Raw genomic sequence first — 262450 nt, forward strand, 5'->3', positions numbered from 1 at the left:
AAGTTTTACATTCTTCTCGTAAAATTAATTTTTCATAGGAAAGTGGATGATACCAGTAGTACGTAAAGTTTGGTCAATGTCTATTCACTAACTTAATCGAAATAAAGTAATATGTTGATTTTACAAGCACAATGAGTCAACGGTTATCTTAGGAGTGTGGATGCACAGAAGCGTCGAAATTATAATAAAAATGCACTTGAACGCGTCTCGTATTCTGAAATTATGTATCGATACAGTCACGTGTATATTGGATTTATGTATCGTAAAGTTATATAGTTGTAACGATGCTATAACAAAGTTCGTGTTACAGCGAACATTATAGCAATTAAGGATAAAGTGTTGATCCATCCGATCAGCTTTCACACGAAGTTGTAATTTGTACATGCGTTACGTTTTCCTCCATCTTTCGAAATCTATTAGTATTATAGCTGATATAATGGCATTCGTACAAACTTAAACGTAAACTTAATGACGCTGCCTGTGTGACGCTTAATAATCCTGCCTGACGGAAAAGATAAGTAAACGATTGATTTCTCAGTGCAACAGCATCTACGAGTTTAGTAAATTACTTGGCTCTAAATATGGCTCGTATTAATGTCAAGAACGTCATAACAAAATCTCAGTAAGTTTTTTCTATACGCATAACTCTCGATCCGGATCAGACAACGAATTTTTTTTATTGTACAAATAACAAAGAAGAAACGAACGACTCATAGGTTGGATTAGATTCGTATTTGACTGCCATTAGATATGAAATAATTTTCCACGAATCGATCGATCTATCGAATATTGCTGTTTTGCCATAGAGGATTAACACAGTTACGACGCACGAAACGTAATAAACAAACTCTGGACAAAAGCAATATCGCTACAATCGTCAATCGGAGTGAAGTTCAAACCTTCCGGTACCTCCCTCCCCCCTCCCCCGACCAGTATAAATAGACGACCATGGTCTCGAGACAGTCGTCGAGATTATCAGTCGAAGAAATAAGTATAGCGAATCAGTCTAGCGAATCAGCGTAACAATTAGTATCAGTATCGAGAATCCTTGTAACGAATAGCATCGAGCGGGCAACGCTTACGATTAACTCTGTATTCTACATTTAAAACTACTTGTAAATACATTCGACGAAATCAATTTGTCTCGTCGTTCCTTTGATCGACCAACGCGTCTCACCGTCCACCGCCGCGTTGCGTTTTATTCTGATTCTCGATTGATAAGAAACGTAACAAAAAAGAACACAGCGCAAAAATGTTTCTAGAGGAAGAGATCTTTAAACGAACGGTTATGGAATACATACGGCGTACATATGATTATGGCATCGAAATCGGTGAGATGTTTCCTACTTTGTATAACCACCGGAGATCAAGCATTTTCAAGGTACACGCATCTCGTCGTTGAATACATCTATTCGTTCACTTCCTACAGCTACTCGTAAATATATTTCCATGTTTACTATGGAAACCTTTTATAAATATATTGTCCGTGTTATACGAAACTCTTCTAAGATATTGCGCTGGTCTTAAACGTATGTATAACGAATACCACGAAATACGAAATGGTCTCGATAAATTTCGGAATAACAAATATATATAAGATTTCTATGAAAATTATGGAATCGGTTTTTTCCATGATTTACCAGTGTTAAGAATCATCTCGTAAGTGTTAAAAGATATACACGTAATTTCGAAAATCGCTTCTTTCAGAACGGACGTACGTTTCGATCGTCAATTGCACAACTTTCTCAACTCAAACAATCAAATTATTATGGACGTTTTACTTATCTTGTAAATGTAGAAAAATCAAAATTCTTTGACCCTGATCTGGCTCTTGATCTTTCCACTCAATTTCACTCTTGTTCGAAAGAAAAGAAAACTTCTAATGTATTAATCATTAATCTTATGGTTCAATTCGCGAAATGGCGCAATCGGTTCCAACGTCGCTCATTTTACATTTACCACAGTCTGGCTCGTAAAATATATCGCGAGCCTCGTTGGAATTCCTTATTTTTGGCTCGCAAAATATATCACGACCTTGACTCGTGTTTACATGTTTGGCCCGTAAAAGCTTTGCAAAACCTGTATTTGAAAGGATATCGCAAGGGAAAGAGTTAAGGAAACTCCCGAAATGAAGATAGAACGACAAGTTATGTCCATCAATAACAATTACGATATATCTGCTTCTTCGATTTAAGGAATTTCTGAAGGAAAGAACACAGACATAGACAGAGATAACTTTAAATAGCCAGAAAATAGCCGAAATACTTCGAAATTTAATCAATTTACAATTTCGCCTTCCTTTTGCCAGAAAGCTTCTTCGCGTTTATTCGTTATCTTCTGGCTGTTTAAACTTTTTTGTGATCTCTGCAAGATATGCATTTAATAGGATTTAATATGACCGCGGTAATCGAGTCTTCGCAACGGTGCTAATGAAATTTCAAAATTCACAATATTTGGCGATAATTGCATGTAATACGTTCATCAAATACACATATCTATAAGTGTTTGAATATCTTAACCCTATCAAAATTGCCAAGAGACACAGAGAATGCCAGAAAATGAGTTTTCAATGGGAAACAAATACATTGCTATGTATACCACTGGAGAGTACCGAAGAAAATAGAGAAACGGAAGGAAGAAGAGTGGTGACAACCCGGAGAAGCTGTATGCACGTCGGAACTGGTTCCGCGGACCGATGGATCGTGGAAGCAACCAGAGAAACATGTTAGAAGGGCGAATAGCGAGCGGGGCGTATTAACGCGATTCCTGCGAGCGTACGCCGGCGATTCGCATTCTCGCTCGCGCGATGTCCTCGAGCTGGTGCCGCGAGTGAACTCCTCGAGCTGGTGCACGAATAAGTTTTCCGACTCGACCATTCGATCGACACGCGATTATCCGGATCGAAAATCGTTTCAAGAAGAATTTACTCTCAAAGATCGTTTCAGAGACGTTTGAGTGAAATTCCTGCGGCGAGCTCGCGATATCTGGCAGATATCCGACGACGATAATATTCGAGTTTGCTTTCGGTGAGTGATCGATCGATCATGATGTTCGACTATGTTTGAAAAAGTTTGGTAAAGTTTTCTGCGACTCGAGCCAGTGACTCGATGTGAAAGAGTTGATTTTGTTAGGCACAGAAGTTAAGATTCGTAAGAGTGGCTAAGGTAGAAAGATCAATGAGTGTAATTAGAAGTGATTATCGACTGGAAACTGTTAAACATATCTGAATGGTATTAATCGGAAAAAATGATCAATACCTTCACCCAGATCTGTATCAATCGAACTAACCGGTTTTCTGATCATAGTTGTAAAACAATGCACCGTAGTATATGTATCATATGTAGATACGACAGTAGATACGAAAGAGATGTCAAACAGGATGTCAGATAAAGCTTATTCATATTTGACGAAGACTCAAGAGTTTGCGATGGTACGAAAATTCGCAGCTAGTTACGCGAAACAACAAATTTCCATTGATTTAGTGGTTAAATTTGAAATGTTTGTGTTAAAACCAAAGTCTAGGATCAGTCGCGTGAAATAGATTTCGCTTCTGTCGTACAATTCGGTAATTCTACGCGATAAAATATTTTATAGTACTGGTACTGTACGAGTATGTAAAGAATAGCGTCGAATAGAGGTCAATTGGAATTAATAGGATCGATCCTGGGCTCAGTGCGAATAATAGCGTTAAAAAGGCTAATTTATTACATTAACTGTATACACTCTGGTAATATAATATAATATATATCAATTACGTGTTTATCGCACGAACTGTTATAAAAGAATTAATCTTGAAAAGTTTCGTGATTTTCAACAAAGTCGATATCCCACGTATGTATGTGTATCTATTGAAGGAATGTATATCGGCGCAAAACTAGAGGTATGCATACTTCTTATGACATCACTACATCAAATATTCGATATTCAGATCCAAATAGATACACGTTTCTGTACAAAATACACGTGATACTCTTTATCATCACCATAGCCAAATTTAATAATACGCGACTATCTTAACCCGATTAAATTAACTTTTAAAACCTGATACGCATATCTCTTCTCCTTTTTTTTTTTTTTTTTAAATATTATACTAAAAACTTAGTTTTGATACAACAAAGAAATCTGGATACAATAATTTATATCTAAAGAGTATCATAAGTAAATTAGAAATATTTTTCCATTTTTAACAAGTATTTATAGATATGCAAAAAGTAGAGAAGTAAAGATACTCTAAAAATATACACGGTAGTATATCGGAAGTAAAATATGTATTTCTATATTTACAAAACGGAACGTTCTTCCGTTCAAGTTTCAATGCATTATTCATGTTTTCTTAAACTACCTATTTACACGACATACCTAGTCTCTACTGATTGTAATTTACAGGTTTACAAATTGTAAACAATTTGTAGAAATTACAATGTAGCAGAAAATGTCCGCATACTTTGCAAGTGATAAACCTGTAAAGGCTGTAATTTAATTTACACATCTTCCCACGTGAAATAATTCTTTTTATACAGAGAACTTAATTAAAAAATACTCCTGTCCGCGTCGTTAAATCCTAAGATAAAGGGAAACGAAAGCGAGGAACATAAAAACGGTGCAAAAAGTATATTAATTTATTATTATTAAAGGAAATTGATATTAAAACGCGTGAAGTAGATACAGCTTATTTGTAACAAAGATTGATCGGTAATTTATCTTCGGTATAAAATTTATATTTCATTAGCAGTAGGCAAATAATAAGATAATTTCTATAGTTACTTGTTAGTTGACCTCCTATAGTCTATAATACAAATGCAAGTCATAATCGATATTAAAAAAATTACGCTTTAATAACTGTAGGATTTGTGGCCGATTTGCATAGCGATTACGATAATAATTTATGCACAGGTATTAGAAAATATTAACGACGACGTAGAAAAGCAGGATGTTGAATTATTGATTGAGATTTAATTCTAATCTGCGAAGTAAGTGACTCTACATATGAACATAAGTCAAAATTGCCACTTCTGAATTTTTTAAACCACTCAAAGCACTGTGATTTACCAAGAGCATGCTCACCGTAAGCTTCGACAAGCATTCGATGCGATTCTGCAGCAGTTTTCTTCAAATGGTAACAGAAAATCAATGCTGTCCGCAAATCGTAGTTTCCAGGCACAAAATTTGACATGTTCAACGCTATTACAAACTATGCTGTTTGTAATAACTAAAATGTTTGCGAGATGTCAACAAAGACTTTTGGCATCAATGACGCATTTTAGTGATAACTACATTATCAGCTAGGGCCATCTATAGGCAAATTCCGGTTTCATACTTCCAGTTTCATACTTACTATCCTAATTCAATTTACTGTGATGTCGAATGTGCTAAAGTCGATATTTGAAATAGCGATATGGTTGTTTCACAACGCAACGAAGCGATAGATCATCACTAATGACAAAGATAAAGGAAACTCGTGCAGAATTTGCCCGTGTATTCCACACGAGCAATAGATGACTCATGATATAATACGTCATCAGAAGTCACGATCACAGTCAAAAATTAAAAAGAATTCGTCATACAGATGTATAAGAATTATCAATCCTATATATATATATAGGATTATATATATATATAGGATTATATATATATATATATATATATATATATATATAGGATATATATATATTAATCAAATATAAAAATTCAATGTTTAATATTTTTCAAGTTCAAAGTTCTTCTTCTTGCGTCCAAATTTAATTTGGAAAAAGATCGCGTGTATTTTAATTTATTCGCGAAAGATATAACGAACAGCTAATGAAAACAGTTTGATGAGGGATTGTGGTCGCTAGCTGTAACCACAAATCGTGAAATTTATTTTAGAAACGCCAGCTTCCATAAAAGTTGCACAACCGAATTGTTGCAATATTTACAATTGAGTTACAATTAGCGTTAACTGTTACAAAGAAACAGGAAGAGCTAAAATTTTATTATTTTACTTCTATCTTAATCACTGAAAGGTTCATCTGCATTTAGAATCTGTTTTATGCGATATAATAGCTTCTGGTCACATTGCCTTGAAGATAGAATAAAAGCGAACAAAGCTTTATGTAATAGAATGATACTAAATTCAATTGTCGTTACGTATAACGAACAACAGACTTGTCAGACTTGCGTATGTTTGTACAAAGAATGCTGATACATCGAAGTAAAACGAGACTTAGGATAGACAACTACCCATCTATGTAGAAGACGGTAATTGTAAAAAAACGTAAAACGAGTTTCTTGTTAGTTTCAAACAAATATACATATGCAGACACTTTACATTTTGACTTACAACAAAGTTGCGAGAAAGTATAATGTTCTATTATATTATATTCAAATATTCTTTTCTATTAATATTCTATTAAAGAGTCAGTAGTATGTTTACTGCGTTTAGACAACAATTAATAAACATGAACTATCGCGTTTAAAATGTTGCTGACCGAAGCCATAACAGTTCATGTTGATTTGCGATGAATTGATCTTTTAACCGCTAAGATACTGCCTTCGATCATGGTTAGCCAGTTCGATAAAAGTCATTTAAATAAAAAAAAAAAAAAAAAAAACTAAGATTTCCGATTTCAACTGAATTTATTTAATTCAAGGCAAACTGTCATTTTACTTGCCTCGGGATTATCATAGCGTAACGATATTTTATGATACTTCTTTGCAAAATGAAAAAGACACGAACAAACCGGCGATGTCTCAACGAGAAACTAAATCTAAAGTCTGAAAAAATCTACAAATTCGATGCGTTTCAAGATAAGCTAAATTAGATGATTTCTTCCTATCCTTTGTCCATCGTGTTTAATCAACTTTTTTCCTAAGTTCATTAACTTTTTTCTTTTACTCCTTGTACCGAATTATCACAGTCGTAAAGTTCATCTTACCTCGATTTATGCGATTTCACAGGCAAATCAAATGGAACGTTGTTTAATTAACTGCCATCGTGAGATTTGCATTTTTTTTTATTTTTTAACGATGATTGATTATTGATTAACACGCATAACGAATAATGAATGTAATTTTTCGAAATGAAAACTCGTCCAAACAAAATTATTTGTCATTAAAGTGTTATGTAACTGATAAGTTACATTGTCAGATCAATCGAATTTATGCGAAAGCTAAAGATACGTCAATACTAATTTTACGCTCGTCACAATTGTGTCATGTTTAGTTACGATAATGTTTATTCTCATTGATTTTCCTCGTATTCTTTTTCCCTATTAGTATTAGATAATAGCGTTGTTCTACATTCATTTGATGAATATCGGATCGTGTAATTTAATAAATTCCGTGGTGCTTCTAATGACTGATTTTATGCATTATACGGTCTTGCGAAATCTTAATGGAACACCTTCTCTGTAAGGTAACAAGGTCTTTATTATCATCGAACGTTTATGCAACTGAGAGGTTGAATGATATTACGTAAAATCCAACAAATCTTTCATGCATGAATGTAGTACGTGAACGCCACAAATGATCTATTTTAAAGACCCACTGTACACGAGTAGCATGCGTCACATCTCCAATTGCGAGTTCTGGACACGTCTGCACGATACATTAGTTACTAATGCTAATGCTAATAATATTAGCGAATTCACGAGTTAAAAATTATAGTCTTCCTTTTTATTCTATCATTCTACGCCAAACAGGATAATCAGACGTAAAATGTAAAATGTAATCTGTAAAATTTCATTACAATAAAGATAAAGTAGGCTTGTTGCGAATCACCTAAGCTTCGACATTTTAGAATTCGATCTTAAACTTTGCACGGAATAATCGAACTTGTTCCACGTCATGTAACACCATTAAACTTGAATATTAGTTAATGAAAAGGTGGGAAATTATCGTGATTTTTATGTCCAAGAAGAAAAGACATCAAGGACGAGAAAATGATTCTAATAATGCCATGGTAAGTTCATTTGAAGCAGCGAGATGGAATTATACAGGAACTAGTGAAGTGCACAATGAAACAACTTCCGGAAATAAAGTAATATAAGAATGCTATTGAATTATAATAATTACTATTAAAGATATTAACATCGAACGAACCTCTTACCTGTTAATCGTTGAAAATTATATTCTGATAGAAAATAATGACTAACGAATTGCCAATACTAGTTCACGATATTGCATTATATAATTACACCGTTTATTACACTAATAACAAGTCGAATGTAGTCTGTTTCCAAACATAGATAGCTTAAAAACGGTTGATAATTAACGGTTTGACTAATTACGAGGCGAATTATTTAGTTTGACTGAAATATTCAAATAGCCATATTTTACATATCCTGTGTTTATTAGTATTATGCAAGAGAATTTACTAATACTAATGGTATGTAGCTTGTAACTTATGAAATTTCACCAATGATATTAATTCGATCGCACATGATTTATATTTTATGGATCTAGCGATATTAAGATTTAGATGTAATTGTAGACGTAAGATGAAATTGTGGTTGAACATTTTATCGAACATTGTTTGGCTTATACAAAGTCGTGTATAGTAGAAAATCCATTTATTCCAGAAAATTCTAATTACCGTCCAATCGAATAAACTCCTGATCACTGCTGCATTTATCTGAATATGACTGTATAACAGAATATACAGAAATATACAGAATACAGAAAGTGGAAAAATCAACGAATTCGTGTTATATGAACTCGCAGATTGAACTAAATGGCATTGTATTGTATATCTATGATTTGTTTTAAGACGTTGACGGTTAATATCTGAAAACGATAAATGATGCGATGTTTCGCGCCTTCGTATAAAGATAGACCAAATTGTCAACATTAGAATAGAAACGATACCTAGTAGTAGTAATAACAAGTAGTAGTAAAGGAGGAAATTGCATTTCACAAGTGTTGACACTATGTTCTTACGATTCTCTGGAGACAATTGACATCCGTTTACGAAACAAATATCGGTAAATATTGAGAAAAGGGGAATCCGGTCCCAATGACCTTGACATAGACTTTGACCTATGTTATCAAGGACACACGCGTGAGCGAGAAAGGGAGCGAGCGAACGAGCGAGCAATTTTTAAGACAATGTATTTGACCGAAAATCGGCCTTCCTTCGCCTTTGTGTGGCATTGGTACGCGTTTAGTGGGACTAGATTTTTACGGGCAAGTGGAACGAGCGAGCAACACGTGTGGTATTTCTTCGAAATAAAAACTGAGAGGCGGACATGGCTATTAAGTCGGTTGCGTCCGTGTCCATAGTCACACGTATGTCTATGTATTTACGTATAGGCAGAATTACGCACGGAATGCATAAAGAGACTTATATTCGCATTGATCGAGGAAGCTATTTTAATGAGCATATTATTTACATAGCAACAGGAAATTGCAGATTAGCTTGTAAAATATATCAGAATATAGCAATAACGAAAGATCATTCCGTGACAACGCGATTTGCAACGGTTATGTTAACAATTATTAACAAACGAAGAATTGCGACGTCTGAATACGAGTCGATCATCGATTGAAGTAAAGAAGAACAGTTTTAATTATCGCTTTTGCTCGTGTTTATCGCTGTGCTTACGTTGTAAAAGAGGTCGTCGAGTGAGAATAGATTAATTCGAGAAGAAGGCTTACAGCCTTACAAAATAATTATGCTACTCGACGAAATTTTTACCGTTGGATGTTTACGTAAGTTGCAACATGTCCCACGCATTTCGGAGCTTGTATTATTTCTGGATGAAAGCAGTTTCTCGAGTCGTAGCATTCTCGATTGACAAAATGCCAGGATTCGGACTTGCAAAAATCCACGCGCGATGGTTGAGAGATTCAACCAAGGACGTAGACCTGTTCCTTATATCGGTCTCCTTGCTAGGAATTATTCAAATTCTAACGTTGTTTCTCAGACGAAGAGGCAATCAGCGATCCGTGGTTCCTTTGAGATTCTTGTTCCTCGTGACGAGCAAAATACGTTGCAATAAAAAGAACATTTCTTTACGAATCTCCGCCGATTCACATATATAGAATCATCATTTTTCGACTTATTTTTTACGAAATAACGAGCAGCGGTTAAAACCTACTACGGAAGGTTACTCGGGTGAGTGTTCTTTGCAACGTGTGTCAACATCTAGGTCGTTGAAGATGGGTTCACTTTTTACCAAATATTTGCGCTTATACTTACCGAAAGTACTTACTTTATAAGTAAGTATTCGAAAGTTATTACGCGACAAAAATGACAAATTTGTCTTACGCGTGCTAGATAGACGCGTTCGTCTTTGTCGCGTCGATGCTGCGAGCTAAAGGTGTGCGAGAATTTGAAAATTTCGGATACCCGACCCGACCAACGTCTCCACTCTACCCTGAGCGTAGCTAGACGCTGTTTAAGCGTGAATAGTCTAAGAGATAGTAAAGTACACGTACGATTGGACTATTATAACCGATAGGTAACCTTTATGAAAAAAATTATTAGACAACACGATTTATATCAAATCGATTTATAATAAAACGGATATTCCGCTTTGAGTACGATATCTGCTTAAACGAATAATAAAATTTACCGTCTAAATGGTTATCGCGTTCGAGTGAAACATACAGTACGTCGAGAGTACCAAATTTTAAAAACGCGCAACTTTCGAACCGATGGTTTGTTAAACTCGAAAACATTATCATCCGTACATTATAAATGATTATTCAGGGGAGACAAGAATGACGAGAAACAAGAAACGCGTCGATGGTATCCCACGAACGAGAGAAAAACGACAAAAGAACTGATAGATGTATCAACATAACAGTATGCAAATATAGAGCAGAAGAGGAAAGCAAATGGCAAAAGAATAACTGGATCTATCAGCATGGCGATACTTCAATATTAACTACTTAATTCGTAAGATAGGGTGATATAAAATTACATAAATACATAATACACGATAAATTGCACAACATATTATACCGTATAGTAGTCTTTTAGTTGTAGACTTTTTCTAATGCATATATTAATGATCATTTGAGCGAACAGAAAATCTAACGTGAAAAAATTCTTTATGCGTTTATTGCAGTGACTTGCGTGAACCTGGTAATTGTAATTCTAATAGACTTAATGTTCGTTACAGATACAAGAAAAAATATGCAAAATATATCGACGTGAAACGAACAGAAGATCAACAAAAAGGGATTGCGAGATAGCGAAGCGAATTATCCACCAGATAGCAGTTGAATGATAAGCTAAACTCTACGAAACTTCCGCTGATAATTGTACTCTTGTCGTGTGTTATAATATATTACCACAGAATCCACTTCGTTCTTCCATTATTACTGGCGGAGTCAATGAACTTAGGGAGATTTAAAATTGTAATCTCACAATTATCCAAGATTATAAAATATTACTTTATAGTGAATTAAAGTCCATGATCTTATCGAAATTTTCATTTCTGAAGTTTCTTTGTATTTGAAAAAACTGAAGAGTACAAATATTTGACGCTCGCACCTAAAAGTTTGCGAAGATCGACGAATATTTTCGAGAAGCGTGACATATGAAATACGAAATACCGTTGAGGTCGAACAGCTGGTTGAACTGAATTACACTTTCGTTAAAATTATCTCTTTCCTACGAACGAATCGAAGAAACTGGAAAGTATAGTTGTGAAAATTCACCGCTGAGAGTGGCAAGAATCGATGCGTTCCTTGGAAACAAACGGATAACCTCGTTTTGCAAGATCGTTATAAAATTATTCGAAGATCGACCGACGAAAAGCGGGTAGATAACGCGTGATATGTGTGACCTCTTCCTTTGACCGAAGAACGGGAGAGAAGAGGCATAGAAGTTCCGCGGCAAAACACGATCGTTTCTCAGTCGATCCGACAAATCATTAGGTCAACATGTGTCAGCGAGTGATATTGTTAAGTTTACCAAAAGCTGATTCGATCGATATCCAGTTTACTAATCTCACCTACGAAGTGAGGGATAGCTATTTCGGTTCGTTGAAGAAGATTCTGAAAGGGGTTAGTGGAACCTTCAAGTCCGGAGAACTGTCGGCCATAATGGGACTGTCTGGTGCTGGAAAATCAACTTTGTTGAACATCCTGACGGGATTTCAGAGAGGCAAGTGGACAGGAGAGATCAACTACATCGGGAATCAGGGAAAACAAAGTTGGAAAGAATACAAGAAGCAGTCGTGTTACATTCAACAGGACGATCATTTGCAGCCATTGTTCACCGTGTGGGAGACCATGTGGATGGCAAGTAATTTAAAAATCGGTAACAGTCTGAGCCTAAAGGCTAAGGAAATGCTGATCGACGAGATGTTGGATAATTTGGATCTGAGCAGAACGAAGGAAACTAGATGCAATCGATTGAGCGGCGGACAAAAGAAGAGGCTCAGCATCGCGTTAGAGTTGCTGGACAATCCACCAGTGATGTTCCTCGACGAACCGACAACCGGCCTTGACTCTTTGTCTTCTCACCAGTGCATCAGATTGCTGCATAACCTGGCCAAGGCCGGTAGAACTATCATCTGCACGATTCATCAACCTAGCGCGGCCACCTACGAGATGTTCGACACCGTCTATCTTCTAGCCGATGGTAAATGTATGTACGAAGGAGCTACGAAGAACACGGTCGCGTATTTTTCCAGTATTGGACTTCACTGTCCCGTGTATCACAACCCAGCTGACTATATGATCGAAATAATAAGCAAGGAATACGGAGATTTCAACGATCAGTTGGCACATCTAGCCAGCAATAGAGAGAAGTCGTGGCGATCGAACACCTCGCAGATCCAAAGTACAGAAGTTAACGATAGTACGAGCGTAACAAAAACCAGCGTACTGATCCAACCACCGTCGGAATTCGACAAGTTCTTCGTGTTGATACGACGGTTTATGATCCAATTGTTCAGAGACTGGACGGTCACCTACCTGAAGATATTCGCTCATTTCGCAGTAGGCGTGTTGCTAGGTCTCTTGTACATGGATGCTGGCCATGACGGAAGCAAGACTCTTAGCAACGTTGGATTTTTCATGGTCAGTTGTATATATCTGAGCTACACGAGCATGATGCCAGCGGTGTTCAAGTTTCCTTCGGAGATGATGACGTTGAAAAAGGAAAGATTCAATAACTGGTACCAGCTAAGAACGTATTTCGTGGCCTCGTTTATATGCAACTTGCCTGTACAGATATTGTACGCCTTCGTCTACAGTGGTACTTCTTATTTCCTGAGTGGACAACCTTCGGACGTCAACAGGTTTCTTATGTATTTAATGGTGACCATTATGATTACGCTAGTGTCGGATAGCGTTGGTGTTTTGATAGGCATTCTAACGAATCCTATAAATGGAACGTTCGTAGGTGCCATTACACTTTGTGCTATGTTAAGCCTGTCGGGCTTCCTGGTTCATTTCAGCCATATGCCACGTATTTTGTTCTATAGTAGCTACCTAAGCTACGTCAAATATGGGGTGCACGCGTTCGTTCACGCGATCTACGGTTTCAATCGTGAGAAGCTATCCTGTCCGAAAATCTACTGCCACTATAGCATGCCTAGCACGTTGATGACAGACCTGTCAATGACGGACGGCAAGTATTGGCTCGATATCTTCCTGTTGTTCTGCGGCTGCTTCCTCTGCAGAATCGTCGTCTATCTTTCTCTCAAGAGGAAACTCGCCAGAGCATGAAAAGATGTCTAATTTCTATCCATGATTAATTGAAACTTCGATTCCACTTGAGAATATACCTGAACGTCGACTACCGTGTGTGTATTAACGATTCGGCATTGGAAATTTTATGAGAATATCGCAAGTGTATTTTGTGACATGTGATTCGAGACAATGGTGTCGAGTGATCGTGTGAATAGGAACGAATGTATTCGAACAATATCTTTTCGAGTTTCTTTTCTCGATTAAAATATTACTTGGACGATGCATGTAATATCTATTTACACAACGACGTTTATTTTATATTAAAAGAGTACGAGTGATTGGTTTTTTCTTGCATATCCCTTTCATTCTAAGATCGTTTAGTTATTTCATGACGTACACACAAAGGTCGAAAGTTAATAGAATTCTGCTCAGTAGAAATCATTAAGTCTCTTTACCAACGAGACAATGACGGATAAACACATAACATTTAAGCGGTAAGTGAATTGTGCACGTTCATCGGAAGTTCAATGATGAGAAAAAAAAAAAAAGAAAAAGAAAAAGAAAGAAAGGTCATTAGAACTCAGACTTTCTGAAAACGTTGAAGATCTGTATTACAAACCTCTGCAGGTTGTCGACATTTGTACAGCTTTATAGCTGGATGGTTAATCGTATGTTTGGACGAGTATAGTATCGTATACTGTACTAATCCGATTAAAAGTATGTCTTAACAGTTAAATGTATCTACATTATACATATATATGTTCTCGTATCTATGCAAAAACAGGCGAGTGATTGATTATTCAAGTAGAAACGAAATATAAAACGAATAAAATGACAAAAAAGAAACTAGCAAGTATATAATGGTTTGTGTGTCGTCTAATACTGGAAGTGTGTATAATGTACAAACGAAAGCTCGAATGAGAAAGAAAAAAAATATGTCAAGCGACGAAAGAAAAAGATAAAGGTCAAAAAAAAAAAAAGAAAAAAAAGAAAAAATGAAAATGAAACAAAAAATAACGAAGAAGCCGCAATCAGGCAACACCTTGATTATGGAAAAAATGGCACATTTATTATATTATTAGTGATAATAATAATTACTAGTGATAATTATACATTTTTTTTCTTTCTCAAACGAAATACTCTCGATACACACTCTTTCTTTTTCTAATTCACACACACGCATACTCTCTTTTTCGCTCTCTTTCTTTCTTTTCTTTCTTCCACATTCTCCCTCTCTCCCTCTCTCTCTCTCTCTCTTTCTTTCAATATATGCATAATATTCAACTCGTGCTTCATCGATGTTAATAGAGACGCGCTTGATTTTTGTTAACAATCGCATGCATGTCGGAAAAGTAGTTTATCCTCCTAAGGCCCGGTGGTGTGTCACGCGAACTAGCCACGCCAGACCTGCGTACGTTTCTCCTTTAATTACATATTATACAATAATGTCCGTAATATCTAATATACACGTGTGATTTCACTTGTCGACAATCGTGTCTGTGGCAAATAAGAGGAGTCATCGACGTTCGATCGCGCAATTATTACTAATTAATAACCCTACCCAGCTCTTCGTACGTCGTACTTCAGGAAAGAAACGCTTTCTTTTCTACTCTTTTCACCTTCCTTTTCTTTTCCCCTGGTTTGCTTAATACAACGATCAATACACGATCGATGGAGAACGATTGCATCGATCCAAGTCGTTTCACCAATTTCAAAGTTCGTACACGAGGAACTTTCAAAGTCGTGATTACACGATACTGAACTTCAAACGATCGATGCAATTGTCTGGATCGATCAGTCGATCGTAACAGAACGAGCTTGTGGACTTCGTTTGATCGAAGAAGGGAAAGAAAGGCCAGAGAAATAAAAACAAATATACACGAAGAAGTGAACTAAAGAGCAATTTCGGGGAGAGTGTGAAACGCAATCGATACCACGACGATCGAAAACCAGACGAATTACGTTTGGCGCAGTTTTCTGCGCGATGAGAGACCTTTCGACGATCCTCGATTTCTATTGGAACCGTATTGCGCACTCTCTTCGCCTTTTACCTTTTCATTTCGACTATCTAAGACTATCATCGACAGGTGTGCCTAGCTTAGACGGGCTTACGAGCTATTTATTGTCGTTATTATTTTACATGATTACCATCGCGAATATAAGTGCGTGATCGCATCTGTTTATGCGTGTTCTCGTGCCTAGTTTATCTCCCATGAATCGCCGTTGATCTCCTATCGTAGTATAATGTACATTTTGATTCTCCTACGCATCTCTGATTTTAACTTTTCCACATTTCTTTTTTGACTCCTGTTTGCTTCCCCTTTCTTTCTTCTGGAGATAATATTCGCGGCGTGGCGCCATTTGAAATTTCAATTAGAAGTTAAAGCGAGGTTGTGCGAGTTATCTCGATCTGGCTGGGCACGATTCTCCGATCAAGAACTTGTGCATCTTCGTGCGACGTTACGAATCGACATTCATCACGCTTTGTTTCGACGGTCCTGATCCTACTTTATTTTTATTTAATCACGGCAGTAGCTCCTCCTTTGTCGCTTTCATTCGCGTGATGGTACTTCGTTAAAAGAAGAATGAAGAAAGTAACAAGAGAGATGAGAAAGTACTATCGTCTGCCAGATTCAAGAGAACAGATACGGGAGATGGATACTAAAGCAAAGAGAACGCGACGCGCGTAACAAATTTTGCTCTAGGACCGTGCGAAACATTAGATATGCCTTTGAAGAAAAATATAGCTGTGTGATACGCGTGATATGTTCTAGGAGAGGTTGATTGATCGTGTACGGCAGGACATGGTAGCCAGAGAGACGGCGGAGACAACTTTTGTCTTTAGGAGAACTGAAAAAAAAAGAAAGAAAAAGAAAAAAGAGCGAAGAACAAAAAGAGACGGAGCAAAGCACAGGCACTCGCGACAATAAGTGTCATTGTTGGTTGCTTTATTTCTTGCTGTTGTTCTTTTCTTCATATTCGTTTCCTTTTTTATTCAATAAAATTTATTTAAGAGTCTAAATAAATTAAAATACATGGCAACTGGGTACACATTGTGAGTTGAGCTATATTTTTGTTCAAAAACAAAAATGTCCCCTTTAACTCTCACGAAGGATTTCCTCGGCGATCATTAATCGATAATTATAATAATAATAATAATAATAATAAATCATCGTGTCAATAATAATAATAATAATAATAATAATAATAATAACCATCGCCATATTGATGGCGATAATAATAATAAAAATAATAATAGTAATAATAATAAAAATAATAATAATAATCATAATAAAGTAATTGATTAGGCGTACGTTACTGCTGTATATATACAATTATGCGAGAGATATGTTTGAACTTTTTTCCACATTCGATGGGTAAATGATCCGTGCATTTCTTTCTTTCTTTCGCTCCCTTCCTTATTTTCCCTATCGTTTACCTATACATACTGCGTTTTTACTGAAACCTTGCACTTGTGCTTTATACGATAGTTTACAATACACAAAAAAGTGGGCAACTTCAACAAGAGCCGGGGTGTACCAGTAGCAGGGATCGATCGATTCAATAAAATCTCGACCACGCTACAAGTTTTTTTCTTACATCTCGAAAGAGAGGAACCATATTCCTTTGTTTTCTCGCTATTTATAAAAATAATTTGAAGCCGCCTTCGGGGAGTGGGAGGGGGTATAGAGAGGTGAAACCGCACACAGGCTCACGAAAGTATTTCAACATTCGTACATACCTTTTATGAATGTACTATGTGTATTATACGGAACATTTTGAGATTTTATTAGCACTGTAACAAGATCCGACTATCATGGTTACATCGATAAAGTTTGAAACGAATCTGAATATATAGATAGATAGAAATAAAGATAGATAGATAGATAAATAGATAGATAGAAATAAAGATAGATAGATAGATAAATAGATAGATAGATAGATAGATAGATAGATAGATAGATAGATAGATAGATAGATAGATAGATAGATAGATAGATAGAGAGAGAGAGAGAGAGAGAGAGAATGAGAGTGAGAGAGAAAGAGAGAGAGAGAAATTACAAGATATTTAGTACAAGTATGTATTTCGCAAAGATCAGAAAAGTAAGTAAACAATGAATTATTCATTATTTTAATAAACCCCAATATCTTCGGTGGGACCATACATTGTCCTTCTCACATACTATCCAAGCAGTACGATAATTTTTTATTAAATACATATCTGCTATGAATATCTTGTAGCTTGTATACACATTTTCAAATTGACGTCGAATTTGATCGACGTGATCATGACAGTCGGGCCTCGTTACAGTGCTAGTGAAATTTCGAAATATTCTATATATCGCACACAATATAAACATAAATATTTTCTATGCTAAGTGTTCAAATTCCGTGAGCCAGTGTATCTACCCCTTAACACAGGATGTGCTACTGTGGCTGCGTCGTATGGTTTTGAAGTGGCGGTGGTGGGCCCTGAAACAGAGTAAATTTTGGAATTAGTATATGTTATTTCTTCGTCTATTATTCTTATCTTATAAGTGGGTACACACTCTGAAGTATTTAAAAATGGGCGAAATTTAGTAATCTTTATTCTAAATAACGACAAGATGGAAAAGTCATTCTACGTATATATATATAGCGCGCAAATATCTAAGTATATAGTTTACGAGAATTTTTTAAATTCGACATTGTGAACCTGTCGGAGTAGTGTACCACCTTAATGCTTAATGAACAAATATTTACAGGCATCGCGGAGAACAGTCGCTGAGAATGCGCGTGGGGAAGAGGATGAGGGTGAGGCCCATCCTCTGCCTTCTCTTCTTCCCTCCTCTTCAAGCACGCTGCCTTTGGATTCAGGTTTCGTTCTGCAGAATCGAAATAAATTCGCTTGAATCTTGTTTTCTCTCTTTTCTTCTAGTAATCTCGAACTACCTGAACCTACCTCTAACTTGCTGTTCCAGCGTCATGATCACTTCAACAGCCATGTTGAGGATACCAAGTTTCGTCTGAGGTTTGTCTGTCTTTAGATGTGTCATGCACATTCTACCAAGTTCCTTCAGAGCCTCGTTTATATCTCTGATACGTATCCTAAAGAAACAAATGTCGATTATAACGCTAAACTTTGACATTAATACTTTTTCTTTCGAGAACGATTTCTGTCGTGTCTGTCTAGTAACATTGGATAAACTACAATTCGTCAACCCTTGGCAAACGCGCTGAAGTATTTTTATTCTTTATGTATTTCCGCTTTACGTTCGACATTGAAATTGATATCATTAATAAATAGCTTGTTCTCAAAAACTATCGTTACAGGGAATGTCATGTCAGAACATCTTTAGTACTATTTGAGAAAACCAATAAAATCAATCGTATTATTATTATCGTGGTTATTATTACACCCAATATTCGATGAAAAGTTAAAACGTTACCATTTACAGCGATTATGCGATACACCGCGATAGTATTTTATCGCGAAATAATTAAAAGAAAATACGCATGGAATGAAATTTCACTCGCGATTGCCTTTAAGGGTTAATCATTCGGTTAAAGTTTCTCTCTCTCTCTCTCTCTCTCTCTCTCTCTACAATAAAATTTATCGTTGTTGTAGCCGAATCTTTAAACTACTGGGAAAAGAAGACGCAAGAGAGTCATTTCTAAAAGGACACAGATTTTTCTACATAATAGCACGAGAGCCTGACTATTCGGAAGATTCACACGGAACTTTGGTTTACGAACCGAACACGGTATTACGATCGCTTTTTTGCTTCACATATACATAGAATACGGGCCAAACTGTCCTCGGATCGCTTGACGCGATATTTCACGAGGAATTCACTGCACAATTTCGTCGATTCTCTTACCTTTCCCTAGCATTATTAGCCTGCCGCCTCTCTTTCTCCCTTTGCGCCTTTACGTCGGGATCATCATCCTCGTCTTCGGCGCTCGAACAACAGTTGCGCAATAACAATACTCAATTAATCACCTGACGTGAGCGAGACATTGTGTCCTAGATCGAGCGCATGATTTCGACAGCAGTGAAATCGGCGATTTTCAATTAGCCAGGAAAAACTGATACTGACAGAGCGATCGAAAAGGGAGAAAAATAATTTCTACGAAGAAATCTCAATTCTTGATTTCTCGGACGAATCTATACGACTGCGATACGAAACGATTTTGTTGGCTGAACACGCGCAGAGCTATCTGATCGACTTGTGGTTATGGACAGAAATCAGGTTTCCATTCTCGAAGGCCCGTATTCTTTGCACAGAGAACAAACCAGTGGTAAAGAATCGCGCGGAGAGAAAGATGCGGATTTAACGCGCAGAGCTGAGTTCGTGCTGTTACCTAGAACATTTAGAATCAGATGATTTCTAAGGAAAGGATGGTACAGTGTGTGATCGCTAGGATAGACATTGAAAGGAAAAAGGATGATCTTCGAACGATGTGGATTCTGAAAGAAACGAATCTGCATTATACACAAGAGGATCCTTGTTCGTTACTTTTGTCCAACTCGTACGAGAAATCGTTTTATAACAATGCAATAGAAGGATTCCCGATGGATGATACGATATAAAGAGCGTAGAACTCGATGCAACAACGTTCAAGTAATATAATGCAGAGCGTAGAAATGTGCTTTGATCTAAAAAAAAAAAAAAAAAAAAAAAAAAAGTGTGATAGATAGATAGCATGCCTGGGGGGACCGAATCGCAGCTGAATTAAAATGAAACTGATTGAGAGGCGAGCACGAGAACTGTGAATCTCTCGCCTGATCTCGTATCATTTCTGTCCTTAACCAGAAACATTTTAATTGTCACGCTAGAATACGGGCCTTGTGTTGGAAAGGGCGTAAGCATGCCATCGAGATCTTGATAATTACAACTGCGCGTTCTTTTACTTCTTTTTCTTTTTTCTTTTATTCGATTTGGGGCATGCATACGAGAGGAGGGTACAGGATGCAAAAAGAGGATTCTGGATGAACGGAAGAACTCGTAGGAAATAACAACGGGAGGGCTTACTGCGCGTGTTCACTAACCTTTCACGCACGTTGTTGGCCTGGCGACGTTCCTTTTCGCGCACCGCTTTGGTGCTGGGATCGTCGCAGTCTTCGTCAGCACTCGAACAACGGTTGTTTGAATATAATCGATTAGTTACAAGTCTACATTGCACGAGAATAACGAGAGATCGGCCTCTCGTAATCGGCGTATCGTCGATTGATATATAATCAGTCCGTCGCAGCGTTACCATCTCGAACTTGCTGTCTATTACGCTTCTATACTTTGTTATAAGATGCGCAATTTATCTTCGTAGAATGCACAGGTCTTTTTCTACTAAAATATATTCGGCATGGTAAAGCTGCGTTTGGATCAACATCTGATTCACGACTGATTGCCTCTACTCGGCTCGATATTTCACTACTGTCGTTCTATGATCGATATCGTTGCGCCTCAATCTCAGATAAGTGTACACATCCAAGATATACTTACTATCTACGCGATCTCTTCGTCCCTTTTCCTTGAGACGTAGAGATCACACCCGCTGCTGCAAGCTCGCTGCTCGAAGGTTTTGTCTCGCCGCCGCTACTATCCGGCGGGTCCTTTCTCTTTTCTAAAGAGACGTATTCTGCTCATTATTAATACCGTCAATTTACATTTCCAAAAACACAGTCATAGTATTATAATAGAGGAGAGGGCTGGTATATGAGATACTAAGGTTTTCGTTTATTTCACGCTAAGACGCTAATTCGAACGTACTAGCATTTTCATCGCTGCATAATTTCGATCACTTTAAAGATGTTTAGAAAGCAATTATTAGAGATTATAGCCGAAGACCACAGGCACGGAACGCGATAAGAAAATAAACGATACCGCGTTAGCAAGTAGGAGCAAGTAGATAGAATTTTATTTCGTTGCAGGGTTAAATACGAAGACCATAGGAACAAGAAGTACGGCAAATTACGTGACGATAATTTTTCAATTCCACACGCTGTTAACCAATCTCATAATTCTAAAACTTTTTCTTTATTTGCTTTCGAGATCAAATATAAATACGTTTTAGCAGATATATCACTTTTTTTTTTTTTTAATGTTTGCGTCTTTGGATCTAACTGGTTGTTTCCTCTTTTTCATCAGAAGTAGGATTTACCGTGTTTATCCCTATGGTCTCCGCGTGTATTTTTACACCCTACTAAACATTTCACAATGATTCTTCGCTCGATTGTTTACGAAATTGCATGGTATTATTAGGAAGCTTATAAAATTTCCGAATCTAAGAAGTTGTTCCTTTCCCAACAATCTTATCGAGCGCTGAGAAAAAAATGAATTCATCGTGTTCTCGCGTGCTGTTCAATTACAATGCCCTCCACGGCAGCTATTGACCTCTTGCTGTTCTTTTATTAAAATTACAGTAATAGTATATGCGATACAATTTTCGTTAAGTTCGCTTTCTTTCTCTTTTCTTCTTTTTTTTTTTTTGTGTTCGAAACTAGATCAAAAGTAAAATATAAATATACCTGATATTCCTACCCTTTCCCCTGCATCAACCAGCATTCGTGAAATAGAGAAAACTCGCATTTACTTGTCCTATCAAATCCTTCTCATTCATCGACTCAACGTTAACGATGAATGAAGCAGTTTCGATTGTCGAGAGATCGATCCACGTATTGTCGAGCCACAAGAACGGTGGAAAAAATGCAGCCAGAACTCACCCGGAAGTACGATGACCTTCGCTGTGTACGGCGATACCAGGTTGCCGATATTATACTCGAGCTTTGGACAGACCGCTTAGTCACGAAACCGTGAAAAGTGTCCAATTACGAGCAGGAAGCGCTTTACGTGCACGCTCGATACACTGATTCAACCATCTCCTTAAACGCTGCACTCGCCTGACAATTCGCTGCGTTTCGCGATTCGTATTTAACTCGTGCGCTGCGTTTCTATGAAAGTCGCCGAGAATCGCGCTAGATAAATCGGTTTCGTGATTGTGTGCAAAGGCCCGCGACTGCGTTATTCCCTGGAAACACGGCCGAGACACTACTATGCTCTCTATCGATGAGAGCCGGTGAAAGCATCACCAACGTTTTTTCCCTCTCATCGTCGAAAGAGTGACAAAAAAAAAAAAAAAAGTGAGAAGGAATGAAAAAAGGAAAGGAAAAAGAAGCAATTGGAAAGACGATTGTACCAAGTTCCATGTAACCAGAAAGAGAATCCTGATCGTGCGCTCCGAATTCCAATCGCCAAAAATGGTCGTCGATGGAGAAAAGAGCGTTTCTTCGTAAAGGACCCTTGGAGAACTTGTGCATTGCATTAGGCGAGCACCGAGAGAAGGATTACGAACGTTCACCGGTAAGAGGAACGCATGACAGAAACAGAAACAAAGAGCAACGAAGACACAATGCCGGAGACAGAGGTCTCCGAGAAGAATAAAGGCACGACCACGATGCATTCGCGCGATTTATCTAATGTTTCCTTATCGGGCTCTAACTCTAACGTAGAACACCTGGGTACTCCTCCTCCTCCCCTCATCTCCTCTCCTCTCCTCTCCTCTCTCTCTCTTTCTCTCTCTCTCTCTCTCTCTTTCGTCATTGCACTGTAACTCGTGGGAAAAAAGCATTTATCCGATGATGCGACGACGAGAATAGAACAACGCAGCCATTCCGATTAGCTATTGTCAAGGCTCGTTGACACTTGTCTTTCGCCATCTTTAAACCAACACTTTTCCTACCTCGTAAAACCGATCTTTCTCGTTTATCTCTATTTCACGAAGCTCTTGGAAAGCGAAAAATTGGAGGGCAGGATAGGTTGAAACTTACTGGCATTCGTCACAGGTAACCTTTCAATTTTGATGGAACCGTCTGTGTCGGGTGTGGGTGTCAGACCAGAGTAGGAGCCCTGAGGTTGCGTTACTGTTACCGCAGGATGAGGACTCGTCTGTGGACAAGAGATCGTTATTGACTTCTTTTCGACGTGTTTTTTTAAATAAATACGAATCGAGGAACTTTTTAAGAGACAACCTCTATATCTACGGAGAAACGGGATGTTGAATCTAAATCCTGCACAATTTGAAAGATAACATCCTTCTTCGTTCTTCTAGAATTGCATCCTATAAATGTATTTTTAACATTCTGTATATATTCTACGAATTTTTATGCAGTGGCGAGAAATCTAAAAGTAGCAAAATGCACAAAATACATATAATAACGCGCAGAAATATATAAAACAGCCGAAATGGTATAGTTGTAATATTTACCAAGCGAGACAAAATTCTGCTTAGGTTCCAGCTTTTGTATAATTGCGTTGAGGATATAAGTTTGCACAAATATCTGTCGATAATCTAGTCAAGTAGATGCCAAGTGTATTTTCTACTTAAATAACTGAATTCTTATAAAGTATCGATTTATTTTTTTCAATTAACACGAACTTTTCGTTCATTTCGCGAATAGAATATATCGGAAAAGGAATAGAAATTCTTTAAGATCCATTTCGATCATCGATTCAAATTTGCTCGACTGGCCACTTGTCCCACGGGTGTAACGGTAGTCCAAAAATTTCCTCAATTGCTTGGAAGAATAGAAATCTTACCAAATGGTCTAGTTGAGGTGGTGATGTGTGGGAATAGATGGAACCGTGTGGAGCAACGGGACCCAAATGAAGACCTAATTGGCTCTCCGCGTGATTCCTCAACACGTTTATGGCATCGTCCAGTCGTTCCTCCATCCGCGTACCCTGTACCAACAGAATATCCGAAATTCGACTCGATTACACACGGCTGTTTGACATTTCTTTCAAATCACCAAAGATGCCAGTGTCAATGATACAACGCTAATCGCTCGATCGTTAAATGCAGCGTATCATCGAGGTATCTGTGACGCTGGTACAGTGGATTAAACATACTTCATACAAGATGATGGAAAGCGTGTGTATGAAATGAGACAGGGTTCTGTTTAAAAGTCGATGTGATGGAAACTGATGAGAGTGACGGAAATTCGACATGCCATTAATTCTCACAGTGCAAATTTCCTCTCTTTTTATCAATAAGAAATTGTTCAAACAATGTGAGAATTAACGTGACTCGTGATTAATATGCAAGTAAGAAAGAAGTACGCGATGTCTCGCCGGGAACGTCACATTCGTTCGATCAAACGTCGATATTCGCGGTGTGTCGTTCGCGCGTCGTAAATTCCGTACCGTGTGTCGAAGTTCATGCACGAAAGTGGTGTGTTACGAATGAATTGGTGAGAGAGGATCAGAAACAAGAACAAACAAGAAGGGGGAGAAAAAAAAAAAACTAAAAATCGGCAGTCCTCACCTCGGCATGGTCGCGAAGAAAGCCGATGGCATCGTCTAGCCTCTGCTGTTCAGGCGCCGGCTTCACACACAACACCAACGCAACAACAAAACCAAAAAAAAAAAGAGAACAACCAAGTCAACACAGCGTTCACAACAAACAAAAGGGATAAACGAAGGTCAAAAAGAAAAAAAGTAATATGTAAAAATGAAATATGCCAGATGATCGACTTGAATATAACTGAACAGGGGGAGGATAATAAAGTGGTCTGCAACGTGGACAAAACACGCGAGATGAATTGTCGGTGCGTCGAGTGCATGCTACTTTGTGCGAATATTCAAAAGTGCGCAACGGAGGGCAGAATCTAACAACGAAAGAAAAAACAAAAAAGAAAAATAAAAGTGACTTTCTTGATTCGCTCGTTGTCTCTGTTCTAAATGCTCTCGATTGAAGCATTCCGATCCTCCCCCGAGCAGAAATAAAGTCAGTGCGTGTAACAACGGGTGTACTCTCAACGAGTCACCATAGTGCAGACGATAAAATATCGTAAGAGAAGTGAACGAGCACGAGAGGTATCTGTTACGAACGTCCTTGACCTGTTTCTAAAGCGCGTCGAAACGGTGATGAAGCGTGTCTGCGTTCAGAGATGCACCCGTCACTTTCCAACGAGATCCACGTTGAAATCTAGTTCACCAATAAACTCGGGACCGAGCGTGTGTTTCTCCAACAAACAATCAAACTCGTCTCGTTGCAAGTGTCGGGTGAAATAATGGTAGATAAGTATATTCGAAAGAAACAAATTGAAAGAAAAAAAAAAAAAAAAGAAAAAAGGAAACTGTTAACAACGAAGCTTTGATGCATACCATGTGAATGGTTCCACGGTTGGGATCCGCCGTGAAATGTGGAGATACTGGTGCAGCACCTGGTACCCAACCTGGCGCCGAACCAGTCAAGGGTGGTGGCGAACTGACTGGTGTGGATGGGTTGCTGCTATAACTCGATACTGATTGGTTCGTGGGGTTAATCTGCTTGAAAACAATAGAAAAGACAGGTTAAACAGATTTTTCTATTACAACAGGTACTGCGCAAAGTTGCAAAGGCGAGAGAGCCCGCTTCCATCTCGCATGCATTTTCGTTTGTAGCCTACTTCTTTTATTCTCTCTCTCTCTCTCTCTCTCTCTTTTTCTCTTTCTATGATTTAGAAACGGCCACATTTACTAATTGCGTCGCCTGAAGAGTGGCGCGAATGAAGTACTGTTAGTTTTCTTTTCAGCTCTGCATAGTACCGAGATAGAAATGCCGAGGTTGTCCCCCGTAGCAGGTTGTCGGTTCGTCGTGGGTGCAGAGTTGGGGGCGGAGGGTGCGGTGGTCGGTGCACCAGGACTATGACTATATTGCAACGATGCCGGGGATGGTGCACCGGTTCCACTATTTGCCGCAACTGCGCCGCTACCCCGGAATGTCGACATTGGTGGCAGCGAGGCCGCACTGGTCACCGCCGAGCCCAGAATTGGCGCTGCCGGTTCTCCGTTCGGTGACATGGCCGAGTATGCCTGAAATTATTATCAAATTCAATTATATAGGTTACGGGAAACATTCGTTGAAACGTGGAAAATTTGCCAGACGGACCGACGGACCATCGTAACAAACCGTTCCAAACAATCGTCGCAGACGACACGGACAAAGACATCTCCGCGAGAACGGTACGAGACGTGGAATGGTTGTTAGCTGACTTACGACTCGTTCGACCTTTTGAATCCAAGTCTGGTACATAATGGACCGGACCAGAACGGCTTTGATATCGGATACGCTTAGTGGCGCGTAGCCCTCGCTCGCACCTACTGAAGCTCGCTCGTAAAACGTCTAATTTTAAGTCATCGTCTCCGGCTCAACAACGAAGCGTATTTATCAACAAATTAGAGGGAGTTTGCACGCGACCCTCCCTCGATTTCACGACCGAGAATCGCCGTTAATTGTTCGCTGTACGAAGGAAAGAACGAGGCGATAACCAACGGCGAGTACCGCTCTCTCGTGTTTCTCGTGTGCTCCTCGACGTCGACCAGCAGGCCATCGAGAACTGGGAAACGCGGTGAACCCGGCTTTCGACCAAAGGATTCCTTCGTTTCTGCGGGGGACAGATTCTTGGAAACAGGGATCGTTAAACCGGGATCGTAAATGTTTAACCTTTCGGCCGGAGATGTCTCGACTCGCGTGGACGCGTCGAGCGCGTCTTTGTAAAACGTAACGAAAATGCATAAACTACGCATTCTCTCTTTTCCACGACCCGGTTCAGGATGCTTCTTTCGTGCCTGTCGACGAATTCTACCGAACTATCTCGCAGTCGTTTTAGCGATCAAAAGTAGCTAAAGATGGCACGCGATAATCTTAGAAGCTCTCATCTCCATTCGAATTCGATTCGAGTCCGGGACCAATTAGAGACTCGTGGAGAGTCGATGCGTTGAACGGGTTCGAAGGAGGCAGAGGAACGTGGGAGGAGAATCCGGGGTGCCGCGAACAGGAGGATTTCGTGGTAACCATGAACGGCGTAAATCAAACGAAGGCTGCACTTGACTAGAAACACCGAGTAGCGGGAGAGTCGTTCTATATATAGAAGCCAGTGAGTCATTTGACGTTGCTCCGAGTACACGGAGCACTGTCAACAGTGTTTCTCAACTACTTTGGATCTGCGCAACGAATCGGCAGAGTATCTCAGGCGACGCGGTGATCGATGACTACTCCGAGATCGAACGAAAAGCAGAAGAGAACGAAACAAAAGTTCGGCGTCCGCGTCGCTCTTCTAAGATCTAGATCACGTTGCATGTAAAGGATTAAGGTCAGCGTCGATAGGCTAGTCTTCACTCCGACGATGTCGAACGAGTCGAACGTCTTCGAAGGAGAGGAATTGGAAAAATGGCTGCGAACCGGCTGAATTTATGGCGCTGCAGCGGAACGCCTAACCGGGAGATTGCAATTTTTCACCGGCAAGTTTTCCCTCGTTCCGCGACCTCCGCGATGAAAATATATCGGCGAACATTCCGGAAAGTTGCAGAGCCGAGAAATTCGTGACGTGGCGGCGTTATTAACAAGCACGAAGCAACCACGAGGATTCTTTCTCTCGAGTAAACGAAGGAACAGCTTAGTTTTTCGGGAGGCATCGATCTTCGAAAGGACGAGGATTAGGCTCGAAGATTTTAATCTTCTAACGACGAATCGGTCGTCGGCTGGTCGACCAACGACAGAATTTTGGGGGAAAGTTGCTCTCCTGTCTATCGTGAAGTTATCGGGATGTCAAGTCCGAAGAAACGAGCGTAGTCACGCGTGATTGATCGACGAACGAGAACGAAAGAAAATCACGGAGAGAAGAAAGGAGTCGCTTACCATGGGGTCGTGGGGTAGGTGCATGGGATAGGCTGGTTGGGCCAGGTGAGGGGGTGCGTAGCCGCTATACGGAGGTTGGACACCGCCGCCACCTCCCGTCCATGGATCTCCGGGACCCGTTCCTGCAGCGTTCCCATCTAGAACACAAAGAAAACACTCGTTTACGATAAACTACGGGCTAGAGTATTTTGTCGATTTATTCGTTTACGGGATTTAAATAATTCTTCGGTATATAAAGAAATAGCACTAGTATGAGAAAAAGCGCATTACACGTTACGAAAGTTTCGTCCGACACGCGTGTCCACCTTTACGATAATATTTCTATCGCGCATAACGAACTATATATAGAGCCGCATTTTTTCCACGGGGTTTCATTCCAGCTCTATACGTGTCTTTTAATCTGATTAGACGAGGAACATTATTCGAGCACATGCGCGACATGCCCTGGACACTGAACGCCACGTGCTACTATTTGTTGCATTACCATGAGCGAGGTCGAAAGCGGGCGGATGCGAGCGATTCGCTTGCTGTTTCGCTCGCCCGGAAACCGAATCGCGAACATTGCTCCTTACTTGCGGAAAGAGTTTAAAACACGACAGCACTGTGACTGTGCAGTCGATGCACGAAGCAACCGTAAACCCATGTACGGTAATTTTTTCTTACTCAAAAGTCAATATCATCGACTAATCGGTTTCCTGGTAATAATTTGCATCGATTACCACACCGGTACGAGGTACGCTTCTACGAGAGCAGCAGGTAAGTACCCCGAGCGTCCCTATGCCGTTCTCAAGAGAAATCTTTATATCCGTTTTTTGGGTAATTACATAGCCCAGAAACCACTGGAAAATTGTCACGATGAAAATCACCTAAACTTGAAATTCTCTTAAATCGAAGGTTCTATGAAATTAGATTTCCCGACTGGAAGAAAATGTTGTTCGATAAAGAGAAAAACTGAACGAGATTTTTTATCAGATGATGGAACTCGTTGGTCGTGTTTGAACACCCGTTAGAAAGGGCAATAGGCGGCACGACGACACGAGCCATTATTTCAGTTGAAAACAACAGCAATAAGCTTCGGGAACGTATTTCTTGATACTTTTGCTTGATATAATTCCGTGGCCAGAGTTTCCACGACGAGGGAACTGAAACTAAGCCAAACTACTCGTCCGTTCCTACCAACTACTGGCATTCGATGTCTGATAAAACTTTTTCGTTCGGCCTTCTCCTCCCCATTTATAAGGTATTCCGTTCGCTTACCGGGTGTCACGAGCCGAGAACGTATTCGAGAAGCCGGCCAACGAGCCTCCTTACCCTCTGATCTTTAATAACAACTTTACTCGGAAACTTTACCGATCTTATTGATTTACCGCCTCGGTAATCCATCCGGGAAACTTTGGATGCGCTCGACGACCTTCTCAGCTTTCTCTCTCGGAGAGAACTGCCTCGAAAAATACCGCGGCTAACGGCGAAACGATTCTTCGAATTTCGCAAGACTTTGTGGAATTTATAGAACCCAGAACAAAGCTCTCGTATCGATCGGTGAATTACGCGCGGATGCTCGCCTTCGTTAATCTCGAGCTGGGCGACGTGTTTGTAAATTTTCTGACTTCGTTTCGAAAATATCAGGATCCGCGGTTAAATAGAGCGCAGTCAAGATCGCGAATGATAACGTTGACAGCGATTGAAAGAGAAAATGGAAGAGAGAGAGAGAGAGAGAGAGAGAGAGAGACGGTGATTCCGCGCATTAACTCTGTTACGGACCTTGAACTTTTTACTTATGCCTTAAGTTTTTAAGTTAGTCGCGAAAAAAGATTTTTTATGTTTTTAGAAAACTGTAGGACAGGGAAGAAGAAGAACGCGATTAGTCACATTTTTTTCCAACCGAGGAAACAACTTTAAAAACGAAAGAAACAAACAGAAAGGAAGAAAGATCATTAGCGTAAGATTGGGCCGAGAAATCGCGCATTTCGTCGACGATTCTTTCTTATCTTCCTCAAAGTTACGAAATTTTCTAGAGGAGAAATACGAGAAGAGAGAAGTACGATTCGGTCGAGAATCGAAAAAACGTGGCAGAATTAATCGCGTTGCGCGACATCTGACCAGCGCGCGGCATCGCATAAAGTTGACTGGCGAAACGCGCCGTCGCGGCTTTTCCACGGGCGACTTTTTCCTCTCGTCTCGCGTAGCCGCGAATTTCAGCGCGGAACGAGTTGGACACGCCGCTGTTCGAACAAATAAAGAGAAATTGTTATTGTTTTTACGCGCGACAGGCAGAGCGGCGAATTTTACGAGCCAGCGCTAAACAGTTGAATATTACTGCGATCGTAAAGTCCCTTTTATCGTTCGTTTGAATCGTTACGCGATTTCCAACTGATATAGATGCGTGCACGCTGGATCAACGTGTACGTGTACACGAACGAGAGAGAACCGATAGGCTGGATCCAGATCGTTAGACAACGATCGATCGATCGATCGATCCAACGGAACGGGCTCGATGTTACTTTTAGTTGTGTCCGGTAACGAGCGGCCTAGATTTTCGACTCACGATCGATACCAGTTTAAGAGTACACGGTAACGAGGATAGAACGACTTTTCCTTTTTGTTCGTAATACTTTTTCCCGCTTGAATTTCAAGTTAACGTCGTGTCTGTATTTTTGCAACTCTTGCGACTCCGCTACCGTTATATCGCGTTACTCTTTGCTCTATCGTGAAAGTTATGATATTTATTAAGATAGGAATGAAAAGACTGGATAACTTACCGATATAATAAGGATCTGCGTAGAGGGTCGCAGCCTTAGGGGAGGTGTATCGTGGAGAGTCCTGACCGAATTCATCCGAGCCATACTGCAACGAAAACAACGAAAGAGGTTATCAATTTTTTTTTTTTTTATAAAAAGCATAGAGTTAAAATATAATTCATCCTCTGACTCGCGTTACTCTTGACTCGCCGATTATAGCATGACATATTCTTACGAATAATTAGTAGAAACTCGTAATAAGTAGGTTATTGTCGAAACTTTAACCATCGCTCTTGGAAAAGAATTCTTCGGCGTTCCCAAGCTAGGGATAATTTTAAACATTAAATAGAGAGGACTATAACGGTACTTATACTTATTATCGACGATAACTTTTCCACTTTTCATCTAATATCGAGTAATTTAATTTACTGGAATTTCCTTTGTTTCATCGATTTTTGGAACGCAAAGAAATACACATCGAATTCAAATGTGGTAGCGTACACGTGACTCCGTTCGATGATATATTTTAAGGATTAATAAAGAAAAGAAAAAGAGTAAGGATGGGTGTACAGGCTGGAAGAAGTATTTGCACATGCCCTTGTTTTTCGATGAAGCGTATTTTTATCAGCCTCGACACTGTACTTTCGTAGTATGAAATTTCTATAGTCATGCGATAGTACGTACTACTAGAGAATACGAAATTTGATATAGTTGATTAAATCATTAATTAGTACGTAAAAGGCTTATAGGTAGTCACTGTACCTGGACCTAATTAATTGGTACGTGAATGCTATAACAGATACAATGGCGTGCAAATATATTTTGCTGCTAGTAAGATACGCCAGGCCCGAAAATCATTCGCGTTCCATCCCTTACCATTCTGTAGCTGCCGTAGTCAGCAGGGTAGACAAACATATCGTCAGGGATGGTGGGAGCCTCTCGAAAGCAAGTCAAATCGCGCGATGGGACAACATAACGGCGGCGTAGCGGGGAACCGGCGATTTGCCAGCGAGGGCTCGCACGGGGATGGAAAGTGGCGCAGAAGGAGAGATTCGCGGCAGCATACCCTCGTCCCAATTTCAGCGTGATATATGTTAAAATATTCCACGCCGCTTCCCTTATTCTCCCGGCGAAAGCTTCTCTCCTCTCCCGCCGTCGTTCCGCCGAAAACTTTTGTCCCTGCTTCTTCTCTCTCCTTCGCGCCCCTCCGCTTCGCCACCACCTACTACTCCACCTGGTGCCACCGAAAGCACGACAAAACGAGAGGGACAGACAAGTTTCGGTCTAACGCGAGGACTATGGCCGTTTAGGCCGAATTTAACGGCGGTTCCTGGGAGCCGCGAAAGAATCCTCGCAACTTCCGCCTTCTTGCAACTTGCGAAATTTCTCGCGAAATTTCCTCAAAGGGACTCGGAGAAACTCAGACGCACGCGCTCCTCGCCAAGGAAAAAACGATTTACAATTGGTACACTCTCGTTTCAATATCTTCGGGTTTAATCACCACTATCGTTTGAACGCCTGGCGTGTGTTTAACACGCTGTTGACGACACGCTGTGAAATAAATCTTATCGCCGTTTCCGCATATTCTCGGAAAGTATATAAATAATTATATTTATAAGAAACGTGGATACGCGTCCTCCGTTTACGACTCGTTAATATAACTCGATGGAAACGTTCGGAAGCGACGAGAAGAGGCGGGAAAGAAAGAAACGAAGAGACAACTCGACACCGACCACGCGAAGGCCTACGCGAGACTGCGAGCGAGCTGACTACGCGTCAGCGCGCCGATTGACCGAGAGGGTAGTGGGGCCGATAGGAACCAATAGCGGAACACGCTTTGCTACCAAGAAGCTAAGATGCGTTTAGATCCGTCCTTTTGATAACACGGGTTATCAAGAGTTCTCACTTCGTTCGAAGGCGAATTTGCATAATTGCACCATATCAACCAATAAACGTCTAGGTTCGTTTGCTTCGGAACGATATTGAAGAGTCAAGGCAGCAAATTGCAGAGATGACGAGGTAACTATTTTTTTCTTTAGGCCCGACGACGTGATAGTCTGAAAAGCGAAAAATGCGACGCGGAATCTATGGAGTTCTAAGAACAAAAGATCTTCGAGAGCGAGCGTTCAGAACGCATCCATATCTCGCGAGGGAGGAACGGGGCATATAATTGTAGGCGATAAAAGCATCGGGTTTATCGTGACAGCAGTCGATAACGAGAGTACAAATACGAACACCCACCCTGGGTGGGGACACGAAAAAAAAGCTGCTACTAATCGCGCGATAAACGCGCGGCCTCTGGACCTATTAATTTAAATGAATTGCTTTGACACCGGTGGCTTTCGTGCATAGGCGTTGCACACTGGTTCTCTGTCTTCTCTGTCTTCTCTCTCTCTCTCTCTCTCTCTCTCGCAATTCCATTTCTTCCTCCATTTTCGATCGTATCGAGACATGTACATGGAAAAGATCTTTTGATGAGTATTTTAAACGTCACATCCCCAGAGTCTAAGTAGGAAAGACTACGAGTCTACGCGAAGCTGTCAATCTACAGGACGTGTTTTATCGTTTATAGCGTCGTTAAAAACCAGTCAAATACTCCATTTTCAAATATAGATCGTACAAAAATGACGCATAACCGAATTTAGCGAATTACCAGGTAAATCACTTAGCTTGGCTCGAATAACGCCAACTTTACTTTGTCGCGTTATGGTTCGATCGAAAAATCGACGAAGCGACGATAGAGGCGAAAAGTCGAAGTCGGATCGACCGCGGCGAGAGAGAAGACACCGCGTGGCCAATAATTCACGTTTTATTTCTCAGGTTCGCGGGGGTGGTTCGGTGGACACGCAATAATAAAAATGTCCGACGGCCGGCAAGCCGGATCAGAAATCTTAATATGTCCCGGTGGGTGTCCATAGTGGCGAGAGTCAGCGATTTCCAGCCAATATAAATGTCCTACATTGATTTAGTTCTCTTGTTCCCCGGCTTGCGGCCAGGATGGAAAAGGAGGGAAAACGAACGGAAACGTCTCTGTCAGGGAAATTAGCTTCCGAAGGTTTGAAATAGGACAGAAGGGTCGCTGGTACGGGGCAAGCTACGCGTGTTACGTGACGTCTTCGGAAAATTGAGCACGTGATGTTCGTCTCACGTTCTCGTAGCGGCTATTTCGTCGTCTTAGAAATTATTCTCTAGCTTCGCACGAGATATCGCGTCTGTTACGTCATCGGCTGACACGTCGTTGAAAATTACGGGGAAATTTTGTCAGAGAAATTTTTGAAAATTCCCCGAACGTAATAGTCCTTTTCGCGAAACGTTTCGCGAAACCTAACTACGGTAGCTTACGGAAATATTCCAACACTTGTAGAAACATTTTATGGATATATCGTGTGTGTTATAAAGAAACATTCTAAAATTTTATTAGCGCTATAACGAGACACGAGATATCTGAAAATGTACATAGGAGCCACAAGCTACACATTTGGGACAAATATAGCTATATTTCGTAAAAAATCACGAAAGTATTTAAACAATCGATTAATCTCGATGCGATAAATATTCGAATACTTTCGTCGTATATACCGTATATACAATCTTAAGGTCAGGCCAAAAGGAATTCCAAGAAATTTCACTCTATACGATAAGAAACACGTTTAAAACGATAATTTATCAACATCGTCTTGAAGCGTTGGGCGTCTTCGATCGACTACACGTGGGCGGAAATGAATTTAAAAGCGGAAGGAGAGGACTGTGCGTAGCGAAGAGTCGCCTCTAGTACAATGGATCGTCGATTACTCCCTTGTTAATTGCCGCGCTGACAATGAGACTATTTCCTATCGAGAGGCAGATATACGAAAGCAGGTGTCGCCCCAACGTCCCGTGAGAATTTTTCTACCAGCAGCGTTCTAACATATTTTTATTAGTTCGGTTCTACCTGCATACGATCGAAACGATAAAACGATTCCTACGATCGATGTATGAGCTGTGTAGACGGCGTTTATCGTTTCTTCTAATTTTTCGTATCTTCGGGGATGTTGTCCCTCTGTAAATTGTCTACCGGCGGCATAGAAGCAACAAGTTTGCGTCTTCTACTTGGTTAATTGCAGTCAATAGATAACGCGCGCGATAACGTATCTGTTTATCGATTTGATTAAATTTTAATGGAGGACTCCTGGACACCTGGTACCGCAGATTCCCTTTTTCTCAGCTTTTTTTTTTTTTGTCCCACACGTAAACCCGCACACGCGAAGAAACAACGACGAGTCTTATCGACGAAAACGTTCATCCGTCTTTCCTCCGCATTAGCTGCTCGCAACCTAAAGAGATTAATGCCAGGCGATTTGTAAAAAAGCTGGATGCAACGGTCTTTAAATCTAATGACCGCCGTGTCACAGATGGATGTTGGATAATTTCTAACGAGCTTGGCCGTGCACGCACCCCTTTATGAAATTGTTTGCTTCTACGCGAATTGCTCGTGTCACGCGCAGAGTATATTACCGCCGACGAAGAAAGGCGGGTCTCTTCCTCTTTAAAACGACGAAATCCTCCGAAAACGAAACGAATAACGGACAACGAAATCCAAAACGAAAATCAATCAAGACGTTTTCCTTTGCTATATTTCCGTCGACCGTGGTAAAGAGGATAGAAAATTTCACATGACGTTGCGACGTTGGCTAAAAGAATGTGGGAACGATAGAACGTCGTGGTAATTCCCGTATTTTCTTTTTCTGAATTTACGTTTCTTCGATTCGTGTAGAACGAGGTCCCGATGGGTTCCCATGGCGGAGGGAACGGCCAGCCATAAAGGAAATACCCGTAGATGGAATAGGCATGTTCTGACACAGGACGACTTCCGGTTGTGCCATTTCGAACATCCGCGACGAATAGAAATTGAGACAGCCTTCTTTTCCTTCCCTTTTTTCCTCTCCTTCGCCCAGTATACCTCTATTTCTTCTTCGTGCTTCGATGTTTCGCATAATTTTAATTGCAGGCACGATGGGAAGACGAGAGAATGGGATTCGAGACGGAGTATCGAACTTTACACTCCTTAACGAAGGCGATTCGGTATCTGGACTGGTTGCGTTCTGCGGCTCCGATTTCGCAGAATCGCTTTTATCGTATCGTAGAAAGAAATTGCGGCAAGAAGAGGCGGAAACGGAGGGAGCCTCGGTTTTGCAAAACACGAGATACAATGCCATCTAATATTTGAGATTTCATTAGTAGACGTTATTCCATCCGACATCTGATCGGTTGTTGTGCTGACGCTGTCATAAACTTAACTTTAACTCTGACGAATATCGACTATCTATCTGTAGAATGTTTAACAATTAATTCTAATATTTTCCTCCTCGCAGTTTTTCATTTTCACTCGCCAACATCCTGGATGTTTATATTTCTCATGCTATTATTCCGTTTAATATCTTAAACAGAAACACATAGAATCATGAATTCGTACATTGCGGTAAAAACGTCGAGACTCTTTTATTTTCACCCTGGAAAGGCAGAATTGCCATTTCTCGTGAAATTACATCGTACCGCGTAAGATTTTTCTGTATCTGTAGGCAATGGATGACTAAACGGTTTCACAGTAAACCTCGAGTTGGTAGCCCAAACAAAGGAGCCACTTGCGTCGACGACGATACGCGTGGTAAACAGGAGTTCAAAGAAAGAGAAAGAGAAAGAGAAAGAGAAAGAGAAAGAGAAAGGGAAAGAGAAGGAGAAAGAGAAGGGGAGGGAAAAGAGGGGAATAAAGAAGGGAGAGTGGTAAAATTCATGGCGACGAGTAAATCTTGACGATAAAGGAGAAGAAGGGTGTTGGAGGATCGCGAGAGCGGTACGATCGAAAGCTTCCCGTTTTAATTGGCACCCACTAATTGGTAATTATCAGGCGTACCCACTCGTGGAAACCTGACGTAAGAGGCTTAAGGCCGTTTACACGGGATGGAGGATCCGGTGGCAACGGTACCAATACAACCGCCACGGGCGTAAGGTATACGTCGGTTTACAACGTTCCGAACACACAGCGCAGGTGTGCATATGTAATTCCGAATGGGTGCCTCGGCTAGCAGCGCAGCACGTGAAAAGAGACTAGAGATCCACGACGTCTACATTATTTATTAGGCGTATCGTTATCGCGTATATAGCGAGAGCCAAGACAAACGGCTGCATAATCAACAATTAGTTGGCTGATATGGCCTACGTGATCGGTTTTTAACGAGTGAAGCGTCCAGGCCTCGATTAACACGCGTCTTCTCGCTTACATTCACGGTATCTCGCTAATACTTTCGAGGAAAAAAAGAATAAGAGAAGAAAGTCGTTAATCACTCTTATACCTCCAACTTCTGCTTTTCGTTTGTTTTCCGTATTAAATATACACGTACGAGTAGCTTTTTCGTCTCTGTCTTTTTCTTCAAAAGTACCGATCATTGCGATAACATTATGCTACCGGTTGGTATACTTAACCATCGCTGTTTTTAACGCTGTTTCAGGCTAGGAAATGCGTAACGAGGTAAAACGTAACGACCTAGGCGGCGAGACGCTGTCAAGTAAAATTTTGAGCGCGTGATGCGTGTACGCGACTTCTTTACGTTGCTGGAAATGCGGATTGCGTGGTTCCAGCGTTACTCTAAATCCAACTTACGATAAATACGCATCTAGCAACGTTATCGGAAACGTCGCGCTACACAGTGTCCTACGTTGTAAAGGTAGAGCTAGATTACCTAGAACCTAGATTATACTAAAGCTATATTACACAGTGGGTAAACGGTCGTAGGTATAAGTTACGGGTTACGTGGACTACGCAGAATCCGATTGTCGCAGTGCTACTACGTTATAAGGCATCCCGCACGCGTGGCCCGCGTCAAAATTATAGGAAATCTAGATTGGCCTATATCTGATCGGTTGACGAGGTTGGTTTATGGAGAAATTGGGCTACGGCGGAATCTAAACTATTAGCTCGAACGCGATACGGAACGCCTAATATCCACGAGGTAGACGTAGACAGGAGCGATCTACACGGTGGATCCTCGTCTACGGCGAATCTAGGTTACGACGAGCTTAACTCATGGTAAGCCTGGCCCGCGGCGAACGAAGTTTCGTTCGGATGCTAAATTAGTGCTCGCTTGGCACGAAAATACGATTCACCACGCAACGCAATTCGTGTTCCGCTCGAATCAATTTCCCAGTAAATATCTCTCCGAACTTAAACGGGCCGCGGTTTTCTTCCCGGCGATAAAAACGACTAGCAACGCAGAGTGGCAAACGTATTCGTCGATACGAGAGAGTTTCTTTCTTGGTTCCAGAGATTGACTCACCGAATCAGAATGCGATTGAAATCCATGTAAAGTCAGCCTCCCGCAAAAGGATCAAATCGATAGGGGATCGAGCGAGTCGCCTGGTCGCGTCGCGTCGTTGTCGACCAGCTGCCTAGGTACACGGTAGCGGCAGAACTCGGAATCGAATCACCCGGTAGAATCGACCAAACGCGAGCGTTTCTCCTCTTCCGAGGAGAAGGGTCGACTCATTCCTCGAGAATGTGATTTAAGTCTGCATAAAAGACGACGGCCGCGCAGAATTACAAGAGGCATGCAGTTCCGCTCGCGTCGATATACGCTCCGCGCCGGGGAACTTTCCTCTCTCGTCACCGCGCGCGCGGAATACCGAACGATCGCTTATCGCGTTCTCGCTCTCGGCAGAAGACCGGACCCCGTCCTTTTTCGCCAGTCTCAAAGGGAGAACTTTTTCCTTGAAAATAAAGCGATTCCCTTCAGGCTCCAGGCTTCCACCCGCCCACTTTTCCACCCCTATTTAACTTTTCTCCGGGCCACCGGTTCCACGAAAATTTATTCTTCGTCCGACTCCACCGACCGCAAAGAATAAAAAATTACGTTTATTTCCTCGATATTGTTATCGTTATTGTTTCAATCCGTCCTCCATAATATTTCACTTATCGTTACGCGCAATTAAAAGTTGCTCTTACCCATAGCGCGGATTGTTCGTTGCACTTGCGACGTGTTCGATCTTCGCCAGCCCTTTTCCAACCTCGGAACAAACACTTGCAAAGCGGACGTCGATCGACAGGTCGCAAAGAGATCATTTTCCGTCGTTTTGTGGAATGGAACGCGAATAGCCTACGTTTTTCTTCGACTACATTTTCGTGGAAAACGTTTCGTAATTGCGACCGCGACAACAAAGTTTCACAAAAAAGAAAAAGGACATTTCGCGCAGATGTATTCCCGATCCGAGAGACGATTCGTTCAATATAGACGCTTAACGAGCAAGTTTTTCTGTCCAGCGACGAGGAAACGTGTTCGGTATGCCGTGAAAAATTCATAGCTCATTTCCAGGCGATAGGAAAAAAAAACGTGCTTGATATTTTAACGACTCGAGTTGAGACAATCGAGAGATGCCGATACCGATTAGAGTACGTGGCTAGAACGTTGCGAGCAGAGGATAGAAAGGCGAGAGACAGGCCGAGACTCTACAGTGTGGGACGTGCACCACGCCCGATCCGGAATATTTCATTCCGCTTTTTTCTTCGTAATCGCGTCATATTACCACGATCGCGCTCCATAATAATTGCCGAGTTGAAAATTATACCGACGTAAGCCGAGATTTTCGTAAGTTGGATCGAGACGCGTATTTCAGATTTTAATCCTGATGCGTTTCTCGATTCTCTTTAGAAGCGATCGAACTCCTCTATCGTTAACAAATTTACAAGTACGAACGAAAGAATCGTCGTTGACGCGATGTGCGATAAACTTTCTCTTCAGACGTTAAAAATCTTGTTGCCAGTTAAAGAGAATAAAATTCTGCTGATAAAGAAACGAGGACTGTAGCAGAGTTAAAAGCATCATCCCATCGATTTAATAATTAATTAAAGTATAATTTTGTTTATTTTTACGTTCTCGAACCTTTCAACGATTCGAAAATTATATCGTCGACGCGTTTCAGAAGCGTCACTTTTCCGGGAACTAATTCGCTGCTGGAGCGATTTTAACGTTCGAGGAATTACCAGGGTAATAAATCCGTCGTATTTTTCGATCCGCGTTACCATCGCCGATTTACCAGAAAAATCAAGATGGAGGGGCGGGGCAAGGAAAGAAGCTATGTTAAGAGATATAAATCTTATTCACAGCCAGAGCTAGACGACCGATGTACACGACAGTGGTACACACGAGGATCAAAGCCACTTTAACGATCTCGCCAACCAATCGATATAATTATCTTCTACCGACGCACGTTCAATCGCCATTCCCCCGGAGTACTACTCGTATTTATTTATCGCTAACGACGAATACACGCGTTAATAACTACGATTATCGATTAACTATCTTTAACCGGATTAACTGTCTTTTAAATAGAAACTGCTATAACCGTGGAATTTATCATCAAAAGTTCGTCAAAAGTTCATAAAGACGAATCAATTTTTGTTAGTTTCGTCGTGGTCGGTTTCTTCGCGATAGTAAAATGTAATCTGATTTTAATAGGCAGAGGAATAGGTACGAGAATAAAAGATTTCGAAGTAAAAAGTCTGTTATGTCGGAGAAACGGTAATCGACGGGTTAGCTAGCCTTCTCTGATCGATACGTGCGTTCCATCCCCGTTTCGCGCAACTTTGCTTATTTTTATTAGCTATAGAACGACGAGTTAAATAAAAAGAATTCGTACTCCTATAGGAGAAGTTTGTGGCTTTTTCGATCGAAGTAGAATGACCGGAACTGTGTCTACGCCGGCCAAGACAAATATTCTTCAACGGGCTACGAACGATGCCTTATAATTTAATTAATCTTACGAGAAACGTATTTCCCGATTGTCTAAATGTTTCTACTCGAGTAAACTTTCTCGACCAAGCTCGGTGAAAGGGGTTCTCTAGAATGCAAAACGCGGGGTATCACAAACGTCTCGAGAAGGTGGGAACGAAGAAAACTGAGAACGAGTGGGACGGTGTGCGAAGATTCTTCAAATTCCAGCGAGCGATTTTTTCGTTGTCGACAGAGTACTGGTGAACGAGGTGGCTTGTGTGTGCGCGTCTTTCGTATGCAAGTGTGACCGCCACCTAATACGTGCCACCACGGCACATACTAATTAGCTGGACGAGCGAAACGCGTCGTGAATACGACTCCACGTGGAGAGACAAACATTAGATACGAGTGGCGGCACATCAGGTTAGGTCGAGGCTAAAGCTTCGACTGCGAGCCGCTTCCTGCCACGAAATCCGCTTTGAAATTCTTTCGAAATGTACCCGTGGCTCGCCAAAGTCTTCCAAGCACTCGCCACAGAAACTTTGGAAATTTCGTTAGCGTTTTCAGACACCACTATCGTGATTTTTGCGCGTTTGTGGGAAATATTGAAAATGCGAAATTGCACGCAATACACCTAATGTGAGAAAGATATATAGAGTATCCAAAGCGTAGCGCTTTTTACCATAATTGGTAGGCGAACACACACATTTTTACTTACATGTTATCCTTTTAATTACGTTCTCAAAATTACCAACTCGCGCGAAAATCCGCGATTTAATAGCGTCAAAAGGTAACGTTAAACGATCCTAGGTTTAAAAATCACCGCGACACGACCATGGTGTAACCTGGATCTAGAATATTCCAGGCTAGAATATCATCAGGTATGACGTCATCGAGACCCTTAAAAACGACATCCTTTCCCTTCCAACGGGCTCGACACTGAATCTCCCCGCGAATAAACGACGGCAAGTGCACGCTGAGAACGTGGTATGTGCAATAAAAGATTCGAGTCGGCTGGAAGTCACGTACGAGTACCAAACCGGTCCTATGCAGTCTGCGACTAATCAGCCGGTCTTGTGCCACCCGAGACTTTCCTTCGATACCGGTTATCGTAAAATTGTCACATCCATCGCACGTAGAGGCGGATAAAAGGCGGACGAAAATAGTACGAATTTGATCGGGTTAACCTTAACTCTAAGGAGTCGACCGTGTCGTCCGATGAGCAGGCTAAGTGGCGCCTTTTACATCTCTTCGGTGAAACTCGTCTTCTTTCTAATCCTGCACAGTTGGGTACACCGCGAGTTTAGAATCTGACTCGAAGCAGAACTCGAATGGAAAATTCGTAGAGGAGTTGAGTTGGCGAGGGACGCGAAGACGATCCGAAGGCACAGTGTTCGTAGATGAGAGATATTTGAAAGCTTGAACGGTCGATTACACGCATGACCGAAGGCGAACAGTTTCCTGACAAATCGCGCAACATCATCGCGCCAGCTATTCTCCGCAAAACGGCTCTACTAAGACGTTTACCCCGCTCTCCTGTCCGCCATACTGGTTCCAATAGCCGGGAGATGGGACCGAGGAGACGGCCGGCTGTAACACATTCCCGGACAAGTTGTTCGGGCTGGCGGCTTGAAATCGATCCCCGGATACGTTCTGCGATCGATTCGGACTCCTTCGTGGCTGACTGTTGCACGTTAACGCGGAGCAGTTCGAAGGTAACTGAGAAAGATTGCAGCCGACTCGAAGAGGACTCGAACCGTTGTTTCCTGAACCGAGTCTTCCAGTTCTCATTTGCATCCGCTGCGATTGGACAGTGGCGATTTGAGCGTACCTCGAGGCGGTGCTGCACTGCTCGATCGCGTAACACGGCTCCATTTTGATCCCAAAATCGCTCAGTTTAAAATTCTGCTGGTTCATCTTGAAGTCTGCGTTGCTTTCGAAGCTACGATCCATGTTGAATTTTTCGCAGAGAATCGGGATACGAACAATACATTTACAGAGGAGTCATCTACGTTCTGTTCCTCGCGGATCGATGCATCCTCTGGTCCTTATCGTTGATCGCGATCCAGCCAACAGGATCGACAGTCGACCGATCGCTCGTCTCTTTCGCACGAATTCGTATTTAACATCGTTGTTTGGCTCGTCAGAGTCGATGGATTCGCTAAACCCTTGCTGCGATCGATGTCGTATCGATCGATTCTTTCGATTCGAACGCTTTGCGAAAGCTTCTCGGGACAAGCTATTCACGCGGCCAATGGTATTAGAGAAAATCGTGCAAAATCGTGAGATAAATTCGTATCCGGCGTGCGCAACGCGAGGACAAACAATCTCGCGTAGGACGAGACATCCTCTCCGCGCTTGTCTTTCTCTCGAGAGGGTCTCGACGTTTAATTCAATTTATCGCTGCACGGAGGAACTGCGATCGCTCGAATCGCAGGCGACGCGTTTCTCCGTTCGCTTCTTCTCGCGTTACTCGGTTAAGCTCGCCGCGCGCCCAACGACGATCATTAATCAGCGAGGAAAGTTTGCGAAACCGCGAGTGCCTCTCCCGAGTTCCCTTTAATTTGGATTCTTCGAATCGCTCGAGACTTTCGTCGAATCGCAGTCTCCGCGGCCCTCCACCACGCCGACTATTTTTGAACAATGCGTTTACACTCGCGTTTCTGCGCACTTCGCCGCACGAGACTTTCACGAGCGCGTTAACACACCGCGTATCGCAACCCTGTTCCTCGAGCTTCCCAATGACGACTAATCTCGCTGTTCCCTCGTCGATCCTATCGCGCTACACAATTTTCTTTCCTGTTACTCGCCTCGTATTTATAGTTCTAGCCTTGAATTTTACAGAAGGTGGATGTACTTCTCACTTTGGTTCGATATATTTGCCTCTATTCTTCGAGAACACAATTTCACAAAATGTAAAAGATCGCCAAGCGTCTCACGAACTATGAAAACCATGTTTCCGATAAAATCGTTCCATTATAGAATCTCTTTCTTCTCGACCTGCTCTCTGCCAAGAGATACATCACTTTCGAGAAAAGTTGAAATTTTTACGAATCTCGACGATATTTCACGAAGAATGATTCGAGTTCCGACGTCGATCGAACGAATCACTTTAAATTAGGGATTCAGCCGCGCAACGGTATCTGAGAGCGATTTCGCGGCCGAGACGACGGATCGTCGCCGAGGATCGAAGCGAAAACAATCGCCAGAGGATTAGAAGGCAAGAAGCGACGGGCAGCTGGTCAGCCAGTACAGAGACGACTGGTTTTGTTACTCGGCTCATAAGCTACGCGCCACACGGAGCCTGGGTCCAGCGTTACCCCTCCACGAGAACGTGCTTGTTCCGTGCATGTAGACGCACTCGTGTGCCCTCTCTCGCTCTCCTCTCGGCCCTAGACTCTACTCTCGTCGTCCCGTTTACACGCGTCCGTTGCACCGCTACGCTCGCCGCGCCACGTACAGTTTCTCCAACTTGGCCGAACGTCGATAAAAATTTTACGGTCATGTTCTTTCTTTCTTACGCCGCTTCATAGAGAGAAATAATAGTCACCGGATGAAACTTGGGATCGGACGGATTCAAATTTTCCAAACATCGAGAGATCCAAGCGATCGTGCGTTCTCGCGAATCGCAAGTTGCAAGCTATCGGTACCTATCTACATGGTAACGAGACAAACGAAGTTCTACAAATGCGTTAAAAAAGTCACAAGTTCGTTGATTGTTCTGCCAAGAAGAAGCGGTAGCGGATAGAACGATTTTCTATGTCATAATCCGAAACTAATGGCGTAGATGAAAAGAAACTAAGCGGAAGGACGATCTCCGTCGTGTCTGGTCGCCGATCACCGAAGAATTTTCTATCGAATCCTCGCGTAATCGTTCCATCTATGAATTGTTTTGTAAATCTTCGTCGTTATCGTTTTGCGATACTCAGGATGCTGTTATTCGTTCCTATAAAGCGTCAGGATTTCCTAGAACGATCACGGAAAGAGAGAGTGGGTGGTCGCGAGCTTAGCCTTGTCGCGCACGAGACGAAAGCGTTCCGCTCATTGCCGGTTCTTTTCTTCGCCGACGCGACGGCGGATCAACAGAGACGTTCCAGTGTTCCGAGGAAGAAAAGGGACTCGCTCCAACAGCGAGATTTATTCCGGACCGCACTGGGCATCGTCAAAAACAGAAGTGTATATTGATTCATCGAGGCGGGCGTTGTTTGCTGCAAGCTATCTGCTCCCTCCCGTTCCGCGCGGGCATTAATCGCGATATCTTAATCGCCTGTTTCTTCCCGTTTTTACCAGAGGTCAAGTACCTCGGGCATTCCCAGTCCGACAAAGTCTAGAAAAACCTAACTGGAATTTTTCTAACGTTGTACGACGGAAGAACGTCCAAATTATCAATACGGAGACTAAAGGACGATCCGATCGAACGAACGAACCTGGTCCGATCTTTGACGAATTGGGATTCGCTGGATCGGCGAGACCGAGGCTCGATAGGGAAACTTGGCTGGAATTAGTTCCTAACGCTAAACGAGAAAAATTGTAAACTACGGATATTAAGAAGAAACGACGAGTCGATCAACGAACCGTATATCGAACCATCGAGGAATTAAAATTCCTCGAACGAGTAAAGTCGAGGCGTTCCCGTTGAAACACGGTCGCGCATACTCGCGTTCGCCAGTTCGAAAGTGCTCGCGTGCATCGTTGCATCTCTCGTTGCCGCGTGGCGCGCACAGAGCTACAGAAATAGTTCGTTGACGGAGCGGAGGGACCGCGAGGGACCCTGGATGGGACGAAGTCCGGGGGCAGAGGGGACCGAGAAAGAGAGGAACGAGAGAAAATACGAGCGGGAGTTACGAGTTACGGCGGAAAACGGTGGATTATGTGTGTTTAACCCCCCACTTCCGAAAGGCCCGGAGTTATGTTTGAGCACGAAAAGTAAACTTCGACTTCGTGGCGACGTGAGGCGCTTTGTGAGGATTAGGAAGGAGGCCGCCACCGGTGAATCGGCTCTTTTGTCCCGACTTCCGTGCGTCGGGGAATCGATTCTTCTCGAGACAGAAACTACCGTCTTATTCACGCATTCTTCTACGAAAATGAAACAAAGCTACAAGATTCTTACTCTACCACTGCACTTGCACGATTTAACTGGACCGTTGCGACCGTTAGGTTTTTCCATATCCAGACCAATCTCTGTAATTAAAATTTAATTTTCGCGAATGCGAATACGACTGAATTTATTGGCAACGAAAATGTTAAAAATTTTAAGATCTCTCGTGGTAAAGAAATTGTTATCCGAGTGACGAGTTAGCTCTTCGTCAGTTTCGAGAACAGGGAATCGCTCGAAGGAAAGAGAATCGGGTTCGCGTAACGATAATTGGTTTGATTATTCGAATATTCGACTTGACTTAGAATTTCGATAGAGACTGGAAATTATATAGAAATTCAGTAGTCTTGGGAAAAAAAATGCGAGCCCGCGTTACCACCCCCGCGGCGTCGAGCGGGTCACGGCATCCGGGGGAGGTAAACCCGAGGAAAAACTGGCCAGGCCGACGTGCAACAGGTAGGAAAGCGAATGCACAGGCCAGTGCAAGTCCAAGCAACCTGTCAAATATCGGTGAAACGAAGGAGGCCGTTGGATAGCCAAAAATATCGACGTCGATCAACCTCGCGTAAAAACGTCGAAATCGTCGCTTTATCTTTTTTTTTTCTAAAACCTCGTGGAATATTTTATCATCGAATCGACGTGTTTTCCTATCTTTAAATAGCCAATCAATGAAAGCAACCTTGATAGAAACAGCTGTGTAAACGAGATTCGCAAATTTTTATTCTTTTCACGAATTTGACTGACTAGATCGGTATGACGTCGTATTTCTTTATATTTGTTGTTACTTAGAGGATTGACTAGTTCCTGGATATTGGTAGAATAACGCTAGCAAATAATTCTATATATACGTATAGGTACTTTCGCTCAAAGGTCTCGTCGTTGGGACATTTCCTATTTCTTTTTTTTTTTTTTCCTCTCTCAAACGTTACTTATATTAATATCTTTGAATCGAATCATTAATACGTCAATGGTATGTACTTGCTTGCTCGTATAAGATACCGCCGCGAGTTACGATCATTTATGACCATAACTTTGACCATAATAAACAAGAGCAAAAAAAAAAAAAAGAAAGAAAAGACGAAGCTTCCAACGCAACTTTCTTATCGTTAACTTCTTATTTCGAATCGTAGAATCTTTTCAACATCGCTCGTACCGCGAATCGCAACCCACGATACCGGTATCTATAAATCGAGAAAAAAGCCAAGCGTTTACGTAACGCTAGCGACAGCTAGAAAATCGTCCGCGGGATTTCGCGTGGAAAACGACAGGACGCGAGCGAGGAGGGGAATCGGCATGCGTAATCGAGCAGCCAACGCGCTCCAGAATCGACTGGCGGTTGCTCAACGAAAACTAGTACCTACCCGTGCCACGGTCCGCGAGATGCCTAATCGTACACCTTCACCTAGATATCCGTCGATGTTTGCTCGCGACAACGTACCCTTTCGAATCGCGACACGCTCGTGTTACACCGTACCGCGAGCCACGCCACTGTACGTAACTCGTTCGAACCCTACCAGCTACGGAATTCTTTTTTCCACGAACATCTAGAAAAGAGTCGTAAGAAGAAACTAAACTCGTTAACCGCAATGCTCGTGTGAGACGCGAGCAAAGCTAATAAAGACAATTACGCTTTCGTATCTATAGAAGCACTTTCTCTCGCTTCTTCTTTCTTAACGCTAGTTTCCCAAAAAAAAAAGTATATTATACAGCCGATAGATGATTTCGCCAGAAACGAAATTGCGCGTTTCTGTCCAATCGGCTGCGAAAAAATAAATCGTACGTGCGCGGATTAACTTCTCCGGTGTCGGCTCGCGATCCGAGAAAGAGACACGGACGATCTTCGGACAGATTCGATTCGCTCGGGTGAAATATCGTCCTCGGGACGAAACGAGGAAACGATAAAACGCTGCAGCGTCCGAGACGCCGAGAGAGGCGAACGAGAGGCGGTCGAGGGGAGGGTAGAGAATAAAGACGAAGGTCTCGAGAAACGACACGAGAAAGCTCGCAGGAAGCAGAGGACGAAGAAGGGAGTGTTCGGGACCGATGCTTTTCTACCGGTACTGTACCGGTTTTAAAGGACTCCGGAGGAGTAGAAGAGAAACGAGGGAGGTACACGAACGACGTGTAGTGCACGCGCGTGCAGGTACGATTCGCGTACCTGAGAGGTGCGCGACAAGGACGGGGCCCCGAGAGGTGATCGTGCTACGCGGCTCGGCAAATAGACGATAGAGAAAGAAAGAGCGGATGCGAGGAGGACGGCTGTACTAAGAAGAGAGGTGGACTAGCCACCGAAGAGTAAACTGGCCAGACTGCCTGCCGCCGTCGACAACGTAACGCCGTTCTTCAGGCAGCGACAGCAGCTCGTGGAAGGGGAAATAACCGAGAGCAATCCGAGAAATACAGAGTATCTGGATAAAATAATATTTTGTCACAGTGGCTTCGCAAACGTATCCTTACTTTCTAGTAAGGCGTTTTCTTTAATCAGCTTCTGCGTTTCATTTTTACGGTATTTCTAATTTTTGTAGTCACGATACTCGTATACTTAGCTCGCGGAACGAAACTTCTTAGTGTTTCCTCTATCCAATATCCGGATTGTTTATCGTAAAATACTTTTGTCAGCTATCGTAGGTTTACGCGGTAAGAGTTGAAAACAGCGACGATAAGACCAACGAGTTTTAGCCGAAAGTCGTCTGAAAGAGTCTTGGCAACTGGAAGTTCTAGTACGAAGAGACAACGGCGGATCGGCTAACGGGACGTTCTCCTTTTGTTCGGCCGGCGAAAGAATTAATCAGGGAAGAGTAAATTGGCCCAGACTGCCTGTCGCCTTTGGGAACGTGGTTGTACGTGCCAATAAAACTGGTCGGAAGAACGCGCTACCAAAACGACCACGCTGACGTGCACACCTTTTCTGACCTTATTCGACGAAATTAGAAATCTATCGGCCACGAATGAAAGACGCGATCCGCCTCTGAATAACTCTGGCCGAATCGTGCAAACCGACCGATATACCTTATACCAAACAATGCGTTCGTTGCGTAAAACTTGCTCGTTAACAAGTTACAACCGCGCGTCACGCTATTCTAGTCGCGTCGCGTCGACCCTCGAAACAAACAGGGGCGATAATTATTTTTAATCGACGAATTAAAACAACGACCGATTAAAGGAGAACGATCCATTAAACTGTCCTTCCCAGATCTCCCGCTTATTGTATCAAACGCCAACGACACCTTCCAATGTACGTACAACGAGTTTCGTTATTCCGTGCAAAGTTCAAGATTGCATTTTAAGATACGGAAGTACCGACACCGTTGTATCGACGAGCAGTGCAACGTTCAAAAGGTGTTTGAACAAGGTGCGCCATAAGAACCGCACCGCGCGTCCAGCTTTAATTGTCAGTTCCGATCCTTTGCAGCTGACTTTTCGGTTCGGACGATCCACGCGACCCACGGCGTCGACGATCGGGCGAAAAAATAGCACGCGGTCGATTCAACGATCCCGCTGAATTTGGTTGGGACCAACTACGGCCCTGAAATTTACCGATATCGCGTGACACACCGGAAAAGGAGATTCCCTCGGCAGATAAGCCGGTTCGTACAATTAGAAGGCGTTCCTCTCTAACAGTGTTTCTGTACCGTTAATCCATTCACGATTCAGCGATTGCGAAAGCTTCCTGAATTCTGAGCGACCGAACGATAGGGACACGTCGATCGACGAATCGCGGCTTCAAAGGTCAAGGTCCTATTCACGTCCGGGAAGCTGCGACACGATGAAAAGAACGCGCGAATGTTCCGAAGCAGTGAACGTACACGCGAATGTAACGAAGCTCGCATGCTTCTGTTTAAAAAACGATCCGATTAGCAGACTCGAATGAATTCGGATGGAAAGAAGGATGAACTCGTTTCCTGTGTCACGGATGAACGATATAAATATCGTATCGACGCGCGACTATAAAAGTCGGACTTACGAGTCTCCCGATGCGTAGACGATTTCGTCGTACGATTTCTAGGACGAGATTTACAGATCGTTTCACGAGGAACGGTCAAAGATTAACGATCCGGCTAGGTAAACACATAAAATGGCTGCATATTACGCGGCAGCTGAATAAAGAAACAGCATAAACGCGAATGACAAACATTTCCGCGGGGAACGTGGAAAATATCGGGGCGACAGGCAGCTAGGTAGGCGCGGTGCTAGAAAGTTGAATGAATTAAGCACGCCTGTTTACGATTGTTAGCGACTGACTGCCCACGTGCTTTCCGCTTGCGTCGGCTCTATAGGTTTCCTTTGATCCTCGTCATATCCACGGAATGTACCTTTCTTTCTTCGTCACCTTCGTATTCCAGTCCTTTCCTTCCCCTTTTACTTATCAACACCCTTCCCCCTTTTACCATCGAATCAATCCAACTGACTTTCCTCTGTTCTCCGGTCGAACAAAGCAACTGAGAGAGCCAAATGCTCCGCGACTGCGACTCCATCACTTACCTGAAACAAAACGAAGGAATTTTAATTAGAAACGACATACAGGGAAACGATTACACGTAGAACGATCTAATTGCACGTGGCGACGTTCAAGGTAACCGGAAGTAACGGGCATTTTCCGGATAACGGAAAAGTCGACATCGGGGTATCGAGGGACAGGGAAATCATCGTCGTCGGCTCGATGCCTCCAAGGACGCGAGATTACTGCCATTCGATGAGCTAAGTCGACTCGCGAGTCATGCATTCGCCTGTGCTCACTTTTTCAAGAGAAAAGAAAGAGGAAAACGATTCTAGATTACGTTTTTATTGGCAGGCATTACGACTTTCTCGTAGTTTCATGAGGCGAGAATGTGGGAAATGTGGGGACAATTTGCTGGAAAATAGGAAGAAATTATACGATAAATTTCGTGTCGTAATGATATGGTAAGAATTTGATTGCAAAGATCCGTTCGACTTAAAATTCGTAGTGAAACTACCCGTTCCTACATAAATACGTAGATATAACTCAAGTTACGTTGGATCGTAGTTCGAATAATAGAAACTCGGATACGATTACATATACGATGTAGTATCTGAAGCTGACAGTGAGCATTAACTTGTTCGCATAAACGAAATAGCGGATAAACAAGGTTCTAGCGTAACATCGATATCCCAAACGTTCGTTTCGACGATCGACGATACGTCTGAGCAGGTACGTTCCCTTTCCACCGCCAATGGATTCCCCCTCTACGCGACGCGTTAATATCTAACGCATCGATCTGACGACTTCCTGCCGAACCAGGACGCGTTAATTGCTACGAAAAGAGAAAAAGCCACCCTCGTCGAGCGGAAGTTACCCCCTCTGACTTTCGATCGGCGCAACGATACACGGTACATATGGTCGATCTCTAAAGCCACGTTCGCGGAACGCTTCCGCGATTCTCGGACACAGCGGCCGGAAGTGCCCACGCATCGGGTGACGCACAAGTTCGATAACGGAGGAAGAAAAAAAAATAGAAAAAAGGGAGGGGGAGTGGAAGAGGGAGGGGCGCGAGAAGGGGAGGAGTCCACTATGGCGATAACGAAGAGAACGTCGATTCAACGACACTCGTAAAGCTGGACATTTAACGATGGCGATTTAACTGTCGCAGCGTGGCGCGCATACAATGTGCCTCTCTCTGGTCCGACCTGTACAATAATAATTATGGCTCTGGCTACGATTGTTTATGGAGGCGGCAGTTAAATTACCGCCGGTTGACGTTACACGGGCATTTCGGTGGCTGCTTTCCCTCGTCGCGTTGTAATTGTTATTTAACAGTGGTTTGTACCATCATCGTCGAGAACAATAAATTTCCAGGGGCCCGGCCAAATGAAGATTAACCATTACGCGATGCGCGTTTTCATCAAAGGCTCGTTAAACTGCAATTAAAACCACGGCCACTTCGCCGCTTTTCCAAACGCCTGACCCCCCCCCTCCCTCCCCCTCCTATCAATCGCGTTCCAGAGTTCTCTCTCGTTCATCGACTGAAGCGGTTCTGGCCCGCCCACTCCGACGAGCTTTTTCTCCGACATCGCTTTTCACCGGTTGGGAGAGAAGCACCGAATAACCGTCGACCTCGTTGCAGAGGCGCGACGAGTTTTCCAGCGGAAATTGGAACAACTTTAATCGCGGAGGAACGCGATTGTCGGGAATCGTGTGGCGCTGGCTTTCCATGAAATTTTGTGTGCAGTTATACGACATACGACACTCTTGCTGACGGCTGACGTCATTCTTCGCCAGCCGTAGCACACCTCCGACACGTGATTTTTCGCGTAGCCAGTCGTACGCCTAAGTACTGAGATTCCTGCGTGGGAAGAACGATAGTAGCGTTGCGCCTATCCGGCGAGAAGACCGTCAAAAATAATGCTTCCACTTGCGTCTCTACGGTAGCGTCACTTATACATCGTATATTTGTACATTCTCCGATTGCAAATATGAGACACGCGTCGTACGTGTAACAACGCGTAAAGTTAGTTTAGTGCGAGAGAAGGCATCTGTTACTAGTAGCTATTCTGTTCGGCTAGTAGAACTAGAATTAGATCAGAGTATTCAGTTTGGATATGGGATGTTCTACTGTATTTCAATCTACTGAAATTCCCGGAACGGTGAAACCATCTCCGCGGAGTCTGCACACCGGCCATCGATCGATTCGTTAAAATAATCGGAATTTTTGCACGAAGGTGTTCAGCCTGACACACGACATGCAAACAATCCTTGACAGCCATGTCACTTGACACCGCGTCAAGTGTTTAATGAGAACGCACGGTCATCAGCCAACTATCTCCCGTCTATCGAGTTACGTGAGTCACGAGTTTGTAATCTGGAATAACGTTGGACGAAAATTCGACGAAAAGACCGACATCTCCGACCGATAGAGAAGAAAACAATTTACCGTAGCTTTTCCACCGATCGTTAACCCTCCGACGTTCCTTCGCGCGTTTTTCGTCCAATCGTATTTCTTTATCGTTAGGAAAATCGAACCTTCTTCTTGCGTGACATCGATAATTAGATACGGGTATACAGCTCTTTTCTCGAAATAGGCAACTCACCGTCCCGTTTCTCTCCTTTGTTCGAACTCGTTGACAGAGAGGCGAGTAAAAGCGAAGGACCATAAATTTTTGCGGTCGAACGAACAGCGACATCGTTTGGCAGAAGACGAATAGAACATATGCCTGATGCTTTCTCGCATTAATATTTGGCGTTCCTGACGCGTTATATGTTGCCCAGTCGATCACTTTTTGATTCGTCGCTATGACGTTCGAGAAGCAAGTCAAACGGAACGGTACTACCCGACTCGCAACTAATACGCAACCGATCGATCCCGAGCGCGTTGCTTATTTTCAGACACAACTGTACTCGTGTAACGTATCCTGCGTAGCTACAGAAGATTCATAGAAAGTTTCAAATGCTCCGATAGAAAGAAATTTCCTTAAGACGTTGTAAGCCCTTTGTCCGATTTGTTTCATTCGATCGAGATGCCCAGAGAAGATGGAGAAATCGTCGTATAAATTCCTTTGATCTCTTCGTAAATCCCACGGACGTGTTTACGCGGCGTCGGTAAGTGGCCAGAAAAAGGCGAGGGTGAATTTCCGTTAGCCGACGAGGGAGTTAACGCGATTGGCCACGAGCTTCCGTGTAATTGGGAACAATTCATAAATTTATTGCGACAGACAACACACAACGGTCTTCGTTGGTCCCCTTTCTCGCTCACCCTCGTGTTCAGTTCCTCGGTGGACGACCCTCCGTTACTCCGATACTCGTACAACGGAGAGGGGTTGAATCGTCGGCTCGAGTGGCTCACAGGGGGAGGAGATAGAGAGAATAGGTGGTAGGGGGCGAGAACGAGAGGACGAGGCTTGTCGAGACTCCCCACTGTACCAACTTAGACGCATTAAAAATTTAATAACTCGTCCCGATCGGTTGGTAAAGTAGGCAGCTCAACCACCATGGGGATCCCTCTAAATCCAGAAGTCTACCAACCTAGTCAGTGGCTTTCAATTTTCACTCTCCGAACGCAATTTTATCCCTCGCATCTCCCTCTGTACGATTTTTTCTAATTCTAAGTAACGAATAACGATGAGAGTAATTGAAACCCCGAACGTTGGTGTTAAATTTAGGGGAGTGAATTAGCGAACGAGGATTTAGGGGCAGCGCGAAGGTTTTATTTCGTTTTATTTGAAAAGTTAGGAGCAAGGTATCGAGAGCTATATGTTCGCCGGTCTTATTAGCGAATATTTAACGAGTAATTTCTTTTTCGACGGATCGTCGAGGTTTCGATGTAAAATATTCGCTTACTATTTTTAGCTGCCTCGTTGATACTTGGTTGGTTGGATAACGTATACGTATATAGTATTTATAGTAATAAGTTTCAGCAAAAAATCAAGCACGAGCCTCAAAAATTCGAACGGTTTCAACTTTCCAGCAATTTTCCTAGTCGCTACAAGAACGAAAGACGAGGGGTTAGCTTTTTCCCTGCGCGGTCTTCGCCATAAATTCGTCTTCTTGTTGATCTTCGCCGGGTTTACGGCCCCGTACGGCCGGTATACCAATAAACTGATCAAACTGTCCAAGACCTTCGAATTCTCGGCCAGCATATCGCGTTTATAGTCAGCCGAGAGAAATCATAGCGGGCAAAACGAGAGGAAAATCGAGTTTTCGACCGACGGTATCTGTCTCTGATTTCCACGCGACTCGCGGAAGCTCCGGACAAATTTCCTTCCGCTTCGTGTCGCTAAATTATTCTGCGATTAAGCGCATCGGCGAATCCATTAACGCGACCGACCTCGACTTAATTAACTCCCCGTCGAGGAATTAAATACTATCGCGGACGTATATGAATTTGTTACGCGGAGAGATAATGGTCAGCCGTTTCATAAATTTGCCGACTATCGTATCGTTCGATCTCGACGGAGTCGCGATTTTCGCGCGCGTGATTATTTTCCCCGCGATCGATAATCTCCTCTCGGCCGAGGCAAAACGTATAGGAAGACTCGCGCAACTCCAAATAAAATAAATAAAACAAGCGTAACGTTGTTATATTAGCCTCTTAGAAGCTCGATAATTCATCTTTCGCTCGAGTTCATAGCGTGTCTCGACCGTCACGACGTGCCTTGGATGAAACTATTGGTTGATAATATCGCGAACGTGGCCGATATAGATCGTTGGATTTTATACGTATCGTATGTTTATATCTGTTGCATCGTTTGGTAACCGACGTAATTTTCTTACAACACGAGCTACAGATCGAAGAAAGTACCACGAATTCTGTTGGCGACAAACGCATTCGAGAAACGTTGAAAGAACGCACCTGCTATTCGAGCAGGACGATTTTTGTAAATCTAACGTAACGAAGGAAATTCGTCGTCGGAAAGGTTCGTTAAAAAACGTACTACTAATAAATAAACGAAGAAGCAAATAAATCGCGGCGATCGCTTTTGCTTTTATTTCGCGTGGCGAGATCGATGACGTCAGAAAATTCGAGAAGCTCGGATGCACGCTCGGTAAGACGAACGGGAAAAAAGTGTGGCGAAGGGAGGAACAGCGTGGCGAGCAGAGAGAAAGGGGGCGAAAGGGGACACGTAGTAACGACGTGTACACCAATCCCGGAGGGCCTTCGTGGGGTGGCAGTTTTCGGGGGTGCGCCACCCCTACTTGCACCAACGGAATATACAGTACACGGAGCGTGTAACGTCCCACTGTCAGGCGACCCTTCCACCGTTACACCGACGTTTCCAAGCGCACACGCACGTTCACACGAACGCACGCAGACGTACCCCGAGTGGCAGGGGTCTGCCCTATGATTTGTAGCGGCACTATAATGCCTCAACTACCCAGCACCTTGACTCACCCTCTCCTGCCCCTCTAACCATCGTACCCCGCCCCTCATCGGCTCCCTCCACAAACACAAGCGAATCAAGCAGCGGCAAACAAGCTGGGGAGTCCGTGTAACACGCACCGATTCCTCCCTTCTTGGCCCTTGGCCGATGTAGCAACACGTAGCAACGTTTTCCGTTGAGAGAAAGAAGGAACACGAAGAGTTACGAGGCCCGGAGAACTCACCGAATTCGGCGCATCCACTGCGCGACTGCCTCGCAGCGTTACCTTTGGCGCGTACTTGTAAATTATACTTTCGAAGGAAAATCCGACACGCGTTTCACGCGTTAACCAACGGTCGTCGATGACACGCCTTGCCAAATGCTTTAGAACGATCGAACGTTGTGGAGCGGTACGCGTGGAAAATGGAAAATCGAGAACGCGCTAGATAGAAATCGAACTCCTTATTTGGACACCGCGGGATGAAACTTCGATGTTAACGTTTAATTCTCAGGCAGAATAACAATGCCATAATTTATCCTGTAATTTCTCGTCTATTTCCCACGATTGCGTTTCTTGGGGGCCCTAACGATGACGATTTCGCTACACGTAAGTAGAATCGTGCGTCGTTCGAGGGTTAAAAATTGCGTTCCGAGTTCCAGGATTATAAGGCTGCGTAATTGTTCTATATAAAAAAATAATTCAGCAACCTTCGCCATGACGCCAGAGTTTCAGAAATTACACCCTTTTAATTGCTTGCTACGTCGATTCCGCGTAACGCTGTTACCGAAGGGGTACGATCACGCGAATAATTCGTATCGGTATGGAGTACGCGGCGGTTAACGTGGAAAATATGTTCCGGGACGAGTTACACGTCCGTGCGGCGAAGGGTGTAAGACCTCGGGGGATGAATTTTCTATGATTCAACCGTAACTCGCGACGCGATGTTATTTGTAAAGAACGGGTGGCTAGAGTTAGCGGCTTGGTTCTCCGGTTCGTTGCGAGGCTTCGTGAAAACCCGGCACGATGATTGATACGTCGCGCCACGGAGCCGCCGCCACTCCAAGATACAAAGGGTGGATAGAAAGAAAAGCGAGAGAGGGTTTAAAGCGTTTCGATTATTTGATCGACCGATAGAATTATACGCGTGGAAGCGGATTTCGATTGGTACGAGGATAGGCGGAGCAGAGGCGGAAAGGGAAAGGAAAAAAATATTGGAGAAGGGGTGCACAAAGCCGATCACGAAGCAACGCACCCCCGTTGCGAAGATTATATACCGTGTTAAAAATAAGCTGGCCGCGTCCTCGTCGTCGGGCGTAATCCTTTCGTCGATCGGTTTTTTTCATCCTCTAGACGATTACCCTAGGAATTCGGTCGGATTCGTGCACGCGGCAGCTTCGATTAATTAAAACGGTCGAGAGAAGGAAAAGTCGATGCGGTTAAAACGTCGTCCTACAAGCTATCGGTTCGCGTGCGATTCTTCTTCTCAACGCTTGTTAGTCGAGTCATAAATTACAAGTTCGCTGGAGGAAGAGAACGGGACGGAGAGAGGAAAAACGAGTAGAACGAAAGCGGGTTTTTCGAGCTAATTGGAAGAGCAGCTCCGGTGCTCGTAATTAATGGCTATTTCGCTATCACCCCTCCCATTGTGACTTTTCTCACCGGTCAAACGCGCGTTCGTCGATAACCTGTACAACTCTAACGCGTGGCGAGAGGCTTGACCAAAAAGAGGAGCGTTTTACGAATCCCCCGGTACAATTACGCAAACAGTCTCGCCTATCCCGAGAGTTTTCGAAACGCGTGCAAAAGAACGAGCTGGAGTGCAACTGCGTGGCACAAAAATGCAATTTTATCCCGTGCTTTTTTTTTTTTTTACGAACCCGGTGGCTCTGTAACGTACGCAGAGAATGTGCAAATCAAACCACCTCGGATAAAGCTACGGGTAGGTAGACTCCCGGTTATCCGGTCTCCGCTTTAACCGATGGCATTTTTGCGATGAAAACAATTGACCAGCGGAAAAATCACTGATACATTCCGTAATCGTTCTTTTTCGTCCGACTGAATCAACTTTTTCCCGTATATATACTACATACGTATGTCTACGTACCTCGATGTAAACCTACGTGTACCTTTTACACGCATATATATGTACGACGACGATAGAAGGGAAGAATACAGCGAAGCACGCTTTTTATATGCTACGAAAAAAGATATGACAAATTAGAGAAGGAGGAAGAGAATAGAAGGAAAGAAGACGAGAAAGATGGACAGGGCGAAACGGTAAATCTGATTTCCAGGAAATTCCATTCCTCTCGGTGACTGGTTTTCATCTTCGGGGAAAGTTGCGCACGTTCGAACGGTGCTGGCTTACAGTTTTATCCCTGCGGGTGGATCGATCGCCGATAGAAAAGCTGCGACGCGTACGAAGCCGGTGCACGAGCCGCGGATCTCCGAGAATCGTTCCAGACGTCGTAAGTATTATTTCGTGCTCGACTCTTTTTGACAGCGTGCGGATAGACCCAGCGAACCTTCTCTCTTTTCTCTTGCCGCTCCCTCCGCGTATCCGGTGCGCGCAAAGTGTATTAAAGGCAAAGTATAAAAGTTCAGCGGCGCGCGAATTTACGAGGCGCGTGCGAGCGCCAGATAAATATCTTACGGGTCGGTACCTTGCTCCGCGTCTTCTGACCCTCTCGCGAGGCCGCGACCGAGCTTCGACCAGAATACCGCGGCTCTGATACCCGTCGTAGATACGCGTCGTAGATACACGTCGGCAATTACCGAGATTTCGCAGCCAAAACTTTGACGGTCGCGCGAAACGCGGCCGCGGTTGGCTAATTTGCCGCGATATTTGTCGCTGCGCAGCTCGTTAAAGCTTCGAATATTCGATTCGCAACGACATACTTGAAGAGAACACGATCGAAGGGTTCGACAACGAGGCTCGGCGATGAGTATACTTCCATGTCCCATAGAAGCATCATATACTCTTGCTGGTCGTTCGTCAAAGATTAAGAACCACGATGTTGCCCGACAGCGTTGCAGCGCGTTACGCAAAAATTTCCGTCGTTTTCCAGCCTATACCCACTCGAGACGAGTGAGAACGACGGCGGGAGCGTTCGTATTTGTATCGCGTATCGTATATAGCGCTCGCGTACGAGACGGAGACGAGGGTTGATAGAAAGCTTGGGCTACGGCCGGGCCGGAAGCGTCTAGACGACCCCGTGGCCCCTTCGGAATTGATCCATCGATTTCAGCCCGACTGGACGATACTCGTATTTCGCATTCGACCGCGGCGATTCTTGCCGATCAACCGCACGCAGTCATTCCGAGAGCGAACGCGCATCGATATGCATATAGTCGAGCGTATGGATATATAGCCGGAGCCGCCGCGTGTGTGCACACGCACGCAAGTGTGCGGGTATCGATACACGTACGCGAGTCCCGTGCCACGCGTATATTCACCCGTGAGCAACAAGAAACGAGAGGAAAGAAAGGCAGAGCGCGCGATTTATTACGTTTTTGCGGCGCGAGCCCGGCCCCGTTCGGCCGCAATATCTTGTGTCGCGGTAATTGAATATCTGAAAATGTCAAGAAACGTACAAGACGGTGGGGAAGGAAAGCTGTTGGCGTTCGGGACGGCCAAGGGAATCGGAATGGAAAAATTGCGCGCACCGTCGAGTCTCGAAACAATGCCTCGAATTAAAAACGCCGCTCGCTCGGGAAAAACTAACAGCATCCCCTTTCTCCTTTCAGGAGGAGAGAACGCTGGAAGACCTCTCTCCGGCGTAGGCGGTGTCTCGGTAATCGTGGTTTTACCGGCAAATATCGGTCGGTTCTATGTGAGAAAATAAGTCGGAGATACGACGTGTAATCTCCTTTTTTCTTCTGGGAAAGAAGAGTGGAATACAGAGACGGACTCGCAACAGCTTTCTCCATTTTTTCTGCTCGCGCGGAGAGAAGAGCGGAAATTGCGAGGGGAGACGCCGGTGATCTATGTCGGCCAATTGATCTACGACGAATTCGCGAGGCGGCTGCACAAATCATGCTTCGATCGCCGGGCCAGAAGATGCGACTCCTCGTGGAAGCAGAAATTGCCGGCGATAAATAATAAAACGAGCCGTGTAATTTGAGGTAACGGCTTTTCTGTCCCCCTTTTTCCTCGCTTCTTCCGCGATCGTTGTATGGCCGCGGCAACCTGCCTTTCCTCCCTCTCTTCCTCCTTTTCTTCTCCTTCGTCTTCCTTATCCTGCCCCTTTCGTCCTTCCAACATATTCCTCGTGTACGGTGTGTTGCCGGTATGTTGCTTCGCGAAGAAACACGTCACGAAGCTTCATTCGCGTTAGTCGGCGCGTGCTCGACGCTCGTATATAACTGAAAATTGCGCGTCTCGCCGATCGCAATCGGCTGCAAAACGTCGGACAACTCTATGATCGTCGCGACGAAGATCGCCAACGGCGTAAAATTCGACTGATTTCGATCTATCGTATCAAGAGTCCGATCTTACGCTCTGACGAGATCGACGCATTGCTCGTTCTAGCGACTCGTAGGTAAATAAACGCTCGTTAGCGCGATTAATTAAACGATAACGAATAATTACGGCGCAGTAAGTCGTTGCCGCTAATCGGCCGATTCGAAAAGCTCGATCGACTCGATCCTACCTGCGATAACGTTTTCCGCGAACAGCCTCTGTATCTTCGTCGTCGACTGCTCGACCGCTGTTAATTGGCTCCGCGTATGATCCGGGGCGTATCGAAGATAACGCGATGAAACAGCGTGAAGAGCGGGATTTTGCGAGTGTGGAGAGTCGCGACGATGGCGGCGTCAACGTTGCAACCGCGAACGCGACGAGCCGCGTAGCGTGCAGTGGCATCGACGTCGAAATATATATCTGACCGCGAGATAGCGTACAGCGGGTCGCCCCTTGGCTGTTCGATATTTGCATAAACACGCCGCACACCTGTAAATAATTTCTTTTTCGCGCAGCTAGCGCGCGGAAGCGCGCGTAGATCATCCCTTGACGCGTTATGGATCCGAGCGAGCGAGCTCTACCCGGGGATTTGCATCGAAGGAGTCCATAGACCCGGGACCCGCGAGCATTTTTGCAGAAATTAATGAAACCGCCGCGAGAAAAGAGAAGTAGGAGAAGCTCGTAAACAGGAGAGCTTCTCTTTTCTTCGATTTTTCCCAGAGCACAATGCCACCGAGACGCGCCGCTATACCCGGTTAATTAGCATATAGAGTGGATAATTAATTACGCGGAAACGACGCTTTCGTTCGCGCCTCCTTTTTTCCCTGTGCAACCAACGTGTAGGTCAATCGAGAACGCAACAGGGAAAATCAGGTTGTAGAACGAAAGAAGAGTAGATGATATCGCGGTTCGATATCGTCGTGTAAAAGAGGAAAGGCGAGAAGAGAGAGAGAGAGAGAGAGAGAGGATCGATTCGAGGAGCTTTACGCGAGAGAAGGTGCAAAGTTGCCGCGAAAAGTGCGAAATGGAAACGCGACAGAGAAGCACACGCGGAGAGAGCACAGTCACGGAAACGTTTCGCAGTATCGAACGGGGGTCGAGAGGGCACTCGAGCTCTCCCTCCCTCTCGCGAATCGAGGGTGCGTTTTTCGACGACCGTCAGCCCAGCCGTCGAGGGCACTTTACTAATTTTTCGATTATCCCCCGGTATCATCGAGTGGAATATCATTTTTGAAACGTCGATGACCCTCGAAACGACAACTGTTTCGCGATTCCCGGAGCACCATCGATTCGATTAATTCGACCCGCGGGAAAAGTGGGTCCGTCCATTAACGCTTTACCGACACCGTCTAGGCGAAAAATAATTTCCGATACGTATTCAGATTGCAACTGGTTGAATAAACGAATTAATTTAAGGCTCGCCTCCGACGTAATTCAACATTTTTGCAACCGGTAGTACCAACGCGCCAAACTTTGTCGCAGTTTAAAAAGTCTACGAGCTGAACGCCGTGATACGGGGTGAAAATGAAATATATCGTTTCGTATCATTTTTGCAACCACCCGTTGTTTCAGATTCTAAACATTACGTGTGCAAACGATTAAAATTCGATATTTACGAGCATAAAAATATCCAAGTTAAAAGAGCTCTTTGAATTCGTCGTATACGCGCGTTGGACAATGGCAAAACGATTTTACATAACAATAAAGGCTGTGTTACGTATAAATAGAGATAATGATCAACCAATTTCCTACTCAATGAGCACGATCGCGGTTCCGCTGCGAGAGCTGCGCGAGAGAGCAGAGAGAAAAGAGAACGACGACGACAGTCGGCTGGAAAGCAGGGGTTGGAATTTTCGAAAGGCATTTCCTTGCTCGGTGAATTTCCGCGGGACACAGAAATGTACTTAAGCCAGTTTCTAAGAGAGCCAATAAAACCGCGATTGGACTCTACCCCTCTGCCTTTACCACGGCGGGATATTTCACGGATAAAGATAAGGGATGCTTCGAAATGTCTTTGCTCGGCGTCTTCGCGCCCTGCCATGTACTCTGCCAAGTGAAATGCTCTGTTACTTAAATATTTAACCAAACCGTGCAAACTCCCTCCTATCTCTTCTCCTCCCTAAGAATATCTCGCGGCAACTAGCTTCTCTCTTCCTTCCTGCTCTTATTAAACGAAACAAACACGCAGACCCAACGATCCTCTTTCAAAACTCCGATATCGGAAAGCAAGCTCCAATGCTTCGCAAATTAACCCCCTAATTTCAGTAATGCACAGCGTTGTGAAACGCTTGTATTAAAAACGCATCCGACTGTCCTCGACTAATATCTAACCTTGTTCGAAAAAATCGTTTCGTTTCGTTTCGTTTCGTTCCTAATCAAATAGATCTCCGCGTTTCGGTTCGAGTTTGCGTATTAATTTCCCTCTGATTATCGGCACCGACCGTTTAACTTTTATTTGCAATTCGAAGGGAAAATCTTGAAATCCCATCGCAGCGATGGGATAATAAATGTCGATTTTACCGTGTTAATGTCTACGTACGTACCCTGAACACGAATATAGTAACCTTCTATGTAGACGTGCGCGACAAAGCGAAATTAATGTCGCGGAATTGAGATTGTGACGACGAGTAAACGATCGAAGAAATTGGATACAAAACGTTGCGGCGAAACTCGAAGGTTTTTCGATCGGTGTCCGAAGTGAGAATAAGAATACTCATTTTTCGCAACAATTCGTATGATTCGGATAGGATCGGTGTCGATAACCGGTAGGAAAATCAAAAGGGAAGAAGGGACCGCTGCGAAGCAACGCATCGATAAACATTTTAACGAGTTTTAAGCCGGTGGAAAAACTGGCGAAATCCGGCGGATCGGCACCCTACGCAGCCAACAGAACAATGATCAATGGCTCGTGCAGGCTCCGCTCCTATGAAAAGTTACATTCGTGCCCCCTGGTCCGCGCTCGTGCGCGTTAAATCACACAAAGGGATTCCATGTGTCTGAATGTGTGCGTGCGTATGTGTACGCGAAGCCGATTCGCATTGTGTGGCAACGATACGCGTGCGTAGCTGCGTGAGGCGCGTGGGTGGTTGATTTTTCAAAGCTCGTAATAACGAAAAGTCAGCTCCACGATGCCTCGGTCTCGGTAATGGAGCCATTCATCGAAAACCGGATGAAACATTATTATCGGTCAAACGCACGCCGAAATATGTAAATCGTTCCGACTGAACGATCCAAGAGGAGGATGGTCGCGTGTACGCGTTGCGATCAGCGCCAGCAAGACCAGAGAAAGAGAACAAGAGACTCGGAGAGAGAGCCGAGAGAGGAAGACAGCTGAAATCGAGCGATGGAGTTTTCCACTTTTGTGCAACCGCGATATACGTACTCTGTTTCGCGATCGTAGATCGGTCTTCCCTGTTTCGCTGATTCGCATTAGGCTTTAATAACTCTTTCGCCTCCGATCAGCTTGAATCGTTGCTTAAAAAGCGTAAAATTGTTGTGCCTTTGTTAAATACAATTAACGTCGAAAGCCGCATTAAATATCGAGGCTTACTCGGTGAAACAACGTTTACTCGGAGACATAGTTTGCTGCCTCGTTTTTAAAGGAGGAGCTGCATCGGTTAAGTTGAAGGATGAGACCGCTTCTTTCGGATCTTGTTTCAAGGTGCAAGGGAAAAAGAAATATTTCAATTCCTGACCGGTGTACGCCTACGTGTCTCGAGGCGACGTGTTCGTCAGGAGTCGATAAGAAAGATGCTTATCTGGCCGGAGAATAATGGACGGGCATGAATCCGATGTAAACGAGAGTGGTAATGCGATGGCAAAGATGATAAGGAGATAATGACGATGATCACGGCAGGGAAACCTGCACTTTGTTCTTCGACGATAATAATAATTACAATTAGATCCGACCCGCGAGGAAAGCGCCTTTAATGGTATGCGCACAACAGAAGAAAAAAATCGAATTGCAACCTATTATCGGCTCGCCAGGGATTTACAGCGAAAATACGCAAGTGATCGACGATCCGTTCCAAGCAAACACCAATAATACACGAACCATACGGAATTTACATTAAACGAAACATCGCGATTATTTCTTCCAGGTCCAGCCTAATCACATACGATTATCCACGGTACGTTGATAATCGATCGCGAACGTGTCATTTTCTTTTTTTAGAATACAACGAGGAACGTTTGCAAGAATTGTAAAATCCATCAGGAGACGACGAATCTCTGTCGAAAGGAAATCTTTCTGTCTCGTACCCCCGCGGCCGTTGCCCATTGCCATAGAACGTTCCCTCTGTCGCAATTACCGCAGCCTTGGGACACGTAATTGTACACGCTGATTGTTATTTGCTTTTCTTGCTGGTATTCTCACGGGAGCGGGTTTTTCGCCGGTGGCTGGAGGGAAAAGGCAGGTTGAGAACCACTCACGTATCAGAGGGTAAAAATGATGTTTGCGCGGATACGAAAATTACGAGCTATAGCAGGCTACGAGTGACCGCCTCGTTATTGGCCACTTCGGTTGGCTCGCGTCTGCTTTATTCTCGCGATATTCCGCTTTAATTTTCCACGCCCGGTGTGAATAACAATTATGTAATAATTTCACCCGGTCCAACGCGACATATATGCATATACACGCACATGAGCGCAGTCTCGAAAATCGCGGGCTACACATCCGCGGCAGGATAAATCGAAAATTTCATTCTGTCGCGACAAATGAATTTTTGAACTCTCTTTCTCCCTCGTCCCTTCTCCCGGCGCTGCGGGTCATATCTCAAAAACCGCGATTCGAAAACGCACGGGGAAAAAAATAGCTTTCGCGTGAACACATAAAAAAAAAAAAAAAAAAAAGAGGGAAAAAGGGGGAAAAGAGAGCCCGGCCGTTTAACGAATTTCATTTTCAACCTAGCACGAGCTGTCGTGCGCGCACGCGGCGTTATCGTCGGCGATTCCGGTCGTCCAGATCAAAAGAGATTTTAATTTATCGCAGTCAATATTTTCGACGATTAAATTTAATCGAAGGATCGGGTTGCTTTGAAAATGCTCGATGGAACAATGGAAGCTGGAAAATGGGTGGGAAAAGGAATAACAGAAAAATCGACGAACCGCGATAGGCATGCGCCTATCTTTAGAAAAATCGCGGATCGCGGTCGTGACCAGTCTGGAACGAGCTTCTTTCGATCGTCATCGTCGGTGAGGTTCGCTGCTCTTCCTAGTCGGCGTAGTTAGACGTCAATCACGACGACCAATGAGATGGCGATAAGAGAGCAGACAACATGGCGCTCTTCGGTGATCCTCGACTATCGGCTTGCTCCTGATTAAAATAAACGGTCGACCATCTTTATCTTCCCGCACCCCGAGGTTATCTAATTTTCCTCCCTCGTCCTCGTGCCTGCGGTCCTTCTCCGGTACCGCATCACCGCCTACCAACGAATATACGAGCGACTGAAACCACGAGGTGGGAGCATCTTCGAGAAAAAACGACGGCTCGTGTTTCTCGGAAGTGACGACGCGCTGATGGCTGCACGCTGTTGTTAATTACCAATTCGTTTCTTTTTCACATTCGCGTGTCACGACGAGGTTACTGTGTACTGTGTATACGTACGAGATAACACATTTTTCCGTGCTCCTGCCGCGCACCAACTAATATAGATTAACAATGTAATCGACTCGCGTGCGTAATAAATTACGTCCTGGTCGGGGCGAACCGCGCGTTGTACAACACGGCTTTTCCGAATCAATTACGCCGTTACGTTCCAGAGAAAAAGCTACGTTCTCCGTACTATGAGGAGAGAAAGAGGAAGGGATAAGGGCATTTTTCACGGTATCGGCTAATGCTCGACTTCGATTCTCTGCCACGGCAACGGGGGCGGCGATTGTCCTTCCACTCGCTACCTAATCCTTCTTAAGACGTTTCCAATCCCCTCGTCCGAGATTAACCGAAAAAGATCCCGGATCTAGCCAGTTCGTCTGATATAAACGGCGTCCGCCTTGCCAACCGGGACGTATAATTGGTTGTCAGTCAAGTAGTCAGTGGCAACCCCCTTGAGGCAGTCTCGCGCCACTTTTATCCGCTCTTTCCCCGATCTCCAGGGACACCCGGTATATACCGTATATATATATATATATGATAACCGACGAATCTCCTAATGGGATTTCACGTACGATCGACCAAAGAATTTCACCGATTTCGTATCGGCCAAGCGACCAACAACGATCAAAATTTCCAAGTTCAGCACAGGCTCGATCATTGTTGTCACGCGTGTCCACAATGCTTTATTTTCTAACGACGACAGAGGTATCGAACGAAAGAGCTTCCTATCCTTGGGTGATTACTAAATCTTCCTTGCGAGTAAAATGATGAATTTCTATGACGAGATAAATAAGAGCGTATATTTGAAAAATTACGAATCGATCCGGGCAATTGTCACGAATTTGGTGGATGGTCGAGGAAACGAGAGGAAGTTTCTTAGAACGTATAGTCGATCGAGAGGATTGGCACACGCACGGGAAAGGCGGTGTCGCGAAATTAGCATGGAAAAGTGAAAGCCGCGGAAGGGGTGGGGAAAAAGTACGAGTATGGAAACGAGCGGGAGGTAGAGAGGAACGAAAAAGAGAGAGATACCGATTACAGGCTTCTCGAGCTAATGGTTTTTGGCACGGAGACTCTCCAGAGTACCCTTGACCCATCTAACGGGAGACAATAAATAATTCATCGGCTGATTTCATCCTGCCCCAGGTCCGGTTATTCTCCCGACGAGTTATCAGAGGCTAATTAAGAGACAATCAAGCGCGGAGTCGCTGAATAATTTGTCACTCGTTTTCATAAAATCCTCGGGAACAAGCGATACCGTCTACGGTATTCCACAGTTTTGCCCCGAATTAAGCAACCCGCTATCTCCTCTTCTTTGTTCGAAATTGCCGACGAAGTGAGAAATACGAGGAAGGATAAGAGATCCGTGAAAGCTATGATAAAAGTCATAAATTTTTGTGGTCGAACGGACAGTGACATCGTTTGGCAGAGGACGAACAAAATATGCGCGACGCTTTCTCGCTCCAGTGTTAGCGATCCTGGCGTGTTATATATGCTGCCGGTCGATCATTTTACGATTCGCAGCTAAGACGTTTTGCCGTTCGAGGAAAAAAGTTAAACCGAATAGGATACCTGGTCTCGTAACGTAGGCAACTGAGTGGCTCGAGCGTGTGCGTTGCTCGTTTCGAGAAAACTGTTTGGGAAACTTTTCAGTGAAACCGAGGAACGTGAACGAATTCTGACGATCGGAAGAACGCAGCTATGAGCTTTTTTTATATACACGTATTACAATTAAAAACGTGATATTTCGAGGTATGTGCTTTCGATTCGATTTCCAAGAACCGTCTCCCATCCATCTTGGGAAAACTGACGCGTACGAGAAATTGACGCAGAAAATGTGAGATAAAACGATCGGATTACTTCATCGGTTAGCGGCACGGCGGAATCATCGCGATACAAATATAATCGCGAGAGGGAATTACGTGGATGATATACGGAAACCACGTGATCGCTGAAGGCAAATCCATTTCCTGGTACATCGAGGCAAACAGTTAACACGATTGAACATCACTTGGAATGTAGGGAGAAGAGAAGCTGCAGTCAGTAAGCGTCGCGTAATGCGTGTAATTAATGATTACTGGCACGCATCAAAGCTTCTCATTAATCTCACTAGCATGCCCGATGATGCGCGAAACGTTTGATCGTTTGATAGTAAACCAGCCGATTTCACAGTGCGTCGATAAACGCGTATTCGACGATTGCATCTACCGCACGATTCTGTTATTAATAGTGCGAGTGCCTAGCCGAACAGACGATCGCTGCTTTCGGGGCTACGCACTCGGTTCTACGTTCTTTTCTTCCATCGAATTCAGCAAATAGACATACGGCAAATTTATTACGAAACAGACGCCTAATTTGTAAAAAAGACTTAAAAAAATACCTAATTCGTTCGGTGGTAGATACGGTAAACGGTTTCGCACAGCAACGTGGAACAATGGTGTAGGAAGAGAGAAGGGGTAAGAGCACGGACAATTCTCTAGTTTCGCAATCACCGGTTCCCACAATTTGCATTTTCTCCACCGGCGAAACCACCAGCGAAGAAAATGTCATTTCCTGACCGCCTTCCACGGACCTCTTTCTCCGGGTTACCCTTCTGTTTTCCACTGTCGCCATCAATCGTCCCGGGCCTAAGCTCGGTACACGTTGCACGTGCACGTGCGCGCACAGCATTACCCCAACGTTTTCTCGGCAAATCAACGGCAATCTTGCGCGGGCGTTTCAAAGGAGCCGACGTTTTCCCTAAACGGCCAACCCGCCATAGTTGCTAGCCATAACGTGCTTTCCTTTGTCATTTTCGTGCTCCCTCTCGTCTTCGCGCGAATGCGCCGTTACAATTTCTCTCCGAAACTCGATATACAATCGAATAATCCATATTTAGCGAATATCTTCTTCGTCACGTCGGTTGAATGGTTGTACCTCCTCTCTGTGTCTGTCTATCCTTTTTAATAATCGAAAAGCACGTAACAAAATTGACCCTTGACCCCTCTTTGTCTTTGTCCAAAGCACAAAGTTACGGGATTTCGAAACGTTATTTTCTTAGAACACTAGTTCATTTCGCTACGTGTAGAAATAGTCGGGACGTGAATCACTTTCCATACTACCAACATTCTACTGTGTCACGGCATCGTACACGAGTAACGCGTTGACATACGTATAAGAAGCAAGATGCTTTCGTTCATTGTGTTGCTGCAACAAGAACTTCTATAGGAATCCTTTGATAGTCTAATTGTTTCGAGCAGCTTTTTCCAATTTTTTCGCAACGAATTAAAACCACTCTCTACGGAGACGCCGATTTCACCCGGGCACGGACGGCCAGACATTTGTACTCTTTTATGTTCTACACGGTACACGAATCGTCGAATAATAGTAGCGGCCGACTCTCGCTCGCGAGACTCGCACAATAAGCGATTACGCCGAATGAGAGTTGTAACAATTTTTCTCGTGTAACTCACACACGAACCTGATATCGTTCTCCCTCTCTCGGGATGCGTCTATCTTTCTTCTCCCCTTTCGAACAATAAGACGGAGCGGCGTCCATTGTCGGTCAACCCGGGACAATTCGCTATGGACAAAGTTAGCTGGATCAGCCAGCTGAAGCCGATCGCCTTTAATGGATCGCTCGTTCGTTCCGATTCTTTGGTCGTTAGGTTACCTCGGTGTATCTCGCTTTGCTTGATTCTTGCCTACGTTTGGCGTTGACTTTATTTCGCAACGTAGACCCACGTGAAAGAAATTCATAGTTTTCGTTCAGCTGCGCGAATACGGCTCTGCTAACCGGCCGAGATAGTACATCGCGAACGCGAGATAAACTAGCGAGGGATATTGCGTGTCGAGTAACGTAGCAATTCGCGGCTATTGCCGTTATTTAGGGGAGAGCGAATTCAAAGAGCATCGCCGCTATTGCGGTAGAGAGCGTGCAATCGTGCCTCCGACTTCGTTATTACCGACCAGAGGGGAAGCTATTCGCACGTTCGTGCTTACGAGAAATCGCCAGCGTTTCTTCTTCTCCTTGATGTCAAATTTAATGCGCCTCGCGATTCTTTCGAAAGAATTTTTCACTACTCGTGATTCTCGACGCGGTATTCTTTCGATTCTAGGAAGCGCCTATCGCTACGCTAGAATTCCATTTATCTCAATTTATCGGGGGGACAAGAGAGTAGCGTACGCATAATTCGAGTACGCACGACACGAATTCGTCAATTTTCATCGCTACCTATTATTTTTCGCTCGTATAGAAAGAGAGTTGAACCGTAGCTGCGATTTTCGACAGAGAACGCTTTCGATTCTCGAGAGGATCTTTCGCCGTACAATTCCACGGTGCGAAAGAAGGAAGCAAAGAAGCGAATGGGTGAATTTTTTTAAGGAGAGAGCAAAGCGTGGAAAACTACGGTTGCCAAGCGAGAAAGGCAAATATTTCGCGAGGGAGGGAATACATAGGAGAAATATAGATCGAGACAACTGGTCGCAGGTTACAAGAACCTACGGGAAAGGGCGCAGGTAATCGAGGGCACCGAAGGTTGAGCACCCCCCCGGTCAAAGGGAGACCCCTGATTGGTCGAGCAATCCACGCACCTGGCGGACAGCTGCTGCGAGACCACGTACGCGCATGCGTCAGCGCCGTTACTGCGAGTACGTGTGAATGCACACGCGCATGCGCACTATTTGCCCTGTATCGTTGTCATACGAAGACCGAGACGCATCCACCGTCTGCACGAATTCTCCTTGCGTCCAAGGAACCATACAGTATGATAGACGCGAAATACACGAAAATTGCCCGTGATCTCCGGAACATATGTGGAGATCTTTGTTAGTCTGACCTTCTTTTTACTTCAAATGCTCTACCTGCTATTTCGAAAACGAAGCTTTGTCATTTGCTTTGTCGTGCCATCTTTCATCTTCGTTGTTACATCTAAAATATTATTTTAATAAATTTTGTTATTAATAAATGTTATTTTAATCGTAGGCTATAGATCTCCTTCGCACCCTGTCGTATTCGTTCGGACATTCCTAATCCTCTTTCTCTTTTCTCTGCTCTCTTTCTTTACCAAAATACGCAACATTGATATATAGCGATTCATCCGGATTAAAGATTCGTAAATAAAGAAATATATATCCAAGTTATATCTAAGAGATTAAGAATCATCAACCGAGTCAAGCCATCTTCACCGATTAATACCGTAAAATTCCCAAGATAGTGGAACATTCGATCGTCCAAGTTCAGTGCCCTTGGCACGAAATACGCAAGAATTCTGAGAACAGATAGGGATGAAGACGTCGTCCGGTACGCGGGAGAAACGTGCAAGGGCTGCGAAGAAACAAAGATGAGAGGATCGGGTGCATGCGGTAGCACGATCTTCTAGCAGATCTTCTCAACCAGGATTATGGGTTTTAAAAGTGTGCGACCGGTTTTCGAGCAGCGCTAATCTCATTGTTTTACACACGGAACAGCAATAACGAAGTTGTGCAAGGAGACAAGGGTCTCGAGGATTAGGGACCTCCAAAAACCTAAATCATCAGCTTCGAGAACTGGCCCAGGACGACCGAGAAAGGATCGACGAACAGATTTTCCACCAGTTCCAACCAAGCAAAGATGAGAACGATAACACGGGGAGAAGAGCGAAAATTATAGCCGGGCCGACAGAAAATTTTAGCGAGCCCCCAGTCAGTAAATCTACTCCGCTGTAATTACTCTCAAGTTCCCCTTCGCTCCAAAAATAGATCCAATCTTTCCTTATTTTTTCTCCGTTCACCGTTCGGATTGCAGTAGAATCGAATCGGTGAGTTGAGAGAACGGTACAAGTTCGAAGGATATATCTCGAGATACAGCGACTCGCCAAACTATTTGAACGCTTATCATAGAAAACTTTTGTGTACATATTGTACGTGTTGTGTAAAATAGTTCGAGACTCGATTGATCAGAAGACACAACTGTCATACGTTGATAAAGTTCCAAGTAATACTTGGATCGATCTGTTTCATTTCAACGTCTCTTTGCGTCTAAGAACGAGTATTTTAATATGAAATAGGCAAAAATAGAGAAGGCACTGTTTCGGTGAAAGATATTACTCGCCAAGTTTCGTACGAGCCAAAGGTACGACTATTAAAGAGAAGCGATATTTGAATACCGTGACAGACAATAACATTATTAAAGTTAGAAGCACTCGTTCAGTCCTAAAAGCAAATAAAAAGACAACAGTTGGTAACTTGACAATACTCGATCGACGATATACCGGGCTTTAAAATTCCATTCTTGTAAAAAATGGGAAATACGATTTATCGGGCTCCTTGCTGTTGTCTTCGCTTGATTTAAAGACAATTTAAAAATGTCTAATTTCGGATCTGTACTGTTCGTCTCATCCATTTAATTGGAGGAACGATCGAGCAATGGCGAATGAAAAACAACAAGAGAGAGAGCCTCTCGAACCAAGACGGCTATCAACACGATTGCACAATTTAATCGTCGATAGTTAAAAAGAAGTCCAGATTAGGCACACCTGTGTAAAGAGATCGACGCATCGAGTCTGGAGTGTTCGCAATGTTTTCCATGTCTTCGACTTATTACGTTAATCTCCGGAGTGAAAAAGGCAAATTCATCGGGATACGCGCGTTACAAAGTATCATAGCAAACAAATTTATATTTCGCCTAACAACGTGAGAAAAGGAAAAAAAAGAAAGGAAAAGAAACGGGTTTCATCGATCCGTTGCCGCTCAGCTTTTTGACGCAATCGTCTTCTCAAGATCTACATATCGACCGGTTTCGACTCTCACTGTCTCGCTTTTTCTTTCATTCGCTCGAAAAAGTATTCGTTTCACCACACGGTGGAAAGGCATTTCGGCCTAGACCGTGTACATCATCGAGATCCCGGAGCGAACAGTTTTTTGTTTGGTCGCGAACGAGGGTCTCATTTTTTTCGGAGCTTCTCTTTTTTACATCGATAATTTTCCTTCCCTGTGAAACGAACGGACCATTTCTCGTTGGGAATGGAAGAAGAAGAAGAAGAAGAAGAAGAAGAGGGACAAGGTAGCTACCGCTAAGTGTGGTTAAGAAAGGAGGAAGTAGAACAGGAGGAGACGAAGAAACAGCACGAAAAGAGGGGAGAAAGAAGACGGAGAAAGAGAGCGATAGAGAGAGGGGAGACGAGCAAGAAGACCGAAACTCAGGAAATGACCCACCCATTGGCGCAGCAAAACCATAATTCTGACCGCCGAAATCATAATTCACCGAGGTCCATCGGGAATGTACTCTCGTGTTTCTGTCGGCCCCGGAACTCGCTGGGACCGTCCTCCTAATTTTGGATCGAATTTCAGGACCGGTCACGAGGCTCGAATTAAAATCCGAATCTTGTCGCTTAAATAACACCGTGTGAGAACAGATTCGACGTCGCTCGCACGAAATCTATCCACGCCACGACTCCATGGCGAACGATCAAGCTACCAGACAAAGTAAAAAAGGAAATTAAAACTTGCTCAGATTCTCTCGCTCGCCAACTCCACTCGTGCGTCATCGAAAAGATATCGAGACGAAGGACTGCTGCGATATCGAGGGAACTCTAATTTAATTTACTATTATATTATACTGCTTTGCGCTATTTACGTTATTCATATTTTTCTATTCTTGCGCTATTATATTATTACGCATTCGCGTTGTTACACTGCATCGAGAGAACTGCTTTCAGGACCTACGTTAATTAGACATTCTCTCCTTCTATCGACGAGTATCTATCCTAAAACCATTCAAGCGTCGGACCTTCTCTCAACACCCTGTATGATGGTGTTGTGTTACATTACAGTACATCGATTGGTTGCTTATCGCTAAAAATGAACTCCAAATCGACTAAAATCAAACCACTTTTTCAAACGCGCCATAAATTCCTAGTCAAGTAATATTCGTAGTAATCAGGTTTGGCACTCTGAGCGCGAGATCTGTACCTGTCGTGTCGTACCTGCACAAGTTAAATAACGAAGCTGCTTCCTTACTGCGAGTCATTCGGATACGGAAAAACACATCGAATAGGGATCTCCATACTGGAAGGTTCGTGCAAATAGCTATAGCAAGCGTTCGCACGAGTATTTATAGCAACAGTCGATAATTTCGTCGTAGAAATCACCGTGTTTCGTCGGATAGAATTCGAGGAGTTTGAGAGAGCGAGAACGCTTCCGAGGAAACGACGCCCAAAAATGTTCTCGCAAATACAAGGAGAATAGCTAAGTGAAATTGCTCTATCGGCGACGATTATCGGCTGCTCGGAAATTCAAGATGTTACTCGGCTCGAGAGCTATCGTCCATAAGTTAATTTGAATCGATCATTTGCCTTTCGCGACCAACGTACACGTGTCTCTTTAACGTAATATTAAACGCAAAGTTGTGTTCCAAAGGGAATTTCTTTTCCACGTTATATCATTATAATTGCCACTATCTACCGCTATTCGCGACAACGTAACAACACGCATTTAGGAGTAATCTGGTCACCTGTCTATTTTTCACGAGATATATTTTATATAATTACTTAAATAACAGTAGATGTACGTATAGCGCGTATTTGCTAGTATACGTAGCAAATAGTAAATTATATTGCTACGATACCTCTTAATAAACAATTCAAATTTATAGCGATGCTGATTATAATTCGACGATAATTTCGAATTCGTCGTTAATTGGTAGACTTTGATAAAACTGCTACTACAAATTGAGCCAAGTATCCAGCTACTTACGAGCAGTAGCGTGCCTGCTTTCGACAAACGTCATTGGTCGCTGCGGTAAACTTATCATTTATCTGGAACTGTTTTTCGTACTAATCCCTGATATCGATTACGTCAAGCGCGCCACAATACGCCGCTCTAAACACTGCTGTTCGACGCGACGAGAACGAAACGCGAAACGAATTCCAATTAAATCGTAACGAAGCCACGGCCAAGTGTACCAGAGAATACGAAGTCAGGAATCGTCCTTCCAAGCGAGGATGCGAAGCCGCGTTCTCCCAAACACTCGGAAACTGGAGGATATTTCGGAATTCGGTCGCGTCCTAACTCACGAAGCTCCGACGATAAAAGTGCGAGCATGCGGAAAGGTGGAAAGCCACGCGAAGATCGAAGATACGCTGTGGCGAATAAAGAGCGAAACTGAGGCAGCACGGTGGCTATCTTCGAAAGCGAAACTTGGTTCGTGACTATCGGCAGAAGGGCGGGCGAGTTTCGCGGGGAGAGAAATCGAGAAAAGTTTCGGGTTTAAATATGCCGACGGGAAGGAAAGGAAAGGGGGTCTAGGCAAGGGAGAAGGCGGCGGTGGCGAGGAATAACAATAGCAAGAACCACGTAGGGACGTAAACTCGTTGGAGGATCAGCAGGATATAATCTGGAGGCTGGCACCGAGGTAGGCACCATCTACCGTGAGATCTCCACGGAAATCGGAACTGGCTCGAGGCAACCCTAATCCGAACCTGATACGACGCGCTATGTACGGCCACTGGGTTCTCAATTATTCAGCCAACGATTTCACGGTGTCGAATTAAAGTTTGATAGAAAACGATAAGCCGCTGGGAAGCGAGGACGACACGGTTCGTCGTCGTAACATCGTTCGAATCGTGAATAGCACACGGTGCGTAGAGTTACGGAAAAATCGTTTCTATCGAGAAGTTCGCCGCAGCACGGTGTGGAAAACGCGCTTCGAATCGCGGTGAAGGCATCGAACTCGATCTAGATAAGGCGCGAGGCATAAAATAATGTAATCTCTGGGAGCGTTGCGTGTAATTGAATTACAAAAGCGCGGGGTACTCGAGCATTTCGCGGAGGAGCAAATTGCACGGTGCAACGTGGAGAAAAGGACGCGTGGAGGAGAGGAAAAGTAAGAGAGAGAGAGAGAGAGGGAAGGAGAGAGCACGAAGCAACGCGCGAGGAATCGAAACAACGCGACGCAGAAATCTCGGAGGCAGGCACCGAGGTAGGCACGATCTAGCGTGAGATCTCGACGGAAATCGGAACTGGCTCGAGCCAACCTAATCTAAGCTCGATTCAACCCCCAAGACGCCTAACCTGTGTTGCACGTTGGCGGCGTTATGGAGCTGCAGGCGCACACTGTCCATATATATACACGCGCACGCACGTGCACATACACAGCGAGATACACACAGAGGCGAATCCGCTTCGCGTACATGTGCACGGGTACTCTACACGCGTCTCTACACGTTTTGCGCGATTATGCGAGCTTCTACTATGCAGATCGATCCCTGGAGTCGAAGGTGAGGACCGTTTCGGTGGCAAGAACGTGTCTGTGTGTTCGCGTGCGTATATTGGTATTCCGTGTCAGTCTCGCATGCATTATACCGTATGGAATTTCGGATACAAACGTCTGAAGGGCTTAATAACCTGTGCTCCAATTTCCGGCCCGACGATTTTCACTCCCTGCCGTTTGTTTTAACTAACATCGAAGGAGGGGAAAGCGTTAAAAAAGAAGATAGAATCGTGAATTCGAGAGAAATCGTCGGCGAGCCGCAGCTAGCTCGGCCGAAGCCCTTCGTTTCGTGACTTCGGGCCGAAACCATTCGTCGTTTAAGGGCCTGACGGTTGTTGATTAAGGCTCCTGTTCGGGGCGAGGGAGGAAACGCGAGGGGAAGAAAGGGAGGGAGGTCAGGTTATGTCCATGAAAGTTTTACGGTGCTTGGGTATCCGTAAACGCCATATGGCCCGAAAGTCGCCATGCTTCCTTCGTCCTCTTTCGTCTCGAAGCGGACCCAACGTCCCTCATTTTTTTCATTCTGCTTCCCTCTCGGTTCCTCCTCGTTAAAGTCCCGAGTCACGGTTGCGTTACGCGTTACTCTCTGTCCGGACGGAAGATCGGGGAGCTTTTAAAAACCAGCAGCATCGAGCTCTTTCGAGGTAACGAATCCTTCTTAAAAATTCGTGTAAACTTACGAATCGAAAGGGAGAAATTGAAGAAGAGGAAACGCGCGATACTACGATCTCTCTAATGCCGCCTAATCGGCAACCAACAGGAACTGTTAACTCACCTGAAACGGAAAGAGAACGAAACCGTTAGTTGGAAACAGATCTGAAAGTACGCAATTATAGAGGAACTCGCGCGTTCTCCTCCCTTGTACGCAACGACGACGTACACCAACGTTTCTAGACACGATCGACCATAGGAATATATCGGACTATTGGACTATTCCATCGCGTATGGGCGACGCCCACTCGTGTCGCATTAGTAAATCGCGAGTAGACGCCTCGACTAACGCGACTAATATCGATACTAATAACCATTGTTTGTTAGCACCTCGATCGAGGAGAAAAGTCGCGCCTAACGACGCGTAATTATCGTACAAGCGCTAAGCAGATTAAATCGGAGGACAAAGAGTCCAAAGTTCCGCTCTTCCGTCAGTCATTATCTATCGCCCGGTATCGGGCGAATATATTAAGTAACCTTCTATCGTGTACGTATTTACGCTTTAACCTAGAATACCGTTAAAAAAAAACTCAGAATTTGCCACGACTACTAGGAAAGTTCGTGGTTTCAGGCATCGATCGTTATGCCTTTTATCGTGTGTCCATGTTAGTAACCTAATACAGTAACGATAGCCTCAATAGGCTGAAACATTTTCAAGGTAGCCCTCGCGTAATCAGATTTACATCGCGATATACAAATTTCCAGACGCGAAGATCGAGTCGACCAATTGTTCGATCGTTATCTTCGGGAACGTGGCAGGGTTAAAACGTCTGGGATCTACAGTCGTATGTTTTATATTTCTGAAAATTCGTAGCTTGCTGCGTCGTTAGGTGTGTCATCATCAATGTCATCATAGTGCATCGTGAATCGTACACAGGAACGAGATAGCGGATAGCAAGGGATCGCAGAAGGGCGGAAGGGGTGCGTTCCGAAACATATCCAGCTGGCGCCTCTCGGCGCTATGGCGGCCGTTATAAGCCCGCTACCAAATCAAGCGTGTGTGACACACTAATAATCGGACGTATATATGGTGTCTATACAGTAGCTGCGGGCACACGTGTATACATAGAGGGGTGCGCGGGTGTAGACGTTTATATACGTAGCACACATTCCTGTCGAGTCTCGTCCTACGAGCGACTATGTAGCTCGCACCAACACGTGCGAATCCATATAGACGGATATACGTGTACATCTTGTCAGGCGATACGTATACGAGATCAAACACAGGTGAGCACGAGTATACAGGGCAATTAGAACAAAACGAGCGACGCGATTTTCCACGGCATTTTCGCCTTGCTTTATTAATTTCCACTTAATTAAATCTCGCCTGCCCGGGGATCTAGTTATTCCAGCTATTATCGACTATTCCTCAAAGATTTCGACATTAAAGCGAACTATATTAAGAATTTCTATGAGCCAAGTACGCGGCGATGGCGCACGGTTCGTTAAACTTGTGCTTTTGTTACACACACACACACACACACATATATGTAGATAAATCAATCAACAAGCAACAAATATAAATACGTACGCGCGTACTTAAAGTTGGAACCGAAGTACAGAACGTAGTATAGAACGTACATTGCCAGACATTCGTAATTCTCATACGACAGTAAGGTGTTTTAGATAAACCGCCAAACGACGAGTAACGTCGACTGTACCCGCGCATATCACTGACTTATGGATTCGTAAATTGCACGTTTCTGCTTACGCGCTTCTATATATCACGCGCGTGAGCGCCAATCCTGTTGCGTCGTCTCGCCCATTTTCGAGCCAATTATATTTCTTAATTGGTTAAAAGTTATCTCAAGTTTGAACAACGTATGCAAAAATTGTGCTCGATGCGAATGATTTGTGGTTCCAATTTTGCGTTAAGCACGCCCCGATGAACGACGACTCTAAGATTAGAACTCTAAGATCGAAATACGAAAGTTCGAGGATCGTAGCAGAGCTAAGCGGTTGGTTAAATCGAGAAACAAACCGCGCTTTTGTTCGACTTTCCGACTCGAAAAACTCGAAAAACTCGAAAAACTCGAAAAACCGGGAAAGAAAGGGAACGACGAACGAGGTGCGTGATCGCGGGCATGACAGAGAGCAGCACGTGCACGCGTGCATGCGGAATACGCGTGTCTCTGCGTTACGTAGCCGTGCAAACAGAGGCAAGGGATAATGGTTACGAGGAATGGATATATCAGTCGCCGCGCGTTGAATCCTAGGATACTGCTATTAGTAGAGCTGCAGGCGCAGGGATACACTGTTGTCACGCGAGTAGCTGGTATGCGAGCGAATTCACATGTGTCAGGCTCGCGTGTATGCGTCTAATTACGCGTATGTGAGCGTGCGAGTATATTCCTTGCCAGAGTATCTATTTACGCGTGTGTACTTGTCGGACGCAAATTGTCGTAGTAGACTGGGACACGCGCGTGTGCGCGTGCGGTCAGTCGCGTGTACGTGTGCTGAGATGTAGCTACAAGCGTGATCATATGGGTTACATATACGTGCCTAAGTACTAATGCTAATCCCAACCATAGATTACGAGACGGGCAGCGACGATCAACCGGAACCATGCGCCGCAGGAAATTCGTCGACCCTTTAGCTTCTGGCTTTTCGTCTGCAGTTTGGGACAATTCGATATCGTTTCACGGGAAATTCCGAAATTGAAATTTACTTCGGTCCACCAAAAATAGCAGCTGGGTCCGCGCAGTAACGTTGATAATCGTAAGACGAGAGTTTATCGATATGTTTATGAGGTGCAATTTTCTGTTCCATTAAAAAGATAGAACGAAAGGAGGAGAGAGTTTGCTGCTAACGTTCGAAGGAGCCGTCGTTCGACAAAAGCTCGAAAACGTACTGGTTGCAGTAATAAAGTGGCACTTGCCGGCCAATTCGACGATAGGGGAAAGAAAAAACAATCAGCTTCGAGACCGGAGCAGCCAGGTCGCCGTCCCATTTATATCAATTCTATTCATTGCCGCTTTTAACCTAGCCCTCGCGACGCCAGTGACTCTCACTCTCAAGATCTACCTCGATATCCATCGACGTTCCATCATGCACGATTCGCGATTCGTATTATGATTACGGTAGATGCGTATTCTGATAAACTGTCGTTTCGCCGAATCTAACAATTGCAGAAACTCGTGTTTACGATTTATACAGGCTCTGTTCCACGGTACGATCGACGTAGCGGACGATTCTATGTAAAAAAAATCGATCGAAAATGTAGAGAACAGAGCCTTTTCGAATGCCTTTTCTCTTTTTATATATACAATTACTAGGACTGGCTGGCGATATAATCGTTATACAAAAATATTACGTACTCCGTACCAATTTATTACTCGTTAAATGCAACGATTAGTCATCGAGTGAAGCCTCCGTGCAGCGATGAAAAAGGCGCCGGTATCGTCGATTCTCGGTCGAAATATTCAACTCCGTCTGTCCCATTATCGGTAAAGATACACCGTAACCATAGCTTTACTCGCTTCTTCGACGATACGAGTACATCGGCGAGCACACGACGCACCTTTTACGAGAATCGAGTCTCGAAATCGACGAGTTGAATTATCGGGAATGAAATTTGTGATTCTAAACATCGAATGGATTATCTGGGAAACGGTCGATGTTCCATCGTTCGCACGGCCCTTAAGCCGAACGTTACCACCATACGTTGCAGGCTCGTGCCCCGATTTACATAAAATTCTGGTCCCGAAGCGACTTCGTCGTTAACCGAGTGGACGGACAGGTGAAACGAGGCAACGTAACGGGTCCTATCGGTTTCATTCAATCCCCGGTTTTCAGCAGCAATTACGGCCGACCTTCTGGAAGTCGAACGATGCCGCTTTTCTGACAACGACCGCGCGTGGATAGCTCGTAAAATCGGCCCGATCCCCAGACAGCTTTCACGATCGAGCAGCGCTCGCGACGCTCACCTCGAATTTCGAGTTTTAATCGAACCGTTGAGTGCACACCGTCGGACCACCGCAATCGACCAACAGCACACTTTCGCTTTCTCGTTTCTCTCGTTCCCTTCTTTCCTCCTCTGTCCACGTCACGGGCAAGCTCCTCGCTATTTCTCGCTCTTTCGTCCCTTGCCGCCCTTTTCGCGCGCACGATGCGTATTTAACGCGGAGGAACGCAACAGACGCGCATACGTGTGTAAACGTCGTGTACGAGGTTCGGTCGAGGATAGAAGCAAGCAGATCGTCGACGTAACCGTAAAACGATTTACGGATATATCGTAGAAAAGATTTGGAAATTTCATTAGCACCGTAATGAGAGCCGATAACGCGTGATATATCGGAGATCTCGAAAAGAGAACGCGATCGAAGCTGACAGAGAATCGACAGCGCAGCGTTACGGGTTACGAAACGATATTCCGTTGGCCACTTACGCGGCCAGCGAGCGGCTAATTTAAACGCTTAATTGCAACTCCGCTTTTAGCGGAAAAATGAACGCGCGCGAGCACGCGGCTAATTAAGTCTGGTCCAAAGAGAGATAACGCTTTCATAACGAACGTACCGTTTTTTGTTGTCGTATTTTTAAGTGGTCGCCTCCTCCGACGATGACTCGGCCAAGATTTTACGCCCGACAAAAGCGCGGAAAAAAGCTCCTCGAGGGCCGGCCGTGAAGAGCTGAACGTTTCAAACGTTGCAAGTGTCGTACCGGATATGAGCTACGAACGAAGGGAGGAGCACGGACCGGAAATGGCTAGCCTTACGTCGACCCGATCAAAAACTGGTTTCACCAGACGCTCGAAATCGAGATCACGGGGAGAAATACCCGAGAAAGGGAGAGAGAGAGAGAAAAAAAGAGGTGAAATAAAGACCAACCTCCGCCCTCTTGTGTATCGACGGCCGATAAGGGCTGTTCTAACAAATTTGCGACGTTTTTATCGCCCTACCTTCGTTAGAGTTACGTAATTGGATCGAGGATTCCCGTTGGACAAATACAGTGGCTCGCAAAAGTCTCTCAACGCTTCTAGAAATCGATTACGAACGTATCGTAAAGAACATTTTAAAATTATAATATCGTAAAAGACATTTTATCGTACGATGAAACGCTGCCCTTAGTTTGATACTGAAATAACATTTTCATCGAGATAATATCCCTTACGACGACGAATTTTAACTGGAATGCTCCGATCTGTTTGTTTCGTTCGTCGAATATCGCGTAGTCGTATTAACCGTTAGTGCTACTTACTATTTCTTTTTGTTTACGACACTCCTATCTCATCAGGGTGTTAATAAGATTTCAAAACGTTTGCATAACGTATCCACAAGAACTGTCCGATGTAATTAACTTTGAAAGCCAGTATACGATAACAAAATCGGCGTTCGTAGTTATATACATATATATATATTATAGAATTGTTCGGTTACTCGGCAAACACCCTATCTTCGGATTCTTGAACCTCTTTAACCGAATCGACCAATCGCGCAAATCGAAAGGTAGAGGATACGGTAAATATAAGAGTAACGGTGTTAGTAAAACGTGAAAACGTTGATAATATATCGACGAAAGATTGCTATTCGTTCCGTGAGCCATTCTAAGAAGGAGATAATTTCTTCTTCAATTTTTAATCGCGTGAGTTTAATGCGGTGACGAATTTCGATACGTTCGAGCAGCAATCAACGTCTCTCTCCTGTAATTGGCAATTTGGAGAAGCTATTGCAAAAGTTGGAGGAATAATGGACCGGCAGATGTCGATCTAACGTCATTCAGGTAGGAGAGACTAACCGAGGCAACCTGTTGTCTCTCGTGGTGACGCGAGTCTTTTGTAATCGCGTCGCTTTTGTACCGCTAATAAGCCGCCGAAAGAGAAACGAAAACGGGTCGTGAAACGAAAATTGCTCGAGAGTTGCGCAACAAATGCTCTACCAGAGGAAAACTTGGATCGATCTTTGCTACATCTAGATCTGGAGAATCTACGAAATGGAAGCGACGAAACGCAGAGAGGAAAAAGAGAGAAGGAAGAACGTGGGCGCAGTTGCGTTTAGCGGCGAGTAAAACACGTTCCACGAGCAACGGCGAGATTTATCGAACGATGCAACTTCCGGAGGCGCGATTAAGAAGAAATTAAAGTTCCAACTGGAAAAGGAGAACCGCTGCGACCACTCCATAAGCCAGAGAGGATCTAGTGGCTGTGTGTGGACTGTACTGAAATAATGTACAGTGCCGTACAAAATGGCAAAGTGGAGGGAAGCGCGGAGGGTACAGCGGAACATCGAGGTTCTCTCCTCTCGTCTCTTTCCCTCGTTCGTTCTCTCGCTTTGCCTCTGCCTCGTTCGCCGTCAGGGTGACAATGGTGTGCAAAGGAGATTAACAAACAGAATAAGCTAACGCATAATCGCATTATTTCTGGCTAAGCCGCATTTAAATTAGATAGAAATTCCATTTAACGAAACAATGCAGGGATGATGATGACTCACTGCCGCCATACGAGTCGAAATAGACGAGTCCCTTGCCGAGTTTCTGATATTCCACGACGCCTTATTACGCGGACTGTCTTTCCGGAGATAATCGTACTAATTCGTGGACCAATTTCCGCGTACGTGCGTTAGAAAATCCCACTTTCTAGCTAGGGAAGTTTAAAAGGGAAGCGTTTCCAACGACAAACAAAGCGCGATGTCTCGAGCTACGTCGACGCAGAGAAAAGAGAAGCAACACGATTATACGCAAACAGATCCGTGCGACTCGCTTCGCTTTTCGGGAATTTTTTAAATTTAAGCGCCGAAACGCTCGATCGACTACGCTTATCTCGTACAATCTCGACCGTCTTCTCCACCTTTCGTTTCACACGGTTCGTGTACAGGTTCCTGTAGATGATTCTTCGTGATCGCGCGAACTTTCGAAATTTGAGTAGAAATAAAATTGAAAAACGTGGAACAGCGAAGCGCGAGAAGAGAAAAGAAGGGTGCCGGCGCAAAAAGAGCGAACGACCGACGTGCCCGCCCACGTGACGACGGCCATGTTCGTGACGTAATCCTGACGTCAGCGGACCGATGGCGTGCTCCACACGCTCCGTCGGATACACAGAGAAAATCGTAAACGTGCCCCTATTTTCAATCGACGCACAATCGGATTTACAGGGAAACTCCGTGCACCGTGAAAAACTTCCAGATTGAAAGGAACTCGTTTCCAACTGGTGCATCCGGTCTACCCGTTTCAACGGGGACGAGCCAGCAACCCCACCGAGTAACAGAAACTCTTTCTCGGCTACAACGAATCAAACTTTCCTCCGGCCCGACTGCAAATCGCGACTGTACCGAATAATCGCGTTACGAGACGAGGAAAGTAAGCGCACGTAGCGAACAAAATCGGCGAAACGATATCGTATCCTGTCTTAGCATATAAATAAACAAGAGAGAATGAGCAAAAAACGTTTATCAATTTCTCCCTTACCTGAGCACTACCTCCGACGATCGACTGATACGCCGACTGAAACACGCTTCCAAGCTGCGTTAAACTATCATCTTCCATCTGGAACATTATATCTGCGCCAGGGGAACCGTTGTTGTTCAAATTGTTGTTGTTTCCCATCAGCTTCTCGGTGCTGGTGACATCGCGCAGTATCGTGTTCGACTGCATTCTGCGACTACGACGGATTTCTGGCAACGTGGACGAGTCACCGTGGTCGATATTATCGAATCTGGCCAACGATCGCGTTCCAATACAGATTGTTTATCGCTCTCATCGTCCGACGAACCGAACTCGTTCGCCGCCAGTATTTATACTCGCTGCTCGGTCACGCTACCGAAGCCGGATATTGTGTACGACTCCACTCGAGAAACGGAGCAACACGTAAATACCGATTCTCTCCAAGCATATATCAGTATATATGACAACGAAGAAGAAAAGCAACAAACGAAGCATTACTATCGAACAAATCTCTATCGAACGTAACACGCATCGTGGATTCTCTCTTTTTCTCTTAATATTCATAGAACCATCGGTATATAGATGGGAAAAAAATGTGACGACTCGATTCACCGACGCCACGTACCACGAGGACGCATCGCGTAGCCGTACTACGATTCACCCGCCCGCCTCCGCACCATCGTTCGCGTGGCGTCGCTTTCCGATCAGCCTTTGAACACCTGTTTCTGTTGCAGTCGCCGAGACTCGAGCGTTCGTCGGTACGATAATTCCACGAATCTACGATACGTACGTAGAAATCCTCGCGAATCCTCCGATCCACGTATCGTACAGTTCGCGTTACTTTCCACTGGTTACTGTCCATGCGAACACTCGATGCGATAGCACCAAAACGGTCACAAACTTTGTACTTCACCGTTCGACTAACACGAAACTTGAAACGAGAGGAGAGAACGATTGCAAGGAGTCGGAGGGGAATGAACGAATAGAGAAGAGGAGCATCGATGAAAGATCCGTTCGGTTCACGGTACGCGACGAGACTGACGCTTCGCGAAGGGAAGCAGCTTCCCCACCACTCCCCTTCCCTACGAGTCTGCGTCCCCACTATCTCCGCCGCCACCATCCCCACCACCCATCCCTCGACGCGCGGATAGCGATGGGTATTTGAATTTCTTTCCAGTCAGTTTACGAACAAATTTTTCAAGCAAACTTTTTACGATATCGCTTTCTTCGTCCCTAAGCCTTTCCTCGATCAACACCGAAAACACCGCTTACCTGTCTTCCCGGTATGAAATACGAATTGTAAATATCATCTGTTTAACCGATACGGCTACGTATTGTAAATCCACTACGTAGAGATCTTTTCGTTCTCCGTTCGAAAATTACAACGTTATCGTCGTTATTATCCATCGATATCGTTTGCATTATTTATCGTTTCTATTCTCCCGTTTTTTCTTTTTTTCAGATATTCGAAGCCGTCAAATATTCCTACAAACGCGATAAAAATCACGTTTTATTAATTCCCGATGTAAAACCGATGTTACGCCGTAGACTGGCCGATCGTGTCGTTAACGTTTTCAAATGCGTCCGGGTCGATTGCACGCATCTTACGGTTATCGAGATTTTGTTACATAATTTCTCGAGCCGATAGCATAGTTATAATAGCACCTGTAATCCTACTCTTGGCGTGAACATTGCGTTCGAAACTAATGGCCAGAGTAGTATCTATCGCAATCGAAGCGTGGTTTTTTATGCAAATATATATATATATATGTATATCGTTATGCGTACGATTAAAGAAATAAAACTTAAACAGAGGTATATCCGAAAGATTTCGAAGCTGTTACTAGAGATACAGGGCCTCTCTCCGGTCCCAGAGGGAGCACACCGTAAGCCTCTCTTCTTCTTTCCACAGTGTGCAGTGGTCGGGCCTGCAGCGTTTTGGTTTATCCTCCCCTCGTCTCGTCGTTGATGCTCGGTTCACAGGAAGCAACCCCTAGCGCGAAGGGCCGGCGTTTTTGCCCGCACAAGCCGGCACTCGTGTAGGAACGACAAGCCGAGCTGAGAGTGTGGGTGGATAGCTCTCTGGCTCTCTGCCGGCTATGTACCACGCCGAAAACATCGGTCCACTTGTTGAGTCGGAAAGAGAGCAAGAGAAAGAGCAAGGGAGAGAGGTGGCTGACGGCGGTGCGCGAGCGCGGATATCTTCTCCCCGTGTACGCGAAAGTGCCGCTGTTTCAGGAGACAAAAGCTCCGTGTTACACGAGATCCGATGGAGAAACAAAGGTGGACGCGGGACGATTCGTTCGGTACGTGGATGCGAAACGAAACGAGGTTGCCGCGTATCGGATCCGAGAACCGATGAATCGACCACGAGAAGTTCGTACCCTCGAAGGACAGGCATTTCCCTTTCGATTCCGTTCGAAGGTCGCCAAAGTCCTTTCAATTTTTTCTCGTTAAATATCTTTGTCGTTCGATATTTGCCACGTATAAGGCGACTCTTTTTTGTACGTACAGGCGTATGGAAAAGTACAAGCTGTTTTCTTATAACTGTTGCGACAACGCACGAACGTATTTCCAACTTTTTCAAAAAGACAATAAACTAACCGGTAGGTAAATAGCCATACGGAAAAGTAAGACGACCATTTTTATCGCGGCGTATCGTCGTTTTTAATGAAATGCGAACGATTTAACGAAGGATGGTGAAAATATACGGATGCGAAGGCGAGATGGCTTCGAAAAGCAATATCATTAGCAGTTAGAGAGACCAGTTAGAGAGATGCGCGCAAAACATTAATTCTGCGAGCGGACGGACGATGTTTCTGCGTGTTGAAGTGTCGCTAAACGATCTGTTAGGCGAAAATATCTTTATTCAGGAGGACGGAAGACTCGCGGCGATGCCGCGGTTTCGGAAAATCTGTCTGGGAAGACAAACGAGATAGCTGGTGGCGCCAAAGGTAGAGCTCGTTAGTTGGAAATTCGTGAGTAATTTTAGTGTCGTACCCACGCGACTGGCCGAAGGTATATAATTACCTAACCTCACCCGACCCAATCTAACCCACTTGGCAAACGAACGAGAGTTCCAGTTTTCCTGACTGAAATCCGGATATGGCCAGCGTAACCTCTACGATGGAAAAAGTTTCCTCGAGATATCGCGGTCATCGAAAGACACTCACTGCCCGCTAATTAGTTGCCAAAACCAAACGACGTTCAGTTTCTTTCGTTTTTTCCAAACGATCGATTCGTCCATACGAAATGTACAGTCCGCGGAAGGTCCACGAAGGAAGTTGAACACTTTTACCAAAGAAAACATTCGCGTAGATATAACGCGTGTCGTACAAAACGTTTCCTAATTTCGTTAACCCTGTGACGAGACACGACTGTCACGAATTACACTGCCTTTCGAGATCAACCCGAAAATGTGTAAAGACGTTAAAAGACATTTACTATAAACACGCTTAGTAAAAAATTAGTACATGTATAGCGTGAGTAAGATTGCCCGGAACGTATAATTAACGTTTAAAGATCTCGTTAAATATCGTTGATTATTACAATCGAGTCTGCCATCAGCGGCAATGAAATTTCAAAATATTTCGCACAGCATACGTATAGAAAGTTTCTACAAACGTTCAAATACTTTCGCGAGCCATTGTATTCTACTTGTCGTCGAGTTTGTTTCAGCGACAACCAAACGAATTGACATCAATCGTTGCAAAGACCTTCTCTATTGATGGCATTTGATCGAAGATTCGATCTTCGAAGCGAATGCTTGGATCGAATCGATCGATTCTCCACGGTCGTAGGAAACAACGAGAGGTAATGCTATCACCTGAAAAACATTCGCAAGGTTCCTTCAGACCTGTTTCTTTAAGCGAGAAAAAAAGCTCGTGCAAAAATTCAAAAGCAAAGTAATAAATGGTAGAAGTATAGGCCGAACAATAAGACAAGGCGAAGTCAAACCAAACGACCGTGCATCGTACAAACGCTTGTCGTCAAGTGTAAATAACCTTCGAAACTACGGCCAATGAAATCGTTAGAACCGACAGGTACCAAACTAAACCCAAACGAAGCAAAACTGTCGACACAATGGAGCACCAGCAACGTACAGCTGAAATGCTTCGGAAAGTGTCTGTCCCGGGTAGGATAGCCTGGTCGTTTTCTACCGATACGAATAAAACGTGGAACGCAAGAGTTTGTGGATCGTCCGAGCACGTACAAATTTCCCTTTTACGCACCTTTGAACCATAAAATTTATTGTTTTCCCTTCCAGTGAAAAATATAGCTCGTTATGTTCTTGGCCTGTCATCCTCGTTTTGTCCTTACTCACGCGCAGGTACATCTTCTATCCAGATTCACGGACGTTTTTCAAACAACGTGTTCGAAAAGTTCGTCGAGTTCAAAGACGAGTAACGAAGACGTGGCGCGCTCGTATACGTAGTTGCGTAATTCGAATTCGTAGATCGAGTCGATGAGCAAGACGGTGCGTGAAGTTGGTTGGAAGAGAGATACTAAAGTCAGGATGGATTTTGTCGGTCCCCCGGGCACGTTAGAATTTTACGTTGCACGGTCCAGGGCCACAGGGATTCCCTGGACTCACGCGGTGCACTTGCTGGCATTAATACGACCGCCGTAAATCTCGAAAAGTACTTGTCGCACCACTAGTCCCAACCTCGAGATCACTGGTATACGGTGTGTTGCTGAATATTATTTTCATCTACGTTGCCGGTTTTAAGAATTAAATCTGCAGATATAAATACGTACGTTGAAAAAAAGCACAGAGTACCTGACAACCGTTTTTCTCTATTCTGCTAATCCCCGCGCGAATTCGTACGCAGTTTCGTACTTTGACGAAGAAATTCGTTAAGAAAATGGATGCTACGTGGTAGTAGGCATAGTAGTAGACACAGTAACGGTGTCGCATATCTTTGCAACGTCACAGAGAAAACGCGATAGCGAGCTTGTTTGTGTTTCTTCTGTTCTGCTGTACGTACGAGTTCTAGCCGTGAGAAATAAGCACTATATTATATTTTCGGAGGGAAAAGGGTAACGAGAAGGCGAAGAAAAGACACGGTGGTAACCTGGAACGGCAGCAAGGAACGTTTCGTCATTGGCAACGGGCAACAAATAATTAGGTAACCTCGCCTGGCCAACTGTGTAAACTGCAACTCCTCGCGATCATCGGCGGCTCTCCGCGCCTCGGCCGATGTGTGAAGACATCCAAGTACAAGGAGGAAGAAACGACGGGGAACACGACAAGAGGAAGAAGACAGAGACGAGAAAGAGAGGTGGAGAGTCGTCGACCCGGACGCCTCTTCTCCTTCGTCGTCGCATGGTCCCCCGTTCAGAGGCAGGAAAAAAAATCATAAGACCGCGGTCGTTGTCGGCTGATGCTCCTTGTCGAGCGTGTTCACGAGGATCCGACAAAAAGCCTCTCCGGCGAGTAGACGGAACTCCGTACTTTGTGCCATTCCGAGCGTCTCGCGACGAGCCTCCCGGACTCTCGCTCATCTAATTAAGGTCGATCCTTAGATAACGCGAAAATTGTCCGAAATCGCGACTGCCAACGAACGAACGAACGAACGAACGAACGATTGACGAACCGACGAAAGGAGAGTACTATAAAAATGGAGCTAGATGGAAATAACCATAACCATGGAAACCATGTGATTACATAGAGGAGGAAAAATGGTAAAAAATGACAGGACTGTAAAATCTGGAACGGTAACAGCTGAAACATACGTCGTTTATTCGAGGGAGAACGCGCACCTATGCTCCCGAAAATTTAGCCCGTTATATCGCGGGGAGAAAGAATCGTCGCGAATACAAAGTTCCATAAAAGTGATTTAATTTCCCGGTACAACTCGTTCGGTGTGCGCGAGGGTGAATGGCTAAAAGGTAATAGTTAATAACAGCGCAGCTGAAAAGGGGATTCGGTAATCCGCTTCTAATTTCTAAAACAAAGAGAGAACGTACAGGGAAGAGGAAGGCGAACGAGCGAAAGACAAAGAGAACGGCCGGAATACGAGCGTAGAAACGAAAGGAGAGAAAGATGCCAAGCATGGAGAGGGATCGGGAGAGAAAGAGAGAGGGGGAGAGAGAGAGAGAGAGGGCGCGAGCGAGAAAGAGAAATATTCTCTCGTTGAGGCAAACCCGAGATCCTGAGTTGGGTGGGTTTCGGAGGTTGGAGAGAGGGAAACGGTAAGGGTAGATGTGGAAAGAGGGCTGAAATTGGGGGCGGTCTGGGAGGAGGGGAGCCAAGGGGGGCTGGGTTCCACCCTGGAACACATTAACTGCAGGGCGACGGGGTATATAGAGACGGGTTGGGGGCGACGCCACTGGCGTAAGCTCAATGGAAAACGGAATTGCTCGACAGCGTAGGAAGGAAAAGGGCTTAATCTGACCTTTCTTGCGACTCACGAAGGTTGTAGCCGAGTATTGGCTTTGTGTATTCTGGACGTCGCTCCTCCATCGATTCTATTGGGAAAATTATCGAATCGATTCTACCTCTGGAAAGATGGAAATACGACGCATCACGTTGGATCACAAACGAAATTCTGAAATCTTCGTATTACGTAACGTGGCCTTTTCTTCTTCTTCTTTTTCTTCTTTTTTTTTTTTTTTTTATTATTTTTTTGTTTCTTTCTTTTAGAGGCAATCGAATATTCGTACATGGGCGAGGAGAGCTCGAATCTCTCTAGAGAAGAAGTAGGGATGATACGGAAGAACAATTGGCAATGGATCGGAGTGGGAGATGGCTACGTTAAAAGGTGCTCCGAATGAGGAAATAAATCTCGATTACGCGCACGTTCCGCGTTCCACCGTTGTTTACTCGGTTAATTAAGCCACTAACGAATGGTCAATTTTCGATAGATTTATGCATCGGAATGGAACACGCGCGACATGCGAAAAGAATCACTGCGTGACTTGCTGCGAGGCTGACTCGTCGTTAGCGAAACTCTATATCTAATCTCTCTAATTAATTCTTTTTAATTTGCTCGCTCTTGGCGGAATGGCCAGGCGAAGACGCAGAAGAACAGGAGGTCTCTCATTGTGAGATCCGCGAGATTAATCCCGATTAGCCTTAATCGAGGTTGTTCTAGCGGTGTATTTTCCCCTCCCGCCGATCGATTCGTCCAAATATAGATCGACCTAACGAATCTCGATCGCGAGGCAGCGCACGACGTATCCAACCACGTCGATCCCTAGATCTGCTGGTTTGCGCCGCAACCGCAACAGAGAGAAACGCATAACATACGAGGAATATGTACGCTTATACGTGGATGAAGCCCGGTGTCCTAAAAAGGAAACGAAAGCCAACGACCATATCGAGAGGGACGTGTCTCTCTCTCTCTCTCTCTCTCTCTCTCTCTCGTTTGCTCACTACGCGCCATTCTATTTTCTTTTAATTCTCTTTACGCGGCACACGGCTCTCGCGAGCGACGCGAGGCTACCGCGGCTCTTCTTATCGATCGTTCCGCTTCACGGAGAATTTTCATCGGAAAAAAATTCACGCTCTCTGCTCGATTAACTTCTCGCCACGTTCTTCCGTCCTTTCGTGGCGAATTGATACGCTAAACGTCCCCTTTGACGATCCTCCGAGTGCGTTCGATTAATATTCGATATGAAATCGAAACGTACGAACGCAACTGGGGTGAAGGTTTCGTGCGAAACAAAAGTACCGAAGGGTTGAAAAGCGAACGCGTTGAACGTCATAGACGAACAACCGATGGTGAAATAGCCGGGTTCGTTCCTTGCGACGAAAGCTACGCCAATGCGAGACACTGAACGAGGGGTGGCAGGAGCACTAGTAGCGTAGTTAGGGGTGGCTCGGTAGGGATGCTTTAGGGTGAGATTTAGTACCAACCTCCGCCGCTTAGTCTACCTACCCATCCTGGCTATAGTGTACGTCCCAAACTATAGTCGATACTCATGAGAAATATCAAACTACTGCAAAATATTGTTCCCCGAAATTGATCGGTCTGCCCGATTTTCCTTCGTCAGCGGTGTCGAGAGCTCGATCGCGGACTAAACTTGGACGCGCACGAAATAACGCGGATCAACGCCGACTCGACCGTCGTTTATCCGAAAGGATTAAATTCAACTCGAGAAATCAATTCTCATGGTATTAAGAGACAGAGTTACGTCCATGTATCCGAATTATCTCGACGTTGATCCGGTAAAAGAAAAAAGTGGGAATATATAAAATCGTGAATGTTGAACGAAACTGCGAACCGACCATCGAGAGGAAAATATCGAATAGAGCTGCAGAGAGAGAGAGAGAGAGAGAGAGAGAGAGAGAGAGAGAGAGAGAGAACGAAAGAGCGTTCAATGTGGAGAGAAGAAACGAGGATACGCAAGGTCGTACGGGGAACGTAGGTCGATCGTAATAAATTACCAGGAAAGTTGGATACACGCGAACCCTGTAGGTGACTGAGCTGTGTGGAGCAAGGATGGCGTTATCCATCCTAGTTCACCCCACTTACTGTTATCTTATATGGCTGTACTTAGGGTACATTATCCGAATACGTCGAGCCAAAATTTCTATTAGTTCTACCGGAGGGAGCCGCTTCGCGAAATGGTCGCTCGAGTTTCCCCTAAGGGAAGATGGAAAACACGAGAGAATCTTGGAAACGTAAGACAAGCAAAATGTAAAAGAACGCCATAATGTATCGGGCGTTCAATCTCTGGCGAATCGAAAGAAACGAGGTGAAATTTCGCAAAGTTCCGAAGCAACTTTCCGCTCGGGCAAATTATCATCGCGACAGCTAGCAAAAGGTTCTCCGTGAAACTTTTCCAGAGTGTCCAAGGGGGTCCTTTCGCGGCGAGTTAGGCTAACTGCAGAATTCACGCGGATGTTTGGCCAACCTCGCCCTCCCGCCCACCCCCTCCCCCAGTGGTAGTCGTTTCGAGAGTTCGGAAGACAAGTCGAGCCACTCGGAACCGGGGGAACGAGGGATCGTAGCTCGTTTCGTGAGTAAGGACTCGCAGGAAGAAGAGGAAGAGGAAGAGGAAGAAACGAGCAAGGGGAAGAGAGAATCCTTCGGAGGGCGGGACAAGAGTCAAGTAAACTCGAGAACCGGCGGCCTCTTTCATCCCCGAAACTTCAAAAGCTGGAAGAGTCGCGCCATATGCCACCCTTCGGAAACCTCTTCCCTGCTTCTTCTCTTTTTTTTTCCCCTCTCCTTCCCTTCCTATCCTCCTTCGCGATAATAAAATTCTAATCAGCTCCGGTGTACGGGGCTCGATAGTTTTCAAAGATACCGGGGGGCGGGACGCACACGGGCTCGCCCATGTGAAATATACAAGACACGACTCGAAGAGGGTCAATCTCGAATACGACGTAAAAAACGAGAACGATTTTCGAGTCTAGCGAACTCCGAGTTTCGACCGCAATTACCATAAATCGACGCTCGCATTAACCATCCATGGGAATGAACGAGAACCATAAAAATAAAAAGATTCCCTTCCTCCTTCCAATGGTGGATGATAGGGTCCGAAAGCGATTACCATTTTCAGAAGCCTGTAAAGAAATGCTCGGGGAATTAATTTAACGACGCTGCTGCGAGCAACGGTGTTTCCATCGAATGAATCCAACGAAACGTGCTTCCGCTCGCTATTGCTCCTCTATCCGCAGTACGAATTAATTTTGATCCTAATTTCTTTCGGATCCGATACGACAGAGCGTGGCATGGTCGATCCTTGCTACATCGCTTATTTCAAACTCGTGAAACAACAGCGATCCAAATAAACGCACCTCGTGCCGCCTCGAACATGGCATTGTAACGTATATCGCAGACTTTGCCAGATCGAGACGAAAAATAAGATTCTTCTTACAATTTTACAGAACAATAACGCGCAAATACAACTTGAAACGTTAAGAAACGCGTCAAATATATGCAGCCCTCGACGTCCACCGATTAATCGGCTACCACGGTTATCGACGCTTGAATTTAGAATCTCGTTGTATCAGTTGCATTACCAACATCTAGAAAACCTTTCACCGACGTTATAACCCCGGTAGTCGACAAATCATCGTGAGCCGAGGGGTAAACGGTGACGCGGCTGCAGGGAGGGGGTGTACAGCAAAGAAGCACCCCCGAATTTCACAGGCCGGTAGGCCACAAATGAAGCACACTTGGGTGGTGCTCGATTTAGCTCGTATCATCCCGCACCCTCTGCCGGGTTGTACGCATTGTGCAAACACTGCCGCTTACGTAGAACAAACACACACACGCGACCATATGTACACATGTAATTTCAAGGAATTATAGATACATACAGCGACCCGGGATAGGACCCCGGGTCTACCAGAATCTGGCACAATTTCCAAAACACCTAAAGAGTATTCTCGCCGGATACTGTTCGTTCGACGAAAGCGTGTATCGCAAATCTTTCATCCGCCTGTCGTAACGAACGTCTTTTGTAGAAACCGGATAGCCTGATTCGTCCTTTAAGGCGTTTTAGAAAAAAACAAAGCTCTTTTAAAACAATTGCCAGATCTTTGCAAGGGAACTATGGTTTTAATCCTATTACGATCTATGAATTCTATATGTCTCTCGGTTAAGTTAACTCGACGATAACTATTTAGAAAGTCGCCGCGTTCTTCGTTACTTCGTTCTTCGTAAAATGTAACGCGTAACCGGCTGACTCTCTTAGTTTTCGTGTTACGGCGGCGATCGGGTAAAGCAACATCTAACTCAAAGCTAATTCTTATCTTTTGTTGTACCTATTGACAACTTTTGGCGAATATCTCGAAAACTAAGATCGTTCGCCGATAACGTGTATAGAAGAGAGATAAAATCATCGAAATCGAGAACGCGTTACCTCCCTAAGTAATTACCGTACGACGAGTTAACTCTTTTCCGTTAACAAGTTTCAAACGAACTTGCTACGACTTGGAAATTATCGCATGCACCGTCGTGAGATTAGATAACGTCAAAGACGAAACACGCCTACGCTTCGTAAGGAGACCGTCCACGTGTTGGAACAGGAAAAAATTTAGAAGCTCACCACCCTCTGGATCCGCTCGAATTCGAAGGGAGAGGATCGCGATGAATCCCCATTGCCTTACGCAATCGTCTATGCAACAAAACCGGCGAGTGCAGCCACCGTACGCTCACGGCACACATGCTGTTTATTTTAGCGTAAAATTTCGAGCGGAAGTGCTGAAAAGCTGGTACCACAGAAACCTAAATCGAAACCAGAAGAATCATTGTATCCGGGTCTGGTACGTGAGTCCTAGGAGCGAGCAAAATAAATCCATTTATCGCGCGATTGATATGTTAATTGGCGCGCGGTTCTCACCGTGGTCGTTAATCCCCCATGAAAACTATCGCGGGGTTAGGTTGGCACGTGAAGCACCACTCGAGTAGAAAAACCCCCGGCAAGCCACGTGACCCTGACCAGGGGATGAACAGACAGCTCGCCACTCGAAATTTCGTGCCGGTCGAAGGTAATAGATTAATCTCGTTCGTCGGCGGTGAGACAGAGAAACGGATCGTTAAATATCCTGCGCACGCTGTGGAAGATTCAACCACCCATGGGCCATTCGACCCACCGTATGGGCCAGTTTTCAACCCTTCGAGGGACACGCAGCGTTATCTCGTCCGTGTAATTACAGCGTCTTTCTTTTGTTCGGATCGACATGATCACGTTACGTTCTTTCGGTCATTTTCGTCGCAATTACATTTATCTAACCTTAAATTCCATATTATTCGACTTTGTGTCAAACATCTTACAACGTTATTCCCTTTTGTCTGTCGAAAACGAGGGCAAGATCGAGAGGTAAAAATTCGAAAAGTTAGAAAGAAGAGTCGACGCGAGCATACCTGATGAAATAACCTAATGAAATAAACGAGCGTATTGTTTCGTCGTTCCTGGAGCGTACGTCGAATCGCCATCCCCAATTGGTTAAAATACAATCGAACCGAAAACAAGCTAAAGTTTTGGGTTTACAATTTCGACGAAAATCCACCGGCCGTTCTGGTACACTGGTAATTATTATTGATACATTCCCGGTAATAATCTCGACGACCCAATTAATACTATCGACATACCGATAGGCGCAGTTGCGATACACCCAATAATTTATCGCGATAATCCCACAATGACCGTAAACTATCGCTCACGCGTGCATTTTCGGCCGATCGCCCGCCAGATATATGTATACGTTCCGTGTCTTCCATACTCAGCCGACTGCGCATCGTTCGCTAATCTGACTCGCCGTGACAAAACCTCGTTTCCTATTGAAATTAACTTGGTCCAACAAAAATTCCCTATCTACGACCTCATACCGCGAGTATCGATAGCGTTGTAAGGATCGATACGCGGCAAGCCAATATAGAATCGTATAACGAAATTACGAAAAGGAGAAAAATCGTAAAGATAAGTGACGCGATCCTGCTAGTAGAGAATTCCTCCGCTTCTTAAAGGGATTAACCGAAAGGGCAGCGAAGCTAGTCGATTCGGTGATTTCGCGGCGACAATGACGGCGCAGTCTCCACTAAAAATCATTCTCCGTTTCAATTACGCGGCTTAACGACGCTCGATGTAACAAATTCAAGTGGCGGGTCGAACAATGGTGGAGCGTGCGTACGCGGTGCGGTTCCCGTATCGTTCGAAGCCAGAAAATATGTGTATAGATCATATCTCTCCTCTTTCCTCGCTTTATCCACGCCGATACAACCCCTCTCCGCGTCTCAGCCCACCACCCGCCAACACGACCGCTTCATCGTCCCGTTCCCCTCGTCGGCGACGGGTGGTTTACCCGTTGTAAGTCGACAACTCACTCCATAAACCCGTGCTGCGCGGTGTTGTGTACTCTGTACACTGCGGCGAGTTTGCACGCCAACCGAAACGGAGGGAGGGGAAGAGAAAGTGAGAGAGAGAAAGAGAGAGAGAGTGTGTGAGGAGGATCGAAAGGAGACGAGCAAAAGGTAAAAAGATCGACGAGGAAGGTGAAGAAAAGGAAGGGGGATAAATACGATAAGAGCCGCACGATAATTCCACGCTTGCTCCTGTCTCTTCGCCGAACAGATTCAACCCTGTCTCTCCCGTTTGTCTTTTCTCTATCCGGTCGCTATATTCTTTGCCGATTGAAGGACTCGTTATGAAAATGATCCTTGTTCCTGTTCGTCTTTTTCCAGAAGAACGTTCTCTCATCTTTGTTCGGTAGCTTTCAACTTTTTAAACAAAATGTACATCGCGTCATAGAATCGTGACAAACGTATCTGTATCTTTGCTAATAAAATATTCATCGCGTTACATAATTTCTAGAAATACGTCTCTTCGGATAAATAGCCACGCTCGATTCTCTATCCGAGGATATAATGGCGATAAATCGCAGCGCTGCTGTGGTTCGCGTAAGAACGCGTCGCTTGAAAAAACCGAGAACCAGTCCAATTTGTAGACAAGAGCGCGAGAAGGCGAAAGAAACGAAAACTTTTAGCTAGATACGTGGATTTACTGCTCGTCTGGGTTAGTAAAGCACGAAAATGGAAGCTGGACACAATGGGGGCTAAAAGGGCGTGGAAAGAGTGAAACGCGCCGCGGTTCCTCCATAGGGTAGCACTTTGCGAGCGAGATAAGACGCGAGAACGAGTAGTGCATTTGCGAGCGTAATCGTAGTAAGTTCGACATCTCGGTTTACGAGTTTCGTGTACCCGCAAAAATCCCGGATTTCTCGAAGTGGCGCGAATGTCGTTGCGTCATTCGGTGCGTGTCCAATAATAGCGTGTTCGAGAAGGCAGCGCTCGTAAATTATAGAAAATTCCCAACATATTTCCGTCAAGCGACGACTACCACGATCGTGTCTAAATAGAACTGGTCTCGAGAGATTAGCCGCGAGTGGTAAGCGTGATTCCTATTCCAATTCGGTTGCTTTCGCGAGATTCATCGCCGACACGAAACAGTCGAGACACCTTCCTCCGATCCCTGCAGATTTCTTACAGAACGACGATTGTAACGTTTTAAAAAGCAACGGTGATTCGCGACTTTGGCCGATTCGCATGAAGTTTAGTAGGAAATTTAGCACGATGAAACTGGATTAAAATAATTTTCAGGCATGGAACGAAATAGCTTCTCGTGGATCGACAGTCGCGAATAGGATCGCGAAACGGTGGAAAGCAAACGAAACGATCCGCGTTCGAACAAAAGGTGCGACGTGGTAAAATAGCATGCGGCAACCAACCAAGGAAGAGACCAAAGTAGCACAAAGGGGAGGCAAGGGAACGAGGAAGAGAAGGAGAGTGCAAGCCAAAGAGGCATTGGCTCGTGTGCTACCAGCAACAGGTGCCCGTCAAACAACGTTCAACGTCTCTAGCAAACCGTCTCTTTCTCCCTCTCGCGCTGACCTTCCTCCCTTTTTCCTTTCTTTCTCTTTCCCTTTCTCTCCCATTCTTCCCTTGCCTCGCACGCGATTCCTCGTAATTGATTCGTTGACGAGACAGCCCCGTGCTCCCTGTCCAACCGGCGAATCGTTCAACGACCGATCTCCGCGGTCAGATTCCACTAACGGTCGAAACGTGTCCGCGTCTAATCGCGTGTTTGACGATTCTCGTGTTCCTCGCGTTACCATTAAGCCGCCTTATCGAATACGACACATACCCGATCAGTTAAAATACCCTCTGTCCCAAAGTTCTTCGTCAGACTCGTTGCGAGAATAATTACTCCGTTAGACTTTGATATAATAAGGGAAGAATGAAAAATATCGTATACTTTCGAATCTACGAAGAGAAAATACGAAAAACCGGCGGAATAAACGTGACAGAGACCAGAGTCCGAAAGGAATCGCGATCATTTCGTAACGATCGGACGACCCTCGAGGATGCGAGCTGTAATTTGGAATCCTGAAGAAGGGTTTGACGATGGTTGTGTTGTTAATGAGTTCCGTCGGGATATGACAAAGGGCGAGAAACGTGGCTAACGTGCGACTACGTGGGCGCCTGCGAATCCATTCGCTGGTTACCGAAACTGTCGGTTTGCAGTAGCGAACCGATCATTAGCGAGCATGAGCCGCGCGATCAAATAAACGATACGGCATTCTTTCTGCGAACTGGTCAACGGCCGTTATCGGAATCGAGAGAAACCGTGTGTCGTTCCCATTTCGGGAGGGACTCGTTTTCGTAGCTCGGAGGATTGCTAGCAAATGCACAAATTCTCTTTCCAGCAGAGACAGGCGGAGACAAACGGGAAAGATCGAGTATTTCTCGTTTGCATTCGCGGCGCAACACTCGGCTGACTCTCGAGATATGCGGCCGATAAACGTCCGGGGGAGACAAATGAATATCGAAAATTGCTCGTAAAGCTGTTACTTTGTTTGACGAGGCCCGGGAAAAATCGCACGCCGGTTCATTTATCCTATACGCGCGATTGACCACGTCATGGAACAAGTATCTAATAATGTAACTGAGTTATCTACAATAGAAGCGAGTACTCGCCAGTGAACAAACTTATAGACGGTTCTACAAACTTGGAATAATATTTTATATAACACCGCGCTCCCAATTATCGTGTTCGGACGCTTGGAGAACCATGTTTCACGTACAGACTTAGGTATAACTGCGTTTCGTAACTACGAAACTGCCCTAAAACCTTCGATCTTTATGCAAGACGCAACACGACTAAATCCGACTAAATTTGCAATGTGCGATACTTAAATCGCATTAACTAGATTGAACGTATTAAAATTAATAGGAAACTATTGCGTTCAAATTTATCAACAACAACTAACTGTTATATTAGAGTCTGGAATAACGTATCGTAAAGTAAACGAAAAGTGGCAGAGCATAGTTACCTGTAGCAGTTGAAGAACTAACAAAATACAGCACGTACACGTAGATAGAAGTCACTCGATTCTTCGAAAAGACGTGTCCGTTACGAATTGGAGTTTTCGATCTTACGAAACGCTCGCGATACAAAAATAGCTGCCTTAATGGTCGCTGCTATAAACCTTCCGCGGCTCAGAAGATATTACGGCGCAATTAAAAGCGAGGCCTAAAAAGTGGCTGCAGTTTAATTTCTTGGAGAAAACACCTGCGTTGCTGACATCGCAAACTCGCCTCGACTGCGTTACCAATTTATCCGTCAATCAAAGTCCACCGGGCCCGAGCAACTATCGAATTGTACGATTAAGATTTCCGCAGAGAACCAATTTCCTTAACTATCCGCTGTCGCTATCCACGAACGAACGATCATACTCTTGTTGTTAGATAATTACGACCATTCGCGACGAACGCTGTCTATTATCCAGAAGTGTCGATCAGCGAATCTGTTAGCATCCCAAGATCGATTCTACGTCTTCTTCGTCTTCCTACGGTGTTTGATAAACCACGCTGAAGAACGCGACAAATCGCGAATGCCACGAGCAAGAGAGCGACCGCTGCCGAACGAGTCGCATCTGTTGTTGCTGCGAGGGAAGCCAGAAGCCAAGAAACGACGATTGGAAGGCGAATATAAGCCGAACGAGCGGGCAGCAAGATCGGATCGAAGCACGATCCATGGAAAGTTTAAGGTGGTCCATGCGACCGATGGTTCGCGCGAGTACGTGCCACTTACACGGGAGCTTGGATCTTTGGTTCCTCGATGCGGTCACGAAATTCCTCGAGGCCACGAATTAGCGAGAAGCCATTCGGGCAGCCATAGCGCGAGTCATGGAGGCGAACTGGAAGGGCTCCACGGTCTGGCGACCGTAGCACGCGACACCATATGGTCTGCCCGATACCCATGACCCCCCTATGCACAAACACGCCTTCCTCAGTCGCTCGGAAAGATACGACTCGAAAGATCTTAACCGAAATGGACGACGGAACGATGCAACCACGCTGAACTTCCAACGAAAACCCGACCAGATAACGAACCGAGAAATACTTTTTTACGAGCGTGTCGCGAGAAACGTGGAACGACCGGTCACACTCTGTTCTGCTTTCCTCCGACTGCTCCGTTTACGATAGGTCAATCGTCGTGGAGAGCAGATGAGGAGAATCGCGGTTTCGTTCGACGAAACGATTTCCTCTCTTACGTTTCACTCGATTCGATCTCGTCGTCTCCGAGCTAAACGTAACTGCTTCGTTTCAGCTTCTAGGGTGGTACATATTCGTATTTCCAAAAAAACGAACAGGATTTGCGCTGTTTTCTTTCGAGACACTGCGCCATGGTACACGATGGTTCGGATACCCCGAAAGAAAAAAGAGGGGCCATGGTGTTGCGAAGAGACGGTGGTAAAACTGGACGATAAGTGAAACTCCCAGTGGAGCCAGCGGGAACACGGGTTACGGCACCCTCGAGGACACTAGAACGCTCATATCCTAATAGAAACGTAATCGCGTAGTCCTGCACGCTGAATAAATTATTAGCAGGCTTACGCTACGGTCGAGGGTTCGCGTAACACACCATATCGCCTGGATTAACGACGATCTGCACCGTGGGACAGTCGAGGATTTATTCGCTCGTGACTCTCCACGCTTATTTATTATTATTTTGACCCCATTATCCATTATCGTTTCGCGATTTTTCGCCAAGCATTGTTTCACGAGTCGATACCTCGTTTCCCATTAGATAATCACCGTATCAACGATCATGTATTCGCTTTTTTCATTTACCGTTGTCCGCTAAAGATCACGGACACGTGAAATCGTTCGCAGACGTTTCGACGCGGCTTAATTAAAAATTCCCTACGCCTCTTAGCCTCGATATTAACGACAGCTCGCGATCGATCGGAACGATGATCGTAATCGTAATGATTAATCTTATTGGTCGCCGCCGAAACGGGCGCGTTATCGCACTAATTTCCAGGAAAACGTAGAATCGCGTGAGCAGATATTTTTAATTCCCGGCAACCCTGAACCTTCGCGAACCTTCAAGAAACTTCAGATATCCAGCCTGTTCGATAAATTATCGATCGAAACGCTATTACCAAGAAAGTTCGTTACGTAAAAGGAGAAAAGACGATTTTTATCGAGTTGCGATCAAACCAGACGTATCGTTCGCGACACAAATTTTTTAGCACACGATGGAAAGTCGATCTTTTGGCGATTGAAAGTAATCGACGTCGAGGGAGAGCGAGAAAATACCATCCACGACCCTTTTCCAACCCCCCGTCGATATATTTACCCCTGTTTGCCGGGTAATCACGGAAGTGGTAGTTTATTGACGCGGCTACGATGTGCCTGGAATCGAATAGACTCCGAACGATTGTTGGACACGAGCCGTGAAAGAGAAAACCTACAGATAAGAGAAATTATAAACCTCGAATATCCTCGGATTTATCTCGGGATAAATCATTTAAGAGGATGAAAAAGAAGAAGGATTTAAAGAGGCGCGACAGCGTATTTGATCATCGAGGAGCAATTTGTCTTAGCCTCTTTTTCTTCGCGCTCCAAAGGAGAGTCACGAACGCGGACGACAAATATTCAACGCCCTCCTATCAATCGATATTATATTCCATTTACCGAAAGCCCGGTTTCTCGCTCGCGTACGCGTGTCGCGTTTTCGAGGTTACCTTCGCAGAACCACTACGCGGTAACCGGCGAAAGTATTCCGACGCTTCTACGATCTTCTTACGAACGTACAATATCACGCGATTTGTACGAAACATTCTGAAATTTTACTAGCGCCAAGTACAATTACATCACTTAGATTAAGCGTTGAAACACATTGCTGAGTCATTATAGCTGTCCCCGCCGCTTTACGATCGATTTATTATCAAATCGAAATTCCGACTTTGACCAGATTGTAATTTGAAATCTGTGACAGTCAGATATCCGGAGCGACCAAATTTTATTATCGCTGTTATTGTTGCTATCTGTTTCATACACGGAAATAAACTCCTACGAAAGAGCAAATATAAAATACAAATATCAAAGGTATTCGCGAAACGAAAACTTTTAATTTTCCCTTGCTCGGTCTTCCAAACGATTCGCGGTTTAGCAGCGAAAGAGCGAGATAACGATCGGTGAGAAATAAAAATCGCGGCGAAGAGGCCATTCGATGGATAAAAAACGAGGGGCGTGTGACCATCGGGGATTAGGTTCGTGAGAAACAGGTCGGAGATCTCCAAGTTTTAACCCGAGCTGGACTCTTGGTAAAATCATTATACCCTATAACTCTGCTCGTAAAGATTACGATCATGAGCATTCCCCGAGATCATCCGAGCGTCTTCCAAGAGTCTCGCTCGACGAACCACGTACTAAAAGAAAGAAAAAAAAAGGGGGGGAGGCAAAGCGTAATTTACGAGCTAACCTAATTCTATCGTTTTTCCGACACAGACTTTTATCAATCGCGCCGCTGAACTCATATGGTTCCGATACGTTCGAAGCCATTATCGAATCCCGATGTCGGGACAGGAAACACATTTACTATGGACTGGCATGCGTTTATCGAATCTTTTTCGAGTCACTCACCCAGTGCTGCGTTGTCACGACTTCGCCATCCGCTCCATCGAGGGCCTGTTAAGTAGACGAACACGAGATCAGTTCCCATTCCGAACATTCGAAAAAAAAATAATTTCACGGTTGCATCGAAATGTGACGAACGAAATTAGTATATAATACATGCAACGCTCTAGCTCGAAATTTCACGGTTCAAAGGAAAGTAGGATTCCTCTACTTTCAACCAGACGAAAGATACTTACGTCTTTCTTCCTTTTTACGGCTGCGGCACCTGAAACAATCGAACGATACGCTTCATTTTTGTACATTCTTTTACATTGCGATCGGATACAGAGAGATCGGAAAAGGATGAAACTGACCGGCTGTCGAATTTGGTAGCCGTGCTCCGTTGCTGCCGGTAGGTGCTGCAGGGTTAGCAGCGGGGGTAGGCGTCCCCACGGAGGGCGGTACGCCTCGGCTCCCAAACGGAAAGTACGGGGAGTCCGGGGGGTAAGTGGCGCCCTCGACACCTCCACCGCCTCCGCTATTTCCACCACCACCCCCGCCACCCCCGCCTCCGCCACCACCTCCACCTCCCCCTGGCCCCCCGCCTGGCCCTCCTGCCGTTGGACCAAACGTTCCTCCACCATACGTCTGGAATATCAACATTTTTTCCTTATTCCCGTACCGTTACCGCTGTTTAACGTTGTTTACTGTGCCGTTCGTGCGATTTTCGACGCTGTGTTGTATACGGCCAGTGGTATAGAAAGGGACGAATATGTAAAAATTCTCGGAACGATTGGATCGATTTTCATCGATCAGGATTAGTGGAAGAGACACGAGGAAGAAGGCAGTCGAAAGAAGCCAATGGAAGGCGACTTCACTAAACCTATCAAAATCAATACTTCTTATCAGGCATGGTTTAACGACTGCCGATTAGATACTATTCCCTGGTGCCGTAAAAAAATCTCTGCTATCTCCGTTTCCTCGGACAAACCTCGTCAACCATTCGCATGCATACGCTGTTTTTTTACGTAATAAGCCGAAGAAGAAATTGTATCGAAAACGAGATTCCGACATTTGCTCAACGACGAGACCTGCGAATTTTCCGACACGGATCGCCGCGAAACATCGATAGTAATTGCCGATAAAGGAATGGTCGTCGAGGTGAGACAATTGAAAATGTCGGAATAATCTGTCGAGGCTGGATAAGACTGGAAAAGACTGCGGGCGCGAGGTCGACCGTTTACTACTTACGCGTTTTGTAACGTCGACTTCTGTTGGAACTGCGGCGAACATCATTTTCCAACATTCCTTTCCCAAATGAAACTCGTGCTTCGCGTAACTCGCGCAAAAAACGCTTCGCTCCGATCGTTCTTCCAGAGGCGTAACTAATTACCGATCGCCGCGAAGGCTACGCGAAGGCAAAAGAAATAGATGGGCAGTAAGCCATGGAAGAAGGAAGTACGAGGAACTTTATCCACACTCTGGGATAACTTTTCATCCGAGCTCGCTTAACCCCCTGCGACCTTCCTCGGTTCCTTTGTTCGGTAGAATGTATATATTAATATATGTGCGTGTTCGTGTGTGCATGTACACGTACATAAGCGTATAAATACATCGTCGAGAACGAGGGAGAGAGGGTAAGTGATATTAAAGCCGGAGGTTGACGGCGCTCAACCCTCGCGAAATTGGGTAATTCTTACTTTCTAGACAAAATGAACTTTCATCGTTCCGTGAATTAATGTTGAAGAGAAAAAGAAAAACTCGTTTCTCCTAATTTGCGAAAAATCTTGCGCGACGTTCTTGAAAAAGTTTATATATTTTTAATAGCTGAAACTACGAACGTGCGAGGAGATGATTCAAGGAGAACTTTTTAAGAACGCTTAACGGATGCTGTTCCCTTTGTTACCAGGATTTAAAGAAATTAAATCCCGGCTTTACGGATAAGCTACTGGCAAGAGAGTGGCGTACAGTGTTTTTAGCGGAAAATTTCAAACACGATGAGAACCGCTTCCCAAAAAATATTACTCGGGATAAAGTTTTGGGATTACGTAGAGGGGTATTCGAGGGCGCGCCGCGAGAGAGAAGAAGAAAAGGAGTAACTTTTTCTCGGATAAATTTGCCTCTACGACTGCAATAATTATTGCGCTCCTGTTTCTTACGTAATCCTGCTTTATCTTAAGATTCGAGATGGTCAACTCTGGAGGGGAAAAAAGACCTTACATTCACCCTCTGAACATCATCCAGTTTCCCCGCTTCGCGTTTCGAGAATAATCGACGAGTAAAAATAAGAAAGGGAACGAGACTTACCATCCCATTGTCCATCGTGGGGCCATACGGCGACTGGAAGCCTAATTTTTCTGCAACAGACAAGAAGCCAGGTTAAAATCCATTCGTCGCGATACAAACAAGTATACGTAATGTACGACGAGTTTCATTATTCTATGCAAAGTTTCGGACTGTATCGTAAGACGTCGAGGCTTGGGTGACGCGAACAACTCCATCTTGCTATAAATTTCGCGTGGCAATTTTTCGAGCCTCGGAGTTTAGGTAACTCGCAATATCGATAATAATATTAGAAACGTACGTTACTTCCAGACGCAGTACCGACAAAAAGGGGAGCGAAATAAGACGAAGACTAAGCTCTGATGCCGTAGTGGAACGCGTGGCAAGCGGAGTCGATGCAAAATTAATGCCGGGCATAAATTCGCGCCCCGTCTTTATAAATCAAAACCGCGATCGCGTTAAGAATCCAAGCGGGATGTACGCGTTTTCCGCGTTGCGGCTGCGACGCATGCAGAATAAACAACGAGATAAACATTACGAGGTTTCCGCAGTCGAGGCTTCATCCGTTATTAATGCCCACCCCATACACACACGCGCCTACGGACAGACGAGAACGTGAATCTACGTGCGCGTATCTTGCACAGAATTTATGAGCATCGGCTGGATTTACCGGTCTCGAAAACCACCGCGCAAGAATTCCGATTAATTTTAATTCAACTATATTTTAACGTTACACCCTATTATTGCGCAATTCGATCGCCATCCCTTCAAGTTCGACCCTCGAGATCGACCATCCTCGAACGTGAGATTTGCCGACGATCCGGGGACGTATTAATTATTCCAAGTAATTTACCTAGCGATTCAGAGAGAGAGAGAGAAAGAGAGAGAGAGAGAGAGAGAGAGAAATTCTCTTACTAAAACGGTAAAAGCGGAAAGTGCAGCTGGTTGATAACTAGCCGAGAAAAGGGAATGGTACAGAAGGAGTATATCATATTACAGAGGACGGATATAGCCGTGCGTAGACGATAGGGCGAGTGTCCGACTATGCCACGATCGGCCGAGGTAACTATGAATCCTAACAGTTTCGGCTTGCTCGTGACATGTTTGCCGAAGCGTGCAGTACCGAGTCTGCAATATCATGCATCAAAGTACAAGCTAAACCATGGTCCATCGTGTCATCCTCAGAGCCGGTGCAAGCCAGCTCGACCGTTATGACGTAGTGTTGAGCACCGGGCCTTCGTGTCACGACTAGTTCGTCTTCCACGCTGGCTCCTGCCGGCGTCACCTCTATCGAATATTGCTCGATGAAGAATTACTACGGATTCCGCTCGACGAGATTCCGGAGTTGCTGCCCTTGTCCGACTTGCCGAGCAAGTGTGTTTCGCTCGCCACGGAAACAACGTCCGTGCCCCTGTTCCTCCACGATTTACAGTATTCTATGCCAGTATCGCTGCTATTAGAATCAAAGATCGCCGGTGGTAAGATAAAGACTACCGGCAGAACAGTAGTAAATAAGATACCATCGTAGCGAACCATCGAACCCAATTCGCTGCTCCGTGCCATGCGTATCCTGACAGGCCACAGCGACGTCGGAAAAATTACGACGATCCTGCAATTTTCCTAAAAATTATCTTGCGACGTATTGAATTAATATTACGATAAAGAGATATTACTGCAAGATAGTGTTATGTGTAATATACAGAGATACGGCCGCGGCTCCTGATAAGTGTTTTGCGCGGTGATCATCTGTTCCACGTGTGTCGTTCGATTGCGTCATCGCAGGACAAATTCGCGTATACTTTCCTCGACAATTCCCCGAATCGGATCGAACTGTTCTCGCTAGTTTGGGGTTAACGCATACGTATATTTTATTAACGTCCATGTGCTGTCGCTACAAATCCACTCGAGTGCCCGCATATTCTAATTTTATACTACCATTTATATAGGATAACGCATGTGTATTATAATAATATAAATTCACTTAAACGTTGTGTCACGTTCCCACGTATCTTATCTACCAAACGATTAACGTTTTCCTACTTTTAACTCTATATACGAGAAAGGGAATACGAGGATCGCAGAAAGAGGGAACGCGAATGTCGGCGGCGAATTACCGGCGCCACAGCCGGCCACTGGTCGCCACGATACCATCTACACGGATTTCGGCCGACATCAATTCGGCATTACAGCTCGCGAAATGCGCGACACAACCTCGAAAACCACGCGCCACGCCGCGTTGCGCGCGGCGACCAACGATTTTCAGCGCGCGAGACACGACCGCGATTTGGTGGTCAGCCTGCTCGGCGTCGTATATCAGCGCGACACCATCGAATTAGAATTACCTAAAATTATTTTCCCTCGATCACAGTGTTGTTACCTCGCGTACATCCCTCTGCAACCGCTCCATTCTATCTTACTTACAGATTGCGACGCAAAAATCAGTGGAGGAATAGAGTCTAGGAACAAATAACGATGCTCGCCTACGAATTTTATTATATTTTTCCCCTCTACCTCGAACGTACCAGTCGGGAAAAAAGATAAATGGACAACTAGTGGGAATAAGTGTGAACGATGTTTCGTGTAATGTGACTTGTTTACGCAAATGTATCATTTTCAATGATTTACCGAATAATCCACGACTGTGTATCGCTTCGACGCTGTTTCGCGAATTCGCCACAGAGTCGCATGAAAGAGAAAGGAAAAAATATCGGCGAATATTACGTGCCGCGAAAATGCCAGCCAGCGTTTCAGAGTTTTGACGATCCCGTAAAAAAAAAAAAAAACGACTAAACGTTGAAAAGCAAGCGCGGACATAAAAAAAATGGTCGTGAAAGACGAGGCACCGCGAAACGGTAGACCGGCGTATCTGCATTTCCCGATTCCGGAGAAAAGCAGCGAGAAAGCTTTTCGTGTTGAACGTCCAAGTTCGAGCGAGCCACGCGATACGACTGACTTATCGTTCGTACTAATCCACCTCGGTAAACGTCTCTAGACGTCAGCATCCGGTTCTCATCTAGCCGATAGAACGAAGTGAAATTAAAGAACAGGTGGTAAAAATGCGGCTTCGGCCTCGCGAGACGGGGTTAACGAAGAAGGGTTTAATTAACGAGGAGCGTTCCTTCCATATAACGCAAAATTTCCATAATCTAGGGACGATCGAGGGATGCGTTAAAAGACACGATTACACGCTCGATCGAACGTGTTCAACGTGGACCAGAATTAAGTGACTGTACTTTGACCCCGGATACCAACGACAGCTTGACCCGACCCTTGATTTTTTCCCTTTTTTCGAAAAACGATCAGTCGCCTGATCGGCGTGGGTACCTTGCTGCGCTCTGACCAAACTCCGACCAAAGGATCCTTTTCGTTCCCACAAGCAACCGATACTCGCTTGAACCGCGTCATCGCTGAGGCAGCAACGCGCAACTTTTTGTTGTTGCTGCACGTTTCAAACGACGCCCAACAAATATCAACTTGTAGGAACATTTTGTTCGCGTTGTTGAAACAACGTAATAAAAGGAACATTTTGCTTTCGTCTCGGTTTCGAAACGGCATGTGTTCCTAGCAACAAGTTGTCTACGCGCAAATGTAAACTAGAAATATCGATCATGCAACAAATAGCAACGTGCGTTGTGAAACAGTCAGCCAACTTTACACACCGAAGAAACAATTATTTCCGTCGCGACGATTCTTAATTCCGATTCTGATCATCGCCGCTAGCCGCAAGCGGCAACTTTTATTAACATGTAGCTAGCAACAGGAACACGAAGAAAAATAAAGTATCATCGGGTAACAACCAGCAACTCTTTCGAGAAACGCGAAACACCGGCAAAACTTCGTCGCTGTCTCGTCGACGAACCACAGCTTCGCGAAGTAGGACCTCGAGCAATTTGCCTCGTACGATCGAGCGGAGAAAGAAAGCTGCCCGAAATCTGGTCGATCGAATTTCTAACGTGTTGTATCGCCACCTGTTGAGAGCACGATTAAACCAAACGTAAATGAACGCGGAGAAAAATGTGACGGCGAAGCTTGTAAAAACGACGAAAGAAATAATGAAACACCTGCGCGCCTTGGAAAGGCTTAATTCGATTATCTCCCTCGAATAGTCGCTGCATTTTTTTACGCCCGCGTGTAAATTTTAATAGTCGTCCACGACGTTTCGTGACGACGTTTCAAGAAATCAGGATACGACTGACATTCCCAAAATACAAGATACAGCGTCTGACAAAAGTATTCCAATACTTACAGAAACCTTTTACGAATACATCACGCGTATTATAGGAAACATTTTGAAATTTCATCTCCACCGTAACGAAACATTTCGCGATTGTATCAGACAAATTCTGAAACAAATCTGAAAATAAAAAGTACATAGAATACCCATAACCTGCAGAGATTACTCTGCACTTATTATATGTTTCAGATATCTATTCATGCTGTATGCTAATTTTTTTACTAGATATATGTACATTTGCGATAAGCGTCTTGCGATAGTCGTAACTTCTGTATAAATTTTCAGATTCGGCTCAAGAATTCTTCTTTTCTTTGTTATATTTGCAGGACACCCGATACGTATACCGCCACTACGCAGACCCACGCACCCCAACGAGCGATTTCTATGGGAGAATTCGCGTGTGTACCATGCCGGTGCACGGTGCCACGCGACCCAAAAGGGTGTTCCAAGTTCCCGCAGGTAAGCGAGAGAAAGCGAGCGAGTGAGCGAGAGAGAGAGAGAGAGAGAGACACGCACGGACAAAGAAAGGGAGGAGAGAGAAAGAAGAAGGGAGGAAGGGAAGAGAAAAAAGAAGAAAAAAGAAGTTCGCGGCCAGCAGAGAATAGAGAAAGAAGAGGAAGGGGGAAAGGTTTGCCACCCTTGGGGCCCTCGACCCCAATGGTAGAGGGGATACGTACACCAGAGGGAGGAAGAATAGAAGACCAGCAGAGAAAGAGGAAAAAAAATATGAAAAAGAACTCAGGTAGACACTGGTGCTCAACCGAACCAGCGCCCTGACTCCGATCGAATCGTTCGATCGATCTACGATCGTTTCTCTCTGTTCTATCGCAACGACGATCTAACGCTACTTAACACGCGGGTCTTACGCTATTGTCTTGAAACGTTCGGCTTGGACTCGGATGAAATTAATATTCGAAGGAATTTTTCATGCAGGTTTTTATATCTCCAAGTTTCCAAGCTGTTTGCAAGGCCAGAATTTCGAAAGCTCGCTCGCAAGGCCACAGTGGAATCAGCGTAGTGAAAATAATCGGAAGAGCGTGTGCGTTATACTTCTACGTATAATATCGCAACTTATTCATCGGCTCTGAAACCGCAGTGTATTATGGGCGTACGGCTAGGTACACGGATAGGTACAAGGACCCCACGAATGTGAACGAAAATTATAGAAATCGAAGTCGCGAAACGCGGTGGCCGATCCAAATTCTTCGAGTACCGATGGACTTCGCGGAAATACTTCACTCAGGATCGATGCAGACGAGCCACTTTTTCTCGGCAGTTGCTTGTTACTATACGGAGAGCAATGCACGCGTAGCAACGAAAGAATACTTATCGTCAGGTGTGTAAAAGTCGTGTATGTACACATATATATAAATGTACGTGCACGTACATATGATTGATACAAGTATAATCGAGCCTGCATCGATTCTTATTCGACGTTCCAATTGCAACGAAACTAATTAAATCATCCCTTGTATACCAATCAGAGCAGGTGAAATCCGAATCGGAGAGACCGATGCAAGCTATCGAAGCGAGTATTTTGAAACCGTTACTTTCCGTAGCGGAAGATAGCAGGAGCAGCAAAAATTTGGGATAAAAAGAGTAGCAAGCGCAACGACCGGTACGTATCAACGCGAAGAGACGAATCGAGCGTACGATTCGCAAGAAGAAGCGAGGCTGGCTCGAGCGTGATGTTCGCAGTCTGAGGAAAGGAAGCGCTGCAAGAAGAAAGAACGAAGGGAAAAAGAAAAAGAGAGGGGGAGAAAGAAAAAGGAAGAAAAAAGGGGACCGTCCGTTGCGGCGTTTGGATGTAAACGGAACGGCGAAGGTGTATTTTGTAGAGGAGAAGGCTGGCTGCCACGCGACCATGGGCATCATGGTGGGGATGCCGTGGTGCCAACGGGCCCCGCGGGACCAAGAGGGCTATGGCTCCGGCAAAAGGGACCGAGTGGAAACGGCAAGACGTGGACAACGCGTAGGAGAGACGGAGAAAGAAAGAAGGAGGGGAATATAGCAGCAGCAGCGGCAGCTGTCGCTGTCAGTGCCCCCCTTCGTGTTACCCTAGAAGGGGCCCACCGGAGGACAGTGGCGCAGGCCACGGGGGCTCCAGTGACTCTCAAACATCTTTTTAATACATTGGCAGTAATAATCACAAATATCTGGTTCCTTCTGACCGGAACTGTTTTAGCCTTGGGCGGATAGCGATAAGATTGTTCGAGTATAGATAAATATATTTCTTTGCCGTTGTTCTTACATGGAGCGCCGTATATGATTCACGCAGCCCACATAACTGAAGTTTCTCACGGCAAGCAATACGTCGTTCATTTTTCTTAAGGTTTCTTTTTCTCGCGCCGAACGAAAATCAGGGAATAATTGGGAGAAATAAATTTACAGAGGAAAACGATATAGTAATCGAGTCGTTCGTTGGACAAAGAGGGGGATCTGTCTTCTCAGAGCGCCATCTTTTACAGGTGTCTTTTACAGGTTTATAAACATCGTAAAGCCAAAAATCACTCTTAAGTTTTCTTGAAATTTCGATCTTCCTCGTGATCAATTACTACTTCAATTTCAATCCTCTCGAAATGTTGAGCTAAGCGCAGACCAAGAAATAATCGAACGAGACTGATAGAGGAAAATGATCTGAAATGTTCCTGAAATGGATTATCCGTCCAGGGTATCGTTTCGCGAATCCCTTTTGTTCGTGTTCCTTGGACAGAATCCAACTCGATGTCTCCGTAAGAAAAGCAACGATAAACACGAACGACGTAGCTTAGAATTTTAGCTGCTACTTTTCAATTTATGGATGTTTACGCAAATTCATATTTTTGCGCATACAGATGAAAGATATTTTATAGATCATTAGTACAGATATTTTATAAATTTCTATATTCATCTACATTCTCGCATCGTTTTGCACATATATCAGCAATCTATTCGTCAGTATGACGAGTATGAGTATGTTCATTTAAGGTATAGTTGTTCAGAAAAGCGCGAACGCTACGAATTTTTATACATTCATGGGGTATTTAAAGATCGAAAACACGTATAGGATGTACATGATAACGAAAATATATAAAATACCCAAAATACAAGACCTGTTGTAATATTTAACGGATAAAACGAACCTCCTCTGTCTAAGTTTCTACTTTCCTCGTTTTCATATAAATACGAATTTTCATAAAAATCCGCAGTCCGATGATAATCGTTCAAATACTTTCATGGGGCACTGTGTACAGAAGGTAAACCCAAAGTGAAAGATAGGATGCGTGCACATTGGCACGATTCGTCCGAAAATCGCGAGTACGCGCGAGAACAGGTTCACGGTTTGCTACTGGACGATCGAAAATGGTGAAAACGGGTGAAGTGCCCGCGTTAAGTAAAATCGCGTGGAAAAAAGGTGGCGAAGGTGCGTGCGTGTGCGCGCGCGCGCGAGCTCGTGCCGCCCATGGCACGTGGCGTACACGTGCTCCGATTTCGTGCTGTCTCTCTCCCTCTCACTCCAGTTCTCACGACTAGGTTAACCCGGGTTTTCATTCACGGGTTCACGTGAACCAGCACGGCGCAAGAGGACCACCAAGAGTATCAACGTTCGAGGCAGGAGCAAATCTTCTGCATCGCCTCGGGGTTGCGTTCAACAGGTGAGAAGCTGCCGCCATTTTCGCCTTCACGTTTTACCAGATCACGCGTTCTCACGCGCGTTCGATGGTCTTTCCTTTACTCAGGGTGGAAAGGCAAGGGTGCCTTATAAACGACGATAGACGGAAGAGCTATTTCTTCTGAGAATTGCTTCCCGCTAAATCGACGGAGCCGAGGAATGGGTGAGGAGCGGGAGGGAGAGAAGGAGAGAGAGAGAGAGAGAGAGAGAGAGACAGAGAGAATCGAGTGGAGGATGATCAGAGGGAAATTACAGGGCAGACAAAGTTCGATGGTCGAGTTTGACCCGTGGTATCTCGCGGTCGATGAGACTCGAAATTCCGAGGAATTTCGTGAGTCGGGGGCAGGCCATTGAACGTCGGAAAGTGACGCTGGTCGAGGACAGTGGCACCTGCCAAAAAATCAGAGCCCCCTTTTCGGCTCTGGCGCCAGGAGCCGAATGCACATTTGTTCGAGCCCCGGTGTCGCGTGTACGCGTCTATATATGCCGTATATATACACGTACGTATAGGTGTGTACACGTGGGCCAAACTTAACGAAATCTGGCCAGATGTCTATTCCGAACCGTGGTGCAGGTCGGCGCCGTACAGACCCACCAGCGGCGCGCACTTGCGTGCATTTGTGCGCGAGCGTGAATGTCTGCACACGCGTTCGACCAGCCAGCTTTTCGCCGATTACGCGCGCTCACGATCTGTTACAGGTGGTATCGCTCTTCCTACCCGGCTTAAATCGGCCTGCGATCAATTTCTTCGTCTCCGCCAGTCTCCTTCCTTTCTTTCTTCTTTTTTTTATGCTTCTTTTAGAAAGCGAGGCTACTTTTGGTACCCTTGCAACGAAAACAAGAATACGCAGATCGAGGATCTATGCAGTTATACAACTGCAGAATTGTTAACCAGAAGAGACTCAACTTCTATGCTGTGATAACAGACTATACTAGAACATGTTTAATTTAATAGATTTGCCGCCACAATTTATCCCTCTTTGTCGTTAAACAGCGTGTAAAGGTTTCTGGTCAGATAGATTTTTCACTTTCGCCCTATTGCAAAAGTGATATTTCGTGGAATTTTATAACGAGCAAATGGAATATTTTAGAGAATTTAAATTACGAGCGAATTCCGCTTATACGGACTTTATTTATCTGGAGCTCGACACCCACCGTATGAACGAAAAATTATCGGTAATAAGGAGAATCGACGAACTTCTATTACAGGAATTTCACTTGTCGTTCTCGACGCACAAACTAGTAAATCTATCCGAAGAAACTTTTATCATTATAACGATAAAGGAGAACGAAGTTGAGAACAGCGAAGCCTACGCCAATGAGACAAGAGGATAGCAGGATATGGTACTCCATAGGGTGGTGCTTTCAGTCAAACTGCTAAGAGACTCTCTAGGACGATAGACCGTCTTTCCAGAGAACGCGATATCAACTCTTGCGGAGACATTCGGCGTAAGAAACGCGTATCCGTGGTAAGAGAAACCAAGGGAAACGTTGCATGATTTTGGAGACTTTGAAGTTCGAATCGGAGATCTCGGATCAGAAACGGCTGATCGGCGAAAGGGAACGACAAGCGCCAAATATAGAGAATCGTCGGGAATCTTTTTTATCTGTCCAAGCTCCTCTCGGTAACCCAGTTCTCGCAGTGGCTAATGGACTTTTGCTCTTCACCGTGGAACATCGCGAATTTACCAAGACCAGCCGACGGCCACCGAGAGAGAAATACAGAAAGAGCGGAGACACGAGATTGTTGGCGCGTTACTCTCGAGGAGAAGATACGGAGAGAAAGAGAAGGAGAATGGGAGGGAAGCGAAGAGTTTCAGGACGATGGCGTTTCACGCTGTGGCAAATTCATATCGACCATAACGGGAGCGCGGCGAATGGCGGCGTACGTTCGGTAACGAGGGACTTGCATTAGTCAGGAATTCGAGTCGCACCGTGCACTCGCCCGTTTCGCCAACTTCTCAAACACCTTCGCGTCTACTCTCCACTATCGAGCCAGCTAATCTAGTTCAGGAGCCCGAAAGTAAATCTCCATGCTTTGACTAACCTTCGACTCTGCCGCGTTCTTTCCTTCGTTTTGCATCTGGTCGCGTTTCCTTATCCTTAATAATCATCTTAAGTTTAAAGAAGGCTGCGTGATACGCGTGTTTTCTTATTAAGCGAAAAATAATCCTTCGAAGCGCGAACACAACAATTTCTGCAACATTTTAAGATTCGCGAACACGATTGCTGATAAATACGCGTCTGTATATTACTGTTATCTCGATGACCTCACGATCGAAAGACGCACATTCACCCTCGAACGAAAAAATACCAGTGCATATTGAAATTACTCATATCGTCACAATATATTAGTATCATCCTATATACAAAGTGTTACGACTCGTTAAGCATTTTATCAAAGCGCATTTTTATCCTGCTCGCAGCGAGAAGATAAAACCCACAACAACCAACAATATCTACACAGATTTCGCGAAGAACGCAAAAAGAGAATCCTCTGTTTCGAGACGCAATAAATGCAAAGAGAGAGAGAGAGAGAGAGAGAGAGAGAAAGGGAGGGAGTGAAAGAGAGGGAGAGGTCGGAAAAATCGAGATGAATCGAAAGGTCGAGCTTAAATGATTACAAATTTTTCGCTAGCGATAAAGCAAATAATAAAGTTGAAGATAACGTACGAAGAGATCTCCGCGTGACCTATCGACACTGGTGTCGCACGCGCGTATATAATACACCGCCGGCCATAAGTATCAGCGCACCTACCCAATTACATTCGATGCAAGACACCAACAAATTTTACTTTGTTCGATATTTTACATTATAGACAGATATAGTCACCTCGGGAACCAAGTTAGCCGTCTTACGTTTAAAGGGCGTTGGCTTACTCTTTCCGAGGCGACTGTATCATGCGTATAGATATAACGAAATAAATTTCGTCCGGTTTTCTCGATTCTCTTGATAAGAATAGAAAATTGCATAAAAATCCGCAGCTTATTTATAACAGTACAGCTAGAAAATAAAAGTAGTCAAAAGCATTCGACTTACGCTAAATGTTTATAAGCGTGTTGATATACTTATGGCCGACGCTGTATACTACGCGTTGGCTGTATATTATACGTTTCTGGCGTGTAAATGGAAGAGAGAGGGAACGAGCGAACAAAGTTCGACGCGGACGAGGAAGAAACGATCGTGATCGGGAGAATACACGCGTGCACGACGGTGGGAGGATGCTCGTTGGCGGAGAAAGGGATTCAGACTAGGGCGTCGAGGGATGAGGGGTCGAGGGCGAAGAGGGGTGGAAGCAGATGCTCATCGGGCCCCTGCTGTAAATGTAGATTATGCTCATCCTTGATTTGTGTGTGCGCGCCCGTACATGAAACGCACTTTGGACTTGGCCTTCCCTAAGAAGAGGATCGAAAAGTTTCGTAGCCGAACCACGGGAAACTTTTCCCTGATTTACTTTCAGACTGGACAGCTTCCGGAATTGCAGCTACCGAAGAATAGCGCTAGAATCCCGCATCCTCTCCGTGAACACGGCTTCACGAACGGTTCGTTAACGAGTAACGAGTCGTTCGAACGTCTCGAAGAATAGAGCAGCGCTTCGCGATGCAAGAAATCGAATTCGCGTGCTTTGGAGACACGCATGTACACACCTTCCGATTGTCCAATTCAATCAATATTATTCCGCATACGCGATATTAATTAATATTTCTTAAGTGCTCAAGAGGCTGATAGAAACGTATATTCGACTTCAAAAATAAACGGAAAGATAGTTTTGAAGCGAAATTGATCGATGACGTATCGAGTTTTAAAATCGCTTCCCTAATTAAGTAAATTTTCGCTAATAACGTTAGTCGAAATATGCGAAAGGGTTCTAATGGTTAACGTTTATCGCTTCAATTTTTTTTCTTTTTTTTTTCATCGATTTATCGGATCCATAGTCTTTTTTATTTCGACTCGATAGATCGATGCACAGCCATCCTCTAATACTGTAATTGTTTTCGGCAACATACGTACTATACAGAATCATAACTGCTAGAGGAAATTGCAGTTTACATTTGGGAGTCGTATACATTTTCATTTCCGCAGTTACGAAATCATCCGTTTATCCACTTGGAGTACCATCGAGAATTTTCATAGGCGATCCATTGCGGTACCAAGTCGTGTGCGAGGCGCGTGTGCGACCAATAAGCAATGCGAGAGTGAAGGAGAAGGCGGCAGGAAGACAGGGATATAGCGGGAGTGAGAAAAAAGAGAGAAAGAGAGAAAGAGAGAGCAAGAGGCAGGTGCATCACGGTGACACTCCCTCGATAATTCTCCTGAGAGAGAAATAAGGTAAAAAGGGAAAAAGAGAGAAATCGAAGGGTCTGTGGGATGGAAAGAGAAAGGAAGAAGGAGAGCTAAGTCACGAGTGTTGTGTCTGGAGCTCGTTTATGGTTGTTCGTTCAAACTCTCGCTCTGGGGAACGAGAGAGTTTCAGAAATGGCGCTCTTGGGTCAGATCAAATCAGCCGCGTTTCCCTGCGAGGAGGTATTCCCTTGTAATACTTGCAAGTCGCACGGATTCGTCGCTACAGTTTACGAGCTGAAACAGAATCGCCCCGTGGAAGATTCGATTTTCCAGCCACCACCGAGATATCGCACCGCGTTTCTTCATACCGAAATATCGATCCCGGACAAAAACATTGCAATCGGAGAAAGTTTAGGGAACGTGAATGAGAGTCGAGGCAAAGCTTCGAGACCACGCACTGCTCCGCCAAAACAACCGAAAGAGTCTTAATAGATGCGCATCGATCCAGATATCTTTTACTTTCGGAGTTCCAAGCCTCTTTCAACTATGAATCAGTAATATCAACGATTGAAACAGGCTGGAATATCGAGAGATAAAATTTTCAAGATCGTAAAAGATCGTTTCCGAAACACCCCGTACACTCATCCGCGTTTCGTTGGTCAACATTGAATAATTAGTGCTTGCAGAAAGTATTTGCTCCTAAGTAAACGTATCGTGGACGGTGAACGCTTTATCGTGCCGCGGTTTCCCGAAACAAACTCCGCTTCAGGTAAATTTACTCGTGAGTCACTGTCTGATAATTTTAGATCGAATCGACCATTAAAATCTACGCTCGTGTTTTCGTGGCATTACGTGCAATTTTGCCGTTTGCCCATCCTGTCGTGCGAGAACCTTTGAGACGTATACATATGTACGTACAGTCCCATTAACGAACAAAGATAGAAACGCTTCGTCCAAATGGAAAGAAATATCTGTGGAATGTACGTTGGAGATTCCCCTTTATTTTTAGATACCCTTGCACTTGAACGATCGAGCCCTGACCCTTCGGATATTAAAACAATGAATGAGAATTTGTGGCCTGCATCAAATACTAGCTGCTCCTTAAGTTACAATTGACCAATACTGTAGAACTACCTTTAATATCTACCTGCATATATCGTATAAGATTAAAGTAACGAGACAAGAATAACAAAATAAGATAAGAAACGTGACCATGTTCCCGTCTTAATAAAAGCAAGCATTATTATTACCGAAAACGCATACACCATTTTAATAGCTGCAAAACTAAAAAATCTGCGCATCATTCTGATCGATTTGGTAGTTTCACTGCCAACGAGTCTGATGAAGTATAAAAACTTGAAAGAATGTCTGGAATAAAGTAAACGGTAATTTCATGCTGGTAAAGAAGTTTCAAGTTGCTGGACTTTAAATCGTACGAATTCAGGTAACTGGACTAATCTGAACGAGGCTTTATATCAAATCGTATACAATGTTTCCAGTCAAAGTGGCAATCGTTGAAATTAACAGGGGCGAAACGAGCGAAGAATTAACCGGATTGTTGGCAATTGGCGGACGCCTCGTCCGAACAATTGACGCTTAACGAACCCGACACCGTGCGCGCTTAAACATCGGGAATATAAATGAGTAAGACGACGATCGATCCTAAACAATCGACGCGATATTTTCGAAATTATTCGGACCGCTCTTCAAACATCGTGTAAAACTCGACACGCCGTTCGACCGGCGAATCGTATATCTAATCTCCGATTAAATACACGAACTCGCCGCGTGCATCGATATATCAATCTAACGCGGCTCGTCTAACAAGAGAAAGAAAAACGTTTAATTTGGATAGTCGATCCTGTGTACGTAGTATACGTAGGTACTATGTGCGACACGAAACATTTCGTTACCGACTAGGAAGAGCATTTGGTCGAGGACAACCATGCACCACCTCCAGCGTTTTCCAAACAGTATCCACAAGCTAAACAAACAACCGAGACTCGGTTTACCAACTATCCCGAGCGACATGCAAACAGTCGACTTTACAATTCCCTTTGAACAACAATTTTCGGAATGATTTCGTGGCCGACACGACCGACACGACCGACCAAACCTGCCACCCTTATTAACCTTATCGCTGATAAATCAAAGCTCGACAATGTCACCATATTAGATATAAATTTCGAAAACAGATAAGAATATTCGACCACGAGCGTGATCAACATCGAGCGTCGATAATATCATCGGCGTTCGATCGGACAGGCACGTGCTGGAATTGACGTGTGTTAAAACTGTCGCGAAAGGATGGGAACCTCTTTTAAATACAGTTCACGCAACGACCATGGCGTAACAATGCTCCGAATTGTAAGAACTATTTATTTCTCGGTCAACTACGTGAAAAGGGAAAGGCGAGAGAAGAAAAAAAGAAATGGAAAAGAAAGAAAGGACCGTAATTCCTACCCTCGAGAAGTCTTTCGAGATTCTGTGCCAGTAGAAAGATTCCGATTTATGGTCTTTCTTATATTATGTTCGAGCGATTAACCTCTAACGATTCCAGCGGCGTCGCCGAGAGGACACGTGGTACATGATCGAGTCTCGGCTGTCTCGCCCAATCGGGGGCCAACTTTTGAAAACGAATATCGCCACATCGACGAACGTCGATGATACGCGAAATAAATAATAATGCATTAATGTCTAACGTTGTTGTTTTCGGTATTAGTCGCACGGACGCTTTACAAATGTATCACAACAGTTTCGATCGACTGTTGCACATGACAGCGAGCGAGAGAGCGACGAGTCTCCGATGTCTAGGTTATGTCGACTATATTTTCGACGTCTAGTACGCCACACGGACAATATGCAAATAGTATTCGAGTTTAAACGAACGAAAGAACAATAATAGCGATACACGAAGCACAAGGAAGAGAACTAATCTCTCTCTCTCGGGGGGTTAGTTCACTACGACGGGGCAGCACTGTCCAAAGCACTGACAAGCAAACCAAAACACAGAACGGAGCGAGTCAGTCGAGAGAATCGTCCGGCACGGATCGTCGACGTGATCAAGAGCTCGATCGACCGAAACACAACACTCGAATTCTTCCTAACCCTTTGTAAAATGATTCGTTGACACAAGGGAACCACCAAAAGCGACGCTTGCTGCATTTAATGCACGGTGCTCTCGCAGAAGACACTAGACACAAGAGACTCCGTCGCTCTATTTTCACACGGTACACGCACAGCACAGAATTCTCCTGATTCTCTGTGTTTAATGAATATTGTTTCAGTGACTGACGACACTCACCAGGATGCTTGTTGGCGATCTTATTGAAGCAGTTTTGAAAGACCTCGTAGAGATGCATCGGCTCGTCGTCGCTGGCCGCCATGTTTTCACGAGACGAGAAAACGAGTGGACGTTCGTGGTTGAGGCGAGTGGGGCACGGTTTCGCGGTGTGGCCGCGCGTGGAGTCACCCTCCTCCCGGAACGGTCACGCACACTACTGAACCACGCCGCCTCACCGATGCGGCTCTTATAGTTCATCAGTGGCGCCACTCTTTTTCCACTGATTCGCGCCACTGTCGCTACGCGGTTGCTTTGAATATCATTCTTTCCTCTTTCGACACCTTCGCAAAAATATATTTATCGTTAATCGAACATAATCGTTATTTCTTTATCTTCCTTATTGTCTAGTCATTCTCCGATGGACGGGCGAAAGAGTGTAAGAGAATATCTTTTTTCGTGGAAAATGATTAATATTTGAAAATATCTTATATTATTTTCAACAAAGTAATTCGAATTAAGCAAACATCGTAAACAAAAGACAGCAATATTGAATAGCGTATTTATCCTGTTTTAATCAAAATTTGATTTATAATCTCCTGCCCGCCCATCAGAGGATTAATCCAATGATTATTCGTTTTCTACTTTTTTCTTTTTTTTTTTTTCATTAATCTACGAACAATGTAGCCTTAAATAATAAGTTTAAGAGATTGAAGATTAAAGATTACAGTCCATGAAAACCTAAGGAGTTCGGGCATACGGTTGCAATGAAAATTTTTATTCACATGTTAAGAGTACAAATAATTGTACAGAATAAAATCTATAGGTTGGGCGTATGAAACGTATAATTAAGTTAAGTTTTATTATAATGATATAATAATATACGATTCTTTTCGTGTCATCGCGTATCGACGGAGCGTTATTTGCATACGGTATATACATAAAATAAAAATTCTAGATTGCACTGAATGTCATCGTTGTTAGAGATTCTAAAATATATAAATAAAGTAGTATTTAATATCAGTAACGTGATTATACGTGCGCGTACTTCTTACGAGTTACGAGAGATACGACAACGATATCGCGTAATTTTCGACGTATCGAACTTTAGTAATGTCATATCGTATTTTTAAACTCCAGCAAAATCGGAATTTTGTGGAATCGGATGAGATATGTCCTCGTAATCCTGTCGACCAAAGCCTAAAATAGAAAAACATTCATAAAAGTTTGTTCCCCATCCCCTTCAAATTGTGAACCACGCATACAAAAAAAGGCAGTACGACACAGTGCATAGTTCAATATGGTTGCAAATAAAACACTGTACATTGTAAACAGTTTGTATCGTATCAAGCATTACATTCACAAATACCGTTATAAACAACGTAGTGTAACTGTGCGATATAATATGCATACTTGAAACAAAAGATGTCATGCACCTACTCAAAGCATAACTTTGTAGAAGCAACGCAGGCCTACAAAACATCTGTATTCCAATGTATTACTGACCCATTGCAGGACCTGTAGTAAACATTGTGGATAAACATCCACCTCTTGCTTGGCCTATTCGTAGAAGATATACGCTTGTGATGATGCGAACAATCATGTTTATGATCATAATTGTTGCACTAAGCGTCTCAGATACATCTACAAGTTCGTGCGATCAGATTGATATATCTTCTGCGTAGGGAGGTTAATCAACGATATAATTTATCAAGCTTTAAGTGTTAGTCTTAAATTTGATAGTAAATGGCACCAACTTACACATTGATGGGAAATAGACTGCTAATGTTACTATGTCAAAAAAAATGGACAGTACATTTATAAAAAGTGCCTAAAATATATAATTCTATTACAAACACTGATCTTACCAGAACCATAAAATATATATGAATGGTTAAATGCTTACAAATTGCAGAGGTTCGTCTGATTCGATATTGTGAATAGCCCACAATAAACAAACGAAGAAAAGAAAATTGTAAAACATTACAGACCTTGGGCACCAATGTCCCTGAATGCTCCTAGAAATCCATCGTTTAACTATGTAGTACAAATATGACATTCCATACATTACAGTACTTTACAATACTTTCTAAATTGCAGATTAGTATACAGTAAACAAAAAGTTTATTCTTACCATGTTACTAGGACTAAATGAATTGCAAATATCACCTGAAAAAATCCGACAAGATCATAAAAAATGATCTTAAAATGCTAAATAAGTGGAGTTTTCTAGGCAACGGATTCTTGATAATGCAATTGCGGTATTGCAGAAACCGCCTTGATAATACGAGAAACTTGTCAAACAAGTTATGGAATTGTTTCATTGCCGTGCCCTTACATAATTCTATTTTACTCTTTAGAAAACATGCATCGTCGAAAGGAACTACGGTAAAGCCTTCGTAAAAGGTAATTACAATTTTAGGAGATTATCTGACATCTGTTCTCATAATCGGAAACACCGAATATCGAAGAGAAATCGTCGTAATCGCTCGAGCGGAAAGCGATAACAAAGCGAAACGAGAAAAAGTAAGGAATATGACGTGCAACGAATAGGAATAAAGCAAATGATTCCAAAGTAGAATTATTCAAGGAAATGACAAATCGAATGTTACTTTAATGATATTTACCTTTAAAGGGTAATGAGATAGACTGGATATGTCCGGCATTCTGTAAGCTTTCAAATTTTTCTCGAGCTTGATCTAATACCTTGTCACGTTCTTTGCTTCTACGTTGACTATCGTTAGCTACTTATCAGTCGAGACACGTTTGTTATTCGTCCACGATTGATAAAGTATTCTCAAACTTCACCCTTTTTCGAAACCTTTCATCAATGCAACGCAAAACGGATACTGCGTAGCGATACACCTCCGTTTCCAACGACATCTAGCACAAACCTGCGATCTGAGCACCATCTATAAAATGCAATGCGTACCAATTATTTGAATTTAATATGTATTAATTAAAAATTTATCTATCTTTTGTCTATGTTATACCATTTTACATCATCGATCGTAAAAGATATAAAATTTAACATCGTTGATTAATAAAAGCAACAAAAACATTTTTATGTTTCGTCCTATTGAAAAATCTACGATATCTTGACGTATTTTGTATTATATCATTGACCCTACGTGATCCTGAATTGTAAAAAGTTATCTCTCTTCACAATGCTTTGATAAGTAGTCTGCTACTATTATGTGTTATTCCCACCGCATATCACGATAAAAACTTCAGCCTCCGAACTGTGAATAACTTCACTGAGATGGCAGCGTAGCTCGGTCTCAAAAATAAGTGAATTACATTGTTGTAGCTGCTGTGTATATAAGCAAGCGTAAAGTGTAGTGATCATAGTACGCGCTATAGTTACGTATAATTCACGAAAGTAAAGTAACAGAAGGATCGATATTAATAAGGATGTTAAGGAAAGGAAATCTTTTTATGAGAAATTTACGCCGTACTACAAGAACGTTTCACGATGAAGCTATCATTATCGGTAGTGAACAAGACACCAAGTCACCGGAGTATCAGGTTAGAACGAGAGTACATGCGCATTTCATTCATAAACGAACCATCCTGAAACTAATCTCTTTAAGGATTCCACTTTTGATCGATATTAACTTATCACTTTGAAAGGGATGTAAAAATTATCGCGATATTAATTGCACGGACGGATTATTTTATCACTTGAGCGAGATAAATTGATATCGTTTATTTAAATGCATTCGGAACGTGATGGACGACTGCACAACAGACTCACGATGATGTATGGCGCGTAATACAAACGTTACGAACATTGCGCGCGCCTTTTTTTCATAATTTATTAAAAACAGTGCATGCAATGTTTCGAATAATGAAAATAATTGGCTCTCAATTGGTTATCGTTGAATCATTAGCGATCACACAGCTTGAATTATTTTGTTAAATCGGGATAATTAATAACAGTATTTGTACAATTATGATTTCTAATATTTAGTATTTGATTAATTTTATTCTACATTTTATGACTGTCATCGTAATGACTATCAGTGATTTTCGTTGCGTAAAGTAAAAAATACAAATTATAATTGAATAAACTCTATAGTAATTATCTATGAGCCAATGATACTGGTTGGGGGTTAAAAACGATTGTCAGAACGAATGTGGAGTTGGTAAAAAAATGTTTCTAGGACAATTATGTACAAATGAAGTGTATGGTAGATAGACTAAAAGAGACAGTCGAAAAGGTAGTAGAGGGCGGGGGACGAAAGGCGAGAGAAAGACACGTAAAAAAGGGAAAACTTTTACCACGAGCACGAATTGACACGCTTCTCGATCCGACATCTCCCTTTCTCGAATTTTCTCAGTTAGCTGGTTACGAACTGTACGATAACGAGGAAGTGCCAGCTGGTGGAATTATTACTGGCATCGGCAGGGTAGAAGGGTAAGTATTTCCAATTTCCGGACTTGAAAAAATTCTTTGATAATTACGTTAAAAATATGTCGTCACCATTTAGCACTGAATGCGTAATAGTTGCAAATGATCCGACTGTGAAGGGGGGCACGTACTATCCAATCACGGTGAAAAAGCACTTGAGAGCTCAAGAAATTGCGGAAGAGAATCATTTGCCATGCATATATTTGGTAGACAGTGGTGGCGCAAATTTATCTAGACAAGCCGAGGTATTTCCGGATAAAATGCATTTCGGAAGAAGCTTCTACAATCAGGCGATCCTAAGTTCGAAGGGGATCGCGCAAATTGCAGTGGTAATGGGAAGTTGCACAGCAGGTCTGACTATGATCCGCGTATTCTACTCGAATCTCTCGGCACTGTTATACGCCAATTATTCGCAATGACATTTAATCAATTTATACAGGAGGCGCATACTTGCCAGCTATGGCCGACGAAAACATAATCGTTGGCAATCAGGGTACTATCTTCTTGGCTGGTCCGCCTTTGGTGAAAGCTTCTACTGGCGAAGATGTTACACCGGAGGAGTTGGGCGGTGCGACGGTTCATTGTCGGTAATTAACAAGTACATCTGGACACATCGTTTGTTTTCGATTATGGTTCTGGAGTTTCAATTTCAGAACCTCTGGAGTTACCGACCATTATGCCACGGATGATACTCACGCCTTGTACTTGGCTCGTCAGATTGTGAAAGACTTAAATAGACAAAGACCGATGCACGTAAACTTGGACAAACAGATGGACGTACCACTGTATTCCGTCGATGAAATTTATGGTATAGTTGGCGTAAACTTGAAGCGACCGTACGATGTCAGAGAAGTGATAGCGAGGATCGTGGATGGATCGAGATTTCGCGAGTTTAAGGCGCAGTACGGGGAAACGTTGGTTACCGGCTTCGCGAAAATTTACGGTTACCCCGTGGGAATAGTTGCGAATAATGGCATACTGTTTTCGCAGGCCGCGTTAAAAGCCACACATTTCGTGCAGCTCTGCGCTCAGAGAAAGATACCGCTTATTTTCTTGCAGAATATTACAGGTACGTATCTCGTTGAATGAAATTGCCGCGTTCCCACGACTAATACATCTGGTCATTGTAAAACTGCAGGGTTTATGGTGGGCAAGGATGCCGAGGCCGAGGGCATTGCTAAAAATGGAGCAAAAATGGTGAACGCAGTGGCTTGCGCTCAAGTGCCCAAAATTACGGTGGTGATCGGTGGTTCGTACGGAGCAGGAAATTACGGTACTTTGCATTTGATAAACGACTGTTCGAGTCATGTTCAGTTTGTTTAATTTTGATACATACGCAGGTATGTGCGGTAGATCTTATTCGCCAAGATTTCTCTATACCTGGCCGAATGCAAAAATATCCGTGATGGGAGGGGTACAGGCTGCGAATGTAATAGCGCAAATTACCAAGCAGCAACGTGTTCGCGATGGGAAAGAGGTACAAAACATTGAAACTCGTTCTGTTATTGTCTTGTCAATTATCGATATAATCTCGTCGATTGTGACAGTGGACCCCGGAAGAGGAGGAGGAGCTGAAAAGACCGATCATAGAGAAATTCGAAAAGGAGAGCAGTCCGTACTATGCCAGTGCCAGGTAGATTTTCACGTACTGTTAGTTCTTTCACTTTATGAGAGCAAATTGAGAGTAAATTGTTTTTCAGACTTTGGGACGACGGTGTGATCAATCCGACCGACACTAGAGTGGTATTAGGCCTTAGTCTATCGGCAGCGCTGAACGCACCCATACCAGAAACTAAATTTGGAATTTTCCGAATGTAAGGTTCGTGTTCAACGATGTAACCAGTGACCTGCAATTATGAAAGTACGAACCGATGTTTGTAACCTCTCTAACAAAATTTTAGGCCAAAGATATATATTTTTTATACAAAGTTATCATGTATACATGATCATTAAACATTCCACATATACATATATATATGTATATATATATATATAAGTATATTTCTATGCGCGTCTTTATTAGCCTTCTATCTTTGTTCCTTAACGCGTCTATAAAGTAGGGAACATCTCTTCATGGATGCGAAACAACGAGCACGCGTCCACGCGCGTATTCTCTCGCTTTATTAAGAGTTATTTTACATTTTGCGCGTTCCGTTATAATTATATTGAGATTATAGCAGCAATTAATTACCTCGTAATTGTCTAAGTTGCTTAAGTCACATCACCTTGTTACATCTCGTCGCGCGACTAGGTCTCCTCGACATTCTCCGCTCGCAAAGGCCAATTTTCTTCTGGCAGTATAGCGGCTGTATTGTTATGCGGTTATTCGCGAGGGTACAGCTGGGAAATGAAGTAACGCGGATTGCGAGAACGGAAGAGGTGAGCGAAAATTTGGCGGTCGCTGAACGGAGAAATTTCTTGAGCAGATGCTAATTAACCCAAACTCGAAGCTTCGTGATTATTCTTCCTATACAGTAATCCTTGTATATCTCTGGAACGATCAATCACAATTCTAAGATTTTCACGGCCGTAATTCTTTCCATTAACATTGTCCCTAATATTGTCCAAAGTGGTAAAAATCTCGAACGATGTTAACTGGGCGGGATCTTGTTCGTCAACTCGATTCGATATCGTACAAAGCGAATATGCATTCGATCGTGCACGAATACGCGTGTCTTTCCTTGCGTAGGAAGGACAAGGATATATCTGTTAACATCCGGCTAAACATTCGATCCATTCTTTTATCCCACGATCCACGATATACTCGAATCCTGTCGGTTCTCAAGCCGCTTTCTATTTACAGTCAACGATCGTTCATCGGTTTGCAGATCGTTCCCTTCGAATTTTACAAAAATTTGCAGAGACAGAACAGAACGAGGACGAAGGTTGCAACTGCAGTTCTACACGACGAGCCGTTTATCTCCGTCTCGGTAACCTTATATTTGAACTGTTCTTTAACCTCTTGCGCTATGAAAGCTCTTTCTTCTGTCCTAATCGTGGTCGGAGCTGGTTGCTCTCTCACTTCTTCCGCGATCACAGCTCTGGCTTTTGTCCTGTTCTTTCCCCTTCTGATGTATAACTCGGATAAGGCTGTTAAATACAGAATTTTAATTAATAAACTATAATAAAATTGGAATAAGACATGGCGATCGATCTACCTTTATCGACCACTGCGTCTTCCTCGAAATCCACTTTAATGAGAGCAGACATAGTCACTTCAAACAGCTTGTTATTGTCAGTATTTGAGACGTCGATGGCTCTTCTCTTCCTGCCGAATCCAATTTGACCATTGCTGCACTCGATCTGAAATATCGGATACATTAGGTGTAGATGAAATTAGATATTGGCATAACGATGCGAACGCGATATTCGAGTAAGCTTCGCTAAATGACGATGAGCGTGTGATGCGGAAGAATTGCGTCTTACCCCTTGGCATTTGTCCAAACAAACGTTAACAGTACCGCGAAATTGGACGTAGGTACTCTCTGGAAACTTGAAAGCTCGGAATTTCGCTGTTAGAAAGTCCCCATCCACCGTGTTGAAATTTTCGAACAGATATGGGTCCACGGAACAGCTGAGGGTAGAAAGAGTTACGTATGATATTTTCTTTTTCGTATATTTCAACCCTTTGACCAGAAGAAGATACGAAACGTCTCGATTATTTTCCGGATCGTTCGTTCTGTTCTTTTCCTGCTCTTTTCCCCTTTATTTCCGTTTTGTTTGCGATCATCGGCCTAGCTAGAGCAGATAGAGTAGTCGCTGATGCTACTCGTCTCTTAATATCGTTTTAATCTCGTTTATCGTTCAAAACAAAATGATTGTGACGCCGTTAGCTTGATAAATAGTTTGATAAATTAAAATACCGGTTTCTTTCGCTACACCATCAAAGGGTTAAAATAGGAAGGAAGTAGAAATTGTTTGCTCACCCATTGATAATAATAGTCTCCTCCTGTGTCTTGGTATCAGTGACCAACATATAAGTAACCAAGAGTCCATAAACGGGAGCGGAGCCATTGTCCAGGAAGATCTCCATCTGCAAAGGCGTACCTGGGCTAACGTTCAGTTCCCCGGTAACGAGATTGCCACCTTGCCTGACGCCGACTCCCAATATCGGTACCGGTGCCGACTCGGAAATCTCTCCCCTGATGTCGATCACGCTGTCACAGGAAGCAAAAGATGCGCATAAAATTCCTACCCACGAAAGAAACTTTGTTTCCCGTTGAAATGGGAATAACACGCGGCCATCTGGCAAATGGAACTATCGAACACGAGGAAGATGCGTTTGAATGTAATTTCCGGGCAAAAACTACGAGCGAACGTCTATATGATTCGGTAGTCGGCCGAAGCAAAATTAAACTGTTTGCGATTGGCAAGAAAACGTGGAAAAGTGCGGCGAACGAACTGTGCTGCGACCTGGGTTACTTTCGACAGTCATCGAATCTTAGCATCGACCTGAATCGCGTTTCCACTTCTGCCGTCTCATCGGTCGTTTCCTTCGAGTCTCTGCGTCGTACGTCTTTCGACGATCGAACGGCACAGGCGAACGGAACGGTACTAAAGACAGAGGACGATGACGAAGCCAGAAAAAAAAAAAAAAAAACAGGGACAAAGACGAAGTTTCCGTTTGGATGACACGATCGTCGATGGTTGTTTTTCTTGTTCGCATCTGTTATCATCCGTGGATCGAATGGATGTATATGGACAACGCGATCGCCGAGTATCCGAGGAATTTTCAGTTGTTCGATCATCCCTCGATAGTCGGCCAATGCGGTCGACGGTGATCCCTAATCGCGATGGACGCATCCAATCGGGCAGGCATGCAATTCCATCGACTTCGTGGAAGCAGAAACAGTTATCAAGATCGAGAAAGAATTTGCCCGTAGTGCGTAGCTCGACCCCGAGCATCGGCCACGCGAGATACCGCGTGATAATTCAACAATAAAGATTTTACGGCTTCCTGGTTGAGCGGCGACATCGACGATTCGCAGAATCCACGGTCACGGCGAGGTACGATCGATTAGTACCAATAAATTAGCGGCGCGAAACAGGAACGAGACAAAAATTCAGCGCGCGTATGGCTGCCACGGAGAGTATACCAGGGAAGAATGTCGCCTCGCGAAGCGACTTTCATCGACGGAAAATAGGAAGAGGCCTCTGACAGCCGTCTACTCTGTTGCCAACTAAAATTACGTTAATGGCCAAGTCAGAAGAGATTCTACGATTCCAAGTAAGAAGATCGAGGGTAACGAAATTGCATCGGAGGCCTCATTTTCGAGAGGATCCAGTTTGAAAACTCGTCGACTATTATTGGAACGAATGGTGGAAAATCCTCTGGATTTATTCAAACAAGGTTTTAACAGGCCGTTTAACGTTTAGAAACGGAACGCGGAGCCTACTTCGAAGCGGTCGTTAGTGTCTCTTAAGCGACATTTACATGTTCCGGGCAAACAAAAAGATCCCCTTGGATGGTCGCGCGCCCAACGTTTTGCCAGTAATACACGGAGAATACGAATGACTGTGGAGAAGTCAGTTTTATCGAACGAGCAGGAAAAGGAAGGGAGACTCTGTGACGCGATGTACGCAAGGCTAAAATTACATTTCAGGTTTTCCAGCACCTGCGCCGGTATAGACTCGAAGAATAAATGGAACGTGGAATCATGAATCAACTTGGCGACCACAACAAACGTCCATCTTCGTTTAGCTCGCGCTCGTTTGAATTAGAAAGCGACGAATACTTAAACTTATTATCCGCGGTACGCTTTGGCCTCCTTGCTTATCCCCACCGCTGTTACATTCCATGTATTGACAAAAAGACATTCGAGTCCCCAGAAGCGTATCTCGTTGCAAATCTATATTACTGAAACGTTCGATCGTTCGGCGCAGGTTGCTAACGGTTGAGCGAATCGTTTCGAAAAATATAATTTTAGACCGAGCAAAAAGGTAAAAGGTTCGGAGCATCTTGCCAACGGTACAGTGAAAATCAAAAGACGAGTATACGTCTCGAAGAAGCGAAATTTGTTGAAAAACGTTACGTTACTTATCGCGATATCGTAATATTACGTTAATATTACGTAGGTAAGTCTGTGTGCAAGACGTAATGTATACTCACTTTTGACTCTCACTGTATATATCAGTATGACGCGAATAATTACCAGTAAGCCAACAAGCAGTACCTAAATCGAGAATTACCGTTCCCCTTTGATCAAACAGTTTTACCAGCTGTCTGTACAATTGCGATTAATCGCTTGCTACGAAGCAAGAGCGAACCTCTGATCTGACTAGGCATCATCTTATTTCACTGCAGGCGCAGCCCGGAAGGTTGCAACCGTTTAAACTATCGAACAGCCAAGGAACTTCGCAAAACAAAGAGTCACAGACGGATGAAAGTTACAAATATAATTTTAGTCGTTGCTTGTTCTCGCGATCGCTCGGAGCGAATAGATTGTCCTTGACGCGAATACGCAATTATCGCGCGCGCACGTTCGCTTAACCTACGAACGGCGAAGGCTGGATCATGCGATTCCAACCGATCGGAAACGGAGTTCTATCGTGAGACGACAAGTGGAAAATCGTGCGAATAAGTTTAGAGAATAAATAGCGCAGAAACAGAATATCAAGGTGAAAGATAAACTCACTCGGGTTCCTGGAAACCTGCTGGAAGAACGCTGCGTCGAACCGCGGTGTGATTGGTTGCGATCGAGATTCCAGGTTTCACAACGACTTCGGTGATAACACACTTTACGGTGAACGTGTGCTTGCTGGAATCCGCCGGCTCCTCCACTATTATCCGATGAAAGTACACCTTCTGACCCTGTGTATCATTATGCGTGTGTAATTTTGCTCGAATCCATGGGATCGCCGATCGAAACAATGAAACGAGTCCTAACGACTTATCGCCAACTCTGAGCACGAATCGATACGTTCGTTCGACCGTACGTCGCGATCCTTTGATTTTATTTAGCTTGGAGCCAACCTGTTTTTATTTTACACGTGCAGTCAATCACGAGGTTCAAAGGAAACAGCTTTCGATCAGATCCGACAAAGTCGATCGAACGATCCATAAATCAGGCGGCGCACCGCCGTGTTCGGTAAATTATTCGATCATTTTAATTATTCGGATGCGATAGTTTTATCAGCGATCGGACTCGTAATTACTCCCTACCGTGACTTTGTTAACGACTCTAGTGATACCGCATCGCAACATGTCCTGCTCTAAGAGCGGTAATCGGAACGTGGCGACGCCGTTGCTAAGCCGAGGTTTGCAAGCTTCGTCTGCAAAAGAAGATACGTTTCAACGTGTAAAATACGCGTCTACCTTTGCATCCCGCTTCTATATCTCACGGCCACGTCGGCGTACAGCCGGCAACAGCCAGAAACACGAAGGGAATCGATCTTTACCTGGAAAGTCCTTCATCTGTTGCAGATATATCCTCGCTTGCGGACTACTCCTTACGATGTCAACCTCCATCCACTGTTCCGAGCATCTCACTTTGCTCTGAACTGGAACAGAAAAACCCAGAAGGGATTTCGGATGAGAAATCGTTCCAATTTCGGAGGAGAATGGTAGGAGGAGATTAGACGCGTTTCGGAAAAAATGGGCGAGAAACTTGCAAAGAGGAATCCCGTCCGACGGCGAACGCGAGAAAAACGAAGACGAAAAGTACGACGTAGCCGCAAACTAACTTGCAGTATACCACCGTAATTGCCCCATAAAGTCGTAAACGTCCCGACCTTGAAAAGCGAGCAGCTCGACATTGCGCGCTCGAGAAATCCGCGCTCTGATGTACGTCCCTTTAGGTTGGACCCTGTTTATTCGCGGAACTCGACGATGGATACTTTCACCGTTGGCGAGTAACGTCCGTGTGATACACCTAAACCACCGGTTTACATTATCGCGATGTAAGAACGTTGTATCCGGCCGCGAAAAAACGACGAGATAGGAGAAGAAATAACCGCGCGACGCGTACTTCATTTCCTTCTCGGATAATTCAATTTTCGGATGATTCGATCGCGATCGACGTGGCCCCCTCGTGATCGTTAAATCGCCATCGATAATTGTATTTGACTAATAGTAGATTCGCTGGCGATCGGTTGGCGCTCGACGAAGAAAAATCCAATGGCCGATAATTGAGATCTCCGCGCGATTACGAAGAGCCACGACCAACGATTTCATCCAGAAATACCGTATACTCGAAACGATATCGTGGCTGTCGTTTGATATATGGTCGCAGCGTTGATCTTTCGAACAAGCGCGATATCTCCGCGGGACGTAGCACACGCACTTCGCGGCCAACTACGCAGGTCGGGCGATAATTCACGGTGAGGTATCATCGTCGCGCGGGCAACACGCCGTTGAAGAACGCGGCGTACCTTTCCTACGACAAGAGAACGAAGTCGGGAAAGTTTCACGCACAGCCTAACTCTGTCGGCGAACGAGAAACCGGGTTGCCGTTTCGAGATGAACCGATAACGTTTGCCTACGAATCGAAGCAATTAAACGATCCTGTCCTCTGATAGATTTGTTCTCCTCCGTGAGTCAGATACTAACACATAGTACATTCTCGGGGAATTTTGTAACCTTTCGTTGATTTCCTTCTGCAAGAGAAAATTCCTCGCGATCGTTAACTCGATGTCCGTCTCGCTTTCGAGCCGTCGCGCGTCGTGACAAGTACGAACGATGAAAAGTCACACGCGTAGCTCGTGTCTGCCGTAACTGGTTGTTCACGGTTTCCGCGAGTCCATCAGGTCGCGATTAACGCGCAAATTACATGACTGCACGTTGTGTCACTTTCAAATAGCCCGAGGATTGGCGGTCTTTTCCATTAGCGAGTTTAAAGTGTTTCCCCAGGCAGTGCAACCACCTGTAGTAGGTACAATCCTCGAGCCATCTCTCGACAGAGGTCCGTGACCTTCTTCTTCTTCTTCCTCTCCTTCTTCTTCTTCTTCATCTTCTTCTTCATCTTCTTCTTCTTCGTCTTCTTCTTCTTCTTCTTCTTCTTTTCTTTCTCTCTAGTCCTTTTTTCATTTTCGACGTCCGCTACGTTTTTGCAGCAGCCTCTTTCGATGCCCGACTCGTTGTTCCTTTCTTTTCTTCGTCTTCTTCTTCTCCTTCTTCTCCTTCTTCTTATTGTTCCTTCCTCGCCTGCGTCTCCTCTTTGTGTTTTGATCAGCGGCGTTCACCTAACGTCGTAGTCACTGCGAGAGATCCTGAACTTCCCATTTCTTCTTCTTCGCCGTTCTCTCTCTCTCTCTCTCTCTCTCGTGTTCTGCCGCGATGTCGTTTATTTACCCTACTGTCAGACGCACGGAGGACTTCCTGTTTCGAGTTTTTCAACCTCGTCGACGGTCCAACAACGAGCAGACACTTTTTTCCAGCGTCCCTGCTCGGTTCGGACACTCGGCCTATTGTCTTGGTAATTTATGCCACCGATAGGGATCCGCTTTCATTACCGGATAATCGTTTCGCCCGAACTCTGCCGGTTCTTCGTTCCGCGAACGATTCTCCACGTTGCGAGAGAGGGGCTACGTGACCCCTGTACCTTTCTTCTTTATTATTCTCGCCGAGTTTCCGATCCCTTCCTGTTCTCTTTGCCGCCATTAAATCCGAGAAGCACGCATCGCCTCGCTCTCTCAGAATTCCGTTCTTCCGTACGTTTCCCCTTCTCCCCCGCTATCGAGCTTCGTTTTACTCGGTTCTCTCTTTCGATTTCTTTCCGATCTCTTCTCCGTCCTTCGAAGATTAAGATCTCTGCGAGACTACGAAGAACTCCAAGTCGACCTATGCTCTCGCGTGGTTTTCCCGACCTGCGACCTTCGTACGCTTCTTCGCCCGCTCTCCGCGTTAATCGCTTTACGCTTTTTACGTCTTTCTTCGTGCCTTGCGTATATTTTTTAGCATTCGCGCTGTGTCGCCAGTGTGTCGACCGGAGTTTGCAGATTTTCCACGAGTCGTATTTCTTACATCCGACAATCGATCTTAGAAATCAGTTCGTCGTCGATCCATTCTCTGTCACAGTCGTGTTTTTATTTGTGCTTTCGTTTCCACGTACGTGGTATTTAAAATTCTCCCGCTTAATCGCAAAATGTCTCTATCGTTCGTAGTAATCTTCGCGTACAACGATCTAATATCGGCCTTTGAAACGCCCTCTTTAATCGCGATTCAACCGTTATTATCAGCATATAGATCATCTAGACTCTGAAGCTATCTTTATTTTGACTCGATATCTACCATGGATAACTGCTTCGATCCCGAGAAAGATTAACTCCTACTGCTTTCTTCTTCGTTTCTCGTGTTTCTTCGCGACAACACGCGAGCTCGACGAAGAGAATCGGTAGATCGGTTTCACTGTCGATGGCGAAACGTTCCATGTATCGTCGATGCTTTTTGCCGGATTCGCCTGCTAGTGACTGGTGTTCTACTCTTCCGCTTTCTGTCTCTTTCTCTTGTACCTTCTCGGGCGCCCTTTCTTCCACTGTTTCGCAAAGTTGCCGGGAAACAAGAAGGAATTGACGTAAATTACGACAACGTACGATCCCCGGGATTACAATAATTTCAGGCCATTACTGACCTTGGTGTTAAGACGAGAACCAAGCTGCATAATTACGCATCATCGCTGTGTAGCACGCCCTGCGTTGCACGAATTACGGTGCCAAGTTGATTTACCGTCGTTTGAATAAATAAGAACGAAGGTACGATCAATGAGAGTCGAAAGCGAACTCTTCTCACGAGAGGCCTTTACCGAAACTCTACGAACCAGCTAATTCGTTTAAATTGACCTACAAGTGGGATGCCGAGTGTGGCCAAAACGTTCTCGCACGGTCGCGCGTCTCTCGACGACAAATGCACGCGGTGCGTTCGACCCCATTTTCCACGTAAGGCAGACAGTAACGCGAAAGAAAGGGTGGAAATCCGGTGCGACGCGATTAGCATTCGTGGCTCGTTGTCCGTGCGTCCACGCGACGTTAACTGTACAACGAATAACCGTGAGTCGAGAAGGGCAGACCACGAAGGCGGGAATATCTGTAGCTAGCAATTAAACTGGTCGATAGGTAGACGGCAGCGAAGAATCGGTCGGTCGAGCAGGAAGCTCGTACGTACTTACGTAGGCGTGCCCTTCCACACATACTTACTACCGGTTGTTACACGGTTTACGTACATCTTGTTCAACAAAAAATATTCGTACATACCATTATCTTCCTGTTAACGATCTTTTACCAGGTCCTACGTTCTATTTCGTAGTATAACATTTTTCTAGTCGTACTACTATATTTATACCTATGGATATGTAATTCGTGTTATTAATAACGATAATAATAATAATAATAACATAATTGATACTACAACTGTGCCGGTCAGTGCATCAATTAATGCCGTTACTCGATGCTTCTTCGATTTAGCTTCATCTCGCTGCACAGCGTGTAGAACGACTCGCACGAGAAATGGATTACACCTTGCAATTATACGCGTTGTAACGAAACGAAATCGCGTTTCATTTCGCCGACACGAAATTGACTACGGAATCAATTCGTAGCTTCACGATCTGCACCGTGCTGCAATAACAACCATCGTTATAACGTTGCCGGTACTTCGAGCGGTACAAAATCGACAGGGATGCAGCACCCGCATGCATATCTACGGTAACCGAGAGATCAGTTTTGGAGACACTGAAAAGGCTATCGCCTCGGTTGCAGCCAACTTTTATATCGCCAAGATTCCTTCGAGAGCTTTCTACGACTTCCGGTTGCAAGCGGAATGGATCGCTCGTAAATCGATACGCTTTCGAAGTTACAGTTAGAACACGCTGCTGGTAGGCGAGTTTCGTACGTTTGATTCTACGCTAGATAGATTTCTCAGAGAGTCCTCTCGCACGATGCTTTACCAACCACCATCGATATCGAAAAGTCAATCGATTTTACGAGTCGAGTCGCGTAACGTTATTTCTGATTTTACATTTTCTAATCGAAATTCTGTCTTCTCGACTTTGTGCTCGGTTCAACTTCGTACGCGTAATAATACGATGCTAATTGTAGCTATCCAAGGCCAGATTACGCGAACGCGAAAGAGTCGAATACGAATAACCCGACCGATCCGAGAGAGATTTTAATCGGGCGTTAAGCTAACATTTTGTTTCGATAAATAGAGTTCGGATAAACGTACTCGTAGGCTACATCGGTTGCCAATTAAGAACGTGCGATATTAATTGCCACAATTTCCAAGGAGCGCGTCCATTCCTCGTTACCAACGACGTTAATTAAACGGACGCCTACGTTTTCTCAGTTATGCAAATAAATTCGCCGCCTCGCTAATTCAAACGTCACCACTGTACGTAATTCAATTACTCCGCGTTGTCGTTTCTCGATCTCCACGCGCCACCGTCAGTTATTTTCCCTTCAACAATGCAACAGTTGCGCGTGTTGCCTCGCGTATTACCTTTTCTCGGAAAAAGACGCGAGCAATTTCAATGTCTGCTTAAGGATTAACCGTTGTAGATGACTGCAGGCAACAGCTGTCTCGACTTTGCAATTTTTCCTGTACGGGGTATCGTAAAAGGAATTTTATCGCTTCGTTTTTCAATAATTTTCAAACGAAAGAAAACGGATAGACGTACGAGTGTCTGAGAAGGCAAACTGATTGATTTCGTTCTTGCCACGCTAATCTACGAGAATGAGAATTTATTCCGATACTTTGGGAGAAAACGCGTGCAAGTGCGTGGTAAAACGATATGTGCAGTATCGCGGAGCTCGCGAAATATTACAATCGAGAGACCGAAGATCACACGAGAAATCTGCCTGTTGCCTCGAGCTGGCTAGACGCGGTGAACAGAACGCACGAAGCGTTCCACGACTGCGTAACAGGATCGAAAGTTCGTAATCGATGCGAAGCAGGTTGGCCGCGAGAGTGATAAAAGAGGAGCGGACTCGGTAACGGTGATTTCATTCCGGTTCCTTTGGCCACGGCGCGATACACGCCGCGCTGCTACGCGCCGCGCAACGCCGCGCCGCCCCGATTACAACAACTGCCAGCTGTAAATCACCGATGATCGACGATCGTTAGCGCCCTGCGATTCCGTCGATACGGTTAGATGGAAATGAAAGAATCACCGCGAAAACTCTAGAGTCTAGAGCCTAGAGCGTCCTCGTGGTGCGTTTACGATCGAAAGAGCGAGCGCCTAGTAAAATTTAGAAATAAAAGTGTAAGCGAGCATCCGTTCGCCGTCTGACGATTACTCTCCGGATCAGAGATCGAACGTCCGAACGCGAATCGATGCTCGTTCGTGCTTACGTTTTATTCGACGTAGCGAAAATGGCGAAGAACGAGCGTTCGCTCGCTCGGTCTGGACGTATCGTCGGATGCCTGAAACAACGAGGGCAACGATCGACTCCTCTCTGTTATCTGCTTGCTATCTCCTATGCTAAATCCTCGTCCTTTCGATGTTGCTGGAATTACGTAACTGAAAATAGCAGACCGGTTTCGATGATGAACAAGCGATTTCGATAGAGCAAAAGCTAAGTGATTTCCCCTTAATCGCCTGCATGATGCAAAGAGGTTCTTCGTTCGCTGAATCGTTAGGCAGATTCCGTCGGGAGATTGGCACAAAGTCTCGGACGCCACGAGCGAATCTTAAGCACGCGTTTCGTTATTTTCTGCCTCGCATCAGCCGCCGGTTGTTAAACGACGCGTTGAGAGGCAGGATCCGGACTTTGACCATCGAGGTGGACGATAATGTGATCGAACGCCGGCAGCAGCTAAAGAATCTTATTCTTTACCGCGATACGAACAAATCCGGAGATCCACGTTGGAACTTGCTTTGGGTCAGCTGCGCTCTGTCCTTTGTATCGCCGCTACTGTTCGATCCTGTCGCGCGCAAACCATAGATCCAGGGCCGGCGTATCGAGGTCGTACCTCGAGATCAGCTGTCTATGAACCGACGAACGCGAGCTATAGGAATCGTAAAAATCCTAGAAATATCGAAACGCGGTGCTGGAAATCCGCGAAACGGGCAGAAACGCTATGTATCTAAATGGGAATGACGTCAGTCCTCTGACTCTTGGCTATGGCGCGAGCAACTACTCGGTAACACGCTGACTAATTCCAAGCTGTTTAGAGCTGGTTGACTCTTTGTGAATCGTGAGTAACGATAAGAGAGAGAGAGAGAGAGAGAGAGAAGTAGCGATCCAACAACGGCAGTGGTTCGCGAAATTATTCGAATATTTACCGCAGAACATTTTTATAAAGTTGCTTTTTTCATCGTATGCACGTACAAATACTCTGCTGTTCTAATTTTATAAATTACAATCATTCGTTAAGCACATTAATTTCCCATGTTCTTTTCTCTCCAAAATTTCATCCAGGACACGGACTGTTGCTTTCCAGGAAGATTCCTACGGAGAAGAGGCTGTCGATTTCCTTCCACGATTCGAAGAAATAATCGCGGAGCGGGCACGATGCAAATGACGCCGGAGGATCGGTCGGCCGTAGGGTCGCGGCTAGTCACGAAATACAAGAGACACAGGGAGCAAGGTGCATCGCGCGCGCCAAATGCAGAATGAATAATTTATCATGGCGGCGATCCGTGCAGAAATTATGCGCGAAGCCGGCGACTACCGTTATGCACATTTTCGGTAATCTCGGCAACGATTAAATCGCCACCGGTCCACCACAGCCAAGCCGATTATTTGAACAATTTTACGCTTCGGATCACCGGTGCATAAAACGTTCACACGCGTCGTTACGTGGCCGTTCGACGCGCATTTTTTTCGGTCTGCATTCTTTCGATCTGTTGTACGCGGAACGTAACGAGCTGCGTCGACTTTTCAGCCGTGGAATTCGCGGTATTTCGCCAACAAAGTCGCCGATTCCTCGATTACCACCGACGCGTAACGGAATTTCATCGCTAACCGTGACGGTCGGTTTTTTCCCACATCTGCTCGCTCGTAGAAAGAGAAAACGGTTGGACATCGATCGAAATCCAGATCGTATCGCGCCATGCCACGGCTACGAGTTTCGCTCGCGTAATCCCAACGCTGCGAGCTTATCCTACGAAGAACAATCCTTTGTCGTTGAAACAGACTTCCTTGTACTGTCATCGTCGAGATATCGAATCTGACTCTATCCGCAGGCGACTTCCGGCACGCTTTATTATCCAGACTTTGTACTGCTCCAGACTCGAGCGCGGAATACATTTTCCAGAGGATACTCGCGCGCTTATCTGATCAGAGAATTTAATTGTTTCCGCGAGTTCGTCCTTTCCACGTTGATTCTCGGACGTCCCCTGCGGGGGAACAGTTCTCGAGTTCGCGAATATCGTTTCAAGTTCTCCATTTCGCTGCATAGTTCGGCTAAAGATATCTTTATTAATACGGACGACGAGGGTAAACGGGGAACGTTTACGTAGAACGCAAGCACACGCGCAACGGACGAGTCGCGTATTTTACAAAATCCTTTGAACCGAATTTCCGAGGTTAGGGATATACGCGAAAGAACTCTGAACAAACGCGTATTACGTATACGATTCGCAGGGTCGGAATTAACCAGCGAGGATATACAGCGATGCGAGAGAAATGTTCGTGCGAACCTGAACGATCTCGCGATGGCGATGGAACTGTATTTTGATAGTCGGAGCGTCTGAAAGCACGCGTAGGCATCGGGGGACGCGTTACGATCGCTTTGATTTTTAACTAGCTTTACGATCTCGTTATATCGCGTCTTTGTCGCGAATTCCTTTCCCGGCTCAACAGGATTCTCGACCGAGTTCCCCAGCAGTCTCCATAGCCAAGAAAAATGGCCGTACGTTTTGCGTGTACTCGCGTTTAATTTATTTTTAATTCGAACCGTGTCGTTAGCGGGGTCCATAACGTGCAATTATCGCCACATATAAGTAAACGTTCTCAGCGGAACGTACGCGAACCAGCGCAGATTTATTACCTTTGATAGCACAGGTAACGATCATTGGCAGAACAGTGGAATCTTACGATACAGTCTCCGTCGAGGAACACGCACGAATGACGCTAGTCCGGGAACTCGTAGGTACGCGCGACTCCCTTCCGATAACGCGCTCGTGTTGCGTATTCGATACGGTTCTCGCGAGCAACACGATTTTTTAATTCTCACGAATACGCTGCTTGTACCATTAAGTTTTCTTCATACGCGAATCCACGTAGCCCGAACGGCCAACGTCACGCTCGCCAATCCGGTCAATCGCCGACGATAAATTACAGCCGAAGAATCTCATCTCGACCAATTGGTTCGCGATCGACTTTTACACGGGCGAACGATCCCACTTGCGAATTCATCGCGCGTACTAATCGTTAGAGCGGGCGTTTATGCTCGTGTCGGTTAAGAACGTCGCGGCTTGTTAACGATCGTCGTGATCGTTTTTGCGATCCTTCGTTAATTCGATGGCGTAGATATTAAAGAATCGATGGATGATAGTTTCGTTAACGGGCCTGTGCCTGCAATTACTTTATGATCTGTGTCGACTCTCTTTACAACCTCGGCCCTCGTATCTGATCGAGAAAATGCTCTTCCGTGTGTTTTGTTTTCTCCTTACGCGCAGGACTTTCGTCGGTATTTCTATCTTTATCTCGTTAAGATTGCCCATTCCGTTCAGCGTTATGGCGCTTCCTTTCGGACGTCGTAGCAATTATTAGCAATTCGTTAGCATTAATTGTTCGTGAAGCTCGCGTTTAAGTCGATCTGCAAGAGGAATTTTATCGATTTATTAACGTTCGTCCCCATGGAACGTCTCAGGAGCTAAAGGTCGCGTCGCGTTTCTCGAAGGATCGATCTCTATCGAAGCGGCAAGATGTTCTCTTTCCGCGCTGTCGAACGATTAAGGCGAAAGCCGAGAAGAATTTTCATTGACTTAGGCACGACTGACGAAGCGATCGATGACTCGAGGCCACGATTATTCGATGAAAACGCCGTCTTTGTTAACGAGTTGCGAGTGACTGGCTACATCGAGGAATTGCGGGATCATCGAGGAAGAGCGCGCGAATGATTAACGATGAAGGGAACGGGCAACAACGAAGCTCGCGCGACGTTATACTCTCGTATTCGACCGATTATCATCGGTGGCGAAAACGAGCGGTTAGCGGCTATGTCGAGCGTTCTCGCGATAGGTCAGGTGGACGGAAAGGCGATTATTCCGGTGATGCGGCCAGCATCGTCGAAGAAAACGTCGTCGAGTCGTCTAAACTCGAGACGCGGCAAGAATGCATACCTACTCCTTTTCTCGAAAATTGCTACTTTATACGCGACGCGAGACCAGCCTGAAATTACGTCCCAGATGCGTAAATCCGGTAGGTGGAAAATCCTTGAAGCTGAACTACCGAACTCGTCTAACGCGTTTCACCTATGCAGTAACACGCGAGCGTAGAAAAACGAAGCGACGAATTTCATTCGAACGTATTTTTTATGGAAACCGTACTCGTACAACAGGGAACAGGACCGGTGGAAAACTCGCTGGTAAACGAAATTCACGAAGATCAATGTGATCGACGACGTGTCTTGAAAATGAAGTGCGAGGAAAGAGGCTAGAAAGAACCGTGCGCGTTCGTTCTACGTCGGCGAAAGAAGAGACGAATGCCGGTGGTCTTTACGTGTCAATCGTCGCGTACGGACGTTGTTCGAACCGGCAAGAAGATATCGTCCGCCTAAAACGGAGGCGAGGTACCGGCGAGCAATTTTTACGGCTCGCCTGTGCTTCGCGAAGCAGCTTATACGGCATCGAGAGACGATAGTCGAACGGCAGGAATTCGCCCGTGGGTGCTCCTGTCCGTCCTTCGTCTCTACACGCACAGGCACGCGTGCCCACGCAGCCACGGTGACACGACACGCGTGCACAGCGAGTGGTTCGACCGGTATCCGCCATATTTGGCTGGAGGAACAGTCGCGTGAACTACGGAGACGCAGAAAATCCGCCAGGGGAAGAGGTCATCTACGCTATCGGCACTCCGGGTTAAAGCTTTCCGTCGTTCGGTCGTCGTTCGACCAGAAGATCTCGTCGATACACCGTGAATTACGACGAAACGAGTATCGTAAATTAACTCCACGCAGGGAGTAAATTTAACTCGTTGCAAAAAGTTATCCCTCCGTCTAAAAGGATCGCTGCAGCCTTTTTACCTCCTATCGATTACGCCTGTAGCATTATCCAGATACAGTTAAGTCCAGGCGTGAAACAACCGAATCGAAATTGCCTTTTCGTTCGACGGATCTCGATAATCTTTTTCAGCCTGGTTTTTGCTCGGGCCGCGCCGAGCTCGCGAAATACACGGAGAGAATGGAGTCCGTCGCACGAATCGCCTGGAACGTGCGGATATGTGGCGTCGAGTTTTAAACGGTAGCCTCCGAGAGCCTTTCAGCATCTAACGGCTGAGTTTTAGTGGAAAAACTTTCCACGGTGAATAACGTTTACGAGGGTACGTCGTAGCCAGCGTGGCACGGAATGTTAAAGAAGCGTCGAAGAATGGAAGATGGCACGTTTCTTCCATCAACGGATCGCCATTCGTGCGACCTAAACCGACCTAAAGAATCCCGTGTCAAAGATCGCGAGTGTTCGGCGCGATAACTGTACAGATTTTTCGTGGTGCACCGCTATTTTCTTCCTTAACCGTAAAAATTGAACGCGTCGCGAGGATCGTTCAACGACCGGCCACCTAAGACCCAGTTCTACCGCGTGGAAAAAGTGGGAAAAGTTTCCCGTCGATCACGCGTCGCGATGCATCGTCCTTGAAAAAAGTAGATCCGCTAGATCAGCCACGCCGGACGACGTAATCTCGATGCATCGGTCCGCCATCCTATCGCTTTATCAAGCTTTATCCCGCGTTCAAACCGCGTTACCGTTCGATAGCAAAAACGAACGCGATTAATCGAATGCCGATTAGATTTTAAGCTTTCGATAGACGCTGCTGCCCTGGCGGAATGGGCGAAGAGACGAATCGATCGGCGTCTAGATCTTCCAACGAGATTAGGGATCGAGTTTCCGACCCGCGATCCTCGATGATCGTTTCGGTTTCAAACTGGATCGACGACGGCCTCGTCGTGGCGTTTTTCTTCGTGCGCGCGTTGCCTTTGCGTTCGCCGGCTTCCCGATGGATTTTCTCTCTCCTAACGAGTAATTGCTTTTACCATTTATTTTACGTTTTCGTTCACGGTGGTCTGCGGCAAGAATCGATGAAAATCGATCGGCGGATCGGTTTGCTGAAAACCGGAGTGCCGGTCTTTTTAGCCTTTTCTCCGCTAGTATGTTCGCCGATGTCCAACGTCCGCGCAGATTGGCAACCGGTTTTCCTATGGCCTCTCCCGCCCGATTCCTCACTCCCACTCTCACTCCCACCTCCGATTCCCATTCCAGCGCAGACCCTCTCGCATTCTCCGCGTCCTCCTCCTCCAGGGCCGCCGCGATACCCTGTCTTCTCCCTTTCGTCCGCTCTTTCGCCGGATCCCTTTTACCTTTCGAAAGAAAGGCAACCTGTCAAAAAGCAAACCTGTCGCGCGGCACGCTACGCGTCTGACACGCGACATCGCCGATTTCTCTCCCGACGAACGAGATGTCCACGAACCAAACTCGTTCGACGAGCGCAGGATTCGTTCGACACCGGCTACGGCACTGGCGACACCACCCACTCGATTCACTTTTCCACGAATAGTTATTTTGCATACAAGGCTCGATCGCGAGACGCTGCCTCGCAATTAAACGCGTTCCAACTACGAGCGACTGCCGCGGACGTATTACCGCGAATCACTTTTTGCCGGAATCTCGCCGACTTTGCCGCTATCGTGAATTTAGCGCGTATCTTGAATTTTCTTCGTAGACTTGGTTCGCCGAAGGGAACCGGTGTCTCTGGTTTCATGGTCGCGCTTCTCCGACCGACCCTCGGTAACCCCGTTCGTTCCTCGTTGCTTGCAACGCGTTTCGGTCGATCGCGAAACATACGAGATACCGTTTCCGGCAAGTTCGACTCGCGGCAGAGTTTCGCTTTCTCGACAGAGGCTGGAGTCGCGTCCGCGACCTCTCGCAGCTTTTCCCCGTGTTCGAGGAAACGAACCGCGCTCCGAGATACGCCTGGAAACCGCCGCGATTATTATTTTACCTTCGCCACGAACCACCGCGGCCTGGCTAGTTTATTTTAATCGGACAACTCGATTTAGTCCGCGATTGAACACGCTTTTTGCGTTACGTTCTATCTCCGCTTTTTCATTTCCTCCTATCGACCACAAGGGAGGATATCGAATCGACGCGACGCGACCAGCCCGTTTCCACGCTTACGTCGATCCCCGTTTTTTCTCGCTTTTTATTTTAAACCACCACGCCGCTCGTACTTTTATTCGCGGCCGCTCGTAGCGTGAAATTTAGCGAGTAAATTCTACAGCTGCCGATCCAGATAGGAAAAAGGCACTGCCGTGTACATGCTTGAACGACGAAACGAAAGACAAAGCCGTTGAAAAACGTTCTTGAAGGTGAAACGCGTAGAGACACGGGGGGGATCCGCATCGAAAACACGCCGGTCCGTTTCATTCCTTCGCGGATCAGGCAAATTCGCGTTTTTATGGACGCGCGTTAAATAAAAATTAAATAAAGATCCCTTAAATCGAAGAATATCTTTCATACACGTTGCATTCGTGACAAATAAATATTAGATAGATATTGGTAAAAATGCTTTCGTGAGTCACCGCGCAGTCAAGTCGAATTTCACCTTCTCTTTTCAACGTTCTCCTGCCCACGTGCCAGGAATGCAACCGAGCCGAGACGAGAGAACGGAATGCGAAATCCAGCTTTCCTCCTGACGTAACGAATCGTTAAACGCTCGAGTCAATTTTTAAAGACAAGGACGGACGATGGGTTTTGAACGATTTCCAAATTCGGCCTAGAAAGATAGGAGAGAAAAGGAAAGAGGGCATGTACAGTTGGAACGTACGTAACACGAAGCGTAGAAAATCACTTTCGTCCTCTTTCCTTCCCTTTCTTTCCCCGATAGAAAGATTCTGCTCGCGTCCAGCATTCCGGACGAGTTCTGCTCGTTGCACGGCGCAGCAAAGGTCGCCTAATCAATTTGGTTGGCTCTCGGACAAGAATTTTAGCCGGCGGAACAGAGAAACGCGAAAGAAAATCGAATCCGATCGATCAAGCCCGAGACGACGTGGCCCATTAAGCTCGCGCCGAGGAATTAACTGGAAGAAACGAATTACCACGAGGAAGCAATCGCGAACGATGCGTCTTCCGTTTGATTACGCAAAAACATGCCGACGCTAAATCAACCGGTACACAGAGTGGTCTCTGCGACCATATTGCGATTTCTATCGTCGCGTCAGCTCGACCAATTTGCGAGGAAATTAATTTTTTGCCAAGCCAGAAGGGACAAAAACCTTTTAACTTTCGCCGTGGACAGCCGTAAACGCGCGGGCAGTTAGAAGCAACGAGTGGCGAATAACGAGACGTATGAAAGGTATCGCGTGATTCATCGGGCAATGTTACTGTTCACGCGTAAATCACGCAAGTTTCCAGCCTTTCGCACGGTATCATCAACGTTCTTACGTAATTTTCCGATGCTTTTCCGCTTGCCAGACAACCATGCAAGCCGTCCTGGGCTAATTTGGAGAATTCTGAGAACACGAGAATTCTGATACGCGAAAAACATTCGTAACTCTACAGCGATGTAAAAATACGCGTCAGGTAAACCCGATCGCACGCGGTTGAAAGCAGTTCTCACTTCGCGCAACGTTTCCCTCGTTTCTTGCGAAACGAGACAGTGCAATTACTCTCTCTGTGCCTCTGATCACCGTGGGCCAGAATCGCTACGATTATTGCGTACGTTTCGCGCGATCTTCTCCTCCGCCTGACGGATGAGACAGAAGAAGGAAAAAAGAAAAGGATAGAAATTCGATGGAAACGAAGATCTACGAGACGCGAGAGAGCGTTGCATCGAGGCCGATGCGACGATCGAGTCGCGCGTTTCGCGAGTGAACGTCCGTCGGCCTTCAGCCAGACGTCCACCGTCCGTCCACGTGACGTTTCCTTCGTATCCGGGCCACGTCCCATTTTTTTCGCGAAAATAATCCTTTCCGTAAACAGCCGCACTTTCAACTTGCTCACCGTTTGCTCCTGCCACACTAAGAATATATATCCAGCAGAGGAGCAGCCTTCGGGGTCCGGTCTCCATGTCAAGCTGGCCGACGTTACCGATATTCTACGAATATTCTTGGAATTGAGGGAAAGGGGCGTAAAAGGGACAAGAGCGGGAAAAGGGAGAGAGAACAGGGAAGAAGGAGAAGGAAGGTGGGAAGAAAGGGACGACGCGACGTTTTCGCTCTAACCACGAGAATCTCTCATTTAGTCGGATCGTTGGATCTGCTCGAGAATCAGCTGTCTCGACGTCCTAATGGGCGTTCACTTTTAAAGCGATATCGATATTCGTGCGATACGACGCGGTATTACGCGGTATTGCGCGATTCCGATGGAATACGGATAAACACGGAGGAAGAAACGGCGAGACGCGACGACGCGATCGAGTCGGAGTTGTTCTCCGTGCGAGAACGCGAGAGACACTGACGGGCCCGGGCAGTGGCGGTGGCGGCACAGAGTTCGAATCGCACACACCGACACACCGGACCCACACGGTACACGGACCGCGCGCAGCCGGACGTCGACGCGGAACGGGGCAACATCTTTTTAACGGCGCGCACGTGAGATCCGTCCGATGGTACGTTGTGCAGCAGGTACCCTTGCCGCTGATACCGGCATTTTTCGCAACCGCTGGCTTAACCTCTGTCTGGCGGTCCACGCCGGTATCCTGCGATATCCGTCCGAAAGAAACACGGATAAAGCCAATAACGCTGCGGCAGTCTCGAGCTCGCTCCTATCGTACCGGTGAAATTGGCCCGCAGTGGAAACGATCCGAACGTGGTTTTCGACGGGTTAAAGATCGTCTCAGGTCCGTATCCCGAGACGGATTATATACAACTCTCGTTTACCAGAGACGAATGCAGCGATAGACACGGTTTTCCACGATGTGGATGCAACTTGCGCCGAAAGAAAGGAAGAATTCGCTTTGGTAGAGCGAATTTTCCACGTAACGCGGCCTCGTCGATAGGTTTGAACGTAACGTTTCGCTGTAACGGAGTCAGGGTTGCAAGAGTGTCAGGCTAATTGCTCGGCGGATCGATCGGCGCGCGCGGCAAGATCGATGAGAGCGATACGCTGCAAGAGATTACTCTTTCCTCCCACGAGTAGCTGGCGCGAAGTTGCTGGAGAATCAACGAGCCGTACATTTTGGGCCCGAGGAATCGTTCGATGTTTCAGCCGCGACTGGTACTCTGTATTTTCGTTGGTACTACGAAATCGAGTCACGTAGCCTTTTCGAGGATCCTCCCGTTGCGTTGGAACGCTGCTTTTTATTTTGCAAGCGCGAACTCGCCGTCTCGCCGTAGGCGTACAGGTCCACGAGCAGAGACGCGACGTTGGGCCTTACATGGATCCGGTGTGAGTCACTGCCCAAAGTGGACTATGTAAATGCGTTCAGCCAGTACGAAGAAACTGGTCGCCTGTTTATCGCGCTAAATCTTCCCTTGGAAATCTTCCAGCGTTTCTTTTTTTTTTTTTTTTTTTCTTTTTTACATCTATTTATAACTGGCTCTCGCTGCCATGGATATGAACCACGAACCGGAATAAGTAATTGGAAATCGATACGTTGAACGAAGCTGGTCCGCCTGCAAAAATATCCATGATTTATAGAAGGGTGGTCGTTGATCGATAATTAATTATCGCATTAGCGGAGGAAGCGGCGACTGTCGGGTCAACGAAACCGAGGCTCGCCGCGTCTCGTTCGACCGCGAGGATGAGACGCGCATAAATTTATTCAGGCAAAACAGCCTTGGGGCCTTATGGCCGAGCCGAGGCCAGACAAACGGATGTCTGCCTCTGATAGACACTGGCGTCGTTCGTGCCCGCTCGTGCACGATCGTGCACTCTCGTGTACGGTACCTGGACGAGCCACGCCATACTCCAGGCCTCCAGGTGAAAGTGTCCAAGGATTTCGTAACGAGCAACCGATTGCGATTACGCTCGCTACGAGAAATCGTTTGGCTCCGTCGTAACGATCGCCACGGCTCGATGCTAATTGGGCTCCATCCTCGGACACTGCCTCGAAAAACATTCGATAATTAAAGCGATCGCACGAAAGTCTACGACATTTCCGGTAACGTGTTATCAAGGATCCATTCCTACCTTGCGCTAACAGCGCAAATAACAAGATCAGCGACAAGACGGAGAGATAACGAGAGAAAGGAGGGAGAGAAAGATTCGGTTCCGTCTTGTCCTACTCGGATCCCATCTTTCCCCGCGTAATCCAATTTATCCGTTTCTAGTTGTTGCAGATTATTATTCCGCACCGAAGAAATTACCGTGGGCAAACTATCTCGTTTGCGTCCACGTTTCATCTTTTTATTGTTCTGCTCTTTCAAAAAAATCGGGCTAAATCTTAGGATACCATTAAAGTACTCTTTACCATGTTACACGGTCGGTTTTTAAACCGTTTCGTCGCTTTGAGAAAATTCAAGGATACGATGTTCGCTTGGAGTACGGAGCAGGATGAACACGGTTCTTCCTCGAAGCGTTCGCTCGGAATCAAAATTTAACCATTACGTTGTACCTCAAATATTTGAGAGGAAATTCCTTTGGATTTTTTCTTTTTTTTTTTCTTCTTCTTCTTCTTCTTTTTTTGCCAAAAGAATCCAGACTTTTTTCTCGTCTAAGAGCGGATGCTCGAAAAAGTAAATTATCTTTTTTCTTTGCGTAGAGGCGATAACGATCGTGCGCGTTGCGCGTTTACCGATCCAAAGTCCCGTTAATCGTCAACGAAACAGGATGGTCACGTCCCTCCTTGTTACGTATCTGGCGAATTCTGCGACATCGCGAGGAAGACCACCGAACCGAAGGCCGAATAATGGCCGATAGAGCGAACGATAGGAAGGAAGAGCCGAGCGAAACGTGTCGCGTGGATGATCGTGATCGACGCTGACGCCATTAATCTTCCTGGTGGATCGTTTTGCGGAAGCGACAACTTCCACGGGACTTGGGCCTCATTAGAAAGGCCCCGAGCCGTTCCTCTTCCTCCGGGATAACCGTGGATGCTAATTATAACACGCGGAATAATGAAATCATCTTACTACGCGCGGCTCGCGAGCCCGCTGACTTCCTTGAGAACTTTTTCAACCGGGCCTGCGAGAGAAACGCCTTTATTAACGACGGGACAACGCTCCGCGAGGAATTAGGTTCGTGGGATTAGACGACCAAGGTTATTAAGACAAATTGTCCGCTAATCGTCTACAACTCTCAACCACCTAACGATCTCCAATTACCTGCCCTCCACTCTTTTTATCCTTCGTCTCGATCCTATCGTCTCCGATACCGACCGATCGGTTTCGTTCGGTCCCTGCCGACAAATCGCCTGTGTCTCGTGTCATATTTCTTCGTCCAGAGTGAACAACGAGAATCGTAGTACCGATCAGCGATTATATTTTACAAAAATAAATACACGACGGTCAACGTCTTCGCGATGCGTACTGGTAAAACACAACCTATGTACAGCCACGATCCACGCCGGAACATTGATTTACGATCGTATCGTTATTTACACGGTTAGTCGTGGGAGCAGCGAGAGAATCGCGCGAAACATCTAGCACGATGTCGCCGCGCTCTTTTCTTCTGCCATCACGCTAGAGTACCGAAGGACACGGCGATTAGAATCAGGAACGCGTTCACTGCGAACCTCGACGTTGAAGAGTCGAGCCCGTGCTGCGCCAATATCCGACACTGGGAGCTTCGAAAATGCTTCACGTTCCCCTCCGAGTCTCTCGCCAGCACGCACAGCTCGTACTTTGTCCCGGAATCCTGTAACTCTGGAATTTTAAAGGACCTCTCGCTGTAGACGAGATCTTTCTCGATCGCGGACTTGCTGCTTCCAGATTCGCGAACCACCACGTAAAAGTCGCCGATGTCTTCTCGCGACGTCACGTACCACGTCGCCTTCCAGCTCTTGTCCTCCTCGTTGCTGCAAAATAATCGCAGCTGCGTGAAAGAAATGCCAACGCTTCGATCTATGCGAATCCAAGATCGATCGTTCTTTTCTAGAATACGTACTACTCGATATCTCGATACTTTACGTCCGGAGTGATGTCGAACTCGGGATACTCTTTCACTTCCCTCTGACCGCATGCCATCAGATCTTCCGTCACCTCGGTCAGCAGTTTGTTGGCCAGGAAACGCGGACTTTCGCAGCTAACGTTCGACCATTCCTTTGGTATTTCGGTATGAACGTTCAGCCATCGTTTCAACGGCCTCACGTAACAGTCGCAGTGCAATGGATTTCCTGAATAGCAATTGGAAATAATATATACAACGATACCTGATTCTCGATAATGATAATATCTCGAAAAAAGTAATTTCCTAACGACGTTGGCGGTTATTAAAAATAATGATCGATAGAATCGTATTTAACATTTTGCTCTCTCTCTTTCTCTGTGTTAAGAGACATCGATGTTTGGCTACTCGTTCCTTACCATTATATTGAAGCTTCGTGCTATTTTCTATGATCTTCATGAACATATCGTTGAACACTCCGATCGAGTTGGATTTCACGTCGAGAATCTTCAATTTCGCCAACGGAAGGATCTTGTTCAAGGGTACGTGAGTCAGGCGGTTGTGACTCAGGTACAGATTAGTCAAATTCTTCGGAGGATCAAAGATATCCGGTTCTGAGAGGTCGTTGATCTCGTTGTAGGAGAGGTCCAGCGTTCGCATCGCTGTCAAGTTCCCAATCACGTCTAGAATAATCGAGAAGGACGAAAAGATATTGAACGAATACCGAAAAAGTAATATACGGTTCGCCGCTTAACTCGATTTAATGTAGCAAAAAATGAAGAATTTTAATCGTCTCCGAGAACCTTCGAAACTATCATCTTTTCACGAAACACAATAATCATTTCGTATCTCAATTTTTTTCAATTCTTTCTTAATTTTTTTTTCTTTTTTGTTAAACTATTGGATTGTCATGAAAATGAATTCGCGGACTCTTCTGTATACTCACATCTTCGAATCTCGTTGATGTTATTATGACTGATATTCAAGTACTGCAACTTTTTCGTTCCTACAGTGAGTTCGTGCGTCAACACAGGCATGGTGTTGTACGAAAGATCGACTTCTTTCAGCCGATAAGGGATCCAAGGATCGTTGGGAAACGTTTTCTTCGTAATAAAAGATATCCTATTGTGACTGAGATTGAGTCTCTCCAGAGACAAACAATCGTCCAGAAGCCCGTGGGTTTTGTTATCCAGTCGTTCCAACTTGTTGTGAGAAAGGTCCAACGACCTCAAAGAGACGAGACTCTGAAACGCTCCATTGGGGATGTGGGTGAGTTTATTGCTCGTCAAATTCAGCGTCAACAATTGCAACAGTCCCTCGAAAGCTCGAGTGCTCACGTTCGATATCCGATTGTTCGCTAGATTCAGTTCGAACACTATTGGAAGACGTCCAAACGCGGACTTTCCCAATTCGGTTAGCTGGTTGTGCTGAAATTATCGTCGGCGTTAAGTTAAATCACCTTGCTCGTCAAGTTGCAACGTGATATTTAACTTAACTTATGATAGCATATAAAAGATCGTTGAACCTGCATATAAAGATACTGCAAGCTAGTTAGAGTGCTTAGTGCCTCCCACGGTGGCCTCGTCATGTTGTTCGACTGCAGGTTCAAAGTCCTCAAGGTAAGCAGGTTTTCGAAGCTGCCATGTTTCAGGTTATCGCCCAATCGATTCCCCGAAAGGTCCAGCGAGAGAAGAGCGTTCATCGTGGGCCATACGTCCATCGTTGGAATTTCCTCCAGCCAATTTTCGGAAAAGTCTAAGCTACCGAGGGAAATAGGCAACTGGAAGATCTTCGTCAATCGATTATTCCTGACGGACAGGCTCCTGCAAGTTAACGCGACTTTTTATTCGATGCCATGGTTATTTTTAGATAGTTCAAGCGAATTCGAACGAGTTTTGTTTATTCATTTGTTCGTAAAATCATCGATTACCTGCAGCTTGGCAATCTGGTTAAACTGCCACGAGCGATATCGTTCAATTGATTGTAACTCATGTCCAGGTCCAACAGCGTCGGCAGAGGACCGAACGTGGACGGTTTTATCTTCTCCAGGGAATTGTACGATAGATTTAAGAAACGAAGACTGAAGAGAGTCTGAAATACGGCGTTGTGGATCTCGGACAAGTTGTTATGGGACAGATCGATCGTGTGCAGCTCGTATAGCTTGGGAAACGTCTGACGAGGCACCGAATGGATCAAATTGTGCGACACGTTGAGAACTTTCAGCCCGGTCATGTTGTGCAGCGGCACCTGCAATTATTAATGATCGTTTCGCTCCGGATTTCTTAGGGTTTCGATTGTCGAATTATTCGCCTCCGAGAGAGACCTGGTTGACCGCGGTGAATCGATTGTAGCTCAATCGCAGTTCCGTGGCGTAAGTTGCACTGTCGAACGAGTATCTGGAAATATTATCGAGCTTGTTGTGACTTAGATCCAGGATCGTGATGTTGACGCAGTTTTCGAAGGCGCCTGGTTCTATCTTTGAAATCTCGTTGCGTGATAAATTGATCTTCGCCAAGTAAAGATCTTTGAAAGACAGCTTTTCTACCACTGTCACGAAGTTCTCGGACACGTCCAACAGCTGCAACGAAAAACAAATTGAATATTTTGCGTCCGCGTCCGCTTTACGCGGCTTTAAATTGCTCGGATCGTCCTCGAAACCTCGATCGATGCTATTTCTCAGGATATCTACGATACTCGTACCTCTGCGAACTGTAGCTGATTAAACATCTGGAAGTCGATCTTTTTGATAAAATTCCTAGCCAGATCGATGGTACCTATCCTGGTAACAGGGCCAAACGTACCTCTTCCAACGTCGTTTATCTGATTATCGCTCAAGTACAATCTTATCAGAAAGCGCATACCACGGAAGGTATTCGAGTCGAGTTTTCTGATTTTATTGTGGCTCAGATTGAGCACCTTCAGCAGCGAGTTTCTCGCGAACGTTCCCCTATAGACAAAGATATTCGTCGATCGATTAACGCGTTTTCATCGTTCATTCGTATTTGTTTCGCATAGGGAACAAAGCGCCGTTAGCGTACGGGAATCATTGGCAGACAGTTTACCTCTTTAAATCTGAAATGGCATTGTGAGACAAATTGCACCAGCCCATCTTCGTTAAGTCGGCCAAATGAGATCCATCGAGTTTGTTAATCCGATTGTGGGATAGATCTAGATATTCCGTGTCCCTCAAACCCTTGAATTGATTCCTCTTCAGCTCCTTAATCTCGTTGTCGTGAAGATCCAATCTCTTCAGTTTCTTCAGAGGAGCCAACGCTTCCACGGGCAAAGAAGTCAGAGTGCCTACGACAGTAAAATAACTGTGGGAAACCAGAGATACAATTCGTTCGCAAAATAGTACAGTACCGTTGCTGATCTCCAACTTTTCGATTTTAGCAGCCGCAATGCTGTCAGCGAAGCTGTCCATCGGTAGAGTGGAGATTCGATGGCCAACGATACTCAGGATGCTCAAATTGCCTAAAATTTGCAACGCCTGACGCGGGAATTTCTCTAGAGTGCTGTTTATCACGTATAGTTCTTGCAGAGTTCTGTTCACGCCGAGAAAACTGTGTTCTTCTATCAGTCTCAATGGAGTGTCGACGAACCTTAACACTCGAACGTCCAGAGGATAGAGAGCGGGCCCATAAAAACGTCCTTTAATCGTGACATAACGAATGCGATTTGCAAGGTAGCTCGATAGGTGGTACTTGTTCCACGTATTCGCAAAGTGTAAACGCGTTTCTCCGAGAAACAGCGAGCCAGCTTACCTATGTTGCATTTGTACAGAACGAGTTCCTCGATCGGTATGCCCTCGTTGCCTAAATTGGAGAAGGCCAAGCTCAAACTTGCCAAATTGGTGTTCTCACAACGAACATAAAGGCCTCTGTCACTGCCACGAACGCACACGCAAGGATAGACGTACTTGGATTCTTTGGGACATCTAAACCGTGGTCCGGGTGGAACGTAGCCGCCCATGATGGCAGGGGGCACGATCAAAACCCATAGTAACGGGAAAAGTATCATCTGCGGAACGAAACAATGCAGCATTACCGATTAATCTCTCATTCTTGTTGGTTGCCGACAAGAACGCCAATTCCGCCGATAAGAACTGTAACGGGAGCAAGCGCTGCAAATCGTAGAACTTTTGTTAGTCACGGCACTCGTGTTGTAATCGCGCTGTTTGGCGTGAAACGTGAGAAAGTTTTCCCAATGGTCGGTCGATCCTGCGTTAGATTCGCGCCTCGATAACGCGCTTACAGATACCATAAACCACGAGCCAATTAAACTTTTCCCTCGATTCGGAACGCGACCTTCCGATCGACCGTCTCGCCTTTCCATTTTCCCGCTTCTTTCAAAATCCGTGACGCATCCTTTCTAGAAACTTCCTCGTGGACTCTTGTTTTCTTGCGGTTGGAACCGCACCTAATCGAACGAGCAAGTCGCCGTGACAATGGTCTTTGTAGAACCGGTCGATTCCCGTTTGACGAACCGATTACGCGCATCGTCTCTTACGATATCGACTCCACCGAGGTCGCGAGCCTAGCTTCCAACTACTAGAACACATTGTCATCCGAATAACGTAAAAAACACGTTTACGTTACGAGACTGTCGTACGAGCGTTTCGTAGACAAATCGCAGAAAGATGGACGTTTGGGTGTCTAAATAAGCGCAAATCACGGCGAGGCGCGACTAATTTGTTCGCGGATCGACGATCACCCGGAGGAGCCAGTAGAAACAAAGAAGTCGTAAAGAGACGAATGACCTCGTTGCCACTACTTCCTTGGTATACCGTCTTTACGAGGAATCGCGTGCAACCACTGTTACCCACGTATCGGTTTAGACAGAGTTTCTGCCTGACGATTTCGTCCACGAAGTTGCCGCGATCAAAGATAAACGAGATCTGTTCGCAGCAGATAATCGCGTTAATTAAATTTTTACGTGCTGCTGCAGCAGAAAGCTGCAATTTCGTCTTGTCGTACGATCGAACGTCGCTATGCAAATCTGAGAAGAGCGTGATAGATTATTATTGGCAAGGGAAGTGGGTGATCGCCACTGCATTCTCTGGCTGAAAGTGAAATGCCGCTCCCCGATGCGCGGTCGAACGCAAATCGTACTTTCGTTCGAATAGGTAAAGATCGACGTGGAAAAAAGTTGTTCGTCCTTTCCGTCGATGAATTCGATAAATGAAATTTCATAACGGCCACGATAAATAACAACGAATCCGCTATTCGACGAACGAGACGAATAAGATTTTGTTTCGTCGATGAATTTTTCCTCGTTTCCGTCTGGTATCCGGTTAGAGGTAGCGTTCGTTGGAGCGTCTGGTCGCTCAGAGAGACAGAACGACAGAAATTCGGGATAAAAAGGCTAGAACCTACTTGGACAAGTACTTAGGAAAATGTAACCGTTCGATCTAGAAATTAGGCCTTTGATTAACCGTTAGATCGCGCGCAGGAGTTTGCCGTAAAGAGGATTCGCGAGAGGAAAGCGTGGGCTAGTAAAACGAGTATTCTTTATTTCGATCGATGCGTTAACGATGGCCTCGACCACGGACGTTTAAGGGGGTCAACGAGAAACGGGAGAATTCCGCGGTGTAATAAAAGATCCCATCAGCCAACAGCCTAAAATCTTACAACTGACTTTATAGCTAATTTTACAGCCTAACGTTTAAAAGGATGAACGCTCGCGAGGCCCACTGACCTGAGAAACGAGCAAGCGTGTTTTATTACGGTTCCAGTAATCTAGTAATTCAGCGAGCGAGGAGGTAAAGAGAAAAGCGGTGATCTAGTTTCGCCGCACGTTTATGCAACGATCGGAACATAATACGAGCCTTCCACGACCGAGCCGGTCGTAAATACGACGCGTAATATGGAAACGCGCTTTCTGTCAGGCGCCAGGCATCTTTTCCACAAAATTATGCAATTCGACGTCGAGCAAATGTACCGATAAATACGTTGTATAATAGGAAGTACAGAATTTTAGCGAAGCGATACGGGTTAGACGCGCGGCATATCGAAAACACTGTTGGTCCTTTCACTTCTCGCGAAGCGACCTTACCGGTGCAACGACAGCCAATGAACCGAATCATTTTGACTTCGAGCTGGCGCTAAAAAAATTTCCTGCACCGGTTCTAATGACGTAATTTCGCGTTTGACACCTGATATTTCACGTCGCCCTTCTATCGATGTGAAATCGGAGAGATCCAAGAACGATGTCGAAAGTAAAACGTCAAAGAATGGCTCGAACCACGCTTGTACGTATTGTATTAATTCGAGGAGGCGTAAACAAGTAGCCGCGCGAATAATCGAGAAGAGATCTAAGCTCGTGAGAAGAAACGTTTCAGTTCCTCCGTCTCGGAAGGAGTAATTTATGCGCGAAGAAAATACAAAAACCACGCTCTACTTTCTGCGCCCAATTAACGTTGTTACGACAGCGTGGCAGGGGAAAACTCGAAACCTCTAGAATAATTTTTAGAATCGTCGGTGTCTCTTTCCCGCTCGTTCCTCATTTTCGCGTTCCTCGTTTTCGCGACGGGCAAGAGGGCGGTGGAAAACGACGTCACACGGAACTTTTCGTTTTTTCCTTTCCGCATCGACTACTTTCAAGGGTATTTTCGTTGAACCAGCTGTCCTTGCAAAGCGAGACTCACCGACGACTAGCGTTAGAAAGAATTCCATCTCTTTCGAAGATAGCCAGCGATAGACAGATTAGGTTTGCGATAGAAGCTGTCAGTGCCACGAACGGTAGCCGATATCGGGAGTGCCACTCGTTGACACGGATGGGCGAGAAGAAATCGGAATTTTATCGTCGAAAGGAAACGTACAATTACGGAAAAAGTGCGATCACTGGCGCGATAACCGGTAACCCGTATCTCTATTCACGCGTTGAACTCGCCGCAATTGGCGGATGACGTACAAGCGCACGTGGAATCGCGCGATCAAATAGCACCGCGTTTTTCTCTGATTTCGTAAGGAGAGTTTCGATCAAAATGTTAATTACGTATATAATCTTGGGGAATCGTGTTCGCATCGAAGATAAAGTACCTTGTGTTGCGGTTCGCGTACGGACAGCACGTTCTGAAAGCACGATGACAGTCGTCGTCCTCGAGTCACATATTCGTCGCTCGACCAGCAGTTTACCATTCGATCCGTTTCACGCGCGCGAAATCGGTACGCAAAGGAGAAGAAGAAAATCACGTAAACGTTTCACCGCGTTTCTGTCTTCCAGACATTCTGCGAGTAGTTGCCGGATGAGGCTGCCGTGAAAACTGAGCCGTGGCTCGAAGCTAAAGAGAAAGGCGGCTCGAGAAGCGAGGCCTCCCTCGTAGGCAGTTGATACGCGCTGTCCTTTCGTGGACACGCGGCTCTCTGACTCTAAGCCCAGAACGTTTTCACGAGACAAGGACGCTAAGGTTGCGCTTCATTGGTTCGTCGCCTCTCAGGGACGTATCGAGGCCCGTTTCTCGATACGTGTGTTCGATATTCTCTCTTCTTATCGCGATTGTAATCGAACGCTTTAGAAAAATCGTTAACCAACTTTTAGTTTAGAAAATAATACTCTGAATCGTTTTCCCGTGACCTTCCGTTTACGTATATACGTATACGTTAGAGAAGGAGCTGTCGGAGGAAAGCGGCGTTTAAGATGGAAGAAAGTGGAGAACGATGGCCGGGATTGGTCGACGCCGGTGAAAGTCGCTTGGAACAACGACTTCTTTACGAGCCAGTGACATCTATCGGTACGTAAAATTAATCGTACAGAGATTTTCGATCGATGTTATAGACAATTTCAACGACGAGGGTAAGAGCGATGAAAAACTTTCGAACCGCGTAACGTCAAGGTACGTTAAATCAAGCGCATTACCGTAAATCGTTTTCGCAGATGGAGTAATCTAGTTGAATCTATTGTCACCGGTGGATGTCTCGTACGTCTTTGACTTTTTGAACGTGCATAGATTCGATTAGTTGGCGGTTTGTAAAAGTTCGTCAAATAATAACCGGATATCCCGGTTAGCGAGCGTTTAAAGTATAACGAGAAGCAGCGTTACGCTCTTCGAGAAATTACTCGCTCATTAAGGTCGATAAGTTGTCTGAATAGCACGGTTCAAGAACCAGGAGCGCCAGTAAAGACAGCTACCGCATCAGCCGAGTATCGTCGAATCGCACGCTCAGAGATCGCGATTCGCAACGAATACCGCAAAAACCAATTACGCAAACGCCTCAGATTCTTTCGGAAATTTGTAAAAACATGCGTTCTTCCACCATATTTATCTCGAAGCTTCTGCTATGGACTCGTAAGTAAAATACATTTTCAATCTCTTTGAAAAACGAATTTTTCTTTGCGAAAGGAATCTCTGTTTTGCAGGGCTGTTGGTCGTCGTCGTCGCTTTACCAACTCTGGGTTACATCGTACGTTGTAAATTCCTCTTTCGCGTGGCGAATTAAAATTTGAAAAAAAAAAAAAAAATAAAGAGATATTTCTTCTCCCTAGGATCGACATCGCTTAGAGACTTACGAGGACCTGTCCGAAGAAACGAGCGATTTCGACGTTTTCGATAATCTGACTTTCCGATTTTCCTGCGAGGGTAAACCGGTCGGTTTGTACGCAGACCTGGACTACGATTGTCGAGTTTTCCATGCCTGTGACGACTTAGGCAAAGGTTTCCCCGTAATTTGTCCAAACAATACGTTGTTCGATCAGAGAGAACGCGTGTGCAGCGACGAAGAACACGTTGACTGCGATCGTGCGAACGAATGGTAAATACTCGCAGTTTGAATGTCTCGATGTATAAGCGATCGACGTTTGTAAATTTGTCGTAGGTTCTATTTAAACGAGCTACCTTTCTCCGTGGAAGCGACGGAAGAAAATCACACCCTGTCGGAGGAGAAAGAAGAGATACCTTCTGTGCTGCCCCTTCTGCTAGCGTGACGCCTAAGAGATTAAGACGTCGCATAAGTATTACTTTGCGTTTACGTTTATCGAGAACGTGACGAGTTTATGCCTGCGAAATTTCTATATGGTAATAAACGCGCGTCTCTTAGGAAATCAACGTTCAACCTAGCTATTACATATACAGTGACAAGTATGCAATTACGTACACATATTTCCGACGATATATTTTACTTATATTTTTGCCTAAAACGATATGTATTCCCGTGATACAAGTTTAGAAATAAATAGTATAACGATGGATCGCCGGAACACCGGCTTAATAGGCTGATCGTATCTTTTTCTGTGCTTTAACGGCGGTAGTAATCGTTTAATAATATGAGATACGTGGCAGCCCAACATTCACCCAATTACCTATCTGAAGCACCGATCTTTGTGAAAGAACCGTCGTATATGCAACGTAAAAACATTCTTCTCGCGTATGTCGAGACTTTGCAAGGATTCGATGCACGATCCTTCCCCCCGTTCCGTCTATAGTACGACTAATTTAAGATACAACGTCCGGTAGGATTTTTAATCTTTAAAGCGTAGAAAAAGAAGGAGAGGAAAATAAAGTAGCCGATGTACGGGAAATAAAGAAACGAGGTAAAATCGTATTCGTGCGAACGTCGACTGTTCGGATCGTGGCCCTCCGAGTGCTTGAAATTGCGGCCAACGTCCTTCCTCGCGGTTCCGATAAGCCGTACAATCAAATATCCATCTTCTTGATCTCGATATACGTCTGTTGGTGTAGCTCGTTTTAGTTTTTCTTTAGAGGGACGGAGCGAGGCAGGAGCAATTACGTTACTCGCGCGCATCCCGCGATCCTTATCTTGAAAAATTAGCACCGGCAACAGAAGGATCGATAAAAAGCGGTAACCAAGTCAGAGGTGGTTGTAGGAAGGAAAACAGGATGGGTGGATTCTCAAGCGTTTTTTTATTCTTCGTAAAGGTAGATATTGCGAGAAACTAGCGAGAATCGCTGGCAGTCGCTTAGCAGCCAAGGCCTTTACAATATACGTATACCACCTACGCGTTGTCCTTAGTTATTGAGCGCAATTCGATTATACGCGAATCGATAAGAGAACAGCGCGATCAAGATATTGTGTTACCCTTCACCATTAAACCCTTCACGAACGAACAAGAGCTGATACGAATTTTATTTAAAATAAACTCGTCGAAACGCGTCGATTCTGAGCTACATTTGTTCCTAACTAAGATCGAGTCTCTGCAGTCCGTGCTGTTAAAATGTCTATGTAAATATGTATTTATTTCGTAGGAAGACCGAGTAAGGGCGCCGACGATCGGATCGTCGTCGACCGCGTTAAGGAAGAAAATTAAAGCTAGCCCAATACAACGTTCATTGTTATTCAGCCTTTAAGGTAAACGAACGACGAACCCTCGACCGACCAAGTCGATACGCCTCAACTCTTAGTAGATCAAGCGCCGTGCGTCAACTACAATTCTACCATAGCGTAATCGTAATCAGTAACCGTAGAACCCTCTTACTTGTTTAAAACTGGCTCGTAGGCTAGCCTATGCACCCCGACTCCAGATGATTCGACTCCTGTTACCAAGAAATCCGGAATCCTCGAACATCGCTTACTCTTATCGCTACATCTATCAAAATCGCTACGCGTGTAAGAGATCTAACGAATATCGCGTGAAATTTCATCGCTCCACTATCCGATACGATATTTCAACAACGATCGTAGTGTAATTAGTTATCTATAACGATGGCTATCCGTAGTAACGAGAACCGGATTCGTATTGAGCAGGCCAAGAGATTCCTGGTCCGTTCTTATCGTTGTCGTAGACGTACTTAATTTTTGGATGACCGCTCGATCCGAAGAAAGAATCTCGAATCATTCCGAACATAGCCGTTCCGAGAGCCATATTGCTGATCATTCCAGCCATCGACGCGGTTGCACGCGCATGAGCCAGGGCCATTTGAAGCAAAAAAGACAGCACCAGTCCGAATCCTGGCATCATCTGCGTCATCTTCGTCTTGAAAGCCTTGCCCATGTGAATCATCGAATTGGTCACCTTTCTCGACACCACTTCCTCGTGTAAACGCGGCAGTTGAACGACCAGAGTGGATCTCGCGTCTTTCTGATTTTCCTCGATGATTTTGTTATCCCCGACGTTGTCGAAACTTTCCACGTTGGAGTCGTCCTTGGACCGTCTGTCCGAATATTTCTGTAAAAAAGATTTGAAAAAGTTCTTAGCTCGTTTCTGTCTTTGTCTCTGTTCCTGGTCCCGCGACGACTCTTTCTCGAAATCGTACGCCACTTGGCTCTTCGTCGGTAGAACTTTCAGCTCGTCGGAATCTTTTCCAGACTCCAAAGACACGATGTCTACTTCCCTTATCGGCTCTATCGGACCTGCTCTATCGTTCTCCGTTTTTTCCATTCTAAACTCGGCATCGAGAGATTCTATTTCGCCGGCAAGTTTGTCGTGCAGTTTCGTCCCAAAGAGAACTCCGAAAGCATCGTACGCGTCATCCGAAGTATACTTGGTATCGTCGTTCTCTATCTCCGAATCGTTCGGTCTGATCCTGTCGAGAAACAGCGTGATGATCTCGTCGTCGTCTATGGATCTCTTAATATCAACCATCTCCTCGCTGTTCTTCAACAGCTGAATATCAGTTTCTCTCGAACCTTCTATGCTTCTCTCCCTTTTCTCCTTATCCTTCTTCGCTCTGTCACCTTCGGGTCGTTGGTCCAAAACTTCCTCCATTATGTCGCTTATGATCGTCAATATACTAGGAAGATTCTTGTTATCCTTGAGTTTCGCTCCTCTACCTTCCCTGAATCCGGAGAAGCTGATTCCCAGCTGGTTATTCCCATAGCCCTTGATCTTCAGATATCCTATGTCCGTTTGAAACTTGTCCTCCGCCAGCTTCCTGTACCAGTCGAGTAAGAAGCTCTCGATCGATTCCTTCCTTTCCAGCAGCCTCTGCTCGAAGTCGGTCGTCGACATGCCGAAGAAATCGCGCACCTGGCTGTCCGTGTCCAAGTAACGCCCCAAGATACCGAAACTCGGTAGAGACGGAAGATCAGGAAGAGAAGGCAGATTACTGACGACAAGCGGCCAAACGAAGATACCCAAGCATCGTATGAAGCTGAGACTCAGAAGACACTGTATAACCTGCTGCGTAACTCCTTTGCTCGATGGTCGATCTTCCAAGTCTTGGATGATCTTCAGGATCTCGTACTGGTCGGCGGTCAAAGAATTTCTCATCGTGGAGTTCAACTTGTCGACGAGATACTGTTCCGATTTAGAGGGACTCGCGTTGGTGAATCTCAGATTCTCCTTCGCTCTGATCAATAACCGAAGGTACTCGGATTCCGTGATGTTTGGCAACGTCAGGGTCGACGATTTCGAAGACGCCAAGCTATCCGCTGTGTCCGCTTCTTCGTTATCGTAATAAGAGCCGAGGACGTCTATGGTGCTCCTACGTTCTCTACTTTTAACTTCTTTCGACGATTTTGAATTGACAGTCGCTGCTTCTCCACCAGTATCGGATAAGTCGACCTTCTCGTTGGAGATGTCTATGAGGATGCCTGGCGGTTGGTTTGCGTATCCTGGGACGGCTCCGTCATTGTCTGTAAAGATAGAAAGAATTAGAGATAATTCCGATAGCTTCTATAAATATCGATCAACGATAGATTCACCTACTGACGGCGTGATCGTTGGGTCTCCTTCCGATTTGCCCTCCTGGGCTTCCGCGCGCGAATTACTTTGCGAATTTTGCGAGTCTGATCGTGCCGCGAGTTCGCCAGCCTGCGTCGACAACGTGGGAAACTCGGTCGACGGCTGGGAAATTCCGGGAAAATGTAAAATCCCTGGTAGTTGAGAGATACCTGGAATGTTACCGGCGATGGAACCAAAGTCTGGCAGACCGGGAATCTGTACGATGCCGGGGAACTGAGAAAACAAATCGCTGATGCTGGAAAAGTCAGGCAATGAGAAACTGTATTGTTTGAGAATTGGCCAGATGATGTTGTTCGTGCAAGCTACAAAACTGTAACCCGTTATGCAATTTTGCATTCGCGCGACGTAAGATTGTCTAGCCGTGTCTGGTATTCCTCTTTCCACCAATCTGATGATATTTATCTGTCTCTTGTTCAAACTGGAAGCAACAGAATCGGTTACGTTTAAATACGATCGCTCCAATTCCGGACTCTTGCTCAAAATGTCGGATAAGATGTTCTCTATTTTCTCCTCGGCTTGCTCCAAAAGTTCCGCTTCTTTGATCAAACCAGCTTGAGAAGCCTGCACCGCGGGACTGGAAGGTTTCTCCGACAGGAGAACTTGAAAGTTGATGGAACTGGAACTCGACTCGCCAGGCAGATTCTGAAGAGTACCGAAATTCGGGAAGCTGGGTAGCCATGGATAAAACTTGGCGATCGTCGGCCAAGTAACGTCTCTGCTACATTCCAAGAAGTTTCGTTCCTTGATGCATGGCTTGATATTCTCGATATATTCGAGCCTCGTGGCAATCGGCAACAAATTCTCCGCGATATTTATAATATTAATCTGATGCTCGGACAGATGCGGCGAAAACTCTTGCGTTCTTACCGGAGCTGGCGAACCGGCTAAATTAGGAATAGAAAATTGAACAGCTTTCAGGATGTTGGATATGATGGTCTCTGGCAATTCGTTGTAAATTGGAAAGAATCTGGTGTCGGTTATGGTCACTTTGGTGTCCCCGTGCTGTCCTGTCTTCACGTCGGTCTCCGAAAGAGCCGGTGTATCGGAACTAGAGCTAATCTCCGTTAACGTGGAATTAGAGACGGGACTGGGCGAACCACTGGGTCGTACGCTGCTTACGATTCCAAAATCCGGGAAATTCGGCAACCAGGGAAAATAGATCAACAGCGTTGGCCAAACCACGTCCCTGGTGCATATGAGAAAGTTTTCGGCGCGCAAGCACGAGAGCATCGCGTTGACGAAATTGGGTCGAACATTGTCTGGAAGCAAAGTATCCACGATACCAATGATATTCGCCTGTTGCACGGTTAGCAAGTCGAGGAATTCCTGATTTTTGGTCGTGAAACTGGAAGTTGCTGAAGTGGATTTGATGGATTGCAGTTGAACCGATCGGAGAATGTTATAAATCACGGACTCTGGAAGCTCGGAGAATATTGGGACAAATCTTGTGCCTGACACGCTGATTACCGGTACGTTGGGTACTCTGTTTCGCGATTCCTTGTCTCTGAAGAAGATACCCGCCACCTTTTCCTTTTCCACGTTCGACGCGACCCGTTCTTGTATCAGAACCCCGGGATTTATCGAGCTTTCATCGATCTCCGTGGATCCTTGCGGATCAACTGGCTCCTTCAAGCGATCGGGAACCTCGGATTGCGGGAATTCGGATAAAGTCGGCTGGTACTTTGCGATCGTTGGCCATATTACGTATCTGGCGGCGTCGATGAAATCGTTGCTCTTCTGAAGATAGGAAAGAAACTCGGTGATGAAAGTTGCGCGAGCAGACGGCGGGAGAAGAGATTCCGTCAGGTGTAAAATTTCGATTTGCCTCTTGGTAAACGTGACGAATCTCACGGCGTTCCCCGTTAAAATAAACGACGGTATCTCTCTGGCCTGCTCGTAGGATTTCGTAAGATAGACGTTCTGTAGGATCTCCAAGATCCTGGTCTCCAACTGGTCGGAAGATCGTAACAAAGTTCCTCGATTCTTCAGCGACGAATAAGCCGGTGCCTCGGTATCCTTTGGAACGGCAGTTGCTCCGACAGGTACGTAGAAGTTGAGATTGGAATAGGCGTTGAGTTGTGGAACGTAGCTACCAACGTCCGACGACAGCTCTGCACCCTGAAACTCCGGCATGAGACTGAAAATGTCCGGAAGAGTCGGAATGAAACGTTTGACCGTTGGCCAGGCTGAGTATTTGAAACAAGAGAGATAGTTGTACTCCTTCATGCATCTGACAGTCTTCTGAACAAATTCTGGCCGATAAGAGATCGGGATCAATTGCTCGGCCATGTTGATGGTTAATAATTGATCCTCGGGTATCAGAGTTACATACGTATCCATCGATTGATCCAGAAAAGACGGCGAAGTGGATATACGTGGCTGTTCCTTTAGCGTATTTTGAAGAACCTGGATGATGAGCGCCTCCGGTCTAGGCTTCCTCGTTCTGGTACCATCGGCGTCCACCACTTCTGGCAGCTCGCCGATGTCTTCCGAGAAGCTGGGGAAGGGGAAAATCGGATACTGCGGAGACAGATCGGCGATCGGATACCAACATTGGTAATCTGGAAAAGCGGGCAACGCTGGGAAGTATTGTTTGACCAAAGGCCACGCAAAGTACTTGACGCAACTAAAATATTCGAATCTTCGGACGCACGAAAACATCTTGTCGGAATATTCTCGGCGCAAGGCTTGAGGTAAAAATTTCTCGGCCATCTGGAGAATAGTCAACTGATCGAAAGTGAGCAATTCCTTCAGAGTGTCGTTTTTCGGATCGATGTAAGAGACCAGCGTTTCGTCGTTGGGATACGATTCCAGAGCGTCCTGCAGGATGTTGTACACCGCGACGTCCGGGGTGAGAAGCCTGACTCGATGAAGATCCTCGACTCTGCCCGATTTTTGCTTGTTACCCTGAAACACGTCAAACGCGTTTATCTCGATTGAAAGGACGCGCAAACATTGACCGATCGATTCCGCAAGATCGTCCATCGCGAGCGGCCAAACGAACATTCGCGTACAGTTTAAGACACCTTGCCGTCGAACGCACCCTGTCGAGTTAACGATCAAGGATCGTCGCCCTCTGCTAGCTACCAATAGTTCGGCGCGTCTGATCATTCGCGACTGAATCTCGGTTAAGCCGAGCTCGTTCGTATCGCTCGCGTAAGACTCGAACTCAAGACTCTAACGCGTCTAGCAACCGCTTCTTCGTCAATACGAACGCGCTATCCTCGATCTGGCTTTGCAAAGAAATGGCCCGAGCTCTCCACCGTTTAAGAAAACTATACACCTTCGCCGATCGTTTAGCGTCTGTTAGTTTAATATGTTTTACCTTGTTCGCGTTCCGAAGCTTCTCCTCGTTAAAGGCGAGCCACTCGTCCGTCTCGACCTGCCGTTTCGAATTTAAGACTTTGGCCTCGTCTATCTTGTCGGTCTTCCGAGCGTCGAGCGCGTCGTCGCGAATCGATATTAACTTCTTTATCTGTCCATCGACGATCGATTGCTGTTCCCCATCGGATATCTTCTTCTCCTCCGCGTTCAAGTAAACGGTGGAACTCTTACGTTTCGATTTACCTCGTGGCTCGACGAAAGATCTGTATTCTCTATTCGCGAAAAACTCTTTGCCTTCTTCGGAGACTGCACTTTCGTCCGACGAGTATTCCTCTTCGCTTTTGCTATCGTCGTCTTCGAGCTTTCCCGATTTTCGAAAGTAATTGGGAAGCGGTTGTTTCGATTTTTCGTCATCCTGGACGCGACTCCCCTCGGCATTCGATATCTCCGATTCTTTAGGCTCGATCGCTTTTACGGAGCCTTTGTACTCTTCGTTGCTGTGGCGCGGGTCGAACGGGCCAGGCGCAACACCATCGGCATCCACTTGCGAATCGAATCTCCTGATTCCCTCGTCCGTAGCTTCTCCGATCTGTCCAACCGGAATCCCCTCGCTCTCTCGAACCTCGGATTTACCGACCAAAGCAACGTCGTTCCTTCTACGCTTTTTCACCACACCAGCTTCCTCGTCTTCCTGTTTCAACACCTCGCTGTTACCCTCGTCACTCGCTCCAACCACGTCCACCGCCTTCTTCGTCTTCCGATTCTCCCTTTTCTTCCTCGACTCTCCTTCGGACACTGCGAAATCATGTCCCTCACCGCCACATTTTATGATCAGCGATTCGAAAATGCCTTCGATGTCCTCCTTCGATTCTTCGGACTTGGCCTCGTCGATCTCCGTCAAATTTATTCCACCAAAGTCGTTTTTCTTTGCGCCCGGCGAAAGTTTGGCAACTGATTGAGCCTGGTTCTGTTCATCGTGCGATACACTGCGTGGTTGGCCAACGCGGAGAACGAACGGCAGAAGCAGCAGACAGAGGAAAGATCGGGGGAAGAGATGGAAGGTCCTTGTTGGCTGTAGGCGTCGCGAGTCGAGTGCTCTCATGGTCGCGGTCGAGAGGCGAATGTCTCGGCCACTTGCGAGCCGGTCTATGGTCAACCATGGCGGAGGTATGGTAATACATATAGCGTCGTCCGGGACGCAGCGGAGGAAGATGCTCGTGAGAGTGTACGTACAGGCTCAACCAACGAGACGCGGGCATTCACGAGACTGTGTGAATAGGCAACAGCCGGGAATTTCCATTTTTATGCTGCCCCTCTACGAGCGAATCGAGTTCGCGGTCTAACGGGTGTAGATGCATTTACCTTTACGTTTCTTACGATTCCATCGGCAGCGAAGCAGATTCGCAGAATCATTCCATTAAACGACTCTACCGGCGTGCTCCTTCGCGAGCAGAACATTTTCAGGGTTTGAAGGAACTGAGCGCGTTTTGTGCAACGTTTTCTAGCGAATAGATAGAATCCTATCATGAATGGTCGTTAAAAACTCTATCGTACGGATGATATCGTTTCTCTTTTATGGCTCAACGTCCAGCGTGGCTGAAGCAACGAGTCGCTTATACCGGTCGCCGACCGCTAATGTGTCCAGCTCTGTTTCTTCTTGCGGCCGAACGGTAATGAGCCATTCAACCTTGAGGCAGTGGTGCTTGGAAAATAACGCCAAAGCCTCTTACGATTCTACTCTCCGCTACTCGTCCCTCGTTTCCTAGCATTTCCGCCATTTCTGTTGGACTAACAGAATCGTAGATCGACGCGAGTCAAACGGAGAAAAGATAGTCGGCTAGACTCCGCGGAGAATCGACACGGAGAATCCAGATTCTCCTGCGAAATATCGGAATCTGATATTTCGTCCTTGTTTTTCCGAACGATAAGACCGTACTTTCGATAGGAAAGGGAAATTAAGCGACAGTCGGCTTATCAGACGAGCTGACCTCGAAAAAACTTGCTTCTTGGAAGCGAAGAAGGTTCTACGCCGGTAAAAAAAAAGTCATTTATCAGTTTCTTTTATCCTTATCGTATTCTTAAAATACCCGTACCGAGGCTGGCTTTTAAAAGCTCGCCGCGATCGAGCACAACGTTCGAGCGGGCAAACGTTGCGAGAGAGGGGAGCAAAAAGACGGCGAGGGAAGAAGAAGTCGCGGCGAAGAGACCGGAGGATGCGGCTCGAATACGGTCGAAGCCGGGTTTCAAGTACATCTTTAATACGGCCTTTCTGGTTCTGGTGCAAGGGGTTGGATTTTTAGTCCTTGAGCGCGAATCGAGTCTAGAAGGGACGGCAGGGAGAAAGAGGAGTACCCGGCAACAGGATACGGCAGGGTAAAGAATTTTTACGACGCGCATTATTTTCCAACATGGCCTCCACTGTTTCCTTCTTCGGCTTACGCTTCTCTCTTTCCTTCCATAAAGAATTCGGATTCACCTCGCCATGCCGATGCAGTAAACCTGTACCGCTTTTCTTCCTTTTATCCGTCCAATGCCACCTTCGTTCTTAAGGTGTATTCACAATCGCGTCGACTCTGATTTTACTAGCAATAACCGCGTCCGCCTCGCCGCCGCAAATCCATATCATGCAAATCGCTGCTTTCGCTCCTTTACTTTTACCATTTTCTCCGCGGAATGTTTCACGCTTCCCAGCTCCACGTTATGTCATCCGATTATTCGCGAGATTTTACGTCGACGCGTAGCGCGTAATACGTCTACCGGGTTGCCAATAAATTTCTCCCTGGTTAACTACCTTTAGAATCGCCCTCTTTTTTCGTTAGAAACTTCTTCTCGCTTTAAGCAATTACGATCTTCCTCTCGATCTACCGATCACCGCTTTCTCCGGTTCTTTCTATGTGTCGTCCAAACGCGTGAAAACTAAAATGCATCGTTGCGCCATACTGCGTCAGCATCGATCGAATAATCGAATCGACGCACCATGCGCTGGGTCTATCTCGATCCGTATTTTCGGACTGTCCTAGACTTGAGGTATCGGAGATACTCGGATGCCTGCAAGATGTGTGCGCAAAGCAAACGTTACTTGATCTCGTATTTAATTTTACGAATAAAGAACCGCGTATCTAGACGATGGAAAAAAGATGCGTATGAATCTATATCGACCCATCGAAGCTTCCACAGGACCATCCGGATCCATTTGTACTCATTGGTTGCTTCGTTGGGAACGTTATTATAGATTGTAATTTCTTCGAAATTGCAGACCACGTTTATTACCTTCTTCGCTGCGGAAACAGCTGCTCGACTGCGTTAAATTAGCAGGGCCGTGAAAGCCATTGAAAACGTAATGGACAAAGACGTTCTATAGTTACCGCCTCCTTCGTTTCGTATTCCTTCGACGGTTTTAAGGAAAAGAGTCTTCTTCTCCACACTCGAACAATAATCAACGATGGATGAACGCGTATGGTGTGGCTGACGCGACGATCCTCGGCTATGGGATTCCACGGTCGAGCAGTTCCATGCGAGGCGAGCAATGTACGGATGATCGCGGGACAGCGACCGTGAAAGTGGGACATGATGTACGTTGGATGCGGGAAAGATTCCGAACGACTCGCGAAGGGACTGCCAGCTTTGATCCTGGAATGCCGCGATCCTACGTTTTGTCCCAATCGATCGATTCAATTTTCTTTTTCGAAACGGAAGTCTATAAATACTTACATGTCTTTTACATGTAAGTATTTGCGAGAAAGTGACGACGATCCTCTTCTTTCTGACGCGTCCTCTTTTCCAGAATCTTCCAACGATCATCGCGAGAAAGGAGAAGAGCGATACGGGATCGGTGGGTAGAAGCATGAAAAATTGCAGCCTGGTAAATGCGACGAGGCTGTGATCGCGCTGGATACGCCGGCGAAGCTCGCGGCACGTTCTAACAGCGTTCTCCAAAAGTGTTTCAACGGCGGCGCGTCCACGAAATCGACAGTCGAGGAGGAAATTCGAGGTAGTGCGCAGATCTACCGCGCACACGTAGGCCGATCCTCTTTTGTGGTGCGAACGCCGTCGTGGTCGTTCGTCCGAATCATACGGCGGCTCGTCCGAGCACGATTAACACGTTGTAATTCGTGGTTCCTGCTCGTATCTCGCGACCAAAGATCGAGTAACGATCGTAGGCAGGGAAATTCTTTGCCTGCAGCGAAGCCCCGGTGTCGATGAAGAGAACCACGTGATCGTAACCGGTTCGATAATGCGGCCGATTGGTTGGACGCTGGCGTGCGCGTTGCTCGCGACTACTTTTCCAAAAAGTGCAATCCTGTCGGACGTCCAGAGTGTTGGTGTCGCTGCGGGTTACCAGCGCGAAGCTGGACGCGCCAAAGTCACCAAACTGCTGCCGATTTCCAAGGTCGCGACCGTGGACCCCGATATACAGGAGCTGAGAAAATTCCTCGACGATCTGTTCGTCGGCGGAACGAAGAAGATTCGAGGTAAGCGTAAAGTTGACGTTTCGAGATATTATGGTTTAGAAGAACGAACGATAGTTAAATTGCAATCGATTCGACGAACGACTAATCGGATATTAAATATTTACGAAAAGCAAGCGGACAAGCTCGAACGTTTGGCCAGAAGCGAATCCAATTTATGTTAATGCCGATGATGTACAAAATGGGAGTGATGATGACAATGCTAACCGTTTTAACTCTGATCTCGCTGAAGGGATTGCTCATTGGTAAGCGAAAATTACTCTATAGTCATTGTACGTATGTACGTAGGGATAACGGTTCGGCTATGATAGTGTACGCTACACGCATACTGAATCAGGTGACATCGACGACCCATTTATCGAAATCCATCAAACATCTAGAATTCAATAGCAACGTTTTTCCTACTTACAATTCGCACATCGTAATTCTTTCGTTGTAGCAGAATCTGAATACGGACTTGGTTGCAGGTGCCATACTATTGATGCTAAAACTCAGCACGATAATAGCCAAGTTTACGTCTGGTGGGCAGCACAATGCGCAGCCTGCTCAACCGATCCACGTGCACGTTCACAACAGCCTGCCGACAGCTCACAATCAAGCGTACAATGGATGGATGTCGGCAAGCGGACCAGAAAACGCGGGAGAACATTACTACTACAGAGGATGATGACGAGTTCTTCGACGATATCTTTCTCTCGGACACTGTCTGTTCGATCGCCGCGATCGAAACTAGGCTATCGGACCTGTTACGTTCGTTACCTGCCGACCGACTGGTCCCGACCTCGACCAGTGCTGGAAAAATAGAGTAAGCGCGTTGCGGTTGTCGAGCAGGCATCGACGATACAGCGAACCGCAACTCACTTCTCGTGTACCAAAGTTTTGTTTAAGTATTCTGAGATAAGACTGGTAACTCGCGTCGCCTGATCGACCAACCTGCAAAACCAAAATTGTAAACTCGTACGTTTAAGGAACAACCTCACGTTTACCTCAAACTAGCAATAACGTTAATTTACTTTGTAAAGAAACTGCGTCTCTTCTCCTATTTATTCAAAGTGTATGTATCATCGTAGAACGTATTTATTAAACTCTTTCTTAGCAAGCAAGCTTTCTCTTTGTACTTCGAAATTAAGCTGTTCGGCCACTGATATTGAAGAGGATAGCCACGTAGCCACGGATCCGTCGAAATCCTCAATTTTTCGATAAGAATGAGAAGAGAAACGAAAGTCTCGACTTTTAGCGATCTAGAAGCAAAGTTGAATTTTCCGCGTTTCAAGGTCTGCTAAACTCATACGCGTCCGTGACCAACCGCGTGCATAGTACACCTTCTATGACACGAATCGCGGCAGCGAACTGCAGAGACCCAGTTTCCTAGTTTCAGTGGGGTAAGCAGACGGCAAAAAGGAAACTGTCTGCTCTCCGCTTGCTACGATTCCTTAGCAGTCTCATCACCGATCGAATACGAGCACCACGCGTTCTACTCGTCGGTTATGAAACGAATAAAAGTACAAACACGTAAAAACAGATCGTCGATCTTTTAAGCGTGCGAAAAGCTCGACAGCCCGAAAGATAATTTGATCGCGCGATTGTAAAATCAGACAAATATCGAGATCGTTCTGACAGCCGAGTCAGCTTGCACCCGGGACCGGAAGTAAGAAAAGGAGCAGCGACGAATGCGTAACGTTATTTGTTACGCGGAAATCGGTAAACGGTGATTCGCAACAAGGTTCCTCGTTCCGCTTAACGATCGATATCGGAAGAATGATAGAAGGAAAGGCAACGAACGTAAGAAGAATGAATAATTAAGCGGCAATTAGAAAGGCAGTTAAAAGCAAGCTTATATAGGTTATATTTCTATTTAAGAATTAACTTTCTAAGCGACGACGCGACACGACGCAGCCATGAATAGAGTGGACGCAATTTTTTCGTGCTTGTGCATCGTAATTCTCTTTCAAACTTTGGCCCGTGCCGAAGATGTCGCAAAGGAGTTGAACGACACTTTGAGGCTTGACGTTTCTCAGGGAATTGCACTGCATATCGCGAATGGCGAAGCGAACGTTACTCTGAGCCTGTCGTCGCTGTTCGGAAGTAAGTAAAACGTTTCTAAGATCAGTGTTCGATACGCACCCACGCGAATCACGCGATTCGTTGCAATTTCTTTTGAAGGGAACGATGTAGAGCAACGAGATACAGGAAGATTCAAACTTAAGAAAGGTATCCTAAAAAGAATTGGAATGACGATGATGATGGCTCCTCTGATCTGGCAGGTTTAAATTAACACCCTATACGTATTACTGGCCTGCAAATTTTTATGCAACAACGGAATGGTGGGGTATAATGCGCTACTATCGTGCCATACAAGCCTCGTGGACGTATCTCTGACACTTCGTACGAATTTTCTCGGAAACTGGCGCGATAAGTACAATTTTATTCCGCGTTATAATAATCGCAAAAAAGAATAATATGTATCAAGAGACATTTTCACTCTTCCCAGTAGGGGTACGTGGGCGTTGCGTTTTACCCCACGCCAGTGTCCCCTTTCGCTCCAGGTGAACTAACTTAACAAACATTTGATATTTACGCTTCAACGCGAGGTAAAGAACAACGGGTAGAGACACGGAAGCAGAGAAGAATAAATCGGAAAATAGCGCGCACAGTGGTTGATAATCGATCACGAACTGCGTTGCGAGCAAGCGTTTAGTGTCGTGTTGTACGACTGCGGCTCGTTCGCGTCTCCTATCGAAGAGTAACATCGATGTTTTATCCGTTCGTTTCATCGTACCCCCCTTTTCCACTTTGTACATTTTTACACTTTTGTATTGCCCATAAATGCATAAATATTCGCAGTCTACATATTGCCGATAAATGAATTTGGAAACCCGCTACTTCTAACGCGCATTTGCATTTTAGTTGGCAACGTTACCAGCTACCCTCGCCTCCCTCAAGATCAATCTGCTTCGAAGCATCTTCATAGGAAAAATCGCATTGGCGATAATGTTGTACAACGCGCTGAGGAATTCGCAGAAATCGGAGGTGGTACTGATCCATAAACCTGAATATCACGATCACTATTATCACACTTATCACGAACTGGAAGACGACGACAAAGGCTGGTGGGGACGACGAATGAAACGGCACCTTTAAAATGGAATAGCTTCGATTACTTCAGCGAATAATCGCATTCAGGATAATCGCCGTTCCAACCAAATTGCGTTGTCTGCGATACGTAATGATCGCGACAAAATGTCGCGATATTTCAAATATACGGTTCAAATCAAGAGTATACGCGATTTTCCATACGACGAAAAGGCACCGGATTGTATATAAAATTAAAATTAAGTTTTGGGTCTCGAAAGAACGTCCGGCGCAATGACCAACAACGAGATATTCCACGTGACCTACTTCGAGCTGGTAACGGCATTTTGGTCCAGATTCTGAAGCGATCGGCTCCGACCAGCGTTTTCCCTTTTCTCTGCCGTTAAATTCAACGTCGAAATCGAAATTTAAATGATACCGATCGATTTCAACGGGGATGAACATCGCCGTGCCGATGACCAGGCGTCTTCGGGATTACAGCTCAGCTTTCTTTCGTTTTTATCGGATAAAATTTTATCAACGCCGCAACGAGACTGGCTTATCGCGATTATGTCGTTGAAATTTGAAACCAATCAGAAAATCTACAAAGAGGTTGAAAGACATTTACTACGTGCTATTTAGTAAAAAATTGGTATACGACGTAAACGTTCGTCGTAAATACATATGTAACGAATTATTAGCGTAATGAATAATTAAGCGTTTCGATATTTCTGTGATTTCTCCGAAATACGGTATACTTGGTCCGCGTATTTCGTAGGTTCTATGTACATCTTCGGATTTCTTTCAAACTTTACGGATATAATGGTGATGAGTGAAATTTGTAAATGTCCCGTATGAAATGCAAGGTGTATCGATAAAAAGTTTCAAATATAATCGTCGAGGTACTTTGGCGAATTACTGTAACTACCGTTTCAGAAAATTCTTCACGTCTACTGTAACGACGATGGCGATTCTTGAATGCAAAAATTGCACCAGAAGACCGCTCTACTTTTTAAGAAACGAGCAAACTGTTTGCGTATAACGTTTCGTGACGAGCTTCGATCGTTAGAGACGGATATAGATCGATGCTAGGGGCACGTAACGAAAGTATTGTCAATGTCGAATTTATTCTCCAAGGCCTCGATATTCGTGGTGCGTATACGTGCCAGAAACCCACCTTCCGTTCGCATAGTTAGTATGCCAACGCCATCGATCCCGTATCGACAGTTCGCCATACGAATCGTAGTCCTATACCGTTTTCTAAACTACAAAATGCACGATGCACGACGCATACGTGGCAAATCAGAATGGAACCCGGATTAATCTCTGTATGCGTACGAGCTTAGATCAGCGCCGCGACACGTGAAAGCATTCGCCTTTTTAAGAAAACCTACAATCGCGCGTCTAATTTGGTTGAGCGTGTTTGTCGTTAGAAAAGTCGAATTCTCTTTGAGAGAATTTTTCCCTTTACGTTTGCTTTACGTTTACCCGATACCGATGTCGTTCGCCTTTAACTATATAAATTAACGATCTTTATGCCAGATCTCGATTGCATCTAATGGTGTATAGTCTCGTTCGTCGCTTGTTAATTTCGTTTAATTAGATTAAACGCCCGGATCCGGCGTGATCTCTGCTGGATCTCTAACGAGGTAATCGTAAACCGGTAGAAACAGAAATACGTAACACAGGCGATTAAAGATCGGAGCAAACGTACGCGAGATAGAAATCCACTCGTGCAGATACTTTTTCGAAAAGAGGAGTAACGCGTGCAATCCAAAAAGTAGTCGATAAATTCGCGAAATTCGCAGTTATTACGGGAACATAAACATTGCACGGTGCACGCGACAAAAACGTGGTCTAAAAAGAAACTTTGGCAACAACTTTTACGGCTTTGTACATTCGTAGAAAATCGATGTAGCTTCGATGCGTCGATAGAAGATTTACAGCCGTGTGTCGTCATATAATTATCCAGGCATACGAAACGCGCGAAAGCGAGCGTCGAGGACACCTCTACGCGTCCGTAGACTTTCCGCATATGCGGATTCCACGATTTCCTCTTCCCCTTCGATAAGTTGTTCGATAAATCGAAGAAAATCTTTTCCTCGCTTAGTTACATCATCGTTCGAGTCTCGAGGGGCTCTTCTTTGTTTAACGTGCTCGCCAAGCCAAGTTGCTGCAGCACGTCCAGATGTTGTTCCACGTAAGACGTTCTTTCTCGCAAAATATTTGAGATACTGAGAGTAAAAATGAATTGGCCTTAGTGTATATACAGCTGTTTAGTGTGTACAGTTTGAAAGTAATTCGTTGCCTAAAAATACTCGCTGCGACATGTTCTGACTTCGTTATGTTAGTTTTCATCTGAAACAATGAATTTCTTTAGCTCTGTAGAATTAATTGTAACGAAGCACGTCTTAAAGTTGCGGGTTCATATTTAGAACAAACGTAGCTTGTTTGGTCAAATTTTCCTCTCAACTTTAACCTTAACGTTGCGAAAAAATCAAAGTGTGCTCGAAACGTTTTAGAAAACGGTTACCAGAATTATGTACTTTCTCTTCTTTATTCTTATCCTTTGGAATTTCGCAATGACAAGCGAAACGGCCGAGCAAAACAGACCGTACGAATTTGGGTTCAACATCGTTGATTTTCAACATAGGTACGAGAAGAAAGGTTCGTAAAACACGTAAAAATTGAAGCGAATTAATCCCGTTGCGTTCTTCGAGTCGTTTTCAATCGTGTTAAACATCTTTTTGTTTTTCTTTTTTCGGAACGAGAGCGTGATTCGGACATAAATATTCCACGAATGTATGTCCATTTCACAAGATGCTGATGGAATTATCACGGGAGAATATGGATTCGTAACTGCGGATGGAGTGTATCGCGAAACAGGATACGTCACAGATAAAAACGGTGATTTTATCATCACCAGGATGACTTATAGAAGAATTAAAAGTCGTAAGTCTGCAAATTATATTCATAAACCAAGATAATTCGAATATATATGTATATCGGAGAAAAGTAATAAACCCTAATGGTTAGATTTCAGTGAAGGATGCGCAAGAAATATCGAAAGCAAGGCCGGTAATTGCAAAGAAACTGGTAGAAGCTGTAGCAAGGGCTTGTAGTGCGTGCAAACTCGTAGTAAAAACAGACGAATCCGAACGTACTACACAGACCATTCGACCGGTAACGCTACTTACTTCTCGTGAGAAGTTGGATGCCCTGCCACAAGGGATGTCAAACGCGTTGGAAATGGGAAAAGAGAGAAATGGTAAAAGATCCTTCTCTTACACGTCCGATGACTATCGTTCGATTCGACTATTTTTACTTCTCATTTTACTATTTACTCAATTACTTCGCAGATGAACTTTCTCACGAGAGAAAAAAAATCTCTCAAAGCTCGAAGGATTTTTCCAACGAGAGAAGGGGAAAGAATTTGGTTCAAGACGTGAAGAAAGATACGGTAGATCCACGCCTCAAACAGCCGAATATAGATGTTCAAATGCTGGTGAAGACGGCGAACGATCTTTACGCCTTAATTACTCGATAACGACACACGCGAGCATCGAGAAGATGGATATAGAAGCGGAGAAAAAAATGGCAGCTTTCGCGCAGAAAGTGAAAATGGTATCGATACCCGAGTGAAATATTTGTCGAACAAATTTGGTCATCGGCCGAACGTTTCGTTTGTTGCCAGCGATAATACGACGAAATTGACAGGCGAACGAAAGTCAACGACCGAAGGGATACTCGTTCCTTTGGTACTGCACGTGAACAACGAATTTTGTTTATCTTTCGAATTTTGACGTAATAAATTTTTAAAAGAAACGAAAACTTGTTTGTTAAACTAGCTTAAGGGAAACTTTATGCGACGTGAAATTATTATAACGAATAAAAGGGAAAATCGATCGATGAAATATGAAAAAGCGAGTCGAGTCGATGGAATTTTGAAACGTCTGTATTCGAATTTCGTTGAATTTTTATCCATCGTTGAAGGATTTGCCGTAAACGATCAAATTGGAGCGGAACGCTTGTGCGTCAAGCGTAAAGTCTTTTGCGTTAAAAGAGGATCAAGATGACGGTGATTCATCCGGACAATCATTCGCAACATGCTGTGACAGTTTCTTTGTTACGCTGGTTATGTAGCTTTAAGAGAGAAGACCGAAGCGGTTATGCTAATTAGCCTGAATAAATAACGAGATTCGCTGTAGGAAGGAGAAAAGAGTCGGGTAGAGCAATTTGGTACAGACTCCCGATAAATATTCGTTATTCTTAATTGTTTTTAATTCTTCTTGATTGCTTGGCGTTTCGAAAGCAACGATTTCACTACATTTTCACACCTCTTTATTCTTTAACGATAAAAACGACTAGAATTAGGTTGTATTAGCATCCCAACGCTGTTCCAGTGGAATTTCTGTCATCGGTCCACGTACGTGACTCACGCGCGTGCCAAGTTACACGCGTACAATCTTAAATCCATTACGCTTTTCTGCAACAAGGAAAAGGTTAACGCGCCATTAAAAATTAATTTTCACCGTCCCGTCCGGCAGAAAACGGATCTTAGTTGCGCATCGATTTGCATAGAATCGATTCCCGGACTTCTAATTCTCAAATTTTCGCTTCTCACGTTAACGAACTTGACATTCTCCAACTTTAAAGTTTAAGATGTCCATTTTCCGATTCTTCGATCGTTCAATTTTCGACGTCTTCGATTACCGAATCTTCGAATTTCGCAGTTTCTGAATTTTCGAGTTTCGTTACTTCGCAGTCTTTAAATTCTCCTTCTTTGTTTCCCAATTTTCGAATTTTCGTATCGTTCGCACTCTTAGGATTCATCCGACGACGATGCCACCAAACTTCTGCAAAATCGAAGCAAAGAAAATCGTCGAGCGAAGTAGAACGATAAAAACAGCGAGACAAATTAATTAAGGAACCCATTCATAAGCGAAAGCGGTAACTCGACGAGCCTGGCGTCTTGTCGGAGATCCGTTTTCCTTCTTATACAAATATCCGCCAAAATTCTTTTCCATTCATGGCAGCGTCTCGACCCCACGAAGTGGTCGGAATTCTTTAAGAAGAGGCGATCGCGGCTCGGTTTCAACGATGTGTGCCCACGAAAAGCATGGCAGTGGGGGGATGCCAGTCGGGTTTTCACTTGAAACAGGACCAACTTGATTGGCGGAAGTCCAGAAGGAAGGGGTTAGACTCTCATATATGTTCGACCACGCACCTTGCACAACCACTTCGTGCCCGTGACACGCGGTCCAAGGATATAAAAAGCGGAAGGTCGAGTTCGAATTAAAGAAAACAACGGAGAAGGGTGAAAGACAGACATCGAATGAGCCGTGATATCGCGTAGTGGTAGTGTCTTTGGAAAAAATTATCTTATCGCATCTTCGCCATGAGGATAACAGTGTCCATCTTCTTGCTCCTGGGACTCGTTCTCTGCGTTCAGGGTGAACTTATCGGTACCAAGGAGGAGGATGAAAGTTTCCTGACCTGCGTGTTGGAGGATAATTCCGTGGGATGTCTGAGTACGAGGCTAGGGAGGAACCTCGATCAAATCGAGATGCAAGTGACCGGAAAGAAGAGCGAAACGCCGATGAGTGCGGTTATCGAGCAGGCCGGCAATTTCGTGGCCGAAGTCATCGACGACGTGCAAAATCCCGGAAGATCGGAGGAAGTCGCGGAAACCGCAGATGCCGGTGACCAAGGTGAGAATCGTGACGTATTGTTTTTAGCGGTAAAGTAATTTATCGCGAGTAAACGATATATTCGATCGATCAACGAAGAAACGGACGAAGCGCATCGAGCGTCGATCGGCGCGTGGAGCGCATGATAAAATCAACCGTGAACTTTCCTCTGCGCCGAGAGCACCGTTAAAAAAAGTCGCCTGACATTTACCGACTTACTTAGCTCGAATCTCTTTGTCCTATCGAAACTCACCTTAAGATTCTCTTCCATTACCTTTCGGGTATCTGCAGATTTTCAAAGTTCGCCGATTTCCTTCGTTCGTTTCGAGTATATCTCGTTGGCGAGCCTTTGACTCGGTACGTGCGAGTTCGGACGATGAACGGTGTTGCAACGGAGAACAACACGGGTGACTCACTTTCGTGAACGAAGCTTAGAAAAAAGCCGCGGTTGCTTTTGAAACGATTATGCGAAAAGTAGAAGGAGGACAGGCAGGCAGAGTACCCCGACTTTCGAGTTCCTAGCTTTTGCGACAAACTAAACAAACGAGACTAATTACATTTACACGGAATAATATTTAACGTTAGAAGAAGCTCGTTAACACGACGATGTTAGAAGACAAGCTTTGCTTTGTTCTGGCAAAAGTATCGAATACGTGTCTTTAGGTCACCAACGATCGCTTGAAATTCAACATCCAATATGTCACCAATTTCTTCTCTCAGTTTGTACATAGTTCAATGATGCGACTTGGGTAAATTTGCTCTAACGGTACGCCGCTCGTTATCTTCCTTGTCTTTTCGAGCAAATCGTAGCTACGAAATTGAACAATTTGACAGACATCAAGGCAATCTTCCTGCTATTAAAGAAACTATGATATCGTTGTTCTGCTTCTTTAAAATGACGTATTCTCTTTGAAGGACCGTGACGTATTCTTCTTTTTTTTTTTTTTTTTTTCGAGCCATTAGAGCAAAATTACGCAGTCCGCAAGAGTCGAAAGCATCTAGGTCACTGGACTCGTTCATCCCAAATTATTCGTTACTCCAATTACATATTCGTAACTTGTCCAAAATGTTCTTTCTTCCGTACTCGTTGAACGTCGACACGTAGCTTCAGCGTAGAAGGGAGAAGTGAATGAAAGTAGAGGTTAGCGAATTAGCAAGTAAATCTATGTTTCCAGCACCTTGTTATACTTTTAACCTCGTCAACGATTCGCGGTGGTTCGAATCGCGGCCATCGAGTCGAACAAAGAGAGTGAGTTCGCGGTAAAGAACGAGTCAACTGTTTCCATAGTTTCTGTGTCGATTCACGCGTCAATCGTGTACCCACGCGAAGGAGAAAGGTCTAGAAAAGTCGATCTCGTAATTACTCGAATACAAATTTCGCTGATACAGATCTTCTTTTTTCAGAAAACTCCTAATTACAGCTAATGATTAACAGCGAATGTTCGCGTATTTATATGAAATTTAAATACGCGAAAATGTACGAAATACACGTAATTTCCATTTCCACTTCTTCGCTTAGATTCAAGAAAGAAAAGTCAATTTAGGGAAACGTCCGTAGTCTATTATCGACGATATTGACGATATAATCGTTATAATCGATTCTATACGGCTGCAATTGGAACAGATTCGGTGATTTGTATTTAAATCCATCGTGGAACTTTGATTGCAGAGGAAGCACGTGGCAAGAAATATGGAAAGAAAAAAAAGAAGCAGTTGCAGAGACTCCTCGGTTTGATCATGCTGTTCAAGGCTAAACTCGGTCTCCTACTTCAATTGATCTCAACGCACTTCCAGCTCAAGTTCTTCTTCATCGCTATCATCACCTTGATCCTCAACGTTGTCAAGTTCTGGATGGACCTGAAAAAATCTCATCCGTCTAAGGTCATCTATTACGAACACGCTCAACATCAACACCATTACGATCACGATGATCACGATCCTAGTTACTGGGGACGATCCTCCAACGATCCTTCTGCTCAAAATCTCGCTTATTCCTCCTATGCTCCACAAAATCCATAGAGGCTCGAGCTGAAAAAATCAAACCCCATCTTCTCAGTGACGAAAATGAAAAAGGTAAAAAAAAAAAAAAAGAAAAAGATAGTAGCACCGAGAACTAGATGGCAGAAAAATCTGTCGCTACGATTATTTTCTCCGTGCTCGGGTTTCTAAATAATTACTAAAGAAACCGTTGATTAAGAGATTAACACGTAGTCGCGTAATCTATATTTAATCTTATATTTATATCAAACTATTTATTTTTCTATTTATATCGAAACAAAAATGTTAAGACCCGCTAATGCGCGTATTATTTAGAAAAATTATCGCGTCTCCTCGTTCGTGTACCTTTCCCCAAGTCGCAAAGCATTCGATAGAGGACCCATTCGCGTACCAAAGTCCACTTTGCGCACCTGCTGTCGTATGTATTCTCACGCCCCATATCAACCAAACTATGTTAACTTATCGTTAAATGACATCTGTAAGAATCGTACAGTCAATAAATTATTTTCATAATAATTCGCATTCTGCCGACTTTTCTACCTTGAACGAAGAACTCTAGGACGAGAAGCCCATAAATTCGAAGACGACATTATAATACCGAAGCGAATCGTAGATCGTAGATCGTCGATTTATCGACGGTGAATAAGAAGCATGTAAGGACGACCGAGAAAGCTTACCGAATCGACTTACGACCTTCTTTCTCCATAGAGTGGACCAGCCTGTAGCGACCAGCTTACGTATTCCTCGACATCGCGCCGTGGAACATGCGACAGGAATTTTCAACGAGCGCCGATACTTTCGGGCTGTTCACCTTGCCGTGATTTCGATCGACCGATAAATACCGGGGAGATTTCTTCTCCCCGCAGCTACATAGTATTTCTTTTATCTTTTCCCTTGACTGAAACCGAAAGACCTCGATAGATCGGTTCGTTTCCTTTTTCAAGTACTTCGTATCAATGTACCTTCTGTTAGTCAGCAAATTGCGTTACACGAAAGGTCGGAGAAGTAACAATGCTATGCTACGTTCGTACACAATCGATAAAGAGAAAATAATAATAATCTTTTTAGCGATAATTTAACAAGGTAAATCGATAAATCTTTACGTATCGGTATCGCTTTAGATTTTACTTTGAACAACGTTTGTGTTTCTAAATAAGTTATAAAAAAAATCTATAATTTCATCTACGGCTTAACAAGGTAGATAAAGAGTCGATAAAGACATTGCTCTTTACGACAATTATATTTCTAGATAATGTATAAGAACAAGTCTATAATCTTTTCAACGATAACGTAATAAGACCAGATAGGTACTGCGATGTGACAAATATTGCGTAGATTGTCCTTGTTTACACGAAAAAACATGCATAGACGAATATACCAGGATGAATCAGGATATCTGTCAGGTGTCTGTCATGGTCAATGACCAGAAACGGACAGAGTTTCGTAACCGGTGGGACCCCCGTGGAAACTTAAGTATTCACGTACCGAAGAATCGTTGGTCTCGGTGTGACCTTTAACGAAAGACGAGGCCCGGTTCCACTTGCCCTCGGTTTTTGACGTCTAGAACCTCTTTTCGAAGCTCTGATTGGACCGCGGCCAACGAGACCACCGTGTCGCGTCGAAATCATCGAAATTCGTGAGAAGAGACGCTGAAATATCCTTCCGCCGTTCATTTATAGAATTTCTTCGCGGACAGGCTACGTCCAACTTTTTCTTAATCAGCTAACGAAATTCGATCTCACTTAGCGGGGGCTATTTTCACATTCCACCGCATTTGCATCCGTCCTTCGAGTGGGTACGTCTTCGGGATATTCATAGAGAATTCTCCGCACCCGGTTTCTCTTCGCAAGAATATCCTTCCCTCGACGGGAAAAGCTTCTCCCTCTCGTCTTCAAAGGGCATATCAATGACCGACTCGCACTCCACTCGCAAGAAGAACGATCTCGCTTGCTCCTCCACAGGAATATCATTCTGAATTTTACTGTGGCCGCAAGGTTCGATGGTTCGTCGTGGTTGCACGGGTATCGTATCACTCGGCACATCAACGGCGAAATTTGCATCGGGCCTTCGAGGATGATGTGGACGTCTGGATGGTCATTGGCAGACCAAACGTGATAAACTTACTAATTTCTGCCTACCGAGAATCGGCCATTCATACAATATTCAAGATCCTTACACGCAAGTCACTATATAACACCCTTCTACGGATCGGATCACCAGTCTTCTCAGGATTCTCGATACATGCAAGACAAAGCCCGACACGACTTCCATCCAGTAGTCCAGAAGAAAGCGAGAAACGTTTCATTCATCATGATCCGACCAACCTGTTTAATCGTATCGCTTGCTGTCATCTTCGCCATTGTTTCGGGTTTGCCGCAGCAACCCAAATCTAGGAGACCCGTTCCAGAGTTTAAGGTTTGTTCTGTAAAAAGAAAACGTTACACCATGCTGTTGAAGAATGAACGTACGTATTATAGTAAATTTAATCTTTTCTTCGAACGTGCGTTAAATTTCAGAACAAGACCGGCGGCTTGGAACTCCCGGACAATGCGACGCTGATTCGTGACAATATCGTGGACAACTTCTCCTGTCAAGACAGAATTTATGGATATTACGCCGATATGGATAACGATTGTCAAGTTTTCCACGTTTGCATGCCGCAGGCTAGGGGATCGATCAGATGGAGCTTCATCTGCCCCGCGGAGACCGTGTTTAATCAGGTGAGTGATTATTCGACTCGTCTCTTTCTCTCGCTTCCTAACAAACCGATTATTCGTCTCGTTAGGCAACGTTCGTTTGCACGAAAACGGAAAATTCGATACCCTGCGAGGAGTCTGAGAAGTTTTACAATTTGAACGAGGCGATTGGCAAGGAAGTGGAGGAAGAGGAAAGCGACATGGAGCACGCCACGAAAGAATCGGACGTGGAAGCGATTTCGAACAGACCGGAGACCAGGACGTCGAGAATCTTGAACCGGAAGAAGCCGTCGCGAAAACAGTGATTTCTTGAGACAACGTTCGCGAAGAATGGGCTGTGTGTATCGTAGAAGAGACGAAATTCGTGAACTGTCATTAACGCAAGATCAACCAACTACGTTTGCTTGTCTGAAATACGAATGAAACACAATTTTATTTAGTATTTAAGTATATGTGTATTATGTATTTAAATTATGATAAAAATATGATATTAAAATATTACCTAGAGATTGTGTGTGACTTTATTATGCAGGAACGTGTTGGAGTAATATTGTAAATTTGTGAAAGCATAAAATTAGAAAAATATTGAAATAAAGGAGTTGAAGCGTCTGCAACAAATTTATTGCATATAGCTGTCGTACATGTAACTAATACTGCTATTTCCATATTTATAATTAAGCAATCACGCGCGGAAAGGAGTTACACAAATGTCCCAAGCCTAGAAAGAAACACAAACTACGACGGTGCGGTAATAATCAACGAAAAGCAAAGATTAACTTAACGGCTAAATAAGACGTCGAAATTATTACGTAATCATTACGAAGCTAAAGAACGTTAACGACGACATTTCCGTTAAACATTTATTTACAACGATTGATATGTTTCGATATTGGTCTCTCGTGGCTTAAAATAAGTCGAAAATAAATTACATAATATAGAAGAATTAGTATTCGACGCGGTTACTGTACATTAACGAAAGTACGAAAAAAATAAAAGAAACTAAAAACACACACGCACACGTGCAAAGCGGCTAGAGAAAAATCCAATCTCTTTTTGTTTTAAATTCGGATAATATGATACGAGATGGCAAAAGTCACCGAAATGAATCGGTAAATCTTCGGCTCTTTTTCTATTTTGTATCTTTGGATAACTAGCCATTATATCGTGGATAGGCGGTGCCTATTCCTCCGTTCGTAAATTCCGATAAAATAATTAACCACAATAATTACGTCAACTTTCGTGCCCACACACACTTTCACATTTGTCAGGAGAAACCTAAAGCGCGTATCGGAACTCTGATTCAAGTACATTTCAGTCGAAAGAAAGATAATCGAAATCAACGTATGTACACCTCTGATCTGATCTATACCTGATAGCCACTGGCCTCCTAGTACGACTACACGAATATAATTCTTATGACAATAGTAAAAAAATAATACTTAGCACTTAAATAATTCACTTACAGATACAAGCTCTCTTTAAACCAAAAACAAACGACGATATAAACGTTTGCGTCTTTAAGACTCTTCTTAGAAGAAGATCAGGCCACTGATCTCTTGTTCGTATAGCGTATAAACGTTTTTCTTAAATGGACTTGTATAGGAAGATTCCGAAATTGTGGAGCAACCAAAAAGCACGCACGATCTTTGCTCGCGTAAAAACGGGTCGAAAATATAGACCAAAAGCCGTTTCTTTCGATATTCTACGTTTTACTCTCCAAAATGAGGCGCCACAAGTACGAACAAGTTTTATTCTACGTCTCCGATCGATTCTTGCCCCCGTGAATCACCCTGTATCTATCGATATAACGCGATCTACGTATATTAAATATTTTCGACAACGTGTACCCTGTGTCGTCCACCGAACAGATGTCCTACACCTCTGCATGACACTAGTTCTCGTCGATTCGCCGTAGCAGTCTTGCAACAGCAAAATAGAGAGAGAGTAAAAATTTCATCGGGGAGAAGAACCTAATTTAAGCCTCGGAATCCACGGCTAAATCGGCTTCGATCTCCTCGGGACTTCTAAGATCGATGGCGAACCTTTTCTTCGCGTTCTTGCTTGCCATCTCAGCCATTTGATTCTGCGCCTTCACGGTTCTCGAATAAATGTCGAAAGCGGTGGCTAAAGCGCAGGTGAGCTGCCTCGCGTGATGTTTCGATTCGCAAACGAAAGCGTGACATTCGAACGGCGAAACTCTCCTGAAATTCTCCGTTTCGCGTACAACGATCATGGAGAAGACACGCGTGTAGACGAGATCCTGAACACCGTACGAGATCGTTTCGATGGCGTATATCCTGGCAAAGTTGGAGTCTTGCTTCCTTTTCTCGATAGGCAGCAGGGCAACGCCTTCTTGAGAGACGACCAGTTTGGTCAGAGGGAGCATGGTGTTGGTCGGTAAGGCTTTCGCGGCAGCAACCATATTATCGACGGGCCTCCTCGTGTGCTTGATGCCCCAGAGGCCCCTGGCATCGTGAGAGCCCAGATATTTCACCTGAAAAGGGTCCCCCTTTTAGTCTCCCACGTGCGGCCCTATTCAGGTAACAACGAAACCTTTACCAAGACCTTGGACCTCTAACGTAACGTAACGAACGGTATAAGCGAGAGTTTTAAGACCCGTAAACTCGCGTTAAGAAGATAACAACGTTATAATTTAATTGACTAACGAGTTAAGAGGATGCGAGGTGTTATCCACTGGTGAGTATGTGAATTTATGCTTTGTCCAAATAACCGAGGAGCGTTCAATAGAGGCATAAGGCGAGGTGCAAGGAAAACATCGTAAAATATACCTGGAACACCTGAGGAAGATCCGTCGAACCCTCGAAGACATTGTTATCGATGGATAGACGAGACAATTTTGATACGAGGTCCTTCTTTTTGTCGGTGGAAGAAGCGAGACTTTTGTCCTTCTTCATATCGTTCAGCTCTTGACCTTTCTGTATTAAGAAATACGACGTTAATACACAAGCGTTACGAAATATCTCGGCGCCTTTCTGTCGTTTAAAAAAACGGTCGTCCTGTTGAAGCAAGATACATGCGAAACGGGACCAACGGTTAATTAAGTTATACGCAATTTACAAGGTAAATTGCGAAGCGACATTTTCTGTCACCTCGTGACACTCAAAAAAAAAAAAAAAGGAAAAAAAGAAAAAAAAGAAAAAAAGAAAAGAAATAAATCGAACAAGAGTTTGGTCGAGAAGGAAGTTTAAAACGTCGCGTACTCACGGTACTGTTATCGAGTGGACAGATTCTCTGTGTTTGTCCGGGCTTCACTTTCAGGTGATACTCGACCACGTTCGGTATGTTCGGCGGGTTGGAAACGACTGAGGAAGCCGGAGAGGATGAAGAGGCGGTCGCTGGCCGCTGAGGGACGGCGTTTCCGGTCTCGGTCGCCCCGAATAACGGCGCTGTCATCACTGATCTATGCCCGCTAACCGTTTCCCCCGTCTGACAAATTTAACGAAATTTTTGGTCATTCTTTGCTCCAGGCCTTTATCGATCACTTAAACGCGTAACAGAGCATGCAAACGTATTTATCCGACCTTCTTCTGCAAATAGCTACCCTCGTCGTTTTTCGTCGCATCTTTAGAATCGTTTAACTCGTTGTTAACATTCTTCAGGACACCGTCAGACCTCTTCGTGAAACCAAAGTCCTCGTCTTCCATGGCGGTTCTCGATCCTGTCTGTCCTCAGAACACTATTTTCACTTGCTCCAAATCGGCCTTGTTCGTGTCACCGTGATCCTTTAATCACACGTAATAGAATTAGTGGGAACAATACGAAATATCGAGCCTCTCAGAAACCTAATCTCTCGGTAAGCGTCTCAGTTTTACTGTTTGGATGCAAATTCTCGATAAACAAATAATTTACTCGCAAGGTTAGTTTTTACTGCAAATAAACGACACGCTTTTTTCTACTTTCCAATTTCCGAAGCCGATTAATATGGTGGCTGAGCATCTGAATCAACGCTGGTCGTCGTTCCCCGTAATCGTAACAAGACCATCTCGTTATGCCAAACAAAGTGCAAAGCGTAACTTTTACGTATACGACGTACGGAGAGCCGGGTAAGTGAAACACTCGAGCAATTTCCAGCGACCTAACGAGCAGAAGGGAGAACCGACCGACCCCTCGTAGACGTTATTATCGTCATCGTTGTATTCCGAAATGCGTTCAACCGCGAAATTAAAAACGTGCTTAACGTCTCGGCTTAAACCGGAAAACAGCTGTCGCGCAGCACGTGTTGCACCTTGCGCTCCAGCTCGATCGTTGCTTTCGCTCTCTTTCCGTGCGGCCAGTTCTCGATCGTTTCGCTCGCAAATATAGAAGTCAGGCCAAACTCTGTCCAAGTTTGGAAAACGTATCGTGCCACGTCGCTTAGGATACTCGAGGTACAAAGAGCCGTTTCACCTGCTCTATTTTATACAAAACCAGTCATTGTCCCCGGTCACAGATTTAATCGAACGAAACGGATGCGCCGGTGCACGTAAAACACGATGCTATCGAGAATCCTAAATGTGTACGGGGGGCTTGGCTTCGAGCGAGCAGGAAACGCGTCAGGTGACCGATAGTCAAGTGAAAAGGGATTCGTTAACGTATTCCGTCCGTTGGTCAGGTGTGGGCATACTGTTGTTCGAGCTTACGCCGCGTTGCGTCGGCGCGAATCCGTGTGTGCAGTTACCGTTTCGAAAACGTGCGCTGGTTTCCGCGCTCCCGGGGACGAGAGCGCAGAAATTCAAGAACCAAGGTCGAGTCGGAGAGCCGTTCGTGAAATTTTACTCCGGCTACATTCCTCTCTCTTTCGCGAAACCCGATAACGAACTTTCCATAAATAGAATAGAAGAAGGAAACTCGTACGAGCAAATAAAGAGCGATACGCGAGCGAGTTTAACCGACTCGAGTCGAGAATACCATAACACCGGTATGGCGCGACAAAAGCTGGACAAATTTATTTTCGGGCACCTTGTATGTTGCTCGCGCCTCTACACCTGTCGTCCAATTACACCCGCGTACAACGCTAGAACTGTTAACGCGCCTGTTCACGTACCGGGTGTTCTAAACTGCATGCGTAGTCTGACGCTAATGCGAAGAAACTGGTTCTCGCGACAGCCTAGAGAATATTCGATAAAGGCGCAAAGATTTATCGTGCGGTTCGAAGATATCTATGCAAAGAGAAGCAAGAAGTAAAGTATTAATAGTAACGGTATCGTTCGAGAACGAAACGAAGCTGCAGATAGTCACTGATCGTTATTACGGTTTTCCAAGATTTCCGTTACGCATCGAGATATCGGACTTTATCAATTCCGCGGGCAAGTAACTAAATTCTCGAACATCGACGTCGAAACGTACACGATCGTAAAAGAAATTTGAGGGAACGCCGTTGTCCGACGCGGGAAACAGGGAAGGAGAGGAGTTCCCTTCTCGCTTCGAGTTCACGAGAGGATAACAACGATACCGGAAACGTCGGTGGATGAGTGTCTGACCGGAAGCTATTATACCCGTGTCACGAACAAACTGCAACGGCGCGCGTCTCGCGCTGTTGGAATTTAAACCATACGCTTGGCTATATTTACTCTTTTTAATCGCGACAATGTTGCTTTATTTTAATTACGCTTCCAACGCGCCACGTATCTCCCAATTAACCGATATTACGGACGATAGCGAGCGAGCAGATTTCTCGTTATCGATCCGAACGAAACGAAACGATACATCGTAACTCATCGCCGTTCCCTCCCACGTTTTCCCACGGTCTCGCCATTCTGCGATACCGCTCTTTTTCTTCGGCAAAAACGCGGAAGGAGAAGATAAGTAGATCGGTAACTATCGCAACTAGAAAAGAAGAAATATAGGAGAAAAATTCAGGCGCGATTTTTATTTCTCTAAAGATCCTATCACCGTCTTTATCGTCGATAAATACACATTATATATAAAGAAGATAATGAAATCTTACGATCCTCGATACGCGATCGTTTCTCTGAAGAGGATGTCTCCGTGAAACACGAGACACGAACTAAACCTTCGTAAAGAGATAAGACGCAACGACCAGTGTCATCCGAAGATTACGAAGGAACCGCCTCGACGATGCAGCTTGCATCGCCGTACGGATAAAACGTATACGCGTGATAAATGATACTTGCTGTTATTTACCTTGGCAGTTGCCACTCGTTCGACGATCCACATCACTGACAAACACACGTTCACCAAATTATCAACTCTTGCTCCGAAGATGAGTGTTTCGAAGCGCGAGCGCGATCTCGATACGAACGCGACTGTGGCCGGGCCACTCTGTCGATTCCGAGTATCCGGAAACGTAACCGTAGATGCAGCTACCGATCGATCGATCCGCGCCCGTTCAACCGCGAAACCGTTCTAAGGATGGACCGATCTAGGATCGGCGAACGATCGACAACCGGCTGCGTGCTATGCACCGTCGCGTATACGTGCGACTGAAAATCTGGGACACCGCAGCTCGCTCCGACTCGCGTCGACTGATAAAACGCGCGACGAGTCGCCAGCACGAGCTCGATGCCACCACGCACACGTACGTATATACGCGTCTATTGTTATCGCCAAACTTTTGATAAATCTCAAGTAAGCGAGATAACAACGGCGATTCTATCTTCGCGCGCCAACAGTCACGAATAAGACAGAAATGGACTATTTGTTCGAACGAAGATAGATAGAAGAAAATAGCAGTTTTGTTTCTAATCGCAACGGTCTTTGTTTTATCGAATCGAAGGATTCGCTCTCGTCGCTGTGAACGTTCGCATTTCTCCGTTACTGCGCTCCTTCGTTTTACAATGAGATTCGAGTGACTATTAATTTGCCGACGAACAGGTGTCGCGCTACCGAATGTGGGACAGCCTCGGCCAGTCTCGTTCAAGCACAACCGGAATGTATTGTAAAACATACAGCAACGATGTTACGTGTCAGAGATATCGTAAGCACAGATATCGATGATAAAAGCGAAGAAATTGGCGAACGCGTAGCTTGCGTTGCTAGCAAAGCGAGTCGAAAGACGCTTCCTAGCATTCGTTATAATTGATGTTATATTGCTTACGTAACTCTGGATACAATAAAATCCATACGCTACCAACAGAGTGTTACGTAAAAAAAGAATAGCGAAGCTTCGATTGTGCGCACATGCACAGGTACCAAGATGCGGATAAAAATCGAGATATCAATTAAAATAATTAGACAATCGGCGGACGCGTAACTAAATCGATAAGGATTTCTAACGATAGATTCGAAAACGCGTCGAGAATCGACGGATGATCGTTGCGCGCGATTACTAGTTTGTCACCACCACGAAACAGGCGATGGAAAACAGAACGATCGGATTGCTAATACGACAAACTTGACGATACTCCGCCCCATACTTTGGTTAGTAATTAATCCCGTAATATCGTAATTAAATATTTAATCGGTCGACACAGTGGTAGAAACGTGAGAAAAAACTTTCATGTCGCTTTTGTACGGCGACAGGAAAGATGCTCGGAAGTCAACTCGTTACGAAATTACGAAGGCTTATAGCGACTGAACATTGCCGAGCGTGTGAAAATTCGGAATATAGAGTAACCGTCTGACGAAAGTGTCCATTAAAACAAATGGTCCCCCTTTGATCGCCTGTTTCTGAAAAAAAAAAAAAACACACGGTCTCGTCCATTCTTACCGCGACAACACCTGCGCTTTTACGCTGCACAGCATTGGAAACAGCAACGTTAACAGATACGTTGCGCGATAACGCGTTTGAAGCATCGATAGAACCAGTCTTGTATCGGAGAGTCACCAAGAGATTTTTTAACGCGACTATAACATTCTTAATAACAGGTTTCTTAACAAGAGAGGAAAACAAAAGTTTTCTTCTTCGTCGACGCTTGGCGTTTCCCTCGAGATACGATTGCCTGCTATTTTCAATCGTAAAACAGCCGAGCGGACCTTCCCACGAACGTTACACGGATTTTGTAATCGGCGTGATATATAATTAAGAATAATTTAATTCAAAACGACAACTATCCTCCTCTTGTCTTTCTTCTTCTTGTCCATTCTTCTTTCACGTCTAAAATACACGATCGTTACACAAGTGGCGTCTTAGTATTAGCCGTGGCAACCGTTTTACTTTGTAAACTACACGAACGTTTGATAAATCGCTGCAGGATATATTTGAAAACGACGCAGTATTTTGTTACTCGATTCGAAGGTAAAGTATGCGAACCGTGGCTAAAATCAGCTATCTAATACCATGGAATTTGCATGTCAATCTCGAAATGTTCGCGGTCAGCAATTATGCGCCGCTAATTGGCACTGAACGCGCCTCGAAAATTAAGGGGCTACCGAGAAGAGGATGGAACAGACTACGGCATGCAAATGAACGATTTGATCGTGCGAGATTTCTATTTTCCGCCTGTTTAGCTACGTCGTACCTCGAGGTATCTCGATCGGAAGAAAGGAAGTACTTTGGAGCTTCCTATTTCCTTGAGAGATATATATATTTTTCTTTTTTTTTTTTTTTCTTTTTTTCTCACTCGATTGCAACCTCCTGTACTTGATAAATGGTAACGAACGCGTACTTTCAATTTTATTGGGAAATCTTCCTTCGTAGCAGAAAAAATGAAATGGAAGAATTCTTGTATCTAGCCTTATCGGAGGATGTTGAGAAAAAACGGAAAATCGATATGACAAGTAACTTGGCCGGATACTTTAATTCGATAAGTCGCAGGATGGTCAGTGACAGATATTAACCTGCATGTTTCCCACTAAGTCATTCTCGATCCAATCGTGTTCTGTCATCGTTCGAATCGACAAATTTCTTAAGAGCTTAAAAAACAAACTTCTTCGGGTGTAATACACAGGAGGAAGGCAGCGTGGTTAAACCTTGGATACACTGTGCGAGATAAGACCGAGTGATTTCGGCACTGGTACACGTGACGAGGATTTTCCATTCTGCAGAGAATCCCACGAAAACAAAAAACCTAGCTATCAGATCGATGGGATCGGTGAAATAATCTAGAGCATCTTCCCCGCGAAAATGCGAAAACGCATACAATGAAATTAATATTATACAATCGCACCGAATCGGCGAAAAGTATCGGATATGGTAGAGGAAAACATTCCACGAGAAAACTGTCTGGGAGTAACATAACGAAATTTCGAAGGAACCGGCAGGTTCTTCCCTTGGTCCTTGTAACAAGATCGTGTTTTCACGGTTGTAGAAGCACAGACGTTGCGTAAACGTGGAGCAACGTCCACTTTGTGTTCGAGGTACAAAAATAACGACAACGCTGGATCGATCGTGCTCTCATGGCTGATGAACGAAAGATCGCTGATCGACTCGCGTCCTTACCTATTTCCTCTTTTCAACCCCTTTCGACGAAGACGTCGAAAGATATGACTGAAACGCGTAAAAAAAGTTGCAACCCTGACTCGAGTATGATCCTTACGACTGTTTTCACGGGTGTAAGAACACGAGACGGATTGCGTAAGAGAAGAATCTGCGGCATCGTAGAAACGAATCCCTCCCCTACCTCCTTGGGATCTTCTCTTTCTCCGTTCGTCCGGTGTGGGAGCCCCGGAAAAGAGGGGCTCTCAAGAACCCCCCCTTGTTTCTGCTCGATCTCTAAAGCCATATATATACCACCACTTCGTGGTAGCATCCTTCGAGAAAGAAACTTTGCCCGTAACACCGTGGAGACCGAACTTGCAGGCGGAGGTCCAGCGGATCGGGACCGGTGAGTGCATTGTGCCAAGATCCGAAATCGAAACTCATCCTAAGATAAATGAACACCACGTGGAAGGACACTGCGGATTAAGGTGATTGGATCTTTTACGAAACGGTAAGATTTTATTTCCCTCCGCTTCCAACAACTTGGAAAGCTTCGATGCCCGGTCTTCTAAAACATACAATCAAGAAGAATACTCGAATTCGAGGAAACGAGTAGAACTTGGATGAAATTAATCGATCTTCCATCTGATTATTTCAAATTTATTAATCGACGATTTCATCCGATTTTTTAGATGATTTCGCGGTACCAAGTTTTGTGCGCGCTGCTCCTATTCGGCGCTGTTTTGCTGTACCAAGCGATGGCGGTAAGTGACACGATTCGCCGCGTTTCCCTCTAAAACCGTTCGATTCGTAGTTCGAATTGCATATAATATATGTATATTCAGCAGGGAGTATCGTGCACGCAATACCTTTACGAAAGCAGCGCTGAATTAAAGTGCGAAATTATTATATTCACCGTACTTTCTCACGTGCAACAATGACAGAGGGAGGACGGTATCTTCTCGCGTCATCTTCGCCAAGTGGCGGCATGAAGTAATTCATTAATTAAGTCGTGTTGCGCGAGCGCGTTTTCTCGCGCGCTTCCTTGGACAAAGTGGTTCAGAAACGTGCGTTAAAATTTCCACGTCTTCCAGGTCTGTTACGTTCGAATAAGATTGCGCAACGCCAGAGATGGGTCCTGGCAAAACCATCCGGCATTCCGGAATTACGAAACCGTGTGATTCGAGCGCGGATCTACGCGTGTTCATCGACGGCACTTTTATTCGCGCGTTTATCGATGGCCGATCGTGCGACTACCGAGCCGCAAGCATATTCATTTTCACCGGAAACGATGGCCGTGAACGCGGATCGAAACGCAAGGGGACCGAATTTTCAATGCCGTCGAGCCACCGGCCAGAAAACTGAAAATGATTAATTAATCCGCCGATCGTTATCGCGTTAACATTCACGGTACGCGATTCCAGAAATTCTTTCTTCATCCTTTGAAGAAACCATCCAGCCATTGTGCCATTATGTAACGCAGAATTCTTCGACATTCAGCTTTTGCGGTCAAATCGTCTTTAAAATTTTACGACACGTCTTTTCTCGCGAGGGAAGGTTCGACGATCGTCGAGCAGAACCCTGACCTACCCTAGTTTCGCTGGCGGTAACCGCGCCATGGATTACGGGCGTGTTTTCTTGCCAGGCGTCGAAATCACCCGTCACGTCGAAAGGGTGGAGGCAGTGTCTTGCGGTTGCGCGCGTGTTAGTGGACGGGAGATCGAGTACAAAGGCACGGAGATGCGCATCCGCTTGCGGGGAACAATGTAACCCGACTTCCGGTCAAACATCGGCACGTACACGCACTGGACTGGCTCGATCCGACGTTGTGTCGCAACAGCCTCTTTTTTTCTTCTCGTTTTGACCGATAGCCAATTGCGAAAAAGATCGCGCAACGAGATTCCCCTGCGATCCGCCGCGATTTGAACGTTGTTTAAAGGCTGCTTGGATCATTAACCCTATGCCTTTTCCTTAACCCCTTTCGCATTTTATCTTCGTTGCGCGATCCAACGGTTGGATAGAAATTTTTGTTAATGACCTAACAAGCGCTCGATGCATCGTGCATAACAATTGCGCTACGAAAGGAAGCGCAACTTATAGCGTGCATCCTCGTTCGGTCCACATTCCATTGTGAGCGATGATAGATGATGAAAGCTGTCGGTGACGTTTCGTCACAGTCCCAAGGGAATTGCAATGTAAATAACGCTTTTCATAGTTGCGCCTTCTCGGCTAATTGTCTTTGTTCCAAGAGAAATCAAGATGTGATTCGCGCAACTTATTTAAATTGAAATACGTAAGCCGTAATTCGATTACCCTGCATATTCTACGTATACGTTGCACGCATACTCCCTGAAATCTTCGTTATCGCGTTACGAGTTGCAACAGGCTTGCACCGTATGCGCGTCCCTGTACGATTAACGTTAATCGAGATGCGACAGTTTCAAACATCTCGTCTACCAATCTCTACTGACGTTTCAGCAAGTAGACGGCTATACACCTGGCGTGGATTATCCGATCTACGACTCGGTACCTTTCGGCCTTACGTTTACCTGCGGGGGCAAGTTACCTGGTTACTATGCCGATCCTGAAGCTAGATGTCAGGCAAGTTTACGCCGTTAACTCGTGCCGTCCGATCGAAACACAGAAGGATGAACGCGATTTTGAAATTTTTTATTAGGTCTGGCATTGGTGTTTGCCAAATGGGCGCCAGTTCAGCTTCCTCTGTCCAAACGGCACAGTTTTCAGCCAATCGGCCCGTGTCTGCGATTGGTGGTTCAAGGTACCGCATTCTCCATGTACGTCGATCTTCGTCATTTCTGTTCGAGGTCTGCTTAAAACTTTTTCTTTATCGTAGGTTGATTGCAACGACTCGCCGAGATTGTACGGTATCAACGACGACCTGTACAGAGATGTGAACGGGAACAAGATCTAACGCTCTGATTGTAAAATCTGTGAACATTTAAACGCGTGTTAACAAAGAGTATATTTCTGTGTACAGTTTCTTCGAGACAAGAGAGTATTTCAATAGAAGCGAGATTCCGTCCAACGAGTTGTGAGTTCCTAGCTTGCCGGCAGAGAAACGCGTGAACAGAACGCTGTAATATTCTCGGACGCTAAATCGCACGACGACGATCGATCGCTACAGGCTGATCGAACTTTTAGCTAGATAGAATTTCATCGCAGGTGCTGATCACTTCCATAGAACAATGAAAAATCTCTGTATCTTCCCACAAACCATCCGAATAGTTCTAACCGCCTTATAACAGATTCGATTCTTCAATAAAGAACAACAGATGCATTAACTTTTTGCTACGTGTTGAACGTGACCGTGCCTTGGTCGCGCTTTAATCGTACCGGTCATCGTGTCTTTTTATCGTAAAACTATGTTAAGAGAGAAGAATCCCGGGGAGAGGAGGAAAGAACGCGCGATCGTGCATCGCAAAACTCGAAATCGCATCGAACGATTTCTTGGCATGATCGAACAATAGAAAGCGAGCGAGTGATCGACGCGAACGACCAGCTCTTTCCCTACCTTTTTCCTGTCAAACGCTGGCCATCCGCGCTACGCTTTTCCGTTTACGTTTTACATGCACGCTGCGTCGCGAGTCTTCTTCCCCTCCTTCTTCCCTCGCGTATCTTTCGAGATCGATTAGAAAGAAATGCCGATCGTATCTTCGACCAAATCGCGCGGAAGCCTCGCCGCGCCGGCTCGTTTTTCTTCCGATCGAACAACGTGTAATTACCGCGAGGAATTTCAATCGATGCCTCGAACATTACGTAAACGAATAGAGATTTGACGTGGTCACTTACGAAATCCTCCTAACTTCCACCTGTCGAACAAGTTTTTAGAGTGTCAAGGCCAAAGTCATCGTCGAACACCGTTATTGCGATTATGCGCCGTTGACCACACGAATCAAATGAAAAATACATGAATCGTATCGTAGCCAGCTCGTTGCGCGTAATTACGACACCGTTCGACATCGGGACGATGCCGTGACATCTCTAGAAGATCGAAGCGTCGCGCAGGATTACGAGGAATTTGCGTGCGGAACTTTCGAGCGGCGAGCGAGTTAAAATTCCGGGCGCGTAAAAAACACGCATCGAGACGTTCCTCCTCGAGCGAATCGCGAGCGCAAATATCACGGGCGTACCCGACGCCTCGTCCTCAAATTCTTGACGATCCCCTTTCAAAGATCAACAGGCGTGTCGTGGCAAGTCATGCTTCGGACAGTGATCAGGATCATCGGCATTCGTCATATCTACGATATCGATCTGGATTGAACGAACTGTTCTATTAGCAGGCAACAAGTATCGGGACACAAACTCGCGATACGGTAGCTGCAAAAAGTATTTATACGTACCCTTGTATCTCTATCAAACGTTCAAACACCGCAATTACGATGATATGCAAGTACTTTTTATAACCTTTATATTATATATGACGGTACAATAGATTTATAGCGACGTAACTAGAAAATATGAACAAAGAATGGCATTGGATTTGTAAATATCGACACGTGTCCTGACACTTGTGGCCGATAATGTAAATCTTCGTCGAGTTTTACGAACCCATCGACTATAAAATGGCCGACGAAATGACGCGACCTTATCTCGAGGAAAAGAACGTAAGACAAGGGAGATCGAGGCCTTGAATCTCGAGAAAGAAAGGAGTTGTCGTCCTTAGAGAAAGCAGTGAACTTTGATGGAACGATCCATCTCGTGGGCACGGGTGAGTTCCGATTATCGCGATACGATCCTGTTTTACGATCCTGCCAACGAAGCCGAATCAAGAATAAATCGCAGCTGGACGGTCATCGCAGTTTTCACCGAAGGTTAACATTTATTAACAGGATTTCTTCTTCGAACGAATCCAAAAATGGTCGGCACGTACGCGCGCGTCAATTGCACTGGTATTCCCTTAAAGTTAGAAAGGACTAGTCGAAGGAGTGGAAGCTGGTTAGAATACTTTCTTCGAGTAGCTATAACTCTATTCGCTCGATGCCTGACCCTGAAGGTGATTTATCGAAAAGCCAGTCGGCTCGCTCGGAGAGTCGATCGCTTTTTCGCGTCTAACGGCGTTCGATTGCGAAAGAATCACAGTGCGAGCCTCGCGGGAAACCAAACTTCCTATTTCCAAAGAGTTAGGCGTGTTGTCGTCGGCCGAGAAAGCGATCGTTATCGATTAATAGAATTCTAGAGGCGCGATGTACTCGCCGGTTCCACGAATTTGTCCTCCTCCGTGTCCTTCGTCGGCGGAGACGACGTTCCACTTTCACTTCGTTCCTTCGATCTTTCGAAAAATTACAATTACGAGGAGTTTGCTACGTAGCTGGCTCGGGTTACTCACGAAAGATCACAAGGATGCGCGAGTCGGAATCCCCTGAAGGCGCCACGAGACCTTTGCAACTCCGCTCGAGATATACCTTGGGGTCCTTTGTTTGGACGCGCTCCAAAGAAGAGGACGAAGAGTAAAAAACAGACCGTGCGGTAAAAGCAAGATGCAATGTCCATAGAAATGGATGGCCTTCTAACGCGTCGCTCAAGAGTCAAGTTTGAAAGGTTCGACGGTAAATAGCATTGGTTCTGTTCGAGTTGTGTCGACGCTGACTATCAGGTGGCGACGCAGGTGCTCCTCGCGAACCTTTCGCTCGGTGGGGACCGTTTTTTGACAGAGCTACGCCAATGCGAGGCCAGCCAAGGCGCCTATGTACGTCCAGCCCCCTTCTCTCTCTCTTCGACCTTATCCTCCGTCGTAGAAAGCTCGACCAGACGACGCTGGCCGGAGCACAACGCTCCTGCTGCTGACTTTTCCACTTCCATCGCGCAGTCTTCTGGCCGGACCGGACGCGGTCTTGCCCTCAACCAGCAAACGCGGTGTTTCCCCGGGTGATTCCCCCCGAAAATTTGAGCATCGATCCACCCCCGTTCAGAGCGGGTTCGAGTTGCCGAGCGTGCCCTGCCGAACACAGTGCTTTCTCGAGATCGTTCGCTGGCAGAGAAGTAGTCGCGCGGTGTACAGGTGTGACAAGTATACTTGGAGTGCGCCTCGATGTGAGCACGGTGCTTTCATGAGGGATTAAGGAATAATCGACGGAGCCGAGAGACAGGTCTGTGCATTTCTTTTGTCCAAAGCAACTTCTATCTCTAAGAACGTGGCACGCTTTCTAGAAACGGCAAGTTTCTCGATCGAAAATCTGCAAAAGTTTGAATAAGAGCGATCGATTATTCCGGGCAAACAGATTGGTCGTTCGAAGAAAAGAGAGCCACAATGGAAATACCTTTAGATGGAAATCGAGGTTTTTCTCGGGTTATTCTCGCTGTTAGAATAGGAGAGTTTACGAGATTAACGTGGCGAAAGTAGTGGCAATCGCTTCGCTGTTCGTACTCGCGAACGTTGGCTTCTTTTCTCCACCGAATCCAGACGAGCTAGGCAAATTAAATTCGGATTACTTAAGCAGCGGTAATCACAGTGTTTTATTTACAAACGGTACGAGTCGTCGGCTTCTGCCCGCGGCCAGAATGTCGGCATTTTCTTGCGACAATCCGTCCACGTGAGCGTTCCAGACGACTTGAACCGTACCTCGCGGCTAAAGAAACTACTTGAACCAACTTCTCGCCCGATATAGTCGAAAGAAAAGATCGGCCACGCAATAACCTGGTCAAATTTTCGTAAGGAGAGAAAACTGTACGGCGCGTTGGCGTGAAAATAGTCTTTCGTCGGTTTCGCCATCCCCGGCATCCATCGACTCGATATTTCACGACATCTTACGAGAGACAGCGAGAGAAGCATGGTCGATCGATCAAATCGAGACAAACGATACGGTACGTTTGAAATCGTGAAAGGACGATCGGGCAGAGCGCGAGAGCTTCAGGAGTAAAATAAAGGCGCCAGGACTTTCGCTGACCATCCCATCCTCTCCCTCTTTCGCCGAAACGTTTTTACATCTTCGGATGACAACGAAAGCGAACTGGTTCTATCGTCGAATTTACCGTCCGCCCGACTTTCCATTCCTTTTTTTCTTTCGTGGAAAAAAAGAACGCGACTCCTACGCTCACCATCTCCCTCGAGGTTGTTTAATAAGGTGAAAGGAGAAAAAAACACCGCCGATACGTTTGCTTCGAGTCGGTCGTATTTTTGTTTCCAGCGTTTTTCAGTCTGTAATTTTCATAACTCGGTATTTTCGTGCGTTTCGAATAAGTTTCGAATGAAACCGCGGATTTCTATTCTGCTCGAGAATCGGCGCATCAACGAGCATACATACTGTTATCGTTCGAGGAAATATATTCAGACTCGGTACACGTGTTAAGAACGCACTCACGCGAATGTACGCACGCATCGCCATAACTACGATTGAAGTATGTATTTTTTTTTTTTTTTTATATTGTAAAAAGGATTCTCGTTGACCCCTAGGAAATGGAATATTTCCACGCTCTTTCGTTTATACATTTCCGCGATTTCAATCCATCGAAGGAAAAAAAGTCGAGGATAATGGAGATTGCTTGGGAAATTCGAACGCTCTGACTCGCGATCAGTTCCATTTTCTGTCTGATTCGTTCGAACGATATATATCGTGAAATACAACATTAGTACACTTCCATTTTGCACCAGAATATGGCGTGTAGCGTAACGTTCTCCGCGAGTTACGCGTCTTACAACATCACGGCGATAAACAAGCGGGCGTAATTTTAATCGTTAATCAAGTTACACGCCGGCTAATTCTAGCTGCGATTTTTTCAACGGTCTATGGAAATGAACGAACCGCCGTTCACGGCGTATCGGCTACTTTGTCGATTAATCTCGTGGTTTTCCGTAACCTCGACAGTGCCTCGACCAACCGCTCTCTCTCTCTCTCTCTCTGTTTCTCTTTCCTTCGGTTTCTCCCTTTCATTCTCTCCTTCCTCCTCATTGCATTCTAACGCGTCCACGTTCACTTTCGATCGGCGGATTCCGTGGCCGATTCTACACACGCTTGAAAGTGAATTTATTTCGCGAGGAGCCCGTTAGACTCGCGACACGCCTAGCCGGCCTAATTACTCGCCACACCACGAAATCACTGTTTCGATTCTCCGCGGAAACTTAAACGTCTGGAAGCGTTCCGCGGCCGGAAACTAAGCCGCTCTGCGATCTTATTGATCGTCGATCAGTCGATGAGATGTCAAACGAAGCAACTTGCATAAATGTATATCGAGATACGGAGAAACCGCTCGTAAAGGAGCAAAACGTGAAAGCTCTGGGAATCTGACAGGATCGAGCGGATGCGAGGAAAGCGAGGAAAGTAGCGTGGAGAATGAACGCTTGCTTCCCTCTGAAACTAAGAAATAGGCTCGTTCCAATAATTATAGGTTGGAAATCGCAGCTCGATCGCGCATAAACCGCCGACGACTATGGCTGGCTGTTGCGTAATCAGCGAGCGTTTTCGCGAGCTTACGCTTGACACGTCGACCGATATTTTACCGAGTCTTTTTCGATAAACAATATCGAGAGCGCGCGAGCTCGAACGAACGCCGCGTTACGACACGAGAACGCGCGTCGTCCAGCCGCGGTCTGCTTTCTCCCGCTATACGCTGTCGGAAAAATAAACGAGCTACTTGGTCGTAATCGAACAGCCGGAATAGGCTTAATGGCCGGGTGAATTTGCCACGAAAATCGAGCCAATTCTTTCCCCAAAGTACACCGCGTCCCGATCAGGTTCCAAGCAGAATCGCGAACGTGAAACGTTGAACACGACGACTTACATGTACACGTGGTGCGAAACATTTTTCACGCATGCACGCGTGATTGGACAGTGACGAAAGTTTCATCAGGCGCGATATCTTTTAAATGCGTCGATCGCAACGGGCCGGTCGACAATTCCATTCGCAAAGAATTCTCTCGAAAATGAATATCACGTGTACGGCTAACGAGAACCGTCGTCGCCCGTACCCGATAATGTGCTATTAACAATAAATAGTATTATAAAAAGTATCCCGCGGTGGTCTCGTGATGCTGCTGGTCTTGCACGAGCGTGCGAATGATTTTTGCAACTATTTTTTATTCTTTGGTGAGTCGATCTTTCCTCTCGATTTCGAAAATGTTCTCGGCAATTGTAACGTGAAACTCTTAGCGACTGTAGGGAAAGGAGAGTTGAGTCGTCTATCGAGTATCGGGAACAGAGACGAGGGAAAGACGATTTTGGCTGATATTTGTCGCCTTGGGACAAAGCGAAATTTGACCATCGCTTTCGAAACGAAACAAAGTGTGTCAGACTGTTCTACGAGGCACGCGTAAATATTGCGCGATATCTACTTTCGATGATGCCCGCGCGATCTGCACCGATCAATTCGATATACACGATCTGTCTTCGTGAACGATACTTTGAAGTAGTAATGCGAACAGCGGCTGTGAAACCGAGAGACAGACCACAAACCGGTGATCGTGAAACTTCCATTCAAGCAGAGACGATCGTGCGACTTTCTGGAAAAAGACTCGAAAGATAAAGCGGCGAATTAAGTAAATTGCGTTGCAAACGTTAGTTCTAGTTTCTTTGGTAGCATTCGTCCTTTCTATACCTGGCTTTTCATAATAATTCGACCAATTAATCGCACGCTCTTCTGTGATCTCGTGCCATTCGATGGTTCGAGTATTCACCATTTCGATGGCGGTGTAATTTCTAGACGCGGGTATAATTTAAGAAGCGGTAGGAAGTAATCGTAAAACGTCCGTTGTACGATTCAGTATCGGGCTCGTTATGCTCTCTCAGCGCGCTATCGTTGCTGTGGCTGAAAAAGACTAGAAAAGAGGCGTAACGGCTTCACGACACGTTAATTGCGCTAATTATACACGCGAGTCTCTTTCTCTCGCGAGAAAGAAATTCGTAGGAGAAAGAGGAGGATGAGAAGACAAGTCCAATTTCCGATTCCGGCAATGTTTCTTTCCGTGCAATCACTTTCCTGCGGTTTCGGAATCACGTCGATTCCCAGTTACAAAATTTTCTCCGAAACGATGGCGAAATCGGATTCTGGATCGTGAAACGACCGCCGATAAGCGTAATATGGCTGCAGGCCGCGAAAACAAATGGAAAGCGTACGTCTTCTTTTATTACCACTTTCCTTATCATTAATATCGTTAATTTCGCTAACTCGTTGCTCGTTTTTGCCTTTTACCGTCCAACTAACGCCGAAGCAAGAAAAAAGCGGTACGACTCCGCGAGCAGAAGCCTCGCACCGTTAGCGTTCTGGGGCTGTAACGCCGGTTTATTTGTCGCGGCAGGCTTACACAATGTGTCGATAAAACGTGGCAAATAACAGTTTACGGTCGAATAAATTTTATTCACGGTGGAGAGTGAAATCGTTTATCCCAAAGCCGGTTCTCTCCGCGGCAAGAGCAACGTAGTCACCGCCTCTCACGGATCGTCGTTCCACAAAACGTTTCGATTTTGTCAATTAAAAATCAAACCTCGCATCCTCGATTCCTGGTTGAACGAACTCGAGCGGAAAACTCACGAATCTAGTGATCACCGCGACGATGATAAACGCGCTCCTTAATCAACGATTACCACCGATGAATGGATGCCGCGTTACGTAAGTTGACCGTTTTTAACGAACGCGAGATCGATTATATTTGCCGAACGATACTCCAGGCCGGTATTTATACGAGAGAACAGCGTTACCAAGAATTGTAATCATTAGAACTAATAAGTACGATACGATTGTACGAAAAATCGAGGACTATACCGTTCTGGAAGAAGGCCCGGCATGAGGACGTTCGATCGCAAACGAACGATAGGGTCTTTGAAACTCTAACAAGCGCAATTTTTCGTAGTCGAGGCAGCTTTTTCCTCCTCTCGTTCGATCGAATGTTCGTTGTCTTATGGCGCGAAGCAGGCGTGTCGCGTATCAGCTTTTGTCAGTTTTACTCGCACGCGACCAATCCGGATAATTCTGGCACCTTGACACGAAAAACCAGTCAGCATTAAAGCGCACCTTCGCAGCAACGATGCTCGATTTTCATGTCTCTGTGGGTGAGTAAGATACATTGAAATATATTTCCATGCTTTCAAGGCCTAGCTTTTCAAGGTAGATCCGCGTTATCCTAATTCCTCTCTGTTACGACAACAACTGTCCGAGCTACCAGGCGAATAAAAGCGATCGCGATATAGTCTCGTTCCATATTCTTCGGGCAAGTATCGACGTCAGTGGCATACTCGTTCGCCTGCACAATCCAATACTTTCTACATACGAAATAGCAATCCATTTCCTAAACGACGTGGAGGATTATTAACGATGCGAAAGAAACCGACGTTCGTGGTCTGTCTCGTTATCCTACGATCGCGTCTACCAATAACTGTAAACCGTGATTTTAATTGAAAGCGACGAACGAGAAGAACGAGACGGAGTCTGCGCCTGATATCGCGCCGAGTCTGACCACAGTCCTCTCTATCTACTGTACGTAATTATGTGCTGTGCACCGCGAATGCAACAAGTGTCTAACGAGTTACGGCGTTGGAGAAGACCGCGTGCACGTCTATATGGAATGTACATTATACCGGTACTCGTCTCGACGGGACACTTTCTACCCACGACGCAGTAATCCGTAGTCCAATGAGCATGAAACACGGATAAAAGTGGCAGCTAGCGGTCGTGTGAAACGCGCCTGTTCCCCCGTTTCAATTCGCCTGCGTCGTATCCCATATCCCTGATCCAACGACTGGGAAAATATCGCGTTACCTTCCTTTTTCAGGATCGAACTTAATCGCTCTGTGCCTTGACCTCGCCCGATCGGTCGCGTTAGACGACCGATCTCGAATCGAGCGCGCGCTCAGATCGATAAGGTTACTCAACGATAATCCAAGTGCCGATTACGGGAAAATCGACGAGAAAGCGTATGACCTCACCGCAAAAACCTTTTCATGGAACGTTTGATCGCGACGAGCTAAATCTATTCGCAGCGTATCGATAAGCGGCCGGCTGGCTTCTAACAGCTTTTTCCACTGCACAATGATCCGTGATTCGAGTTTCCGGTGAACGTGAGCTACGTTTACTCCGTATACGATTGCGATATATATGTATAACGGTAGGAACAACGAAACGAAACGAAACTAGAGAGAAGTCAATTCTCACGTTCTGCTTTTAAGTAATTGTTTTTACAATTGAGAGCGCACGATCGAGAGAAACGCTCGAGTTGCTAAAGCACCTGACGCGGGATAAATGTTTGAAAAAATGCGGAAACTCGTACGAATGGACGCGGAACACAGTCATTCGATGACTGTTTTCCTTCGTCGCTTCGTCGTTATTGCCACTGTCCAACGTGCAACCTTTCCGTAACAATGTACGATAACGCAACGTCGATAGCAGTTGCTCCAAGCACGAGGAAATGAAAGCTTGCTGCACCAACCTGTACGACTTTTGAAGGCTATCGGGTTTTCTAACCACGCCTTGTGTCGATGGTTTATCTGAAAAATCGCGAATGTCTCGAAGGAAGAAACAACGGAGGCAACCACGTTCCAAATACGTACGATAATAATTGCTCCTGCATATAGAATGGAAAATATATCCCTGCCAGTAGAATTTTTACGAATTCCTCGTGTACGACGGAATTGTTCGAGCTCTAAGAGCGAGATTCGCTTAGAATTTCATTTCCGGAGAACGCCTCGGAGGATATTCGAAAGCACTGGGTATCGTAAGGTATTTAAGAAACGAAGTGGGTCGGACAACTGGTCGTGCTAGCCATAACTTCCGGCGACCTTTAGCGGTCGCGAGATGACCGTTACGTGTGTTGTAATATAACGTAATTTACCGTAAGGTAACGTTACGAGTGTCGCGTTCCGCGCACAACTCGATAAAGAGGAATCCTCGGTTTGTCCGTTGGAGGAAACGTATTTGCATTATCCTGAAATAGCCGGGGGGCGTTTCGAAGTGTCTACGCGATTCTGCAAGCGAGTCGAATGGCGAGAGAATTCATTTCGGCTTGATTTTCTAGCCATTTTAGAAATAGCGTAGAAACACGATCGCGTAATCGTGGCTTCTCCCGAACGGGACGAACAACGCGACTAAATTTCCCAGCAGGCCTGAGAACTCGCACAACGGTTCGTCGTGACACGAGCAAAGAAAGCAACAACGAAACTTGTGTAACCGAACAACGCGGCGATTCTCTATCTCCGAGAGGAACGCAGCCATCCTTCTGCTTTTTCCTGCCGCTTTTACACAAACGATAACGATCCGTCTGCGAACTGGAGCGCGATAGAGCGCTTAATTAATTCGAAAATATGCCGCGATTAACCCGAATGCTCTACATTTTTTATCCAAAACCGAGGCAAGACTAGAAAATTCCGATCATCGAATCCTATACCGAACAGAGAGATTCGTAAACGTAACTTTCAATGGCTTACGTTACGGTTTTCGATCCGTTCACCTTAAGCAGAAATTTCCATAGTTGGAAAAGCAAAAATCGATAAAGACGAATTAAGCGCTGTCGGATGTTAATCCTTGCGAATGTAAATACGACATAATTCGTTTCAAAGGCGGAAGATCTATATCGTAAATCGTCTCTTTAATCGGGGAAAGGTAAAAAATACCGAATTACGTAGTCAAAAGCTATCACGAAAGCCAATCTTATCTCCAAACTACTTTCACCAGTTTCCGTTTCGAAATTGAGAGAATCTGCTCTGAATACATCGAAAGCTGAATCTTCGAATATCGTCCGCCAGATTTATCGAAATATATTTCTGTAAAATCGTTGCCATCTATGCGAATTCTCTTCGCTATTTGCTCGTAGAAGGCCGAGTAGGTGTTTCGAAAAAGTTTCATCCGCGAGGTAGAGGAGGAGATATACCGGGTACCCTAAGAGTGAAGTTCTCTTTGTTCTAGTAATTAACAGAAGTAGCATGCGCAGCAGTGACGACAAAGTCACACCCGGTATTACGTGATCGTGCATTTATATAACACCTACATTATCCTTGCATTATATGGTTAGCAGTGGTGACAGCACAGAGAAAGTTCCTAACCGTTCCCATATGCTCAAGTGCCTGTACCGGTCTACGGTCGACGCCAGAACTACGTCTCGATTATGCTTTATACAACTCGATATCGAACTTTGGCAATCCACGTCCACCTCCGTGTCAATTTTTAATACGATCGTAGCTACGATATTGCGTCAATGCCGAAACGCTCTTACGAAATTCTTGCATCGAATTAATTAGAAATATTTCTGCCTGTTACAGTAGCGCCAACATGCGGGAGAAAAGGTGGCTTCTGCTCGCTCTGTATGGTAAGTAAAACATACGCTTCCAAGACTCGCTGCCAAACACAATGATCTCCCTGTGCCATTTAAAACACAACGCACACAATACACGCAATATCTCCGGGGTGGTTTAAATTCTCGATCGTATTTCGATGGAAGCAAAAGCGCAGTTAGCGATGGTTGCGATGTGACGGAGCTTAGTATTTTTGGACTCTCCATATCCGGAGAGGAATGCCGAAGACAGCGGTCGACCTTCCATCCGAGAGTTTAGCATCCATGTTATTCAAGGTTCGTTCACACCGGCGTCCCACGTACGTATATTCATGCTTCGGTACGAATCGAGTTCGCTTCATAGAGTTTGATACGGTAGGACGATCGAATCTGTCAACTTATTTTGAAAAAGAAGATGCTACGATTCGTATTCACGACACAGATAAACCGCGTACGTGTGACGCGCGAAAGAACTTCACAGAAAGAATCCACAAAGGAAAAGAGAAACCTGTTGTGCATATCAACAAGTCCGCTTCCTTTGTCCTATCGCGACGTGCAGTGCGAACCGACGAGCTCCGAAATTCTCTATCGATCGAGGCATCGGAAAAACGAGACGAACGTATTACAAAATTTCGAGCAAGCAGCTTTCGTCGCTAGCCGACACAATCCTTTGGACGTACAAGCAATCGTCCAACGAGACATTGTTAAACGATCGCGTGTACACTTAACGCGGTTTCTGACATTTTCACTTGTTCGACGACTATTCGTTTCTCGTATCGAGCGACAGCCAGCCGAGGCCTTCGAAAACTTGTTTGAAAGCTACCGAACGATACGGTGTACCCCACGCTCGCGTCTCGATTCCTCGGGATCGCAAAAATTTTCAGCCATAGTTTTACACGAATGTTTACCATTCTCAAACTAGTTTACGTCGCCGATCTTTCGAATAATCTCGGTTCCACCATCGATGTATCGCGCGTGATCGTGGAAAAGTTGCGATTAACTTCTTACTTCGATTCTCCTATCTTATCTTCAAACGTAAGAAACTTCGTTGACGTAACGTAACGTAAGAATTAAATGACGCGATTGGATGGAAAATGAGCGAAAGAAATTAGTATCGTCGCGCCCTTTTTTTAACGAGAATGCCATGACATTCCCATTCGAGCGGGAATCGAAAAGACAATCGTTAGTTGGCGATACGATAGAATCGGAACGAAGCAATTTGTTTAGACCGCAGCTACGGCAGTCTGTTTCGTCACGAAAATGTTTCGCCGTTACATTTCCAGCAGGGGTGTGCCTGCGCCAGCGTTTCTCACAAACGGAATGCGAGCACGTTCCCATAATTCATTTTTATGCAACGTCGCCGGTTGCTCGTTGTTATCGATTCCAGCTTGGAAAACCACGATCCCGTTACGAAGGTGCACAACCGCTGCCGGACGACGTGTTTTTCAACATCGAGGACGTTCACTCTCCGAAAAGGACCGTAAGGAGACCCTCACACCCACGTCGATCGTACCCGTCCGATCCGCTTCGCTATCGGACACCCCTTACAAAGAGAGTATCGGCGAAAGTATCGCGTTTTTTTCCGCGGGACGACGAGTTATCCTGTCTGGTTCGAAAGGTTGTCGCCAATCCGCCGACCTTGAACCGGTTTGATTTAATTAGACGTAGTTGGTGCGCAAAGATTTTGCGATAATTCAAGTTCATTAACGGGATATCGTTATGGTAGCGAGAAAAAAATAAGAGACACGGCAAAGGTTTATCCTTGCACGCTCGGTCCGACGAAAATAAAATGATTAGACGTATCGTATCGTACAATCTGCTCGTAAATCAACGAAAGTCACCCACGAAAGAAACGATCGATAGACAGCCTTGATCTGCTTGAAAACAATTGCCCAACCGAACGCATTCACCTGCGCGGCGAAAATTGCAACACTTAAAACCGAGCTCTCGCTGCTCTTCTCATGCGCAGGTTTCGCAACGCCGACGCTTCTTCGTGACTTATGCAATCCGTGAATGCGTATCGGCCTTTGATTATTTACCATGTGTCTAACCGGTGTCCCATTCCAGCACGTTCCAGCGATCAAACCTGTCCCGTTGCTTTTAATAGTCACGTTTCGATCGACAACGTTTACCGCAATACGGGAAAACCGAAGGGGAAAGATCAACTACGAACTTTCGGATAATATTTCGTCTTAACGACCAATATCGAATATTTTTTTCACAATTTCAGGAATTCTGTTGACCAACGCAGTTTCAGCCGAACGAAAGCCTACCAGGCCGAAATTCAAGATCGCGACAACTTCCACGTCGACGACCACAAGCAGCACCACCGAAGACAGCCACGTCCGCGAGAATGAAAACGAAGATACGGAGGTACGTCCTAACGAAGTAACATTCTAATCGCAGACATACAGATATAATTGCGCTCAACTTTTTTTGGCGTATCTGATCGAATCTAGACGTTGCTCGCGTAGCTCCGAGCACTGAATTTATAATGCGAAGCGTGGTTGTAGCGCGATCCTGTCGTGTTGCGCCTCGATTTACCGCTGCAGGAATAGAACGGGCAGATCGTTTATCGTCGATGATGCAAATCGCGTTGATGATGCTCGAGTCACGACAAACCACGCGTCTGTTTCTATTTTCCAATTATACATGCCAGTGTACTTGATGCAACGAAACGAAGATGCATAGAGCGAAAGATCGCGACACCGGTAGCATCGTCTACACGATACGTCTCTTTACGAGCGTTTCTCCCAAATCGTTGTAATTTACGACAATCCATCGGTTTAGATCTCTCGATTACGCCACATTCATATTAAATTAATTAACGTCTATCTAAAGCACCGTTGGGGCGCGTTCAAAGACAAGTTTACCTTCACATAGAAACGGCATCGTGACATCATCGAAAGTAGCATCGCGAGCACATCACTGACCGTTACCAAGAGCCACGGTAGAACTACGATGCATTAGATAACTACCGTCTCACAGGCTAGATACGCGCTACTACGCTCGCAAACGTGCGGACGCTTGCTTAACTTTCGACAGAATGGCAATGTTTGAAAATTACAAATAAAAAGACTCGGAAATCCTTAGAAAATTTGTATCTGTAGGCGTCTGACGTGAAAAAGGACAATCTTGTTACTCAACCAGTTGTTTATTCTCACCTCGTTCGACCGTCAGGCTATACGTAGACACGACAAAGAAGATTCTTCCAAATCAATAGCGATATCGTGATTTTGGCAATAGTATTTACAATCAATTGACACTTGATCGAATTGTGTATTTGATTTTAATATACTATGATATACGTATATACGTTGACTCTAGAAAAAAATAGTAAATCTTAATGATACGCACGTTTTGTTATTACAAATCGATCAACGTGTCCAGATACTTACGAGTGGTAATGTAACTGATCGAGAATGCTGTTCGTGATTTTCTTCAGACGATCACAACGGTGGCCAGCGAAACGAACGCGACGACTGGACACGTCCTCACAGGAATCCCGCAGATCGATTACATCTGGGACCCAAATCTGCCTCGTGAACTGAACGGCTACAATCTCAGCGATTATCCGTTTTACAACAGCATACCGGAGGACATCGACTTTAAATGCGATGGTCTTCACGATGGCTTTTACGCAAGCGTGCCTCACAAATGCCAGGTGAGAACTATGACTCTTCGTAATTATTCTGCTTGACGCGGTATCAATCGCTTAGCTATTCTTGGCGATGAAAATTGGTGGACTTTCTCTTTCTGTAAATAAAGTGAACATCTTGAAGGATATACACCGTCGACTCGAAGATGCCTCGAAGGTTCCAAAGGGGAACGAGCGCTCGACCGTTCGCTTATTCTCTCCGTTATTTTACGTTCACGATCATTTTGCATAATTGAGCGAACTTTGTCGTTTATCGTTTCTCGTTTCTCGGAGACCTTCTTAAAAGTAACGCGAAGATTCCTACAACGGGGAAGTCGCGCATAAAACTGTAAGATCGAGGACAAGTTAATCCGCGTGTGGAAGAACGCCTGTTGCTTCTCAACTATTTCGAAATGTCGAAATTTCATCAACCATGTAACGTACACTTACTAATACGTAATACATCGTAGTAATAAAATTTTAAAAAGTTACGTGTGACGCGTAACATGTTCGCAAACATCTTCCAGGCAGATGTCCAAATACCTTTCCGAGTCGCTTTAAATCTTTGCCCACTCTCGCGAATTTACTTGACAAATACCAGAGTATTCTTTATCAGGAGGGACGCTATGAGAAAAAACACAAGTATCGAGAAACACCGTGCGTAGCGTTCTTGCGGAAATCAGTCCGTAATCGCGAAACGATCGTGAAACGTGGGACCGATCGCGTCCATTGCAAGAGTAAAAGTGGGTATCGTGATCGCTCTAGTGAAAAGGAAAGTCAGTGTCATCTGGATGAATGCCCGGGAAAGATTTTCTGACAAGGTGTATCGTCCACTCGCGCAATGAACAAACGTCAACGGTCCGTGACTGCGGTTTTCCCGTTTCTATCGACGGGACGAGCACCGACCGCGAACGAAAGAGATCACATTTTGATGGCGAGAACCATCCTTCTTATCCATCAGGTCTAACTAGTTCCTGCCACGACGCAAGTCTATCCTTTTCGTAATATGTTTTATGAACACAAAACAAAACGATCAACCTTATGGCAAATAGAGAAAAGAAAATTCGTGATCCGATATCGAATAGAACAAAAAACTGATCGATTCGAAAATCGTCAAACGTTTCGAGCATTCTAAAATCGATCGTCCATTTACGTTCAAAGCAACGGAACCGAAACTGCGAGTTTCTAAATAATCGAGAAATAAACGAAACGAATTTAGCGGACGATTTAGTACTTGAAAATAAAACGCAAATTTTACACCTCGACGTAGTACGCGTAGGAGAATGCTGGTTGGAAAAGCGAGAAAGACGAGGTTGTGGCGGAAAAAACACGAAGAAGAGAGGAGACTTTCGCGGTCCGATACACTTCCCGTCCCTGACCGTTTCGAGATTCACGCGCGGCGATCTTGCGATTGTGAAAGCGATTGCAAAGTACCCCTTTCCGACGTTCCTTATCGATTGTTTAGCCCCAGCTACCGAACGAATGGGCCTATTGTCATGCAAATGTTCGCAGATTCGCCTCGCTCAGCCCTCCGTGAAGCAACGATGCCGAGGCAAAACAGGATATCATACAGAAACAAGTAAAAGAAAAATTCTTCCGAAGCAAAGCGGATCGATCTGATAGAACGTTACACGATTAGACGCGTGTTTCGCTTCATCCAACTTATTATCGCTAAAATGGTTTTACGATACCGTTCGCGATCGAGTTGGCCGTACGTTTGACATTTAGCAGCTGGAAGTTGAGCAATAATGGCGATCCATCATCGCGAAATCGCTCGACTAACCCGGTTCGAGATGCTTGGAAACAACAGCAGAGTTTCGAGTAATTTCAAACCGAGCGCGTTCTTGTCATGCAGATACGCAACGAGTTACTTCCTGCAATTTAGAACAGGGGACTCTGACTTTCCAATAAAATTACCAAAGCATAGAGAAACTACAGGCTGTTGGAGACTAGCGAGCGCGCACGCGAAAAGATTCGATTAAAAATTGGGATAAACGAGAAAAAATTCGGGAATAACGATTGGCCAACGAAGGAAGTAGACGAGGATCCCAATCCGTCGTTCAAGACGGTGAAAAAATGAACGAGACAGCGTGTCGAAGAAACAAAGTCGAACGAAGAAGTTGTTGTACGAAGCAACCTGGACGTGCTCTGAATGATTCTAGATAATACCTTTAGATAATCCGACCAGACGGTCGTAGATACTTTTACAGAGACAAGCCGCCTATATGTGTAACACCACCAGACGCGCTTGTGGTAATTACTCGAGCACACGTAGTCACGGTGTGAAAGCTACGATACCTTCTAGCAACGACGAGCGTCCGTGTTCGGTGAAAAGTATGTTACCAGTGTCGAAGATCGTTTCCTAAAAAAAAAAAGCGATCAAAATGTTCCCGACGAGATAGATACTCCTTGAAGAAGAAAAAAAAGCGCTCCTACTTTCACGAATTCCGAACTTTCAAAGCTTCTTCATTTTTGATTTCGACATATCTGTAATTTCATCGTGATCTGTTTGTTTTCATGGTAAATCCAATAATTCGCGTTTCTTCCTTTTCAAGGTGTACCACCACTGCCTTTTCGGAACGAGATACGACTTCCTGTGCGCGAATTTCACGGCGTTCGACCAAAAGACCTTCATCTGTCACTTCGTCTCCGAAGTCGACTGCGCCAATTCGAAGAAATACTGGCACAGGAACGATGCCCTTTACAAGGCCACTACAACGTCCACAACATCCACGTCGACGACAACTACCGTGGCACCGGTAACAGCCGCCGCAGGACGTCAGCTACCGAGGGACAGAGATCTTCCAAGAAGAAGAAGACCATTCAGAAGACGGCCAGCGTACGATTACTACGACGAAGAATATTACGACGACGATTATAGTCGTCCACGTGGCTACAGCAGAGACGACTACGACTACGACGACCGAAAGTACAGAAGAGACAGAGATCGTGACTTCAGAGATCGGGATCGTGACTTCCGAGACAGAGACGTTCCAAGGTCTCGGGAAGGAATCCCCAGGGACGACAGAGATCGTGACGCGAGCGCCAGGGATCGGTATCCGCCTAGAAACAACAGAAGAGACCCTACTAGGGCGAGAGATCCTCTCGAGGAAGATACAAGAGTCAGATCTAGAGATCCCGATCAAGGATCAAGGTCCGCGTCTAGAGAACTCGACGACACGGAATTGGACGATCGACGAACCGAGTCGAGGCTTAGAGACACCGACGATCGTCGGTACTCCGATAAAAGGTAATTCCTTCGTGAACAGAAATGCGAATGTTTTACCGTTTGATAGTTCGATGACGAATTAAGCAAATTCTTTCGTAGGTATAGAGACGATTACGACGATAAAGAAGCTGGTTCTCCGCCTTCAGGCGCGACTGGAAACTCGGATGGCTTGGTAAAGCCTGCAGCACCTGCAACATCGGTCTACGCAAGACCGAGAACTCCTCCGAAAATTCGAAGACCCGTGCCGCTTTCCGAACAGGACAGATACGCGTACAAAGCTACAGCTGTTCAATCGACCGGTAAATTTCTTGTGCCGACGATGTTTAAACGATTCGTCGTATATGTCGATTAATTTAGATTAAATAGGATACAAGATTTTAAACGCGCGCAATCCACGCTCTTTGCAGAAGAACCTCGAAGAAGACCGGTGGACGTCGCAGACGATGACTATTACGAAGACGAGTTAGAAGATGTGAGGCCGGTTCGAAGACCACTGAGAAGGAGACCAGCTTATAGAGACAGGGATCGAGACTTCTATGACACCATAGAAAGGGATAGGGGCCGACCCTACAGGTAAGGTAACGTACGTACACAACACTGATACAATTATCTGTATATTCGTCTGTCGTAACTAATCGATCGCAACACATTATCTAACGATACCGTAACATGCGTAATGCGCGAAGTAACATACGTGCCTAACACAGCAACATCATCGAACGTACATTCATATAAAAGATACAGCTACTTCGGGTTAAAGAAAATTAACAAAATTTCTAATTTCAGAACTCGATATCGGGACGACGAAGACGACCTGCGATCGAGAAAACACTCGGATCGCTCGAGAGATCGCTACTACGATCGAGATAGGGATCGGGGTGTAGAACGTGGAAGGGATCGATCCCTCGATCGTGGAAAGGATCGTAACGCGGAGAGACCACCGGATCGTGATCGAGGAAGAATGCAAGACACGGACAAGCCAGAAAGACCGCATCGACCTCAAGATAAAGAACGCGAGCCGGATCGTTCTAGGACGGGTTCAAGATCCAAGGATTTACAAGAAACTACAGACTCGGCCAGAAGAGGCAATGGTTACGATCGCACGGAAAGGACCACTACCACTACGACGACTACCACGTGTTTGCCCGAACAGCTCGTTCATAAAGCAGAATCAATTTCGAAAGAACCCACGAACGATAGACAAGCTTTTGCCGAAAAACAAGCAAAATCTGCGCAGACTCAAACAACGCGAACGCCGATCGAGGATGGAGAATCGTATCGAACGAATCAGCAGTCGGATTACCAAGAACGAGATCAGGACGAAAAGCGTGATCGTGGCCATTATCATACCGCGTCGTTGGAGGAATACTCGCAAGATTATTACGACGAACCGGAAGATCCACCCGCTCCACCACCAAGAACCACGGTTCGCATCGTTAAACGACCCTTCTTACCATCTAGAGGCGGGAACCCTAATCCAAGAGGCTTGTCTCCGGTCGGTGTGAAAGCTACCACGTCTAAGAAGGAAGAGGACAGACCGACTGAAAGGACAAACGTTCAGGAGAGAGGAAAAAATTATTACGTGCATGAGGCAACGCAGGACAATCTCGAGGAATCTAATCAAGAGCCTAAAACGCAACAAGAGGAGAACGAAAATCACGATACGTACAGGAACGTTCAAACAGAGAGTCAGCATGGATATAACGACGAATATGATACATCTATAGCGAGACCTGCGATTAGAAGGCCGACTGAGAGACAAAGGGAAGAAGAACAACAAAAGACTATAAGCGATGCGTTTGTTCGGACATCCAAGCAGGAACAAATAGAAAATGAACAGAACTTTGGAGGACTAGCCAAATGGCCCACCGAGGAATTTTCCAATCAGCAGAGTAACGAAGGAAACGTGCAGATCTCGGGTTCGTTCCGTAACAAGGGCCGATTAACCGTAACCGAAAACTCAAACGTTTACGGGTCTACCTTTAAAAACGACGAAGCTGAGGAGCAACCAACAGGACCTCAGAGTTACAGAGTGAAACAAAGGCTGAACGAGGTGACGCATCGTTTGCAGGATATCCCGGAAAGCGAGTACGACGTCACTTTGAACGACGCATTAACGCCTACGCTGAATCAGGAGGCAAACTTGCCCAGTGGATTCGTTCTACCTCTTCACCGACAACTAGGAAGAGACGCGGTTCTACAATCATCCGAGAATAATTACAAAGTTTCCAGGCCCGTGAATCAACAGCAGCAGAAACCATTCGTTTCTAATTCTCAATTTTTGCCAGCAGTTAGCAACAACGACAGACTGAGAACCGTATATTACAGAACGCCCGAAACGATTCAGATCGGTGGAGCGCAATATAGGCCGCAAAGAGGATCATGGCACGATTACACCGGCTACTGAAACAAATACTAACGACGAAGAAATCTTGACAGAAAGCTTTGGAACGTTAGGAAATCGGTCGATTCGGGCACGTTTCGTCGATCGAACGTTTCAAGGAACAATCTTTTACAGAAGCTAACTTCCTTTCAGAATAAAGGAATTTATTAGACCCTTGGTCGTGTGGTCAAACTTTTCGATGTCTTTCATAGGAGGGGATAGGAAAGCGGATGGTTTTCGTGTATTAGATCTTGAAAGTAGAGAACGAATATCCGAATAATCAAACTACTACGCAGAGAGGCGAGCAAATATCGAGCACAGTTAAAGCAAATCATCACGAATCCAGAAATTAATGACCTTTTATTCGACCGAATGATCGAAAAACTATCACTGTCCAAAATAGCTTTTAGCATTAGTATCGACGACGTTAAATTCATTCTTCCCTGTAGTAGTTTTTCAAAAACTATGTTTTAAATATTAGCCACTTATTAACTAGCTTAACTTATTAGCTGTTCAACTATTTTTATTTTATTAACTGTCACAGTATAAATCTCTGATCGAAGATGTAAATTACAACGGTTTCTACTTTCGGCTAATCTTGTAAATATGCGCACGATTATTCACTATTCCTTCGGATTAAATTATTACTCCCAGTGCGATGATACGCGTGTAAACAGTTTTCTACGAAAGCACATTCGTCGTCTCGATTTTCTTTTCGACAATAGTAGCAAGTAAGTTTTCTCGAGTATGCATTTTATCTTTAATGTAATGTAAATTATACCAGTCTTGACGTACGATATTAAAGAGTGACAAAACGTATAAATCTAATTCGTATTCCAACATGAACTTCGTTGCGGCCCGAATTTCCTTCCCTCTTCAACATCTATATTTAAAATATTAATATATTAAAGAGTGACAAAACGTATGAATCTAATTCGTATCCCAACATGAACTTTATTGCGAACTGAATTTTCTTATTTCTTCAACGTCTGCACTCCTCTCTGCGCGGTCAAGCTCCTTTCTTCTTTCTTCCTTCTTCTAGTTGACGTTTGCTATAAAAATATTCAGATTGATTAACCTCGAACACTGCATATAACGACGCGACTATTAAAATTAATTATTAAATCGATCGACAGTGTGCATATATAAATGTTACTATTTTATACTAAATGTAGTTCTTACTAATTTAAAAAAAATTTTTTAACTAATTTTAAAAAGATATATGCAGTGAACGAAGGTTGATCTCGTAGCCATTAGCTCGATATTACGTACGTACAATACAGGTATTATATCGTAAGTAATATCGATTGCCCAGGTCTCACCACGGGGAGGTTGCTACGAATGGAAACCCACAAAAATAAGATCATCTTCTATCTTAAAGAGATCAAAATTCTATTCATTGTCGCATAACTTATGTAAAGATTAAATTATACGAGAATGAACAACGGTACGTATTAACTAAACAGGTTGATTAAGAGGAGCGTAAAATAATCAATGGTAGAGCGTTTGAGTGTTATTTTCTTTATTTTCTATTTTATATTTATCGATGTTGAATATTTACAAATCCTTCATTGTGGTCATTGATGACTTAATTCTGATGACACGTTTCGTAAGCATTTATTAGAAATAGACAGATTCAGTGCTTTTTGTTAGATTTCTCTTAATTTTTAGATGCGCAGTTTTAGACATTTTTTGGCCACAAAATTTCCTATGAGAAAACAATGTTTCATTGTCGGGGAAACTATCAAATTTCTTGTTAATATTTTGCATTTAAAGCAGTTATGCGATATGTACGTACAACGTCAAGGAACTCGAAAATACAGTATGTTCCTGCAATCGAGCTAGTATTATTCTTAACAAATTGTGCCACGAGAACGTTAATCAATCGATAATAAATGTTTCATCAAGGATAACGTAAAATACATCACAGAGTAAAATTTACAACTCAACAGAGCCACGTACACACAAACCAAGTCATCCCTGTAAATACGAAAGGATGAATTAAATCTATAGAATAACATTCTCTCTTCCATCTCGCTGGATTCAATTTCCAACTACCGCAACAAATTGTAATGCAAGATTGTCGATGTTTTGCGTAAACGTGGCTATTATGAAAAACGGTAACAATAATTACAGTCAGTCGAATTGTCAAACTGCATCGCTGAAGTGCATTCTAATAGACGTGTCGTTAACAAGTGAAATGAGCGGTGACGTTCATCGCATCTACGATCGTATCGCAAACTACGAGAGAATTTCCGGCGATACGTAACTAAAAACAATAATTCGCTAATACCTGTCGCACCTGTTTCAATTTGTACTCGCCGACTATAAAAATATCAAATCTCGTCTCACGATGCCGAGCGGTCTAACCAATCAGAATCGATATCTCGAGCACCGCCTAATTGCTCTGATTACCTTCTAGCGCGTAGTTCTGTACATAAATGATAGAGTATAAGAATAGGTTAAATATATATATATATATATAATATTTATATTTATGTATATCTTGATATATATATATATATATATCTATATATAAATATATATATATAAATATATATATAAATATGCGTATAAATCCAAAATAAATGCAAATGTGTACGTTTCGATAATCTTTCGCAAGAGATAGAGACTCGTCCCTTTTCTTAGGAATATTCGTGTATATATATGCGATTTTCTTCAGAATTACAATTAGATTATACGCTATAGGAAAGAGACTGATTGGCTGGCAAGAATACGCACCCGCGGAATGGCGGAAAGTTATTTACAAATTTCATTATATTACAAAAACAATACCGAGCGCGATAAGAAATGCAACGTTCTTTTGGTATGAGTGTAGCAGTGTCTAAACGTCTTGCAGTTTAAAAGTTAACTCCCTTCGACTCGTAACAAAGACAAAAATCATCGACTCCTCTCGCGGTTAATCACGTTGCAGGAATATTTAAGGAGCGTACTAATCATACGTGACAGAAATGATAATTAATTAATTATATATTACATAATATATGGTAATTGCGCAGTAGATGCTGCACTATACGCAACATATATTATTAATTAATTACTATTATAAAATGATACATGTACGTGTAACAAAAAGATACCTTTGCTTGCAACTGGCACGTATGTATATCGTAATTTAGATTTTGAAATGTTTATTCTTTGGTAAAGTGACATCCGTTTGAGAGTTATCCTCGAAAGAACAAGACATTCAGAGAGAACGGTAAAACTTTATCCACGCGACACGATTCAATATCCCGAATGTATCGTCAATTTCCACAAAAGTTTCAACATTGGCAAACAATAATATAAATTTATACGCAATCTTGCAAAGGAAGACAGTCTATAAAATTATCGGATCGACGTTTAATCGCGTCACATGCACAAATTTCGTTGCATGATCGAAGATACAGTTGAGAATGTAAATATGTAATTCATCCTAAATTTTGTATACAGCGAAAGATGGACCGATAGTCACCGATTTTATACAACATATCAATAACGTGTTAAAGTTTACTGACCAGCTTCTTAATGTTATCGTAAAAAATTATGCTTTCAATATGTTCTTACAAACTATCGAAACCGCAGTCAGTTATCCCGTATCCTTTATAACCATTGTATATAAACGTAGAATCGGCGATCGTGTAAGTAGCAGTATTCTTATGCAAACGTTCTGTACGTATTCAATCGTTAAATAATAGAGACATAAATATCGTGCGATTATCAATAACCCTGCCAATATGGTCGGTGAAATGTCTTTTCACCTTTAGAAACGTACATACGTGTAATTACCATCTGAATGGATGTTATGTAAAAAGTCGGAGATGGATATGTTTTACACGTTCAAAGATGAAAGATTTACGTTTATCGGCATAAAACACGTCTACTTACACCAACACTCGTTTACATTTAGCCTCTTAATTCAGTTCGACGATATTTTGCTTCGCACATACCTGGTATCTAAACCTTCCCTCCATATATAGGTACACAGAGTTACACAATATTGTTCCCTAAGCGTAACAAGCTCCAAGAGAAGACGTTCATGTGCGACGTTCAATGTTCGATTCTCGAAATGTCGAATGCTCCAAGTCACGATCACGGAGGTATAAGCGGTTAAATGCATTGCCTATAGAACTCGATAGAAATCGATAGAGAAATCGATCGAAATTTCCTTGCAACTCGCCCTGGAGGACGAGGCAATTGGACATGAACCGGTACTAGATTTTTATTGCGGTTATTCGGTAAGGCGATCCACGCAGCGGTAACTCAAAGCTTGTCGCTTTAAATTATGAATTGTGTAACTGAGCGTCTCTGCGTTAAAGTTCGTGCTTTTGTTAAAAAGTTTCGCACTTTGTACACGGCACACGTATTAATTACTATTAGGTACCAGCTTACGCTATCGGTGAATCGTCATCGTCGTCGTCGTCTCTTGTGACTAGCACATTGCCGTAATGATTTGAACGACGCTGTCGAACTCGTTGGAACCACTTATATCGCTTCTCGACGAAATACAGTAACATGAGCATTAGTATGAGGAAAGTCAGTATAAACAAGCCAGCACCTATGGGACTACCTAAACAAAATTTTAAAATAATTTCATTCAGCACCATCGACATGAAAAATCGTAGCGTTTCTTAATTAAACATTTCCTTCCGCGATAACCCTCTATCTCGTGGTTACTCTATGTACGATATAACGAGTTAACGCAATCGTATTATCGATCTAGAAAAAAAATAGGGAAATTGTTTGCTCGACCGTTTACGAGATTTGCACAGAATAGTTTAGTTTGCGCCGATACCAAGCTAACTTTTTCACTACCAAGCTAAATTTTTAGGTTAGATCTTTCGCTGCCGACGTTTTTATATGTATATATACCTCCTGAGTGGACTTCGATCGTTGACTGATCAATAATTACGTTGCGAAATGTAGTAACCTGGACACACTGGCCTCCGTCCGCTTCGAAACCTCTCACGCATCTGCACTGTGCTTCTTCGTTCTCCGAATTTTTAAAGCATCTTTCGTTTTCGCCACACTGATCCGTCGCTTTGTTGATGTCGCATCGTTGAAATTGGCTTGTCGCATTTTCGGCTGAAACATCTGAGTAGTCGGTAAATTACTCTCAATCAGGCAGCGCATCGAGATCAACGAGTAGCGTTACATTGTACGAGACGAGGCCCAATCAGCCGAATACAAATTGAAAGCAGGAGACATAGAAAGCTTAGCTAATTCGTCTAAGCAAAGGTTAATAGGGTGTGGATATCAGCCACGGCAGGTAAAAAATATTCCAGCCCCGCAAACATTTGTAGGATTAACGTACTTCGGCAACTTTGATCCTACGAGTACAAAATAAAATAGTTCTCGAAGATGTTGCAACGTTTTACGAATATACTACGTGCGTTGTATGTAAACGTTTTGATATTTCGCGCAAACACGTATTTCACAAAGATAAGAAAAGTATTTAAACGTGATCGCAAACACTTAATGGGATCGTTTTAACGCTAATTATTTATCTATACGAACATTGATCTCCTACAAAATAAACGTTTGCATCCTCTTCTAATTTCTATATACATTCTCAGATTGGTTTTAAATACCGATTGAATCATCATAGCCATATATCGTTACAGCGATGAATGAAATTTAAGAACGTCTTTATATAACACAGATAATGTGTACATAAAGTTTTCTACGATAAATACTCAAACGTGTACTTTCATGAGCTGCAGAATGCACGAACAAAGACCACGTTTTATTCTACAGTGTATCCATTTAACGAATCATTATTAATCGATTTGCATGAAATGCACGCAAAACAATAGACAGCTCGGAAGAATAAAATTTTCTTAATGATATGATCGTCTCGCTCGAATTGAACGATAACGATAACTGCCGGCAAATTCATAGTCACGAGTTCGTCATTATCGTCTTTTTCTATCGCTATCGGAGTCAGCCGACAGTAACGATCATTTTTCGCTTCGTTTGAACAAAAGACACAAAGCGCTTCCAGCGAGAGTGGTATATCATTGCGACTGTATCGACACTGCGTGAGCCGAAATTGGCTGAATCAGTTAATCGAGGCGAATTCGTTTTATCAGCTAGAATACAGAGGTTAACTACACGGAGGTTGGTTGAGTCAAGCAAATTAACGGACTTTCTTCTGATTTAAGTCGATAGTATCGCATTAATTCGATAAGGTGCCTTCCTGCAATACGCTTGTCAAAATGCGAACGAATTTCGCGAATTTCGCTGTAGGCAGTGTTAGGAATATCTGCTTGCCTTGAAACATCGCATTCAGTTTTCTGCAATTATATTTATTAATATACAGTATCGCGGAATTTTTACTTAAAATTTACAGTTCTAGAACAACGACATCTTTCGTTTGAACCTTACGTTACGTGTGTGCGCTACGAAAGGAAACGGCGGAAACTCTACCAAAAAAGTATTACATAGCAACCGAAAACTATTTGCACGTACGCTCATTCTCCAACCTTTGTACCGATATAAAGATTAATGATACGAAACTTTGATATACTTGAACCTAATTAGGTTAATTAGTATATAAATACTATAAGAAATACAGTAAGACGCAAATACTTGTTACAGCCACTGCATGTTACATATGTAAATCTATCGACTATAGTTAGACTGTTAATAAGTCTGTTACTTCACTTTATATAGCACATACTGGGCCACGATAGAAACATTCTGCGTACGCGGTTGATAACCATATCTTCCGTAAAATAAATTACATGGGCGGACAATACAGGATGACTAACGGAATCGTCGCGAAATATTATTCGTTCGCAGAGCTAATTACGACCGCTAAATAAAGCGTTTGCACGTCAACTGCGCGTTAATTATTTCCCACGAAAGGGGATGCGAGACACAAAGTTACATTTTCAATTGAGCAGATTCGTGCGTGTCTTATTTATCTTGCGCTATTCGTTGATGGCGAAGAATGAAAGAAGACGACGCTGTTGCTGATACTGATACTAGCATTAGTGTTGAATAACGTTAAACGCTACGTATGGACTTGTTATAACATTGACTCATCTTCTTCGTTATAAAGTGAACGCTGTGTGCCTTGAGCAAAAAAAGCGAACAAAGGTGTAAAATATATCAGCAACTGTAATTGAACGCGATAAGCTTCGTACCTTCTGGCTAGACAATAATAAATATTGCCAACGTATATTTTCGTCCGTAGGTTCATGGAAATTCGTTGAAAGAAAAAATTGTCAGACATATAATTACGACGGGAAATACCGGCCGTTGTACATCAACTAGCGTACAACCGAAACAAATTGATTATGCGATAACGAGCGTCTGCTACGTGCTACGTTAATCATTTATCTTCCATTGGGACAGTATGTACACGGCAGTAATTGATGTTTGAAAAATTGAACACGGAATATATGCGAGCGAATCAAGCGAGAGAAACGTGTTTCAACCAGTGAAACATATCGATGTGGCGTTGAAAAACACAACACCCGCGGCGGCTCGATTTCTGGACCATAAGCACCAAGAGGAGAAGAGACACGCGGATAGTCGGAGAGCAAGGGAATTGGAGAGAAATGGAAAGAAAGAAAGAACGCGCGCGCGCTCGCGCCAGAAAGAAAGAGACCGAGTACAGGAGAGGGGTAAAGGGAGAGACGGAGAAAAAGCGGAAGAAGACTATTGTGGCCTTACAGGGGTGACCCCAATGCTTCGATTGAACGAAGCAATTTCGGCCTCGCTCGGTGCAGAGACGCTTAATTTGCTGGCAAACGCCAAATGTAAATTGTTTCAGAGAATCCATGCTTACCTGCGTAACTGGATGGCGCTAGAAAAAGCAGTGCCACGATGAGATAGCAGAAAACATTGCCTCGAACGTTTCGCATCTTGCTTTCTTTTTTTCCTTCTCGTGTTGACGCTTGCTCTTTGTATTTCTTCTCGGCCCTTCCTGATTCACGATCACATAATAATAATAATCGACAAAAATATTCAAAGTACACTCACGATCGATGCGTTTGTGCCGCTCGGGAAACCCAATGTTGAACGCACAAAACGTACACGCACGTCTTTCGGTAATGTATTCGTTTAGATAACCTAAAAACCTCAGCGCAAAAACAATCAACAAGCACGCATAAGCCGGCTCATTGCCGATCGGCCGACCGTCACCAGTTTTGACAGATAAATGCTAGGCCGCGCCGCGGAACGCGTTCAATCATCTGTTATTAAACGACCATTTGCACTTATCGAACTCAATTGGCATCGAGAATCGCAGAATGTGTTTCGATTTCGAGACATCGAGATGGCGCTATGGTACGCGCGTGTACCTCCGACTGGCGCGACAATCAAAACGAAATTTCACGCACAAGCTGTTTAAATCTATTATTTCCAACTAATCCAGCTAAAAAAGAATTATGAAACAAGTGTTACGAAAAATAACGGCGTTCCTATTTGAATCTAATCTGAATTTTCATATTTATCGATCGTATTTTAAAACAAAGTAGTAATTGATCGCTATTTCGAATCTTATTCCGAATTTGTGTAAAATGAATACTTTTAACTCGGATAACCAAGTCGATGACATATTTCTCTCCTTCTATGTAACTACGACATCTGGCTAACGAAAATCGATTCCCATGCAGGTTATTTTTGAAACACGGAATCAATTTTCCTCAAAAGCATGGAATTCGTGCATTTTTAAACGTACCTATATCGTACAAAAGGTACATTTCATATATTAGGAAAATCGATCGTTACAGTTCAATATTGTAACTCTGTTTCTAATTCACGTTTGGCACGTTAAAGAATATTTTGTCTATTGCAATGCACCGCTTAAAACATAGTTGCGATGACAGCGGCACGTGTCATGGCGAGTGTGTTGTTATAAACGAAAGTCGTGTGCTGTGAATCGTACGTAAAATCGAAAGCTGTCAATTACAATATTCAAGATGAGGGAAGAGACAGTATTAAGTTTAAAGTGGCATAGTTTTCCGTCGCATTTGGCAGTTTCCCTCGATACATGTTACGAGAAGCAACAGTTTGTAGATCTTTCTTTAGTATGTAAAGACGGAACGATTTTAAAATGTCACAAAATGGTATTGGCCAACTCGAGCTCGTTCTTTCGTCGCCTGCTCGTCGCCAACGATCATCCTCATCCTATGATTATTCTTCACGATATCGAAGCGGATGATCTCAAGACTATCGTCAATTTCATGTACTGCGGTGAAATACAAGTGGTTCAAAGTGAGGTTAGAAGGCTGTTGAAATTGGCCGAAATTTTGGAAGTCACCGGACTACGGCATATTCAAACTTCCGTTTTGGTAGGAGAATCGAACAACGCGTCTCATGATACGTCCAGGAAAACGACCACGGTATCTCGCTTAAAAATCGAAGAAACGAAATGTCTACCTACCAAAACAGTACCTGATCATGATCCTAATAGTAATAAACCACAAAATAAGACGGCCAGTCAATCGACAAAGTTGCCTTCGTCTACTCATCTTCATAAAAGCAGAAATAAAATCCCGCTGGACACTACCAAAAAAAGTGAAGAGGGTAATATTAATTTATTAAGTCAACGTTTAGATACAGGTCGCTCTGGAATCAGTATTGTAGACATTAACGACATGCCAAGTACTAGTAGAGGAATTACCAACCCACCACCTCAAAAAAGAAAAGAGCCTTCTGAACCTGTCATTAGTTGGCCTCATGTTCTGTCTGCTATATCGAAGGATAAATCTTTGCCTTTGAAAAAATTATGTATTATGGACGAAGTTGAAATTACAGCTGGAAAACCACCTACGAATAGTCAAGAGTTTCAGAGAAATGAACCTTTAGACAAAAGGAAACAAAGGACTAGTTCAGAAAGCAACAAATCTATGAAGTATGCGGTTTATATAAAAGATGAAGTAGATATATTTGAAATGGAAGAAGACGCGGATATGGACCCTCTTGAAGTCGAAGAAATTGACAATGAAAACTCGGAGACACTCGTGGGATCGTCCCAAATGTTTCCTGTTACGAATGTGGAACAGACATATTATAACGCAGGGGCGCTTTCTGAATTTCCCCCAAGAAAGGGATCCAACGGTTAATAGATAAAAAAAAATGTTTTAAATTATTAATATATGTTGCTTTGAAGATAACATTTAGAGACTGAATAAAACTTTTTGTGATTATAAATACTTGTTTAAAAAAGAATCTGCAAAATTTCAATATATATATATATATATATAAATTAACCATAGTTCACTACTTCACTTACTTATCACTTTCTTACATGATCTTGTTCATTTTCTAATAAATCAATTGAATATAAATGTTTCATACTTATTTAACACTTGAACCACTCAGCACATAATTCATGCTACTACGTTACATGTTTCTATGGAAACCTTGTGTATCCAGTTGTCCTCGCGTTTTGGTTAGCTCGATCTTGTCCAATTATTTTTATTGAAAAGTATTTAAAGTATGGATCAGATAATAGATCATAATAAGCTCGGTGAAAAGATAGCAGAAGGTGAACAAATTATGGACAACTTAATGGTAGATAAACATGTAACTGAGGAAGAATTTCAGAACTTTATGCGTCGCGTTACCGAAGTCGGTAAGCATTATCTCCTTTTTCAATTACGAACGTAATCTTCAATTTATTAAATTTCAAGAAAAAGTTGTGAAAAAGTTGGCGTCTGCCGATCCCGAAGAACAGAAGCACGGAGAAATATTGGCCGATGAAATTTTGGGAAACCGGTTGGAAAAAGATATATGCGAGGATACCGAGTTAAAAATAAGAATTAATCGTACAGTGATTAACAAATGTTCGGTCAATGAAAATTCAACTCAGGAACAAATGTGTAGAGGTAGCAAGTAATGATCCTTGTGTTTTACATTCCCAGACTAATCGAAGGTTTCTTTATATAGAAGCGTTTATGAAAAGCGTGGAGAAAGATGCGAAAGAAAGAGCAGAGAACCGGAAAATTAGAAACGAACGAGCGGAAACGTTGAAAACAATCGGTAATGGAGCATTTAAGGAGAAGAACTACGAAAAAGCGGTAACATACTATAGTAAAGCACTCGAGCAACGAAAAGATTCAACCGTGTTATGGAATAATAGGGCTCTATCGTATATTCAGCTTGGATTATTCGAAAGAGCTTTAGCCGACTGCGAATGGGCGCTAAAAGTTAATAATACAAACTTGAAAGCCCTCTTAAATAGCGCAAAGTGTTATAAACAACTTGGAGACGAAATCAAATATAAAGAATACATTCAGTTAGCAAAAGAAAGAAATCCACACTTCAACAAATTTATTGACGGTATACTTCATATTTTTTACATTGGAAACATTTCTATTTAAAATTAACCTTTTTACTTGTAACCTTTCTTTTTTTTTTTTTTTCACAGAATTTGAAGAAAGTATGGACATGCGCGTTAATTATCAAGCCTGATCTAGTAATAGCATTTGATAGTAAACAATAGAAATATTTCTTGTATAGCGTGAATATTTCTTTTGTAATAACCTAAAATGCATTTGACTGGTATCAAGATGGATCTATTTTTGTTGCATAACCTTCTTTAATCTCTGAGAGAGATCTAGGTTCATGCAGAAAGACTGTACATTCAATTCCCTGAAAAAAGTTATTACTGGAATTGTTTGAAACTATTATATTTTATAATACAAATACTTATACCTGCATACGTGCTGCTCTAACAAATCCCTCATTCGCAGATACTGTAATGCTTTTCATATCTTCGCCTGTTGCAAAAACTAATCTAGATCTATCTTTAATTTTACCACCCAAATTAAGCTTCTCCATTATTCTGCCTGTTGGTATATCCTTAACAATCTGAACTTTACTAAGTAGTTCTTTTGCCCTAAGAGTCTCTTTGGGTCCACCGATAACATCTATAATGTTCATAAAATTTTCATAAGCAGTTTGACAGACAATTAGTTTCTTTCCTTTAAACAAATCCTCTAAAATAGGTTTCACTGGACGTTCTCTCTCCATTTCTGCTTGTTGCGTGAGTAAAGGTTCCCGATAAATAAAACGATCGTATCCATTGGTCATGTTTGTCACGTACGCTAATAAAGTTGACACATCCAAGTTGAGAATATTTATTTCAGTTTTAAGGAAAGATGTATTTAACGTATCTAAATCTGAATCTATGTTCTTTTTATATTCATCCAAAGGCTCCTCGGTAGATTCTAACGAATACATCCATGTGGAAAATCTGTCCTCGCTATCTACCTCCGGAAGAATAAACCATGAATATCATTTTTTAGTTAATGGTGTGAAACATATTCATGCATGTACCGTATTAAGAAAACATTAATACCGTGTACATCTATATTTTTTACATCTTCACACTGCATTTTATCCCCTTCAACGATTATTCCCATGCGTTCCAAACGTGTAGCTAATGGAATTTCTATACCATAAGCAAAGTGGAATACGATATCGGGTGGCCTATACAAATGTGGATAGCACTTTGCGCATCGCAAGTAACTCATTGCTTGGTCAAGCACAGACTTTTGCCCGTATTCTCCATTACCCATTGAAATCATAGTGAGAGCTCTAGCATTTCTAGCAATAACTTTTATCCATGACGCACCACCGTTGCATACAATATCTACTTCTAAGCGTGACTTCTGATACTTAAAGGGTTTCATAACATTGGTAGGTTCATTAGCACAGAAGAGTCGTGCTACAATTGCGTTCAAATGAATCAAATTTGTACTCTGTAGATGTTCTTTCTTTACATTCCCTGTAGATTGTACCTTTATTGAGAATAGCATATAATTATAATCCTGATTCTTTTAACTTAAAAAGTATGTAACCACCTTGCATATTTATAATCAACGAGATTAGAAGAAACAGATACAATGAAATATTTTACAGATTGCCCGATTATAGATACGTATGATCGCTACTCAACCTCGTGAAGGAAATATATGTATACGGTGGAACTGTTATCGTAATTTCAAGGAGACATACCTTTTCTAAAAACTTAATTTCTTGTTGAATTTTTCGTATAAGTTTTTCAATCCCGTCAATCTTTCCCACAAGTTTCAGCCTGTCTATCGTGGCTTTGCCACTCTCTATTTTTTCCTCGATGCATGTTAAAAGCTCAGCCTTTTCCTCCATCCTCCCGGATTAAGCGATTTTCGACAAGTTGGCCATGAAAAATTCTATTTTCTGTGGTAATTCTAATAATTTTGGATAGTCCACGATCGACGAACGTAGTGTTAGCAGCCATCTTGCATCACAGTTCAATATCGCGTAATGTCGTCGGGTCGCTTGTCAAACTCGTCTATTAACCTCACAAACTTTTGTATTTCACCGAATAATTGACAGTCAAACATAATACATGAATCGTAATGATACCATGTTCCAGCGAATCGTGCGAAATGTAAAACTACAGACAGGAAACTAATTCGCGAGTGCAGAGCGAACGAAAACAAGGCTCCTTATCGCGCCGTAATTATCGCGCGCCGTCAAGTTTTCTCTGACAATAATAGAGAAATATCGCGGTATTTACGCTGCAAAATGTCTAGCGCGAAGATCATCGAAAATCCAGAAATACCGGGTGAGTTTCTATTTGTAGGAAAGAATTTCTCTCATTGATTCACGTTGTAGAAACATATGCCCTAGTGAATCTAGTGTACCGAAAATATGCAAACACGTAAATGTCCCGGACACGTCGATCATTGAAAATACATAAAACGTTCGTCACGTTGTCATTGTTGTATTTATGACAAGATATTTTTTATGAATGGTAGAGTGTCGCTGCAAACACAAACGTACGCCACCTAATGCAACAGCTTCTATTACAAACAACCGGATGTGACTTTTGATATGTCTATATCAGTCAATTATCAAAACAATTATTCAAAGCATGCACGTATTGCACTCTATATCTGGCACGTGAAATAAAAAGATGCGTTGCCTGTAGAGTACTGTAGGTGTGCTTACTATCAAACTTTCATTCGGCGTTTCACTGTCGAAATCAGCTGACGGTTTAAAGTATGAAATAACGGACACATACGTGTATATATACCGATGCAACAGTGCGGTGATACATCTCTGTCGTTTTCGTAGGAAAACGCATAATTTATGAATGAAATCGAAATTTATCGACAGATCGTAATTAATTAAATAGCGATACAGATGTAAATGGATTACGTTACGTGGAATGTAGTATCCGTAACAATGTATATAAACACTCTGTTACCATTTAAGCGTATGTAGCATGATACGATCGTTGGTACTTTATGAACATTGTATCGAGCGTTATTACCGCGTTATGGGTTTCGTTCCTTACGCGCGATACTAATTTTTTCATCAAATTTAACCAATACGTTACTCCCGTTATCTCGATAGCGGAAAAGTTAATCGTGGATGCCAAAGCAGATTATTCGATCGCGAGGTGTAGAGTGGATATTATAGCAGCGTGTAGTCGATAAGCGAAATACGCTCACTGCCGTTTGTAACAGCTCGGGAAATGTATCTTGCATGTTACAAATAAAAATGACCGATATTACGGGTTACGTTCGCCGACTTATTCGAAATTAGCAAAATTAGTCAGAGCATTGCGCGCGATTAAATCCGATCTTGGAGCAAATTACGTTGATACGCATCTCTTCGGGTTTTATTATTTTATTTTTACGGTATATTTTATCCGCGGATTTTTATACATGGCTCGGAGGCGCTTAAACGGCCCGGTCATTTTATTAGCGAGATAAGTCTAACGGCTAACGAAAAATTCTTTGGCATGCGCGTTTCATGTACCATTTACCAAAATTGCTGTGGTAATTGAATAAAATATTTTCCGTTCGTGCATGATACAGGATTAGAATGTTTTCTGCCGCCGCCTCCACCGCCTCCGCCGCCTCCGCCTCCAGTTACAACGTCGAAAAGCAACAACTTGGCAATTACGACGGAGCAACAACAACCTGTGACAACAGAATCGACGACGACCGGTTTATCGACTAACGAAACAGCGGGAAATCTAACAACGATTCAAGCAGCAACCACGTCGTTTCCAAGCCTGCCTGTGCCAACAGCGTATATCATGCATCCGGCGATGCAACCACAAACACCTGGACAGCCAACTACACCCTGGTGGGTACCGACGGATTCCGATACATCGGACCTGTATGCACGGTGGTATGACACGACCTACAAAGCGGCAGCTGCGGCAGTCGTATCGCCGACGATACAAGTTTGCAACAAGACCAAGAACAAGTATTACAAACGCAAGAACGAGTTCATCGATCCCGCGGTAGACGCAGGTAATTGTTTGCGACACGTGATAACAAGTGAAACAAATAGGATATATTTGTTTCATGGAAAAAGTTCAACCGGCCTGTAGAATACCGCATAAATCGTTATGCGCGTCAAATTATCATTGGAGAAATCCGATTGCAGATTCTTACGGTGTTTTAGCTAATTAAAGATTGATTTATGTTTCTATTTCGTAGAGAAAGTTGCAAGCGCCCAGAGGGAACTGGCAGCACTAATGAAACCGCTGAAATGCGATCTGTGCAATGCAGTTGTAAGGCTCGATTACTTTATCCGATAAAAATACACGCGCGACTCTGTTGAATATCGTGTCGTTGTTTGACTAGCACGTATTTAAGTAAATACGGCAGCGAATATAGGTTGCTTAAAAATGTACGGTTTCAGATGAACTCCGCGTTACAAGCAAAGTTACATTACGATGGAAAGCCGCATCAGAAGAAGGTGTCTATGTTTTTGAATCAGAGTGTAAAGAAACAAAAGACCGAAGACGGCCAAGTCAGTAGTACGACCACCGACTGGCAAAACTATTGTGATGTAAGCAGATGAAAAGTACATCGTCGTTGGCGGAATGGAAAATAACAGGTAAATCGCGATTGAACGCTGTTACACGAGCGAAACGTGTTTGATTTGCAGATTTGTAAGACGTGGTTCACGTCGCAAACGGATGCGACGCAACACTACGCTGGTAAAAAACATATTAGAGCAGCGAACGGCGGACGTCGTGCGAGGTACAGAGATGTATACTTGTCTCAAATTATTCTTAGAAAGATAGCTGTGTCAGCCGAGATCGTCATACCAGAGCGTTGAATTCTACAGGCCGTCGAAGAAGTCGCAAAATCAAAATCAGTACAGTCAAATAGATCCCAGCGGCCGATTCGGAATGGCTTTTCAGACGGAAGTGCAATCTACACCGGCACAGCCGGTAGTACCTGACGGTACCAATGCGGTACCTGCACCAGCAACGGCCTCCATCTACACACCGCCACCTTATCCAACGCCGTTGCGTTGCGATCTCTGCGGTGTTTCGGCAAATCGACAGGACCAATTAGAAACGCACAAACGCGGTGCCAGGCACTTGAGAATGCTCAGATTGAACGGATTGCCCGTTCCCGAGCCTGGTAACTATTTTATTTCTACACACGTATCCCGTTCGTAAGCGTTAGGACAGCACGTTCGGTTTGCACGTGCCACGATAATACATAATAACGGTAGTTAACCGAAGTAATAATTCTGGAAGATTTCGACGATATCCTAGCGATTGTTCAAGTTCGCGCACGCTTGCGTCTTAAAACTTACGAGCGGGGCAATACGTTCGTTCGTATCACGACAATGTTTATCGTATGAATGTTTTTAGCTGCCGAGAACGAGGCGACACCGGCTACTCCTGGACCTATAGATTATTCCATTTACCGAACACCATCAGGTAGGGATACCTTCTGGAACGTTTGAACGATAACCAGCCAAATCGCTCAGCAAACTGTTTCGTTTGCAGGCCAGTATTATTGTGCACCGTGCAATCTGTCGTTGAACTCCGAGAGTACGTTTGCTCAGCACGTGGAGAGCAAAAAACATAAAAATCAGTCGAACCCAAAGTCTCCGTCTAATGCCGTAGTGGTGTCGAAGAAAGCTAGATTCAAGAAGAAATAAGACCACGGGCGCATCGTGCACGTGCACGGTCGGTGCACGCTACTTCCTTGTCTGTCCATTGTTTTCACTGAAACTTTTCTCTCATTTTTCGGTTACGCAGATGTATTGTGGTTGTATCGCAAGCAACGTGCAGCGATCTGTGCCTAATAATAAGAAATAAAACTCTTGTTCGATATAGGGTCTAGCGGCGAGACTTTCGAGGAAGTCAGTAACCTCTGAGTCTTCCAACGTCACCGCGAGACTAACGAAAATTACGAATTAATGCGAAGCTAGATCCGATCGTCGCGCCACTGATGAGAAAGATAAGTCTGTTAGTCTGTTAATCGGTGTTTTAAATTAAATACCGATTAACTGTAAATTCGATTTTCAGTAAGCCGAACGGTTATTTAGACGGTAGCTCGTTAACCGTCTCGGAGGTTGCGCGACTAATCGCCCACATTTATTCAATTACGAAACCATTAGCTCGAACGCTCCCCGCCGTTCAATTCGCGAAATCGCGCGCGCTCGTACGGACGCGCGTTTGTCGCGTCCAAGTGAAATTTATGCGTCGTTCACTGCCGACCTTCCACAGAATTTATGACCGAGCGAACGAGCCATACCGAACCCTCCTCTATTAATTACCTCCTAAGACACGTATGACGGATCAACGTTTTCAGCCTGTTTTTACTGTCACTTCCCCGCGACAAATATATCTTTTGACAGCGGTGACCAAATAAAAATGTCGTTGTAAAGCATGAATCAACGTGCAAGAAACCCTGGAGCTACATTCATGATACCCAAAAATGGCAACAAGACACGTAAAAGCTGCGTCTTTTGGAAAGAAGCACGAATTAGTCGTCGCCGTTAGTAGTATCGCTAAAAGGGAGGAATTCTTCATAAAAATTTCACAGACTATCGCTTACCCAGCTCGAAGCTATCGAAAGAAGGCGAAAACTTTAGACAGCCTGGATCTCTAGACAGCGTGTTGAAAATTCCTCCGAGATCGTCTGCCTTTTGTTTCCACAAGGTGAATACCATTCCGCTGATTTTTCTTTTTTTTTCTTTTTTTTTTTTTAACAAACACACGATAATTCGATCATCTAACTATTTCCCCCCGACCCTTCTTCTTGTCTTTCCGTCAGGCAGCTTCGGCTGCTGTTATTCCAGCGACGTGTAGAGATTAGGATCGTCCACGCACGGACTTGTAGATCGTTGGTTTATACCTGCGCATCGGATTTTTATGACCGCTGGTTCCACGTTTACCGTGTCTCTTTCGTTTTTTGTTCCTCGCTGCGTTCTCCCACTCTACGACATCACCGAAATCCCTTTTCCATCTTCTCGTCTGTCGTACACGTACCTACTACACCCGCTGCTATTTCTTTCGACTCTCGTGTTTACGATGGGAGAACCGAGATGTTGATTTTATGCAGCCTGGTAGCGTACGAGTGGTAGTGGAGACGCGGAGAATTTCCAGAATAGTGGAGACGAAGAACGGAAGTGAATTCGCAAGACAATCATAAAGGTAATACTGGTACACAATAAGAACGAGGGACGGAAATCGATTTGTCACGCGATCAGGTGTAATGCGCGTAAAAACTTATTAATCACCGAGCGTTCGCGTAGAAATTCGATAAATTCCTGCCGATGACTGGAGAGAATTTCTGAGAACCTGAAAGCGATGTGAGTCGGTCTTCCTCTGAAATTGCCGGCACTGACGCGTCGGGATCGTCCAATAAACGAGAGCAAACGATCCAACCTCGTACAAGCTCGGCCAAAGATAAAAAAAAGAAAGAATTTCACGACTATATCGAACGGGTTGACTTCGATTCGAATATGATTCACCCTACGCGATAAATTTCCCTATGACGAAAATATATCTAACACGCCGAGGCTCGTACACAAGGCCTATATGGAATAAGGCTCATGACCGCTGATTATGCAACTATTCACGCAGAAATCCTCTTCCGTAATCGCGTGGACCCACGTTATTAACAGGAGATATCGAGCGAAAGATCGTCTCGGATAATGAACATCGACGAACACAGATGTAAATGCTTTGAACCGACGAACGACGAGTAAATTTATGGCCCGGAGGCATTCACCTTAAAAAAAGACACGGACGTTTCGACGAAGAGTCGATATTGCACGCGCGTCGATTAGAATTTCTAATACTTGACGCAACGTGGATCACACGGTCCTAAAACCTACGATGAGTTGAAAATGATTCTCTGTTAATCCTTATAGTTGAACCGAAACGCGATTCCAACGGACGATTCCGACAAGTCCGTGGCTGGAGGCAGCGGTCACGGATTTTCTTTACACGCGAACCTTCATTTCTAATTCCGCAAACGAACGGCTAACTTTGTTAACACGAGAAACGGTACCGGTGCCAAGCAAGAGCAGCCGCTCCTTTGTCTCGCTGAATCCATTGTTCCATCTGAGAGTAATGAATTGGTAAAAAACAGCTCGGAGAGGCAGCAGGCGAACCGAGAATGCAAGGATTTCTTTTCTGTCCCGTTCGCCAGCCCTCGAACAAATTCGTACAATTATTTCTCGATTAGGCGAGATCGTTGCCCACTGCCAGTGGAACAAGGCCAGATTGCCGGCCTGTATTACAGACGAGTAGGAGAAAAACGACGCGTGTGCTTCGCAACGCGAGCCGCCTAATCGCGGAAATTTCGCAGGACGGCACACCCGCTTTAATAAGACGTTTTTGCGAATCAGCCTGTGGAAAGAGTTACCTCGGTGACGGGACGAAGACAGAGGAACGCGAGACGGGACGAAAAGAAAGGAAAGGGAATAAAAAGTGTGTTCCCGGGCGCATCTCGGTGGGGCTGACCTTGCAAGTCTTCACGGGCCACCAATGTAGACCGACAAGAAAATAGAAAATCGTGCTCCTAAATGCGGGCGGTGTGATGTCATGCGGAAATAGCCGCCCGTCTATGCTCTCTGCTCTCTGCCGCCGCGACAGAGAAAGGCGAACAGGGAATCTTGATCGGTCGACCGATTACCTCCTCGTCACTGAGCTTCCAACGAGCCGATAGACAGTTTTGCCTTTGCAATCCGCCAACGAAAGTTCGTTTGCGAACAATCCCAATCATTTTCCACTCGATTTTGCCCTACGCTTTTAACCCTCTTATCCTTCTATCAGTCACCAATAATTCCTATCGTTCATGGCCGCGCGATTCATATTACGAATATTCTTCAAATATTCTCAGAATTTTGAAAAGTATACGATTGGTTCAAGAACTGAATAAAAAAGAGAGAGAAAAGAAAAACAATTCTGCTAACGCGATCAATCGACCACATAATAAACATTAAACGCGTTTAATAGTGGTAAAACGCGTAAAAAGATAATCTTCGTATCTAGTAGAAAATTAATATACACCATACGAGCAGTGCTTCGAACGATTCCATTAAACATCGAGGCTTTCTCGCACGATTGATAATTAACCACTTATCTTTGTGTCAAACTGTACCAATATCGTCGCGATACTCGGAACTCGTTACGATGCTAAAGAAGTTTCAAAGTGTTTTGTACGGCACATAATCATAAAAAAATACTTTTGCCAGTCACTTGATACGATAGAAACAGCTACGTACATACATATGTATCAGGAATATGCTAGTGTGCATAGGCGCAGGAAATGACGAGGAGGAGAAAAAAATGATCGCACTTACCACTAAAAATCGTACGTCCAGATTCACGTTCAACAAACTCTCGCAGTCGTCATCCAATTCTGGGAAAATCGATGAGATAACGATTGCCCTGGCAATGGTTTCTCTTCTCGGGTACGACGCTGCGCTCCCGCGTAATATTTCGTCGTATTGAATAACGCGTCGATTATCAGCGACCGTGAAAACACTATTACACGCTCTATATCTCGCGATTAAACGCTTTGCACGAAGGAACGATCTTTCAAAAAACGGTTTCACATACTTCGTAAGTAGATTTCAAAACGAAATCACGAACCACTCCGTTCGAGTCTTTCGCGGTTTTCGATGTCTCAATAAAAGTAATTCGATATAGATTTGGGGAATTCTATATGAAAATATATCGCACACTAACGGTATATATAAGAGTCTGTCGTTTCACTAATTTCAATTCGGTAACGAAGAAAATTGTCAGCGACGCACCGATCGGTGACGAACGCGATCGCGACGATGAAAGTTGCAATAAATTACCCATAATTCATTTTTACTCGATCACGTGGTTTCAAATTGCAAGAAATTACCCAGTTTGCATCGCGTTGGGTCACGTGACGAAAAAAAGATACGTTCGTAGTTGATTTTCGGAAGATTGGCGGATTCGTCGTTCGACGTAATTGATCTAGGAATTTGCACATAATCAGGTAAAAATTCGTAAATAATCAAGCATCGTGTTTCGTTTATAAGAATAGATGATTTATTTTATCGAAAGCTCGTACGCATGAATATAGTGTCTAAACGAATAAAGATAATTATATCATTTTTTACGATTTTAAAATCGTATAGGTTGGCAAGGATAGGAGATGTATGGCTTCTGTGTACGATGGGAGAGAAGCCCGATTTTCAAGTTCTCGAAGAAAGGAAGAAACAAAGGGACAAAGGTGTGCGAAGTAAATTTTAAACGATATTTCGTGGCGGTCGTCGTCAACTAAAGTCACCAGGAATTCAAGTGCGGAACTTTGCGGATGTGTATGAGAACGCCCGCTGTCATACCGCCGGCACGATTGCGCATGCGCCTGGCTTACACTTGACGGGCTCAAAAAATCAATGACCCCACTCAGTCGTGGGTCCGTTTGCATCTTTCTCTCAACGAGCTAGGAAGACCGGGAATAAAATCAGAAATCGGTTCGAGGAAACGCGCTGAACGTCGATGATCGCAGAATCTAGCGGGCAACTGTGACGAAAATTTCAGGTAGGAGTGGGAAAGAAGCGATGGAGGAAAATGGACGGTAAGGGTGCAGCCCCGGTGGCGGCGCTGGTGTATACCGGCCGAATAGCGGTACGGTGAAACCAGCCGAGCGACCTCGTCTCGTTTCGGCTCGCCGCGTTAGTTCGTGTTCTCTCGCAGCACACGACGGACGTATACTATTCCGCGACGGGTCTCGTGTTCTCTACTCAAGGGAGAAAAAAAAAGCTAAACTGTTATACGCTACCGAATCAGCGTGGAACACGTAATTCAGTGATTTACGTGTAAACGAAAAAACTGTGTCGCAAGTTGAGAAAGAGAGCGGAACGCGTGTCTCGCGAGAACGACACACGAGGTCGTAAGTGCTTCGACCGGCGATAAAGTTTCGTTGTGACTTGTGTAAGGAAAGAAAAAAAGAAAAAAAAAGGAGAAAAGTGGTGAACCAAAGGAATGTGCGAATATATATCGTTCGCGTCGTGTATAACAGTACCAGGCACGGTTTAACGGCGAGAAAAAGTCCGGTAATCGGATCGATTTTAGGTAGAACGCGGTTCGGTGAATTGTCAGGGGAGAGTATATACCTCTACCATCGTAGCCGTCGTCGCGGTGCACCGTCCATCCACCTTTCGCGTTGCCGCGAGTGCACGGGATAAAATGGCGCTTGCTTTCGTCCGTATACCTCTATCGACCATGACAAACGATTTAACGACGGAATCGCGTCGACGCCAGTCACGACGTTTTTGAGCAGCCGAACGTTTCGCGGCATTGCTTCCCCTCTTCGCCCCACCCTCTTGCCCCGTTTCGATCGTTTTAACGTCTTTTTCTCTACGAATCGAAGCGCTAACGTCACCGCCAGCCACGGGATCGCGATTCGAGGAAGACGACAATTTACAACGAAGGAAGAAACAATCTCGTACACCCGCAGCGTCCTTGGACTGGAATTTCAAAAACAACAAGCGTCGAGCGACACTCCTCGTTACGGTAAGTAAAAACAAGGCTTCGCATTAATTTACAAAATCCTCGCCGACCGTTGTAAACACGTCGATACATAAACGCGTAATAGCGTTATACATTTCGAAATCGAAAGCAGCTTATCCCCGGAATAGAAGATAAGTTTACAATCTAGTGGCGAGCTGCAATTCGTGTCGCGATAAATCCCGGTTCGACGCTACTCAGCGCCGAGAGAAATGTTCGTTTTCCGTTTGTTATCCGCCACTTACGACACCAGATATTAACGATCGCAGTGAAAGGCATTGATTCGTTGAACCTCAGAATGCTGTGTCAGCAGCGTAGATTCCATTCGAACAGGTTTGCCATTTGATTCGCGTTACCTTCCCCGACGCGAGAAATAGCAGACAGCGAGACCGATCTACAATAGCGATTCAAGTCCGGTTACGAGGAGAGAAATTTTTTTTCCCTTGAAATCTCGATTTTTGGAGGTTTTTTTCGGCAGAAAGTGCACAGCGTGTATCAACGATTCCATAATTATGCAAATAAATGTTGAAAGGGTTTTGGGGGTCGCGGGGCCTATTTGAAAGTCTGAGTGACACGCACGCACATACGAAGCTAGCTAATGTGTACATAGGTAACGCGTGTGTGCACAGTCGACTGAGTACACACGCGCTTTCGCACGCGCCTAAACGTGCCAAACGCGGTTCGCCCGTACGCGCGGCCAACATACATGTACTACTCGGAAAATGACAGGCCATCGGTGAGCCGGTATGTTTGAGCTCGCCTCCTCGTGCAAATATTTTGCGCGGGCAAACATTGGTCATGACGGATCATGCGCCCTCCTAGAAGGTAGACGGGAAGAAGGTGCTTTGCGTCCACTAAACAACGGGATATCGTGCCGACTTTTGCGTAATGTCACGGACAAAGAACCACCGATGGGTCACACTAGAGATCCAAGAATCGTAAATTACCGCGTTAACATAGACGAGAAGTCAAGATATAGATCTTCGTAGTACATCTTTTGCCGTATCGATTCCATCTTGTCGCGTAAGTTTAGATGTTTTAGATTACTAAAAAGATAAATTCACGTTACCGAAAGATCTCTCGATCGAGCTATCGCAAACGGAACTTTTACCAGGGTAGCTGGTTCGATTCTGTATACGTCTAATCAGGTTTTGTCGCGTTCTATTTTACACGTCGTGCCACTGTAAGAATTGAAAAATTGTAGTAAAGTGGTTTGCCCTATACGCGCATGAGTAGCGGTTACGTCGTAACAGAATTTTGGCCAGGTTTCAATCGTAAAATAGGATTCGGTTTAGAAAGTTGACACTAGCGTGGCTAGGTTGAATGGTAACTTTTCCGATTGGTAGTTTCATGGAAATTTCAGCAACCCCTACTGTGTTGTCTACCTGTTGGCACAAGTAACGCTCTTGGTTTGCAAAAACAAGAGGACCCGTAGGTTTACCGAGTCCATCACGGCGTGAGACTCGTTGAAATTGTAGAAATGCTGGTTTTCCTCAGATCCCCGGTGTACACTGGCGTTGCGTCTAATTTAGGCGAGCGTACGAACAGTCTATCTAACAGTTGCAGGCAAACAATTAGCGTTCATCGATGCGCTTAGTCGGGACAGTTGTACGTCGAAGCGCAGCTCATTTGCATAATCTTGCGTTACAGTTGCGCGAGTACAGTGGATGGTTGTTAAGGCGTGTATAACTCAAAACACCATGATCGATAACCGTTGCTTGTTTTCAGCTTAATTTCATTTTCTGGTATATAACCGCGTGCCGGAGACATTCGTGGCAATTAGCCTCAATTTCGAGTTCCGTCTGAAAGCCGCTAATTCGTGGTATAACGTTTCTTGCCCTCGGTACCGGCGCGCGGCGTCCTTCTTTTCCCTCGCGCTTCCACCACGTGAGAACGGATTCTCGATGTTTGTCTTCACGCTTGTGGCACCATCCGCTCGTCAGATCTTGCCCGATAATCGTCGAACCGTTAGACGAAAACGATCGTGTGCCAAGAACCGGCGAATGTGGCGAACGAGAGAGGGGGCCGGTACGTAAAGAATCTTCTCTCGGTTTCGCTCGCGTAGCTCGTACGTGTACGACACACGTAAGGTTGAGCGATGTCGAGAGAAGCAATCTCGCGCCGGTATCGAGGATTGGAGCGATTAATTATGATTACTGGTATTATTATTAGAGGCGTGCGTAGCGGCGGTTATCGGGACGAGCGAGCCTGTACGCTCGTCGAGCCCCGTCGTTGGATATGCCGCGCGACACCGCGATCTAGACACCGTAGCGTTCCACTGCGCACACCAGTGCGTAATTGCATTGTGAAAGTATCACAAAGCGATTCTCGTCGGCTCTGTGGAAACGCGTCGTCGCTCGATCCAGCGGCCTGCCGCGCCACAGACCTCTGGAAATAGTGAAAGTAGTGCAACTACCTGGCTCGTCCTTTGAAAACCACTTGCGCCTATGTACCTTTGCTCATACGCGCTCGGTTTTTTGTCCCAGTATCGAGTTACGTTTCCGATAGCGATCCAACTCCACTCTTTCCTCCGTTACGTTCGATTCTTTGGTAGAAACAACCGCGTCGTTAAACCTATTTGCTGCCCACGGAAATTCTGAAATCGAAACGACGAACGATTGGTATATGATATACGATGATCTATACGTAGTTACACGTATGAGTAGCGTGGCCGCAATCCGTAAGCCAAAACGCGTAGCCAGGATGTGAAATTTTGGGTCGGTAAGTGGGTGCCGACTGGCGACAGGCCGATTCGAATCTCGGTTTACGTTTGCAACAAGGGTGACAGGTCTTCCTGCTCCTGCACTAATCTCGCCGCTCATCTAGGATCTAGAGTTACCTGGGTGTATAGTTTGCCGCATCGGCCCTGCACGCTCATCGTCCACGGCTACTACTATATATCGCGTTATTCGCAAGGTCACATTTTCCATCTGTTTCGTAGCAGTGGATGGCCGATAATGTATCGCGAGTACGATATCGTATCTATATTTAAAGCTTCGGGCAGAATCGATTTCGCAAGCGGAGCTCCTTTCGTTAAACTTGACACAGCGATATTTTTCGTAACAAATTACAAGTTACTCGCCACACGTGTAACTTCGCTACCGGAATCGTTAATGAGTCCGCTGATTTCCATACTTTCGACCGTTCGAATTGATTCCTCGCGCAGACGGTGGAATTAATAATAGCGTGCGTTGAATTAATAAACCGCTTGATTAAGCTCCAGCCACGAGACGTGGACTTTCGTCTGCCGCGGCCAACATATTAGTCACGATACTATCTCGAAATCGGTATAATACCGTTCGGAATTCTTACGAATGGCATAAGAAAAGTACTTCCTTGGAAGATGGTACCTCGCCTCGCGTATCAAATTTCAGTCGCGCAATATCCAGATAAATACACCGCGGGCTCGCTCGGCGTTATTAATTTCGCAATAAAAACTAAAGTACCGGCAGGACACGGTCTTGCGCAATTTCATTTACATAGGATTTTTATTTCTGTGTCCGGCGGGGACGCTGCGTAAATTCTTATACGCGCTTCAGCAGCCGTTCTTTTGGGCGGGCTGCGTAAGAAAATCATTGAAATTACCCGAAAGAAATTGACTGCGCGAGAGTCGCGTTGAATCGCGATCAACCATAACCGGCAACACCTGTGTCATAACGATAATGATAATTAGCAACGCTTTAGTACGTACGTAGTTGCGAAACGTTTCTCGAATATCGCGACGCTGGAGGGTGAACGGTCTTCCGACCTACTTATCTATCAGACATTTTAGCAAGAATAAAACTTATCGACCGTTTAAACTTAGAGACACCGAGACAACCGAGCTAGAATCGTTGCAAATTTATGACGGGCTTATCGAAAGAATTTATCGTTAATCGTTATTGCTGAAACGTTCAAAGTCGTTTTGATCGATAAGTAGATGACGCTACTTTTGCCCCAGTTACACGACGTTTCTGCCAAAGGGAAAAACTTATCGCGTTCACAGCTTTGCATAAATTACCGCGTAGATTCTTGCACGAAGCTTCGAGGAATTTATCACGATGTTATCGTTATCACGGTGATTCGTTTCTTTCCCCATTTTTATCGATAAGTAGATTTTAATCGGCGATTTTCATCGTTGGCTGATGGCGTTCGTCACCACGTCCGGCTTAACGTTTAACGTTTAACCTCGCAGAAGGCACCCTCGGTAGTAGGGGAGAGAGAGAATTTTCTCGGCTCATGAATTTTTCCGCGCCACGGTAAACTACGACGATTCATTGTGTCCAGTCACGTGGTCGTGCAATCTAGCTTAACGATAGGCCACGTGTTCCCTTTTAATAGGCGATGGCCGAACCGATCGAGAACGTCGCTCAGATGCCGGATTACCGACGTTCGTTTTTCCTTCGAAAGGGACGGTCTTGCGATAAATCCGGTTAAATCGTTTCGTTTGAATCTTCGATGGCAGGCGGCATTATTATTGGAACGCGGCTTGGGAGAAGGGAAACATGACTGGTCTTTAAAAGACGGTCTTGCGTGCCATGAAAAAGTGAACAGCCGAGTGGAAGGATCGGTTTCTTACCACTCGCTGTTACCATTTCCCTTTATTACACCGTCGGCCAGTTTATAATCGAATCTCTTTGCGTTAATTGCAAATCGATTTGCCCAGATTACGTCCGGAAAACACGCAGCTCGAAGGAATTTACGCGCGATGCGTTGCACTAGTTTCTTTTTCCTTCTTTTCTTTTTCTTTTTTTTCTTTCGCAACTAGTTGCACCCGATCCGAGATCCAGCTGCTAATTCGGAATTTAAAGTATAATGTTCGCGATGTTCATTGTTTCGGGTGGCTGGCTTAGCGCACACGTCGGCGAATTGCCAGAACAATAGCAGTAATTACCAGGATTTCGGTGGAGCTCGATTATGCTCCGGTACAGAGGCGAGTCGCTCGATGAATTTAGGTTTATTTTCTCGTTGACAGGCGAGCGTGAATGGAGATTCGCCTTATATTCGCTGCTCGAGTTTCATGGGAATCTGGCCAATGGCGTGCCCCTTTCCTCCTACCTTTCTTGCACACACTGTGCAGTTAGCGATGTACATATGGCTGCGTTTTTTCGTTTTCATTCGAGGGACCATTTTTTTGGGAAGTGGGCGTACCTCTTTCCGGTTTTTGGGCCATTGTGTTCCGCCCTGTCTGATTCTTCTTCTTCTTCTCCTTCTCATTCTGCTTCATCGTCGCCGTCTTTTACTGCTACTTCTTCTTCTTCTTCATCTTCTTCATCTTCTTCTTCTTCTTCTTCTTCTTCTGCTTCTTCTTCTTCTTCTGCTTCTTCTTCTTGTACTCGGCAAGAATGTACCCGAACTGGTATGCGTGGATGCATGTGTGTCGGAACACGGCTGCAAGTACTCGCACGCAACGCATGCATACTTGCTGGCACGCGTGTCTACAAATACACAGGCCGTGTGGTAAGTTTGTTTCTTTGCAAATCGCGGTACCGCGGCGAAGACAAATTCGCGTTGAAGAATTGGCTCGGCCGGGGCTCTATGGTCGTTACTTGTAATAATTAATAATTAACACGTTGGCGGTGCAGAACGGCGTTTTAAGGTCACGAAGCTGCAGTGCAGCGGGGGACCATTAGAGCTGGATAAAAGCGGAGGACATCGTTTTGTTCGTCACCTGGGAGAGACACTCTAGCTCGAGATACGTGGAAGATTCGTCGACGACAAAACGTAGCTGGTCGGCCAATTTCATTCGAAAAAGCCGTAAAGTACAGGTTAGGTTGGTCCGGTGGAAAAGAAAGGCTCGCTCGCATTGTGGCTCGAGACAAAGGGACATTTTTTTGTGCACGATCAAAGGAACGACGAAAGAGAGAGGGAGAAAGAGAAAGACCCTTTTACGCGGTCTGTATCGAGCGAGTTCTCGACTTGGCTTCGACACGCTCGAATTAATGATTTCCTCATCCATGAGCATTACTTTTTCCCCCGGTTCCATTCCAGCTCGCTTCGACAACCGAATCAGCCTAATTATTTTTCCGTGCTTTTGCCCCGGCACTCGTCCGATACGTTCACCCGCGTGCTCCACCTTGACGGCCTTTCTAACCTCGCACGGAGGCGTCCGCGGGCCGCGAAGATTCGTCAAAGTGGACGTAAATGCTGTCTCCTGCGGTGGATATCCTCGAGATACGTTGGATCGTTTGGACGAGTCGAACGACTGCGTGTCCGCGAAGGTGCGCGATAAGGAAACGCGTTTTCACGTAGGCTTTCGCGGGAGAGAACGGCGGTTGCGAAGGCAGACGGAATGAACCGTTACCGTTAGAACTGGTGCTCCTCTCTGCTTCTTCTCTTTTTCCGAGCTCGCGAACGGTTATCTCGCGGAGAGGATCGAAAGATTCGGGTCGAGGTTAATCTCTATCGCGTCGTCCGAGGCACCTGCGATTAATTCCCTTACCTTTTCCTCCGATTCCGATGCGATACCTTTCTTTCGTTTTTTCCTCCTGTCGACCGACGGCCGACTTAATTTTTGCGAAATATTTTAATCGGATCGCCGCCGAGCAACCAAGGGACGTCGTTTACCTTAGTCGTTTACTCGATTTCGATCGGTTCGCCGGCAAGATAAACGAGCGTATCCGCGCATCCGTCCTTCACCGACTACTTTATTTGCACTTGGCTAACAACGACCGATCCGTTGGCTTTCCAATTTCCGTCTTTTTTCGCGGTAACTCGTCAGACCGTGAATAAGGGAAATTTGAAAATTCACGGATCGAACGGCACGTTAATCGAAACCGGCGCGGCGGTATCGCTGGAAGAGCCGAGCTCGGCTCGTTCGTCGTGTTTGCTCACGGGATCTTTGATCGCTGCCCGTTCCTCTCCTCCCGTGCTTCTCGCCGGATTCGCCAAGAACAGTTTCGGAAAAATCGAAAGGTAGCTCGCTCCCTCTTTCTTTTATTCTGTCTCGTAAGCTCGCCGGATCTTCCCCAATCTTCGAATAAATATTTGACGTGTGAACAGCTGCCACGAAACTACGAAACGCGTATGTACGTTCGTGACACGTCGCCCAACTCCCGCTTGCGTTCCTTTTTCTTCATTTTTTCCTTTTTATTCCCTCCTCTTCCTCTTTCGAGCGTCGATCCAAGGAAACGAGATTAACGAGCAGCCGATACCAGTTCGATTCCGTGGCTCGATTTACGAGTCGCCCTCCTAACTATTGTTCCCGCGAAACAGTAGCCAAATTAATTTCTTCGGCGCACGCGATCATTCGTACCGTGAAAACCGAATATACACGAAGAACCGGCCGAGCAATTTGCGGCCATGGTTTAGCGCGCAGCTGACGACTGTAACGACGACGCGGAATGAATCGCCGATATATATATGTATGTGTGTGTGTGTGTATATATGTATATCGTCGATGCTCGTTAAAGGAGCGCCAACTTGTACAGTCGAGGATTCAGCCGGCCGACTCGACAGAAATTTTACGGTATTTAACGAATTACGATGGCCGTTTCATACGCACTGTCGCGTGAGAAACGAACGATATTGTACAAACAACCTCGACGAATCTTCCCTGTTTTGCGAACCGTTGCGTTCGTATTTTGCGGAAATGCCTGCTACGATCGTTCTCCGGCCAAACTACCTACAGCGTACATAGGCGCGCTTGTGTGTGTTTAGGCATTTTCCAAGCAGCTTTCTTTCGGACATTGTACGAGCGAACGTTGCTGCGGGACACCTGGGGTCTCCGAGCGATTTTCTCCAATTCACACCCGTGGTTGACCGATAGATCTAAAGCCGGCTGAAAATACGGGCGGAGTCGAAACCTCCGTGTGCTGCTTCCACAAGCTAATTTGTACGGACGAGGCTGATCCTATTGTGCAGGAATTTTACGCGCTCGAAAGTTCTCTCTCTCTCTCTCTCTTTCTCTCTCTCTCTCTCTCTCTCCTTCCGTGTACCTACGTTTCTTTGTCTTGCATTCGGTTAGCTCGATACAAAGGCGCAAGAGTCCGTGCGCGTAAACTAATTCACGCGTCGTTTTAACGATCGTTATCGCCGATTGCTCATTTCGCTGTTCTTAGAAGCGGTGATTCAATGTTGTACTCTGCCGGCAGATAGCGTGTTAATAATACCGAGAAACGCTATTACAGGACAGTCAGCTTTTTATCTATATTCATTATCAACGTCACGTGAGATAAGGAGCGAAAGAATCTCGTGGAGCTCAATCGCATTCATCGGGATCAATCCCATATTCCGTTCGGTCTTTGTCTCCGTTCTTCTTTTTTCCATTCTCGAAGCGCTGCATAGAAGTGGGTTAAGTCAATGTTCAAAGGAAGACGATTTAAGAAGGTCTATTACGGCAGGTTCCTCGGCTGTTCAAACTTCTCTCTCCGCCCTTCGCTCCCGCCACGGCACTCCAGTTGGCCGATAAAATCCGATGTGCCTCCGATGATTGCGATGTCATCCTCTTCTTCGCGATTCCGAAAGGTTAATCATTTCGAAGGTGGTCGAGCGAGACGAAAGTTTCCCTACTTTGTTGTACAGTTCCAAACTATTTACGCATGCAGCAAGCTCGCCGTCTAACGGGATGCGCGATTAACCTATTTGTTCGTAATTACCGGTAGCCAAGATTTTGTAACGAAATCGACTAGCGTGCGTTCGTTAGACCGTGATTTATACCTTCTTTTTTCTTTTCCTTTTTTCTTTACGAAATTCATGGCACGACGTAAACGTCAAGGAACGATATCGACGCCAGGATTTGTGACGGTCGCAATAAAAATAGGAATGTTCGTCTATAATTTACGCCTTGTAAATTATTCCATCAAACGTAACAGGTAGATGATCGAACCGTCGTTGTATACACGTCCTGCCGACCACGGGGATTAGGACACTTACGATGTTCGACGTAAATCGAAGACGTTCGGCTAATTTTATTTCTCTTAGGATTTGACATGGATCACGAACTTGCGCGTTTTATCGTATCATAAAATACCGAACGAAGCAAAGTTTGTTAGAATTTTTCAATAAACGTATCCGCTGGTATCTGTGCGTCTCGATGGCGTATGTCTAACGGCGCGTATTCCTTGTTCGGTTTTCGATTCGGCTTTCGAAAGAGAAAATGCAAAGTACGCTCCGCTTAAACGTATGACAACGTGTCTTTGTGTTTATCGAGACGCGTCCTCCATCGAGGGGATAAAATATTTCTTCTTCCAACGGGGATGGACGAAGTAAAATAAAAGTACGAGCGAGTCGGAACGGGAGCTCGGGTGCCCGGGAGCAACGGGTCTCCGGGAAGATTGAGAAATCAGGATCGTGCATACGAGAATGTGTGCCGCATGCGTGTATTCCCCCCTTCTGGTTCTTCTTCTCGTTCACTGACAGGATATATACAGAGGGCACGTCTACCTTCCTATCAGGCGGCTACATTAGCCTTTGTAGATAGCGCTAAGTGCCCCTGGATATTTCCAGGCCTGCCAATGCCAGCGGATCAACCGGATATCACCGGAGTGGTACGTGCAAGCGGTTCCTCGTCACGAGCCGACCGGTAATAACCGCTGCCCCTGAAACAACTTCTTTTTAGAAAGCTCGAGTTACTCGGACACGAATCGTGTCACGAGGAGACTCGAGAAATTCCATTTAAAAGGCGCTCTTCTCGCCATCGCCGTGTTTTGTCCCATCCATCTGTGGAATAACAAAGTAAAATTAACGATCGCGTCGCGCGAAAATAAAGGCCCAGAGGGATTGGAATTTCGTTCGCGGTGGGTGTGGCGTCGCGCGTGATTTTATTGGAAAATGGAGCGGCCGTGTACGGAGCATGAAGCAAAGACGGAGGTGCGATTAAACGAGCGTAAAAAATGCAGAGATTTAAAGGGGAAGGCAAGGTCGATGGAGGAGGAAGAAGCGCATGGCCGAAATGAGAGTGTTGAGATAGCAGAGACGTCTACGAGGTTTTATCCGACGATAAAACGGTTAAGCGGTAAGATATTGGCGCGTCGATTATCCCTCTCGCGAACCTACTAATTATCCTCTTCGGGAAAACGAAGAACATATGGTGTACCCCGAATAGACATAATTTTTCTCGATTTCCAATTAGACACGCGACTCGTTGGATGTCAGCGGGCCGATAAAGCGCGATAAAACCGATCAGAGGGTTAATGGCTATCGCGGAGTCGGCGAGGAGATGTTTAGCCAGGACGCGCCTACCTACTTCTTGCTTCTTACAATGTGTACGAGGATGCGGGAACTCGGATGGCTGTCGGGACGTGCGAAGTAATAATTTGTACGCGTATCGTAGCCGGTAAAACGAGTGGAACCTAATAGAGGTAATGACAATGTCGTGCATAGAGAAATATACGTGTCACGCGTTAGGCTGTAATTTCGTATGTAAAGCAGCACCATTGTAACCGGTGTCCCCGTAGTTACGTGTCTACAGGCCCTCTTCCTGTCCCGAGGCGACCGCGATTGTACGACGCCCTGTACGCGATAATGTGTAGCGTCGTCGCGGCCGACTGATCGGCTCCTCGCGTCTTTTTACCCTGCACGAGGGGCTGGCCCTGCGGTTCAGACCACGTTATGTGGAACAACGTACTCTTCTTTCACGAGTAGTACCGTCTTTCGAACCTTTAGGAACGATCCGCGCGCGTCCCGCTCGCCTTAACGAGCGTTAACGCCGACCAAGAAAAAGTCTACACCGTGACGACCGTCTGTTTAAGTAGTCGTCGATAAGAGAACTCTCACGCGACCGTGAGACACTTTGAATTGTAAAAAATTTCGTCCTGTTAAAGGACGCGCGTGCATTACCGCGAACGACGTGTTTTTCTTTCTTTTCTTTTTTGCACGCGCGCGTCGAGTCGCGTTATCCGTGCTTTCGGATAGACGATAATTCGATATAGCGAGCTACTCGGTTCGGTTCGAGCGGAGATAACACGCGGAGTCTACAGGCGAAACACGGAGGAACGATCGAATAGAAAACAGAACGTGCGTTTCACGAGACCGTTGTTTGTCGAAAAATTATTGAATTATACGTAAATGTGGAGATACCCTCGGTTGAATAAATAATGAAACCGGTTCCCACCGGGGTGATATTTTTCTGCTTCTGAAACTGGTCCATGGTTATTCGCGATATTTATGTAACTGGCGCCTGCCGAGACACCCCATTGCCCTAATGTTGCCGGATAAACCAACAAACATGCAAATATTATTTTACGCGTGTCCACGCGCATATATAGTGGATTGGCCCGGAAATTCTGCAAACATTTCGCTTCGATTCTGCCATTGTCGCGGGAAAATTGGGATATCGGGCGGGGGTTGTCGTTTAAATAAATAAACCTAAAAGCAAGTTTCCAATGCACAAACGGCATTCGTTTTAACGAGCGTGCTTCCGTCTGTTCGCTCCTCTCTCCTTCCCTTTCTCCTTTCCTCTCTGTGAACACGCGCAAAATTCCACGCGCGCCGAGGATTGTGTAAGCGGCTGCTCGCTCGCTTCGTATCGTTACGCGGAAAATCCCGCGAATTCCCGGGAAAAGCTTCGCCAGACGTTTGTCCTTACTTTCTCGTGGCTATTTTCACCCGCGATACATACACAGCGTTCCGCTGTAGAACGCTTGCCGTAAAAAGCTTTTTGAAGTTTGGTTGCCGCCACGATGAGATTATCGGCGGTCTATTTGATCAAATTTGGTCAAGCGAATGTGAAAATACAATCGCAAATTCCAAGATAGATTTTAAAAGTCTGCGCATTGTCAGTCTGAATTCGAGTTTCGCCAATATATTTACGACAGTAGCGTTCCGCTAGAGGGTCGAGGAAATCTTTACGACGTTTCGTGCGAAACACGTACCGTAGACTACCGCTTGACGGGGATCGGCTTATGGGGACCGAACGTGTGCATAGATAGACGAATGATCAATCTGAGAATAAAAGAAAATGATACGTATATGTAATATACGTATAGCAATTATTATCTAATTGGGTGGAAAAGTCAACCGGATAACCGAGAGTATAACGCAATATATTGGGAAAATGTTTCTACGTTTAAGCGTTCGGAAACTTTACGATCGATCGTATGGTACTGCTTCGGTAGACGAAGGGATAACGTCGGCTTCGATATTTAGGTGGCGCGGCATTTCTCCAATTAATCCTCTTAAAATAAGATGGTAGTTCGTTGGAAATAATCTGTAACTATTCATAATGAATTTATGGTACCAATTAGGAAGTGACGTTGGAGTCGCGCGGCATAAGTCCGTTTTATGTCACGCCGGCGCAATAATTCTGGCATCTATTATTAGAACGTGTCGTAAAGGGGTACGCGCTGGGCCAGCTTGCCGGATCTTTTTTCTTTTTTTCGAATCGAAATAAACGCGGCAGTAAAGGGCCGAATAAATAAATAAAACGCCCACCTTTTGCCAGTCAGTGGATCGAGATTTCGGATAGCGCGCGTCGACGCCAAAGCTCGCGGAACATTTACAACGAAAACAAACGGCGGGTGGTGCGCGTGGAGAAAAATCGAGGAGGGTACGACTCGTAAAAGTCTCGGTGAAGTCGTAAAAACTGCACCCGACCGGCGCTGAAGCCGTAACGCGATGCAACGACGAGTTACGAGTTACGACTTCGACGATATCCGCGGCCTTTCCGACCAGTTTCGTCTTCACTTTCACTCTTAGCCTAATGAAAGAAAGAAGAGATTTCGTAGAAGCGAAACGATACGGCGAAACCAGCTCGGTAATTCTTGCTTCCCGTTCTTTCTTCCATCGGGAACTTTGACCTTTCCCCGTTTACTTGGCGCAGGATTTCTCTGCTGTCTTGGATTTGTCCGCGCAAGCGTCGTCTACGTCGAGTCGCGAAAATCCGTAGGATGCCAGGTTCGAGAGCGGCGTTGCCTTTCGACTCGCGCCTCGACCGATCGCCTCCTTCTCGTCCTACTTGTTTATATCGCGTCGTTTCCAATTTTCCTCGTTTCTCTCCTCTCGGCGTGTCCCGGTTTTTGCTTTTATAACTCGCGATATCGCGGCCGCCCGTACCAGCTGTTTCTCGATACACGTTAAAAGTAACTTTTACAGCACCCCTGGGATCAACGCGAACACGCGCCCATCCCTGTATTTGTGACCAGAGGCAATTCAGACCACGTATACGCGATCACTCCCGGATGACTCGGTCTATTTTCGAAATTCCATCCCCCCGGCCAACCCTAAAGTGCAGTCTCGTGTAGCGCAACGCGTTACAATTACTTTCCTTTTTCGCCGCGTTGCCTCTTCCTTGAGAAAAGGCAGCGTCGAAATAATCGGCGAACGAGAATCGCGTACACACGGTGGCCTCTCTCGTATTCTCGTCGGGTTTGGCGTTCCCTCCCTCTCGTTCCCCGTAGCCGCGGGCCAGTTCGTCGTTGGATCCCGCTGCTCGCTTCAAATATTTCCAATTTGGAGGTTCGTCTTTTTATTCTCGCGTTTCGTATCTAAATATTTTAGCAGGCCGGTAAATATCGCGAGCCTTTAAAACGCGTTCCACGGGCATTCTCGATTCGGCCCGCTGCGCGCATTTTTAATTTATCTGCGAACATCTGCCGCTTATAATGCCTCGGACTTGGAAGCGTGCTCTGCCGTAAAAACAAAAAGGTGCGTCTCAATTTATATGCTCATCCTTATTTCACCCAAGATCCTGCCGGAGTAACCGCAGAGCCGACGAAATGAAAACGAGTTTGGTGCTTTACAAGTCCGCTACTTCGGGTGTCTCGTAGGAATTTTAAAAGGGCCGATTTGTCATAGTTTCCGGCATCCTGTGTAAGGGTACATCGTCGAGCGGCGCTCCTTAATTGGGAGACGACTAGATGGCAGGCGAACGAGCTAACAGTTTTAAAGGATCAAGCGTGGGAGAGAGAGAGAGAGAGAGACGGGGAGGTTAGGTTGGGGGAGGGGGAAGGGAGAGGATGGTTTATTTTTCCAGTAATTAAAAATTCGAACATCTCGCCGGGTTCGGCTACTATTCCCAGAGCTCGATTAATTATCGCCTCGAGTGCCTTTCATTGTCAGGATCATTCATTCGTGGAGCCCATTACGAGGTAGAGCCGAAAAAGGGAAGGACGAGGAGAAGAAGGGCCTGGTGCAAAAAGGGCGACTCGAGAGGTCTTCTCTCGCACCTTCTACTTGTCGTAAGGCACGGTCGGCGATCGCTCGAACGTGACCGTAGACGCGAAATTCTGCAAAAACGGCTGTTGGCTGCTTGCATTTAATTTCCTTCGAAGGCTGCGTTCGATTCTGCTTTAACAACTACCACGTATCCAGGCTGTACCGTTAATTCCGTTGATTTTTTACTCGCGGAATAGGTATACCTCGAGGACTGTACGAACGAACGATCGTCCAAATCGTTTTGGCGGTACGCTTTGTTTATTTTCGCGTTTCGACGAATCGATGCTCTTTACCGAGCTTCCTTCGTAAGTGAAACGCGCTGTTCGATCAACGACGACTTTATCGGCTATGCCTCTCACCCTTCTTCCCGGCATCGATTTTTCTCCGCGATCGTTTCTGTTCGCGCGTCGAAGTCTCTAGGTTTGGCGCGTGGCGCGTATCCTTCGGCAAGAGCCGAAACGCGGCCTATTTTTCGAGGCGGACGAGAGGCAAGTAGGAGAAATTGCAGCGCGCGAATAGTGGAGACTTTCAGCGACGCATTATCGGGCCGTGCCGCCGCGAAGCGAGAAGGGAGAGCGCGAGGAAAAAGCATCGGTCGTAGAAGGAAAGAAAAGAGGCTGGCGTATTTCGAGTGTCCGTGCATTAGCGGGACTCTGGCACGCTGGAGTATATCATTAAATATGAGAGCCGCTGAGTCGGGAGCAGCTCGATCGTTTCTTTTTTCGTTTCCTCCATCCTCCGACCCTCCCCAGTCCACCTTTCTTCTTTATCCTCCTTCCTTCGACCTTTTCTCCTTCTTGCTCTCGTTCGCACGCTCTCTCTCTCGCGTCTCTGGCGTTCCAGCATCTCTTGGAACGGCACTTGCCATCTCCTTTCCTCTTGGCGTTGCTTCTCTCTCTCTCTTTTCCACCTTCTCTTGGTGCCTCTCCTTCTCCCTCGAACCCCGACTTAGGTGTACCTGAATTCTCGAGGTCTCTTTCTTCTGTCGCGCGGGTCTCTTCTTCCCTCGGCCTCTCTTTCTTCCTCTATCGGCGTCTCTCGTAATTGGCGTGACATGCTCTCTCGGTCCTTCGTTCTACGGTCTACTCCGCAGGAGAAACGCAGCGTGCAGACGATGGACTCTCTCTCCGAGTTACGTCCTTCGTCCTCGAGGCCTCCGCGATGCTCCCGCGTCGCAAGGTTGCCGCTGTTTCCGTCGATCTCGAATTATGGATTTCCAGGCGCCTCTCTCTTTCTCTTCTCGTGTTCGAGCCAGCGAGATCCCGGCGAATACGTAAAAGAGGTGGAAATCACGAACCAGCCCAAGTAGATGGAAAAACTTTGCAAATGAATTCCGTCTTTGTGTTTCAAAGTTTCAGCCGATGAACTCAGGGCGCGAGCTCTAGATGCTAACTGCCTCTCCCGTCTTCCCTCTCCTTTTCTTTTCTCGTTAGGGACTGCATTTATACGACGATCGCCTCCTAGTCGATTGAAACGTCGAGCAACTTTTTCGTCGCCATTGAGCCCCCCCCCCCCCTCGCCTCTATGTGATCGAATCTGTGTAGAATTTTTAAGCCGCTCGTTAAAACCACCGTTTACTCGCTGCAAGATCATTTACTTTGCATGGAAACGCTTATTGGCGATTGTCTCGCGACTTTCCATCGTTTCCTTCGCTCGTTATTTTCATCTCTCGAAAGCCGCGTTCGCTGAATCTTTCAGAGTTCTTAATCAGTCGTCTTAGGTGCAACGCCGAAGACTTCGGCGAATAAGATCTTATCTTTGCATCCGCCAAGAATCTTTCGATCCATCCTTGATCGCTTTCTTAACGCAACTATTTAAATATCTCGACGACTTGCACGTGGAATTCTTAACGAATCGCTGCTGGCCATTAATGGGATATTTGGAAAGGATTTCGAAGGAAACCATCGATTATTTTACGCGTATATTACGGCGTGAGAGAGTCGAACCGGACTCGGCTGTCGTGGCCTCGTTTTCGACTGTAAATTATTACTTACGCGCTATTTCCGAGTTTTACTCACCGCGCCGTTTCTATGTATCAGGACGCTCTATCCGCAGCTTCTAATCGCGCACGAAAGCGCAACTTGGGCCTGATTATTCGAAAGCTGTTCCCAGACGCGACGAAACTCGGTAATACGCGCTGATGCATCCCGGTTGATTGGTGCACCGGCAGTGATCGTTGCATTTCCGATAATTGCGTGATCGATCCTTCGGATTCTCCCCTCTCGCGCGCTCTCTCTCTCTCTCTCTCTCTCTCGGTTTCGGATTCCTCCTCGTCCTTTTTTCGGCTCCTCGACGAGGAAATATCGGAACCGATAGCTCATCCGACGTGAATTACGCCTCGTTGGTCGCTCGACATTATTTAAGCGGCTGAGTTGCGCGGTTATAACCGCACACCCTTTCCTTCCCTCTCTCTTCTCGTCGTTTCCCTTCTACGCTCTACGTCTACTTCCACTCGTGCCGCCAATTTCTTTTTTTTCTCTCGTTTTATCGCTCACCGACACCGTAGGACCGATGGTCGCGTATATACGATCGGACGCAAATCGATGCCAATCGACAGAGAGAGAGAGAGAGAGAGAGAGAAGAAAAAAGGAATCAGACGCCTCGATAAACTCGGGAAAACCTGCCCCTTCGAAGCGAGATACTCGCGTCCCTCTTTCTCCGCTCGGTGCTTATCCTCTTCCTCCTTCCCTCCGTCACGGTCCAATCGTTTTACCGGAAAAATGCTTTCCAGGCTCGTGTAGATGCTATTAAATTGCACGGCAGACGAATAGAAGGCGAGCGGCGATCGTTGGGTTCGAAATTCGTGGTGAAAAATTTATTAGGACGTCTTCGGGACTCTTGCGACGAGTTGGACGAGTTCCGGAGGCGCGGGCATTTTTCATTGGCGCGACAGAGAAAAGGATTACGTGGGAATTCGGTCGGTGTCTTGGTCTTGAGCGGAATCGAGACCGAGGAACCAGCGGTGGATATGGTGATTGAAGGGTTGAAATCCCTGGAGCCGGCAAGACGCGCGCAAAGTAGACGGTAATCTCTCTTCCGGTCTCGAGATTATAACGAATGTCCTCCGCTCGAATGACAGCTTTATCCCGATAAAATATCGCCCCATTAGAATTAATACGGAGTTTTTCTGGCTTGGAGATACCGCGAGCCCCGGAAAAGGAAAGGATCTCGTTAATCGTTTTTTACCGCCTTGCTTTTTATCCTACGCGAAACCGCGTGTTCGCGAGGAAAAACTCTTTCTGCCGGCAGATTAAGCCAGAAATTTACTGGCTTGCATGCGAGCAGAGCCCACGATCGTTCGAACGCAACGCGTTCTCGGTGCGACCGTTCGAAATCGAGCGTGAAACGCTGGAACCGTAGCCTTTCCTCCCTGACGAGCCGGTAATCGCCATCGTCATCAGTCGTGCGGCGAACGCGAAGCAGGAGGAGGAGGTGTGTATCAGCTGTTGCTTTCGTCTCCGGCCTCTCTCCTGTGCGTCTGCTCCTCGTCTTCGTCTTCGTCTTCGTCTTCGTCTTCGTCTTCGTCTCCGTTCAGCATGCATCGCGGCCCCGGCTCCAGGTCATTAAGAATCCATTAAGAGTTTTCCAAACTCGGGAAACTAAATATAAACTAGCAGCCGCGAGGCTGGCAGGTGGCGTCTCGAGCACAGACGGTCCATACGGCAAAAGGGGAACGAGCTCGTGTTGGCGGCCTCCGCGATGGGATGCGATGGCGTCGAGACGCTGATGGAAGCATCGTAATTCCGACCACGTATGTTTCGTACACCGCGTCTTCTCCCGCTGTCTACGTGTTTTTCCACAAAATGACATAACGCGCACCATGCTATAGTTATTATCTCGAGATGAATACGCGGAAACGACCCTGACGAGATTACGTGCCCCCGAATACAACGATGAAAATTATATCCACAAAGTACACGCTGTGTATATCGGCAAATTTATACATTGTATCCGACTTGGAAAAAAGGTACGCAGCTCGCGTTATCATCGTCGACAGACCCCGCCGGAATAACGATCGTTAGCGTGAAATTCTGCCAAGTCCGTATAGGCGGTACACCGTCTCGCTGAGAAACGAAACGATCGTTCGTTTGTTCGACGACTTTTGGATACGTCGAGAGCGTTCCGAGTCGCTTGGAAGTTGAGATTCGAGCGACCAACGATAGATAGTCGGAGCGATCGGGATTCTCTGACGCGTTGTTTGAGAAACGACGAATCGATGACGAGTGAAAGTTTGCCTCCATCGGAACGTGTTCGACGCGCGATCTTGCCGGCAACGGTATCTTATCTAGCTGGAGGTGAAAGTCTTCCCGGGTCTACGCTTAATTGAAAACCAAAAGGCCTTCAAAAGCAATCGCTGTAGGAGATCCTTCTACGATCGCTTTACGCCTGACACATTCTCGCGAACGTGTATTCTCTCCTTCTCATTCCCGGAGGATTAATCATCTATTCACGAGCGTGCAACGGCTTTGTCCTTCGGCGACAAAGTCTTGCCTGTATTCTCGCAATTGTCGACCTAGAAACAACCACCGCCGGTCTACGGTATATCAGGATGCGCACGTCTCTCAAGAATTTCACCTCGTCGTATTTTTCTTTCGCGATTTTCTAGGCTTCGCGCCCGTAGCGGCATATCCATCGCGAGTCGCTCGATAAAGAACGATTGTTTTCAACTATGCGTATTCGAATGGGAAAAAACGATCAACCGGAACGATTTGTTGTAGCCCTCATCTGGTGAAGAGTATATTTAAAAAGAAACGCGAGCGTGCAGCAACGTTGTCACCGAGGATGGTACACAGGTTCTTCTTTGTCTCCGTTCGACCGCACTCGACCCCTCCGCTCGTTCGCCTTGGTGCCCCACGCCGGAAACGCGTCGGTAGATTCCACGAGAAACTATGGAATACGCGGGGAAATAGGCAAGTCCGGGGACGGTGGTTTTTGCGAGGCAATCGTCGAGAGATAAATTGCTACGGGGGAGCAGGCGAAGGAGGAAGAGAAGAAAGAGGCGGAGTATGTATATGGTGTCAGGTGCGTGCCACCTAAAGCGACGTAGGCCAACTTGACCTCGACGTAACCATTACCGGAGAGTGTACGACTAATGAACGGTTGCTCGTTAATGGGACGATTCCCCCATTGTGGATCGGTGGTCGAGCGGGCCGTTGCATGGGGCTGCGGGCGGAAACCCCATGCTGCCTTTGCTTCCTCTGGGATGAGTCTGACGCACGGATAGTCCGTGGGAGCCCCTTTACGATTCACCAATCTCTGTGTTCCCTCTGTCGCTTCGTGGACACTTGGGTGTCGTTTGCTGAAAACATCCTCCGATCGTTGCCGAACGATCTCGTTGTCGCTCTCCCGTCTGGCGCTCGTCCACGAGATCGTCGAAGGGTGCTCGTTTCGAGCGGTGTACGTATCTATCTGGTGGCCATCGCGGTAGATCGAGATAGTTGGTTGGCCGATCGTCGAAAACGTAAGCGTCATTATCGTTCTCTCTGCCCTTTGTTTCACCCCGGGTGCCCCGGTTCAATTTTGCCGCGCATATTTGCACAAAGTTGCTTTATCGACCGCGGGCTTTGAGAAGTTCCTGCTGCCTGCCGCCGCTATTCGAAATGAATTTTTATTGAAAAACGAGAATACGAACGGGCATTTGCATCGCTGTTTCATCGCCGGCTGTATTAAAATTCAGCGAGTCGAACTGGCGAGTCCCTTTGTCAATGGCAGGGGCAGGAGGTGGGCTATCGCGTAGAAAATTCATCCGGAGAAATATTCCGTATTCGATCGATTCCGTATTCGATGTAAAAATGCGATGCTCGAATAGACGATTGCTCCGTTTAAGGAGATCATTGCGAAGATTATCCGGACGATCTCGATTCCAACACGGAACCTCCGGCCCCTTTGTAATTCTCTCGAGCGACATAGCTGTCCATCGTCGATCTCCTGGGAAAGCGTGAAGAAGAAGGCACACAGGGACGGCGGAGGGTTGAAAATATCCGGCGTCTCGCCTCTATACGACAGCGGCTCGGAGGTCGGGCTATCCTCGTTTAGAAGGAGAGCGATGTATCTATGCGGTCAACGAAATACATCCTGAATCCCAAAGGGATTCCGGGAAAACATGGAGCGCAGGGATCGCTCCATATGTCACGGGACGACGCTACCCTAATGTCAGAACGCTACCGCTCTGTTCCGTCTGATCTGCGCAAAAATGCAGGGACATGTAGGATGTTGAACGTGTACACACGGACACACGAAAGTCCGACGTGGGCAAAGAAAAAGACGGATGAGATAATCCGGAAACGATGACTGGAATTCCAGAACGAATAGCCGTAGCTGCTTCCCTTTTCCACCGAGATTCTTTCTCGCCGACTCGGACGACAACGAAAGAACGAAGAAGAGGAGAAGGACAAGAAATTCGACGGTTTCTGCGGCGGGAATAATTTGGATCGCGCGACTGTTACGGTAGACGAGGTTGTTGATAACGGTCCGGGGTGGAAAACAGAAATACCGTCTGTTGGAGAATAATTTCGTTTCGAGCAACTCCGACGACAGAGGACGAGACGAGACCGACAAAAGCTCGAAACTTTCCAGTCGAGAACTTTCGTTTGCCTGTACTTATTGGATAAAGTAAGTACGCCTCGCTTCGTGGAGGCAAACGCGCGTAGACAACCTCCGCTCTCCCACTTGATCCTTTGTTAGATGCAATTTAACTTTAAACATTAACATTCCTGGTAATTAAAAAGCGTGGGATAGACTCGCTTTATCGACGGGATGATGAGCTCAGCCGGTAAACTTTAGGAGAAGTTCATGGAGAGATTCGGTTTACGTTTATAGCGGCCTTTGCTATATACCTATGTAGTTAAACATATAGGGTGTCTTGTAGCTGCCATAACATAGGAAGAGGAACGACGGATGAGTCTGTGGAAGGAAATTCTGTTTCTCGGCGCTCGATAACGTACCAAATCGCCGGAAACGCGTTGCAGGAAAGGCTTTTCGTCGTAAAATTGCCTACAAATTTTCGTTGCCACCAATCTCGATTCGATCGATCTTTCAGATTTACGCGTGTTTCGACATATTTCGTCGCGTAGAATAATTCTCCTCTTTCCTCTCGCATCGATTTTCTAAATCAAAGTGTTCCATCTTGTTTGACAGAGGCCGAAACGTATTAAAAGGACGCGCTTCTTACATCTACTCGAATATCAGAAACGCGGATAGCGTCTATCCAACTTTTTTCCCGAGCCGGTGTAAT

The 262450-nt window shown here is 44.9% G+C and overlaps 20 protein-coding genes, 1 long non-coding RNA gene and 1 pseudogene across 40 annotated transcripts; 13 read left to right on the forward strand and 9 right to left on the reverse strand.

Annotated features, from left to right (window-relative positions):
• The first annotated feature begins 2660 nt into the window (after positions 1 to 2660).
• On the forward strand, positions 2661 to 15145 carry LOC117231360 (ATP-binding cassette sub-family G member 4-like). Its single transcript, XM_033489747.1, has 2 exons — positions 2661 to 3026; positions 11106 to 15145. The coding sequence occupies exon 2, from the start codon at positions 11872 to 11874 to the stop codon at positions 13663 to 13665; it is 1794 nt and encodes a 597-aa protein (XP_033345638.1). The 5' UTR covers positions 2661 to 3026; positions 11106 to 11871; the 3' UTR covers positions 13666 to 15145.
• Positions 15146 to 17695: 2550 nt separating this feature from the next.
• On the reverse strand, positions 17696 to 124058 carry LOC117234638 (transcription factor 12). 16 transcript variants are annotated; one of them, XM_033496054.1, is made up of 18 exons: positions 123774 to 124058; positions 121171 to 121490; positions 105720 to 105769; positions 103787 to 104060; positions 103670 to 103698; positions 103440 to 103484; positions 31050 to 31134; positions 28291 to 28427; positions 26199 to 26465; positions 25776 to 25937; positions 24934 to 24993; positions 24207 to 24359; positions 23438 to 23555; positions 21114 to 21249; positions 20663 to 20752; positions 18572 to 18717; positions 18373 to 18494; positions 17696 to 18102 (listed from the first exon to the last, which is right to left on the reverse strand). In XM_033496054.1, the coding sequence occupies exons 2-18, from the start codon at positions 121250 to 121252 to the stop codon at positions 18058 to 18060; spliced, it is 2001 nt and encodes a 666-aa protein (XP_033351945.1). In that variant the 5' UTR covers positions 121253 to 121490; positions 123774 to 124058; the 3' UTR covers positions 17696 to 18057. The 16 variants fall into 16 exon arrangements, with proteins under 16 accessions (XP_033351945.1, XP_033351972.1, XP_033351996.1 ...); XM_033496081.1 differs by having other exon boundaries at positions 24207 to 24350; positions 25776 to 25940; XM_033496105.1 differs by lacking the exon at positions 20663 to 20752 and adding an exon at positions 19491 to 19577 and having other exon boundaries at positions 21114 to 21234; positions 25776 to 25940.
• LOC117234549 lies at positions 121983 to 123812 on the reverse strand. Its single transcript, XM_033495894.1, has 6 exons — positions 123774 to 123812; positions 123281 to 123315; positions 123053 to 123221; positions 122908 to 122977; positions 122653 to 122790; positions 121983 to 122346 (listed from the first exon to the last, which is right to left on the reverse strand). The coding sequence occupies exons 1-6, from the start codon at positions 123810 to 123812 to the stop codon at positions 122276 to 122278; spliced, it is 522 nt and encodes a 173-aa protein (XP_033351785.1). The 3' UTR covers positions 121983 to 122275.
• Positions 124059 to 124401: 343 nt separating the features above from the next.
• LOC117234696 (methylcrotonoyl-CoA carboxylase beta chain, mitochondrial) lies at positions 124402 to 127559 on the forward strand. Its single transcript, XM_033496180.1, has 9 exons — positions 124402 to 124674; positions 125313 to 125566; positions 125640 to 125911; positions 126000 to 126147; positions 126214 to 126629; positions 126699 to 126833; positions 126901 to 127037; positions 127108 to 127193; positions 127261 to 127559. The coding sequence occupies exons 1-9, from the start codon at positions 124561 to 124563 to the stop codon at positions 127376 to 127378; spliced, it is 1680 nt and encodes a 559-aa protein (XP_033352071.1). The 5' UTR covers positions 124402 to 124560; the 3' UTR covers positions 127379 to 127559.
• Positions 127560 to 127638: 79 nt separating this feature from the next.
• LOC117234707 lies at positions 127639 to 148108 on the reverse strand. Of its 2 annotated transcripts, none has more exons than XM_033496191.1 (8): positions 147655 to 148108; positions 132959 to 133060; positions 132723 to 132832; positions 132196 to 132371; positions 129487 to 129717; positions 128987 to 129134; positions 128719 to 128863; positions 127639 to 128650 (listed from the first exon to the last, which is right to left on the reverse strand). In XM_033496191.1, the coding sequence occupies exons 1-8, from the start codon at positions 147719 to 147721 to the stop codon at positions 128406 to 128408; spliced, it is 1224 nt and encodes a 407-aa protein (XP_033352082.1). In that variant the 5' UTR covers positions 147722 to 148108; the 3' UTR covers positions 127639 to 128405. The 2 variants fall into 2 exon arrangements, with proteins under 2 accessions (XP_033352082.1, XP_033352088.1); XM_033496197.1 differs by lacking the exon at positions 147655 to 148108 and adding an exon at positions 134109 to 134127.
• Positions 148109 to 150996: 2888 nt separating this feature from the next.
• On the reverse strand, positions 150997 to 159091 carry LOC117233102 (insulin-like growth factor-binding protein complex acid labile subunit). Its single transcript, XM_033493050.1, is given in 13 exon segments — positions 150997 to 151609; positions 151699 to 151927; positions 152118 to 152381; positions 152645 to 153125; positions 153224 to 153521; positions 153629 to 153945; positions 154022 to 154276; positions 154399 to 154645; positions 154761 to 154998; positions 155062 to 155349; positions 155463 to 155718; positions 158590 to 158714; positions 158717 to 159091. Coding segments are annotated over 13 exon segments (3459 nt in total). The 5' UTR covers positions 158838 to 159091; the 3' UTR covers positions 150997 to 151269.
• A 245-nt stretch (positions 159092 to 159336) lies between these two features.
• Positions 159337 to 160879, forward strand: LOC117234554. The gene is made up of 4 exons (XM_033495908.1): positions 159337 to 159430; positions 160057 to 160100; positions 160183 to 160448; positions 160512 to 160879. Exons 1-4 carry the CDS (start codon positions 159337 to 159339, stop codon positions 160618 to 160620), a joined length of 513 nt encoding a protein of 170 aa, XP_033351799.1. The 3' UTR covers positions 160621 to 160879.
• Positions 160880 to 162205: 1326 nt separating this feature from the next.
• LOC117234561 lies at positions 162206 to 169078 on the reverse strand. Its single transcript, XM_033495920.1, is given in 4 exon segments — positions 162206 to 164228; positions 164298 to 167244; positions 167663 to 168830; positions 168832 to 169078. Coding segments are annotated over 4 exon segments (6072 nt in total). The 5' UTR covers positions 168921 to 169078; the 3' UTR covers positions 162206 to 162360.
• A 2550-nt stretch (positions 169079 to 171628) lies between these two features.
• Positions 171629 to 172813, forward strand: LOC117233580. Its single transcript, XM_033494017.1, has 3 exons — positions 171629 to 172133; positions 172244 to 172375; positions 172598 to 172813. The coding sequence occupies exons 1-3, from the start codon at positions 171896 to 171898 to the stop codon at positions 172795 to 172797; spliced, it is 570 nt and encodes a 189-aa protein (XP_033349908.1). The 5' UTR covers positions 171629 to 171895; the 3' UTR covers positions 172798 to 172813.
• A 1215-nt stretch (positions 172814 to 174028) lies between these two features.
• On the forward strand, positions 174029 to 175271 carry LOC117234571. Its single transcript, XM_033495933.1, has 3 exons — positions 174029 to 174215; positions 174294 to 174394; positions 175038 to 175271. The coding sequence occupies exons 1-3, from the start codon at positions 174029 to 174031 to the stop codon at positions 175269 to 175271; spliced, it is 522 nt and encodes a 173-aa protein (XP_033351824.1).
• A 2513-nt stretch (positions 175272 to 177784) lies between these two features.
• LOC117234574 lies at positions 177785 to 179005 on the forward strand (annotated as a pseudogene).
• A 1587-nt stretch (positions 179006 to 180592) lies between these two features.
• LOC117232421 lies at positions 180593 to 182921 on the forward strand. Its single transcript, XM_033491779.1, has 2 exons — positions 180593 to 180913; positions 182562 to 182921. The coding sequence occupies exons 1-2, from the start codon at positions 180601 to 180603 to the stop codon at positions 182909 to 182911; spliced, it is 663 nt and encodes a 220-aa protein (XP_033347670.1). The 5' UTR covers positions 180593 to 180600; the 3' UTR covers positions 182912 to 182921.
• Positions 182922 to 184899: 1978 nt separating this feature from the next.
• On the forward strand, positions 184900 to 186046 carry LOC117233207. Its single transcript, XM_033493290.1, has 3 exons — positions 184900 to 185305; positions 185407 to 185610; positions 185676 to 186046. The coding sequence occupies exons 1-3, from the start codon at positions 185132 to 185134 to the stop codon at positions 185889 to 185891; spliced, it is 594 nt and encodes a 197-aa protein (XP_033349181.1). The 5' UTR covers positions 184900 to 185131; the 3' UTR covers positions 185892 to 186046.
• A 1474-nt stretch (positions 186047 to 187520) lies between these two features.
• Positions 187521 to 192105, reverse strand: LOC117232480. Of its 2 annotated transcripts, none has more exons than XM_033491844.1 (5): positions 191731 to 192105; positions 189129 to 189329; positions 188812 to 189033; positions 188376 to 188522; positions 187521 to 188080 (listed from the first exon to the last, which is right to left on the reverse strand). In XM_033491844.1, the coding sequence occupies exons 2-5, from the start codon at positions 189249 to 189251 to the stop codon at positions 187562 to 187564; spliced, it is 1011 nt and encodes a 336-aa protein (XP_033347735.1). In that variant the 5' UTR covers positions 189252 to 189329; positions 191731 to 192105; the 3' UTR covers positions 187521 to 187561. The 2 variants fall into 2 exon arrangements, with proteins under 2 accessions (XP_033347735.1, XP_033347743.1); XM_033491852.1 differs by lacking the exon at positions 191731 to 192105 and adding an exon at positions 190546 to 190563.
• A 2770-nt stretch (positions 192106 to 194875) lies between these two features.
• Positions 194876 to 198207, forward strand: LOC117234243 (U-scoloptoxin(01)-Cw1a-like). The gene is made up of 5 exons (XM_033495255.1): positions 194876 to 195416; positions 195598 to 195669; positions 197384 to 197506; positions 197583 to 197684; positions 197760 to 198207. Exons 2-5 carry the CDS (start codon positions 195598 to 195600, stop codon positions 197835 to 197837), a joined length of 375 nt encoding a protein of 124 aa, XP_033351146.1. The 5' UTR covers positions 194876 to 195416; the 3' UTR covers positions 197838 to 198207.
• Positions 198208 to 200722: 2515 nt separating this feature from the next.
• Positions 200723 to 219180, forward strand: LOC117234184 (zinc finger CCCH domain-containing protein 13). Its single transcript, XM_033495169.1, has 8 exons — positions 200723 to 201012; positions 209104 to 209150; positions 211345 to 211487; positions 212560 to 212778; positions 215307 to 216001; positions 216080 to 216279; positions 216388 to 216553; positions 216767 to 219180. The coding sequence occupies exons 2-8, from the start codon at positions 209114 to 209116 to the stop codon at positions 218385 to 218387; spliced, it is 3081 nt and encodes a 1026-aa protein (XP_033351060.1). The 5' UTR covers positions 200723 to 201012; positions 209104 to 209113; the 3' UTR covers positions 218388 to 219180.
• On the reverse strand, positions 200968 to 212237 carry LOC117234250. The gene is made up of 3 exons (XR_004493491.1): positions 211988 to 212237; positions 201184 to 201331; positions 200968 to 201099 (listed from the first exon to the last, which is right to left on the reverse strand). It is a non-coding gene; the product is annotated as an uncharacterized LOC117234250 (long non-coding RNA).
• A 3043-nt stretch (positions 219181 to 222223) lies between the features above and the next one.
• On the reverse strand, positions 222224 to 226750 carry LOC117234239. Its single transcript, XM_033495241.1, has 3 exons — positions 226162 to 226750; positions 223236 to 223457; positions 222224 to 222933 (listed from the first exon to the last, which is right to left on the reverse strand). The coding sequence occupies exons 1-3, from the start codon at positions 226235 to 226237 to the stop codon at positions 222752 to 222754; spliced, it is 480 nt and encodes a 159-aa protein (XP_033351132.1). The 5' UTR covers positions 226238 to 226750; the 3' UTR covers positions 222224 to 222751.
• A 155-nt stretch (positions 226751 to 226905) lies between these two features.
• On the forward strand, positions 226906 to 228577 carry LOC117234213 (protein bric-a-brac 2-like). Its single transcript, XM_033495204.1, has one exon. The coding sequence runs from the start codon at positions 227297 to 227299 to the stop codon at positions 228440 to 228442; it is 1146 nt and encodes a 381-aa protein (XP_033351095.1). The 5' UTR covers positions 226906 to 227296; the 3' UTR covers positions 228443 to 228577.
• Positions 228578 to 228608: 31 nt separating this feature from the next.
• LOC117234223 (tetratricopeptide repeat protein 12-like) lies at positions 228609 to 229933 on the forward strand. 3 transcript variants are annotated; one of them, XM_033495229.1, is made up of 5 exons: positions 228609 to 228954; positions 229013 to 229210; positions 229269 to 229399; positions 229481 to 229661; positions 229750 to 229933. In XM_033495229.1, the coding sequence occupies exons 1-5, from the start codon at positions 228819 to 228821 to the stop codon at positions 229791 to 229793; spliced, it is 690 nt and encodes a 229-aa protein (XP_033351120.1). In that variant the 5' UTR covers positions 228609 to 228818; the 3' UTR covers positions 229794 to 229933. The 3 variants fall into 3 exon arrangements, with proteins under 3 accessions (XP_033351120.1, XP_033351103.1, XP_033351111.1); XM_033495212.1 differs by having other exon boundaries at positions 228614 to 228954; positions 229269 to 229661; XM_033495220.1 differs by having other exon boundaries at positions 228615 to 228954; positions 229013 to 229207; positions 229269 to 229661.
• On the reverse strand, positions 229636 to 231598 carry LOC117234202 (UPF0415 protein C7orf25 homolog). Its single transcript, XM_033495192.1, has 4 exons — positions 231342 to 231598; positions 230683 to 231124; positions 230037 to 230590; positions 229636 to 229973 (listed from the first exon to the last, which is right to left on the reverse strand). The coding sequence occupies exons 1-4, from the start codon at positions 231489 to 231491 to the stop codon at positions 229887 to 229889; spliced, it is 1233 nt and encodes a 410-aa protein (XP_033351083.1). The 5' UTR covers positions 231492 to 231598; the 3' UTR covers positions 229636 to 229886.
• A 203-nt stretch (positions 231599 to 231801) lies between these two features.
• Positions 231802 to 235477, forward strand: LOC117234193 (zinc finger protein 346-like). The gene is made up of 8 exons (XM_033495182.1): positions 231802 to 231933; positions 233195 to 233638; positions 233828 to 233901; positions 234033 to 234182; positions 234282 to 234376; positions 234465 to 234766; positions 235003 to 235071; positions 235141 to 235477. The coding sequence occupies exons 1-8, from the start codon at positions 231894 to 231896 to the stop codon at positions 235293 to 235295; spliced, it is 1329 nt and encodes a 442-aa protein (XP_033351073.1). The 5' UTR covers positions 231802 to 231893; the 3' UTR covers positions 235296 to 235477.
• The last annotated feature ends 26973 nt before the right edge of the window (positions 235478 to 262450 follow it).

Source organism: Bombus vosnesenskii, unplaced genomic scaffold (genome assembly GCF_011952255.1).
Source record: "Bombus vosnesenskii isolate JDL3184/JDL3185 unplaced genomic scaffold, Bvos_JDL3184-5_v1.1 scf7180000013263, whole genome shotgun sequence".
NCBI lineage: Eukaryota > Metazoa > Arthropoda > Insecta > Hymenoptera > Apidae > Bombus > Bombus vosnesenskii.

What these genes read in the sequence shown, in the direction of transcription:
- LOC117231360 (XM_033489747.1), top strand. Translation starts at nt 11,872, where the DNA reads ATGTGTCAGCGAGTGATATTGTTAAGTTTACCAAAAGCTGATTCGATC.
- LOC117234638 (XM_033496045.1), bottom strand. Translation starts at nt 121,252, where the DNA reads ATGGCGGCCAGCGACGACGAGCCGATGCATCTCTACGAGGTCTTTCAA. An exon ending in ACGAAGAGATCGCGTAGATA is followed by an intron (nt 19,581 to 21,113) that starts GTAAGTATATCT and finishes ATTGCGCAACTG; the next exon opens with TTGTTCGAGCGCCGAAGACG. An exon ending in GCTAATAATGCTAGGGAAAG is followed by an intron (nt 18,718 to 19,490) that starts GTAAGAGAATCG and finishes TTGTTTCTTTAG; the next exon opens with GATACGTATCAGAGATATAA.
- LOC117234549 (XM_033495894.1), bottom strand. Translation starts at nt 123,812, where the DNA reads ATGCCGGACATATCCAGTCTATCTCATTACCCTTTAAAG. An exon ending in CATTTAGTCCTAGTAACATG is followed by an intron (nt 123,222 to 123,280) that starts GTAAGAATAAAC and finishes AGTATTGTAAAG; the next exon opens with TACTGTAATGTATGGAATGT. An exon ending in AGTCTATTTCCCATCAATGT is followed by an intron (nt 122,791 to 122,907) that starts GTAAGTTGGTGC and finishes ACGAACTTGTAG; the next exon opens with ATGTATCTGAGACGCTTAGT.
- LOC117234696 (XM_033496180.1), top strand. Translation starts at nt 124,561, where the DNA reads ATGTTAAGGAAAGGAAATCTTTTTATGAGAAATTTACGCCGTACTACA. An exon ending in GGTGCGACGGTTCATTGTCG is followed by an intron (nt 126,148 to 126,213) that starts GTAATTAACAAG and finishes TTTCAATTTCAG; the next exon opens with AACCTCTGGAGTTACCGACC. An exon ending in TTTCTTGCAGAATATTACAG is followed by an intron (nt 126,630 to 126,698) that starts GTACGTATCTCG and finishes GTAAAACTGCAG; the next exon opens with GGTTTATGGTGGGCAAGGAT.
- LOC117234707 (XM_033496191.1), bottom strand. Translation starts at nt 147,721, where the DNA reads ATGGAGACCGGACCCCGAAGGCTGCTCCTCTGCTGGATATATATTCTT. An exon ending in GAGTCGTTAACAAAGTCACG is followed by an intron (nt 132,372 to 132,722) that starts GTAGGGAGTAAT and finishes AATGATACACAG; the next exon opens with GGTCAGAAGGTGTACTTTCA. An exon ending in GAGACTATTATTATCAATGG is followed by an intron (nt 129,135 to 129,486) that starts GTGAGCAAACAA and finishes TTCTACCCTCAG; the next exon opens with CTGTTCCGTGGACCCATATC.
- LOC117234554 (XM_033495908.1), top strand. Translation starts at nt 159,337, where the DNA reads ATGGAAGAAAGTGGAGAACGATGGCCGGGATTGGTCGACGCCGGTGAA. An exon ending in CGAGCCAGTGACATCTATCG is followed by an intron (nt 159,431 to 160,056) that starts GTACGTAAAATT and finishes TCTGTTTTGCAG; the next exon opens with GGCTGTTGGTCGTCGTCGTC. An exon ending in TACCAACTCTGGGTTACATC is followed by an intron (nt 160,101 to 160,182) that starts GTACGTTGTAAA and finishes TCTTCTCCCTAG; the next exon opens with GATCGACATCGCTTAGAGAC.
- LOC117233580 (XM_033494017.1), top strand. Translation starts at nt 171,896, where the DNA reads ATGCGGCCGATTGGTTGGACGCTGGCGTGCGCGTTGCTCGCGACTACT. An exon ending in CGGAACGAAGAAGATTCGAG is followed by an intron (nt 172,134 to 172,243) that starts GTAAGCGTAAAG and finishes ATTTACGAAAAG; the next exon opens with CAAGCGGACAAGCTCGAACG. An exon ending in GCTGAAGGGATTGCTCATTG is followed by an intron (nt 172,376 to 172,597) that starts GTAAGCGAAAAT and finishes ACTTGGTTGCAG; the next exon opens with GTGCCATACTATTGATGCTA.
- LOC117234571 (XM_033495933.1), top strand. Translation starts at nt 174,029, where the DNA reads ATGAATAGAGTGGACGCAATTTTTTCGTGCTTGTGCATCGTAATTCTC. An exon ending in CCTGTCGTCGCTGTTCGGAA is followed by an intron (nt 174,216 to 174,293) that starts GTAAGTAAAACG and finishes TTTCTTTTGAAG; the next exon opens with GGAACGATGTAGAGCAACGA. An exon ending in TGGCTCCTCTGATCTGGCAG is followed by an intron (nt 174,395 to 175,037) that starts GTTTAAATTAAC and finishes TTTGCATTTTAG; the next exon opens with TTGGCAACGTTACCAGCTAC.
- LOC117232421 (XM_033491779.1), top strand. Translation starts at nt 180,601, where the DNA reads ATGAGGATAACAGTGTCCATCTTCTTGCTCCTGGGACTCGTTCTCTGC. An exon ending in CGCAGATGCCGGTGACCAAG is followed by an intron (nt 180,914 to 182,561) that starts GTGAGAATCGTG and finishes CTTTGATTGCAG; the next exon opens with AGGAAGCACGTGGCAAGAAA.
- LOC117233207 (XM_033493290.1), top strand. Translation starts at nt 185,132, where the DNA reads ATGCAAGACAAAGCCCGACACGACTTCCATCCAGTAGTCCAGAAGAAA. An exon ending in GACCCGTTCCAGAGTTTAAG is followed by an intron (nt 185,306 to 185,406) that starts GTTTGTTCTGTA and finishes GTTAAATTTCAG; the next exon opens with AACAAGACCGGCGGCTTGGA. An exon ending in CGGAGACCGTGTTTAATCAG is followed by an intron (nt 185,611 to 185,675) that starts GTGAGTGATTAT and finishes TCGTCTCGTTAG; the next exon opens with GCAACGTTCGTTTGCACGAA.
- LOC117232480 (XM_033491844.1), bottom strand. Translation starts at nt 189,251, where the DNA reads ATGGAAGACGAGGACTTTGGTTTCACGAAGAGGTCTGACGGTGTCCTG. An exon ending in GTCCACTCGATAACAGTACC is followed by an intron (nt 188,523 to 188,811) that starts GTGAGTACGCGA and finishes TTCTTAATACAG; the next exon opens with AAAGGTCAAGAGCTGAACGA. An exon ending in ATCTTCCTCAGGTGTTCCAG is followed by an intron (nt 188,081 to 188,375) that starts GTATATTTTACG and finishes GACCCTTTTCAG; the next exon opens with GTGAAATATCTGGGCTCTCA.
- LOC117234243 (XM_033495255.1), top strand. Translation starts at nt 195,598, where the DNA reads ATGATTTCGCGGTACCAAGTTTTGTGCGCGCTGCTCCTATTCGGCGCT. An exon ending in ATCCTGAAGCTAGATGTCAG is followed by an intron (nt 197,507 to 197,582) that starts GCAAGTTTACGC and finishes ATTTTTTATTAG; the next exon opens with GTCTGGCATTGGTGTTTGCC. An exon ending in TCTGCGATTGGTGGTTCAAG is followed by an intron (nt 197,685 to 197,759) that starts GTACCGCATTCT and finishes TCTTTATCGTAG; the next exon opens with GTTGATTGCAACGACTCGCC.
- LOC117234184 (XM_033495169.1), top strand. Translation starts at nt 209,114, where the DNA reads ATGCGGGAGAAAAGGTGGCTTCTGCTCGCTCTGTATG. An exon ending in GCTTCTGCTCGCTCTGTATG is followed by an intron (nt 209,151 to 211,344) that starts GTAAGTAAAACA and finishes TCACAATTTCAG; the next exon opens with GAATTCTGTTGACCAACGCA. An exon ending in GATAGGGGCCGACCCTACAG is followed by an intron (nt 216,554 to 216,766) that starts GTAAGGTAACGT and finishes TTCTAATTTCAG; the next exon opens with AACTCGATATCGGGACGACG.
- LOC117234239 (XM_033495241.1), bottom strand. Translation starts at nt 226,237, where the DNA reads ATGCGAAACGTTCGAGGCAATGTTTTCTGCTATCTCATCGTGGCACTG. An exon ending in AGCGCCATCCAGTTACGCAG is followed by an intron (nt 223,458 to 226,161) that starts GTAAGCATGGAT and finishes CCGACTACTCAG; the next exon opens with ATGTTTCAGCCGAAAATGCG. An exon ending in GATCGAAGTCCACTCAGGAG is followed by an intron (nt 222,934 to 223,235) that starts GTATATATACAT and finishes AATTTTGTTTAG; the next exon opens with GTAGTCCCATAGGTGCTGGC.
- LOC117234213 (XM_033495204.1), top strand. Translation starts at nt 227,297, where the DNA reads ATGAGGGAAGAGACAGTATTAAGTTTAAAGTGGCATAGTTTTCCGTCG.
- LOC117234223 (XM_033495212.1), top strand. Translation starts at nt 228,819, where the DNA reads ATGGATCAGATAATAGATCATAATAAGCTCGGTGAAAAGATAGCAGAA. An exon ending in GGAACAAATGTGTAGAGGTA is followed by an intron (nt 229,211 to 229,268) that starts GCAAGTAATGAT and finishes TTCTTTATATAG; the next exon opens with AAGCGTTTATGAAAAGCGTG. An exon ending in CTTCAACAAATTTATTGACG is followed by an intron (nt 229,662 to 229,749) that starts GTATACTTCATA and finishes TTTTTTTCACAG; the next exon opens with AATTTGAAGAAAGTATGGAC.
- LOC117234202 (XM_033495192.1), bottom strand. Translation starts at nt 231,491, where the DNA reads ATGGAGGAAAAGGCTGAGCTTTTAACATGCATCGAGGAAAAAATAGAG. An exon ending in AAAAAATATAGATGTACACG is followed by an intron (nt 230,591 to 230,682) that starts GTATTAATGTTT and finishes TTCCGGAGGTAG; the next exon opens with ATAGCGAGGACAGATTTTCC. An exon ending in TTAGAGCAGCACGTATGCAG is followed by an intron (nt 229,974 to 230,036) that starts GTATAAGTATTT and finishes AACTTTTTTCAG; the next exon opens with GGAATTGAATGTACAGTCTT.
- LOC117234193 (XM_033495182.1), top strand. Translation starts at nt 231,894, where the DNA reads ATGTCTAGCGCGAAGATCATCGAAAATCCAGAAATACCGG. An exon ending in CGAAAATCCAGAAATACCGG is followed by an intron (nt 231,934 to 233,194) that starts GTGAGTTTCTAT and finishes TGCATGATACAG; the next exon opens with GATTAGAATGTTTTCTGCCG. An exon ending in GCGATCTGTGCAATGCAGTT is followed by an intron (nt 233,902 to 234,032) that starts GTAAGGCTCGAT and finishes GTACGGTTTCAG; the next exon opens with ATGAACTCCGCGTTACAAGC.